The following is a 273,882-nucleotide window of genomic DNA, read 5'->3' on the forward strand; positions in this document are numbered from 1 at the left end:
TAAAGTCGTATACATTCTTTAGAGATAAGGTAGTTTATCAGTTAAATGCTTACCTACACACAATGAACAGCAAATGGATATATATGAGTATTTTACTGATTAGCTGTTTTTTGTCTTATTTTATTCAGTAATGCAGTTATCCAATCAGTAAACAAACATTTGTTGAGCTTCAACTAAAGGCCATTCACTCTTCAGTACTAGAGTACAAAGATGCCAAAGCCATAACCATTGCCATTAAGAAGCTCATAATTTTGTGAGTGAATGGAGTCTCCGTGTGTTTTAGGATCACAGGGTGACGTCGGCCAAGAGGAAGTAGAACCAAAGATATTGTTAAACGCATAGGGCAAGTCTATACAGATGAACAAAATGCTAAGAAAAAAGAATGTGGAAGTACTTCAAGTCCCCACTCAAGATTTGAATTTTGAAATATGATACATTTATTACAAAAAAGAGGAGGGAGAAGGGAACATTCAGTCATTTGTGCTGATTTATTAGATGTGCTAAATAAAATATTACAGTCTTGCGGCTAAAATAGTGAAGGAATCACAAAAATCTCTGTCTCTGGTTTACATTCTAACATCAAAGGAAAGAAACAACTTGCCCCAGAAAGGACGTTTCCTGCTTACAAAGGTTTTGTATGAAGAGACAACCGAGAGGTCCCGTGGTTACACAGAGCAGCAATACCCATACTCTACGTGGGGTGGCTGCAGGAAGGTAATATCAAAGTTTCTATTTATACTTAGTTTTTAGATTCTTCTACTGTGTTTTTGCCTAATTATAAAGTACGTGTGTTTACCATACACATTATGATCTCCATAAGAGAGTGCAGACTCCATTTCATTGATGCGAGTATTTTATTTAAAAGTTTGGGGACCACTGTTGTAGAGTCCTTCCAAATCCTTAAAAGGGAAAGTGATTTAAATTTAACTGTTTTAAAGTCACAGAACACATCTAAAACGCGAGCAGTACAGGAATTTTTATACAGAGCGCCTGGAGAAATTGTTTTCTTACGGGCCTTAACTTGTAGACAACCCGAGGGGTTGCCTTTGTAGTTGTTAATAAGAAGTGGAAAAAAAAAAAAATTCTCAAACGATGTGTGGCGGTTTGGGCCGCCCTGGGCACAGCTGGGCTTGTTCTGTCTAGACGTTCGGATAACACGCACAGGCCGGCTGGGGGGATTGCTGGGCGCCTCATCCACACGGGCCGCGAGGTCCAGCGTCCGAGACGCACAGTCCGTCACAGCTCTCGCACTCACCAAACTCCGCCCGGAGACAGAAAGACCGTTTGTGGCTGGTCAGAGGGGACACGGGCGCGCCCACCCGAGAGTCTAGAATTCCCCCAGGCAGACGTAACCGGCGTGGGGCTAGCGTCACGTGCCCAACGAGTGCGGATTTCGCGCCTGCGCGCTGCTGTCCTCATGCGCTCTGCGACCGGGCAAACTTGCCTCCTCGCTAGCTCGTCACTTCCGACGGACGCTTGGCGTCATTGGGATCGTCATTTCCTGCCAGTACCGGTGTGGACGGTGCGGGTCGTGGCCGCCGGTTCTCCGGTTCTCCCCCTCCCCTACTTTCCTCCCTCCTTCCCTCTCCCTCCCTTGGCGGCTGTCGGTCGCCCGTCGCAGACTCCCTGACCCATCCCCAACCCTTTCCTGACCTCGGTCCTACCCGATTGGCCTCTTTTTTCCTGTTTTTTTTTTTTTTTTGGCCCAGTCCCTGCCGCCAGTGTCAGGGCGGGGGCCTTGAGCCAGAGGCTGCGGCGGAGGGAAAAAAAGACAAGACGACCCTCGCCTCCGCAGCGGGATCGCTCGGTTCGCCGCCGCCATGGCAATGAGGCAGACGCCGCTCACCTGCTCCGGCCACACGCGGCCTGTGGTTGATCTGGCCTTCAGTGGCATCACGCCCTATGGCTATTTCTTAATCAGCGCTTGCAAAGGTGAGCTGGGCCCCTGGATCCGGGTCCCTGAAGGCTAGGACTGGGCCGGAAGGTAGAGTGGCGGGTACTCCCCGTGCGGAAGCGGGACCTCGGTCTTTGAGATCCGAGCCAACAGGAGTCTGATGGGGGAAAACGGTGTATCAGGGAATTCTGCAGCTGGAGCCAAAGGAGGCTTTTCTGATTGTCTGACGAGGCTAAGTACTGCCCCCAACTTAAGCCTCTCATTTTACTTTTGTTGCTGTGTCTGGAGAAGCGGGGCTGTACCCTTGCCTAGACGCCCCAGCCATCATATACTGTAAATAATCTTTCAAGGATGTGGGGAATGGAGAAAATAGGCCAGGCGAAGTGGTATCTTACGTTATTTTACAGACTTGTTATTGCCTTTATTTTACTGGACATTCCTTTGTGGTATTAACCTCACTTTTTCAATTGGAAACCGAGGTTCAGGTTAAGAAGTTTGTCCAAAATAAGATTCAAATCAAGGTTATTTTGATGCAGATCAGTATTCTTCTCACCGAATTACAAATGCTTCAGTGAGAATGTCTGGCTCAGCTCTTCAGTTTGTTTATTTCTGGACGTTTTTAGTGACCCCAGTGGATGAGAACAGTTACACAACAAAAGCATTTTAACACTTTGTTATTTAACACGATCACTTTATGTTTGAGTCTTAGATTTTAAGTGATCCGAACTTCTAAATCACACCTCTTTTTAAATGTGTTTTAGACGGGAAACCTATGCTCCGCCAGGGAGATACAGGAGACTGGATTGGAACATTTTTGGGTCATAAGGGTGCTGTTTGGGGCGCAACATTGAATAAGGATGCCACTAAAGCAGCTACAGCAGCTGCAGATTTCACTGCGTAAGTATAGCCAAATCGGCCAGTTTGGAAGATGTCACGGATTGTGTTGTGAAGTCCTCAGATCTTCAGCCTCAGTTATTCATAAAATTCTGCCCCAATGCTTACCATATAGAGTACATGATGTTTGACCTCACTAAAATTCTACTCTGGTCCTTCTTGCTTTTGTTCCTCTTCCGTGGTTCTCATCAATTTTCAGAGACTTTAAATGACTTAATCTGTATGTCTGGATTGGGACCGAGGAATCTGCCTTATTGACAAGCAGTCTACATAATGAATCTTGGAGGTCATGCTTAGAAAGGCTCAACATGTGCTTCCTGAGTGGTATCACACTCTTCTGTGATGCCCTAGTGCTGATGGCCTAGATTTTAGCCCTCTCTCACTCCGGTTTTGTTAACTGGCTTTACCCATATTTCCCAAACTCAATTACTCTTCATTTTCTAAGTTTTTTAAGATTGAAATTTAAATATTCTTGATTATTTCCCCTTATGTCTACATTGATTCTACCAGCAGAGTGTCTCCGATGATGTTTTTTATGTCTACCACTAGTACCTTTCCTGTCTTTTCATCTTCAATAGTCTTCCTAAAATCAAATTTCATGTCACTTCTCTAATGATCTTCCTGGCCTCCCTCTGCAGTTTCAGTGGTTCATGACCTCAAGTGAACCCAAATATGACCGGAGAAGCTTTAAAATACTCAGATGCATGTGTCTGACAAATTCTGATTTGATTGGCCTGGGGATGGAATCCCCAACATCATTTTTTCTTTCCTAAAGTTCTGATGTTAAGCCTTAGAATCACTGGCCTATAGTGTGCCTGGTTGGCCCAGTTGGTTAAGTAGCTTTCTTTGGCTTGGATCATGATCCCAGCGTCCTGGGATCAAGCCCCACATTAGGCTCCCTGCTCAGTGGGGAGCCTGCTTCTTCCTCTCCCTGCCACTCTGCTTGTGCGCGCATGCTCGCTCTCCCTCTCTCTCTGTCAAATAAATAAAACCTTAAAAAAAATTAAAAAAAGGAGGATCACTAGGCTAAAGGTTAAATTTCAGTTGTTGGCCAGTTTAAAATTTGGCCTCATCCTAGTTTATCATTATCATCTGAATCTGCACACCAAATGCTCTACAGTCTAGTTATACTAAACTTACTGTTGGCCAGAATACACCTTAACTATTTTGGTTTTTGGCTTTTGCATGTTAGAGTGACTTGTAGTGACCCACTTTCCCCTTCAGGGCACTTTCATAATTTACATAATCTTGGTATTCTAGTTCCTAATTCTGTTTATGACTTAGTAGACCCTTAAATGTTTAAACTGATGAAGGCAATGTCAAGAGCTGTTGTATATGATAGTAAACCTTGTTAGACTCGAGTCTGGAAAGTAAATGTAGTTTTGTTTTTCTTTATTCTTTTTCTTTCTTTTCTTTCTTTCACAGAATTCCAGACTAGGAGCAATTGTAAATGTGTTGCTTCTTTGTTTTAAGCAAATCAAATATATGAAGTTTATTAAAAAACATGAGGGCAGATTGATTGTGGTGATGGATATGTGGCTCTATGCATTTGTTGAAACATGTAGATTTCGGTAGCACAAAATGAATTTTACTGTATATAAAATTAAAAAATAAATTACAATTTTTTAAATAAGGGGAGGGAGATGTAGTGCTTACCTGGGATTAAATTTGAGATGATAAGAGATCTGTAAGAAAAGTTTTTAAGTGTGAGCAGTCTGAACTTTTTTCTGTGTCTTCAGTGAATAGATTTCTTAGTATGTTTTTATGCATACAAGGCTTTGTCCTGGGCCTTGTTGTGATTTTATGTCATTCTGATGAAATAAGGAGCTGCTTGAATTTATATAAATCCTTTAATGTCAGTAGCTTCAGGTCAAATATTCCTTTGGATGTCAGCCTGCTACTTGTAATGTGGCATTCTCCTTTGTTAATTTGGCAAAAGTGATTCTCAGGTGGAAGGCATATGGTGAAAGGGTTCATTCCTTGTGCTCACACTTTACTTGTGCTCACACTTTACTTGTGTTCAGACTTCTAGCACTTTTATAATACTTCATTTATGTGTTCTTGCTTTTTGAGGTCAGGTTCTATTTTTTATATTCTCTGGCTTATTTAATACCTTATGTTTGTTGAGTAAATAACTAGAGGAAGTTTTCTAAACTACAGGGCAAAGAATGGGTGAATGATAGATCTTAATTTTGCTTCTGGAACACTTGGATATGATACCCATGAGTTTAGCTTTTCCCCCCCTTCATCTCCTCCAAAGTTTATTTTTTGCTCATTCTAGCAGGAACATTGTCATTGGGAATGAATGTCATTGATTCTATAACAAAGATAGAAATCGGGATTTTCAACTCTAGATTTCAGAGGTTTGGTAGGTTGATTTTATTTATTTATTTATTTATTTGGTAGGTAGGTTTTAAAAATGCATTGATCATTATTGAAACTAGGTCCCAGTCTGCTGTGATAAGTTAGTAGTTAATAAAGTGGTATTTAAAATTAAATATAATTAGGTTTTAAATGTAACAAGATGTTAGACACTATAAACAGCATTAAAAAAAAGACAAGCTTTTGAATTGCAATTCTGAAAGGATACATTTTTTGTTAACCTATTTCTGGGCCCTATCAGTGTTAATTACTTGAGCAGAGTGCTCTGTCACCTCCTGCCTCATGGTCGTGCCCTGATTTTTAAGAGACTTGTGCAAAAACTTGTTGGGAAAGATGCTTGTGTCTGTTAAATCTGCAAAGACTTTTGGTTTGTACGTTTGAGCAAGTGATAATACAGTCCTTGGGAAGATAAAGTAGACAGAAATTATTGCATATGATAATGGCCTCTGAAATGGAGAGTGAAAAAGGCATGGAAAAATATGGCACTTTATATACTTAATATATTGAGTCTTGGAAAGAGTAGTCAGCATTGTATCTTACTGCCAGAGGAACAGTTATCTTTTATTTAGGTCACTTACAGAACATTAATAACCCAAGTCCCACATTCTAGGACATGACTCTGGGTAGATATTCAGTGTTGTTTTAACATTTCTAGTCTCAGTGTCTATGTTTATAAGTAGCCCTGTGTGAGCGTGAGCCCTGTATCCTGATTCTGTACTCGAATCCTATGACCTTGGGAATTCATTTAACCTCTTAGTGTCATCATCTGTAAAAATAAGAATATAAATAGTACTTATCAAAAAAAAAGGAATAGTTATTTTAATAATCAGTTGTGAATATTAAATGAATTAAAATATTTCTGATATTTAGAACATTACCTAAAATCTAATGAGTATGTAAATGTTATGTATGTAAGGTAAGGATGATAGCTATCATTCCCACTAGACCAAATTCATATTTGTTATTTTGGAACTTCTGTGGCTAAGGCCATGAAACGTTCTGGTTTTGTGCAAGGAAGGTTGAGTAGATTTAAATATTAAGAGGAAATGCTTTTGGTCCCCCCCTCCCCGCACCCCCCTCCCATTTCCTGCTTTATCATGGTGAAAAGATGTAAGCATTCACTTTGGTTAGGCCTGAGTTGATGTGCTAGCTATGCTTTGTGTTTCTAGTTTGGTCATGGGTTGCTTCTTAAAACTTGGCTTTGGTATCTTAAAATGGATATAAGACCACATGGTTATTGAGAGGATTTGAGAGATCTTTTTCCACTTACATCCTTGGAGTCTAGCATAGCATCTTTGCATAGTAGCTGCTCAGTAAATAGTAGCGGAGTCTTACTTCTCACTTGTTCAGTGTCTCTCTTTTAGGAGTGGGAGTGTTATGTATATTCTCTTATAATGATTTGTATAGAGCTTGCTGTTACGGACCTTGAACCAGCTAAAGAATAGCTTCCTGAACTTAACCTGATTAATTGTAGTTGGTATAAATAATTTTTAGGAAGTTCTTCCCCCTCCCCCATTCTTATGTTTCCCAGAAAATTCATGAATGTTATGTTTATGTAGAAGTGAATTTTGCTCTTATGGAGTAAATACATTCAGAGCTGGTCTGTGGGTCAGTTGGGAATGCTATCTTGAGGTAAATTCGGGCAGTTGAGTCAGGTGATGAGTAGTACACTAGTGTATGAAACTCCCCGCTCTTACTATCTTTAAATTCATGAAGCTAATACAAGCTTTATTTCCCATGATCCTCTCCTTAGCATCTCCACTTTCATCTCATTAAAATAATCTAGAGGGAGTGCCAAAAGTAGAGATTATTTTGCTCTGTTCCAGAGGATAATTAAATAGATCTGGAGTTGGGCTCTGAAGTCTATAGGTAACCAAAGTGTATGATCACTTTTCTTTCTTTTAAAAGACAGTAGAGAGATCCATTTTTCTCTGAATAAGGTTGTCAATAAATTGAAGGTGGTGTTTTTGATGACTTAGTCAACATGTTACAGTAGCTAGGCAATGTTTTTCCCCCAGAAAAGCTTAATTTTTTGTTAATCCTTTAAAAAAGTTAAGCAGCCCCTCTTTTGAGACTTGAGATAAGTCTGTTCTCAGGATATGAAAAGTATTGAACAGATAGCATTAATCATTGCATGCATGAAACCGGATATAAGATGGGTCAGTAGTTTAGGGAGGTGACAAGTACTTCATGAGTTGTGCAGAAGATAAATGCTGCGGGGTTACCTGAGGAAAGGATACTGTTAATGATGCCTCACTGTCCTGATTTGAGCCCTGCAGCCAGTTAGGTAATGTCAGTTTCATGCCCGGAGATTGAAAACATTTAGGTTATTCCAGAATATTTTTTGGGCTGTAAGCCCTTTTTAGGTTTCTTAAGTGTTTAAGTGTGAATAATGTATGTCAGAGTTAGTACAAGTGATTGGAGCATGCTGTGTCAGAGAGTGTTATCTTCAGTTTTAGTAGTGCTTCTAAATAGGAGGGTAAAGGCTATAGATCTGTTGGGCCCTCCTGGATGATACTACTTGGATCATGTGCTCCCCCACCCCTGTTTATTATTCCCTTTATTTTAAAAAATAAATGCCAATTATATTAAAACGAAAATCTTCATGGAGTATAGCTTGTTCACTCTTAACAGTTCTTTTCCCAGTAAGTGAAGTTTTCTTGTTTATTTTTCAATGACCTCTTCTGTTATAAAATGAACATTTTTTTTTCTTCTTTAGTCTTTTTTATTGGGAGAACCCCTTACAGTATTTTTCTAATGTATTATTTAATCATTATCCCTTGATGTAATGCATACATATGTATGTGTATAGACACACATAGATTTTGGGTTGAGGGTGTCAGAAAAACAGTTGAAAGGTTAAAAATCCTGTGTTAGCATTGTATAATCAAAAGCTGATATTTTGGGGGTAAATTAATTGGATTAGAATTTGAGAATTTTAAGAGTCAACTTTGAGGAAGAGATGGGGAGAATATTTTTTTCTTCACTGCTTTGACTTAAAATTTTATGTAACCTGTATTAGGGCCTTTCATTCTCCTATAAATTCTTTTTAGGATTTTTTGTTTTTCATTCTTTTTTCTTTTGTTTTGCATGTACATGAGAATAGAGAATAGAGAAACAAATTGGAAAGATGAAATTTAAAATTGATTAAAATGTTTTAGTCTTGGGGGTCTCAGTCAGTTAAGCCTCTGGGATCAGCCCCTCATCGGGCTCTCTGCTCAGCAGGGAGCCTGCTTCCCCCTGTCTCTCTGCCTGCCCCAGTGTCTACTTGTTATCTCTCTCTCTGCCAAATAAATAAGAATCTTTAAAAAAAAAAAATGCTCTACAGTCTTGCTAAAAGGATATTATGGCTATAGCCTAAAAGTAAGGATGGGCTGGTTCATGGTTGTCATTTACTTAAATTTGTAGGTCTTTTCCATTGTCAAAATAAGATTTGTTATATGGCTTCTACAGGTAAATTTCCTTTAGAGTCATTGAAATATTTAATCAAATGTATCTTAACAATGAGGGATGTTAGAGATAATGGGAGACTTAGTCATTTGTATAACATTTCGCATACCTAACTTTATTTGGTTATCAAAATTGCCATTATATTTATCTTTTAATTTTACATTTTGCTTTCAGCAAAGTGTGGGATGCTGTCTCAGGAGATGAATTGATGACCCTGGCTCATAAACACATTGTCAAGACTGTGGATTTTACGCAGGTATCAGAAAATAGAATTTATTTTAGGGAGTTAAATTGCTGTTACTATAGGACATAATAATGGTTGTATATTTGATTGGTTTGTATATTTGGTGGGGGATAGAAGGTGTATGGTGGCTTATATATGATTTAATTGCAGATTAAGCTGTACAAATTAATTTATTTGGTTACTCCTAAAATACCATGGAACTCTTGGATCACTTTTCCACAAGTAGCAACAAGCATCTAAAAGGTGCAGATAATGTTTCCTTACTACTTTCAGAAGAGAGAGGATGTACTTGAGATCATCAAAGATGTGTTACTTAGAAGGTAGGGGATCAGGGCAGGAGCAGGGCAGATGGAGAAAATTCTTGTGGTAGGTGGGTAATACATTTGAACCGTAGAGCTTAAAAGGTTTGGCAGTTTTAAGAAAGATAAATGTTCTCTAGTATTCTCTCAGAAGTAATTGGCATTTATTGCATTTCTTTGTGATGTCTGCAAACTTTATTTGGATTTTAGTTGGTGTTGAAGTTTCAAAGAGATAATAGCTATTAAAATGGCTCACTCTGTTAACAATTGGCTTGTGTGTGTTTTCAGGATAGTAATTACTTGTTAACCGGGGGACAGGATAAACTGTTACGCATATATGATTTGAACAAGCCTGAAGCAGGTAAGTGTAATTTATATGTGTTATATTATATTTTCTTTTAATTTAAATAAGTTTTCTTGATTAAAGGAATCATGTTCAGTATTCAAATTTGAAATTAAAGATAGTCACAAAGAAAAATGAAGACAATTTATCATCCATTATTAATCACTGTTAATATCTTTTAATTTTTGGTTCATAGTCTTCCAGTCTTTTTTTCTGTGCAGTTATCTTTTTCTAATGTTACTACATTGTGCTTGTATCATTTTCTTAAAAATGCAAAATTTATCTTGCTAAGTTTTTATCATTTAAGTTCAGAAAGGTGCATGACATTGTTACTACTTTTTGGCAAGAAGGAATGGTTGTCTGTAGAAGGTGAGAAGGGTGAGAATTTTAGTGTGTGCATATTTTATTCAGATTTTTGAACCATATGAATATATTAGCTAATCAGAAGAATTTTTAAAATTTAAAAAAATTACAGTTTTTTCATGTCTTTAAATATTCTGTCAAGTGGATTACAAATTTTAAATATAAGCGGTGCTATGCTTAACTGCCTTATAGTTGCAGATATTTCCACGATTATTTCTATAGAATGACTACATAGAAATAGAATTGTTGGGACAAAAAGGAGGTATATGTACTTGGAAGACATTGGTAGGTGTTACCAAAGTGTAATACCAAAGTATAAAAATAAATATCTGTACCTAACCTGTTCTGGCAAACACTGGTAACTAACTTTGTCTTTTCCAGTTTAATAGGAGAAAAATGATTCTGTGATGTTAATGTGAACTTGGAAAAAAATTAAAATACTGTTGACTACTGTTTTAGTGTGTTTGTGAGTAATAGTCTGTTTATGCCCTTTGCCAATTTATCTGTTGTGATGTTTATCATCATCTTCTGGTTTTAAGATTCTTTATTATATTCTAATTTGTTGTTTGCTTTTAAATTTTGTTAGTAAGTTTTTGGTGGTGAAATTTATTTCCTTTATGAATTCTTTTATTGCACAGAAGTTGGAAAAGATGCCTTTTCTTTCCTGGTCCAGATATTCATCTCTTCTGTGGTATCTTAATGCTTTTCTAGCCACATAACATACAATACATATTTCAAAAGCTACCAGATTATGATGAGCAGGATTTTGTCTTTTTTATTTTGTGTTCTTATATTTTGTATCGTGGGTATTATTTATTCATGAATCTGAACTTCAGAAGTTTGTAGGAAAGTCAAAGCTATATTGGATATTAAGCAGTTATTCTCAAGATAGGCTCTTCCTAAAAGCATGTCTGCGATGAGCAAACAGACTACATTTATAGATGATTCTTCATTGGCACCTGGAGCTATTTCTCTTCATTCTCTTTGATAACTTTATGCCAAAACATAACAAAGTCCTTGAACATCAATCAGTGTGTTTTTCTGACTCAGCAAGGCAGTTCAGGCCTTGGGCAGACATTTTTCATTTTTTGCCTTTCTCAGCTACTTTCTGAAAGTGGCTCTTCCACTGTGCTGGCGATGGAAATAATAGCAATTAACTGCTTTTACTGTATGTCAGACTCCAGGTTAGAACCCTTCGATGTGTATTCTCATTTGATCCTCAAACTATGAAGTGTTGTAACTGTTGTCATCCCATTTTACAGATGAAGAAATGAAAGGGTTAAGTAAACTTTGCTTCAGCAGATTAAGTAACTTGCCCCAAATCAAGGTAGTTGTTGAATGGCTTTGCCTCCAGCATCTGCTTTTGCCCAAAGAGAACACTGAATGGTGGTTCTTTTTTTTTTTTTTTTTTTTTTTTAATCCTTTGAAGGGAAAGTCTCCAACAGAGACAAGTTCCTTTTTGTTTGTTTGTTTTAATTCTTTACTGTCAATGTAGAATATTCTAGGGAATTACTGCATTGCATTTTATTCTTGTTTTCTCCTCTCAGCCTCTACTTCCCTCTTTTTTCCTGTTTCTACCAGTAGTGGCTTGGACAAGGGTCCCAGTGTTAGTGATATTGTCGGATTAGCTTCTTTTATTTCACTGTGCTACCATAATGCTTTTGAAAGCAGAAACAGAGCCTGGAGGGAGTGATGTATTTACTCTTGGATACATATAGCAGCATTGTTCTTGGGTTCTTTGTCATGCAGATAAATTTTTGTTGCAGTGTAGAAAAACTTACTGTATTCTTTGGAAACAGGTTTTTATTGTGTTGAGCTTTGAAAAGTTACAGTTTAAAGTGTGCTTTTCTTTTTACATATTTAGTTGTTCCAGTATTGCTCAGTTTAAAAAAAAACAAATAATAACAAATGTATTTTAAATTGTTTCATTTTAAGAACCTAAGGAAATCAGCGGACACACCTCTGGTATTAAAAAAGCTTTGTGGTGCAGTGAGGATAAACAGATTCTTTCAGCTGATGATAAAACTGTCCGGTAAGTAATTTTTCTTTAGTAATTTAAAGTTGAAAAATATTTGACCTTAAGTGCTTATACTTTAAATATTTCTCATAACTGTATGTAGGAAGAATTATCTCTAAACATTGAAACTTAAGCTTCACATAGGTTGCATTTTTCAGATGCTGACCATTTACTGTTGAAAACCTGGAGCAGAATCCACAAGACAATTAAAATTACATCTTTATAAGCCTGTGCTCTTAACCTGATTCAGTGAACAAGCTGGCTACAGAGCGGTCCATGAAATTCTCGAAATTGTATACACAATTCTTTATGCTGACACCTGCTATTTTTTCCTGTGGGCATATATATAGCCATCATCAGATTCATGGAACCACAAATTTCTCTGTGTCATCTATAACATACGAGTTGGAATAGAGGAGATTTTATTACAACTGTGATTATTTTTCATTGCTTACTCTATAGATATAATTAAGAATTAAGCTTTTTTCTTGAATGAGTAAATACCACCATATTTTTGTCTTCCTTTTTTGCAGCCTTTGGGATCATGCTACCATGACAGAAGTGAAATCTCTAAATTTTAATATGTCTGTTAGCAGTATGGAATATATTCCTGAGGGAGAGATCTTGGTAATAACATATGGACGATCTATTGCTTTTCATAGTGCAGTAAGGTATGTCTAAGAAATACCTTTTTTTGTTTGTTTTTTTGTGACTTAAAAATAGGCACATGTGAAAGGTATTTAACTCTTTAACAAGGCAAATCTTGGCCTATACTATATAATATGGGGAAAATGTTTCCATATCATTTAATAGTGTGTATTTTAAGTATTTGATATAGTGAGAAATTAATCCAGTTAATTTCCGTTATTTAGGGGATGTTATTGGTAAATTTGGTAACTTTAAAATTTTCTCTTTTTAAATTATATTTTTCTTAAAAGCATCCCTAGACTGGTGTTGTAATTAATTTTCATCAGTGTATAAAGCCACAGTGATCTTGATTCTCTTCTTAATTTTCCGTTTACAATTTCAGAGAAATAGTGACTTTTTTCTTCTATTCCAAAGTTTGTGTAGACCTAATGTTTTTTAAAAGCAGGTTTAATTTGTTTTGTGACTATAAATATAGTTAAATGCCTTTGTTGAAAACTTGGAAAAGATAATTCAAAAAAATTTACCCACTGTTCTTTAACCATAGATGCCAGAATGTTAATGGTAGTTGTATTTTCCTTTAGTCTTTTTTTCTTTGTTGCACATGTATAACATATGTGTGTATTTGTATGGGTATTTTTTTTTTTCAGTTACTAGGGACTTTGTAATTTTGATTTTTTTTAAAACTATCATTAGCTATTAAAAGTTGTTTGAAAATAGTTTTGCTTGGAATATTGCATTATCGGTTTTACTAAATTATGTATCAAATTCTCTGAAAAGAGCTGATGTCCAGACTCATTGATGTTCATGTGAAGCTGTTTGTATGCATTGGTTTTTATTATATAGCTATAGTTTCAGGTTTGATTATTCTTTCAAAAGTTCAGTTGTAAAAACAGAATCATCTTTAGCAGTTTTATATTTTTGTGGTATTGATGGTTTTGTCGTAGAAGCTTATAAATTCTTAGCAATTGAGAATAATGTATAAATAATGCATTATGTTACTTACTATAAAACATTTTCTGTTCTTAAAGATAATGTGTGGTTGTCATAGAAAAACCAAACAATACAGAATTGAATTTCTTAAAATGCAAAAATCTGAATATATTAGCCAAACTGTTGTTAATTAGCCAGCACAGTCATTTCCAGGAAAGCACTCACTGCACAAAGTGTCTTTGTATTCCTGAAATGAACTCCACTTGGGCGTGGTATCTTTCTGGACTTTATTTGCTAATATTATTTAGAGGTTTTGTTTTGTTTTGTTCTGTTTTTGTCTCTGTTTTTGTTTTTTAAACATCACTATTTATGTTTGACTAGATGAAGATACAGTTATTTCTTGGGTTTCAGAAATTAGGAAGAGTTTAAAAGTAACAGATTATTTCCCGGTATTATTTATGTAGTATTCAAAATTTATAAATATTATTTAAATTATTTTCCAGTTTGGACCCAATTAAGTCCTTTGAAGCTCCTGCAACCATCAATTCTGCATCTCTTCACCCTGAGAAAGAATTTCTTGTTGCAGGTGGTGAAGACTTTAAACTTTATAAGTATGATTATAATAGTGGAGAAGAATTAGGTGAGTTCTCTTTTTCCTTCACAGGTTACATTTATCAAATGCTGGGTTTCAGTAATTAACACCTAGCAAATTTTTCAGCTAACTAATGCTTGCTATTTCTAAGTGAAAAAAGGAGAGGATTTTTTTCCACTTTCGGTAGAAGTATTTACAGAGCTATAAACAAAGTATGCCAGACCCTCAATGCCAGACCCTTGTCCTTTTAATGTAAGTTCATTGTATTCTGATAGTCTGTACAATGGTGCAGTATATTTATTGGCGGTAGGAGGAAGCATTCTTACATCAAAATCTTGTTAAACAACTATAAGGGTATTTGTTCCTTCTGAAATGTAGTGCTGGTATGTAGCCCATCTACCTGGCTCCCCCTTTTGCCAATAAAGAATCTCCAAGCTCTGTAGAGAATAGTGTGAACATGTATGTAATAGTGATACGTATATAACAGCTATGGTATATTACAGGGACACCTTAGGAATCTGAATTGGAGGGGATTTTTGTTTGGATTTTTTTGGAATCTGACTTTTGTTTAACTTTCATAATAATCCTTCATAAAGGGAGGGGAAGTGCAGGTAAGATGAATTTGAAGTGAATGTACATTCTAATTTTACATTTATCTGATTGACTAGGTATGTCATAGTCATGGTTCTTGGTACCTACTTTTACCCTTCACAAAATTTGTTTTTTGAACTATTATATTTAGTTTTTATAATTTCTTTTTCTGTAAGCTGCTGCTTTGTCTAGCTGTCCTGCTTTACCACCCAGTGAAATTTAGTTTGTTAGAATTATATATTAAAAAAAAAAAAGGCAACCTTATGTTTTGTTTCTTTGGGAAACTAATGGATTTGGGTTGGAGAAGTGGAAGTTTGGTGAATGGATCATATAGAATCTATTATAAATGCATATGGTTCATCCTTTGTTGTTTGAATATGTGACTTTTAAATGAGAGATCTGTTTTATTATCTTTATTTAATGTCAGTTTTCAAAGTTTCAGAATATTTTGTTCATATCTTTTTATCCTTTTTGAAAAAGAAGTAAATTATTTGCCTGAGCTCTATGGTCACAGTGAACACTATACCAAACCTCTCATTCTTTGTATTCTCATGAAAATTTGTACTCTTGTGATAATACTCTCTTGATATGCACTGGTTGGACAGAGGTGTGGAAAGATGAGGGTCCTTGAGTTGAATGGACCTGAAAACAGAATAGAAGCAACCATTGGTCTAGTAAATAGTAAAGACTTGGGAAACTACAAGGTGATGAGGCATTAGAAAGTAGAAGAGGAAAGTTTATAAATAAAGGTATGACTTAAACAGAACAACACTATGACTGATCTGTACATTTTCTCATTTGATTTCCCAGACTAAAATATTTAAGGCATTGATATTGTATCTTCATGTTCTATGTGACAGAATGACTAGTAGACTTGAGATAGTCTGGTAGGAAATTAAGAGGCAGAGTGTGTAAAAGAGCTCCATCTGGTGGCTCTCTGTGGTCATAATAAGAATTGGTTCCCTGGTTAAATAGGCCTTGATTTTAGGATGTGGAAATTGGGATCAAGCTGACAGACTTTAGATCTGCTTTCTCTAGAATTTACTCCCTTCCTTCACCCTTTTTGGGATGTGAAGCCTCTTTTTTTTTTTTTTTTTTTTAAAGGGACAGTATGACATCGTAATATGTGCTGGAATTGGAAGAGGGTAATTTTACAGAGAAATGTTATGTACCACTTTGTGATAAGAATGACTTTATTTTTAATGAAGTTTAGTTCTTTGAGTTTGCACTTAAGAATTTAACATTTTCCAAATAGTACAGACAGTATTTTCCTTAGTGTATCAGTCAATACTTAACCGACATTTAAGTATTAAATTATATAATAGCCCTTCTCTTTTTCAGAATCCTACAAAGGACACTTTGGTCCTATTCACTGTGTGAGATTTAGTCCTGATGGAGAACTCTATGCCAGTGGTTCTGAAGATGGAACATTGAGACTATGGCAAACTGTGGTAGGAAAAACATACGGCCTTTGGAAATGTGTACTTCCTGGTAAGAATTTGTATTGAAAGTTATCGAGTTAAGGGGGTACCCTGGCTGGTTCATTTTCATGGAACATGTGACTTTTGATCTCAGGGTCATAAGTTCAAGCCTAATGTTGGCAGAGTTTACTTAAAAAAAAAAAAAAGATGACAAAGTATCAAATTAAGCTTCATAATTTTATGTCATTTTTCATCATTAATTTTATTTCTGTGTTTCTGTCCTGTATAGGTTTTAATTTAGATTACTTAATAACGGTTTAAACAGAGAAGCCCATAATTGTAAATTGGCTACTGTGTTACTTTGTTTGGTTAAATTTTTTTGTTGCATTTTCTGTACTTTGTGTGTATGTGTATTTTCTGTTCCTGAATTTTTTATACTAGATCATTTTATGAATGATGTGGACCTATTTCAAAATTTGCTGGAGGACAATATAAAGAATTTCTGAGTAAATGTATTTAATCTATGGTATTACTCACTGATCCTTACTAATAAGGTGGACATGTTTTTAATAAAAATACTTACTCATCCCAAAGTAGTTTGGTATGAACTTAAAATGAACTTTGAGGAAAGACATACTCTTTTAGAATCGCAGTTACTAAAAAAGAGGAGGTTCCTATTAGGTTTGGTAGCTCATTGCTTGGAATAGTGTTGGTGTACTCTTCTTACTAATTAAATACTGGAAGTTATTGATAATATCGTAATTGACGTAATCATGGTTGCTTTTCATTTCATAGAAGAAGATAGTGGTGAGCTGGCAAAGCCAAAGATCAGTTTTCCAGAGACAACAGAAGAAGAGCTAGGTAAATACCAATGAATTAACTTTTGTAGAGTCCTGGGGGGTTTAAAATTGAAGTGTTAGGTGAGTTTTGTTGACAAAGGAAATGTATTAAACATGAACATACTTAAACAATGGTAAGTTTATATATTTATATTTTTATATACATGTTTATAAAATAAATAAGTATCCACTGCATAGTAGCAGTTGAGATGTAGTGTGGATCTGAGGTGGTTACCGTTATAGTACTTGGAGTCTAACTTAAGGAGACAGTTGCTAAAATAAAAAAGTGAATTGTTACAGTTATATTTGTTGTTTAACATTTTTTAAGCACTTACTGTGTACCAAGTATTGTTTCCCAGATCTAGAATTACAGATTGTAAGATACATCAATCATACAATATTGTTTGAAACTTGAATAAATAAAGGAGGGGGTCAAATCTTTCAAAATATGACTTCAATTCAGTGCTTATTAGATAGTTGGAATCACTGATAGCTTAGCCCAGAAGAGGGGGCCCTGGGAAGTTATGGTGTAAAAGAGTTAGATGGGTGAAATAGATGAACTCTTTTTTCATTGCACTTTGAATGGCATGAGTCTAGTCATGAAGGGTTTGTGCCCTTGTTCTCTCTTACCTCCCCTCACCAGCACGCTGAAAAAATCTTTTTTATTTTTTCATTACACAGAAATTTTCTTTATTAAGTTGACTAATTTGGTCGTCCTTGTTGTTATTTTTTCATTACAGAAGAAATTGCTTCAGAGAATTCAGATTCCATCTATAGTTCAACTCCTGAAGTGAAGGCCTGAGCATTGGGCATATGCCACAGTTAATGTACAAGTTATGGACTAAAACAAACAAGCAGAGAAAAGCATCAGCCTCCCAGAGTTACTCTCTGCTTAAGGCAAACATGAGCAGTAAATAATGGGGAATATGAATTAGCTCCAGTGCTGGAACTAACTTGGTGTTACCTGTACGTGAAAAGGCAAGAGTATCAGATGAAGGCAGGTGGAATTAGGCTCTTGTGGTATGATGATGGCCTGTTGTCTTTTTAATGAATATATGCGAGCCAACATCAATTTCTCTTATTACAGTTAGAGTTCTTGTAGCTGTTTATGTTATTATGGAGAAGAAAAATATATTGGCCTATTTTTCTGACTTTTCCCTTAAAACAGAAAGCCTTTTTTTTTTTTTTTTTTTTTGCTTTAGTTGTAAAGAAGAGGGAATACGTGATAAAGTAATTGGTTTGATTTCTCTTTCATTGTACACTGCTTCTGAACATCTAATTGTTTTAGTTGTCTAAATAAAATGCCTCTAAAACAAAACAATGTTTGTTTCCTGGGAAAAATATAGATTTGAGTTTATAAATGGAAATTGTCAGAAAAGTTTTTTTTCATCATAACTATATCAAAAGACAATATGGTTAAATGATCTTTCATAAACACATTGTTTCATAATTTTAAAATTCAGTTACTTGTACTGGATTTTTAAAATTTTCCATGTTTTTCACTGTGTTTGCACTTAACCTTCCTCCAACATTGGACAGAAATGCTTGACCTGCTTCTTAAAAAATTTTTCAGCGTAAAGACTTAAGTGACACGTGCCTAATTATAAGAAAAAAATAAGGTGAGTCAGAATTGGCCGAAAACAGGAAAATCACTTAAAATCACACCATCCCCCAAATCTTTTAAAATTCAGTGAGCATTAATGGCACTTTTATGTATCTGTATGTCTGTATGCAGTTAGAAAATATTTTATAAAACTGGGATAATTGTAGACCTGCAATGTTTATTTTACTTTATCTTTTTTATTTTTTATCTTTCAAGTGCAGATAGTGTTCAAAAAACCTTTTTACCAACCTTCTAATAAAGTGGGTCAACTGGGTTTAAACTTGTACTTGTTTTTTTAACACATGAGGAGTATATTAAATTAGTTAATGGAAATACTTTAGACCAATGAATAACATCTCTGTCAGATTGCTTTTTGTCTCCTTATTCATCTGTGAAGGACCCTTGATAACTTTCCTTAAAAGAAGTAACCAAGGAAACAATAAGTTTCCTCTGTCTTCAAAGCCAGCAGCTTAGTATCTTCAGATCTTTGACTCTCATGATACCCTCTTTCACTTAAAAGGACATGTGTGACTACATTGGACTTACCTGGATAATTGCCCCAGTTCAAGATTCTTAATGACATCTGCAAACTTTTTTTGCCATATAAGATCATATTTGTAGGAATTAGGACATGGACAGTCTTTTTGTGTGTGCATGTGGGACATGGACATCTTTTGGAAGCCATTAGTCTGCCTATCACACTATGTAATGGTAGAATTTTCTAGTAGAATTAACTTCAGCAAAAAGGTCAATCACATAACTACTTAAGTTGCACTTGTCAAATTCTCCACTGTTCTTTATGTTTCTAACCTAATCACTTTCTGTTCTTGTTTTACTAAACCTTCATCAGCATTTAATAGTCGTCTGCTGACTTGTTTTTTTTTTTTTTTTTTGCTGACTTGTTTTTAAAGATTTTATTTGAGAGAGAGAGAGAGAGAGCGAGAGCACAGGTATTACTTCTCAGTTGTAGTATCATCCAGAGGTTTCGCCGAAGAAACACCAGGATTGAGTGTGGTCAGTATTGTCTTGAGAATTTTTCCAATCAGTAAATAAAGTTCAATGCGTTCATTTTAATGGCTATAAAATAGTATGGTAAATATGTGCCATGATTTATAATTTAAGATGTTACATTTTTAGTAGTTCAACTTCAGTGCAATTATTAATCGAGCTGCCTTTTTTTCTTCAAGACTAAGGGCAGAGGGGTGGGGCACAGATGTAATTTTCTAGGAGGAGCAACAACAAAATGGGAATTGAAAATCCACAGACAAGGGGAGAACATTTCTTTAGTAGCTTCCTATGTTTTACATCAGAATTAATATTTTGAAACAAAAGTGATTCCTGTTGGGTTGCCATATAAGTTAGTGTACCTGTTGACTCTTATACTAGGGGGATTGCTAAGGGAAAAAAAATTGCTGGAGCAAAACCATTCTCAGGTGGTTTAGCTCTTCTTTCTTTACAAGAATGCATGCACAATTGCCAGTGGGTAGAGTGCCACCTAGACCAGTTGAGAATCAACAGAGTTCCTGAAGGCACAAAGGAGGCATCTAACAAATTCACCTGTGGAAACAAGGCCAGAGCCTCAAAATGATAGCTAATGAACAGTAATAATATTTTACAGCTTGAGTCACTTTGTATAATAAGAGAATAGAACATCAAAATATCTCCAATAACCCAATGAAGGTAAGATATTACCCATTTTATGTACAGAGAACCTGACTTTCAGAGGTTAAATGGCTGGTCTAATGAGTTTGGCTTCCACAAGATAGTGGGAACAGCACTGTATGGTCTGTAGGGTTATATTGCCTGGATTTTAAACCACTCTGTAGAACTTAGACTAATTTCTCTGAGCCTTAGTTTCTTTCTGTAAAAGGAGATGGTAGGTCTCACACAGATTTTCTTTTGAAATACCTAACAGTTTTTTTTGAAACACTGATAATTAGTGTAAGAACTTAACTCGTAGGAAGCACTTAGTATTATATATTTATTGTATCAATGATTCTCTAACTTTGGGATTTTGGGACCAATCAGAGAAAAAAAGGAATAGATCAGTGTAAGAATGGTTTGCTTCTAATCTTGGCAAGTGAGGTGGTTAACATTTTTTTTCCTACTACCACAGTCTTCATAAGAGAAAAGATTTTTAAAAATCCAAGTTAGTAGTGAAAGAGCTAGTCTCAGAAATAAAGAACTGTTACTTAAATTGAATAAATTTAGCTTCTATAAAAGATTCAATATAATTCTTACTACCTTATTTCACTGTGAGGTAGGAGTGAGAAACTCTGTAAGTGTCCTTCCAGTTCTGAAGTATGTCAGTTCTGACATTCATACTTTTGCCTAGTTCTACACCTTCCCTCTTTTGACTTAGAAAAACTGGTTATAATCCATAGTCCAAGTCAGTATTTACCTAAGGAATCTGTGCATGCTTTTAGAAATCATAGGCAAATGGAATTGGACTAGATAAAACTTAACCACTGTAAGAAAAATAGCCCAGCTAGAAATATGCAATTGTTCATCTAACAAATACACACCTGTGACTACTGTGGGGCAATGACTCCACCAGATTGTGAGTAGAGATGAGTCGACTAGTAGTCTGTGTTGAGTGACTCAAGACAATTTTAACCTTCTGGTTACAGAAAAGTTAGGCTGAAAAAAATGTTAGTATCACAGATTCAGAAGTTAGAGCTCCAAGAAATTGTCAAGGTCATTTCTTAGAGATTAGGAAAGTGAAGCTTAGAAAGGTAATGGATGTGCCCAGTGTCCCACTTAATTACTACCAGTACTATGCTGAGAAACCTGACTTCTCGCGCCTGGGTGTACGCCCCCGCCCCGGGCTACCGCTGCCAAGCAACAGAACTGCTGCTCCTGTCTAGGTTGGAAGTCAGTGTGCTCTGGGCCTTTGCTCGCTGGCCGCCCTTACACTGCTGCCCTTCAGGTATGGGGCTGCAGAGCTCTCCACTTGGACAGTAATTGGGAGGGATCCTCTCCCCTCTCGTTATTTAATCTCACACTATAAAGCTTCTAAACGTATTTATTCAGTGCATTTGGCACCTCAAACATTTTAAAACGGGTTTTGAGGGGCACCTGGGGGTGTCTGAGTTAAAGCCTCTGCCTTGGGCTCAGCTCAAGATCCCAGGGTCCTGGAATCTTGCCCCACATCGGGCTCCCTGCTCAGTAATGAACATGCTTCACCCCCTCTCTCTCTGCCTGCCTCTCTGCCTACTTGTGATCTCTGTCAAGTAAATAAATAAAATCTTGAAAAAAAAAAAAAAACGGGTTTTGGTAGCATTATTTCGGGAGCCAGTGCTCGAGCCCCACAGCTGGGGGCAGAAGACAAGAGAGGGGCGGCAGGACCACCCCGCAGGGCCGCGGACCGGGGTCGCACCGGAGGTCGAACGTGGGGACCGAGGTCGGACGTGAAGACCGAGGTCCACGGCCCTGCCCCCAGAGGGAGCGGGGCGGGGCGAGCGCAGCGACGCCGAGAGGCGGGCGGGAAGCAGGAAGGGCTGGGCGGAGAGGAGCCGGCGACTGCTGCAGCGGCCCGCACCATGTCCGCGCGCAACCGGGGCACGGAGCTGGGTAAGGGCCCCGCGGGTCGTCCCCGCCCGTCTCCCTCGCCTCCCGCCGCCGCGGCCGCCGCCGTCCGCCGCTCGCGGGGCTCGCCGCCGCCCGGTGCCCTGGGGTCCGCTGCCGGGGGTGCTCGCCCTGGCGGGAAGCGGCGGCGCCGGGTCGGTCCGCCCCCACCCCGAGCAAAGGCCGGTCCGCCGAGACTTAGGAACTCTTGTGCACATTGGCACCCAGGCCTGGTGTGGTGAGCGGAAGACATAGGAAAGAATTCGACTTATTAGTTTCCAGCTTAAGTCGTTCACCTTTTAGCTCCCTGGTTGCAAAGAACAAACTCCAAAAACAAACCCCCCAAACCCTCGAACCCCAAAGCAAACAAAAAACCCCAACCCAAATAAAACAAGATAAAAACCTTCTTCACCCGCTCAGTGGAACCCCTGTGCGATTTAATGCTGGATTTCCGTAATTTTACCGCAGCCGTACCCCTAAAACGTCCGTGCTGGTGGAAAAGTTGTCAGATCGCTGTGCTGTATAACTCACTGTAAACTGTGTATGATTTTGGAAGTACAGAGATTTGTTAAGGCGCCTGAATTATTTCATCATTTTTCATTTTACTGATATTATCAAATATGACTGGCAAGAAAAATTTAGTTCTGATTTCCTAAAATGTAAAAACTTTGTAATTCAAACATGAGACCCACAATCAGAGCCAAAGGTTAAGGCTCTCAGTTTAAGTATTACAGCTGGGATATCTGTATCCTGGATCTTCATTTTGGCTGTGTGACTTTGGGCAAATTACTTGATCACTCTGTGCTTAAAGTTCTTAATCTGTAAAATGGTTGTACTTCTAAGGGCGATTTGGAGATCAAATGAGAGGATTTAAAGTGTTTGGTACTTTGTGGGTAACTAGGAAGAGTTAATAATAGTATGGTATAGAATTCTGGTTTTAGGCCTGATTTTCAGAAAATTAGTTATGATTCTATAAAATACATACAAGGCACTTTTTTTCCTTTGAAAGTGACTATCCTGATGAAATTGTCTACATTTCAAGAGGTAGTCCAGTACTTTCGTTAAATGGTGACCATGTGTCTATAAATACACTTGATTTCTTCACCAAATTGATTTTCCTTTAGTCATTGCCCTTTAGCAAATTATGTTTTAAATTCTAGTTGTATCCCTGAAATGTGGACTTTGGTAATAAATGAGTATTCCCTAGATTAGGAGGTCCAGAAAGATAGTGAATGGGGTACAGGAATTGAGTGTAGGTCTTACCTTGGTATTTTCAGGGAGATGGCTCTCTAACTTTGTACAGATTGAGGACACTCCACTCTTTTTCCAAAATTTAGACATTTGTTTATTGTTTTTCAAGAAATACAACTGAAGCCATTTTTACTTTCTTTTAAAATTTTTTATTATTTATTTATTTTTAAAAAAGATTTTATTTATTTATTTGACAGACAGAGATCAGTTAGGCAGAGAGGCAGGCAGAGAGAGAGGAGGAAGCAGGCTCCCCGCTGAGCAGAGAGCCCGATTCAGGGCTCGATCCCAGGACCCTGAGATCATGACCTGAGCCGAAGGCAGAGGCTTAACCCACTGAGCCACTCAGGCACTCAGGCGCCTCCATTTTTACTTTCTTTTTTTTAATTGGCATAATCGACACATGACATTTTGCTTTCTTTATTAGAATTAGCATCATATCCCATCATTTGTTAAAGTAGCAGTAAAGATAAAAAACAATTGCTATATAGAATAATAGTAAATTTGATTTTTATGCAACTATTTAAAGGATCATAGTTTTGTTTTATTCTCTTTGTTTAAATAAAATCATAAATTTCAAAGATTTTTTTCCTTCTCTGGTATTAATCATTAATCCAGACAGAGGTTTAGCCTAAAATGTAAAATAAGTTATTTGAATTATTTATGTACTGGCGAAAAAAATCATTCAGTATTAATTTATGCAGTATATTAACTGATGCCTTTTATAATTTTCTAATTAAAAGTCTTTTCGAATAAACACGGTCACTGCTTTTTTAAAGAAATTAACTTGTATTCCCATGTTACAAAAGGAATTCATGTTTATTGTAAAAATGTTAGAAAATACAGTTAGCACAAAAAGACTAATATTATTACTATTCCAATCAGTTATTTATATTTTAGTGTATATAGTTCTAGTTAATAGTTAATAGACTTTTTTAAAATAAATAGGCTCATTTGAGACTGAACCTCATCCTCCTGTTAAGACCCTTTAGGGAAAACATTCTTTTATCATGGCATGTTGATATGTGAAAGAAAACAAATCCTCTAACTTTAATGTTAATTTTTATGTCTGTGTTTAGTGATCAGTGCTGTCTGCTTAAGGTGTTTTATACTTAAAACATTCTTTTCTGATTTTCTCCAACTTAAGCATAAAGCTAAAAAGCCTTTTTCTTTGGGCAGTGTTTGCCTTAAGTGGATAAGTGACAGCTGTATCCTCATAAAAGCTTAATCAGTTTGGAGTCAGAAGGGGGAAAAACCCCCTAAATCTGGGCCTGGTATTGAGTAGCCTATGGCTCTGGCCAAGCTACTTGATTTGTTTCCAAGTAGGTCAGTGGTTGTCAAAGCTTGCTTCCTGGACTAGCAGCATTGACAGTGTATGAGAGCATATTAGAAATGTAAGTTCTCAGGCCCTGTTGAGATCTTAATGAATCTGAAGTTCTGGGGTGGGGTTGGGCCTTCTGAGTATTGATCAGTCCTCTGAGGGGTTCTGAAGCACACCCAAGTTTGAGAACCACTAGCTTAATGATCTCATGGTGCTATGGAACGCTTCCTGCCCTATGTATTCTATTAAAATGGACCTATGTTCTTTATTTTCCTAGGCACTTCCAGAGTTTTGCCTAAAGTGTAGCTACAGCATAGGCAGTGATCTTTCTTTTTGCTCACTGGCGTGTCTCAGGCACCTAGAATAGTGTCCACCACACCAGAGGCCCTCAAACATGTCTGTTGAATGAACAAATGAATTTAGAACTACTCCTTGCTTAGGAGAACTGGGGCATCCACCTAGACCTTCTGGGTAGGCAGGTGCTGGTGGATGGACACCTTCCTCTTTTCTGAATATTATTGAAATTTAAATTTGTTACCTTTGTGTCAAGAGGCTTATGAAGGATGTTGACTATGTGGCTTCCTTTCAAATGTGATTTTCTTTGGAGGCATCTGGAGAATGGGGCTATTGTATTAGGTGACTTCTAAGGATCTCCCTACTCAGTATCTGTATATCTGTAAGCTCTTGTGTACAGAAAGAAAAATTTCAAAGTTCTCTGAAAAACAATTACAAAAAAAGTAATTTCAAGCTGAATTTTAGTTCGGAGGCATAGAGACAATTCTCTGGCTTTCCTGTATAGCATTAACAAGAGATGGGTTTAGGCATATGTCCTCAATTGGAATGACCAGGGACCATGATGCCTGAGGAATATGAAGATTCTTTTACTCTGTGGAGGTACTCTCTGTAGTGCAGGTCAGAACAAACAGGAAAGGTAGCTTATTTGTTTAAAACACAAATAAAGGAGATTAGCCTTGGCTAGTTGCCAAACCAAGAACCACGATGGATTTTGTATTTTACGAAGCACATTTATTCATTCAAAAAGTAGATATAGAGTACCCGTTGTGCCCTGGGTAGTATTACCTTGGATACAGAATGGACAAGGATAGTTCCTGCTTTCACAGACCTGGCTCTGATTCAGGGGCTGGGCATCATGCCAGAGCTACAATTAAAATGATTGCAAATGTGATAAGCAGTTATTTTTCATTTATTTTTGTCTAAGAAATCAGATAGATATGCCTAAACTGTACCTTAAATGGGTGTGATAACCGAGTGTTCTGTCTTCTTACATTATAACTTTTACTTTCCCTTGAGAAACTTAGATAAGAACCAAGAATATAGGGAGCTCATTTTTGCCCCTCCTGCTAAAGCATAACTTTGATGTAGAATGTAGATTTTGGTAATAGTGATTTTTTTCCACTGCAAAGTTATCTTTGAACAATTTTTAAAAAAATATTTGGAATGAAATTTTAAATCTTAAAGTTAGGCCAAGCACAGGATGCTTGAGAATAATTCTTTAACACCGGCCATATGCCAGACACTGTGCCTAGATGCTAGGTACAAAGATAGTAGTTAATATAGAGTTCCAGCTATGTGCCCGGGCCTTGTGTTAAATACATTTTTTTGTTGTCTCAATTACTCATCACAACGGCCCTGTGAAGATTCTATTATGATGCCCTTTTTACAGATGGGAAGACTGAGGCACAGAGGGTTTTAAGTAACTTGCCAAAAACCAGTTAGGCAGAGCTTAGGCAGTGCTGATGCAACAGAGCCAGAATTCAAACCCAGGTGGTTTGGTGCTGACGCTGCCTGCTTCACCACCGCATGTGGTCTCTGGGTGCTAGCTGGGGGCACTCAATCTGTAATATAAGAGAAGGCAAGTCAACAGCTGGTGACTCTCTTAGGTTTTGCCTGTGTCTTTTCTTAAAATAAGTCACATCTTTTTTCTTTTTTTTTTCCTTAACCTTTTTCTTTCTTCTTTTTTTCCTTTTTTTTAAAAAAAGTAAACTCTGTGCCCAGTGTGGGCCTTGAACTCATGATGCCAAGATGAAGACTCAAGTGCTGTACAGCTGAGCCCGCCAGTTGCCCACCCACCCCACCCCAGTAATCCACATCTTAACCATTGCGATTTGTTTCAGAGAAGATGAAGTTTATCTTTAGAGAGAATGGAAATATCCAGTCTTTGGCATGTTAGGAGAGTAGGTTTACATGTTACTGAGTAAGAAATTTTCTGGGATGACATGTTAAAACCAGCCTTTCTCTGGGAATTTTTTTTTTTTTAAGATTTATTTATTCATTTGAGAGAGAGAGCAAGAGAGAGAGAGAGCTGGGGAAGGGGCAGAGGGAGAGAATCTCAGATTCCCCGCTGACCATGGAGCCCAAGGTGGGGCTTGATCCCATGACCCATGATACAAAGACATGAGCTGAAACCAAGAGTTGGATGCTCAACCAACTGTTGCACCCAGGTGCTCCTGGGAATTCTTTATGTAGATATGCTGATGAGCTTCAGGGCTTCATGGGGTGAGGACCTGGGAGTAATTACCAAGTGATCAGAGTAAAGGGGTTTTAGTTTTTTTTTTTTTTTTAATTTTATTCCTTTATTTGACAGAGAGAGAGACCACAAGGAAGCAGAGAGGCAAGCAGAGAGAGAGGGAGAAGCAGGCTCCCTGCTGAGCAGAGAGCCCGATGCAGGGGCTCAATCCCAGGACCCTGAGACCATGACCCGAGCCGAAGGCAGAGGCTTAACCCACTGAGCCCCCCAGGCGCCCCAGGGGTTTTAGGTTTTTTAGTTTCTTTTCCTTGTCTCTGTATTTTTATAAAACTCCAGCTCTCTTTAGGTGTACCTTGGCTTGCTGGGTTTAAGAATCAGTCCTGTCTCTTGATGTCATCTTAAGATTAAAAAAAAATAAGAAGGAAAGAAAATAAATACTGAGAATTTGGGGCATCTGGATGGCTCAGTTGGTTAAGCATCTGCCCTCAGCTCCAGTCATGATCCCAAGGTGCTGGGACCCAGTCCCACTTCTGGCTTCTGCTCAGCGAGGAGTCCACTTCTTCCTCTCCCTCTGCCGCTCCCCTTGCTTATGCTTGCTTGCTCTCTCTCTCTCTCTGTCAAATTAATACAATCTTTAAAAAAAAATACTGAAAATTTGTAATTATTTTGTTGATTTGAGATGAATTTTGTTCATTTTGTTTTTTGGATTTCTGAGACCTCTGTAGTTTCCTGAGAACTGAAGTCTCTTCAGTTGTAAACAAGGCAAATAGTTAAAGGCATCTATAGATTTTAGGGGAGAAATGGCATAAATCACCCTTGAAGAATTCCATTTAGCTAGTTAGTGAGACGGAAGGATGTTAAAATCTGTCTTTGAGTTACAGAAGCTAATCCCTGCTTAAAAACAGGAGGGCAGCATATTCTTTATTAGATGGCATGTGAAAATTTGGCTGTAGCTCAGGTTAAGTAAGAACGGACTTTAAAAATTTATAGCTTTCTGCAGAGAGTGGCCCAAGTGGAATTAACCTGTGATTTTTTTAACATTAAAATTGATTTGTACAATATTCTAAGTTGGTGTGAATTTTATATCTGAATTCAGTTACTTTTTCTCCTTAATACTTAACATATGTATATATTTTTTAGGTTTAATAGGGTAATTTTCCAAACATTTTCTCTTTTAATTCTGGTAATCCTTTGTGGAAAAGTATTAATTATCTCATTGATGAGAAAACTAAAGCATTGAGAGCTTAAATAAGTTGTTTAATGTTTCATAGTAAGAGTTGAGGTCATGATTCAAATCCAGAACTTTTGGTTGAAAGTTCTTCGTACCATAGCTACGTGTGTGTGTGGGGGGGGGCACCTGTACGCACACATGTGCATGTATGCGTGTATGCTTATGCACGTGTTCACAGTATTCTAGGTGCTAGGAAAGAAAGATAACATGAAAGTAATTATTTTTATGTAATTATGATATTGGTAATGATGAATGTATTATCCCATTAAATATGGAATATAAACCAGAATAACAGAAAAAAAAATTTTTTTTTTGCTATACTTTCTTCTTTTAACTTTAAAACAGCTGCAAACTTTTAGGAAAGTTGTAAGGATAGTAGAAAGATCTTTTTCCTCTGAACCATTTGAGAAAAATGGCCGACTGACATGATGTGTTACTACTTCTGAATGAGTAATTTCATCAAGGATCTGTTTCTAAATGGCTATAACGGCATCGCAGCCATTAAAATGAGAACATTAACATTGCTGCATTATTACCATCCAGTCCATGAATTTCATTCAAGTGTAGCCAGTTGTTCAAATAATGTACTTTATTAAAAAAAAAAAAATCCAGCTCAGAATCACATGTTGCCTTTGTCCTGTGTCTTTAGTCTTCTTCAGTAAGGAATTATTCGTCTTTGATTGACTTGAAGGGTCTTCACACTTTTGCAATCTATAGGCCAGTTGCTTTGTAGAATGTTCCTCAGTTTCTGTCTGCATTGTTTTTTCGTGGTTAGATGTAGGTTATGCATTTTTGGTAGGAATATCACAGAACAGATCTTGTTCTTCTTGTTGCATTCTCTTAGGTAAGCACACGATTTTGATTTGTCTCATTGTGGATGATGCTCATTTTGATCACTCGGTTAAGGTGGTATCTGCTAGCCTTCCCACAGTCAAGTTCATTTTTAACCTTTGTGATCAATACGTACTTTGTGGGGGTGTAGATTTTCTTGTTGTTGTTCTTTTTTATCCAATGGAGGGCTTCAGCTTATAACCCTGAGATCAAGACCTTAGCTGAGATCAAGAGTTAACTTGCAGAGCCACCCAGGCTCCCCTGTGGGGTGATGCTTTGCAACTATTTAAATATCCTGTCTCTGCAAACTTCTAATTTGTTTATGTTTTCTTGTTTGTATTAGTATGTATTTGAGGTTTCTGATCTTCCCAATGGGTCATAATTGTTACTGTTATTATTTAATATTCAGATTGTTTCCGATTTTGGTAATGGGAGCCCCGTCAGCCTGGCGTCTCTCTTCTTTTTGACATGACCATTACTTTGTTTAATAAATAAAATAAGATTTTATTTATTTATTTGACAGAGAGAGAGATCACAAGTAGGCAGAGAGGCAGGCAGAGAGAGAGGGAGAAGCAGGCTCCCTGCTGAGCAGAGAGCCCGATGTGGGACTTGATCCCAGGACCCTGAGATCATGACCTGAGCCAAAGGCAGAGGTTTATCCCACTGAGCCACCCAGTCGCCCCATGACTGTTACTTTTAAGTACTTTCTCATTTTCCAGCTTCACATCCAGGCTTATTTTATGCTTTCCCTGCCGTAGCACCAGAGCCAGCCATTTCTCCAAGGAGTGTTTCTTCTGATGGATAATGGTATTTAGAAGCCAAGATCTGGGCAGTTGGTCTGCTCATGGTAAATGGAGTGTCTCTGTTCCCAAGCCTCCCACTTGGCAGAGCTAGAGAATGTATGTACTACACACACACACACACACACACACACACACACACACACTGACTCTATATTTATCTAATTATCATCTATCTGTATCTCTCTCTATAATAAAAACCTTGCTTATCCTCCCCTCACCCCGCCCTCTCCAAACAATGGTCAGAAAGGGAAGGGGGGACTAGAATACATCTTTAAAATTTATTTATTTATTTATTTAAAATTTTTCTTATATATTATAAATTTCTAGTTTAAAAAAAAACAAAATATGTGGAGTTCCTGCTGTTCATGGCACTTGTTTCTGGATGCCTCTAGTAATGGCTGGGATTTCAAAGTTAGCATTACCTGTTCTCTGCTCTCCCTGGAGCTCCCAGTCAACTAAGGGAGACAGTCCTGTAAATCATTACGGAGAAGTAGTCAGTTTGCAGAGATACAGAGGAATTCACAGACCGTTTAGGGGAGGGGATATTTTTGACAGGGAGTAGTTTCTGCAGAGGGATTAAGTAAAACCAGTATGGTGTATTTCGTTAACTGTAGGAGCCCAATTTTTAGATTTCTAGTGTAATCTTCTCATTCTCTTATAAGGGCTAAGAGTAATATTTTAGTGAAGAAAGAAAACAATCCTTCCTCTTCTGTGTATGAAATACATACACAGTCAATATAACAATTATGTACATTTTTAGATTTTAAACTGGGCATCCTTTTATGAATGCTTTTTTATCGTATAAGTCTTCTACTGTTTGTGAGTGTTGATGAGGCTGTCTTTTATTATTCTGATACTGTTCTGATAAATGGGAAAAAAACTATACAGTAATAATCGGGGTTGGTCGTATAATTAAATAATTGAAAGTCCTCCATTGTGCCTCTTAAGTTAAAAAAAATTTTTTTAAGCATCTAAGCCCTGTGGATTTTAATTGTTAGGAAGGAAGATGAACTTCAGGCGCTCACTTAAAATGGGATGCCTCTGCCAGGAAATAAAGACTAGTAAATAGGACAGCAGATAGAACCCTTGAGGATGTGATTTAAACATGTCACTCGAAATTGTTTAAGTGGAGAGCTCTGCCCTTTTAAAACACTGTCTGTCACTTGAGGATTGGGCCACCTTGAAATGTGTTCGTCTTTGAGTTAAAGGCATAAAAAGGCACTTTGAAATTTTTCAGTTAACTTTGGTGCGTGTTGTGTGTGTGTCTAACGGCTGTACCTCTCGTCAGCTTGCCTCAGCTGTAAGTCAGTCCCCTGGAAACCAAAGGGGTTGCAAGAGAAGGATAAATGTTTCATCTGAGCTCCAGCAAACTCACAGAATTTTTAAAATGTTGAGACACTGGCTGCAACTTCTGACTTTCTTTGTATAGTCAGGTCTTCCTCCCCTAAAGCAAAGTCTGGGATAAGAGTAGCTTCTGGTAATTACTTCCTGAAAGACTGCCACTTAACTGGTGCTTTGGTTCTTTTGGAATGTGGTTAATGATGTCAAGACTGCCGTCTTTGGAGTCTGGTAAGAATATCAGAATTAACTACTCTTGTAATCCAGATTTGGATAAACTTTTCAACTGAACACCTATTGGACACACTCCTGTCCCCATGGCCACAGGGTAGGAGTGTGTGTGTGTGTGTGTGTGTGTGTGTGTGTGTGTGTGTGAAGTTTTATTCAGATTTTATACTTGACACTAAACCAGGTGTCCAGAGTACTCAAGGTATGCAGACCCCTCATCTCAGATGTTGAGATCCTTGAATGAACATTTCTGAGCCCCTCAGTAGCTTTAAGAATCCATAGCAGGGGGAGAAGCCCAGGAATCTGCATTTTCCCAAGCTCCCTAGTGGGTTCCTATGAACACTTCAGATTCAGAACCCTTAAGGAAATTGTAGAGTAATCCAGATTAATTACAGAGTCAAAGAATCTTCAATTACTCTAAATCATTTTTGACAAATCCTCTGTCTGTCACTTTTTTACATTTAATTACTTTATCATATTTTTTTATATTTGGCTAGCAACATTTCTGTAAGCAAGTTTGAGCAGAAATTAGCCTTTTATTTTTTGATTGCAGGAAGTGAAGAAATCAGCATGAAGGCATTTTGGAAAAATCAAGGGGGTTAGGCAGGTACATGGTTGCACCTAACTGAAAGTGCATTGTATTTGAAAAGGAGCACATTTTATACAAATAATGCCAATGACTAATGGGAAATATAAGTGCTTTTCATGGTGATTTTGGAAATTGACCTGAGTGTATCTTCTCCGTGTTCTCAGGCACTGGAGCAGACAGACCTAAACATTTCTCATTACCTGGAGATGCAAGATGATCTACCAGGAAGAGTGATTTAGTTAATTTCTTGGTGGGAAAAAAAAGAAAATATTGATGCTTCCTTGGAGATTATTAATTAAGTTTGTATTGTGAATTCGGTGGGAAGGTAGGTTGTGACAATTCTTGTTATATTTGTATTTGGCCAAGTAGCTCAAGCTCTGTACATTTTGTGTTGAGGGAGATTTTTTTTTCTCTTTAGTGTATAGGGAGAAACTTCAGTGCTTCTGATAGTTTTCCAAAGAAGAAACAAGAAACATATCTTAGTCTTCTGTCTTAATAAGCAGAGTTTATTTTCCTTTTTTTTTTTTTTAAAGTAAGCTCCATGCCCAGCATGCACCCCATGCTATGCTTGAACTCAGGACCCTGAGATCAAGACCTGAGCTGAGATCAAGAGTTGGATGCTTAACCGACTATGCCATCCAGGCTCCCCTATTTTCCTTTTTCTTTATTTCCCAACTTTTGGCTCTTCAGGATACAATCATTATTACAATTCAAATTCTTTTATTCAGCAGGTGTATACACACACACACACACACACATATATGTACACATATATGTACATATATATGTGTATATATATATATATAGAGAGAGAGAGAGAGAGTACCTACTGTATACTCTGTACTTTCCATGTCTTTGTGAAAGGCACAAGAGCCGTAGAAATTAGGAGTCCCTGCCCTTGAGAAACTTCCCTTAATCAAACTACAGTCACTGGGGAAGCTCACTGCTATACCCATAGAGACTTTGCTTGTCATCACCGTATGCAGCTGCCCAGTTTCAAATGATGAACCAGTCAACATTGGCTTATTAACCTTTAGATTATCATTTTAAAATACTGTGGGAAATCTATTCAACAGACAAAGATCTGATCCAGATTTCTGTGAGTGCAAACACCTCCATAGATCTGGCTTCAGGAAGAAAAAAAGTCTGTTTCAATCTATAGATGGATACTGTGTTTGATTGGTTGTGGTATTCCCTTGGTAATTACATAATATAGAGAAACGGTGGGGGGTGGGCATAGTGATTAGCATGAAGCGTCTAGGCAACAGCCATCAATGCTAACAGTGCTCCTGAAACAAAGTTGTTTTTGCATATGACTGTGGTTACTTTTATGGACCAAGTTGAAATTTGGTATCCTGTGGGATGAATGGTGGGAATCTATTTGGCCCTGTATGCCTCACTGAATGCATTTTAGTTTATTTGAGAAGAATGTAGGATCAGGACTTCAGCATTTTTTCCTACCTCTGCATCTGGTCCTGTGATCTCGGGCAGGGGATGTCAGTGTACTGGCTTACGTGATGGAGGCTCTTCGGTTGTACCTCTGTCCAGCTCTGGTGGGGGATGTTGATAATGGGGGTAGGCTGTGTATGAGGCAGAGGGAGATGGGCAGTCTCTGTACCTTTTGCTCAATTTTGCTGTGAACCTAAACTTCCCTAACAAATGGAGCACTGGGTGTGATGCACAAACAGTGAATCTTGGAACACTGAAAAAATAAAGTTTAAATTAAAAAAAAAAAAAATGAAGTCTGTTTAAAAAATTAAACAAAAAAATCAGACACATCTCTGAGAATCCTTCCAGTTCTGAACTTTTGAATCTTCTGGTCATTACTTAGAATTACTATTCTGTGGAATCATAGGTTTATGACGTTCCCTGTGCTTGGAATTCATACGTTTTTATTCTTCCCCTGGCCATCACAGTCCTCTCTGGCTTTTGAGGCTCTAAGTTCCAGTGATTGTTTTACATTCCCCTTTCCCCCTTCTCCGATGATTGAACATGATTGAATACATATTTTCTTTCTCTCTAGATGTTTCATGAGTGTAAATCTTGACTTCATAAATCTTTATGTAGGCAGAGCCTTTTATTTTGTATTTATTCCTCTGCATGGCAGAATATTGATTATAGTCTTACTGTATCTTCCATAAAAAATATCTTGTGGATTCACCCCTTTTTCCTCTCTTTTATTCCTATGCTAGGCTTGTTCTGTGACATATCTAAATCACAATGGTGGCCTCCTAGCTGATTTCTCCACGTCTGGTCTGTCTTAACGGTCCCAGGAAAAATCTATATTTGACTCAACTTTTTCTTGTTTGTTCACACAGAACAAATTACATTTATCTTCTTAGATTTTCTATTTTGATTATTTGGCTTCTTTGAGATGTACTTCCATTTCATGAGAAGTATATACCCCTACTTAATCAAATTAACATAACCACTGTCTTTAGTCAAAGGAAATACTTGAGTTAGTGGGGACAGCAAAATAGTGCTCTCAGGAAGTAGTGAATGGGTTTAGCTAGAGAGGACGTCTCACAAGACTGGAAATAGAAATGTCTATTAAATTCCGTTAAAGATATATGTCGAATAGTTGAAATTAAGTAAATGTGTTCCTGACTCTACTGATTGTATGTATAGCATTTTAGAAGTAAGTTGGGTATAAAATCATAGAGACCTGTGTTTGAGTCTTAGCCCTGACGTGTCCTGAATGACCTTGGACAAGTGATTTCATCTCTGAGTGTCAGTTTCGTCATCTGTCAAATGGAACTAATGCCTGCGTGGCAGAGTTAGTGTCAGTATTCAATGAGAAATACTATTGGATCACCCTTAACTTGATAAGTGACTGATAGATGGTAGCCATTATTCTAGTAATCTTCCAAAAATACTGTATGTTTGTTTGTTTTTTAAGATTTTATTCATTTATTTGACAGAGAGAGAGTGAGAGAGGGAACACAAGCAGTGAGAGAGGGAGAGGGAGAAACAGGCTTACCACTGAGCAGGGAACCCAATGCAGGATTCTGTCCCGGGACCCTAGGATCATGACCTGAGCCAAAGGCAGATGCTCAATGACTGAGCCACCCAGGCAGCCCTAAAATACTGTTTTCATTATTTTATCTTTTCTCTGAAGAGTCTTTGTTTCCTCTATTGGACTGTTCATCACCGTCTGCTGAGGTCCTTTGCCTTCTCTTCTGGTACCTACTGATTTCCATCTTGTGTTTATATGTTATCATGATACTTTATTAATAAGCCGTTTGAGGGTAGGATCTGTGTTTGTTAGGTCTCTGTATCCTTCCTTGCACTTAGAACAGTACTTTTCATGATGTAAGTAATTTGTTTTTAATCAGCGTTTATTTATTTTAAAATATTTTATTTATTTTATTTGACAGATAGAGATCACAAGTAGGCAGAGAGGCAGGCAGAGAGAGAGGAAGAAGCAGGCTCCCTGCCAAGCAGAGAGCCTGATGCGGGGCTCGATCCCTCGAGCCTTTAACCAACTGAGCCACCCAGGCGCCCCTAATCAGTGTTCATGGAATGAATGAAGAAGCACTGTTGCCTTTTCTAGAAACTTACTGTGGATTTTTATTGCCTGGTGTGCAAATTCCAACACTTCTGTTCTTTCTTTAAGGATCCTGGGTCATTTGGCCTGTTCCTATTGCCTCTACCCGCCCCTGCCCAGGTCAAGCCAGATCCTCTGCCCCCTTCTATGGAAACTTACTCCTCCTGTTTGATAGCTATCTTTTAACCCTTACTTATTTTGATTTTTTTTCTCTATAAGTTTTCTTCTCACCATTTTTATCACATTTTCCTTAACACCAAGGAAAATAACTACTATATAAGATGCATACCTATCTGTGAACTTTGGAGAATGGATCACTGTGGAGTATTTAACATGTTTAAAACTTATGTCACCTGGGGTGAAATTTTTGTAAAATTAAGTATCTCTAAAAGATGTTTTGGTCTATTTACAAAGGCAATACACAGTCGTTATACAAGTTTTTGAAAATTGTTAAATATAAAGAAGGAAATAAATATTCCCCAGATTTATCCCATGGAGCACTAGAACTCTGAAGGTTTCATTACTGTCTGACAGATAGTACATTGAGTAGAATTTAAGAGTTTTGGGGAGCTTGGAGTATCATCGTTGCAAGCATGTAACTCCTTGTGAGTTCTCACATTGTAAGTACTCAGTAAACACTAACTTCTAGTATAAAAGGCATAAATGGACTCATGAGGCTTTTAGAGCTACTTTCCTCTAATTAGGTGGCGAGGCTGCTTTGCTTTTTTGGTTCACCGAGTGCATTTTTAATAAACTTTTAAATTTCTCTCCTGTGATCCCTTTTCTGTAGAGGTTCCTACCTTCTGACTTGTTTGCTGTTTCTAATGTGCTTGAGACAAGAGCCTCAGGGTTACTAGAAATGTGAATAAATAAACTAAGAGCGGGAGGGTTCTGGAGGAGGTTCTAGTAGCCTTCTGCAGTTGGGGATCTGCATGAGAATTGAGCCGTACTGCCGTAAGGCATCCATTATATTATCACGAATTAAGTTCTCTCTAGTGCATCCAGAAGGGTATTCTCCATGGGGCAGAATGAGAAAATAGTCATTCAGATCATTTTTTAATTCTCTGGTCCAGATGAGGAGCCCTGTGTGGGAAATGCTGCTGGGCTCTCCTAACGAGTCGTGTGCATGAACACCATCTGCGGATGCTGTGAGATCCCTATTCACGGATCAGAGCCTTTTCCTTTCCTTGCTCTTTGATTCCTGGCAACATGCCAGAAAGGTAAATTTGAAGCCTGCCTGCTTTTCTTTCTAAGCAGTGGTTTACTGTTATCTCATGTCACCAGTTCTATATTGGGTTCCTGGAGGATTCTTAATAAATATATATTGATGGACCAATTGATTCTTTTTAACCTTTTAATTATGAAGGTTTTCAAACATTCACAGAAGTGGAGAGATTAGTGTAATGAACTCGTATACCTGTCCCCCAGTTACAACAGAAATCAATGTTGCCACACTTGCTCTACTCGCCCTCCTTTTTTGCTGTGGTAACTTAAACTCGAAATGACATCCTGCCATTTTGCCCCTACAGCTTTGATGTGTATCTCTAGAAAAACTTTCTGTTGTTACAGAACTACATTTTGGACTGTATGCTGGACATGCCATGGGCAAGCAATGAGAACGGGAAAAGGCCGCCAGCGTAGATCCACCTTTTAGATCATTAATCCCGGAGTAACTGAGAGCCAGCTGGTGTTGGGGATACTCCTTACGAAGCAGGGGACGTTTGGCCTCTGGGTACACAAGCCTCTTGTTGCACATCTTAAACACCTCTGAGGGGTCTACTTTCAGGGTACCCTTCTCCTTGTTTAAACACTGGGAGAGGGGCACCTGGGCGGCTCAGTCCTTAAGTGTCTGCCTTCGGCTCAGGTCATGATCTCAAGGTTTCAGGTCATGATCTCAGGGTCCTGGGATCGAGCCCCGCATCAGGTTCCCTGCTCAGCGGGAATCCTGCTTCTCCCCACTCACTCCAACTGCCTGTGTTCCCTCTTTCACCGTGTTTCTGTCAAATAAAATCTTTAAAATAAATAAATAAATAAATAAATAAACACTGGGAGAACAGAAAGTATACTTCCCACTCATGTTTGAGAGACTGATGGCATCAAGAACTACGTGTACCTGGGAAAGCTAGCTTTAATAAGTACTAAGGAGTGATACTTTAATTTTGTAATTTGAAATATTTACCCTTAGGGAATATTGGGTGATGTGGGGCGGGGGAGCCTTCTTGCTATATCTGAAATCTGAAACCATTTTCTATTCTGGCCACTCTGTGTTTTGTCGAGTTGACTTTAAGTCAAGTCTCTCAGCCTTCTTCAGCTGTTAAATTCTGCCTACAGACAAGAGTAGCCTTCTCTGTGAAAACAGGACAAGACCCAGCTTCCCTAGAGAGCTGACACAGTTGCATGACTTCCACAGCTGCTTCGGGTCCCGCCCCCATCCCCCCCACCCCCCCCCACCCCCCCACCCCCCCCACCCCCCCACACCCACCCCACCCCCCCGCCCCGAGTAGCTGGCTGCGGGAAGCCCAGGGTACCTGGGGTGCACCTCCAGGGGGAAATGCTTCCAGATGAACGTGGCCGCCATGTTGTCATCCTGGAGCTCACTCAGACCAACTTTGGAGTTGGCCCATCTAATGACTTTGTGTAAGGAGGGGTGGTGGGGCTTAAAGTTTCTGATGACTTGTCACAGAGCATCTGAAAGCACCGGGAAAATCAGCCACCTTGTCAAAACCTGTGCCATGAAAGAACTTGCTGAGGAGACACTGCAGAAGGAGCTGAGGTGCTGGGGGAAGCCGTGTTTTGAATCAGCACCCAGCAGGTGGTGAATACCACTCAGATTCAGTTTGGAACAAATATTCCCAGGCAGTGTTGGCAATCACTGTGCTCCATAATGTAGCGGGGGTTTGTTTGTTTGTTTTGGAAGACAATATCAACTCGAGCCCTGTCTGCTTACAGGCAGGGTGTTTAGCACATGTTAGATGCCTGCTGCTTAAGAGGTACACCTACATGCCAAGCTCCTTCTGCGTGTGTTTAAATATATTTTTGAACACAGATAAAGGCATTACCAGAGAGCATGAGGCGGTGGTAAGTAGGGTTCTGGAAAGCATTTGATATTTTCTGCAAATCAAAGGGTACGGAGGAGGTGATTTAAGGCTTATGTAATACATATGGTAGCTCTGCCAGAAATGTTTCTCTTTCTTAAATTTTCTTTTTCTTTCCAAACTTATTTCACTTTGGCTGTTCGCTCAATTCACATAGTTTAAAGGGTGAACTCTTTGTTCAAGTTTGAGAATTTGGTTCTGTAGTTCTAGGTGACCTGGATTAAAATTTTCTGCAAACAGATCTGTGCTTGAGATAGTTACCCATTTAATTACATAGAGATTTTTGGGGCAAAAGGAAATTGGACTTTGAAGTCAGACTGCCTGGGATTCAGATCCTGATTCGTCCATCTGTGATTTTTGAATTTGTACACTTAAAATAAGGTGGTGGATAAAGGCTAGGTCGTAGAATGATTGCGAAGATTAAATGAGGTATTACAAGTTGAGCAGCTGGCCTGGTGCCTGGAACGTAGTAAGAGAGAATTATTTACCCTTCCCTTTACACAGATTCAGTAGGGATGGTGGAAAGTTCTGACCTTAAAGCCAACGAATAACTGATTGTGAACAAGGATTTTGTTGACGAGACTGTAACGTGGGGTTATGAGGAAGAGATTCAAAGGGCCTAGGGCAGTTGGAGCCCCAGTGTTTGCTGGAATGTAATGGGGTTGAAACTAGAGATGTACCCAATACCTTTACAGTGATTCGCTTTCCTTCATATCGAAATATGATAGAAGATAGGTATCACTGGGGTGTTTGTTTTTTGTTTGTTTTTGGCCAGATGGTAATTTATTCATCCCATATTCTTTTATTTTTCTAATTCTTTTTTTTCTGCCATCAGCATCTGTGGAAACTGATCAATACCCAGACTATGGAGTAGATGTTCATTCAGGTCAGTCTCCTTGATGCCACTCTATGACCATGTTAGGTAAATAATCATAGACAAGTACTTCTATGCCATTCAACTAAAATAGCAAATTTTTTTGGTAAAAGTAGGCATGGGTTTCAAAATTCAGATATACAAATTTTACTTTTATTTTCATTTTTTAAGATTTTATTTATTTGAGAGAGAGACATGAGATGGGGGAGGGTCAGAGGGAGAAGCAGACTCCTGCTGGGCAGAGAGCCCGATGCAGAACCAATCCTGGGACTCCAGGATCATGACCTGAACAGAAGGCAGTCGCTCAGATGACTAAGCCACCCCACCCAAGTGCCCCAAATATACAAGTTTTAGTAGCAGAATTGTAGTGATTCTCAGTAGGTCATTTAAAAAATATTTGCCTAAAAGGTTAAATATCAGAAGTACTATAAATTCACAAACTTTTGGAAGTAATTTAACATCCTTTATACAACTTGTCATATATAGTTTAGTATATCTTACCATAGAGGTAAAACTTAAAAGTAAATGTTCCTGGGAAAGGTCATCTGTTACCTTAAAATCATGAATAAAGTGCAAATGACCAATAATATGAGATTTAGGTAGGAGAGTGTATGGTGAGAAGGATATTGAGGTACTGGATAGTGGAAATGGGGCAATAGGTTTCAGGAAAAAAAGACTAAGGTTTTTTTGTTTTGTTTTGTTTTGTTTTGCTTTGTTTTGTTTTGTTTGTGTTTTATTTATTTTATTTCATTTTATTTTTTCAGTGTTCCAAGATTCATTGTTTACACACCACACCCAGTGCTCCATGCAATACATGCCCTCCACAATACCCACCACCAGGCTCACCCAACCCTCTCTCTCCTCCCCTCCAAAACCCTCAGTTTGTTTCTCAGAGTCCACAGTCTGTCATGCTTCATTGCCCTCTCTGATTTTCCCCAATTCACTTTTCCTTTCCTTCTCCTAATGTCCTCCATGTTATTCCTTATGCTCTATAAGTAAGTGAAACCATATGATAATTGACCTTCTGTGCTTTACTTATTTCACTCAGCATAGTTGCCTCCAGTCCTGTCCATGTTGATACAAAAGTTGGGTATTCATCCTTTCTGATGGCTATGTAATATTCCATTATATATATATATATATATATATATATATATATATATATATATATATATATATATATATATGGACCATTTCATCTTTATCTGTTCATCTGTGGAAGGGCATCTTGGCTTTTTCCACAGTTTGGTGATTGTGGCTATTGCTGCTGTGAATATTGGGGTATATATGGCCCTTCTTTTCACTACATCTGTATCTTTGGGGTAAATACCCTGTAGTGCAATTGCAGGGTCATAGGGTAGCTCTATTTTTAATTTCTTAAAGAATCTCTACACTGTTTTCCAAAGTGACTGCACCAACTTGCATTCCCACCAACAGTGTGAGAGGGTTCCCCTTTCTCCACATCCTCTCCGGCACTTGTTGTTTTACCGTCTTGTTGATTTTGGCCATTCTAACTGGTGTAAGGTGGTAACTCAGTGTGGTTTTGATTTGAATCTCCCTGATGGCTAATGATGATGAACATTTTTTCATGTGTCTGATAGCCATTTGTATGTCTTCTTTGGAGAAGTGTCTGTTCTTCTGCCCATTTTTGACATGAGTATCTGTTTTGTGTGTGTTGAGTTTGAGGAGTTCTTTATAGATCTTGGGTATCAGCCCTTTGTCTGTAGTGTCATTTGCGAATATCTTCTTCCATTCCCTGGGTTGTCTCTTTGTTTGTTGACTGTTTCCTTTGCTTTGCAGATGCTTTTGATCTTGATAAAGTCCCAAAAGTTCATTTTTGCTTTTGTTTCCTTTGCCTTCGGAAACATGTCTTGAAAGATGTTGCTGTGGCCGATGTTGAAGAGGTTACTGTCTATATCTCCTCTAGGATTTTGATAGATTCTTGCCTCATGTTGAGGTCTTTTATCCATTTTGAGTTTATCTTCTGTATGGTGTAAGAGAATGGTTGAATTTCATTCTTCTACACATAGCTGTCCAACTTTCCCAGCACCATTTATTGAAGAGACTGTCTTTTTTCCACTGGATGTTTTTTCCTGCCTTTTCGAAGATTATTTGACCATAGAGTTGTGGGTCCATATCTGGGCTCTCTGCTCTGTTCCATTGATCTATGTATCTATAAAAATAAGAATAGGTTTTATATAAATTCTAGATTTCATTAACTGGTTATTCTTTATTTTCTTGAGCTTAATGTACTTAGTTAAATTTAAATGAAATAGATTTTATTATTTTTAGTTCTATTCTGTAGCATTTAAATAATGTTTCTGATATTTCCATGGGTGAACTGTGTGCAGGTTCATTGTAGCATGTCAGTATCCTTGCAGACTCTAACTTGTATGATTGCACAGCATTGGGCATAGGTAGTAGCTTTATGAATAATCTTTTCAATTGCCTTATGGTATGAATGTATTTAGTATCCACATTTTTGGACATTTTCAAATTTTAATTTAAGAAGGTCTGTCATCAACTCTCTCATTGAGAGGAAAGAGTTAAATAGATTTTCTTGGCAGCTCTTAGCTCCTAGAATAATTGATCAAATCTTCTCAAAGGACTGAGAGTTAGATCTTTACCCAACAGGGGGCCACAGTTGTCTAGCTTCTTAGTGAATTTCTCTGAGGTCTAATGATTCTTTCTGAACACTAGGCACATTTAGGGGCTTGGGGGAATTCTCATCAGAAGTTTTCCTGGAGTACGTTAAATTGAAAGACTGTGTATTTGGAAATCCAGACATGGTGTATCTTCATGAAAGTGTAAAGGAGTAAAACCAAGATCTGAGCAATGAAATGCCTTGTGATGTGGGAAATTTTGTCTATTAGCAATTTTATTTAAGATGTTAATTTGACCAAAAGCATGGAGTAAGTGATTTTTAAGTGACAGTTTCGAAAGGTATTGTCAGTTTAAGGATTAGCTCTTAGCAGTATTTGGTATATAAATGTGTGTGTGTGAGTGTGTGTGTTTCAAATTTGACAAGCATGTATGAAATCCATGTAGATCCCAACTTGCTTTGCCTGGCAGAGTCACAGGCATAGATAGAAGCTGAATAACCACTACTTGATTTAGGTGGACAGAGTGAGTTCATTTCTTAAAGGTAAAGGATAGGCCAGTTAGACAGTAAAAGAATCTGTTGAGAGGCAAGTAGGTGGCTCAGTCAGTTAAGCATCTGCCTTTGGCTCAGGTCGTGATGATCCTGGGGTCCTGGGATAGAGCCCTGAATCAGGTTCCCTGCTCAGCAGGGAGTCTGCTTCTCCCTCTGCTTCTGCCCTCCCGCCATGGTCGGTCTCTCTCTCTCAAATAAATAAAATCTTAAAAAAAAAAAAAAGAAACTGTAAAGAACTTTTTGTCTTCTTGCTTCTGAGATACTTTCTCTTACCCTTATAAAGCAAATCATCTGAAATGTAATGATATTTTAGTCATGGTGTAAGTCCATATGTTAAGTCTTAAATGTAAGTCCTCATGGTCGGTAAGAAAGGAAAAGCTGCCTCATTTAGGCATATAATGGTTTCTAATGACATTGCTGAAATAGAGGGAAAATTAAGTAGCAGAACAGAACGTAGAGAATTATTGGGAGACAATCAGTGACCCTTAATGTTGGATGTGGCCCTGGCAGCAAATCTCTTGGGGGAATTATTAGAGTCATAAAGGAATTTGTAAATATCCAGTAGTTGATAAACACCGAGGAGAGATTGGCTCTTTGGTTTTAATCTTGGGCTCAAACTCTCAAGATCTCAAAAAGACCCCTTTCAGAGAACAAGAGAAATGTAAACAGTATTCTCCACACCCTTCTGTTGTACAACATAAAGTTGTTGGAATTGTCTGGATTAATTATAAATTGCTTCCCCTTTCCTCCCTTCTAAAATATTGTTTTATTTTTATTGATCATATATATGTGTGAGTATGTGTATATGTATATATATATAAGTATATATATATATACATATATATGTATTTATTGACCATATATTATACGAACTCCATCCATGTTGTCAAAAATGGAAAGGTTTCATTCTTTTTTTTATGGTTGAATAATATTCCATTATATATATATACACCACATCATCTTTATCCATTAATCTGTTGATGGACACTTGGGCTGCTTCCATAATTTGGCTATTGTAAATAATGTTGCAGTAAACGTAGGGGTGCATATAGTTTCTGCATTCTTTGGGTAAGTACCTAGGAGAGGAATTACTGGATCATGTAGTAATTCTATTTTTACTTTTTTGAGGGACCTCCATACTATTTTCCAAGTGGCCTCACCAGTTTGCATTCCCACCACAGTGTACAAGGTTCCTGTTTCTCCACATCCTGGCCAGCACATGTTGTTTCTTCTGTTTTTGATTTTAGTCATTCTGACAGGTGTGAGGTGGTAGGTATGTCATTCTGGTTTTGATTTACATTTTCCCCTATGATGAGTAATGTTGAATATCTTTTCATGTGTTTGTTGGCCATCTGTGTATGTTCTCTGGAGAAATTTTTTTTTTTTAAAGATTTTCTTTATTTATGAGGGAATGGAGAGAACACCATCCGGGGAGAGGAGCAGAGGGAGAGGGAGATGCAGACTCCTGCTGAGCAGAGAGACTGATCCCCGGAGCTTGGGATCATGACCTGAGCCGAAGGCAGACGCTTAACTGACTAAGCCACTCAGGCACTGGAAATGTTTCTTTTTCTTAACAGCTCCCTTTTCTCATTTTGTGGCTGAGGATGTGACTTAGAGTCATTTTCAAGTTTTCTTCTGCTTCCTACAACGTTTTGTTTCCTTTAAGTACCCTCCACTCCCTCATCTCTACTTCCTTCCACTTTTTAAATTTTGCATCTTTCTCATTAGAAGCTTTCCTCCTGTAACAGGTAATCCTTTTTGCCCATTTATATTTAATAATGAGGCATTTGTGTGGTAAAGAATTTAATCTTGTCCAAAGAGGTGTCTCTTTTGCCCTTGGCCTATGGGTGGTCATCTTAAGCTTCTGAAATGTCCTGCCATGTAGAAGTATCTTTGTTTACTTGGGGGCTTTGGTCCATGACAGATAGTCTAACAGTGTGGTTCATGTTGAATGCTTTGGGTCAAGTGGTATCTGTTCTTACCCCTAAAGGCTGGAGACAGCATTTTTGTGGCCACTCCCCAACAAAACCTTGGGACACCAAGGCTCAGGTGGGCTTCCTTGGTTGGCAGTCCTCTTCATATTCTCAAACTTTGCTACCAGGAGGCGTTAATGCTGTCCTTTGCTCCACCAAGAGAGGACAGCTGGAAGCTCTGCATTGGAGCTCTCCTGGACTCTGCCTCATATGTCTCTTCCCTTAGCTGAATCTAATCCATATCCTTTTGTTGAGATAAACTATCACCATGAGGATAACAGTTTTCTAGCTTTTGGTGAGTTCTGTAAGCCTTCTTGTAAATGATTAAATCTGAGGTGATCTTGGGGATCCGTCCCCCACAAGCTTGCAATTGGTATCAAGAGTGAGCCTTGTCTTGTACATTTCCTCCAAGCTCTGTAGCAGTAAGAAGCTCATTTAAACCTTTCTATACATTGATGGGGCTTATAAACCATAGAGTGATCTTGCTGGGCCATTTCATTGAAAGACTCCAAGTTCAGTGTCTGTGAATCTTTTTTCTCGGCATGGGCAGTTTTTGCAGAACTGAATCCTCTGGTCTTTTGCTTAGGCGAGCATAAACCTAACTGCTGGTGTGTTCAGAGTTGAGTAGGGGGAGGGTAGTAGCACTGAATACCAACTTTCATTTATTCCTTTTATTTTTCTCTATAATAGTCTTGACGGCAGAAGCAATACAGGGTGTTGAGTGAGCACATTAATAGGGATACCTAATGTGTATGGAGCATCAAGGGAGGATTCATAGAGAATGTTTAAATGGATACCTATAGGTGGGCAGAGGAAGCTAGCTAGGTGAGAATGGACGGAATGGTATTCTAGGCAGAGGACTTGTAAACTAATTTGAACAGATGTGTCAGTTTTACTTGGGAAGGAGGAGCAAGGAAGGAATCATTTTGTTAAAATGGTCCATATAATCAGAAAAGTAGTACCAGGGATATAATACCATAGACAGTTTGTAGATTGAAGGAAATACCTCTGTTGGTGGTTGATTATGTTAACTAGCCAATACCATATCTTTTTCAGATATGTAATAAAGGCATTGAAGACCTAGAGTAAATTTTTGTTTAGAAATCAGGATTTAAACTTACCACACTGGGCATGTGAAGTTCGACTTCTCATGAAAAGTTGAATATTTAGATAAGTCATATATTTTCTTGTTAATCTGTATTGAGTTCTTTGTTGACTTTGCCTTCCAGATATCACAAGTTTTTGGTTTCATAATGGTAATCTGGCCAACTAGAGTAGTTTTAAGTAGATAGTGAAACTTAGATTAGCTATTGCTTCTACCTAAGTATTTAGATGGCTTGAAGAACTTTTGAATTTACCTTTAGAATACTAAGGCACTAGTATTATACTTTTCAGGTTTAAAACTTTCAATGTCTTCCATTTGTCTATTGTGTTAAATTCAATCCAATGTTAATCTTCCAGTCTTCGCCTTTCATGATATGTTCCTAGCCTGGCTTTCAGCCTTTGTTCTGTCTCTATGTTAAAAAAAAATTTTTTTTATTATTCCTGAACTAAATTTGAGTTATTTCCCCTCAACGTTTTGCTTAGAATGCTGCTCTTGCCTTCTCAGACACCATCTCTACCTTAGAGAATGCATGTAAGGTTTCTAAGTTACACTTGTTTGGAATATCCCTTCAGGGTATCCCCATTTTATTTATGTCTTCATTTGACATTATAATTTGATACCAAAGGCAAAAGAGCCTACCCATTTGGTTTACCTTTTTACCTTAACCATTTAATTAATTTATTTATTTTAAAGTTTTATTTATTTAAGTAATCTCTACAGCTAATGTGGGGCTCAAACTCACAACCCAGAAATCAAGAGTTTCATGTTTTTCTGACCAAGACAGCTGGGTGCTCTTCTTTTAACCATTTGATTTGATTTGATTTGATTATTTTTTTAAAAAAAGATTTTATTTATTTATTTGACAGAGAGAGAGATCACAAGTAGGCAGAGAGGCAGGCAGAGAGAGAGGGAGAAGCAGGCTCCCTGCCGAGCAGAGAGCCCAATGCGGGGCTTGATCCCAGGACCCCGAGATCGTGACCTGAGCTGAAGGCAGAGGCTTAACCCACTGAGCCACCCAGGCGCCCCATCCCTTCCACGTTTTTAAAGATGTAAGTGTTCATTATATGGAACTGGGAGAATTTTGGCTACGAGTTTTCCCTTTTTCCATTCTACCATATATACCAACTGCTCAAATAAATTAATACTGGTCTGGTATTTCAAGTCTGGAGTGTCTTGTGTCTGAATTTCAGTGTTCTCCGTGACCTGGTACCACCTTACCTGGGTGAGCATATATTTACTCTGACACTTTTTTGCCATTATTAGTGTTCTGGGAACAGGCTATAACCATTCCTGTATTGGTCTTCCTTCAGACTATACCCAGTAGTTGAAATGTCTTCCTTCTCCTTGACCTGCGGTTAATTTCTACTAATCTCTCAGGGCAGGTTGGCTTGTTGAAACCTCTGGCCAGCCTAGAGTTCTCGTAATGACAGAGTTGGAGCTAGCACGCGGTCTCTTGCCTTGTTCGGCACTGCCATGCCCTCTATAATGTCATGCTTGCTGTTCAATTGATTGAATGATGCCTGTGGTTAAAGCAATCAGAGAAGACCTACATTGTTAAATTAGCTAAACTGGGAGAAGACCTTGAAGGACACCTATTGAGTGCCTGGCATGGGATTGGTGCATCATTAACAGTTGTCCATGGTTTTCCAATTCCAAGTTCAATGATGACGCAATCCCAGAGCCAGAATGTGGACTTCCTTTTTTCCAGGGTAGTGCTGTGTACCCAGAGCTGACACCCCCAGGAGCCTGTGAATCTCCGTCGTTGCCAGTCCAGCATTAGGCCCCAGCAGATAGCCGATGGGTTTGGGTTATTACCACTGTACTGTTGAAGTTTTACTGTAAACTCACTTGGAACTATAGTAAATTAAAAAAGAAACAGGTGGGAAACTATTGGACAGTTTAACTGTCTCTTTCTTTCTCTTCTTGATTCAAGCCAGGAGTACATTTCTGAAACAGCTTTGATATGTGAATTGCTGAGGAAAACTATATAGTGTTCCAACCTGGCAGGTTAAGAGTTCTTTGAAATAGTTAATGAAATGCTTCATACTGGGAACCTAGTAGAAATACTTAGTTTCTGAAAAACCTTTTGATAATGCTTCCCTTAAGAGTTTAAGAAAAATGCCAACAGAGTAAAAAGTATTGCTTTTTTTCATAGATTTGAACATATTTAAACAATAGTTTTAAAAAAAAATTCCCGTGAAAAGCTGCTGTTCATTCCCTGGAGAGGTCCGTCATTGGTTGACGCCAGTTTTATTACAGTGCATGATATTTTCAGTGCTAATAGAACTCTTTGGAAGATAGTTTAGAAAAACAGTGGATGGATATCAAGTTTTGAAAAGCTAAAAAAATACACAAACCTTGTAAATAAATTAGGCTGAATTTAAAAGCATGTGTGTCCACCACATCTAGTTCATTAGTGTTTGAAAGGAAATTTAATTGAAGTATGTCTTAGCCTGTCTAGGCTGCTGTAACAGAAATACCATAGACTGAGTGGCTTATAAGCAACAGAAATTTACTTCTCACAGTTCTGGAGGCTGGCGAGTCCAAGATCAAGGTGCCAGCAGATCTGTCTTCTGACGAGGACTGACTTCCTTGTTGATGGCTGCCTTTTCTCTAAAACCCCACATGGCAAAGAGCCAAGGGATCTCTCTGGGGCCTCTTTAATAGGAGCACTAATCCCATTCTAAGGGCTTCATTCTCATGACTAATCAATTCCTAAGAGTCCTACCTTCAAATACTATTATACTGGGGATTAGGTTTCAACATATGAATTTTTTTGTAGGGGTGTGTGTGTGTGTGTGTGTGTGTGTGTGTGTGTGTGTCAGGGGAAATGCATAAACATGCATTCATACTGTGTGTATGTGTGTGTATATATATATATACATATATATAGTGAGGTGTACTAATCTAAATCTATAGATTCCTGTACAAACAGTTTCAGTGTAATTTGATGTATACATTTCTGTTAATGGAGGGTTAAATATTTACATTTTAAAGTTGGGGCAAAAAGGGGTGCCTGGGTGGCTCTGTCGATTAAGCGTCTCCCTTCGGCTCAGGTTGTAATCGTGGAGTCCCGGGATGGAGCCTTGTATCAGGCTCCCGGCTCAGCGGGGAGCCTGCTTCTCCCTCTGCCTCTCACCTGCTCATGGTCTCTCTCTCTCGTTCTTGCTCTCTCTCAAATAAATAAATAAAATCCTTAAAAAAAAAAAAAGTTTGGGGGAAAAATAACTCTTAGTTTGCCATTTTATACTCGTGACACCGTTTGTTACTGGCAACTTTTCATATTGGTTTTTGTATGTTATGTATTACTGTGAAATGAGTGGCCCCCAAACTTTGCAACCTGAAGCAATAACCGTGTATTACCTAAAACATAACCATGTAACCTAAAACAATAACCACGTATTACCTCACAGTTTGAGGGATCGAACTTGAGCGTGGTTTAGCTGTGTGGTTCTGGTGGGGTCTCTCACAAGGGTGTAGTCAAGTGACCAAGTGACCAGCCAAGGGCATAGTTATCTGAAGGTTGCCTGGTGCTGGAGCTCCGCTTTCAAAGTGGCTCCCTCCTGTGGTTGGCAGGTTACTGCTGGCGACTGGTTAGAGCCCTCTACTCTTCATTATGTGGCCCTCAGGCTAGAGGTACCAGAGTGTCCTTGTGACGTGGCACCTGGCTTCTCCCAAAGAGAGTGATACAGAACAGAAGGCAAGAGCCACACCATGTCTTTTATTACCAAATGTTGGAAGTCACACATTGGTATTTCCCAAGTATCTTAACAATTTTTTTTTAAAGATTTTATTTATTTATTTGACAGAGAGAAATCACAAGTAGACGGAGAGGCAGGCAGAGAGAGAGAGAGAGGGAAGCAGGCTCCCTGCTGAGCAGAGAGCCCGATGCAAGACTCGATCCCAGGACCCTAAGATCATGACCTGAGCTGAAGGCAGCGGCTTAACCCACTGAGCCACCCAGGCGCCCTGGTATTTCCCGAGTATCTTATTGGTCACCTAGGTCAGTCCTCTTCATTGTGGAAGGAGCATGAATACAGGAGAGAAGGGTCACTGCAGGCAGTTTTGGAGACTCTCACAGTTTCCCTTAGTCATTATGTTATTCATTTTAGCTTGTCTTTGTTTACCATTTCCTTTAGTTACTAAAAATTTCAAGCATTCTGAAAAGCAGAAAAACTCATGGAAAATCACCAATAGAAACCAGTCACTTAGACGTAATAGCTGTTAGTGGTTTTCAGTTTGCTTTGGCGATTCTTTTCTGAGATATTTTAAATTAAAATTATAGACGTGACATTTCATTTATAAATACTTGTTTGTGTCTTTAGGGAGTAAAGATATTTTCTTACACTATCATTGTCACAATAACCAAATCTGAAATAATTCCCTGATATTATCTAATACCAGGTCTTTATTTACATTTCTTCACTTGTCCCCAAAGTGTATTTTGTACCTGGTTTGTTCAAGCCAGAATCTAAGTAAAGACTACGCATTATATTCGATTGTTGTATTTGTCTTCCTTCATTGGGAATAACACTCATTTCTTTCACTGCCATCATTTGATGATTAGGAGTTATCTAACCTAATTAGGAGTTAGGAGCCCCAACTTTAGGATTTATCTGATTATTGCCTCGTGAGTCATTTAATTCATTTTTTTTCTCTTCTTCTGTATTTCCTTTAATTTGGAAGTCGTATCTTAGTTTGGGTTCTCTAGAATCAGTATATATATGAATAGAGAGACAAATACAGATGGAGAGAGTTAATATAAGGAATTAGCTTACATGATGATGGAGTCTGAGAAGTCCAAGCTCTGCTGTTGGTGAGCTAGAGGCTTGGGAGAGCCAATGCTGCAGTTCTAGTCCAAGTAATGAAGGACAGAGAGCCAGGAGATGGTATCAGTTCTAGTCCTAGTCCAAAGGTCTAAGATACAGGTGAGCAGATGGTGTAAGGTCCAGTCTGAGTCTGAGAGCCTGGGAACCAGAAGAGCCAGTGGTGTAAGTTCTGGTCCAAGTCCAAGTCTGAAGGCAAGAGAAGACCAGTGTCCCAGCTCAAAGACAGTGAGGCAGAAAGAATGCTTTCTTACTCAGCCTTTTATTCTATTCAGGCCTTCAGCAGTTTGGATGATGCCCAGCCACTTTGGGGAAGACAACCTCCTTTACTCAATCTACTGATTCAAGTGTCGATCCCGTCCAGAAACACTCTTGTAAGAGACACATGGAAATTATGTTTAAACAAATGCCTGGGCATCCTGTGGCCCAAAGTTGACATATAAAATTAGCTATCACGTTCTTAAAACCTGATTAGATTCAGATTAAACAGTTTTGGTAAGAATACTTCATAAGTGATGCTGTGTATTTTATATCATAAGGGTCATATTGAGTGTCTGGTTATCCCCCTATTTGTAATATTAAGTTTGATCATTTGTTTAAGGAGATTATAGCTGCATCTGCCAATCGTGTAATTCCAGTTTACACCCCCTATTTTAAAGATTTTATTTATTTATTTGAGAGAGAAAGAGAGAGAGAGAGAGCAAGCAAGAATGCACCAGCAGGGGGAGCAGCAGAGGGAAGGGGAGAAGCAGGCTGCTCACTGAGCAGGAAGCTGGATGCTGGGCTTAGTCCCAGGACCCTGAGATCATGACCTGAACCAAAGGCAGACACTTAAATGACTGAACTACCCAGGCACCCCTCCACTTTACCCCTTTTGACGTGCAAGTAATGTATGCGGTCATACTTCCATACCATGTGAATATCTGGGTCCCCACAAACTTTTCACTCAGGGTCTTTTGTATCTGGGTCTCTGGGATTAATTTCCCCTGCAGCATTGATTCGGGCTGCCCTTGGCTCATTTTAACCAATAGAATGCAGCAGAAATGAGGCTTCAGTAGCTGTTTGTATGATTTCAGAAGCCCTGAGCTGCCTTGTAAGAGGTTCAGCTACCCTGTTGGGGAGGGCACTTGGAAAAGGAAAAGTCCTGGTCCTACGTAGAGATTTACTGTCCCAGCAGATATTGCCTGTATCAATTATTTCATTAAGTGTGGCAAAAGAATGTAGTTTATTTTAATTTGATTCTTTGTGTTAAGTCCCACATTTTTCTTCTCCCTTCCCCTCAGATGCCAGTACTGTTCCACAGTCTTTGCTGTTTTTGAATCCTTCTTCCCTGTCCCCAGAGGTCTCTTCCTTCTGAGGTTTTCTCAACAGATAGTAGCTGTGTGATGAATCTTGGTTAAGTGAATGGTTGTAGTTCTTTTGTTCTATTGTATCAAGGCTTCCTCAAACTGTCAGTCCCCTTTCTCTATAATCTATGTGGGTTTTTTTAAAAGATTTATTTATTTGAGAGAGAAAGATAGAATACAGCGGGGAGGGCAGGAGGAAGAGGGAGAGAGAATTGTATACAGACTCTGCGCTGAGTGCAGAGCTCAGCACAGGGCTCGATCTCACAACCCTGAGACCACGACCTGAGCTGAAATCCAGAGTTGGTCGCTCATCTGACTTGCCACCCAGGTGCCCCTATAATCTATATGTTTTTATCATTGGTTCCTCAAATGTTTATAGATGATTTTTTGCATGTCATTTATGTGCAATGAGGGAGAGCGGACTTGGGGAGGTAGAAATTTGTATACTAATGAAATGGTCTGAGTCTCTTAGCTTTGAGGAAGCTCCTTGTGTTGGCAACATCAGAATAGTTCAACAAACAGTGCAAGGTAAACCACTAGATTATGGGCTGGTGCGTAATACAGTAAACACCTAAATATTTGGCGACTGATTTGGGTAAGAATTGAAACTGTGTATTATCTATTAAGCTTCCAGTGGAGCCCAGAGGAAGGTTTTATGTTTGAAAGGCTTGGGTAAGTTGCTCAGGGTGACATAGAGTAGGAGTTTTGATAGGGGTGACCTCGCGGGCAAACTAGAATACTTTGGACATGAAAAGAAGAGTTAAAATACTTAAAATGATACAAAAAATATTTATTTATTGACTGACAAATTGTTTTTATATTTGTAGTGACCTATTCAAGAGAAAATAGTTTTATTCAAAAACTTAAAAAACCTACTTCATTCTAAAAATAGTCATGTGCATCAAAGCCAAAATAATGTATTTGTCTTAATTTATCTCAACACATAAAACAACATAAGTTGAGTCATTGCTCTGCTTTAACCAGTTTCTAAGCTGTTATCAATCTGTTATGTCATTGGTATCTTTTTGAAGAACATTGAAAAAATTCTTTAAATAATTAAAATGTTTGTCAATTTTTTTTAAAGTTGCATTTTATGTTTTTTAAATTTGAAATTCTTTTTTTAAAAAAAGATTTTATTTATTTTTTAGACAGAGATCACAAGTAGGCAGAGAGGCAGGCAGAGAGAGAGAGGAGGAAGCAGGCTCCCTGCTGAGCAAAGAGCCCGATGCGGGGCTTGATCCCAGGACCCTGGGATCATGACCTGAGCTGAGGGCAGAGGCTTTAACCCACTGAGCCACCCAGGCACCCCTGAATTTGAAATTCTTGACACTTTCAATTAATTCTTCTCTATAGAACATAATATTTCTAATTGAGAAAATATTTTCTCTATGGATGCTGTGGCATCCTGTAAGCTTAGACCTAATTCTCTAAATAGAGGTTGTTCTTCGTTCTCTTTTTTTAAAAAATTGAAATGTATAAATATTTTGGCACAACTTGTTTCACAGCTAATGTATTTCTCCTCTATGCCAAGGCAAAATAATATGTATTTTTATAAGATGAAACTTGTCAAATAAAATGTCTCCATTTAAGGTTCTTTTGAATGTTTTGCGAAATCCAAATACTGTAAAATCTCAAGCCCTCTGAATTTCATTTCTTCCCAGTACAGAATATAAATGTATCCCATTTAAAATAGAAGTTGGTGGTACCTAGCCTCCAGAGATGGACCAGGTCTCTAGGACTGTCGTCCCTGACAGCATCAGGCTGCCCTTGACTCACTTTGACCAATAGAGTATAGCAGAGGTGAGGCTCTAACAGCTGTTTGTATAATTTTGGGAGCCCTGAGCTGCCTTGTAAGAGGTTCAGCTACCTTGTTGAAGAAGGCACCTGGAAATCAAGAGGTTCTGGTCCTCCACGGAGAAGGAAAAGGAGAAGGACACCTAGTGTCCCAGCAGAGCCCAGTCATTTAGCTGCTTTCTCCAAGGCATTGGGTATGAGAGTGAAGCCATATTGCATGTTCCAGCCTCCCGCAACCCACAGAATCAGGACAAACGATAAAGGGGTTGCTGATTTTAGCCAGGACATTCTGTGGTGATTGGTTGTACAGCAGTGGATTGTCAAAACAGATAAGTTGTGGTGTTCCAAAGTGCAATTTTAGAATTTTGAAACTAAGCCTTGTTTACTGGTTGAAATGCCCTCATTTAATTTGTTGAAATCTTGTCTTTACTTCTGTGGGGATACATTTTAGTGTCTTCCTGTTTGCAGTGTTTACAAACAGTTGTCATCAGTAATTGTGGTTCATGAAGTTTCAAAAGCTGGAAGCCTTTGGTGTTTTATTTACATAACAGGTTTAAAAAAAAAAAAAAGATTTTCAACTGATTTTCAAAAACAATAAAGCCAACTTTAAAGGTCTGATTTACCAAATAGTTCAGGACTAGTTGTACATCAGCTTAGATTGACTGACAAAATGGTTCTTCCAAGAGTCGAGTCTTTCTAATACTCAACTGATGATGATCAGTAAAGAGATAGTACCTACTGCCAGGAAGAAGTATTTAATTTTAATTAGACATCAGCTTTCTCACCAAGATCAGGTAGTTCACTTATTCTGTGTGTATATATAAAATACTTAAAATTTGACAGCTACAGCTTGTACTTCATTATAATTACAATATGGAAGTTTATTTGGATGAAATGATAAATTATGTGTCTGTCACAACCATATCCAAGTATATTTCTGCTCCATAACTTTCTTAATAAGAAAATTGTTTTTATCATGATACTGTCTTCCAACAAAATTCATACCATGTTATCACTGCAAAATCAAGTAATTATATGTTCAACACCAACTTCTTTGAATTTACAGGGGCAGTCAAAATGATATCAGATGTTCACCTCCAACAAAATAGACTTCTAAAATTTTTTTTTGATTTGATAAATTAGAGTTTAAAAATGAGCCAGTATTTGAGTTAATTTAACAGATTTTCTCTTTGAAGGACCTGTGCCTCTGATAGAAAAGTGGTAATCTTTAATATACATATACTAGGAAATTTGGATGTAAAAATGAACTGTATTTAGAGGACAGATCTTCCTCGACTTAATGGTGGGGTCACGTCCTAATAAACCCGTCATAAGTTGAACATATTGTACGTCGAAAATGTAATTAGTACAATAACCCACCAAACATCATAGCTTTGGCAAGTCTACCTTAAAAATGCTGAGAACACTTAGCTTAGCAAGTGGGCAGGATTATCTAGCACAAAGCCTAGTTTATAGTAAAGTGTTGAGTAGCTCATATATTAAATATACATATATGTATATATAAAATATATTAAATACTGTACTGACGGTGAGAAACAGAATGGTAGTTGTGGGTACAGGATGGTTGTCACTGGATCGGTGGTTCCCCACAGTGACCTCATGGCCGGCTGGGAGCTGTGACTGCTGCTGCCCAACATTATGAGGGAGGATCCCACTACATGTTACTAGCCTGGGAAAAGGTCAAAATTCCAAACTGGAATTCTGGTTTCTACTGAATGTGTATTGCTTTTATACCATTGTAAAATTGAAAAGTTGTCAAATGAATCATCATAAGTTGGGGACCATCCATGCTCATTTTATCTAACTGGAAAGTCATGCTTCAGAGCCTTCTGTAACCACATCTGAGGCTGTGTTAAATTGCCATCTTTAAGTGCAGGCTTCTTAACTGCTAATTTTTGCAGTGTATAAAGATGCTTGTTAGCAGCTTTGGGTCTTGGAGTCAGTGATATCTCTGTAGAGCTATTTTGGCACGTGATAAATGTTGAAAAGCATTTTGTGCAAATTACAGATCATCAACTTTTCTGAGAAATGGAAATTCAGAATTTAATATTTCATTAAGCTCCCTTTTTTGGAGCTCATTGTTGCTAATGGATTTTTTTTTCCCCTTAAAATGAAAGGGTAACCCTATATAGGTTTAGATTTATAAGATATAAAAACGACAAAAGCATTGCTTTCAGTTGGTTCCCCTCTAGGAATCTAGATATTCCCCACACGTACTGCTTAGTCACCTTACCTACAGGTTCTCCCACTTGTCATGCCCTACCTGGTGGCATGGTGTGTCTGTGTCTCTTGGGGGCTTGGGCCCAGGCCAGGGCACGACTGGCTGGGATATTCAAATGACTTAAGATACACACTGCATACTGGTACCACCACCAAGACTGGGAGGAGTCAGCCGTCGCTAGCCACAAATATTGCAAGTACCCTCAAGGGTCAGTGAGTGGCCCTCCATGCGAAGAGTTAGCTTTGCCATGTCTGGGAGATGGGGAAGAATTGTGTTTTCTCTTACTGAGTGAACCACATGTTCCAATGAAGTCTCTGTTCACTGCACTTTCCTCTTATACTATGACCGGAAAATGTGGTAGAAATGTCTGTGAAACCCAGCCTGACTTATGTTTTTATTAAAAAATGAAATATAGAAGCAAATGCTAAACTGGATGGGACAGGAGAGGGCAAGAGGGGCACGACCTGGGCAAACCAGGGTGATGGGGGTCATCGTAGTGAGAACCAGAAGCTCAGCAGGTGGGACCAGACTGGGAAGAGTGGTCAATTTTACGGCAGTGGTCAGGGCCTGGAGGCAGAGGGATGGCCCTGATGCTTTGTCCCAGTCTGTGGACTCTTCCGCACAGAGACTTCCCTGAGCATATTTGTGGGTCCAGAGCAGAAGGGGCTCTTGCTTGAATTTTGTGCTCTGTGAACCTTGAAGCTGCTTTTGGAATATCAGCTTTTCCCAGACTGCTTACTCTCCAGACCGGAGAATGAGCAGCTCGTATGTGTTTGAAGGCAGAGTACAAATGCTGCAGTCAGTGTCCTGATGAGGTTCTGACCGTCCTCCCCTCCCCACGACTATTGTTCTGGTTCAAGCTACCGCTTGCTGTTGCTTGAGCCGCCTAATTGGCTTCCCCTTAGCAGCCAGGGGGACTTTTTAAAATGTAAATCTAAATCAGAGCATTTCATTCCTCTGCACAGGGTTCTCTGAAGACTTCCTGTCTCACATCTGATGTCCTTTCCATGCTAAAAAAAAGTCCTTCTTGAGGGGTTTTCAAACCTTAAGGGCCCTGCCTCACAACAGGCCGTGTATTTTATTTTATTATTTTTTTTATTTTTATTTTTTAAAAATATATTTTTTTAATTTGACAGAGTGAGGGATTACAATTAGACAGAGAGGCAGACAGAGAGAGGGGGAAAGCAGGCTCCCCGCTGGGCAGGGAGCCCCGATATGGGGCTCCATCCCAGGACCCTGAGATCATGACCTGAGCCGAAGGCAGAGGCTTAACCCACTGAGCCACCCAGGTGCCCTCCGTGTATTTCATATTGCAGCACCATACAGGCCTACGTATGTATAATTGAAACAAAATTTTTGTAAGTGACCCTTACTTGTATTGCATATAAGATGTCCTAATATATTTCATTTTATTGTTTCTTCTTCTTTTTGAAGAGTACTAGTTGCAGCTGACAAACTTGATTCCGTGACATGTCTATGGGTCATGACATGTTTGGAGAGCATTTTCCTGATTGGTCCTTGCCCTGCATCTCTGACTTGACTCTACCACGCCCAGTCCTGCTTGCTTACTGTCTTCCAGTTACACCTGTGTCCCTGCTTGGCCGCAAATATGACATGTTCACTCTTAGTTTAGGGCTTTTGCATTTGCTCTATTCTCTGCCTAGAACACAGGTTGATGGTCTTATTGCTTGCTTTCTTATTTTTTAGAAGATTTTCTTTTACTTACTTGACAGAGAGGTAGAGCCAGAGAGCACAAGTGGAGTGAATGGCAGAGTGAGAGGGAGAAGCAGGCTTCCTGCTGAGCAGGGAGCCCGATGTGGGACATGATCCCAGGACTCCACAATCATGACTTGAGCTGAAGGCAGACACTCAACCATCTGAGCTACCCAGGCACCCCTCCTTATGTTTTGTTTTAAATATTTTATTTGTTTATTTGAGAGAGAGAGAGAGCACATGAAGGGGGAGAAAGATGTGTATTGACCAAACTTTCTAGGAGCAAAGTCCCTAACCTTTCTTATATCTTAAGTGTAAGATACTGACTTTGGGTCGAAGACCCCCATAGACTCTGTGAGCAGGCCTAACGCCATTTGGTCTGAAATTCTGGGATCCTGTGCACCTTGCACTTTGGACTGGAAGGAGGGTGTGATCTCAGGGAAAGTCTGGACCTTTGGTTCCATAGACTCCCTAACGATGGGGAAGGGCATTGCTGTGGGTAGGGCAGTCTGGGCCTATCTCTCCCAGGTGTGATCTTTGTTTCAGCTAGGAATTGTATAAGAGTTTCTGTCTGGTGACCTGGGGTGCTAATGTTTTAGTGATCTTTTCTATGGGAGCAATGATGGTGGCGTTCTGAGGTTGTCATTTCTGCCTGGCATCATGCAGCTAAGTCAGGCTGGACTCATGAAAGGACTCCATGGCAGAGTTTGGTCATGACAGGTTTAGGGTGTGAAATGCCCCAGGGAAGTGTTGTATGATGCTGATGCTTGGACCACAGCGACAGCCATCTTGCTGGTCTACCTACTGTAGTCTCTTTCTACCTGTACTGCACATTGCTGCTTGGCAATGCCTCTCAATTCAAAAGAGTTAAGTATATTTTGTTTTTACTGCTCAATAAGGTAATGCATGCTCTTGGTAAAAATTTTCAGTGTTATGGAACTATATAAAGAAAGAAAGAAAGTAGAAATCTTATGTAATTCTAGCTCTGAAGAGAAACTCTTCTATCAATTCGGTATATATTCTATTATATTTTGCACCGGTACCAACAGATATATGTTTTATACTTGTATTTTTGTTTTTATAAACAGTTTTATTTTAGAAATTCACTGCTGTGCGGTCTACTTGTTTGCACTGAGTAAAGTATCATAATCAGTTTTCCATGACAGTATTTACTGATGTACCTCATTCTTTTAAATAACTGGGTCATGTTCTGTATTATGGATCTGCTCTATTTGAAGCAATCATGGATCTTGGTGTCACTTACAACAATGCCACCATAAATACCTTTTCATATTTGCACTTGCATATTTGTGTAAGCATTTCTGTGGGACATATTCTGTATGCTGATTATTTTTAGAAAATACTTCTTTAATTCTGTTACAGCCCAGTTTGGAAGTCTTCAGTGGCTCTGATCACTTACGGGATAAAGTTTAGACCATTGTTGTCTAATAGAAATATAATGTGCAACACAAAGTAATTTAAGATCTCCTAGAGTGCACGTTATAAAAGATAAAAAGAAACAGGTGAAAATAATTTTATTAGCATTTTATTTAACCAACTATATCCCAGATATTATATTTTCAGTGTATAATCACTATCAAAACAAATTAGAGAGGGGTGCCTGGGAGGCCCAGTCAGTTGAACATTTGACTCTTGATCTCAACTCCGGCCTTGATCTCAGGGTTGTGAATTCAAGCTTTGCATTGGGTACCCTGCTGGGCTTTAGAAACCCCAAAATGAAAAAATATAATTACACAGATATTTTGTTTTTTGTTTTTTTGTACTAAATCTTTGAAATCTGCAGAGTACTTTACATTTAAAGCACGTCTTAAATTGGACTCTTCCACATTTCAGATGCTCAGATGGTAACATGTGTCCAGCGGATATTGATGGATAGCACAGATCTAGACTCTTTTGCCTAGTACTTCAGAATTTTAACAAATAAGCCACAGTGAATCAAATAGAGCCAACTTGCCTCTGCCTCTGATACTCCTGCTCCCCATAAACCTTCAGAGCTTCCTCTTTACTTTTCCTGAATCCTGCCCATCCTCTGGGAAGGTTTCTCAGCCATGGCACTGTTGACATTGGGGACCAGGTGAAGGCAGCACCCTTGATTAGGAATGCCTGTGGTGCTCACTTGGGCCGTTGTTTGTGGCAAATTCAATAGATAGTTCCCCTACTGAGGCTCCTAACTTACGGGTAGGCTGTCTCTTGCAGTTCTTAGTGTGACCCTAGGACACACAGTTCAGCAAAAACCATCAGCGAACCCTGAGGATCAGGATGTCCTCCTCACAAGTCCTGGAGAGTGCTTGACATGCCCGAGGGCTGTGCTGTGAGGCTTCAGGTAGAAAGAGCCAGCGGGCCCACACATGCAAAGACCTGAGTATTTCTTAGGGTCTGAGAGTGGGATGTCTAAGGTTTGAGGGGTTAACTCTTTATTGGCTAATTTAAAGCAAAAGAGCAGGGGTTGGGGCATGTGAAGGGGAAGCAGGGTCGCTCAAGCAGGCAGTTCTTTCAGTTACCCAGGGCTTTCTGAAAGAGGAACCTTCATGTGTGGGGGCTGTCTAGTTCCTTGTTGGATGGTTTGTTAGTAGTTGTGTCATACCGCTGGCCATGTGCTTATTCAGGATGGATGTGCTTTGAAATGGATGCGTCAGCAATCCAAAGCTTAATGTCAGGCACTTAGACTGTTGAGAGACTGACCTGTACATTGCACGGTGTTTAGCTGCATCCGTGGCCTCTGCCCACCAGGTGCGGGTGGCCCTCTCCCACCGCCAGCTGCGTCAGCCAAAGACGTCTCTAGACCGAGAACCTCCGCCGTAGCGTCAGTCTCTCATCCCCACTTTATCTACTAAGAGTTTTTCTTTAGCCAACTGGATGAGCCTCCTCTGACCTTCCCTTTCTCTGAACTTGACTTACTGTCCAGCCAGTGTGGTAAGCGTATGTTCCGGGGAAAAAGCCATTTGTAGTCAAGTGTTTGAGAAATGCTGAATTAAAGACTATTCAAGAGATTTCTTTCCTGTGGGAATTTGTGATAGTCTCGTGTGCTCAATGCTCTATGCATCTCCGAGAGAAGCTCACCCATCTAGCATGTCCCAAGCTCACTGCTCGTTGTAGTGGAAACCTTTCATTTTTCTGGCTGGCCAGCAACGAGCACGCATCCTCGTAGTGTTGGGTCAGTCTATCTGTCCTACGTAGAACAGGTTGGAGGCGCTGCAGAGGAAGGAGTGGGCCTTCCCTATTCCCTGCCCCGCTCAGGCATGCATGGGTCAGGCGTCCGATGCTTTCCTCTGGAACGGGAGGTTCTGAGTGAGCTGGGGTGGGCGGCAGTGGTGGTATCTGCAGTGGGGCCGTGAAATCTTGGCCAGGCTGTTGCTGTTCCTTGCTGGCCTTGTTCTAGCTCTGTCCTTGTCCTGTGGTCTTCAGTTCCTGTCTGTTGCCTGAGCTTGTTCTTCCAATCTCTTCTCAGTTCTCTGAGCTTTTACAAACATCCTTCCCGTTTTGGTCCAATCACCGAAGTCGGTTTTCCTCATTTTTAACTGAATGATTCCTGACTGATGTGACCCGTGGAACCGGTTGGAAATGTTGGTTAGATGCATTGCTTTGTGTCCCCTTGTGTTGGCTTATATTTTCTATTATTCAGCTCTCCCCAGTCTGGGGCATTATTCCCAAGCTTTGTCAGGACAGCAGCAACCTATGTCAGGCACTGTGTCTCCCATGGTGCCGCACAGAGCCCGCCCGCCAGAAAGGCTAAATGCAGAGGTGGTAGGACTGCACATGTGCCCCTCCCTCCGCCAGATGGCTTGTGGCTCTCTAGCTGCATGACCGCAGCCACCACCTGCTGCTGAACCTTGGAGGCTGGGGACAGAAACAGGCAACCTGGGCACCGCAACGGACAGTATGCGGAAGCCAGAATAAGTGACGAGGTTCTCCTTCTAGGGCCTCGATCAGTCCACAGACATTAGCAGATGATTGAGAAGGAGAATAATCGACAGAAATTGAATGGTAAAGAGCAGCGAGCAGTGACAGCTGGGAAAGGGCTCATGGCTCAAGGAGGGAGGAACGGTAAGAGAAAGGAGGGAGGCCTTAAAATCCCCATGTGATGCTGCTGGGGGAAGCCAGGTCCAAGAGCACACGTGTCTTGTAACGTGAACCCAGACTCTCTTCCGCTGTGGTGATGTGTTCTGAGAGAATGTTGTACTCCTCGTGGCTGTGGGTACAAGACGTACTGGAAACGCCACGAGAGGGAAGGGGAGTGTAAGCAGAGAGTATTCAAGGTTGGCACCAAAGGAACAAGTGAGGCCTTCGGTGCCAGTTTATCTGCGTTGAAGTATTTTAGAGGGCGTCGTAAACTCATTGCTCACTGGAACTTGGATTGGTATTCTTTTTTTCTTTTTTTTTTTTAAATTTTTTAAATTTTTTGTTAACATATAGTGTATTATTAGCTCCAGGGGTACAGGTCTGTAAGTCGCCAGGTTTACCCACTTCATAGCACATACCTTCCCCAATGTCCATAACCCCACCACCTTTTCCCTACCCCCTCCCTCCGGCAACCCTCAGTTTGTTTTGTGAGATTAAGAGTCTCTTATATGTGCTTGCTTCAGCAGCACATATACTAAAATAAGAGTCTTTCATGCTTTGTCTCCTTCCCGATCCCATCTTGTTTCATTTATTCTTTTCCTGCCTCCCAACCACCCCCCCCCACATTGCCTCTCAACTTTCTCATATCAGGGAGATCACATGATAATTGTCTTTCTCTGATTGACTAATTTCGCTAAGCATAAATTCTAGTTCCGTCGGTTTGGTATTCTAAATACTGGTTAGAGATGGCGAAGATATGTGGGATGGGAACTGGAGATCAGGGTCAGAGTAGCTGTGGGGACATGTCAGAGTAGGAAGGCTCTTTGAGCAGTGGCAATTGATGCTGTCTAGTTGTTAGTATCTTGGTTTCTAGACCATCTGTCTGGGTTGTAAGGATTGGGCTTTCACAGTAGCATGTCAGAAGAGTTGGCTCGTGTCCACTGGGGGCATGGATGCCCTTGAGAGCTCACCCGGGGCTTACTGGGTGGTAGACTAGACTTGGCGAAGAAAACGAAGTCTTGTTTCTTTTCTTTTTTTTCTTTTTAAAGATTTTATTTATTTATTTGACAGAGATCACAAGGAGGCAGAGAGGCAGGCAGAGAGAGAGGGAGAAGCAGGCTCCCCGCCGAGCAGAGAGCCCGATGCTGGGGCTCGATCCCAGGACCCTGGGATCATGACCCAAGCCGAAGGCAGAGGCTTTAACCCACTGAGCCACCCAGGCACCCCCAAAGTCTTATTTCTACCAGTTAGTAAAGATGAAGCTTCAGGCATGGTCTCTGTCTGGTTATATCTTTGGTGGGAACTGGACAAGGCTGAGTCTCCTCATTTATAGAAGTTGAGTATCTTTTGAGCCTGGAGGGATCAGGCATGCAGAAGCATCCAGTGCTCTTTTCTCTTGCCAAGGTAACCTTTTCCCAGGCTAAGACTGAAAGGCCAGACACGATCGGGTTGATATTTCACTGGTTTCAGTGTCTGAGGTAAAAAATAAATGTACTCTGATACAGGGGGCTTATTGAGCAACTGTTTCTATGCTGGGCACTTGCAACTATGGGAAGTTGTGACTGAACATTGAAAATTAGAATTGAAAATAAGCAGAAAGAATGAAAGAGAAAACATGGGAAATTTAACCTTTCTTTCCCCAAATTTGGGAGAAAAAAAATCTCTGATAATGTATCACAATTTATCTTTCTCCGTTAAGAACAAAGGTAAAATCAAAATACAAAATAAACCTTTCATGGAGTTATCGTTTGGTGTTACATGTTTTAGGAATATTGTGAGGAAGCATGAGAACATCCATGGAAATATCAGTGGATGTGATGGAAGGACCATGTGGTAGATTTGTAGGGAAAGTGATTTGTCTCTACTGAGACATAGGAACAACAATAATAATAAAAAATTGTGAAAAGAGTATTTGAGAACAAATTTATAACTGACAGAAGAGCCCAAAAGCCATCTAAACGACATACTAAGAGACACAATAGGATATTTTTTCATTGGACAGTTTTGAGAAAAGAGTATTATCGCCTTCCAATTATGGCTTCATGTCTCTTTTCCCCAAAGGCACGTGTACTTGAAACCCTTCCTGGCCCCTGTAAGAGAAGATTCTATGGTACTGACGAGATTGTGTGTATTAGAATCACTTCTCCTGGAAAGGAGACACTAAAGGGTACTCGAATAAAATATTAAAAATTATGAAGGACATAACAAAGGCCAATCAGTCCTTTCTTTTCCCCAGATCCCATAATATGAGAACAAGGGATATTTGATGAAATTAAAGAGTAGCAAATTAAGTGCTAATAAAATGAGATAGTCACTTATATAATTCATTACCATGGGAGGTCACAGAGGCAAATTCTGTGGCTGGATTAAATATGGGGCCGGATAATTTTATGACCGCTAATGATATTTTTAACAGTGGAGGCTGATACTGCAAGAGAAGTAATCCTATTACATCCTCCAGGAGGTGGTTCACGGGGACCTCTGGCAAGTGGTGTCTGAGAAGTGTGAGAGCCAGCATCGTGGGTTCTAACCTTTGGTGGGGAATTGTACTAAAAATTAGTTTTTAAGGTGGATGGATGCCCTCAGGTTTTCCTCATGCTTGAGTTCCAGCTTCTCCTGTGGAGATCCATAAGTTCTTTAATCAGAAGCATTGGGGTGTGAAGTTCCATAATTCAAGGTGAATAAGTTCCAGAGATCTAATATACAGCACCTTGAATATTGTTTTATGTTTTTTTAAAGATCTTATTAGAGAGTGAGTGAAAGTGAGCCTGGGGAGGAGCAGAGGGAGAGGGACAAGCAGACTCCGAGCTGAGCATGGAGCCTAACTCATGACCTTGAGATCATGACCTGAGCTGAAATCAAGAGTTGGACACTCAACCGACTGAGCCATCCAGGCCTCCCCAGTGTGACTGTTGTTAACAATATTGTATGGTTGAAATCTGCTGAGAGAGTAGACTTTAAATGTTCTCCACCCACTCAAAAAAGGAGAAAAAAAAGTGGATAATGGGTAAAGTGGTAGATATGTTAATTAGCTTGATTGTGGTGATTATGTCATCCATACAGATGTATACCTTTTTTTTTGAGAGAGAGAGCACAAGCAGGGGGAACAGCAGAGGGAGAGGGAGAAGCAGGCTTCCCGCTGAGCAGGGAGCCTTATGCAGGGCTTAGTCCCAGGCCCTGGGATCCTGACCTGAGTAGGTCAGGGCAGGCAGATGCTTAACCAGCTGAGCCACTCAGACCTCCCCTCAAGACGTATATCTTGAACATATACAGTTTGTCCATTATACCCCAGTAATACTAGGGTAACGGAAGTAAACAACAAAATTTTTTTTTTTAGAAAAAGCAGTTGGGAAGATATTACCCAGAATTTGATAATTTCTGGTCTTGAGGACCCATTTATTTTATTTATTGAATGGCACCCACAAGTCGGGCACTTTGCTTAGAGTTTTAAAAATCTGTTGGGACTCTAAACATTTTGACCAATCAGTGCATTCGGAATAAGGGGACTACACTAAAGTCTACTATAAAGTTGAAATAAGTACAACAAAGCAAAGGAATAGCTCAACCTGTATGATTCAGAAAAAGTTTACAGAGAAGGTGGCATTTGAATTAAGTCTTAAAGGGTGGTGGGAGTTCACTCTATTGGCAGGATAACGAAGGGCTAAAGGAACAACCAGCATGCATAGATCCAGAGACAGAATGTGACATAATTGCCCATGAACTCCTGGTAGATTAGAAAGCCTGCAGCACCAGCTTGGAGGGATAGAGAGGGAGAAGAGGGGTCCTATCAGGTCAAAGGGAGCCAGGTGGTGAGGTCTTGCGATTGCCAGAGATGTCTCTCCAGTAGCCGCGCTTCCCGTGGTGGTCGTGTGGGTGGGGAGTAGAGAGGAGGTGGAGAGGGGCTTCCAGAAGGGGTCATGTGATGGATCAAGGACGGCCCCTCAGAGCCCTGGCCCCCCACAGCATAGGCTTCCCTCTCTTGGCCACTGTCAACAGTTGCTTGGTGGTGAGTCTTATATTTCACACGACTCTGCCTCACTGATTTTTACTGTCTGTCTGAAATAATCTTTACAATAAACCTAATCACTCATATTAGTAGTTTTTTTTTATAAAAGAGAAACAATAAAATCTTCCCTTTCTTTGAGAGAGGGGTTCTTATAGGTCTTATAAATTAGGCTGAGTCTGGTCTTATTTCTTTGGGCTTTACCTAGAACCCATCTTTGGATGGGGAAGAAGAGGCAGATATCGTTTGCTTGACCTTGGACTGTGATGTTCGCTCAGCAGATGAGCAGGAAACCATACAGTGTCTTGGAGGAGCAGATGGATTAAAATGTTAAAAATCTGTTTTGTTGGCGTGCCTGGGTGACTCAGTGGGTTAAAGCCTTTGCCTTTGGCTCAGGTCATGATCCCAGGGTCCTGGGATCGAGCCCTGTATCAGGCTTTCTGTTCAGCGGGGAGCCTGCTTCCTCCTCTCTCTCTCTCTGCCTGCCTCTCTGCCTAATTGTGATCTCTGTCAAATAAATAAAAATAAAATCTTTAAAAATAATCTGTTTTGTTAAATGATTTCGGCTAACAAAATAATTTAATTAGAAAAAAAAAAGCTCCCAGACTCTGCTCCTTATTCAATGATACTTAAATAAGTGTATCATTATTAATCACTCAGACTCTGACTTGGAATTTCTACAGTATTAATATTGATAAGAAGAATCATTTGGAAATGAGAGAGAATGTCTTTGTAGAAACATGGTCTTATTTTTGTGGTGGATGCAAATACTGTATTATTATTATTGTTGTTGTTGTTGTTATTTGTGTTGTTCCATAGTGCAGTAGGCAGTCAGCAGTTTCCCGCCCATATTAGAGAGAAATGTATACGGTGGTCCCCTGTTATCTGTGGGGAATGTGTTCCAAGACCACCCCCAGGGGATGTCCGAGACTTTGGACAGTGTTGGACCCTATATCCAAACTATGTTTTTTCCTATTCATGCACACTGATGATAAATTTTAATTCATAAATGGGGCACATAAGAGATTAACAACAGTAACTAATAATAAACTAGAACAGTTATAACAATATGGTATAATAAAAGTTACATGAATGTGATCTCTCTCTGAATACTTGATTGTATTTCCGTAACCCTTCTTGTGATGAGGCGTGATGATAAAATGCCTGTCTGAGGGGAGGAAATGAGGTGAATGACGTAGGCATTGTATGCAGCATAAGGCTGCTATTGACCTTCTGATACCTCAGAAGGAGGAGCATCCCTTGTTGGACCGCACCTGACCCCAGGTAACCGAAACCGTGGAAAGCAACGTCGTGGATAACTAGGGCCTATTCCTCTTCCACAATAGTTCTTTAAGGCTCTTCTAAAAGGAAAAGGTGCTAGAGGGATATAAAAATGAAGTTAGTTATAGGAGGTAAATGGCTAGGTGCTCAGTTTACTGTGAAGTCACCTATGTGGTAGAGCATTGGGGGATAAAACTGAATTACGATGGAGATATACCCTGTGTTTGGTGTTAGTCACTCACAGTAAGATCATGACTCACAATATAGTGAGGACAGGAGACCATTCTACCATGACTCCTTGATGAACTAAATCCAAGTTGTGTAGTACAGCTGTATCCAGAGGTTAGCTCTATCTGGCGAGCTGGCAGTGTTTTTCGCAAAAGCTAAGGGCTGGGTTTAAAATAGAAACTACAGTTAACTCGGAGAGATGGAGGGTAGGATCAGGGTAGGGAAGAGCATTTCAAAACAGAAGCAATAGAGATATCTCCCAGAATTTTGAACACCTTGTTTTTTTTTTTTCCTTTCCCTTTTTTCTGTCTTCTGTCAATGTTGTAACTTTTTTTTTTCTTTTTCCCAAAAATTTTATTGGGGGAAAACTACAAAACATTTACAGTACATTGTTTACAGTCACAATTTGTAGTGAACTGATTCCCCAAAATATATTACAACTCAGGTTGAAATGTTGTAACTTCTAATACATTTTGAAAATGTCCCTTTTGAGGAAAGAATGGGCTACATCATACTTGCTTCTAGAAGATATAAATCTTGTCAGTAAGGGGGATAGTGATCAAGGATTCCTTTAAGCCCCAACATTAATTCACTTAAGTATTTATTAATCATTTGTTCTCCTGGACTGGACACTTACAAATAAGTCTTTGCTGTCAGAAGTGAGGCACGCAGCACAGGTAACAACATTTTCCTCCCGTTAGACATAGCTATGTATGCTTCTGGTTCCCAGTGTACTACTCGGTTTTACATGTAGAGTGCCTTTCTGTGACTGGGTTTCTTACAACAAGGTTCTTTATTTGTAATTGTGTAAAAAAGAAGTATAAGCTTTAAAAAGAGCTTTGATGCAAAATGATGTAACTTTTCAAGGACCATGTATAGGTGAATATATTTATTAAGAAGTGTTTTTCTTTCCCCTTTAGACCTTAGCTGGATCTCCAAAGTACAGGTGAATCAACCCGCAGTTCTGAGGCGTGCAGAACAAATCCAGGCTCGCAGAACTGTGAAGAAGGAGTGGCAGGTAAGGTTGCTTCTTGAGCATTCTGCCCCTGTAGTGTACAATGCCTGGTCTCTTCCCTCAAGGCCACAATATTGAATTTCACTCAAGATGCATCTAAACTTAAAAGATTGCAGCTGTCCATGACTTATTTTAATAATTCATATATGATGATGATGGGTTGGAGAAAGATAACACATTTATCCAAACAGGTTAAAAATCTTATCACTCTTGAGTGGCAAAGCCGCAAATGAATTTGAGGCATCTTTATTCATGAGTGAATTAAATGGCACATTTCCTCAACACATTTATTCAGCTCCTTAGACATACCTTCTTTGGTTGTCTTCTATTTTAATTTTTAAGCCGTAACATTGAAACCTGATGTGTCTGCTGTTGAGGCCCTTAGGCATAAGCGTTGACCTTCTTTGACCATTGTGTTTACCTTACTATTAATTTTCATAAAGCATTTTCCAAAACTCAAAAAGTGATGTTTCATAGGGACTAGTGGTCAGCATACCCTTCAGTGTATACTGACCAACGATGAGATGTACGTCATAGGACTAAGGAATTCAGAGTTCATGTCACAAGTGAAGCAAAATAGTGTGATTGAATCCTTTAGGAAGACATTTTACATTTTGCTCATCCTTGGGAATATTCCAATGGAAAGATAAAAGGAAATTCATTAGGATGAGTTAGGAAGTGTGAGTATTATTTTAGAAATGGAATTGAATTAGAGTGAAAAAACAACACCACCAAAGAAATTAGAGACTCTTTTTCAAATGTTTTATCCCAGATCCCAAGGCTGGAGGTAAAATATTAGACAGAAACCCTCTTCTTCCCAAGTTCTGTCATATGGTAGCTTTCAGGGGCTCCTAGTGGAGGAGATGGAGAGGTCTGGTGTGGGGAGGCTTAATCTATTAGGATTTCACTTTGGGATACCAATGGAAGGCAAAATAATTTTTTAAAGATTTTATTTATTTGAGAGAGAGAGAGAGAGAGAGAGAGAATGCATGTGCATGGGGGAGGGGCAGAGGGCAAGAGAGAATCTCGAGCAGAATCCCTCCTGAGCCAGAGCCCAGTTCAGGGCTCAGTCTCACAACCCTGAGATCATAACCTGAGCTGAAATCAAGAGTGGGATGCTTAATTGACTGAGCCACCCAGGCACGTGGGAAAAATAATTTTTAAGGCCTCTGTAATCCTCTTTTATTTTATTCTATGCAGTGTTCCTCTTGTTGGTCACTCTTGAGTAATGTTTATATCACATATGAGAAGGAAATGCCTTAGAATAGTATAGATGTCAGATTTTAGCACCCATGTTTGTCTAATGATTTCCTACTAAGTAACTGGGTTGGAGATGATTTTTTTTTTAATCTTGTTTTTACTTTTCTTAAACCAGGCTGCTTGGCTCCTGAAAGCTGTTACCTTTATAGATCTTACTACACTTGCAGGCGATGACACATCTTCCAACGTTCAAAGGCTCTGTTATAAAGCCAAGTATCCAATCCGGGAAGATCTCTTAAAAACTTTAAACATGCATGATAAAGGTAACATTGTTGTGTATAATCTGTCTCTGTTTACCTCTTTACAGTACTAATTACTAAATCTAAGAGGATTTAAGACAAGATTCAGCTGCTAAAATGATAACAGCAATAAAATCCACAGGAGAATTGTATACATAGGCAAATAATTGAGATTCTTCTCTGAAAAACAGCAGGGAGAGAATCTGAGTCTCATTTTTAGGTCAGTTCTTTCCATCCTGGATTAAAGTTGCTGGTAGAGAGTTTCTTTATTTTTCTTTCCAGTTCTTCAGTGTGGGAAATTTTCTGTCTAGTGACTCTAAAATACTGATTCTCATTCCCTAGCCACATGTGCAAAAGCCAGTCTCATTACTTAATAATCACATCTCATACATAAAGTATTTTCTGTGAGTAAATGAAATACTTTTGAGAATAAAATGCAAATGGGGAATATTGCATGCTCGTATATTAGGTTAGATCTTTTGAAAAAAAAAGTTATATTCACTCTCTTAGTATACATGAAAGAAAGGACTTTCTAAAGTTGCCATAAGTTTAGAATCTTAACATCTTAGGAATGGAGGTTGAATGGATCAACCTTTGAGAGTTTATCCCCTTTTTCTAAATGAGGAAACCAAGGTCTGGAAGGCTAAAGGGTATTTCCAAGACCATGTGCCATAGTACTCACTGGGCTGATTTTAGGAGCCATGTCTTTTGGTGGAGGGATGCTTCGTGATTCCAAAGTGCTTATTGGTAATGAATTTGCAACTGGAAATGTGGCATCAGCCCAAAGCAGGTATTTTATCCCAAATAATTTGAAGATAATTTATAGACCTAAACAACTCCACAGCTTTTGGAAAATATGTGTCTTTGGGGTTGACAATAAAAACACCACCTACGTATAGGCATTGCTATACAAAATTGAAGTAACAACTTTGGAGGAGAGGCTGGGGAAGAATGGGGCAACTGTGTAGGAGTCTGTGTTCTTGCTTTGTTTTATAGTGGCTGTTCGATTTTTATTTGATTTCTTTAAATTTAAGAGCTTATTCCTCTGAATGAGGGCTCCAGATCCAGATTTGTATTATTTCTTGCAAGAGAGGGAAGAGGATTAGTTAAATATCATTTTGCTATACTACCCTGTCAGGTTCTCATCCACTTTCTTCATCCCCTGTCTGTTAGCTGTACAAATCTGGATTATGTGACCTACATGAAATAAAATATTCTCATTGAGTCAAGCCCATTATGTTGACCGCTTAGGAGTCTTTAAAAAGTGGCATTATGTTGACCTCAAAGACCGGTGCATCACAATTATTTTATTGCGTGACTTGAACAAGGAGCAAATGATCCCTGTTGTCAAGGACTGGAAAGGAATGTGGGGAGTCAAAACTTTTTCATTCGGTGCAGTGTCTTAGGGGAGTTATTTCTCCTCTCATTTTGAGTTCTGCCAGGGTGTGGTGTAAATCATGAAGAGCCTCTTGTGCAAGTTGAACTTCCCATGAAACAGGCTGTTATGATCTTTTTTCCCAGGGCTCACGACTGCGGCCGTTTGTGTTTATCCCGCGAGGGTGTGTGATGCTGTTAAAGCGCTGAAGGCCGCAGGCTGTACCATCCCAGTGGCTTCAGGTAAGATTATTGGGAGGGAGACAAACCATAAGTGACTCTTAATCTCACAGAACAAACTGTGGGTTGCTGGCGGGAGGGAGGTTGGGAGAAGGGGGTGGGATTATGGACATTGGGGAGGGTATGTGCTTTGGTGAGTGCTGTGAAGTGTGTAAACCTGGTGATTCACAGACCTGTACCCCTGGGGATAAAAATATATGTTTATAAAAAATAAAAAATTAAAAAAAAAAAAAGATTATTGTGGCTTTTGCAGCCTGTTTCCAGTTTTCAACTCAGACACCTGAGGGTTTTGTATACAGTTTTATACTAGGATTTTAGTTAGCTTTATATATTTAATGATTTGTATTTACTCATTCTCTCCATATCTACTTGCCTCCTAAGTAGCAGACCACATTCATTCCCCAGAATACAGAACCGTGTCCTTGCCCTTACGGAAACTTGGTTGTTTAGGAGGAATAAGTAAGTTTAAAACGTCATAATGCAGGATATGTAGTAGTATATATGTAGAAGATGATAATAAAGACACACAGAAGGTACAGTTGTAACTCGGAGTGGAGAGTGATTTATTTTGCGGAAGTTGGTGATGCTCAGAGAGTAACGGTATTCACAGGGGAGATGATACTGTGTTGGGGGGGTCTTAGAGGGGGAAGGGAGTTGGCGGTGTTGCTGAAACAGGGAATAACCTTTTAAACAGAGGAACTAGCCTGTGGGAAGGCACAGAAGCATGTTCAGGGAACCGAAACACAAGTGGTTTGTCATTGTCAGATCTAAATTGGGATTAAGTTGGGGCGGGGGGTGCCCTGGGAGTTGAAGCTAGAGATGGTAGATCTGGGCCAGATCACATAGGGGAAAATGGCCCAGTGAGGGCATTCAGGGCCTATGCTGGTGTTGGGGAACATACTGCAAGGTTTTCAGCAGAGACATGTCATGATCAGCTGCATGATATTGTGAGTTGGGGGGTGGTTGTGGGTCCAGTAGGGTGGGGTGACGGGGAATTAGGGAGACTTATGTGAGAGGGGAGGAGTGCACCCTAAAACCTGGGAGTTTAGTAAAGACAAGAGGGTATGTTCAGGAGTCATTCACTTGAGAGAGACTCAGGAGGACTGGACTGGGCATGAAAGAAAGAAGAGTATTTAAAGCTTCTGTATAAGTGAGGGTGTAGAGTGTGTGTGAGTATGAGTGAGTGTGTGTGTGTGTGTGTGTGTGTATGTGGAGGGATAGATATAAAACTAGATTGTACTTTTAGAAGATGTTAAGAGAAATATCTTGGTGCTTTAGAAGAGGAGTCTAAAAAGATGATTATTTTATTAGGGAGACATCAAAGAAACACATAGTTTTGATATACAAGCTATTTGTGAAGATTCTGAAAGTGTTCGGCAGCTACCTTAAATTTTTCATCAGCCTCATTCAGTTCAGCTTTTCTTTTGCACAACAGAGAAACATCTTTCCTCTAAGATAGCAGACCCAAGGAATTTAATAACATCAAGGAAATACGAAAGGTTATCTTTAGTAATGGAAATGGAATTAATGATGCACGTGGGAAAAATGTTAATGATTTTTCAGAAGTATAGCTGTATTTTCTTTTTTTTTAAATTTACACGTGGCCTTGCTCTTCCCAACTTGCCCCTGCCCCTGGACAATATTAGGTCCTTTTCCCACCTGCAGTCTCCTCCCTTTATTCTCATCTGCTTGGCTCTTTAAGATAGGCAATGGGAAGAACCGATTTTGCAATTTGGTTGCTACAGCCATAAATGTGAGTGAGTAAATCAAGACTACAGTGGTAACCAATTTGATTAAGAGCAGAATTCGTAATTAACCAGTCCATCAAGACGGGGCTCTAGCTACTGTGTTTTATGACTGTCACTATGATGATACATATTTTCTTAGTTTCTGTTTACTTAAAGCCCTCTTAGGAGCATCTCTGCAGAAACTTAATTTCAGGTTTTCAAACTATAAAATACTAATATTTGTCCTAACACCAATACCATATGAGGTGACATTCCGTTTCTTCACACTTCACTTTGTAAGACAGGCGTGAAGCTCTTTAGTGTCATTAATGCTTTGGTCAAAATACTGTTTTGTTTTTGTTTTCTTTTTTTTTGTGTGTGTATGAGGTTCCTTATTGAGCTACTCAACGACTGAAATGGTCTTCCTCCTTCCCTCTCTCCCTCCTTTTCTTCTTTCCTTCCCTCCTTTCTTTTCTCTCTACTAGTGGCCACTGGCTTTCCAGCTGGACAGACTCGTTTAAAAACACGATTAGAAGAGATCAGATTGGCTGTGGAGGATGGAGCTACGGAAATCGATGTGGTGATTAACAGGACGTTGGTGCTGACAGGCCAGTGGGAAGGTATTTGCAAGTCCTTACCTAAAAGGGGGACATAGTGCTAACCAGGGGAATCAACAGTGAGGACTGGAAAAGAGGCAGCATGTTTTGGAAGTCACTGTTCTAGGTTACACATCACTAGATCAGAGGGTAAATTTCAGAGAAAACGTGGCTGGTATCGATCATGGCTTGTTCCCCTCATCGATCCTTGGCAGTTGCCCACACGTATGAACTTTTTAGATCCCTTCGAGTGCTTAGATGAGTGGCTATTTCTATGCACTAGATTATTAATTTTTCTATTCTCTACTATTTTATGACTCATGCATAAATCACTCTAGGCAAGTCATTTATGCAAAGTTTATTTTAATAGGTGGAGGAAACTTCCCCTTTTTAATGTTAATCTTTGTGGATTTTGAGAATGTGGGATTAGTAATAAGTCTGCTAAGTCTATTTTTACTCCTGCTGTTCTTACACATAATTCCTATGGATACTATTTTATATTTACCTTTGAGATTCATGATTTACTATCACACCGATTATGATAAAACATTACCCATTTCAATAACTAGCTATTGTTTTTTTAATTAGATATTAAAAAATAGATTTGACTGGTGCCTTAAATATACTTTGTATATTAGAGATTGTTGATATCTAAAATAAGTACAATTTTCTACTTTACAAAATCAGTATAAAAGTAGTTCAACTAAAAATTTTTTTAATCAAATCATAAGATAAAGCCAGAATAATATGTTATCTCTTTAGATATGTGAATATCAAATACATGGTATATTTTATTCTAATTACAGATGTTGTACCTGCTTGCTGTTAAAAACAAAAATTCTAATCTGTAAGAAAGGAAGTAGATGCCTCGCATAAACTAATCTGCTAGAAATAACCTCAATAACAGTATAATGCACAACTTTTCAGACTTTTTTCTCTTCATATTCACACATGCAACTGATGCCCTTTTTTTAAAAGTTTAAATAAAAAGTAATATTATGCTTAATGTATTTTTTTCTTAATCTATTTATTGCACTTGCCAATATTTCGTGGGTATCTTTCTGTGACTCTCATTCATCAATCCATCTAGATTGTCAAATGTGAATCCTAATTCCATTGTTTATCCATTAAGAATTGCTTTTGGTTACAGAATATCAATGATTTAGTCAATAGTTTATTTATTTATTTGTTTGTTTGTTTAGTCAGTAGTTTAAACCTCAAGGATTTATGTTCTTCTACAAAGTCTGGAGGGAGATATTTCAGGGGTACTTTGGCAGCCCCACAAAGTCCTTGGTCACTTACACTACTTGGATCTTCCTCTCCCAAAGTGTGTGGCTTCTATCCCTGTACTTAAGGGCACTCCATTGACTGAGGTCGCTTCTGATGCTCCAGCCTTTCCAGCCGTCTCCCAAATAACAGGAAAGAAGGGCTCTCCTCTCCTAAAAACCTACCACAGTATTTTTGCTTCCACCTCTTTGGCTCAGACTGAGTTATGTGGCCACCGTGGCTGCAAGTAAGGCCAGAAAATGTAGTTTTTTAGCTTAAAATATTGACTACATTCCTGTACATTCTTAGTAAGTTAGATGGTGTACATATCTGTGCCCAGACGGAAAGGACTGAGGGGAGTTCTAGCCTGGAAGGACAGTGTGCCATAAAGAGCCAAGTGGGGTCTGACAGTAAAAAACTTAATAGCAAAGGGCCGTGTGAAACCACAATAACAGAAATATTTAAATGAGAAGAGCTAAGAAGTCGGAAGGCACAGCTGTCAGCTGTGGGGCAGGTCACACCAGAGATTTCAGTAGCTCCGAGAGCATCACGATCACCGTTACCACAGTTCTGAATGATCTAGAAGGAAATGTTGAAGCCGTTCGTGTTGCCCCACTGCCAACTGTACTCAGTAGCATTTTTAATCCTTACCCAGTTTAAATTCTTGATAGTCTACAGATATCTTTTTGTGCTTTTGATTTTTGTTCCCTTTTTTATGGTTCATGTGAGCTTTGGCTGATTGCAATCATTCTTAAAAGGCATATTTTAAGTGGGTACCCTTTATCCCTATATATTGATTCTTGTTTCTTCTAGTCATAGATTTCAGGGAAAAAATGAATATGCATAATATTGCAAACAAATTTGGAAATAGACTATGTGATTTAGTTAGATAAAAAAAAAAAGCTATATCCCCTGTATGTCTTTTATTAAACAATTGTAGACATAGAAGTATAGTTTCTATTATAACTTGTGCTCTTGTCTCTAGAATACTAATTGGGAAATAAAATATAATAGGAGATGGGTTTTGATGTAATTGTCCCTTAATGAACTAGGAATGGTTGTTTTTAGGAACTGATAATTTCCTAATAACAGGCATTCATGCAAAATATAATAACACATCTTTGTCCTCAACCATACTTTTCTATTAACTTTTGTATGGTGTTAATAACCTCTTGACCCAAAACAAATTGAAAAGGAACATTTAATACTAGAAATTTAATTCTAAATAGAAACCTGCAATGACTGAAGCCTTTTTTTCCCCACTGTAGTATTTTTCTTAATTTGCCTCAATTTGATTACGTATTATATTTTTCAGTGTCACGCTTTCATATTCGCTGTTTACTAAAATATGAGCCTAAAATTGATTTCTTGGAATGTGCAGACAGAAATGTCTCAGGCTAATACATGTTCAAATGCAGGTCCCTCTCATCTGTGCACTGAGGAATGTAGGACAGTGGCTGGAGCATGAAAGGAAGGATCCCAGTTTTAAAGCTGACCATTCAGAGTGTATCCTACCCATGTCTTGTGGTCGCAGGGTCCACAGTTTCAGGGGTGAACTCAAAGAGAAGACTGGAAGAGGGGCTTGTACTCCTCTTCTTGAATTCTCCCTGGTGACAATTTGAAATCTCTACTCCTTGAGCTTCTAAGTCTTCTGCCCACCCACCTTGAGGCTCCTTTCCTCTTAGTGGAAGACGGAGCTGCTACTTCTCAGAGAAAACAGATACCACTAGACAGGAACTCCCTCAGGGTCCTTACAGCAGGCTCTGTTTTCCTTTGTTTCTTCTTTTCTCCTTCCTCCTAAGTTTGGTCCCTTTGCGGCAGCTCCCATCTCCTCCCACATTTCCGGAGACCTTACTCCATTTGTCGGCCATTTTTTTCCTGCTGTGTCTTTAGTTTCTGTCTCTACTAGCTCATTCCCATCAGCATCTAAACATATCTAAGCTCTTCTTATCCATTAAACACACACACACACACACACACACACACACACAGACTCACATGCCAACATTCCCCCTCATCCCCAGCTAAGTCTCCCTTTGTGTTCTTTCCTTCATGGCTAAAGTTCTTAAAAGAGTCATATTTACTTGTTTTTCCTGAATCTGCACAAACCAGGATGCTAATGACCTCTATTTTTCTGTGCCCGGGGAATATTCTTCGTTTGTTTGTTTAGCTTTACCATTCAGCATTTGGCACAGTGCACTGTCTTCCTTCTAGAGATATTCTCCTGTCGTGGCGTTGGTGACCCTAAATTTTCAGGTTTTCCTCCATGTTTCTCATTACTCCTGTGTCGCTGTGTCTTGTTTGCAAGCTACTCTGCCTCCTTCAACATCCCGGAGGTGTTGGTTGTCCTTAGGTCCTGTCCCAGCAAACTCTCAAACTTCTCCTCAGACTCTGCATACTCTCCCTTGGAAATGTTCTGTCTTCACCAATTTCAGCCACACCATGTGCTAACGACTACAAAATCTCCTGAGCACGGGAACCAACATCCACCAGACTCCGGAATGCGTGCTCTGTTTCCCTGCTAAACCATGTTGCTTTTTCATGCATCATTTTATAATTTTTTTTAAAAGATTTTATTTATTAATTTGAGAGAGCGAGCACAAGCAGTGGGGAGGAGGAGAGGGAGAGGGAGAAGCAGGATCCCCACTGAGCCTGGAACCCGAGCCAATGCAGGGCTGGGTCCCAGGACCCCAAGCTTATGACCTGAGCTGTAAAGCAGTTGCTTAACCGACTGAGCCACCCATGTGCCCCTCATGCATCATTTTTACATACATCGACCAGTGACTCTTGATCAAATCAGAGAATCTAGCCATTTTAGAAGGAAATCTATTAAAAAAAATATTTGACTGGGGCACCTGGGTGGCTCAGTGGGTTAAAGCCTTTGCTTTCGGCTGAGGTCATGATCTCAGGGTCCTGGGATTGAGCCCCACATAGGGCTCTCAGGGAGTCTGCTTCCTCCTCTCTCTCTCTTTGCCTGCCTCTCTGCCTGCTTGTGATCTCTCTCTCTGTCAAATAAATAAAAATTTAAAAAAAAATTTAAAAAAACATTTGACTTGAACACTTTCTCTTAAACACAGTTTAATTTCAGAATTGTGGTATCAGCGACGGCATTATCCTGGAGCACAGTAACGCTCCCCAGGCTGTGGAAATCTCCGAGATGACCCGCCCCCGGCTAACAGTTCAGGTCGCTCTACCCTTTGACTTCACATGCCTTTTTTTTTAAATTTTTGTTAGTGTTTTTTTGCCGGGCCTTTTGCTGTTAAGCTTTTTACCACCAGATCCTGATTTGCTCATTATGGAACACTGTCTTTGCCTGCCTGTACTTCCCTCCGCCTTTTCTATTCGGCCACAGAAATGTACCCCATTACTAGAAGGGAGCAGAACTCTGGGAGACTAGAGGGCTGATAGCACATCTTTGCATCAGACGGACCTTGGTTGGAATCCAGGTCTACCATTAGTAGCTGTTTTCTCTTAGGCAAGTTACTTCTCTGTGTCTTCTGTTCCTTCTCCTCAAAATAAGAATAATGCATCCACTTCCCAGGGTTATAATGGGGATTCAGTTAGATGATGTATGTAAATCGATCATCGTCTTGCTTGGCCCAGATGAATCCCTCCATGCCAGCTGCGGTTTCTTCTCTTTCCCTCTCCTCCTTCTGCTGTGATAGTCTGTTGTCAAGGGAAGTAACCATAATAGTACATGTATTGAGTAAATGAAGTAGAACTCTAAAAGGCTTGGATTTTAGTCTTTGTAATTTTGATAATTTATACCTAGTCCTTGGGCAAACACTTCACTTCTCTCTGCCTCCATTTAAATAAGCTACCAGTGAGGGGATAAAACTTAATGATTTCTATAGTCCTTTAGAGCTATAATGGCCTGTGATTTTATATTTGGTGTTTTCATTGTGTGGGAGTATTATTCCCTTGATAAGGACCTGTAATACAGTATTTTTTCATGATGATATTAAAGTCGACATCTAAGTTGCATTTCTTAAACAGCTCTTTGAAGAAAGCATTCACCAGAAGGGGTTCATCATCTCATAAATCTTATTGAACAGGTTTTGAAAATTAAATACATCCCATGCTCTGTAAATACAGAGGTATTCATTTCTTACTTTTTTATGACCTCTCTCTGCTGCATACATTTACCTTAATATATTACCAGCGACATGGAAATGGTATCAGATTCTGCCTCGTTCAAGATTCTCCCAGTTCTTTGAGCTCAGGACCTAGAGCTGACTTTACTAGTCTTTGGAAACCCATTCCATACCGGAACATTTTCCAGCATAGTGTGTTCGGTGTCATACTTGGGAATATTGTTTGTGTCCTGTATCCAGAGCCCTAGTTTACCCTCTTCAGTTCCTCAGCCCCGACTTGCTCTCCTAAACTTCGTTTGTGGCGTACGTGCCTCACACTATTAAGAGTTTCAGGGTGAGAGAATGAAATATTTGGGCCAATGCAATTGTGTCTGTTATTGTGTCTTAGGAAGTGGATCCTGAAAATCTTGCATCTGGGCAAGATTCTCTTGTTTGCTTATTTTTGCATAGGAAGGATGGTAGAAGGAACATCTCTTAAAAGAAATTAGAATTTTTCTTTGTTTTGTAGAGCTGTTATTCATAATACGAGAAAAGCAGTCTCTAAATCTATAGACACTGTTTGGGGAGGAATCACATAATCTATAATCTGTGCTTTCTCTTTTTGGGGGGTTGTTTATAACAGAAAAATTCTGGAGATACTTATGGCAGCTGTAGGCTTTTATAGTTTTTGTTTTTAGGCTATGATTCTTTAAAACTTCAAATACTATTGACCAAAATGTGTGTGTTTTATCTCTTGTAGGTTATTTTACTACCTGGTGTTTTAGCTCTTCTCTGTTTTAGTCTTACAAGATTAATTAGTTACCTTGGTGGATGAAAACTGTTCTTGAACATTTTGTGACTTTTTAAGTTTCAAAGGTTGCTGTACAATTTATATTAAGTGTTTTACTGTACATATAATTATCTTTTCAGGCCATTCTTGTGCAGTGTTGAACATCTTTCTGGTACTCAAAAAATAATTGCTTAGATATATTCATTAACAGTTATTTTTTAAGTGTCTTTGAATAGCATGAAATATAAAAAGGAAATCTACTTTATGACTTTTAGATAGGAAACATTGTCTTTAAACAGTGGAATTTTTACTAAAATCATAATTTGTATTCATGAAAGCTTTACTAATCACATAGTTTTCTTTGTCTACAGCAGGGCTTTTCCAGAAAAACCTAACTGATTGCCAGGAGCCTCACGATTAAGAATATACTTTCTTTAGAGGTGGAAGCTGGAGAGAAATAAGATCATTTTGAATAGAGAAAAGTGAGACGCTATAGAAGCAAGCGTCTGCTGACACAGGGAGGCAGAAGGTAGCACGGGTTGTCAACCGTTTGGGATGCTGTCCAGAACAGGGACAGTGTGGCCCCCTCTGCTCCTTGCATCTACAAACTCATCACACAGGTCTTTCCCACTGTGGCTAGGTTCTCTGATTCATGTCAGTGAACACACTCCATAAATACAGCCTTCTCCTTGTTTTTCAGCTGGGAATGATGAGCAGAAGGTCAGGCTATGACCTCCATTTCTCCTGCTCAGTGTCGTACTAGTAGGAGGGATGCTGGGGGGACAGACAGGAGACAGCTCCTCTGCTGGCTGCTACCCTATTGATTACGCATCTACAATGTCATGCATCCTGGGTTTCTAGTACACCCACTTTTGCTACTCCTGAAAACCTCATTAGAAGTCAAAACATTTATTATCAGGTTTTTAATGTGACATCACGATGCCAGCCACTTCTCTGGTGTATGTGTTTTGTTATATTTTGCATTATTCTGACTAATTTGCAGTCATGGTGTTTGAATTCCATTTTCGTTTGTCAGTCATTTTTATAATGGCCTTCCAGATTATTATTTTTCTGTTATGTGCAAGAATTAGTCTTTCTTTTTTTTAAATGGGGGAATTTTTAGTTTCTGTAATGTTTGAATTTTTAACAGGGAACATGGATAACATGTGAGTATGGGAGCAGAAAAATTAATAAAGGCTCTAGGGAATAAGGTCATGATATATGAAAAGCTGTAACGGTAGGACGTTTACTGAAGTATTGTTTGTAATAGCAAAAAATCTGAAACCTTAAGTATTATTGGATGCACATGATTGAATAAATTATTTATAACCATGTAGTGGGAGATTGTGCAGCCATTAAAAATTGTGCTACAAACCTCTATTTATTAATATGGAAAGATATCTGTGATATTTCGAAGGGAAAAAGCAGGTTACCAAATAGTACATACCATATACAATCATATATATATATATTTGTTTGTTGTTTGTTTATAAAACGGAATGAGGGGTGTCTGGGTGGCTCAGTGGGTTAAACCTCTGCCTCCGGCTCAGGTCATGATCTCAGGGTCCTGGGGTAGAGCCCCGCATTGGGCTCTCTGCTCAGCAGGGAGCCTGCTTCCCCCGCCTCTTTCTGCCTGCCTCTCTGCCTACTTGTGATCTCTTTCTCTGTGTCAAATAAATAAATAAAATCTTTTAAAAAAATAAAAAATAAAAATATAAAAATAAAAAACGGAATGATTGATAATCTCAAAAGCCCTTTTGTAAGAAAAATATCTAGATGCTAAATAAATTACAGCAGCATATGTGAAATGTGTCTTTTTAACATTTTGAATAATTTTAAACTTATAGAAAAGTTGCAAAAATCATGTATACAACAGTTTACTCTTCACTGAGATTCCATAGTTACAAATTCTGCCCCATTTACTGTTTGCCTTTTCATTGTCTCTTTGGGTGTATGTATATATGTGTGTGTGCATGTGCATATATATAAAATTATGAACATGTAATTGTTTTAATTATTTGAGATTAAGTTGCTGGCCTGTCAATCCATTACTCATAAACATTTCAGTGTGTATTTTCTAAAAACAAGAACAGTTGTACCAAGCCACAGTACACCATCAAAATCAGGAAATTAACATTGCTACCATACTACCATTAAATCCACAGACTTTGTTCATTTTCCAGATTGTCTCAGTAATGTTCTTTATTAGTTTTAGGATCAGTTGTTACATGTCTCTGTAGTCTTCTTCAATCTGAAACAGTCCTCAATCTTTCCTTTAGTTTGAAGAGTAGGTGCCTATTATTTTGTAAAATATGCTCCATTTGGGTTTGTTTGGTGTTTTTCTCATTATTAGATTTAAGTTATATATTTTCGGGAGAAATACCACAGAAATATTTCTCAGTTTTCCCCAGTGCATTATTTTAGGAGTTAGAAGATGTTGACTTTTCCCATTATGGATGATGTTAATTTTTAGATAGCTAAAGTGCTGTCTGGCAAGTTTCTTCATTGTAAAATTAGTATTTTGTGTTTTAAGAAGTAATTAATACAGTATATGAATGAAGGTATCTCAAAGACTATGTTAATATCCTGTTCCTCATCTAGCTTTTATTCAGTAGTTTTAGCATTCATTCGTAATTCTTCTGTTATTACTCTGGTAGTTGTCAAATAGTGATTTTTCTAATTCTGTCATTTCTTCTATACTTTTTAGTTAGCATTACCTTCTCCTCCCCCACTTTCTTCCTCTCTGTAAGAACTCCTGGAGTTCTTTTTTACTCAGCTGGTTATAATCTATTGCTATCATTATTATTTTGGTACTCAGATTATTCCAGATTTGGCTAGTGGGAGCTGCTTCAGATGGCTGTTCTGCCCTTCTGACATATTTGTAGTATTCATTGAGAACTTCCTTGAATTCTTATCAAAGATACTTCAGGCTTAAACTTTAACTTTTTCTGCCCGAGCTCTGGAATCAGCCATTTTTCCATGAAGCTCTGCTTCCTTTTATTGAAGACTGGTATTTAGAAACCAAGATCTGGGCACTCAGTGTGCTCATTGCTGCAAAGCTGTGGTTTCTTGACCTTCTCAGTGGATAGATCTAGGAAACAGATGAATGTTTACATAAACATGATGAACACAATATAAACACACATGCATTTATATCTGTTTGTCCGTCTTTCTGTCATCTATCTATATCAGAAACTATGAATTCACACTGATGACTTCCTTACAAGCTGATATCACCTGGTTATTCTTGCCCTTTCTCTTTCTATATGCCCCTCTTTCTTGTCACAAGAAATCTTTTTTTTTTTTTTTATTTCACTTGTATGTGGAATTTTTTTTCCCCACAAGAAATCTTTTTCCCATTATCCTCAATATACTTATTTATTTGATCAGTTGTCTTGTATGTAACAGTCTCTTGACCAGACAGCCTGTCTCCCTGGTCTAGTACTGTGCACTCAAGCTGGTTGAGCTTACAAGTCCTCCAGAACTCCCAGAACTGATGAGGATATCACCCCCTAACCCTAATCTGGCAGCACATGAGTCCAGAGTTTCCCATGGTCCCCGTGACATGCCATTTCCAAGTTTACCTCCCCCTTCATGGCAGTGAGCACCTGGGAGTATTTCAGCTCCCCCACCTCTCTCTGGCTAAGAGCTCCCACGAAGTAGAGCTCCAAATTGTCTTTCTAAACCAATAACAAGAAGCTGTTTGGGCTTAATTGTACCAATGTAATGTTTTGTAACCAATCAAAGTTTACCTTCATTTTTATAACTGCTTCTTATTAAAGGTGGATCCAAGAGAAAAAGTGAATTGATTACCTTCATTTTCATTTAAGTAATTACTTTTACATTTATCCCCTGGATTTGAGATGTCTTTGAGATCCAAAACTAAAGGTCTCCTATCCAATCTTGAGTAGAAAAATGATGCTTGAGTAGAAAGTTCAGTAACTTTCCCAAGTGACACACAGCTAATTATTGGTCAAACAAGTGCAGAAAGTCCTGATTCAGACAAGTGAACTTCACTACAACAAATGTGCTCTTCTCATCCCATCCAGAAGGCTCATAGAACAATTCATAGATTTTCTTTTTTAGTTTATTGAATCATACAAAATTAAGTTATTTTATATTTCTGAATTATTCTGGAACATTTCAATTTCCTCTGCTTTGTTTTCCCTGAAAGAAAGGGTTGTGATGCTCGTCTGTGATGTTAGTAATTTGAACTCAATGGGAGTTGACATCCCTTTAGGTTCCAGGTTTCGATTATACTGTTATACTAAGTTCTTCAGTTTATTTTCTTGAGAATGTATTTTAACAAAATACATGTGTATGCCTGCCTGCATGTATGTTTGTGGTGGGATAGAGAGAGAAAAGTGTGAGGAAATTTTAGGCAAGTCATTCATCTCTTTACATTTCACTTTTTGCATATAAAATGTGGAGGTAAGTGCCAGCCACCCCACAGGGATATTTAACTGAGGCATAGAAAACACTGAGCATTTTTGAAGGAAGATGCTTTGAAGACTTAGGTGGTTTCTCATTCTTTTCAATAGCTGCTCCTTATGAAGAGTTTTTTGGAAAGAGGATCTGTTGAACCTGTTAATTCCACTGTAATTTCCTTCACATGTGTATTCCGGTAGCAATTATATAAATCCACATCCTGCTGCTGTCCTTTCCTGCAGATGTGGAGGAAAATCCATCCATTTGTTTTTCTATTGTTTTGCTCATCTGTATCGGAAGGAAAGTGACAGTTGAGTACGTTAGAGGACATTATGATCTGAGATTGTCTAGGTTACGTTTCAGCCATCAGGTCACTTGGATTTGCATATGTCATCTATTACTATGATGTCAAGGTGCTTAAAACTACCTGGACACTAATAATGCTTATTTGTGGCTTTCATGATTTGTGCTGGAGTGAAGTGGTCTATTTTCCTTACATGTTAAAGTTGTAAATTCTAATGCTTGCGTGAGTATTAAGACAGTGCTTGTTCTGTTTTGTTTTTCAAAGTTACTTTTGCATTTCTGGAAGTATATAAGGAAAAGTTTGGAAATCTAGTATTGAAGGATTAATACCTACTAACAGCCTTGTTCTATTCTAGCCATATATATTATTGTATCTAATTATCACAAAAATATGTGAGTAAACTGAGGCTTTCTAAGTGATCAGGCTTAGGAAAATTGAATGATTCCTATAAATTTACTTAACTAGCAAATAGCAAAGCTCTTATCCCAGAAATCTGGGAGCATGGCCTCCAAGTTAAGAATGTTTTTGAGGGGGATGCCTGGGTGTCTCAGTTGGTTAAGCAGCTGCCTTCGGCTCCGGTCATGATCCCAGCGTCCTGGGATCGAGTCCCACATTGGGCTCCTTGCTCCGCGGGGAGCCTGCTTCTCCCTCTGACTCTGCCTTCCACTCTGTCTGCCTGTGCTCGCTCTCGTTCTCTCTCTGACAAATAAATAAATAAAATCTTTAAAAAAAAAAAAAAAGAATGTTTTTGAGGGGCGCCTGGGTGGCTCAGTGGGTTAGGCCTCTGCCTTCGGCTCGGGTCGTGGTCTCAGGGTCCTGGGATCGAGCCCCTCATCAGGCTCTCTGCACGGCGGTGAGCCTGCTTCCCCCTCTCTCTGCCTGCCTCTCTGCCTACTTGTGATCTCTGTCAAATAAATGAATGAAATCTTAAAAAAAAAAAAAAAAAAAAAAGAATGTTTTTGATATAGTAAACATTTTCCCCCAGCCTGCTTTCTAGGCCCCAAAGAGGTTGTGTTTATGTTCTTTAAGAAATGTAAGTCACAGTATCCCTTGTTTTTGTAAGTCCCTCTCTGTTGGAACCTAATAAGCACTCAGCAGTAATGACCACCAAGGCCAGCAGCAGGAAAACTAGTAGTTGACATTCCTTGAGCATTAACCTATGTACCAGAAACTGTCCTTAGCACTTTATACATATGGTCCTACTTAATGCTTCAAATAACTCCTTGAGGTGTGCATACCTCTATCATCCCCATTTTACTGAAAAGGTGACAGAGACAAAGTTTAAGAGTTAATTGTCCAGATCAAACAACAAATGAGTTTTGGCACTGCGGTATGAATCCAGGTAGTGGGGCACCCATACTGTTGCCCACACTGTAGCAGACTCCTCAGTAAATATTTTTTATATAAAATTCTGAGTTGGAAACTAATGAGACCAATTCAGATTAAGTTAAATGGAAAAGGCATCTGTTTGGAGGACATAGAATATAGCTCACTGAGTCAGTAAGAAGCCTGGACATATATACGGTGGAATATTACGCAGCCATCAGAAAGGATGACTACCAAACTTTGGCATAGGACTGGAGGGGATTATGCTGAGTGAAATAAGTCAAGCAGAGTAAGTCAATTATCATACAGTTTCACTTACTTGTGGAGTATAAGGATTAACATGGAGGACATTAGGAGAAGAAAAGGAAAAGTGAAGGGAGGGAAGTCGGAGGGTGAGACAAACCGTGAGAGACTAAGGACTCCAGGAATCAGACTGAGGGTTTTAGAGGGGAGGCGTTGGGGGGATGGGTGAGCCTGGTGCTGGGTATTAAGAAGGGTATGTATTGCATGGAGCACTGGGTGTGGTGCATAAACAATGAATCTTGGAACACTGGGAAAAAAAAAAAAAAAAAAAAAGGAAGTCTGGAGAACCAAGCTTGGCAAACCAGCAGGACCATGAAAAACTGGGAAGCGGAGAATACAGCCAGATGTGCCGTGGGAAGAGGGTTTGGGGGCCACTTCTGGTGCTGCCACTGCTGGCGGGTGGCCCTGGGTCATGGGGCTCTTGGATGTGCTGCCGTTGGTGATGCTTAAGTAGTAACACTAAGGAACATCCTGCCTGCATTGTCACCTTTGCATTGCTTGGGAAGATCCAGAGGCCCAAGTAGAAGCATTTGCTTGATGGAGCCCAGGTCACAATATATGAAGGACAGGTTTGGTATGCTCTTTGATTGAATTGCTCTAGCATATTCTAGGCAGAATAGTAACAGAAAAAAAAAAATGACCAACTTTCCAGTGTGGAACCCAAAAGATTAAAGTACTTGCTCAGAAAAGCTGGAGCCTGTTGTGTGGTGAAATAGGTCAGAAAAATGATTTAAGGAGTTGGCAGTTAGAGAATGAGAAGGCACTGGGTTACGTATTCATTTAAATCCAATTATGCTGAGTGGCCAGTTTGGATCATGGATTATAGAGCATCACTTCCAGGGGGCTGATGATTGAGTCATAAAATACATCTCTCTTTCTTTTCTTCTTTCTTTCTTTCTTTTGTGGGGGGGGCGGTTATTTTCATGGTAGGGGAAAAAATTGGCTGGATATCAAAGGTAATACTCTTTAGAAAAAGGCTGGTAATTCCATTCATAAATGTGGTCGGGATCACTGTTTTAAGAATTTTATACAGATCAGGCTTCATCTCAACAAATGTTGTAATAAAATATTGTCGAGCCTTGTATGATGACACACTGGTTGTAAGTGCTAATCCATAGAAGAAGGTTTTGGTACCATATAAGAAGTTGGGTCGGGGGGCTGTGTAGGGAGAGAGTGGTGAGGTTACGGACATTGGGGAAGGTATGTGCTATGGTGAGTGCTGTGAAGTGTGTAAACCTGGCGATTCACAGACCTATACCCCTGGGGCTAATAATACATTATATGTTAATAAAAAAATAAAAAATTATAAAATAAATAAAAGTCTACCCGAAATTTCCAAAAAAAAAAAAAAGGAAGAAGAAGAAGAAGAAGTTGGGTCAGGCCATGAATAAGATTTGGCTTTTATTACACTTACTTGAAACTCACTTTACTAGAATTCTGAGCTTAAGTATCATGGTTAACTTTCTGAGCTCTTATAATCAGCCAGACAATGTGTAGTATTTTGTATGTATCTTCCCTTTTAATTATCATAATAACCCTACAAAGTAAGTATTATTAATGACACTTCAAGGAGGGGACTGAGGCTGAGAGACTAACTTGCCCAAGGTTGTGCGGGAAGGGTTGGAGCTGTGTTTTAAATCCGCATTTGTCTGACGCTTGAGCCTGCTTTTGATGGCAACGCTGTTCTGTGCAAGAAAAATCATTAATTAAGTCGCGAGTTAACTCTGAGTTAGCATTCTCGAATTTTCAGATCAAGAGATTTCCTTGTCACTGGTTCTTAGCAAACAACTTTCTGTTTTTAGATTCAGTAACTTGAGAAATGTCATTCCATCCAAGATTCGTTCCCTGAGTTAAAAGAATATAAATTGCTATTGCCACTTAGTCTTTGCTGTCTATACCATTCCCACACATGTTGTCGTCCTGGATATATGGATGAGATGACTTCTCACGATTTTTGGAGGACGGGCAGGGTGAGGTAGGTAGTGTAGGATCTCAGATCATCTCTAATGTTCCAAACCACTGATTATTAGGGATTTGTGAAACTACTCGGTCCTTTCTTGAAAAACTTGCTGTGGGTGCTAGCTCATGTCAGTGACAAACACTAAAATTTACCAAGCATCCTGTAAGAGAATATTCGCTTTTATTTGTATTTTCACTTTGAGCTGCAAGTTACGTTCAGGTTTTCCAGGATTGGGAAGCCGGGTTTTCTTCACCTTGTTACAGTTTTCATGGTTTTGACTGCATTTGCTGACTTGTATCTAATTTTTAGTCTTTTACATGTACTTTAGGAAGCCTGTGAATTTAGGAAGTCTCATGTCTGCATTGAAAACTGCTTACCCTAACCCTGACCCTTATTATGAATGTTTCTTTCCTGCTTGGTTTTGTTCATATGCTTATATCCTACAAAATATACGTGTATGCGGAGGAGCAAAAAAGCCCCATAGTCCTGTTAATGTGGTAATAGCCCAAGTTCAAGGAGTAAGAGCAGCTGGCCTGATGCAGGGTCAAAGCCAAAATCACTGGTATCATGACAGAAGACTGTGTTATGTAATTTTTCAAAAATCTCATACTCATAGGAATTTTGTTTACTAAAAGTCTATCAACTTTGTTTGAATATGAAATGTTTTCCCCCTTGATTCTTTTGTTGTTGTTGAATGTAGGTTTGTTGTTTTTCGGGTTTTTTTTGTATATGTGTATTTTTTTTAAATGACCAAAGTTTTTTTTTTTTAAAGATTGTATTTATTTATTTGACACAGAAATCATAAGTAGGCAGAGAGGCAGGCAGAGGGAGAGGGGGAAGCAGGCTCCCTGCTGAGCAGAGAGCCGGATGTGGGGCTCCATCCCAGACCTGAGCCGAAGGCAGAGGTTTGACCCACTGAGCCACCCAGGTGCCCCTGTTTATGTGTATTTTTAACCAAGCTGCTTTCAGGGTGCTGTGTGGAGCCCTCAAAAACCAGATTTGCCACTGGGTTCAGGGGTTAATAGAGTCAAGACTGCACCTGTGAGTCTCTTTCCAACTGGCTTTGTGCACGTACATCCAGCATACCAGGCTGGGCTCAATGCTTTCTCGTCAGATATTTAGAGACATGCCCTGACAGATCGTGGGGAAGGTGGTTATGTCTTTATTGTCATTAGCAGAGCTCTCAGGAAGGGCCTGCTTTATAATCTCACAAGAGAACTTACTATGTGTGAATGGAAGAACTAATAAGGACCCGAGGATTTTTTTTTCTTTAGTTTACAAAATGGTATACCCCCATATATGGTAGATAAATGTCTTTTTTCTTGTAAGTAACCAACATATGGGAGAGGTAGAAATTATTTGTCATTTGCATGTCATTATAATGATATTTAAAAAGCTGCGTGGCTCTGGACCTTGGGCAGGGGCGTGGAAAGTTCCACGGTAGCTAACCAAGCACTTTTTGTAACAGGATGCAAATGGCAGCAGAACGCTTTAGGCGATATTAAATTGGGGTGATTTTTAGAAAGTGACAAATGTTTTATGTTTCCTAAATCCGAGATGGGTTCTACTAGCTGCACATGGCTGCCAAGTTATGTTATCACTTGCCTGCTTTGTAACTGCTTCAATTATTTCCTCCCCCAGCCCTGTATGATGAGATCCGTCAGTTTCGCAAGGCCTGTGGGGAGGCTCATCTGAAAACCATCTTAGCAACAGGAGAACTTGGATCTCTTACTAATGTCTATAAAGCCAGTATGATAGCAATGATGGCAGGTAAGTGTTTATATTCACATGACGATAGCTATGGAATTGATATTTTTTTGGAGAAATAAAGTAAGTTAAAAGATTTGGCTATTAGCGAAAACGGGCTAACCATTTGGAAATTTGGGTGGGAGGACTCAGCTATTTTGTGAATACACTGCAGTGTGCATTGGTCACAAACTTGGCTTCCTTGCACGTTTTTTGGTGGCATTTCCTCGCTGCACTATCCTTGTAAGGCAGTAGATGGCTCTCTTGTTAGCGAATTGCCTTCTTCTTCTTTGATTATTCATTCATCAACATATGTTAGACAGGAATTTCTTTAACTCTGACTTATTCCTCTCTGTGAATTTAAGTGTTTGATTTTCCTCAGAGATGTGCATCTGTACTGGCTCAGGCAGCCTGTGCTTTTGTTTGTGTTAATTTTTCTTTTTAAAGGTAGCGCCGTATCGTTGTTTTTTATACTTTCAAAAGCAGGTTGACTTCCTCTTCATCTCCTTGAACAGCAGACCTGTCCGTTCAGACATCCAAGCCTGAAACCTGGGGGTCAGGCTGGATTCCTTCTTTTCCTCACCTTCCTGTAAACCAGTGAACGAGTCTGGAGAATTCTGCCTCGTACTGTCTCCAACGCATCTCTCCGTCCTGCGTGCAGCCATCTCCGGCCACTGCCGTGCCCCACACGGACCACTGTCTCCTCGCTACTCCCCCCGTCTCCACTTTTGTCCCCTTCTAGTCTGCTTCCCACACTTTTGCCAGAATGGTCCCTTAAAAATACGAATTGGGTTTTGGTCCTGCTTGTTTAAAATCCTTTGGTGGCTTACACTGCCTCCAGACCCAGTCGGAAACAAGGGAACATACCTGTGCATCTGTCCACTTGAGCTGATATCTGCCAGCAGGGCACTTCAGAAGCAGGAGGGCTTTATGTAATCTTGCCACCAAATGATTCTTTTAAAACATAAGAAAATGTGAAGGTATAGGGCCTATGAAGAGAGAGGTGATGGGAGGAGCGGCCTTCTCTTCAGCAAGAGGTGAGGGAAATATAATTATTTCCATGAACAAGAAACAAAACATACACATAAAGTCTTCACCAGAAGCTGCGCTCTCCACCCCCTAGACCCCCCATACTCCCATCACTGTCAGAGAGTCAGGGTCACCCCACTGTCAGAGAGTGGTCACCCTGCCCACTCAAAAAATATATATATATGTCCCTCAGTGGCTTCCCTTCATTGTCAAGGTAAAATGTAAATTCCTTCAGCCTGATTTTAAGAAAAGGTCCTTCTTTTTTTTTTTTTTAAAGATTTTATTTATTTATCAGAGAGAGAGGGGGAGAGAGCGAGCACAGGCAGACAGAATGGCAGGCAGAGGCAGAAGCAGGCTCCCTGCTGAGCAAGGAGCCCGATGCGGGACTCGATCCCAGGATGCCGGGATCATGACCTGAGCCGAAGGCAGCTGCTCAACCAACTGAGCCACCCAGGCATCCCAGAAAAGGTCCTTCTTAACACCCTGCCTGTGTCTCCCCATTTTCCTTTCACTCCTTATGCTCCAGCTCTATGGAATTCCCCGTAGTTCTCTTCAGAAGGCACCATCTGGACCTTTCATGGCTTGCTACACGCTGCGCCCCCTGCCTGGAATACCTTTTGCCTGAGTAATCCCTTCACCTCTTTGACTCCAGCACAGGTGTCCCTTCTTTCAAGACCATTTCCCCAATACTGCTTCCCCCCTCACCACTTGGTGCCGTATCTCTTCTGTGTGCCCCCACAGCATTCTGTTGCAACCTCTGCCAGGTGACGTAGCACACCATTATGTGATCAAGTATTGAATTTCGAGGTGCCTTACTAGTGGCTCCATACATGGGTGAAGATAGAGGACTTCTCAGGTCTTCAGTCTGGGCCTCTAGTGTAGTCCCGCCTCTAGACTTTTAGTGTACATGCTGCTGAAGCGAGCACGCCCCCCTCTAGATTTTTAGACTCGTATACTTTTTGAGTATTGTCAGACCGAGCGTCAGTCCCTGGAGCTTTGCTGAAAATCAGCCTGCTAGGCACTCACGGAGCTATTGCTCTGCTCATTGCTCCTGCATCCAGATGATCTCTGCTCTGGTTGTCTCGTTTCAAGCATAATCTCTGAAAATCTAAGGATAAGGAGGAATGGAACATGTTAAACAGCAGGTCATCTGTTACATTGGCATTTCAAAGTCCCGCAATAACAGAAGCCTTGCTGTAGCTCTTATGAGCCTGGGCGAAGCCCCTTGGTGTCCTAAGTACCCAGGTAATTCCCTTCTCATGCTCCTCTCCGGGACAAGGGATTGTTAGCCTAGAGTGCTGTGATCCAGGTCACAGTGAAAGTATATTCATTCTGAGAGGTCAGCCAACCCTGTCGTCCTCTCTGCACCTACTGCTCATCCTAGGAACGTGGTATTAAGTCATCATGCCAAGAAGCCCCTGTTCTGTCCTCCACCCCATCCATCCGCAGAAGAAAAATGTGAGTAGGAACATGCTCTCCCCATCTCTTCTATCTGCTTATATCCTTGTCCGTGTTTATCTCTTGCATTTCTTCACTTAAGCAGTGTCTGTTGAGTACTTGCTCTGGGTAATAAAACTTGTATTTGTGGTGTGCTTTCCCAGATTCTTTAAAATAATATTCCTTAATCTTCACATCAACCCTGTGGTTGACGAAGAAACTTAAAAGGTGACTTTTGTAAGGCCTCAAAGCTAATGGATCACATAGAGTCATTATTTGAACCCAGGCCTTCTGGCTCCAGAGTTATTTATTGCTTTCTCAGCTGTAACACCACTGTCTCCCAGGGCACTGTGCTTGACCTTATAATGAGTTAAAGGCATACACAGTCTGTGCAAGGTATAATAAGTGAAAGCATCCAGCATACTTCCTGACCCATAGTTTCTGGTTCCTATTCTCTTAAGAAGGTATATAATAGAAATGAGGTATGTTTTGAAGAATTGTTTTAAAATTTTGAACTAAATTTACACTTATATAAGTTACAGCTCTACTTTGGCATTTTTATTGATTTTATTCCTTAAAAATCAACTTCATTGAGGTAAATTTATACACATTGAGGTGTTAAGTGTCCAATGTGATGACTTTTTACAATGTGTATTTTCCATCATCCCATGAAATATCCTTTGTGCCCCTTTGCTTTCAGTTCTACTCCTTTTACTTCTGCCCCAGCTGCAATCAGTGCTCTGATTTTATCACTATAGATTGGCTTTGCTAGTTTTTAAGTTATACAGTTGGTACTCTTTTGTGTTTGTTTTCCCTCTACCTACAATATAATAGCTGTGAGATCTATCCATGTTTTTCTATGTATAAGGAGTTTGCTTAGGGGTATTCTATTGTACAAATATACTGAGTTGCCAAACTTCCTTATAAAAAGTTTATAGTATTCTGATGTCTATAGGGTCTGTAGTTATACCTCCTTTTTTTTTTACTTCTGATGTTGTCATTTTTGTTTTCTTTCCTGTTGTTATTTATTTTCTTTCTTTCTTTCTTTCTTTCTTTCTTTCTTTCTTTCTTTCTTTCTGTGGAAAATAGTTTTGTTAGAAGTCTGCCAATTTTATTAATCTTTTCAAAGAGCCAATTTTTTGCTTGGTTGGTTTTTCATTGTCATTGAGTTAAAAAATACTTTCAATTTCCCTTGTAATATCTCTTGATGTTTAGAATGTTATTAGAGTATTATTTAGAATAAGCCTTTACACTGGAGCACCTAAATACATAAAGCAAATATTAATGGACATAAAGAGAAATCAACAGAATGTTTAATTTCCAAGTATTCTGTGCTTCTTGGATATCTTATTGCTATTGACTTATAATTTAAAATTCTTTTAAGCTCAGGGAATATCCACTGTAAGAATTTTTGTCTTTTGAAATTAAAGAGATCTATAGCCCATTTTTATGCTGTCTTTAAGTATATACTTCAGGGGCACTTGAAAAGAATGTCATGTTAGGGCGCCTGGGTGGCTCAGGTGGTTAAGTGACTGCCTTCGGCTCGGGTCATAATCCTGGAGTCCTGGGATTGAGTCCCGCATCGGGCCCCCTGCTTGGCAGGGAGTCTGCTTCTCCCTCTGACCCTCCCCCTTCTCATACTCTCTCTTTCTCAAATAAGTAAATAAAATCTTAAAAAGAAAAAAAAAAAGAACGTCATGTTAGTATTTGACATCTTAGTCTGTCATGTAAGATATTAGTGGTAGTATTCTGTGAATATCAAGTAGGTCAAGTTGGTTGATCATATTTTTTAGATCCGGTTTTGTTTTGTTTTGGTCTTCTTGTTCTATTTATTACCAAAAGACAAGGATGTTAAAGTCTCCAAATATGATTTGTCTCCTTATCCCTTTAGTTTTGTCAGTTTTTTCTAAATGTATTTTGGAGATTTGATATTTAAGTATGTATACTTGGCATATCTTTTTTCCATCCCTTTTTATGAATATATATATACATATATATATACACACACACACACATATATATATATATGCAGTCTATAACCCATCTCTGTTTATATATTTAAAGCTATCTCTTATAGGCTTTTTTTAAAACAAATTGTGAGAATCTGTACTTTTTAATTAGAATATTTTGTTCATTTTCATTTCACACAATTTTTGATATGATAGAAGTTAAGTCTGTCATCTTGCAGTTAGTTCCCTATTTGTTCTGATCCATTTTTGCTTAGATTTTTTCCTGATACCCTTTGGGTTCATTAAATATTTGAGAGCACTTCATTTTATTTTTTTTGTCCATTGACTTTTTATCTACAGCCTCTTTGTACTTTTCAAGAAGTTTCTCAATTATAATATGCATCTTTAGCTTACCACGATTTACATAGATTTCATATTATTCATGTGTCATGAAAGTAAAAATCGTAACAGTTGGTGTTTATGCCTTTCTTAGTCCTTTGAATTATTTTACTTTTTTTCTTCCACCTATTTATAAACTCCTTAATATGAAGTGATTTTTGTTTTAACAGTCATTTGTCTTTTAAAGAAATTGAAAGAAAACTAAGCAAAACTAGTCTTCTGTATTTTCTCACATGTACATCATTTCCTTCTTTATTCCTTCTTGTAAGTCTGCTGGTGACTAATTTTCTTAGATTTTGTTCATCTGAAAATGTCTTCATTTTACACTCACGTTTCAAGTATTGTTTGCTGCATATGGTGTTCTAGATTATACTTTTATTCTTCTTTCAGTACTTTAAACATGTTATTCCATTTCTTGGAATTCTGCTTGTTCTTGTTTTCCTATAAGTAATGTTTCATCTTACTCTGGCTGTGGTAAATCAATATTTCTCTTTATCTTTGTTTTTCACTAATTTGACCATGATATGCCGAACCATGGTTTTCTTTGTATTTATTCTGCTTTTAGTTTGCTAAGCTTCTTGGATTTGTAGGTTGATGTTTTCCAGTTTGGGACATTTTATAACTATTTTTTCAGATATATTTTCTACCCCATTTTTATCTGTTCTTTCTAGAATTCCAAGTACATGAGTGTTAGATATTGTCCCACAGGTTACTGAGGTCCTGTTTATTTTTTATTTTTTATTTTTTTAAAAGATTTGTTGATTTGAGAGAGAGAGAGAGAGAGAGAGCGTGAGTGCAAGGAGCAGAGGGAGAGGGAGAGAGAATGTCAAGCAGACTTCTCCCTGAGTGCTGACTCTGACACCAGGCTTGATCTCACGACCTGAGTTGAAACCAAGGGTCTGATGCTCAACCGATTGCACTACCCAGGCATCCCCTGTTCATTTTAATTTTAATCTCTTTTCCTCTCTCTGTTCTTCTGTTTGCTTAATTTACATGGATCTTCAAGTTCTTTGACCCTTATTTTCCATCTCAAATTTGCTCTTAAGTCCATCTATTGAAATTTATGCCATTATACATTTTTAGTTTTAGAATTTCCATTTGATTCTTTTTTACGGTTCTTTTTTTTTTTTTTTTAAAGATTTTATTTATTTATTTGACAGAGAGAGATCACAAGTAGGCAGAGAGGCAGGCAGAGAGAGAGAGAGGAGGAAGCTGGCTCCCTGCTGAGCAGAGAGCCCGATGCGGGACTCTATCCCAGGACCCTGAGATCATGACCTGAGCCGAAGGCAGCGGCTTAACCCACTGAGCCACCCAGGTGCCCCTTACGGTTCTTTTATTTCTCTGCTGATATTCAACATTTTTCACTCATTGAGCTCATATTTTCTTATAAGTCTTTCAACATGTTTATTATAGTTGATTAAAAGTCTTTATCTGCTCATTTATATATCTGTATTACCTCAGGGTCTGTCTCTTGAGCTGCCAGTTTTCAAGTGCCTGAACACAGTTGCCTTTTATATTTTGTTCAGCTGTATGATTGTTTGTAGCAGGAGGGTAAATCTGGTGCATTTATTCTGTTGTGTCTTTGTGGCTTTTGTTTTCTTATTAATTTAGCATGAAAATCTGAAAAGGAAAGGTGTTTTATCATTTACATTCATAATAGCTGTCTTATAATATTGATAGGCATTTAGATTATTGCAAGACAATTCTCTGGAGAGTAAGCTAGTATTAGTCTGATATCACATATCATTGTACATAAAAAGTTAACCTAAGTATTTGCATTTTTTGGTCAACTAAATGTTTACTAGCTAGCTTACTTTTAGTTTAATTTTCTTTAGGAATCTTTCAGAATGTTTTAGGGGAAGGAGCCATAGGTCATGGGCATTAGAAGACCAGGATTCCTATTCATTCTTGCACAGTTTATGACTTCAAGTGGATCAGTTAACCTGGTTATCAATTCAAAGAAGTAATGTGTATGGCTGATTTATAAAGTATAAAAGTACTCTGCAAGTCATTAAAAAATATCAGGCTACCTTCCTATGCCATCCTACCTCAGTCAGGAAGGAATCATAATTGAATCTTTTTTTTCCTAGACTATTACAAGGCATTATTCAGACTATCACTTTTTAGAACCATCTGGTGTAGCTGCAGGAGATAGACTATATTGAGCTGGATTCCTTTCTGTACTGATCTCAAAGCTTATTAATATGTTAGTAGGATTGTTTCGTGAATCTTAGGAACTGTTTTTGCCAACTTTTGACTCCGTCTTAAAAAACAAAAGTTTTAAAAGAATCTGATTAGTTGAGAATCACTTTTGATGTGGCCCAGTTTAATTTTTTTATGCCACACTTCTCAGCTATGGTTATTTGTCATATCTCCTAGTTCTTTTACTCTGGAAAGTATCGCAGCCACCTTAGCTCTTTAGATGGGTATCAGAATAAAATATTTAACGAGAGATCACTTACTCAGTAACCATAATGATCCAGAACCAAGCCAGGAACCAGGAGGAAAAAAAGTAAGAAAACATTTCAAAGAGATGAAGTATACATAATATAATCTATAATACAACAGTAGTGGTAGACAATAACATTTCTTGAGCGTTTACTATGTGACAGGTGCTATTTTTAGGGCTTCATGTATATTTACATTTAACCTTCATAGTGACTCTCTGAGGTAGGTACTTTCCTACAACAAAGTGGGAACATCAGTTAAAAAGGATATTTTGCTGCAATTCTCCATGGTCATTATTGATATTTGGAAACATTCTAGATACATTTGTCTTTGTTACATCATTTCCCCTCTCTGTTATAGCTTTCTTTTCTCCTTTTAGCTGTTCTTAAAGATTTAAATATAATTTTCATCCATCGTCAAATCTCTCCATGATCTTCTAGAGGCAGACTTAATCGTTCATACTGTTGTGCTCCTAGGACAGTTGTAAATACCAGTAGCATTTGTCATACAGTGTCATCATTCCCTGTTTTACCTGTTGAGTCTTTTACAAAACTGTGAACCTCTCTGAGCCAAGGACTGTATCTAACTTATTTATATTTCTCTGTAATTACTACTGTGCTTGCTATCTAAGAGAGCCTAAGAAAATAACTTGAAATACACGAGTGAATGAATGAGTGGATGGAAGAATAGATGGGTAAATGAGAAAGAAAGAGAGAAGGAAAAGTAAAAACAGGCAAAGTAAATGCTGAAGACCTAGACTCATCTTTCCACATGAGCCACGACCTTGTAGAGTTCAGACATGTTATGTTGAGAGCAAAATTTTACTTCAGTTGAACAAAAAGATAGATAGTTTAAACTGTTGCCAAGGAGATTATGTATTGAGGCATTGTTTGGATGACCTAAGCAGTGGTATGACATATAAAAGGTTTGTGAGAATTCTGAAGGGGCTCTAGGGCTAAGAAAGAACTATAGACAACTTTCTGTCTTGGCTTTTTGGTCAAAGAAAATGGATCTGACTTTCATGTTCCTGTCAGTGTGGTGAGAGCAATGCAAATAAAGGAGAAACGGAGTAGAAGTAAGCAATTTGAAGGGAATATAATCAGGAGAGAGAAACGAGAGCCATATTTTTTCATCACACAATCCAAGAACAAGGTGATGGGAAGTAAGATAGAAAGGAAAACATGCTTAGAGAAAAGAGAAGTCTAAGGCAGGTCCATCTCCTGCTAAGGGATTTTAGCCCCGCAAACACACACATTAAGAATAATGCCAGAATGTAGAAAAGTGGCTTTATCTTTCGGTAGCGGTGGACTGTTCACACACACGCAACAGCTAACAAGCTCCGCTCTGAAGTTATTCTAGACCTTATCTTTGGAAATAATGCAGGCATGATAAATAAGGTTGGAGTAGAAAAGCACTAAAGATGCAATCATAATGTCATCAGGTTTGAATTGCTGATGAAGATCTGTGGGTAGAGTACGAACACAAAAATATGGGGCTTGAGAAAAGCAGACCTTGAAGGAATGCAAAATGAGTTTTGAACTTGGCTGGAATTTTGTAATGTATAGGAAATCAAAATGAAAAAAGTAGGAACCAGAGGAGGGGATATTTGAAATTCAACCCAATAAGATCCGTAATTCAGAAACAATAAGATGAAGCAGAGAAATAAAAGAAAATAGAAGGGAAGCCATTACAAACAATAAAACAAAGGGCAGAAAATAAACAGTAGGAAACGTGTTAAGACTGAAGGAAACCAAAGGTCTAAAAGAAATGATGTGATTAGTAGCAAATTAACATCTAAGACTTTTAAAAAACCATTTTTTAAAATTTAAATAGGAGTCAAATGGTAGAGTAAATGACAGTGTAGATTTATTTTTCAAAAGATTGTCACCAGTCACACTGAATCCTTCATCTTGGGCTCAAATCTTTGTATACTGAAGAAGTAATGATCCAGATGGCACTTCTAGACCCCTGTGGTGATCCAGCCTGGTTTTTCTCATTGTGGGGGGGGGGGGGGCTAAAAATAAGATCTTGCCTTTCATAGGAAGAACATTTAATTTATGAAAAGGTATGCTATAGTTGAAAGTTCACCACTGGGGAAAGCATTAAGAATATAGATGTGTATTGGGGTAAGAGTTAATGGATCTAAAGCATAAATTGATTTACAATTCCTTAAACTAGCCCTGAGAATTAAACCATTTCTAGGGTAAAAACTAATTAACTTGCCATTTCATTCAGGGAGCAAATTTAAATTTAGCCCCCACCCACCACCATGGGAGCAAAACTTTCAGAAGATTTACCACGTCACAGCCACCCAACCTGCAGTCCTCATCTACCCTCTTGCCCATCCTTTGTTTTGTGCAAAATAGAGAGCTTAGTGGGAGAGAGAATCTGCCATGTTTTCTGGCCTCCTAGACCTACAGGAACCTCTGATGGTCCATTTTGGTATATGGTATATTGTTCTTAAGAAAATCACTATAGGGGGGCCTGGGTGGCTCAGTGGGTTAAGCCTCTGCCTTCGGCTCAGGTCATGATCTCAGGGTCCTGGGATTGAGCCCCACATCGGGCTCTCTGCTCAGCGGGGAGTCTGCTTCCCTCTCTCTCTGCCTGCCTCTCTGCCTACTTGTGATCTCTCTCTCTGTCAAATAAATAAATAAAATCTTTTTAAAAAAATCACTATACATTTAAACACAGAGTGTTTTCTTTGCCTCTTCATGGCTGGACTTCCAGAGAAAAAAAAGAAGCAGCTTGTGAACTTAGTTTTGTATGTGGTGTGTACTAGTATGCATAAAATTTTACTTTGTGAGATTTTTGAAAATATAACCCACCTTATTCTAAAATCTTGCAACACCTTCTCCAGACCGATTGCTCAGAGGAATTTATGGGCACAGAGGCTAACACATGTAAGGACCTAGGAAGTGCTTGTTGAAGTGCTCAGTTGTCAGGTATGGGGCAATCAACAGATATAGTCATAAACAACATATGTAAAATTCAGTTTTTTAAATGAATCTTTATTTTGCTTTAAAAGAAACATTAAGGGACTTTTTATTTTCATGTCTCGGTGAAATTCTGATACATGACATAGAGGCCAGACCTATTAGCTATTGGGTCATGTTTCTGAGATTCTGTGACTCATTTGTCTTTGATTTCTAACATGTTCATTATTTATTCTTTAATGTCCGTGCTGGATAGTTATGGGTCTATTAGCAAACTCTTAAATGCTGGGAAAGCAGAATCCTTGAATGGGTCTCTCAGCATATCGCACAGGGTGGATACTTGATGCACATTTTGTTGAATGAGCAAATGAATAAGATTAATAAATCACGTGAGGTTACCAGTTCACAGATTCTTTTTGCTACTGTCTTAATAGGGAACTAGGGGAGGTACCTTATCACCTTCAAAGGGATGAAAACCTGACGCTCGGAAGTTAAGTGACCAGGTGAGACCAAGGCCATGCACTGAGGAAGTGGCAACATTGTGAAGCACTTCTTGACTCTAAATTCTTTTTTTTTTTTTTTAAGATTTTATTTGTGTATTCGACAGAGAGAGCGAGAGAGCACAAGCAGGGGGAACAGTGGGGAGAGAGAGGGAGAAGCAGGCTCCCCGCCGAGCAGGGAGCCCAATGCGGGGTTCAATCCCAGGACCCTGGGATCATGACCTGGGCTGAAGGCAGACGCTTAACCCACTGAGCCACCCAGGCGCCCCTTGACTCTAGATTCTATACACAGTCCTGTTCTCCACTCTGTAATTGCTTTGCATTTAAAATATTACATATAAGCTATGTGTAATCTTTGGGGGCACAGATATGTTTCTAGAGTCCCTGAATGAGATTTATATGTTGACTATATATGTTGAATATATTGTTGAATATATTCAACAATATATTCAACATATATATGTGTGTGTGTATGTGTGTTTACCTGCTCTACTGACGATCGCTTGACAACACTCTGGGAACTTCTGTGGAGTCATGACTTCACGGTCGCTGCTTGATTTCTGCACTGAAGTTCTTGGTTATTTCCAGATTCCCTTCCTGAGTGCTGAGAGGATAGCTGGGAAGTGATCCGGAAAGTGGACTTTTCTCTTATCCACCTGATGGGGGCAGTCTGAGAAAGAAGGAGCACAGAGGGTGACATAAAAGGGTTTGGGACCAGGGTAATGGCATTGGAGCCCATGTGGAGGAATGTCCCAGCATAGGATGAGGGACATGGCAAACTTCCTGTGAAGAGCGATCGGGAAGAAAGTGGACACCTTAGTTGGGAAGATGGCAGTCGCTGGGGTTGTGGTGTTGTATTCAAATACTTGTATTCACGCATCCAAAAAGGATGAAAAAGCATGATGTTCCTGATGAACCCGTGGTAGGAGGACTGGGACCCAGCTCTTAGAAGTTACGGGAGGATGGATTTTGGCCTGCTATAAGGCAGAGTTCAGTGAGGGTCCAGATTTTCCAGAAACTGGATGGTCCGCCACAGGAGGTGGGAGGCGTTGGAAGCACAGGCTGGATTTGCCCAATGGAGCTATTGTTCTACGTGACACTCAGCGTGTGCTAGAGAGGCTCATCCTTTCACAGCGCGGTGGGATCCTCTACAGGAGAGAAAAACCGTCTCTCTCTCTCTCTCTCTGTCTCTCTCTCTCTCACACACACACACCCCTATTACATGTACGTGAGATATTTCAGTGTAGATTATAATCCAGTATAGGCAGGGCCCCAAATATGGAAATAATGAGAAAAGAGGGATGTATTGGTTTCCTCAGTTTCCACCTCAAGTTGGGTGACTTGAAACAACAGAAATGTATTATGGTTCTGGAGGGTAGAAGCCTGAAATCCATGTACCTGCAGGGCCACTCTCCTACTGTAATCTGCAGGTTAGAATCCTTGCCTGCCTTTTCTAGCTTCTTGTGTTTGCTGGCAATCCTTGGCTTGTAGATGTAACACTCCATTCTCTGTTTCAACACGTGGTCCTGTGCATTTCTGTCTGTGTCTCTTCCTTCTTTACAAGGACACCAATCACTTAATGGCCCCACTTTACTCAGCAAGACCTTGTCTTTATTCAACTAATTATGTCTGCAATGACCCTATTTCCATACAGGTCACTTTCTAAGGCACTGGGATTGGAATTTCAACATACCTTTTCAGGGGGCAAGATTCAACCCATAACAAAGAGAAATAGGGTTCTTGTGCTGCTATGTTTCTGTTGTTTCCTGTAAAGACCTGAAGATGTTAGAAAAAATACTTTGAGTCAAACCAGCAAACTTAAATTCAGGTACAAAAGATTGATTTTTCCCTCTAAGCAATGTTGGATGGTTTTGTGGATAGGGGAAATCTAGTAGATATTAAATATTTTTATCTGCAAAAAGCATTTGGTAAGGTTCTCAATGGGAGATTAATGGCTAAAATAAAGAATGAGGCATTAGGAGATAAATTTGCTTATGAGCAAGAGACAGAGACTAACAGTAGAAGGAAATACTTTTTAGATTGGAAAGGAGTGACATACAGCACAAGCCAGGAATCAGTTTTGGGACCTATGGGTTTTTCACTTTATTTTTATTGGACTTTGTAATAAAAATACAGATCTTCAAACAGTCCAAGACAGAGTGAGTAATACTACAAGCATCAGTAATCAAAAGTTATTCTCTATCATAAACTAAATGACTGATAATAAATACTGACACAAGACTACACAATGTACCATAATATTATAAAATGGAACAAGCGATTCTCCTGTGTTCTGTTTTCTTCTGCATGGGTGAATATTTCTTTATTTGCTCTTTAAAAAGTATTTGCAGATTTCTAGGTTTACTTTATAAGCTAAATCAATGAAAAAAAATATATTTTTTAAACTTAGGAAGATGTGCTAGCTGAGAGAAAAATTGGTTGAAGCAAGACAAAGGTTATATTGCCATCACTAGTATAAAGAAATTAGGGACCCTGTGTGTTAAATTGCTCAGCAAGCTATTCAGTAAAAAGACTTAAGGAGTGAGGGGGCGTTCTGGAAATCATCAGCTTATTCTGCAGTCATGACTTTAATGGAAGCATATACAAAAAAGTCATTGTTAGGATGATGAGAAGCTATGTATCTGAGGCAGTGAAATATTCTAGTATGGAACTTTTCTCTCTTCATTTCCATTTTAAAAATTTTAACATAATGGCTTGAAACAATCCATAAAATTCAGTGATTGTGTAGGTAACTTGTGTAGGTTCCTCCCAGGAACTAGTTAAGTAGGTGGAAAACACACTTGTAAAATTGGAATTTTGCTTGCAGCTCCTTTTGTCTCAGTCGTGAAAAGGTCTTTACAAATTCATCTCTGTTTTTTTCTTGATTTGTACATTGTCAGAGGAGCGAGAGAAAACAGAGCCACTAAACATTTAAAAGTTAACTTGTAAAAGTTGCAAATGCTTTGAAAACCAGAAAGGATTATAAGGTATGAAGAAGCCTCATTAACTTCAAAGCTTTCATTTTACAGGTGAGAAAACCAAGATCTAGAAGGGTCAAATTCACAAGGAATTTACCCAGGGACAAATATTCTAAAGTCAAAACAATCTAGAAAGAGGTTCTCAGCCCAGGCTGCATGTTAGGATTTCCTGAAGAGCTTTTTATTTTTATTTTTTTATTTTCTTAAGATTTATTTATTTGAGAGAGAATGAGTGAGAGAGAGCATGAGCGAGGAGAAGGTCAGAGGGAGAAGCAGACTCCCCAAGGAGCTGGGAGCCTGATGCGGGACTCGATCCTGGAAGTCCGGGATCATGACCTGAGCCGAAAACAGTTGCTCAACCAACTGAACCACCCAGGCGCCCCTGAAGAGCTTTTTAAAATAATCTGTTTAAAAGATCCCACCACCAGAGATCCTGATTTTAATTGGTACTAACTGGAGCCAAGAGAGTTGGTACTTTTAAAAACTTCTTGAGTATTCCTACTGTCTAGGCAGGAGGTTTGGGATCCAGGTTTCCTGAGGTTGAGACAAGAGTTCTTCCCACTCACCCTGGTAGTTTCGAAATTATTTAGAGAGAGAATTTCAAATTCTAGGGTTTTCCAAAGGTTCGTGTGTTCGTTCGCTCACAGTTAACAAATCTGATTGTCCTGGTGGTTGGTTCCTTTCCAGATTGCTTGTTTGGAACACTAAGCCTGCGCGCCCATAGAAACAAGATCATAAATGGTCAGCTGTACATCAGTAGTTCCTGTAGGTCCTAACCAACACATGAAATAGTGGTTTTGGAAGGACGTGAATTTATATTTTTAATTAAGTCTCCAAGAACTTAAGGATTAAAGATGTTTAACCCTTTTATCTCCTTTATAGAAATACCTTGGTTTCTCCTCCTTCTGCCTTTAACATATTAGGTGTAGGGTTTGAGTGGGGACTCCCCCAGTTCCAGGCTGTGCCAGGAAGGAAAAAGGGGTCTGGGGCAGGGGGTGGTGATGAGGCTGCAGTGAGGACTGAGGAGCCAGAGGAGAGGGAAGGAGGCTAGTCAAGAAGGGCCAAGGTGTTCTGCCATCTTGATGCCAGGGGATATTCCTTCCTTCCTTCCTTCCTTCCTTCCTTCCTTTCTTTCTTTCTTTCTTTCTTTCTTTCTTTCTTTCTTTCTTTCTTTCTTTCTTTCTTTCTTTTAATTTTATTTATTTATTTGACAGAGAGAGATCACAAGTAGATGGAGAGGCAGGCAGAGAGAGAGAGAGAGAGAAGGAAGCAGGCTCCCTGCTGAGCAGAGAGCCCAATTCGGGACTCGATCCCAGGACCTTGAGATCATGACCTGAGCCAAAGGCAGCGGCTTAACCCACTGAGCCACCCAGGCACCCCCATTCCTTTCTTTTGAATATGCTTATGCTATAGGCAAGTATTTAGTGAGCATCTAATGTTTATCAGATGCTCTTCTGCACATGGCAGAGGCATAAGAGGAGAGAAAGGGGAGAGAAAAATCAGACAGAAGCCCTCCCTTTAAAACACTGACTGTACCTCTTTGATGAGAGAGTGAAAGGTCAGATTTATGATTGCCTCATTGGCAACATGTTAGGAGCCACAGGGACACTTTGGCCAAGTGCTGCACAAGCAGGGCTACCCTCTGGAGAGGCACAGAAGGGTTCGCAAAGCAAGTGACATTTGTGGAGGTGTCCTTGGGTGCACATAGATGTAGAGGAAGCTGTGTTGGGATGGAGGGTCAATGGAAAAATGGCAGGAGAGGTGGAGGGGAAGTTGCTAAGTTGCTGGTGGCTTAATGCCCCACCAAGAATTTGGGTTTCCCGTTTACAGGTAGGAAAAGTTTTTCAGCCCTTAAAAGTGTCTGGCCTGAAAAACTCATGCATCCAGCTCTTCATCACTGGGGTTTATTGAAGTCTTTCCAGGTTAGCCTCCCTTCCCCCCATCCCCAGGGTAAAGATCAGTAAGATACCATTACTCCAGATACTTCGTTGTAGTGGAGCAGCAGCCCGGTTTTCATTTTAGGAACATGGCCTTTGGGCCGTGTGTTTAGACTAGAGAACAGGGAACCTGTTGGGAAGCTGTTATTACAGGCTAGCTGACGTCATGTGGGGCTGAGTTAAGGGAGTGGGGTAAGGATGAAGAGGAGCTGGGGGAGACATTGAGGGGACAGCACGAAAAGGATTTGGTGAATGATTCTGGGCTGAGCAGGGGAGGGACAGGACAAACCAACTCATAATGGTTCCATTTGTCCACACCCTCACTGTAGTCGCTCATAATGGTGTGCCATTTCCCCAGGGCAGGGAGTTCTAGACACATGAGGCTTCTTCCCAGCCCTGGAACCCATCTTTGCTGCCCTTTGTTAAGACCTCCACCGGTTCATGGCTTTGCTGGCTTACTGCAGAATGCACAAAAGTCTTACCCCTTTTCCTCTACTTTTCTGTTCTTGTAACAAGGAGAAAAATATTTAGTGTTTTTAAGGAAATCAGATTAAGGCTGTGGCGGTGAAAAAGAGAGAGGCTATTTTTCTATTGAGAACACACAAACAAGACAGGACATATAAAGCGAAACGGAGAGGAGAAAAAAGGAAATTCATGCTTTTACTTGAATTATTGGGGTGATACTTTGTTTTGCTAGTGGCGCAAGAATGAGTGTTCTAGTATGCTTTTTGTAAAAAATTTATCATCAACTGGGGCATCGAAAGGAAGTTTCCTGTGCTACAAAACTGCTAAATTGGGCAGGGACAACAGAAGAGGCACTGAATAGTCAATGAAATTGGAAAGAATTTAGATCATCCATGTCACACAAAGCCTGCAAAAGGCTGTTGGTAGAATGTTAGCTGCTTTCACACTGGTTTGATATTAACATTCTAGTGAATAATTAAAATATTCCTGTTTATTTTTTAATAAAAAGCAAAAGCATATAAATTACCTCAGAGTTGATAGTGTTACCTCTAGTTGCATTCGCAGACTTTGCGGTTTCTGCCCAGGATTGTAGATTAGGTAATTTAGGCAGTTAAAAAGCAGATTTTCCTCTGCCTTTCTTGGTGTTCTCATTTTAGAGCATTCAGTATTATAAGGCCTTTCAAAAATATAAACCAAAAAATCCTTAAAACAGCTGAGACATTTTCATTATAGATGGTATTCTCTAAATTGAGTGGTTATTAAGTATATCCTCCTACTGAAAGTATTTTTGAAGTACGTTTCTCATTTTCATCTGCTGTCCGTAAGCACACGCCCAGCCATGGCTGATGCTGGATTTCTTCCTGCTGGCTTTTTAACCAGACTCCCGTGAAGTGATTTAGGTACTCCTTATAACACAATACAATTTTCAGTTAAACCCATCCCTTTCCACTAACTGTTTTTTTGTTTGTTCTTTCAGGGCTAGACTGGAAAAGTTTTAATTCCAGACAATTGGCTCAGAGAAAAGAATGACTCCCATAGGGATGGGAACGAGAGTCATGCTCAGAAACAAAGAGAGTGACAGGCGCTTGTGAAACCATAGACTCACGGTCTTGCGTGATGTTGTATTTGCTGCTCCTAAGGGATGCTGTGTTCAAGTAATCCAGACAGAGATGCGATCACTGGAGGCTCTGCCTGAGTTTCTGTCTGTTGGGTGGGGAAGGCAAAGAAGAGGGGAATGCAGCGAGGAATGCAATGGTATTAGAGGAAGAATTTCCCAAGAGGGCAGGGTCATGAGAGAACATAAGACTGACCGCTCTGCCTCTAAGCCCCAGAGAAGGTCATGGCTGGGACATTGGAGGGGCAGGCATTTGGCTACAAAGTTATTGAGAGAGTGTAGGTGTTCTGGGAGCTTAGAAAGGAGATCTCAGTGTGGACTTTTCAGCCCAAACATCCCTTTCCTTAGTGCCCCAAATAGGTCCAATTAAATAAAATTAGGATGGCTTACTAGGCACTTTAAATAGCAAGATTATAAACTCCATAAACTGTTTGCTAGAGAAATTGCAGATGCAGAAAGAAGTACCAGGTAGGACCCAATGTTAAAACCTTGACTTAAATGTGGCTCTTCTTTATGACCAGGGACTAGGAAGAACATTGGCAGAGAACTTGGAAATGCCCCTGCTCCTCAGAGCTGCCCTCACCACAAACCTGGATACCCAGCCCTTCTCTGCCTTGTCATCTTGAGATTCCTTGTGAAAATGCAAACCCTGTTGGTAATTTAAAGCTTTGAGTGGCTCATCCCCAGCTGGCCGATGATATACGGGTTGGGTTTTAGAGATGGACAGTCAGAGGTACCCAAACCTTTCCTTCTTAGAGGAATTGCTCTGCAGAATGCTTAGGAGGGGTTAGTAGAACTCAGGTTCATGCTTTTGGGGGCTGACCTGGACTTACTATCAGGGGAAACATTGTTTATATGGAGAAGCATGGATTAATTTCCAGGCAGCCATGAATTTACAAACTTTTGGAATGTAATTCATATCTAGATTGAAGAACTGTGTAAGAAACCTTTCAATTTACTAATTAAAGGTAGAAAAATATAACTGGTTTATCAGTGTAGTCACCTAAGGGTTTAATATGTACAGATCATTTAAATCTGAAACCAGCCATTTAAATCTAAAACCATTTAAATCTAAAACCAGCCATTTAAATCTTCACAATACAAATACAGAGAAAAAAATTAAAAACACACATACTTCCTCCAGATACCTTACATGAGGCAAAACTAAACTAAAAAAGCTTTACCCCTTCCCTGACAGCTGTCCCCCCACCAAATCTTGTTTCTTTTCTTTAATGTATCAATCTAGAATAATAAAAGATAACTTTTAAGTGCAACAATTCTCAATTTTTGTTAATGAAATGAAAAAAAAAATGAAGTTAATGAGGAAGAGGGGGAGCATTATTTTTTGACATAAGAGAACTAGCCACCTTCCTAAATTTTTATTAGCAATCACTGTAACTTATGAAATTGTATGCTGTCTTCTTAAAAAAAAAAAGATGTTTGCAAATATAGTCTTTATACAATGACAACAAATCACTTAGTGGGACTTTGATTCTTTGTTGCATTCTTCACCCCCCCCAAAATTAACATGGATTATATTTATGAAAAATGTTTTTTAGGAATTAAAGAAAATCCTACTATAAATTAAGATGGCGATATCTTGGGAGTTTTATTTCTTTTTTTTTTTTTTAAAGATTTTATTTATTTATTTGACAGAGATCACAAATAGGCAGAGAGGCAGGCAGAGAGAGAGGAGGAAGCAGGCTCCCTGCTGAACAGAGAGCCCGATGTGGGGCTCAATCCCAGCTCAATCCCAGGACCCTGAGGAGCCCCCAGGACCCTGAGATCATGACCTGAGCCGAAGGCAGAGGCTTTAACCCACTGAGCCACCCAGGCGCCCCCTTGGGAGTTTTCAAATCAAAGTTAGGAACCACTGATTTATAAAGATCATCTGTGTATGTGTGTGACTTAGTGCTACGGTTTAGAAACCTTTTGGTAATTTAAGGGGATTTAGGAACCTGTTTTAAGAATTAGTCTGTGAATGGGACGCCTGGGTGGCTCAGTTGGTTAAGCAGCTGCCTTCGGCTCAGGTCATGATCCCAGCGTCCTGGGATCGAGTCCCACATCGGGCTCCTTGCTCCGCAGGGAGCCTGCTTCTCCCTCTGACTCTGCCTTCCACTCTGTCTGCCTGTGCTCGCTCTCACTCGCTCTCTGTCTGACAAATAAATAAATAAAAAATCTTAAAAAAAAAAAAAAAAAAGAATTAGTCTGTGAATAACTAGATAAGGAAGAAACAACAATGATGAATTGGTTTCATGTCCTATAGAGCTCAAATAAAATTTTGCTAAAAAAAAAAAAAGGAGTTTTAGAAGTTTGAAAGATTATTTTCTTTCTTTTCATGCAGTCTACTTCAAAACACATTTTCATTAGCTAAGCAGATAATGAACTTGACAACACATGGCCTTGGATAATTTGGAATACTGGAAAAGTAGAGTCAGAACTGAAAGGTTATTCTAAAGACCGGCTTGCCTCCCACCAAATGAATAAGGAAGGTTGTGTATTGGGGGACAGATTTTCAGCTACAACCGTGATTTCAAAATTATGTTCTGTGAAACAGTGTTTCAGTGAAAACTTCTCTGACAAAAGGGTCTCCTGGTCATACAGCTTTGGGGATACTATGTCATATATACTCCAGGAAGACACTCCTAGTGCACATGTATTTAGAAAAGACCCTGAAGGCTTACAGAAAGGAAAATTGTGTATTTTTGTTTAAGCCCATCATAGCAAACATTTCAAAGTAAGGCCAAGTTTTTCTCAGGTACCATTATTAATATTGAACCAAAGAATAGAGTAAAAGAGTACTCATTAGCTTCGGTCAGGTCCTGTAGACATAGAGGATTGTGGTCTGTGGAAATGTAACTTTTCAATCAGACAAGATTACAGTCAACACAGCAACTACAGAGGCATAAGCATGCCATTCATTGTAAGAGGCCATTTGCAGAAAACCTCCCTTGTGATCTCACGTTCCTGTTCCTGTGGCTCATATCTGAAATTCCAGGGGCATCTGGGTGGCTGTGTGTTGGGGCTTCTGCCTTCGGCTCGGTCATGAAGTCGGGGTCCTGGGATCGAGCCCGCATTGGGCTCTCTGCTCAGTGGGGAGCCTGCTTCCCCCCCACCCCCACTTGCCTCTCTGCCTACTTGTGATCTCTGTCAAATGAATAAATAAAATGTTAAAAAAATACTATATGAAATTCCACTCTTAGATCCTCATTCTTTAGTTTAAGCCTTTTAAAATTTAAATCTCTGTGAAAGTAGTACTTTCAGTAACTTTGTGACATTACTTGTATAAAACTAGTTGATAGGTGACAAGAACTAGGTGTGGACTTCTTGAAAATATTTAATTAAAGAAAATCCGTTGAGCTGAAACCATAGGTTACAAACCCTTCCTCACCCTGTCCTTCCTCCCCACCGCTGAAGTCAAGACATTTGCCCAACCCCAATCAGAAACTCTTCCAAAAGAAGAGAAAAATTTCTCTCTAGGCTGAAAGCAGCCTTGCCAATCAAGATATTTTATGTTCATGTTATAATTAAGTAACTTAGAAAAGGAGAGCAGGGGGTGCCTGGTGGCTCAGTGGTTAAAGCCTCTGCCTTCAGCTCTGGTCATGATCCCAGGGTCCTGGGATTGAGCCCTGCATCGGGCTCTCTACTCAGCGGGGAACCTGCTTCCCCCCTCTCTCTCTGCCTACTTGTGATCTCTGACTGTGAAATAAATAAATACAATCTTAAAAAGAAAGAAAGAAAGAAAGAAAAGGAGAGCAGAAGAAATTTCATATAAATTTACACCCAGTTGTACTTGCCAACTGTCTCTCCCCTTCCAGCACTCTGTGCAGGCACTTAGCTCTCAAAATGGAGCCACTTCTAGTCAGGGAAGCTTCCTAGTCATTGCAGAGCACACAACAGTCATCCACAAATACTTGTGTTAGGAAAGAATAAGTCGAGGAAAGATCCCCCACAGCCAGGAAGCATCTTCCTGCGTTGCCATCAAGGATTTGTCAAGATTTCTTCTTGAGTGCATTAGCCATAAAGATATGTCTTCCCCCTCTGTCACTCCCAGCCGGAAGTGTCCAACAACTGCTTTATTTGTAATGATTTGTAAGGTTATTTTTAAAGCTCTTAGGGCAATGTCCAGCACATGCTAAGTGCGGTGTTAAGTGTTGATTAAAGAGAATTAATGAAATAAAAATCATTTGTTTATACAAGTAGGCAGCTGTGGAATCATTGAAGAGTTCATTTGTGTTTAGTATGGTCATGAAGTTTCACTAAAGCTTGACTGATAGGGAATTCATGTGGATTGTGTAATTATTGAGCTTATATTCTGACCACTGTGCTAGTTGTATATGACCAATATCATGATGATGAATGAGGTAGTTATGGCCCTCAAAGAGTATGTCTTCGGGCACCTGGGTGGTTCAGTGGGTTAAGCCGCTGCCTTCGGCTCAGGTCATGATCTCAGGGTCCTGGGATCAAGTCCCACATCGGGCTCTCTGCTCAGCAGGGAGCCTGCTTCCTCCTCTCTCTCTCTCTCTGCCTGTGTCTCTGCCTACTTGTGATCTCTCTCTGTCAAATAAATAAATAAAATCTTAAAAAAAAAAAAAGAGTATGTCTTCACTGGCTGAGGAGTGAGGGCAGATATACAGAGAAATTTCTCAACTTATTCAGGCCCCATACCTTCTCCAATTCGCTTTTTTTTTTTTTTTAAAGACTTGTATCTCAGTTTATTCCTGCATTTTCTACTATTGCTAGAGCTCTCCATATTCTCTGTTCGTTGATAAGACAGTTACTTTCTCTCAGTTTCTTCCGTATGTAGATGCTTCATTGACTGTCGCTCAGATGGTTGCTTCTCTAGCAGAAATCTCTGTTATTCTGTGGCTTTTCACTTTTAGCTTTTCCTAATAACTCCTGACAGCTTTCTTGAATCCCCTTTCATTTGCTCCTTTTCCATCTACATTTTATTTAGCTGGACTCAGACTCCTGTCTGATTAACGGACGTGGGTGGAGTGGGGAGTTAGAGGCCTGGATAAGCGTAGTTGGTAGTATTGTAGGGGTCTCAGCTGGGTAGAGCACAGCATGTGTGTGGGAGGGTGTGGGTAGGATGATACTTTGTGTCATGGTTATAGAGAGGGATGCCCTGGGAAATTAACAGATGTCATGTACCATTGGATTTCTAGATCAGCAGAAAGTGAATAATCAGATACTGCATCAATTAGGTTTGCATATAGCTGCAAATTACATGGAACTTGACAATAGTGACTTAAATAAATATGGAATTATTTTCCTTACATAACAAAAGGTCTGGAGGTGTAACCAGTCACTGCTATTAGCTCATCATTGGACCAGGATTGATGCCTGTTATTCTCTTGGCATTTCCCTCATGGTTGAAAAATGGCTGCCAAGCTCCAGTCATCACATTACATTCAAAACAGGAAGAAAGCAATGATGGTGCCACATACTATTGAAGGAAACATTTCAGCTCAGCCAGACAAGATTTTGACTGAGAGAGAAAGAATAGAGAGTACAAAGTTGATAAGGCAGAGGATGTTTTGCCAAACAGTAACTAGTCTAGGTTAGGAGGCAGAGGTGTGTAGTGGTTAAGAGGCTGGACTTAGAAAAAGCTGTGTTACATTCCATTCACGACATTTAAAAACTGTGGTCATAGGTCAATATCTGTAATCCCTGTTTTTTTCATTAGTCAGTGGAGATCCTAAGATTACCTGTCTTTGAAGTTACCCTAAAGATTAAATGAGGGTAGATGTATGAAGGGTTTAGCTGGAGCCAAGCACCTGGTGAGTTCTCAGAAAGGGGGACCTACTCCTTTACTCCTACCACTATTACTGCTGTGGCATCATCGGCATCAGAGTTGCCTGGAGTCTGAGACGCTTGTGAGTGAGTAGCAGGAGAACAGTGGAATACTAGATTAGATTCAGATCCTAGCAAGTGGAAATCCTAAAGTGTTATTCTTTAAGCAGTTGAAGGTTGGAGATGAAAAAATGCCATGATCAAACCTGTCTTATCTGTCCTTTCCATATTACAACACTTTTTAGCTCCTCATACTTAAAAAATGTTGTGCTCTTTAGTTTCCGTGTGTAAGATATTTAAAAAAAAAAAAAAAGTGGGCCAGGTCAACTCAGAAAATCTTCTTTCTCAAGAGTAAATTTATGGTATTTCTGACAGAAACACAAGTAAATGGATCTCCAACTTAAGTTGACACTGTGAACTGTCTCTAACCCAGTTTTTTAAATGCCATTTTACCTTATAGGTTATCATTGTGAATCCCATTTCCTATTTTTGGTAATAAACTTAACAGCTGAAATTTTTTCTTCACCGAGGTTTTACATTTTTGAGTTACCTCTGTGTTCACTTTGGATTTTGACATTTAATGGCTCCCTGAAATACCTGGGAGAAATTATATCTGTGATATAACATGTACTTCCGAGGAAGGGAGTAAATGCCACACTCAAAGCAATTATATAGGTAATATTAAAAACATTAAATATGTATCGAGAATTTTAAATGTAGGTTTAAAAGGGAGGTAGGTAAAGACCTAACTTATACATGTTAAGAAACTATTTATATTCTGTTTTCTGGTGGGGGGGAATCTCCTAAAAATGAATAGCCCTTTAATCAAACCTATTAGTTTTGTAATAGGAAGTTCTGTGAGAGACAGATAAAACCTCCATATTAAGTGTGTAGTGTAAGCTATTTGTCTGAAATATACATCATTACCGTATGGTTATATGTTATTTCTATTTCTATTTAGTTCCGGGAAAGGAACCCATAGCCTTTCTGCTATGAGGGAAATTCAGGCATATATATTCATTGGCAAGGCAGTGCTTTTTAAAAAAAAAAAAAAAAAAAAAATGTGTGACATCCAGGGAGATCCTAGATGAGTTTGAGTGACTATGCAAAATGGATCCAGCTCGCAAGCCTGCTGTATTAGTCCGTGACTTTTGCAGAGTCTAGGTCAGGACCGTTCTCCCTACCTAGTTCACAGACTTCCCCTTCCCTCCTTTCTCCTTGCCTCCTGTGTTTTCAGGAATTCGTGAGGGATTCTGATATCCCAGTGAGGCACATGACGTGGCAGAAGTGGTGGTGACACTTTCTGATTAGAGACGCTGCCCCCTACCCCCATAGAGGAGGTGTGTGGGGCTCTAGCACTTTCTCCTTTGCCAGCACATACCTCTTTTGGTGGAGGACTCCAGGCCTCTGGTGTTGGCGGAGTGAAAAGGAGGAAGAAAGCTAAAAATGAAGGCATGCCTCCTTGAGAAATAGAGACAGAATTCTAATGTGAAAACGGTGTACAGTATGAGAGAGGCAGCATTGTCTTTGGAAGGGGTTGGCAAGTGCTAACTGGGATGACCCCAGGGGCCAACTCCGAGGCTCCACATGGCAAATACTTTCTGTTCTGAGCCTTTTCAAGGTGTACCCATCTGTAGATCCGCTAATGAGAAGCATACGATAGGAGTCTCCAGGTACAGTGAAACAATCACCTAGAGATAAAACTCCCCACAGAAAAACTAACACAACTTCTTTTATGAAAGACAGGTCACTGTTGAAAGTAACTCTACACACTTAGCATCCATTGTTGGAAAAAAAAAGATTTATGATGACATTGAGGTATGATAATCTCAAATATGCTCTGCATTGTTTTTAAAAGCTTTGTGTTTAAAATTCATAGCACTTTCTAATCCTGATAAAGTAGCCTAATTTTCTAGCTTGCTTTGTTCAGTAAAATGTATTTCTAAATCCATTTTAAGCAGCTATTTCTTCAATTTGAGTAATTTTCTCTCAAGTTAATAGATTCCACACAAGCATACCTGACTTTTAATGTTAATATATACTATACATTCCAAACTTGCTAGTGACAATAGAAAGCACAATCAAAATGAAATTCAGTTGTTTGAAGCATATCTAGCTTGTTATTTTGTTAAAATGCTGCTTTATTTTACTCTTCTTTGCCAAAGTTTAGTGATACCAAATCACAGTTTACCTTGTACTGAGGTTCCATCTCCCTTTTTCCTCCTATCAAATGCAGAGTTAAAAAAAGAATATGTTAGATATGCTTGTGTCATTTTAAGATAAGATGACTTTAAAACTACCATATCAATAGAGGACATTTGCTTAACATAGTAAATCCCTACATCAGGAGGTTCGGCTTGCAGGGGCTGGCTAAAAAGGAAAGCATTTTGATTTTGAGGCATTTGGCATCAGTAACTTGATTTACAGATTGATGTTTTCACTTTATATTGCATCTGAAACACTTTACTACTTTATCCAAACCATTACACCTATACAATAGCAATGCCTGTGGGTATTTCTGGCATTTTTGTTTGATCATAGGGTACTAGCCTAATCTCAAGAATCTCATTTTTTTCTTCTCAGCACTGCCACAGTGCTTTCTGAAAAACTGAGGGTAATGTGATGGAGACAGATAAAGATTTTTTTTTTTTTTAAATTTAAGTAGCCAGACTAAGAGAAAGTGAATATAACATCTATACCTAAGTCATTGTTGCCTTTATTGGTACAGAGTCCTGTAAAGGAAAGCCTTGGCTTGTACATGCTGCTGTGTCTATATGTGGACAATGGTGCTGGTACTTAGTAGATGGTCAGTACGTATTAGTTGAGTGACTATGGATTGAGAAGGAGAGTGGTTGGGTTGAGCACAGAGCTGTAAGCACGAGGCATATATGGTCAATGCAGTTTTAGGCTTAGTCCTGCCTGTTTGAAAACTGAAAGCAAGGCCAGTTCTAGACAGGATTAAGGGATAGTCAGCTGGCCAATTTCCTAGGGTGCTAACCCATAAAACATATTGAAACCATTGAAAATGGTGGTTTTCTCTGCAGTTACTAGAATTCTGCAGTTACTAGAATTCCTCTACAGTATATGAATGGGATTGGGTATGAGACATTCCAGGGACATGCTCTTAGTTCTCCAGATGGATAATCTACACTTTTCAAGAAAGGTGGGTCTGGTTAATTACAGAACTTTTGTTTGGCTGAGTGAAGGATTCAGATTTGGGGGCAGAGCTGAATTGCTTAGATAAGAGAATAGTTAAGTGCTATCACCAGGGATCTTCTTACTCTCCCTCTAAGGCAAAATTAAACCTTTTTTTCCTAAATAAATTTAAACAAACATGTAAAGGATGTTAATTTAAAAGGACATCAAATTGTAGCCTACACAGAGTGATTACAGACTTTGGTGTCTCATTGAAGCTCTAGACTAGTGCTGTCTAATAGAGATATATAATTTAAAAAATTGTAATAACTACATTAGTAAAGTAAAAAGAAACAGGTGGAAGTAATTATAATAATGTATGTTATTTAACCCAGTATATATCATTTCAGTGTGTAATCAATTTAAACTTATTTATGAAACATTTTTAAAAGATTTTATTTATTTATTTGACAGAGATCACACGCAGGCAGAGAGAGAGGTGGGAGCAGGCTCCCTGCTGAGCAGAGAGCCCTAGGCGGGGCTCAATCCCAGGACCCTGGGCTCATGACCCGAGCCGACAGCAGAGGCTTTAACCCACTGAGCCACCCAGGCGCCCCTGAAACATTTGACATTACATTTTTTATACTAAATCTTTAAATCCCTTGTGCCTTTTGCTCTTCTGGCACATCCCAATTGGGATCAACAACACTCAGTAGCTGTAACGGTGAGTGACTGCCATCTTGGACAGTGTGGACCCAGACTGTGCACAGGGTGCTCTCTGAATCCCAGAGGCATCATTGAGCTGGTCCTCAAAGGTCCTTTCATTAAAATTCTCTCTCTTTGACCAGCATGAAATTATCAGTGTTGGTGCCATTCTTCCAGAATCTTTTCAAGGAAAGTTAAGTGTGTTGAAGTATTTTTTCTTCAAAAGTAGTGCTTCAAGTTGGTTAGTGCTTTGAATATGAGTGCTGTTCATTTGTTAACTTCCATCTACTGAGCAAAACATTGTCAACAGGTAACATATCTATTTCAAGCAATGACAGCTAAATGTTATGTTGTAATGGTTGATGACAATTAGAGAGGAAGCCTGGATTGTGGATGTCCTACTTGGGAGCTGGGGGGAACCACTTACAGAGAGCACTAGGCGTTGCCTTTAAACATGAGTTCAGGTGTGTCTGGGTGGCTCAGTGGGTTAAGCCTCTGCCTTCGGCTCAGGTCATGATCCCAGGGTCCTGGGATCGAGCCCCACATCATGCTCTCTGCTCAGCAGGAAGCCTGCTTCCTCCTCTCTCTCTGCCTACCTCTCTGCCTACTTGTGATCTCTTGTCTGTCAAATAAATAAATAAAATCTTTAAAAACAAAAAACAAACAAACAAACACAATACATGAGTTCAAGAAAGGGGTGAGGGTACAGTTGATTATACATACTTGATTTGTCAACTTACTGATAATTTTACTTAGAGTTAGTTTTATTATTTTATTTTATTTTTTACAGATTTTATTTATTTATTCAACAGAGACAGTGAGAGAGGGAACACAAGCCAGGACAGAGAAAGAGGGAGAAGCAGGCTTCCTGCTGAGCAGGGAGCCCAATGTGGGGCTCTATCCCAGGATCCCTGGGATCGTGGTGCAAGCTGAATGCAGACTCTTAACAACTGAGCCACCCAGGTGCCTCTAGAGTTAATTTTATTGGATGGTTTTTTTTTTCCTCCCTCTTTCTCATGAATACATTCTCTTTTGCTTTTTTATTTTAAGTTGAGATGTAATTCCCACAAGATAAAATTCACCTTGAAAGTGTACAGTTCAGGGAGTTTTAGTATATTCACAAAGTTTTGCAACCATCCCCATTATCTTAAAATTCCAGAACATTTGTTTTTTTTGTTGTTGTTGTTTTTAAGATTTTATTTATTTATTTATTTATTTGACAGACAGAGATCACAAGTAGGCAGAGAGGCAGAGAAAGGGAGAGGGGGAAGCAGGCTCCCTGCTAAGCAGAGAGCCCAATGTGGGGCTCGATCCCAGGACCCTGAGATCATGACCCGAGCTGAAAGCAGAGGCCTAACTTGCTGAGCCACTCAGGCACCCCAGAACCTTTGTTTTAATTGTAAATCTTCTAGGGCTCATTTATGTCAACTTCCCTTCCTGAAAGCCTTACTCAAAAGAGGGAGGAAGAAGAAAAGAGGTAAAAACTCAGAAGTTCAGGGACCCTGGGTGACTCGGTTAAGTGTCTGCATTTCTGCTCAGGTTGTGATTCTGGAGTCCAAGGATCAAGTCCCACATCTGGGCCCTCTGCTCAGTAGGGAGCCTGCTTCTCCCTCTGACCCTTACTCCTCTCATGCTCTCTCTCTCAAAAAAATAAAGTCTTTTTAAGTGCAGCCTAATTTGGGAAGCTCATTTCTGAACTGATATTCACAAACATCCTCAGGAGCACTAATACAATATTAAAAATTAGGGGCATCTGGGTGACTCGGTTGGGCTTCCAACTCTTGCTGCTTTATTATGATTATTATTATTATAACATATAATATATTATTTGCCCCAGGGGTACAGGTTTGTGACTCGTCAGTCTTACACACTTCACAGCACTCACCATAGCACATACTCTCCCCAGGATCCATAACCCCACCAACCTCTCCCTACCCCCCTCCATCCCCCAGCAACCTTCAGTTTGCGCTGATCCCATCTTGGGGCTCCTGGGTGGCTCAGTCCTTAAGTGTCTCCCTTTGGCTTAGGTCATGATCCTAGGGTCCTAGGATCGAGCCCCACATCAGGCTCCCAGCTCAGTGGGGAGCCTGCTTCTCCCTTCCCTATTTCCTCTGCTTGTGTTGGGACTCTTAACTTTTGTCTCAGGTTATTAGCCCAGGGTCATGGGATGGAGCCCTTGGTGGGGTTCCGTGCTCAGCATGGAGTCTGCTTGTCCTTCTCCCTCCCCTTTAGCCTCTCCTGCTCTCACACGTGCTCTTACTCTCTTTTCCTCTCTCTCTTTAAAATAAAGAAAAATTAGAGGAAGAGACGAGCGAGGTTTGGGAAACATTCTGTCGTTTCTCAGTTTGCTGACAGTATGGCGTTGTAAACAGTTAAGTTCAATAATCCTTTTCTTTTTTCCAAATTTGTTAAAAAAAAAATGAAAAACAAAACATTTAGAGTTGTTTGAAAGAATGAATAATTTACCTGTCCTCTAGAAGAGATGTTGTTTGCATTGACTGGAAACTCCATCTCTAGCATTATTACAGTTCTGAAACTCATTTCAAATCACCTAAGTTTTAGAAGTGAAGGGAAACTTGTCACATTAGACATAACTCAGGGACTCTTGTTTGCGTCAAGCAGTTCTAACACATATCTTTGTGTGGTTAGCGTAATGGTTTAGAATATTCTCCCAGGGACATTACTGTCAATTACCAAGGATTATATAGTCAGAGTCCCCACCTTGTTTTCCATTCGAATCATACTGTTCTGCATTATTTTAAATGGCTACGTTATTATTTTTATTGAGGGGAAGGCAACTGCAAGGAATGTGGTTATCATGAACTAATCTTACCCTGGGGGTATTTGAGATATTTTCTAACTCCGAGATTGTGATTGCTTTCTGATTGCCATTCTGCTTGAACATGCCTTGCTGCTTAATTGTGATGCTCTGTTGCCTGGCTCACCTGACGGACTAGACCAACTGAGGAGTATTTTCAGAGCTCACTCTCTAGATTGAAGGAAAGAACAGAGAAAGCAGGTGTTTTCGGGTTTTTCTTTCCTTCTTAAGCTTTTCCTCTCTCTTTTAAAAAACGTCCCCTTTCACAAGGTTAGTTTTTATCCCTGGACCATGTAAGGATGTCATTGTGGTTTAATGGTCTCCAGATTGAGTATTAGCACCATACCAGTACCTCCCCCAGGGCCCTCTGCTTCCGTCTTTAGCCTGGCCAGTTCTTCAGCCGTAACACTGGATCTTTCTATCTCACCCCAAATTATTGTCAAGTCTATGTTGAATGAAAGACCATAGTTTCAAAGAAAATGTTTTCATCTGGGGCTTCATATTTCTGCACGTTATATTTGTTTAAAAAAAAAAAAGTGGCCCATTGCAGATTGCAAGTACAAATTAGTATCAGAATCACCATGCAAAACTCTCTTGCTAACTTTAATCGGTAATTTCTTAGAGAGCGATAGAAAACATGGTGCTAATGAATAATGTGCCCAGAAGCTCTTATTATAGGGTTGGCATGAATTCCGCTTAATGACAAGCTTTCTCAAGCAGCAGTTGATTTTAAATCCTATTTTTCATTAGCAAAGTATAAAATGTTAATAATACCTTCCATTGTGCTGTTCTTTTGTACCAGAGGCACATGGATCTTCCGTGTTCGCCACAACTGTCTTTAAGATCCTGCTAGTAACTTCCTATCTCATAAATAAGATTTGTTCGGGAAATAAAAATGTATGTTTTCCCATTGTTAGCTATATGTTTTTCTAATAATCACATCTGAAGCTTATTATGCAGTAATAGCCTTAAGATACTATTTTTTTTAATGTACTACTGTGGTCTTAATACTAGTTTTTAATCTCTTCTTGTTTCTATGAAGTCTGAATGAGATTTTCAAAATTGAATAATAATTTGATCCGTTAATCTTTTGAAGCTAGTAATTTTATTTTCCTCTCTTTGCAGTCTCTGAGGTTCGCAAATGAATAGAGCTTCATTACTGCAGTCTGCATTTAATAACCATTATCCATTATCTTGTAATTAAGACTCCCTGTAACGAATCATGAGGACAATGCAAAAATACATAGTACATTTCTTTAATGAACTGGAAAATGTTCATCTTGTTCTATTTAGTAATGAGTTGCTGAATAGTCATTAAATCCACTGGAGAATAGAGCTAGATGGATTTTGAAGACTGTCTTGAGTTTGTGGTTAATCTATTAGAATTAAAATTTCATCTTCTATTTTTATCAACAGCTGATTAGAAGTCATTCTGTTTGACCAAATTGATTAGAAGACCATATACAAGGGCAGCTGTTGTTTAATGAAAGTTTTTAATGAAACTGTACCATGGAGACTTGTAATTACAGACCTTAGAAAAGCTTTGAGTTGCTTTAGACCACAAAAAAAGTATTGTGCTAGAGATTTCAGATTAAGAAAATTAAAAACATACAATTGAATATAATACTATAAATTTATTATTAATGTTAATTTCAACTAACCACATTTGAATTCAGGTCCATTTAATGTGTTACTTTGGACTTTTCAGGCCTATTATCTCCTAGTTTAGTCATTTCCTTGAAATTGTGGGCACTGATGGAGGAACATTTATATGGATAGCTGTTTTAATTGTGAGATATATTCTCAGAAGGTTTTTTTCCTGAAGCTGAGCAGAGGTGAGTTTGGTCAGTGTTGGATTTACATGACCCCTGAGGAGAGTTTATGGTGCTCTGTGATATTGGTATTTGAAATCTAGCATTTATTTCTCTAAGGTAATTTTGTTTTAGCAGAGGGGCAAGGGAAGCAATATTAAAATAAGAAGTAAAACAAAAGTGTGTGCCCACTTAGTCCTACTGGAAAATCCATTGTTCTTTTGACAGTAGTAAAATACTAATGTACTTTCTGAAGTATTTTGTGTGATTAAAGCTAAGTCTTATTCCTGGACATAAAGAAATAGCTGTATGTCTGAACTGCTGTTTTAATCTCTTGTGTGGTCTCTGGCTCTTAGTTATCCTCAGCCCATCCAAAACACACCAAATTTACTGTCCTTAAACACTAATATCAAGTGGTCAGACCTTATGCTTCCTCAAGAACTTAGGTCTCAGGGTAAGCTGCTACTTCAAAGTCTGGAGAGATGGTGACTCCTGAGAGTCAACCAAGATCTACTAGAGCCATAAACTGGTAAAAACACTTAAGTGATAATTGTAGCAACTTGTTGGAAGCTGAGTGTGATGCCAGCACTTTTGCCGGTCTTACCTCCAGGAACCCCAGGTTCTCACAGTGAAGAGCTGAGAAAGATCTTCTCTTGGCTCTGGCGGCAGGGGTGGGGGGGAGATAATCTTTGCAAAATATGTACAAAGCATTCTCCTTAACAAAGGCCTGCTCTCCAAAGCAAAAGAACTTGCTAGAATCATATCTCACCTGGGAGAGCATTTCCCTTTCACTCTTCCTGCCTCATCAAAGTGGAATAGAAAAGCTAAGACACATTTGGGAAGGTTATAACCTAAAGTCCACTGAAAGACTGAAGTTTAATCATAGAATTAGGAAATGCTTATTCTCCCCTATTTGTTAATATCACACCAACAGGACTCCAGTAATCTAATGGATTACAGCTAACGGAGCTTAAACACAGGGACTCTTTCTGAGAAAGAAGACGTAGGAAGCCTAGAGTAAACAGGGCAGACAAAAAATAAGGATACTATAGCATTGAAGACTTTGGCACTGGTGACTACAGCAAATATAAAACATAATAAAGCTCCTGGCCAGATTAGCATAAAATGTCACACGAAAGGCCTGTTTATCTCTGTTCCTAATATGTCATGTCTGGCTTCCAACAACAAGTTACAAGAGATGTTAAAAGGCAAGAAAAAACACAGTCTGTGGAGACAAAACAAGCATCAGAACCAGATTCAGACATGACATACCTGTTGGTATTATCAGAAAGAGAAAATTAAAATAATTGTGACTAATATGTTAATAATTCTAATGGGAGAAATAGACAACATGAAGGGATGATAGGCCAGGTAAATAGAGAGGTAGAAATTCTAAGAAATACACAAAAGGAAAAGCTAGAAATCAAAAACACTGCAGCAGAATGAAGAATGCCTTGACAGACTCCTTAGAAGACTGGATAGAATCAGTGACCATGAAGATAAATCCAAAGAAACCTCTGAATCTGAAACATAAATAAAGAGATAAAAGGATGAGAAAAACGGAACAAAAACTGAGGGACAATTTCAAAAGGTGTAACACATGGATTATTGAAATAGCAGAAGAAGAAAGAGAAAATGGAACAGCCATTGGTATGTCTTGATTGGAGAAGTGTCTGTTCATATCTTCTGCCCATTTTTTGATATGTTTGCCTGATTCATCATCACTAGCCCTCAGGGAGATTCAAATTAAAACCACATTGAGGTATCACCTTACACCAGTTAGAATGGCCAAAATTAGCAAGACAGGAAACAACATGTGTTGGAGAGGATGTGGAGAAAGGGGAACCTTCTTACACTGTTGGTGGGAATGCAAGTTGGTGCAGTCTCTTTGGAGAACAGTGTGGAGATTCCTCAAGAAATTAAAAATAGGACTTCCCTATGACCCTGCCATTGCACTCCTGGGTATTTACCCCAAAGATACAGATGTCGTGAAAAGAAGGGCCATCTGTACCCCAATGTTTATAGCAGCAATGGCCACGGTCGCCAAACTGTGGAAAGAACCAAGATGCCCTTCAATGGATGAATGGATAAGGAAGATGTGGTCCATATACACTATGGAGTATCATGCCTCCATCAGAAAGGATGAATACCCAACTTTTGTAGCAACATGGACAGGACTAGAAGAGATTATGCTGAGTGAAATAAGTCAAGCAGAGAGAGTCAGTTATCATATGGTTTCACTTATTTGTGGAGCATAACAAATATCATGGAGGACAAGGAATGTTAGAGAGGAGAAAGGAGTTGGGGTAAATTGGAAGGGGAGGTGAATCATGAGAGACTATGGACTCTGAAAAACAATCTGAGGGGTTTGAAGTGGCGGGGGGTGGGAGGTTGGGGTACCAGGTGGTGGGTATTATAGAGGGCACAGATTGCATGGAGCACTGGGTGTGGTGAAAAAATAATGAATACTGTTTTTCTGAAAATAAATAAATCAATTTAATAAAAAAAAAGAAAAGAAAAGAAAATGGAACAGCCAACATGTTTGAATTAATGGCTGAGAATTTTCCAAACTTAATGACAGAAAACCAAACCATGGATCCAGGAAGCTCAGAGAACACCACAGGATAAATATGGAAAAAACCAAGCCAAGCAAAAAAAACTACACCTAAATATATAAAATCAACCTGAAGGAAACCAAAGACAAATAGAAAATCTTGAAAAAAGCCAGAGAAAGAAAACACCGTACCTATAGAAAACAAAGGAAGTAATTACAATGGACTTCTCACTGAAAACCACATCAGCAAGGAGTGAGTAGAACAAAGTACTTAAATGTTCGAAGAAAAAAAAAATCCCAAGCAAAAAAATCTATATCCAGTGAAATTTTCCTTCAAAAGTGAAAGCACTCGGATTTACGTAACTGAGGGAATATGTTGCCAGCAGACCTGACCTCTAAGAAATGTTTAAAAAAGTTCTGTAAGGAGCAGGAAAATGACATATATCAGAAACTCTCATCTCCATTAAAAAAGGAAGAATATCAGAGAAGGAATACATGAAGAATAAAAATAAATTACTTTTTTTTTCAATTGACCTAAAAGTTAACTGTTTAAAATAATAGCAGTAGTGTAGTGGGTAATTAATACCACATGAATGGGATAGGAGGGAAGAATTGGGAATACTTTGTTCAAGGTACCTGCAGTACCTGTGTTGTGGTAGACTATTATTTGAAGGTATACTTAAATTTGTTAAAAATGTATTTTGAAAACTCTAGGGCAACCAGTAAAGAAAATATAAAGAAGAAAGTATAATTGATATGCTGAAAGGAGATAAAATGAAACCATATATAATATTCAGTTAAATCCAGAGAAAGCAGAAAAAGAGGTATAAATATTAAGAAAGAAAAATAAGACAAAAAGCCCTATCTTGATGAATGTCCTCTGTGAACTTGAAAATATGTAGTTTGCTGTTGTTTTTGTTTTTAAAACTTTCTATAAATACCAGTTTGATCTTGATAACTGATAATTCTCTTAAAGTTAAATATATCTTTGCTCATGTTCTCCCTGTTTATCAGATAATTACTGAGAGAAGGGTTTTGAAGTCTCTAGATATAGTGATAGATTTGTTTTTCAGTTCTATCAAATTTTGCCTCACATATTTTGATTCTCTATTATTAGTTGCCTACATGTTTAGGATTATTGTGTCTCCTTGGAGAAATGACCCCTTTATCATAATGTAAGACCCTTTTTTATCCCTGATAATATTCCTTTTTCTGAAGTCTGCTTTGTCCAAAATTAATATGGGTACTCTGCTTTACTTTGATTAATGTATCTTTTTCCCTCCCTTTATTTTTAATCTTCTAAATCTTTATTTTTAAAGTGGATTTCTCATAAACAACATATAGAAGGGCCTTGTTTTTTGTTAATCTATGATTTTATTTAGACCACTAACATTTAAACTGATTATTGATTTTCAAGTTGGATTAATATCTGCAAGGAGAAATGGTCCACATGAGCCCTTATCTATTAAAGAAATTATTTTAATTTTATTTAGTTTGTAAATATTATATATAATAATAAATATACAAGCATGTATTTATTTACATAAACTATGTTATAACCTTTTATAAAACTATATTTTAATTCCAGAGTATTATAAAATAATTTTCTTTAGTATTTAATAATTTATTAAATTACTGAAAAATTAAAAGGAAATTAAGGAAAGCACTGGTCAAAAATGGTGTCACTGATGAATTCTACCAAACATTTAAGGATGAAATATTACCAATTCTCTATCTCTTCCAGAAAATTGAAGAAGAGAGAGTACTCACTTTGTGAGGCCATCATTACCCCAATAGCAAAGCCACATAAAGATATTGCAAGAAAGGAAAAGTATAGATCAGTATTACTTATGAACATAAATGCAAAAAAAATCCTCAACAACATATTAGCAAAATGAGCTCAACAATGAATAAAAAGAATTGTATCCGATGACCAAGGTGGATATACTCCAGGTACGCAAGACTGGTTTTATGTAATGTAATCCACCATATCAGTACATTTCAGGGGAAAAATCATATGGTCATATCAAATTACACAGATGAGTCATTTGACAGATTTTAACATGCATTTATCATAAAAGCTCTCAGAAGGCTAGGAATACTAGAAAGAACATCTACAAACAACCTTTAACTAACATACTCTGAGAAACTAGACACCATTCCGCGAAAGTTGCCCTAAGAATACACCAAGAATGTTCCTATTCGACACTGTACTGGAGAGTCCTAGCTCGTGCAAGAAGACAGAAGAAGGAAATTACATAAGTACGGATTGGGAAGTGGGGCAGGCCAATAATGGGTCCCAGAGATATGACCACGTCCTAACCCCCCCTCCCCCGCAAACCTGTGACTATTACCTCATTTGGGAAAAAGGGTCTTTGCAGTTGTGATTAAATGAAGGCTCTTTGAGATGAAGTGATTATTCCAGATTATCCAAGTGGGACCTAAATGCCATCCCAAACGTTATTATCGGAGAGAGGCTGAGGAAGAGACAGTTTCTGCCCAGAAGAGAAGGCGATGTAAAGATGGAGGCAGAGGTTTGAGTGATGCAGCTAAGGAACGCTGGCAGCTCTAAGAGGCTGGGCGACATAGGGAACAGATTTCTCCCTCGAGCCTCCAGAAGATGTGCATCCCTGCTGACAACTTGATTTTGGACTTCTGCCCTACAGAACTGTGAGAAAATAAATTGCTGTTGCTTTAAGATACCAAGTTTATTACAATTTGTTACAACCACCCCAAGAAATTAATACAGGAGGAGCCATATAAAACTGTCTTTGTTGACAGAGCAAAAAATCCACCCCCTAGAACAACAGGCTCTTGAAAACTACTGAGTGAGTTTACCAAGGTTGCATGATACAATATTAATATAGAAAGTCTCTTGCCTTTGCATCTACTAGCAGTGTAAACCATGGGAATTTGAAATTCAGAACTACTATCATTCATAATAGCAATCCATAAATTGATTATTTGGGTATGAGCCAACAAAAATATGTGCATAATCTATATGTCCACCAATTAGATTGGATAAAATCTGAAAACTGATAACACCAATTGCTAGTGAGGATATAGAGCATCAGGAACTCTCATTCCTGCTGTTGGGAATGCAGAATCTTTGGAAGATAATTTGGCAGTTTCTTTCAAAGCAAAATATGGTCTCACCATATATTCTAGCATTTGCCCCTCTCAGTATGTGCCCAACTGATTTGAAAATTTATGTCCACACAAAATCCTGCCTATGAATGTTTGTACCATCTTTATTCGTAATTGCCCCAAACTGAAGCAACCAAGATATCTTACAATAGGTGAATAGTTAAACATATTAGGGTACATCCATACAATGGAATATTATTTATCAATAAAAAGAAATGAACTGTCAAGGCATGAAAAGACATGAGTATTAAACCTTATATGCATATTGCTAAGTTAAAAGGCAGCCTAAAAGGCTGTATGATTCCTACACATGACATTCTGGAAAAGGCAAAATGGTCGCCATGGTAAAGTGATCAATGGTTGTTGGCACGGTGGGGGAAGACACAAATGTGGCACATGGGGGATTTTTAGCGTGGGGAGAGTGTTCTGTGCAAGCCTGTAATGATGCGTATGCGACACTATACATTTGTTGAACTACTAGAACCTCCATGAAGACTGAACTTTAATGTATGCAAATAAAAAATCATTTACATGATTAGGGGATTCCAAGATAGAATGTGGACTGTGAGCAAAGAATCTTTAACTGTATTACAAATATATGAAACGGCCTCCCTGAAGGAGGTAGTAAGAAAGGTGCTGACCTGAATAACATTATAAATGAGGGTCGGCTGGGTGCCTGGGTGTCTCAGTGGGTTAAGTGTCTGTCTGCCTTCCACTGAGGTCGTGATCCCAGGGTCTGGAGATTGATCCCCGAGTCAGGCTCCCTGCTCAGTGGGGAGTCTGCTTCTCCCTCTCCTCTGCTCCCCACCTTGCTCTTGCTCCCTCTTTCTCTCTCTCAAAAAAAAAAAAAAATCTGTAAGCGAGTGTGGGCTGTAAAGCTAAAGATACAGGAAAATGCACATGAGCACTGTAGAGGTGTTGATAAAGTTGTTTCCCATGGTGTAGGTAACAGTTCTGAGATCGCTATGAGTGGAGACTGAATGTGAACAATGAAATGGGTGACACATGTCGATGCTTGGTTTCTCACTGTTGAAGTGGAAGTTTACAGATAAAGAAGGAGGAGGGGGCTGGAATGATCCATGCGGTAATGGGTTAGAGTTGGAGTCAACAGTATTATGTGTGTTTAGTTTAATACAAATATAGATTGCTAAATGTGGAATTATTAAAAGATGTGTGTGTATAAATGGATTAGTGTACGTACATAGATTCCCTTGCTAGGCAGCAGAGAGAGCTGGAAACAAGACCCCACTGTAGCAGTGAGTACACCTAGCACCAAGATTTTGGGTTCTAATACCATCCTCTAAGAAGAGAAACTAGGGCTCCTTAGAGAAATGGCTTATTCTAGGACTAGAGCAGAAAGCATAAAAGATAAACCTGGAGCATTTGGCAATACCAAAGGAAGTGCTTTAAAAAATAAAAATTCTACGTGATAGAGGTGTGTCAAAGGATTATAGGAAGGAACTGAAAGAGCTCCCAGTGGTCAAAGCTAGAACCATTTAGCAATGAAATAAAGTAATATCGGATTATAAAGCCAAGTATAAAATAAATATCTCTGAGTCTGTACTGATATAAATAATTGTAAATAAGCAAATGAGAGGAGACAAATCTCCCATGCAAAAAAAGCCCACATAATTTATGATTATTCCCCCGAAAGGTGGTAAATTATAATTCCTCATTCCGTAAGTGTGGGATACACATAAGGGCTTCTTCCCAAGGCAGACAGTATGGAAAGTGGGGAAAAGAGAGTGACTTTGCAATAAAGAAACCCAGCAAACACGACCTCCCACGTGCGTACGTCAACATCACTAGTGGTAGATCATGTTGAGGGAAGGTACACTTGATATGATATGGTGAGAATGGCACTTTCCCTCTATGGTCTTCCTCCCCAGAAACCCAAAACCCCAGTTTAATCCTGAGAGAAATGTCAGACAAGTCCCAACTGAGGGAGCTTTTACAAAATACTTGACCGGTACTCCTCAAACTGTCAAGGTCATAAAAATAAGGCAAGTCCAAGAAACTGAGACAACTAAGAGGAACCCATGGCAGTATTATAAATGTACATATCAGAATATTCTGGATGCGGTTGGCTTCTAAGTAAAACTAAGGAAATCTAAATAAAGTATGGATTTGGGTTAATAGTAATGTATCTATCTTGGCTCATTAATTATAACAAATGTACAAATGTTGTTAATAATAGGGGAAACTGGGTGTAGGGCATGTGGAAACTGTACTAGTTTGATGTTTCTGTAGCTTTACATCTGTTCTAAAATTTACAGTTTATTTAAAAATGAGTAAAATGATATATTCTTCTGAGCCACCTGTCCAGTTTTGTTACCTGAACTGGAATGAAACTCAAAACTGCCTTCCCTTTCTCATTAGTTAGTTAAAGATGGGAAATATTATAGTTTCCTTTTTCTTGGTAGCTGTGGCCATCCATCTCTATCAACCAACTTGATCTATCCATCCATCCATCCATCCATGCATCCATCCAGAATTCATGTATTGAGCCTTGAATGTATGTCATGCTCTGGGGATTCAGAGTTCCTAGAAAGATAACTGGTTCCTAGAAAGAACCTGCCCTCAAATGTTCTTAAAATACAGTAAGAAAGGGGGACAAACACATGATGTGCAGGCTGTTGTTAATATACCTGGGCTCTTGTTGCTCTCATGATAGGGGTTCTGCTTTGCTCCTCCCAAATATGTTAGGAGAGTCTCCTCCCTTACCCTAACTCTGGACTCTTTCCAAGGAGTTGGCTCTTTTGGTTACCTTTAAATTGTGTGGTTTTTTAAGTGACCGTACCTTTTTCTTGGGCCTCCAAATGTAGCCTTGGTCTTGTAATAATCTTCTCTTCTAAGATGCGTGGAAGAATTTAGATGGTAGCTGGTGTTGTACCCAAAAGCATTCTAATGATTCAGAAGACAGTGTCACACCTTAGGAAAGCACATCTTGGTCTCATTGTGAATTCTTTGGGGATGTTCCCCTCCCTCTTAAGATCTGTTTGGAGGCTTTGCTCTCATCCCCTTGATTGTCTTATTTCTGGTGCTGTGGGGATCAGGCCTTGCTTCTGTGGTCTCATTCATTCACTCATTCATCAATCAGTTTAGCGTATGCCTACTTCAGGGCTTTTGTACTTGGCATTTCCCTGCTTATGGTTCTTTTCATAGATGCCTTTCATTCAGTTTGTATTTGAATTTCAGTCTTGAGAGATGCCTTTTTGGTTTTGTTTAGCTATAGCTACCTTTCCCCAACTCCATCACTCTCTAACTCATTGCATTGCTTTTTTTCATAAGACTTCTCCCCACCTGACATTTATTATATATTTGCTCATTGTCTTTCTCTTCTAGAAAATCAGCTTACAAGGGTGGGAGCTTTATTATTTTGTTTAGTGCTCTCTTCTCAGTATCAACAACAGTCTAGGACTGTTTGGCTACCTGACTTTGCCACCCTAGGTAAGTTTCTTGGAGACACTATAGCCTGTTGATTCAGCTGTGTTACTTTGGTTAGAATTCTACCTCCCTCACTTAACTGTTACCCCAAGAAGGTTATTTAACCTCTCTGTATCTCCATTTCATCTTTTAAGATGGGGATATTAGTACTTACCTTATGCAGTTGTTGTGAGAAGTGGCTGAGTTATTACTTGTTAAGCACCTAGAACAGAGTATAGCACACGGTTATCATCATTTCTTTGTCTCCTTGTGCTATTCTGTTAAACTACATCAACAGGTTTAGGACACATGTGAGAAACAAGAGGCAGAAAGTTGTTTAAGGTGTTTGTAGGTTATGAAATAGCATGACATCTTTCGTGAAACTCCTAATCTCATTGGAAGACAGTGCTTTCCTTAAGGAACAGCGCAGTACAAATCATTCTTCTGGTGTTGTCACAGCTGGACTCTTACTTCCCATCAAGCACAAGAAAATGAGGGGAAAATGCGTGAGCACTGCAGTTTTACAGTAAAGTGTCGTGATATATGATATTAAGCACATAGCATAACATCGTTCTATTCATCTCAGTTATGCATGAAATAAACCACCTTGATTTTCATTGATGATGTGGAAATATGGAGGCAGGGGCCCCAAGAATCTGTGAGAACCCAATTGGTACTTAATTTCATTCATTTTCTAGTAATTGGGGTGGAGGGCGGGAAGTATGGGCAGAATTATTTCAAAGAGAGATTTTGTTTTTCCTTTTTCAAATAACTAACAAAAAATAAAGTTGTGCTCCTCAGGAAAAAAAATTTTACTAGCTTATTTCTTTCACTGACTAAAAAGTGTAAAAATAAGTTTTTAATTAACATGGAGGGTTTTTTTTTCTTTTTCCCTTTTGTTTTAGGATCAGATTTTATTAAGACCTCTACTGGAAAAGAAACAGTAAATGCCACTTTCCCGGTAGCTATAGTAATGCTACGGGCCATTAGAGATTTCTTCTGGAAAACTGGAAACAAGGTATATTATTGCTAGCAAATCTTTCTTTAGAGTAAAGAGAATGTTATTTATAATACTAGTTACAGCCACAAAAACTGTCTTTATATGCAGAAGGTGTGAATGAGTTACCTTTATGAAGATAAATGTTTAATTTACCTTTCATTACAAAAGAACACATTCATGGAGAAAAATGTGCGATTAACAGAAAGTGAGTGTGAGTGTGGGAGTAAGTATGTGTGATCAAGATGTAAACTCACTTTATGTGCTTTTATTAACTGAAGACAATTTTATCACTGACAAGAGATTCCTAAATGGGTTCTTTAACGAACTAATTCTGCTACAACACAGAGGCTTTCTGGTAAGGCGTTGGCCAGCGAAAACAGGTTAATGCAGAAATTAAACTTCCTTGAGGAATGGAAAGAATTGCAGAGTAACATTTATTGAATGATAAGCTGTGGTGGTGATATGAAAAGTATGCAATATAATGGGAAATAATCTTTTCCTGTCATTATTGAAGGACACACATAAATTGGTTTTTCTGTTGGGAAACCCCCGGTCCAGAAAAACTTATTACTTTTAATAATATGAGGTGAAGAGAAAATTCTCGAGGAGATGAACTTATTAAACAAAATAATGAAATGCTGTGAAACAGCAGGGAAAAGGTAGCTAGACGTTATATAGCTCTTGAATTAAATATCCATTTTTGCGTTTTATGGCAGTTGGATGTGCTCTTTGGAAGACTTAAGCTGAGGAGGGTATGTGCTAGCTTTTGTCAGCTTTTCGAAAAATAATACATATTTTTTTGAAACATATGAAGTTAAAAAGAAAAATGTGTATGAGGTTTTTTTTTTTTTAATGAGTTTGGATTTTCTTTTTCACTTCCAGTTGCTTGTTTAGCTGCAAATTATCTGAAAGGATTTTTTTTTTTTTTAAACATCACTGGTGAGAAAGGTAGTTTGGTTTTCTTTTGTTTTTGTTTTTGTTTTGTTTTGTTTAATGAGACTGCCCCTCCTCAGAAGGCATCTTTTAAAACCAATCTCTGGATTTCTGCCAAATGGAAACCCGAAAAAGACCTCTAATCCTTTGCCAGCTAGATGTGGTGACTTCATATGTGACTGTATCTTCGGTGCATTTTGGAACTGGAGACCGTTTTTAGAATGTACTGGGTTTGAGAGGAGGTGAACTCCTTCCAGAATTTTCTCCTTCAGAAAAAGTTCCTGTCTTAAAAAAGCACAAATAGGAAAAATAGCTACTGTGACCTTACATATGACAGTTGACTCCATTTGAGTAACCTCTTCTTTCAGTTTTGCCTTTCTGCACTGACCCAGTTAAAAAAATATTTAGCTGTTAAAAAAGAGACTCTATCTTGGGTCCCCTCAGCTGAGACCACCACCATTCGTTTAGACCGCTGGTTCTTATTTTCTGCAAAAGTACAACGAAATAAATGTGAAGCTTTTTATGTTTATAGATGCCTGGGCCCCTCATCCCTTGCACTTCCAGAGGAGAAGTAATCCTCAGGCGTCTATATGTTTCGGAAGCTCTGTAGTCAGGGTTAAAACTCACCATTGGAGACACCGTCCTGCTGTGTTCTCAACAAACATGTTCTGAGTAGTTAACTGTGTGCCATGTTACCCTCTGTTAACAAGGATGCAAAATGAGCAAGGCCCTTCCCAGGAGAGCTCATGACAACAAGCAAAGAATTTCAATAAAAGTTTTAAGTGCTCCATGTTCTAGGCCAGAGTGTAGTAAGAAGGGACTCTTTGCTGCCTCTCAGTGCTTGTTTTTAATTGTATGGGCCTCTTCCTCAGGTAATAAACAAAGTTCATCCCAGTTTTATTAGGAAACAGACAGATGCAAGTCAAATCCCATTCATTTGAGTCACGTTTGATTTCACACAGTGAGGACCTGTGTATGTATCTGCAAATCAGGAGCATCCTCTCAGGTTGTTGACAAGTTGCCTGGGCAGCCCTCACACTGTAAACTTTCTACATCATTGATTTAAGGGGTGTTTTAAAATCTGATGGGCCGTCTTCCAGACCATGATTAGTGTCACTCTGAGCAGCAGAGGTTTAATATTTCATAACTGATTTCATTGCAGATTTATGTTTTCCATATTCTCTCCCTTAAAAAAAAAAAAGGATAAACTTATGCTAGAACCTCTCTTTAGAAATGTTGCCAAACAGACTTGCTGACACAACTGAACTGTATGGAAAAATCTATATGCAGCACCGCCTAATTGACAGAAATGCGCTTATGATTAACATGTATGCTAATACCAGCTAATTGATTTGGGGGGGCTATTCATACTAGTCTCATCCTATGTATCTCCCATACTCACCCCATGTCCCTACAGTCTTTCAGAGCCTCCTGAGCTCCTGGGTAATAGGCAGGTAGGGTTAGGATCAGTGGACGGCTGCTGCTTAGCTGTGTGGCGATGAGTGACTGAGGCAGGGAGACCAAACAAGAGACTGACCGATGTTAGGGAGAACCAATGAGGGTCTAAACTAAGCCAGCAGAAGTGAGAGGATGAAGGAAGCGTGTGGGGGGTGGGGTGACCTACAGAAGTTAAGGTGGGAAGATTGGGAGGACTTGACCGTTGATTGATTGTGTGTGGTGTAGTGGGGAAAATGGCGGCGTCCAGGTTAACCCTGAGTTTTCAAGCATGTATGGGACCATTCATTTATTGTCTCTCTTGTTTAGCATTCTTTTAGCCATTAACCCCATGTTGGGGCTACCTATTGAATCAATGGCTCTCAGGGTTCAAACGCCCGAGTTTTAGTTCTTGGGCTGTGCTATGTTTTCTCGATTGTTCCTGTCTGTAGATTCTCTCCTCTACTGGATTCAAGTTCTTGAGACAAGTAAATCCAGATAAGCAGGTTTTACTGTTTATAGAACACATTTATCCATTTCTAATGGACTCAGGGACATCATTTGTAAACATCAGATATTGGCCGAGTCGTGCTGTTTTATGTTCACCTTCAAAGACTACTGAACTGTGAAGAGCTCCTACGCTCTTTTTCTGCTGTGCTTTTTCGACTGCTCTGTCTGCTTCATAGAACTCTTTCCACTTACGACTTGGAAAAAAGTCCTTACACTAAAGTTGGTGAAAATAACTGTCAACTCTCCTCCCTGATTGCTGCCAGTTTGGTTCGTGTGGTCTCCCTGATTCTCTTCTCTTATTTTCAGTACATGAGTGTGCCTTTTGCATCTCGGGATGAAGGGCTGAGAGGTGACTAGACAGGCTTATTTGTAGAAATGTAGGATGAATGGGCTTTTGTGATCTCTGTTTTCCTTATTTATTGACACCTCTCTTGTTTATCCCCAGTTCACAGCTATAGTCTAGATGGTTGAAGTTTATGACTTTCCAATAAGTGCAATGTTAATGAGGGTTATTAACGCTCATTAGTGTCTCCTTAGAAGCAGTGACATTCTTTCCATTAATCTCGGAAAAGTCATTTTGTAGTGTGAATGGGCGTGAGTCAGTGATCTAAGCTTTTGTGCTGGGTGAAGTGAAATAGACTTTAAAAAAAGGGAGAGTTGGGATGCCTGGGTGACTACTTATTAAGCGTCTGCCTTTGGCTCAGGTCATGATCCCAGGGTCCTGGGATTGAGACCCTCATCGGGCTCCCTGCTCCATGGGAAACCTGCTTCTCTTTCTCCCACTCCCCCTCTTGCTGTGTCTCTCTCTCTTTGTCAAATAAATAAAATCTTTGAAAAGAGAGAGAGGAATTGAGATCCTATATTAACGCAGTACCATTTTTTTGTTGTTAAGGATTTTATTCAGTTTTGATAGGGAGTGAAAGCAAGAGTGTGCATGAGCAGGGGGAGGAACAGAGGGAGAGACTCTCCTGCAGACTCTATGCGGAGTGTGGAGCCTGACGAGGGTATGGATCCTGGAACCCTGAGATCCTGACCTGAGCCAAAACCAGAGTTGGAAGCTCAACCAACTAAGCCACCCAGGTGCACCCATGCAGTACCTTTTTTTTTTTTTTTTAAAGATTTTATTTATTTAGTTGACAGAGATCACAAGTAGGCAGAGAGGCAGGCAGAGAGAGAGGAGGAAGCAGGCTCCCCTCTAAGGAGAGAGCCCGATGTGGGGCTCGATCCCAGGACCCTGAGATCGTGACCTGAACCAAAAGCAGAGGCTTTAACCCACTGAGCCACCCAGGTGCCCCTGCAGTACCATTTTTTAAAGATTTCCAGTGATAATAAACCTTGTTCTCTTTCCCACTTTCCCTTGTAGGTAGGCTTTAAACCAGCAGGAGGCATCCGCAATGCCAAGGATTCCCTTGCTTGGCTCTCTCTCGTGAAGGAAGAGCTGGGCGATGAATGGCTGACGCCAGAACTCTTCCGAATAGGCGCCAGTACGCTGCTTTCGGACATTGAGAGACAGGTGTGTAGTAATCCATTGTCCTTATGACAGATCGACAAGTATGTTTTTGAGAAAGAAATGAAAAATTCCCTGTTGGGCTATGAGAACTAGAGAAAGCAACTCATCTGATTTACCTCATTGTACCCAAACTTCTGCTTTCGTCCAAGCAAACTTCCACCTGAAGCAGGTTGAATGGAGAATCTGCTGAAATGCAAAATAATATGGGGCTTTATAATGAAACATGAATTACAATTATTATTATTTAATAGTATAATTATTAATTGATATATATGATGCATGATAATTATTAATTAGCCAAACTCTGATTTTCCTCACAGATTTACCATCACGTGACTGGAAGATATGCGGCCTATCATGATCTTCCGATGTCTTAAGTCAGTGACCAGTTCCAGGAGAGTTCTTTATAGCAATGTTTAAAATGTGTTTTTCTATATAATTGCGAAAATTGTTTGATTAAAATGTGAGGGAATGGATAGGTAACTGACTTTTTTTCCCTTAAAACTTTCACTGAATTTAATTCAAAGAGTGAAAGAAAAAAACAACAACTAATCTGTATATGATATTCTTTTCAGGCAACACTGAAGTAGTCCTAATTACTTGAAGATCTGTATTGTTAATTTTGTGAAGATTTTCTCTTAAAAATTTGGAGTAAAATATTAATGATAGCTTTGACAACATTAAATTCCAAGGAGAGAAAAAATGTTAAACTGCCCAAGAAACGTGCCTTATTGAAAGAAAATGCGGCATCCTGAGCTGCTAGCCGTACTCTAATGACTTCAGGAGTCACTGACTTGGCACTAATTTCCTGCCAAGAAAATCCGTCTTTTGATTTTTGCAACAGATACACTCTTTGATTAATTGTTTTGCTAATGAAACCTCTGTCATCATTTCATGATATTACGGCTATTGCATTTTTAAAATAAAAAAATCCCTGTAGGGGACGCCTGGGTGGCTCAGTTGGTTAAGCAGCTGCTCTCAGCTCAGGTCATGATCCCAGCATCCTGGGATAGAGTCCCACATCGGGCTCCTTGCTCGGCAAGGAGCCTGCTTCTCCCTCTGCCTCTGCCTGCCTCTCTGTCTGCCTGTGCTCGCTCGCTCTCTCTCCCTCTGTCCCTGACAAATAAATAAATAAAATCTTTAAAAAAAAAAAAAAATCCCTGTAGTTTATTTTTTTGAAAAAAAAAAAAACACTTTGAATTGTAACAATACCTACTAAAAAATGAATCCATGAAACATAGAGATTTTAGCAATGTCTTTCTGAATCTGTCTAATAGAGTCTGTGTATTTATATCAAAAGGCACTTCAGTAACACTATTAATGAATACAACTGTATCTTGAAACTTTTAAGATTTTCTGGCATAGTGAATAGGGTTAAAAATAGCCAACAGTAATATGGCACTTAACACGTGCTAAGCTCTTTGCATAGATCAATGTATTTAATCCTTATTTAATCCTTGTGACAGTGTTGATGTTATCGCCCTTTTTATACAGACAAGGGACTGAGGCACAGAGAGTTGAAGCAACTGGTCAAAGATCACAGAGCTCACGAACAGCAGAGTTAAGAATCAAGCCCAGGCTGACATTCTGGCTCCCGAGTGTGTACAGTCATCCGAGGGGGGATCCACTGTTCCTCAGCACACACAGGCTCATCATCAGAGCTCACTGTCGGCTCTGAGGAAGGGTCATCTGCTTTGTGGGCTACTTGTTCCTTGACTCCCTGTCCCTCCCAGTTTTCCCCGTCTGCCATTTTTGCTAGCTAGCCCCTTTCCTGCATGATAGAACTCACGTTTTCTTTCTTTCTTTTTTTTTTTTTTTTTCTTAAGGGGATTTTTGTGGAGTGAGTCTCCAGCTACTTCTAAGCAGGAGACCGCAGCCTGGGCATCCATTTTGGTTTCACCTTCTGATTGTGGGATGGTAGTCAGCCTCTCCCTCATTCTAGCCCTATGACCTTGGTCCAGTCAGTTCACATCTCTGGACCTCAGCTGCTTCATCTGTAGAAGAGAGGGGTTGGGCAGGTACTATCAAGGTCCTTTCAGACCTAAAATTATATTACCCTAAGAATGATTACAACAAATTCTAGAAAATGTTTTATGGCTATAAAGAGAAAACACTTTTGTAGCAATCTAAATTAGAATTTGCCTCTCGGGAATCAATTAGGCAAGTCCCCAAAGCTCCTCTCCAACTGTAAAGGAAATGACTAAAATAAGAAAGGAGAAGAAATCCTGCTTTGCCCCATTCCCTTGGCAGAAAGCGGACTCTTGACTTACACCTTCGGATACGGTCAGTAGCTCCGAATGCCACATCCACCCTCATAACATGGCAGCCCAGGTGCCCATAGCACAACGGCCAGTCACCTTTAGAGAAGAAACTTTGCAGAAAAATAATTACATTCTATCACCTTTGCAGCTATTCCAGTTTCACAGGGGTTTCTGTTTTCCTCCCATTAAACCCAGCTGGTCATTTTAGTTGATCAAATGAATAGGCATCATTATCTTCAATTCTGATTTATATGAGGCATCCACTGAAATTGACCCCTGCGGACAATTATAGATTCACATAGGAAATTAAGACTGTGAGTCCCTCCAACCTATTAGAGGCTGATGAGCATGGCCTGATCTGAAGGTATGTAATCTTATATTTTGGGGGACAATTTATCCAAGGACTCTCAGGCTCTTCATCAGGAATGTATGCCCCTTACCTGACTCTTGAAATCAAATGTAACACAGATGACTCTAGTAGGAAGACCCTAGTAAATGTTGATTGCTATGAAAACATAAGAGGAAGAGGTCATTTTCGAGGTGACTGTGATTTACTACAAGCCAATCTGTGTACTTCAGAACATAAGCAGCAAATGTTTAGGCCATCAGAAAATGAGGGCCATGTCCTGTGTTTAAAGCCAAGTCAATAAAGCAACCCCCGAACCAGTTGTCCCAATTGCTCATTAAAGCATCTGACGCCTTAAAGTTACTTTTTAAACAACAAATCATATAATTTGAACGCTTAAAGAGACTTTAGAGAATATGTATTTCTAACTATCACTATCATTCTTTATGAAAGAAAAGAGTCCAAATGGGGAAGTCATGTACGTAAGACCATGTAGAAACTCAGAGCTGAGACCAGAACTTGGGTCCATATTTTGGCTGTGAAATAGTTTACAAAACATAGCCAGCGCTTTGGAATTGGAAGTTTCTTTCTTGTTCATACATTCTATCACATCTAACATTAAAATTGTCAGTGTGTGAAATTCAGACTTTGAAAAGACCCACTTTTGCCTCTTATGAGGCTTCAGGGGGCACCTGGGTGGCTTAGTCAGTTAAGTGTCTGACTCTTGATTTTGGCTCAGGTCTCGGTCTCAGGGACGTGGAATCAAGCCCTGTGTTGGGCTCTACACTCAGCACAGAGTCTCTCCCTTTCCCTCTGCCCACCCCTGCCCCCAGCTCATGCTCTCTCTTTCAAAATAAATAAATAAATAAATAAATAAATAAATAAATAAAAAGTCTTCTAAGCGGTGTTTTAGAGACCAAACATCTAAATCTAGCCCAGATGATGGTGTGGTTAATTCCATCCATTAGGCTTTGCAAATTTGGGGTGACCTCAGAAACTGAAATTTTTTTAAAAAGAGAAAGTTGAATGTTGCTTTATTGTGTTTGTTATTTTTTTTTAAGGACAAAAATGAGAAGGGGCTTGTTTGGATTCTGGTTTGTCTACAAATGTAGAAAAAATGACTAGTGCAATCACAAAACAATTTCATAATTACAGTATCTTTGCCTCATTTTAGTTTATTTCAGTGCTAACAGGAAATTTAGGCAAATTAGTTTGCATAAAAAATAGCTTCTAAGGAGACCTGTATAAAAGCAGGAACTGTTAGAAATCCTATCTGGAAGTCTCATCCTCTGTGCCCAGAGTCTCTATCTTGACAGAGCAGAACAGTTTGCTAGGCCATACATAGATAGCTTATACAAACCACATCTAGAGAAATCAAATTAGTTTTTTGGGGGAAAAAACATTTACACTTCTAGTATAGAGAAAAACCAATATTAATTTTTCTTCTACTAACCTGATAATTTTTTGATGCAACATAAATAGGGCCAGAGTAGAGACAGAAGAAAGAATTTGAATAGACCATACTTTCAAAGGAAATGAAGCATTATGGCCATTTTGGCACTGAGAAGAAGGTATGAGGTGAAATCAATTTCTACATTTGTTTTCCTGATTGTGCTCAAGAGTCTGGCTTCCCAAAGGAAAATACGTATTTTATAACCACCACCAAATGATCCTTTCCAGAAATGACCACAGGTAACATCTGGCCAATATATAATACATGTAGTAAAAATAATTATTTTTAATTAGCTAAAACCTGCTCAGGAGAGAGAGTCAGAGGAATATCCATCTGGTCAATTCTTACTTAATAGGGCAAATGAGGATCAGAATGTTTAATGCAATATATGTGAAACACTTAGTGACCTTACAATGAACTAAAACTTTTTTTTTTTTTTTTTTTTTTTTTTAAGGAAGAGCAGGGATGAAAGGGAAGAATCAGAATATCTTGAAATGACCTAAAATTTGATTTTTTTTTTTTAAAAGTACACGTTGTCCTTTAAAACAGACGGAATATAAGAGACCGAGGTTTTGGGGCATTATTTTCTATGGTCCAATGACAGAAAGCGTGTTTTAATCTATTTGAATGGTAAAATGAGGTTGTACTTCATTCTGGAGATTGACAAGGATTACGAAGACTTTTAAGTGGTTAATAATAAAGGTAAGAAGAACTAGGATTATTTAGCCCAAGGAGAAGATTGAAAAGTACTTGATGTCTAATGGCCCAAGAAAAGTTTTATATTGGCTCGTAGTAACCAAGAGTCCTATATCCCCTCTGTAGCAGAAGAAATGAGTGTATGTTATACGAGAAGTTGGGTTAATTCTAGGGCAGAACTCCTTTAATAAGTACATCTTTCTCTTCCATTCTCAGAAGTAGATTGTCCTTTGATTGGAGTGGTTTGGTTGTGCTTCCAAAGAAAGTGGTTCTCAAACTTTAGTATATATGAAAATCACCAAGAGAGTTTTTTTTTTGTTGTTGTTTTTAAAGATTTTATTTATTTGACAGACAGAGATCACAAGTAGGCAGAGACACAGGCAGAGAGGAGGCAGAGAGGAGGAAGCAGGCCCCCCGCCGAGCAGAGAGCCCGATGCGGGGCTTGATCCCAGGACCCTGAGATCATGACCTGAGCCAAAGGCAGAGGATTAACCCACTGAGCCACCCAGGCGCCCCTTTGTTTTTTTGTTTTTTTGAAGATTTATGTATTTATTTTAGAAATAGACAGAGAGGAGGCAGGAGAGGGGCAGAGAGAGAGAGGGAGAAAATCCTCAAGCAGACCCCACTGACCATGGAGTCTAATGTGGGGCTCAATCCCAGGACTCTGAGATCATGACCTGAGCCAAAAGCAAGACTGGACACTTAACAAACTGAGCTACCCAGGCACCCGAGGTGGTTTTTTTTTGTTTTTTGTTTTTTGTTTTTAATAAAACACTGAATTCTGGGCCTCAAAGTCAGTAAATTGTCTGTGGAGCCTAAGAATTTGCATTCCCAAATGATGTTGATGCTCCGGAACCACACTGGGAGAACCACTGGACTAGAATGCCTTGTACTCAATACCTAGACTCTGAAGTAAGTGCATCTCTTTGTTGGTAAAATCTGCAAGCTATGGTACTTCTTTACCACGAACCTGGAGAATGAATGTGTATATTTTGCTGCTTTTCATAGCCACGAACCAGAGAGGGAGCAATGGAAATAACATTATCCCTTAACCCATTCACAGTAGGCAGTGAACTTGACTACACTTGGGACTTAAATTCAAGCTTTGGGGCCTCGAATAAACATGTTGATGAGTTTAGGATCATTATCCATAAAATCTTCCCAAAGCTTTCAGCAAACCAAGATAGTAAGTTTCAGCTGTATTCGACCTTCCCTATTTGGAATGTTTGACTTTGGTGATTCCAGTGTAATTGCACTTAAAACTAAGACCTATTGTAACAGAGCCCATTCTTTAACTTATATTTAAAGTAGATAACATGTAGGGAAGGGACTTTTCACAGATACTTGGCTTCTTAATTTGAAGCTACTGTGTAAGTGATCTCTAAACTAGGAGCTAATGAAGAAATTAGGTGCTTGGTCTTCTTAACATGAAAGGATGTTTTAAATTTGCTTCTGGCTTTTTAAGTGTGTGTTCTGCCCCCATGATGCGTTATCAGGCATGGTTCATTGTTGCAAATAACAGAACCCCCCTCTACCTACAAGGTAGCCAGCTAGGAATAATGCCCAAACCATTCTTGAGAGCCACTCCACTCTTTAGACAATGTTACCATTGCTGGGTGCTTGATACCAGAACCTCTGCCTTTGCTCTACCTGAAAGTTGGAGCCCTGACTTACCATGGTAGCCAAATATGGATTCCTCCCATTGCTCTCTTGGGTGTCAAAGTCCTGTGTGGTTGTGTCTGATTGTTGGAACCTCGGTTACATGCCTGTACTCTAGCTATAAAGGAAGCTTGGAAAGCCAGTTTGGCCTTCTTGGGGGAAAGTGACACATGGTATTCCAAAGATGCTGGGTGGTCACTCATCATGATAGTTCTCAACCATAATATAATAATGTAGCACTGGAGAGATTGTTCATGTTTTGTGCTAGGAAAGAGTTCATTGCCCCTCAGCTGTCTTTCCACTTCTTATGAGTCCCTCCAATTGACTTCTGCAAGAACTGCCCTTTCTCTCTTGATCCCACACAACAGGCTGGATCCCTATGAAGTCCTTCCTGTAGTCACTCTCATTAGCCATATATGACAGTGCCCCTTATATTTAAACTTCTATATCTCTAGACAGCTATATATTGACTTCCTACCATGAGTAATGATAAAATTAGTTTTTCTACCTCCTCCCCCATTTTCCTTGCCAGCACACCTGATTCTTGATGATCATATAATTTTTCATATCATATTCTTTACACTTTGAAAGTACTTATAGCTTTATTACATGATTTATCAGCTTCAATAGTCTTTCTATCCTCTGCTCTAGCAGATGAGAAAATCAGCATATTGACATTACTACCCACCATCTGTCCTCTTCCCCTCCAAACCTTTGCTAGATTATTTCTACATCATTAGAGTTTATCACATTTAAATTCTGCTCTGTGACCATAACCTCCACAATTATTTTAGTTTTAGTCCTACAGTAAATGAAGTCAATACTTAGGATCAGTATGCCACTATCTCTTTACTTTTCAGAATTTGGCCTGCATTAGTTTCTTCAGGAACGGCTTGGAGTATATTGCCCGAGTATTTGCAAGCTCAAAAAATGTGCATTTTCATTATACTTTAATGACTCTTTGGCTGTGTATAATTTTTGTATTATGTACTTTATTTCCTGCAGACTTTGCCATTATACTATTGCTCCAGTGACTTCCAGCACTCAACATTTTTGTGGAAAGTAACAATCCGACTTGAACTTTTTGCCTTAATGTACAACAGCTTTTTTCTTGGAATTCCAGCAACTTTATTAAAACATGATTTAGGGTTGAATGTTTTGCATACATTTTCCCTGGAGTTCAGTGAGTCCTCTCAGTCTACAGAGTCATGAATTATATTTCTGAAAAGCTACTTTGAAGCATATCTTTAAATTTTTCCCTATTTTATTTTTCAATCTCTTCAGGATATTAGTTACTGCATATGTTAAGGCCTTTTTATATCTGTCCTGTCTAGCCATTATTCTGTCATAATTCTTTTGAATTTTTTTTCTTCTTCATTGAATTATACTCTATTTCTATTCCTCACATACTTGTTTCTTTCCATGTTTTTAACAGAATCTGGTTGCTGCCAATGAAATGTTTGATTCCTGGGCCCTGCCAAATTGTATTTCATTTCCAACTGACTTGCAGTATCTTCCCCAAGCTCTTGTATATCTGATATGAGCTCTTGCTTTATAGGTACAAGAGCTCTATTTAGGTCTTTTACCTTTCAAGTTTTTGGCAATATTTTTTGGCCTAAATGTTCATTTGTTCTATGGGAAGAAAACATTTCTGCTGTATATTTTTTGCCTTCCATTTTATCTCTATTTCTTTTATTTTCCTATAGTAAGTTTGCATAGATACATATTTTTCAATGAGGTCAGATTTTTTTTCTGGGCCAGCTACTGGTTGAAGCTTTGTGAGGGAGAGATGCCATGTCCATGTTTTCCACTAGCAGGTATTCTTGCTGTTTCCAGATGCCTAAGTTCCTTATGACACAAAACTGTGTGTTTGAATTCTTTTTCCCTCACAACCAGAGATCACTGGCTTTAGGGCTACTCACAGAACAGTCTTGTCATCTGGCCCTGTCTCAACAATAGGCTACTGCTTGCAAATTTTGGGTTGCTACATGATTTTTCTTTTAACCTTATCTTCCCTGCTTTTCTTTGATGCCAAACTGGGCCCAGGGAAACCGCTGCTGCCAGTCCATGCACCATCTATGCCAGTCAATCCACAGAAATTCTGGGTCTCTCCTTGTAAGATGGGCCACCTGGTTTGACCTGCTGCCTTTGTCTGAGGCCACTAGTTGGAATTTGTAACGATTTTCCATTTAAATAGGAAAAGTTGTTAATTGTGTTTGGGGTGAATATGAATTCTGACTCACTTTGAAATCAGGAGCAGAAGCAATAGCAATTCCAAAATAGCAAGTGCCAAGAAATGGGGGGCTGAGTTTGTAGTGCCCAAGACAGCTGGCATTACTCAGTATCTCACTCTCAGATAAAACATCTTGCTGGGGCACCTGGGTGGCTCAGTGGGTTAAGCCTCTGCCTTTAGCTCAGGTCATGATCCCAGGGTCCTGGGATCCAGCCCCACATCGGGCTCTCTGCTTGGCAGGGAGCCTGCTTCGCCCCTCTCTCTGCCTGCCTCTCTGCCTACTTGTGATCTCTGTCAAATAAACAAATAAAATCTTAACCCCCCCCCCATCTTCCCAGCTTGAATGTGGAGAGGAATAATAAATAAAACTCGACTTGGAAAGTGCCTGGCATGTAGAAACTATTCAAAAAGTTCTAGTTCTTTCTACTGTCATCATGACATTATTTTTAAGAAGGTAGAAAATCACACATGTAAAACTGTACTATTTAGGTAATAAAAATCTAATCATTTTAAGAGTATAAACAGGCCTCTGCTCTAGTTTGTCCTACTGGGATCCTTGAAGCCCTTCCCTAAGCAGCATCAAAAAAGATCGGAAGCCATTTCTCACTCTTCCAACTTAATGTAACGACTGCTTTCTATCATTCTGTATGTCATTATTATACTAAAATTATTGTCTAGTATTTTTTTTCTGATTTCCCCTCTGTGACAGGCAGGTTGTGAGGAGAAGTGGAAGCAAGTGATGGAGGGGGGGGTCTCAACTAAGTAGGGCCAGTCTTACACTGCAGGACCAGCAGGCAGATCTCTTACCTGGGGCTGTGCAAGTATGGGGCTCAAGAGTGGAGAAAACTTCAAGTCAGCAATGAGGCTCCAAATATGTCTGTTAACAAATGCATCAAACTGGGGTGGGCTTTGGGGGACATTTAAAACTAAGAGATCACAGAATAAGAAGTTGGAAGCAAATGGCAAACAAGTCAAGCAGAAGTGGTCTAGGACAGGTTTCGATCTTCATCTTGATGACACAGTAGGCCTAGAACTTGTAAAGGACAGGGACAGAGCAGATAATCTTATATTTCGTTTATTCCTTTGCATTACCTTTCTGCCTTCGCTAATTGGGAACTCTGAGGAATAGCCTGTTGTCACGAGCTGGATCCCCCTTTTATAATATCCAGCTAAATACCGCATAAAGAATAGGTGACCCAGAGTTATTTACTAATTTAAAAGATAATTATCACTTCGGATAAATATGGGGGAAGATGTGATTATAAAATAATACCGATCTATAAGATAAACCTAAAATATCAGTGCCATCCAAGAAGACAAAAGTGCAATTTCACTAGTGAATGCAATTCTAAAGTAAATGTTTTTAGAGTAGTTTTTCATAGAATAACCACACCATGAGTTTAATGCATTTTAATCTGGGGGAACAATGATACATTTCACCAATGGTTTCTATAATTTCAGACCTGGGATTTGCTGGATGAGTTGCAAATGTATGAAAAATGGTTTGAGAAAACAATTTTTATTCATTAAGTTGTTTGTTTTGATAGATATAAAAGCACATATCTTTCTAAAGCAATGTTTATTTCGTGTTTTGAGTGGCAGAAAAAATAATTGCATGTTTGAAATCTTTGAAATATGTTTTAGTGCTTTTAAAATGACTTAAGAGCAAATGTACCAAATTTACCCACTTCTTGAGCCGTCCTGTGGTTGAAAGTTAGCTTTGCTTTCTAAGTTTTATGGAACTATTTAATATGTTCCTTGATAGTATCTTTTAAACTGCAGTCAGTGTCTGTACCTGTGGTATGATTAGACCATCTGACACACCTATAGCAAGATTTTGCAAAGAAGAGATACTACAGATACTGTGTCTTTAGAGCTTAATTGAAGCTCTAAAAATGGATAGGAATATTTTTAAATATAATAGAACTATACAAACATGGTCTTTAATAGGATTTTGTTGGTAGATTCAGCATGTATGTGCCTGGTATATATAAGGGAATTAGTTCTCAGTAAAGGCTAACTGCCTTTCTAATTTGAAATGCTTTTATTTTGATGAGACAAGGTATTTTAAAGGATTTGGATAAGCCTATAAAATCAGAGCCAAGATCAGTCTATAGAACTTCCTGAGTGCCTATTCAATGTGTATTTTAAGTTACTGAGAATTCATGCTGTTGTAGCATTCTCTGAACACATACTTGCCAGTGGTAACTAGTAATTGATATTTTATCATACACTAAGTATGTGGCAGCTATTGTTCTAAGTACATTATATATATTAACTGTTCAACCTTCACAACATGCCTATGAGACAGATATGATTCTTATCATTTTATAGATGAGTCGATGGAGGCATAGAAAAAGGAAGTGATTTGGGACATCTGGGTGGCACAGTTGGTTGGGCATCTATCTGCCTTTGGCTCAGGTATGGTCCCAGGGTCCTGGGATCCAGTCCCGGATTGGGCTGTCTGCTTGGGGGGGAGCCTGCTTCTCCCTCTGCCTACTGCTCCCTGCTGCTTGTGCTCTCTCTCCCTCTCTCTGGCAAATAAATAAAATCTTTAAAAAGTATATAAAAATTTTTTTTTAAAAAAGGAAGTAATTTGTTTTAAAGCCACATAGATAGCCAGGGCTTGAGGCCAGTTACTCTTGGTTTCAGCATCTGTACTTCTAACCACTGTGACAGACTATGTGCCAGGAGCTTGGTAAAATGGAGAATTTGTGCCATATTTCCAAGAAAGGGAAACTCACTAGAATTATAGAATTTCAGGGGTATAAGCAGAACCCCCCCCCCAAAAAAAGGTCATTTAATCTAACTGTTCTGCTGATGATTGTGCTCTCAAGGAGTCTGCAGGCTGCCGTGGAGATGGGGAGAAATAACAATACAGTGGAATCTCTATAATGAGCTGTTCAGGGACAGAAACATTGCCCTCCTTATAGGTTAAACATGTTATATCAAGCTTTTATTATATTTACTGCTGGGTCTAGGATCTGGGATTTGGCCCATGTTATTTCCAAATCCTTATATAATGAGCTGTGCTACTGCAGGTTTCTACCATTATAGCTATAAATACAAAACACACAAACACACAAAGGCATGCACCCAAGTATAAAATTACTAGGGAAATGGGAAGGATAAAAAAAAATGAATTGTTAGGTTGGAGGGATTATTACTGGTGGCACTGGTCTGGCTAGATCTGATAGGAAATGAGAGTCATTTGGAAAGATTTCAGGGGCATCACACAAGTTGAGTACAGATTTGTGAGGGTCAAATGATGTAGACAGATTTCAGATGGTGCAATGACACACGTAAATTATTTCATAGAAAAGGGGAGCCTGTGTACTTAGTGCTTCCAAATATGTTGACAGAATAAACGTAGGGGCCAAGAATCTGAGAGCTATATCAGAGATGCTGTCATAAATATCATTTCCCCAAGTTTTGGAAGGCAGAAATAGTTCATTATTTGTATTTGTGTTCTTCATGTCTTCATGTAATAGTCTGAGTATCACTTGTTGAATTTAAGTGTACAAATGTTATGTAAGCAGAGGGGAGAATACATCAGGCAGTTAAAGTGTCATCCAAAAGGTAACATTCGAGTATGATAAGGGGGTTTATAGATAAGGAATCTTGTTTGGGGGGGTGTGGAAGTGGGATGGAGGGTATGTTACATTCCCATTCCTGTTTTCTGTCATGGGAAAGAAAGCTACTAGGATACCACTCCCCTCAGTTTCTCCTGGCTTTTCCCCCGCAGTCATCTGCCTTCCAGAAAGATGGCACAATGTACCTACTTGTTGACTCTGGGATAAGGAACTCAGGATTGCATGTAGCTCAAATCTTTCCTCCTTTCTCCTTTTGGGAGCAAGCTCTTTTTCTCTTTCTCAAAATTTAATAATGGAGGGTCGCCTGGGTGGCTCAGTTGGTTGAGCTTCTGTCTTCAGCTCAGGTCATGATCCCAGGGTCCTGGGATCTAGTCCCACATTGGGCTCCCTGCTCGGCAGGAGTCTGCTTCTCCCTCTGCCCCTACCCCCTGCTTGTGCTTTTGCTCTATCCCATGATCTCTCTCTCAAATAAATAAAATCTTTGAAAAAAATTTAATAATGGAGCAGGGAGCCCCGCAGTTGCCCAGCACTGTCTACATCTGGATGGGTGTATCTGTGCAGTTCCGGGGTGAGCGTATCAAGAAGCCCATTGCTGCCAAATATAAGCTAGCTCTGTCCTTCACAATCAGCCATGTTGGTAATGAAAGTGATACTTGGTTCTCTCTCTGCTTTTTTTTTTTTTCTTAGTTTATTCAGAGCTTAGAGAGGGTTATAATTTATTGAGTTCCCTCAAATCTCAATATAGTCACCAGGGACAGGCATTCCTGGAAGTGAGTATTTATAAAAACATACAGGACTGAAAATGCATAATATATTTGGGACTTCTGTATGTCTGTAAGAATGAGCGTGATAGAATAACTGATGAAAGTTTAGGGTTGAATCAAGAAAGGACTCACGGCATGCTAGAGTTGGATTTGATCCTTTGGACTTTATGGTTCTCTAAGTATTGTCTGCAGACCTCTGAGGTCTCCAAGAACCTTTCAGGGAGTCCAAGAGGCCAAAACTACATTCATAATAATATTAAGACATTGTTTACTTTTTTCATTCTCTTTCTTTCCTGAGTGTACAGGAAAGTTTTCCAAAGGCTACATGATGTGCAGTATTGCAACAAATTAAATGCCAAAACAGATATGAGACTTCTGCTTCTACTATAATAGAATATCTTTTAAGCCAGTAATTAAAGAGATTTGCAAAAATGTAAAGCAATGCCATATGTCTTACTAGTGGGTTTTTTTTTTTTTTTGGAAAATAGTTTATCTCTTATAAATATGTTATTTGTGTTAACACATAATGGGTTTATTTTTTACTGTATTAAATAAAAAATTCAAATTTTTGTTTATATTAACTTACAGTAACATATTAATTTATAATGCAGCAAATATTAATAAGTGTAACCCATGTAAATAAAAGCTCTTTGGGGCCCTGAATAATTTTTTACAACCATGAAGAGGTCCTGCTACCAAAAAGGTTAATAATGACTCCTATGGACAATGAAGAAATTTTGGAGGTTTTAAAATAGAGGAGCAACATGATCTGTTTTATATTAGACATTAAATTCTTCAATGGTTACAAAGGATGTCCATGACTAGTGTTGGTAAAGATGTAAAAAATGAATGTTCTTACGTTCCATTGGTAAGAATATGAATTGGTACAGCCTTCAAATGGGTGTTTTGGCAATATGTCCTGAATGATTGTAAATGAGCATATTCTTTGGCTTAGAAATTCTACTTTTAGGAATTTATCCTGAAGAATTACTGAACAAATGTTAAAGATAGAAACACCATATTTTAATATTTATTGTAGTATTGTTTATAGTGAATAAAATTTTTTTAAAAAACGGGCACTTGGGTGGCTCAGTCAGTTAAGTGTCTGCCTTCAGCTCAGGTCATGATCCCAGGGTCCTGGGATCTCTCTCAGCAGAGAGTCTGCTTCTCCCTCTGCCCCTCCCCCTGGTTGTGCACATGCTCACTCTCTCTCTCTCTCAAATAAATAATTAAAATCTTTTAAAAAATTAAATAAAACTATTTAAGTGCTCATGTTTTAGGTTCTGTCAATTTTGGAAATCTCCACTGCATGGGCCAGACTAAGCCTTGATTCCTTTCTTTAATTATAATGAGATGGAGACTTCTACATCTCAAGAGGCAGAGGCTCATGAAAAGTTTGCACATGCCCTTTATCCCCAGTCAAACTCGGTGCTCAAATAATGTTCCAAATGCAACTGCACTGCCTTCAGCCATCTCCCCCCAAGGTGAGAGAGAGACTTAGAAGTCCAAAGGGTCCAGATAATCAGGGCTGGCATCATTCCCCCAGGACCTGCAAGGCAGCAGGAATAGAAATAGTACACAGTTCTACATCCACAGGTTTTACTGGGCTACCTTTTCTAGGGCAAAATACTGTGTAAGCCCATAATAAAATTATTTTACATCTTTCTGTTGCCCTGTGTAGGATGTAAAAACATGAGGTTTTTTTTTTTTTTTAAGATTTTATTTATTCATGAGAGAGAGAGAGAGAGAGAGAGAGAGCATAAGCAAGGGGAGTAGCAGAGGGAGAGGGAGTAGCAGACTCCCTGCTGAGCTGGGAGCCTGACATGGGGCTCAATCCCAGGACCTGGAAAATGTGACCTAGGTGAAGACAGATGCTTAACCATCTGAGCCACCTAGGTGCCCCCAAATATGAGTTTTTCACAAAGTACTTTTTTTTTTTTAATAAAGGAACAGAGTTCATAAACTACACAAGTTCTAATCAAAGGATTCACTGATGTGACTCTGTTTACAACAGTGCAAATATACAGATTTCTTAGTGTGAGAGTACAATGGCCCTTGACAATATTAGATTTGCTCTCACAAGAAGAAAAGGAAACGTACATGGTTGACACCAGAATTTTCAAGCCCATTTAGAATTTCCTTAAGAAATCCCGGCAGTAATCCAAAAATACGCACTTTGTAAAATTCTGGTATGGAAAGACTACTAGTAACCTCAAGAATGAAGAAAGATGTACTTCTAGGCTTTGTTTTGTTTTTTTAAAGATTTATTTCTTTTAGAGATAGAGCATGAGAGCTCACAGACACAGGAGTCGGGGGAGGGGCAGAGGGAGAGAATCTTAAGCAGTTTCCTTTCTGAGCATGGAGCCTGTTGTTGTGCTGGATCCCATTAACCATGAGATCATGCCCTGGGCCAAAAGCAAGAATTGGCGCCTCAACTGGCTGAGCCACCCAGGCGCCCCAAGTAAGATGTACTTCTTATCTTCGTGCCTCTATAGGTAAGATTTTGGTTTTGGAAACCCTTTGGTTTCTTTCTCTCTTTCTTTCTTTCTTTCTTTCTTTCTTTCTTTCTTTCTTTCTTTCTTTCTTTCTTTCTCTCTTTCTGTCTGTCTGTCTGTCTTTCTTTCTTTCTTTAGATTTTATTTATTTATTTGACAGACACAGCAAGAGAGGGAACACCAGCAGGGAGAGCAGGAGAGGGAGAAGAAGGCTTTTGGCTGAGTTGGGAGCCCAATGCGGGGCTTGATCCCAGTACCTTGGATCATAACCTGAGCTGAAGGCAGCCGCTTAACGACTGAGCAACCCAGGAGCCCCAGAAACCCTTTGGTTTCTTTCGGAATTTCTTCCTTTGACTTTCTCTGGTTTGAAATTGATATGCCCAGGCATTCTGTTTTTGGAATTTATCCTATTTGGTATTCTCTGAGCTTCCTGGATACGTGGTTTGCTGTCTGATAATCACTTGAGGATATTCTCAGTCATTATTGTTTCAAATATTTCATTTGTTCCTTCCTCTTTCTTCTCCTCTGGTATTCTCATTATGTGTATTTTACACTGTGTATAGTTGTCTTGGATATTCTGTTGTTTTTCTCAGACTTTATGCTCTTTGCTGTTTGGTTTTCAAGGATACTAGTGGTATATTATCTAAAGACCTGGATAAAAAGGAGGTGGCCTAGAAGGTCCACAGGAAAGGCATTCCAGAAAGAACAGCAAACAAAGCCCCTGCCTAGAGGCTTTAACTGGAGCAGGAGGATAAGTGAGAAATGATTTTGAGAGAGAAAGGAGATAGAAGAGGTGAGTGGAGGGCCTTGTAGGCTATAGTGTAGGGGTTGGACTCTTCTACATATTTCAAGTAGGTAAGGGAATGGGAAGCCCATAAGAACTTAAGCAGAGGAGTGACACAATCTGAATTAGGTTTTAAGATGATTACTCTTCCTGTATTGAGAGTGGATTGTAGTGGAGCAGGCCACAGCAAGGGCAGCTGGTTAAGGGACCATTGCAATCAACTGACCACCAAGGAATAATAGTACTTAGGACTAGACGGGTGGCAGTGTCGGTGAAGGTGGGTGGATAACGTGCAAACACCTGTATTCAAACAGTCTTACGAAGTCCAGTTTACTGCCCCATTTTACAGATGGGGGATAGGGTAATTTTTTTTTTCCTTATCCTAATCCTTTTGCAGATGGTTGATAGGTTTTAATATTTTCCCCTAATTCTAACCTGCAATTTTTTCACTCCCATATAGAAAGGAAAGCACAGAGTGTTATCTCCCTATTACAATCAGAAATCCACATTTGTAGATATCCTTTCTGAGAAAGTACACATTTCAGGTTTCTAATTCTAGCCCAATTTTTCTTTTACCATTTTTACATGTTGTGACAGGTGGCTTAGAAATACTTTGATTTTTGTCTCTTCATTACAGTGCATTGAATGTTGAAATCCAGTTGTTGGGTTTTTATTAGTTTAATATGTCTTTCAGCATTTTAATCCTCAAAATGTCATCAATATGAGAGGCTATTTCAATATATATCAATAGTACTCAGGTTCTCAGAAGTTCTTTCTTCAGTGGTGTCCAGAACAAGACCCCCAAAGTCATACCTCATTTCTGTTGCAGTGTTTTTTTTTTTTTCAATCTCTAGCATTTTATTTTGACCCCCCCCACTTGGAATTTCTCTCTGCTTATATTGCCCATCTATTCTTTCATGTTGTCTACTTTATCTATCAGCACCCTTAGCATACCAATCATATTGTTTTATTTATTTTTTAAAAGATTTATTTATTTGAGAGACAGTACATGCACAAGCAGGAAGAGGAGCAGAAGGAGAAACAAATGCCCCACTGAGCAGGGAGCCTAATACGGAGCTCGATCCCAGGACCCCAGGATCATGACCTGAGCTGAAGGCAAAGGCTTCACCGACTGAGCCACCAAGGCGCCCCTCATAGTTGTTTTAAATTCCCCATCTATAGTAATTCAATTCTAACATCTCTGCCTTGTCTGCTTCTAATGCTTAGTTTGTCTCTTCAAATTGTGATTTTTGCCTTTTCTGATGCCCTCTAATTGTTTCTTGATAACTAAACATGATCTACTGGGTAAAAGGAACTGTTATAAATAGACCTTTAGTAATGTGGTGATAAGGTGTGGGGGTGGGGAAGCGTTCTATGGTCCTATGATTAGGTCTCAGTCTTTTAGTACGACTGACTGGAATGCGAACTTCACAAGTGTTTCTAAGTTTTTCTCTCCCTCCTTAAGTAGGACAGGAGGGCTAGAGCGAGCTGGAGTTGGGTATTTCCCTTCCTCAGGTTAGTTCCACTTTGATAATACCTGACTAGGTTAGAATCTGGTTAACTCTTTTCCCTAACAGTAAGTCTTATTAAAAGGAGAATCCTCTGAGGTATTTCAAAGTAATTCCTTTCTTCTCCCCCTCCGGAAGCCCAGGGGGATTTTTCTCTTATATTTACTGTGGGAATGTGGTTGCGCTCCTAAGGGGTGAATCTCAAAATATTGTTAGGGCTCCTCTATGACTGGGTCCCTTTGGAATTTTTAACTTAGTCAGACTTGTCTGCACTGAGCCTCTGGCAATTCATCAGTTAAGTTCAGATTTTCCTACCCTGGCACTGCTTCCCGTAGTGGTTTTTGCTTGTGAGTCTCCGCTCTCCTAAACTACAGCTCTTTGTATTTGCCTGTCTCTCCAATCTTGGAGGTGGTGGTTTGCCCTGGGTTCTCCTCTCTCTTGCAGATCCAAGAAGAGTTATCGATTTTTCAGTCTCTCCAGCTTCTTCCTTGTTCTTAAGGTGGAGTGGTATCATCCAAGCTCTTATATGTGGAACCAGAAACTAGAAGTGTAAATGACTAAAAAAAAAAGAAGAAGGAATGCATTTAAATAGGTGTTTAAGATCTCCATTAATAGATTTAAAAATAAATGAAGAAATCCATATAGGTCTGTAACCCATTTAACCATTTTTTACCAATTGCAGTTTCTTGGTTTTGATAATACATTACAATTAATGTAAAGATGTTACCAATGCAGGAAACTTGGTACACAGGAACCCTGTAGCGTATTTTGCAACTTCCTGTGAATCCATAAATATTTGAAAATAAAGTTCTTAAAGTAAAATGAAGTTAGCCCAAGAAGAGAAAAAATTCAAAGCCTTGATGTATAAAAAGCTTACCAATGAAAAAATACATTCTAGTAGAAAAGTGGACAAAAGTCATATAGAGGTATTTTATAAAACATAGGTAGCTAAATTTATAAAAAGTTGTTCAAATTCACTAATAGTCAAGAAACAGCAAATAAAAGACTTACCACTTTCTACTGATCAGCCTAGTAATGTTAACAGTGGATGTAATAATACCAAATGTGGCCAGCTGTATGAGCAGGGGGGCACTCCATCTACTGCTAGTAGAAAGGTAAGTTGGCACAATTTTGTAGGAAGCCAATCTGATAACACACACAGTCACAAAAAGTTGCAAATTAATATACAGGGATTTATTTAAGGAAATAAGGATATATATGGATACATTTGTAAGAATATTTTGGGGGGCACCTGGGTGGCCCAGTTGGTTGAGTGGCTGGCTCTTGATTTTGGCTCAGGTCGTGATCCTGGGGTCCTAGTATCAAGCCTTGTGTTGGGCTCCATGCTCAGTGGGAAGTCTTTTTGGGACTCTTCCTTTCCCTCTGCTCCTTCCCTGCTGTCAAGCTCCCTCTCTCTCAAATGAATAAATAAAAAAAAATTTTTTTTAAATCTTAAAAAATGTGTTCCTCAAGCCTTAAGTATAATAAGGAATCTTAAGGAACAGTAATAAGAAATGATTAAATACAAGGGCTGTCATCATTGTGGAAGAATGTTAAATGGTATGGGAAAATGATGTTTGCTACAAAAAAAAAAAAAACAAATTTAAAAACATGAGAGGATATTTTCCAAAGGCTCCTTTCATGCCTCCATTAGGTCACTACCAACACTTCTTCCCCAAATGCAACCATTATCTTCTAATAGTATATCTTAGTTTTGCTAAACTTTAAATGCATTCAAACAATATACATATAATTATGTATGGTCTTTAATCATTCAAATTTATAGTTTTGCATTTTATCCATGTTGCATGCAAAAATAATATATTAATTTTCATAGCTGTAGAGTATTTAATTGTATGCATATAGTAAAATGTAGTATCCATATATTTGTACTGTTACTAGTTTGGTACTATTAATAGTGTAAGAAAATCAAAGTATATATAAAGTATTATGTCAATTATATTTATAAAGGTTATACATAGGGAGAAAAACGTGGAAATAAATAGTAATAATTGAATGTCCCAGGGTAGTAGAAGCATAGATGATTTATTTTCTTCTTTGCAGTTGTGTAAGTTGTGTTTGATCATTTATTCCTTTTAAGATTTTGTTTTTAAGCAATGTCTACATCCAGCATGGGACTCGAACTCCCAACCCGGAGACCAAGAATCACATGCTGTACTGACTGAGCCAGCCAGGTACCCCAATCATGTATTACTTTTATAAAATCAAACAGACTTACATAAAATTTGTCAACCAAATTTATTAGACTCTGTTATTCTAAGTATACAGGAACAATACTCTTTTATATTTTTAGAGCTTATAATCTCAAAGATAAGCTAAGATAAGATGGTAGGAACACCTAAACAAGCATAAGTCAAGTAACGCTCTTTGGAGAGCTAAGAGGAAATCTGTAAAGAAAAGAATGTGAGGGCGCCTGGGTGGCTCAGTGGGTTAAGCCTTTGCCTTCTGCTCAGGTCATGATCTCAGGGTCCTGGGATCGGGTCCCGCATCAGGCTCTCTGCTCAGCGGGGAGCCTGCTTCCCTCTCTCTCTCTCTGCCTGCCTTTCTGTCTACTTGTGATCTCTGTCTGTCAAATAAACAAATAAAATCTTAAAAAAAAAAAAAAAAGAAAAAGAAAAGAACATGAACTTGGCATTTAGATCCAGCCTTAAGTCCTACCTTTATGATTTGAAAGAAAAAACCAAATAGCTCAGGTTTCTCGTCTAAGAATGAGGGTAATAATATTACATCATCTGAGCTATAATGAGAATTAATCGATACATAGATGCCTAATATACAGAATATGTTTAATTATTAGGAGTTTCTTTTCCCAAAGAGAGTTGTGGTAATAAAAGAAGTAGGTCTCGGAAAGTTTGGAAAGAGAAAAGTAAAAACACAGCGAAGACCCTTGAGGTCCTAGATTATTCCGGTGGAGTCAAATAGGGTGGGGCAGGGCTGTGGGGGAGAAAGAAGATGCCCACAAAGACTGAAAGGGAAGAGAGCTACCCCCTGAGCGAAGTACCGCTTCTGATTAGGGGTGGGGAGGGATTGTAGTAGAAAGGAAAATGGGAAACCCGCTAAAATATTTCTTACTGTCCCCCTGGATTTATGCTTCTTGAGGACAGCCACATGTCCTCCAGTTCCTCTTCAATCTTAGCTCCTAGAACAGTGCTTGGCCCCTGGTAGGTGCTCACTGAATATTTATGGAACCAACAAATGCTAAATTACAGTATTTGTTCACGTGGAATGCTTGTTCATACAACTTCTTCTTTTTATTGCCTGGGTCAGAAATACATTATTTATTCATTGTTTTCACTCATTGACTATAATAGAGTTACTGGATGCCTACCTGTGCCTGAAAGTTGGCCTACGGTCATGAATAACAGGGCTGGAGCCAGCCACCCTTACTTGTGAGGGTCAACTGTTAAGTTTTTAGGAATCTCGTTAAGCAGAGCCATTGCAAAAAATTAAATTATATGACTTTATGAATAAAATAAATTATATGACAAATAAAGGTAATAAAAACCCAAATATATTACTTCCCGATTCCCTTGTATTTTACCATCATGGATGCTTTGGAGGTTCTTTATCCCATGGTTTCCGCACAGCAGAAATACTCTTACCCAGCATCGCTGCCCATCTGTTCCAGCTTCTGATAAGTGACTGTCATGTTGGTAGTCTGAGTGTGGTCCTGGTGGAAGTGTCTTTAGCACAGAAGTCGATAAACACCATAAATCAGGGTTGTTCCCCCCCCCCCCCACCTCCGGTTGATGTTTTGTTTTGTTTTTTTTTTTTGCTTTTTAAGTATTTTATTATTTTTTAAGATTTTATTTTTAGATAATCTCTACACCCAATGTGGGGCTCCAACCACAACCCCGAGATCAAGAGTCACATGCTCTGCTGACTGAGCCAACCAGTCCCCCCAGGAGAATCCATTTTTAAAGATTATAAGAACATCATTGAGTATCCTCAAAGAGAGTATCCTACCATGCATAGAGATCCCTAGGAAAGAATCTGGTTTGTGGGGTTTATGGTCAGGGAGCAGAAGGTGTAGCTAACTAGGGGTGTCTTGGTAGAGCAGGGCTTGGGCCCCTTTATGAGGCTAAGAGGCAAGGTGTTAGTCCTCCCAAGAAGGGGGACCAGATAGAACAGAATGGGGCAGGGGTGATCCAAGTGGCAACCTATTCCTGAGAGCTGATATATCCCAGGTGGTAGCACGGAGGATGCCAGTGATCGCCTTTTGGCCACCAGACCCCGGGACTTGGTGTCAGGGAAGGGACTCAGGAAGCCCCTTGGTCAGCATCAGAGTACATGGGAGAATGAGTGATATTAAGTCCTCCTCAACATAAGTGTACACATGTACACACACGTGTACACGAATAGGCATGTGTATGTGTTGTGGGAGGAGTGGAGTTGAGACTATTTAAATACTCACATCTTGCCTTCATTCCCGGAAGAAGTGAGATCTGAGTCCTTGTGTGTGATATGGGAGCAAAGATGATGTGACTTGGCAGTACGGTGTGAGAAATAAGAGGAATGGATTTAACTCGAAGATTCTGGGGCAGGCAGAAGTGAGGAACAGAAGTAGGCACATGAATCCTGGAAACTGGAAGCCTATGACCTGAATCCAGTCCATACTTGTGACTACCGCAGGAAATTCTCCTGTGCCCGCCTCTCTGCAGTGGACCCTTCCTTGCAAGTGACCCGTGTTCTTGTTTCCAGGTTTGATAAGGCTTTCTCTTCCTTCTTGACAACAAGGTCCTGATAAATGTAGAAATATAATAAATAATACATGCTCCATGATTCATTTATTCTTTATTGCAGTGTGATAAATCAACCTAGGTTAGTAAGTGCTGATGAATTAGGTTTCATATTTTGTCAAAGCAAAGCCTAGCGCTTAACAGCTGAGGTCACTGGTTTCTCCTACAGGATTTAGACTCAGATGCATGGGAGTGCAAGTCTCAACTCTTCATTTCTAGCCATGTGATAGCAGTTGCCCTTACCAGGCCTCAGTTTTCTTGTCCATAAAATGGGGATAATAATAGAACCATACCCATTAAATGAACCAATGAATATAAAACACCTACCACATGTAGAAAGCATTCAAAAATTTAAAATTATTTTTTGAATTAATTTATTTATTTTAGAGAGAGAAAGAGCACAAGCCAGCGGGGTTGGCTGGGGGTGGGCAGAAGGAGAGGGAGAGAGAATCTCAAGCAGACGCCATGAGCATGGAACCCAGCATGGAACCCGGCTTGATCTCACAACCCTGAGATCACCACCTGAACCTAAACCAAAAGTCAGTCTCTTAACCAATTGTGCTACCCAGGTGCCCCTAAATTTAAAATTGTTTTCATGGACTTAATGTAATGATTTTACATTCTTGCGAGCCAGAAATTGTGTGTATCTGTGCATGTGTGTGTGCGTGTGTGTGCATGCGTGTGTTTGTGTGACTATGAGCGTGCTGTGGAAATGAGGACCAGTCTTTGTGGCTCTAAAGGCAGAATAGTCATTGCCAAGCTGTTGATATGCTCAGCTATCTGGTTTCTTTCATGCAAGATAATATCTGGGAGCTATATCCCTACTGGTGCTATATCAGGAGTTTTCTCCTTTTTACTGAGGAGTGGTATCCAATTTTATGACTATACCACAATATTTTCACCTATGGATGGACATCTGGGTTATCTCCAGTTTAAATGTTTATGAATAAATTTGCTATGAACTTTCTTATACATGGTTGTGCACATCTGTTTTCACTTTTATTGGGTAGATACCTAGAAGTGGAATTGTGGGGTTATTGTACAGGTTATGTTTAACTTTTTAAGAAAATCCCATACCCATTTCCAAAGGAGTTCCACCAATGAACATCCCCCCCAGCAATTTATTTGTGTTCCGATTGCTTTAAATCTTCACCCATCTTTGGTAACACTGATCTTTTTACTTTTATTCATCCGACTGGTTGTGTACATATCTCTTTATGGTTTCATTTGCGTTTCTCTGGTGAATGACAATGTTGAGCATTTTGCCAGATTTTTGTCCTCTGTGCTAATTTTGTGTTCTCAGTCAAATGGAAATGACAATAATCAAAAATCAATCACATCCAAAAAAAAAAAAACAAACAAAAAATCAATCACATCCATAGTATAAAATACCTTACAGTTTGCTTATTGATTAACCTTTATTCATACCCCAGCTAAATGAAGGGTTACCGTGTATCCGTCTCTAGGACATGTGTTAGTTTCTGCCTTTTCTGTGCATTTTTATTATTACTATTGTTATCTAATCGGTTTTAGCACAAAGTAACCTCTCTTTTGGTAAAAGCCTCCTGATTATTTATATGATAATCATGAAGTGGAGCCTTTCAGATTACTTAATACCTTGTATTTGGAGGTGTGCCTTTCTTTAGGAGTGCTCAAAGCCCTTCGAAGTTAATATTCATAGCATCTTTGTGAAGTGGGTGGGAAGCACTGGGAGAAGAAACTGCAATTTCAGAAGGCAAAGAGACTTAGCCCAAATCTTGAAGCAAATTGGTGAAATTTAGGCTTTCACTTGAATCACAGTCATCAGCTCTATCGCCAGATCTACTGACAGCCCATAAACCAAGGTATGTCTCTTTATGGGGTCAGGCTGATAAAGGTTTCAAATAGGGGTGTCTGGGTGGCTCAGTGGATTAAGCCTCTGCCTTTGGCTCAGGTCATGATCCCAGGGTCCTGGGATTGAGCCCCGCATTGGGCTCTCTGCTCAGCAGCGAGCCTGTTCCGCATCCCCCAGCTCCCCTGCCTGCCTCTCTGCCTACTTGAGATTTCTCTCTCTGTCAAATAAATAAATAAAAGTCTTAAAAAAAAAAAGGTTTCAAATAAAGTCAAGTTGCTTCATCTGCTGATATAAAGTTAATATAGTTTTCCCCCCAAATCTTTGAGAACTGGAAAGTTATCACAAGCCGTGGCATGGAGAGTCCCTGTGGATTTGTGAGCTGATGGTTATAAAGAAAACCAGAGTCATTCTGCCCCATGGAAAAAGATGTGTGAGAATGCAGTAATGTAGAAAAAAAAAGTTTCAAAGAACAATGTACAAAAATCTCCTATCCTCTCGTACACACATAAATATTTTCAAATAAGAAGACTGTGTTTTGAAAAAAACAACAAAGAAAAGGATCGGACCTCTAGCAATAAAGAAATAAAACACACCAGTGTTCCGGGTTGGTTTTTCCCACATCTGAACATATTGCATATTTAAAGAGTCACTCTAAAGTAATATGTGTGATGTTTAACAAATATGCCAGAATCCACACACCCAAATAGGTGCTTTTTTCTCCAAAGTAGGCATCTAGGGATGTTTATACACTTTCTTCAATGTCACTTTGTCACTGATGAAAACATTTTTGGAATTGCTATTTTGGAATTGTCTTCAGAGCCTTAGGAACGTTCTTTTGAATGTCTTTGGGATTCTGTGGCTGTGTAAAAAAAAAAAAAAAAAAGTACCCCTCAAATATTCTCTCACACTTTATTGTCTTAAGTCTTAGGCTCTTTATCTTGGGTCTCTTTTTACTCATCTTGTCATTCAGCCATGACAATTAGCTCCACAATTTTAACTGCAACGCTCACTGCTCTTCTTGACCACCATCTGGATTCTTTTTTTTTTTTTTTTTTTTCCGGCCTGAGTTGCTACAGGTAGCTCCGTGTGAAAACTCTTTTGGTCCAGCCTCACACCAGGAATAATTTTCTCACCCAACCCCAAGGTATACAGAACCACACATCCAATGCCTCCATCATCCCCAGGAGCAGTAAACAGAGATCTAGTGGCAGCAATTCTCATCCTCTAAGAGCAAAACGAACCTGGTAAAATGGCCCACGATCATTTGGTACCAATGACGAACGTATAGTGGATGCCATGTAGGTTCAAGATGCACAAGGAAACTAAAGGTTGCAAAATGGCTATGAAGTGGTAGGACAGGATTTCTGCTATCAATCTGAATGCTGCAGGGACTCTCCCACTAGATGAAGGAAGGCTGATTTCAGGGGCAGCTCAAGTTCGTGTCTGGCCCCCACTATATTGGGTTGAGCTATGGCTCTGCTCCATGCCTTCTCTCTGGGACCCGCACTGATGAGACCTGTCTCTTGATAGAGGAAAATGAGACATAGTGAAACATACCCTCACATTCAGGGCGCTGACAGCAGGATTACAATAAATATATTGCTTGCCGTTGTTGGTTGAAGGGAAAACTAGTTCAGATTTATTTTTTAAAGGTAGAGTTTTTAAAAATTATTTTTATTATATTGTATTTTTTATTATTGTTTGTTTTAAATATCTTTATTGTGGGGAGGGCGTTTATGTTCCTATATATCTCCAGCAACTGGAAACTATTTACACTGTATAAGCAAAAGCAATAGATGGGTAAATGGAAACGCCAACAATAAAAGTACATTAGTGTTTTCTTTTGGATAGTACAGTTTATAGTGGCATTTACCAGTTTATTTTCCTAATTGCATTTTACCTGAATTAATAGAAACACGAGAAGTATTTTCGAATTGCAGGAAAGCAATTTATCTTAAATACAGAAACAGGGAGGCTCTATTTGTTGGCAACTCCAGGAGTTCCCAAAGAGAAATATGAAACTAGCCCCAGACCCAGGGGCAAGGAGAGACCAAAGAAAGAGGGAAACAATTCCCAATTGGTAGGGGACGGTTTTTTTTTTGTTTTTTGTTTTTTTTTTTTTTTTTTTTTTGTGGGGGTGATGGGAGGAAGGGGGCTGAAAGAGAAGGAGAGAGAGAATGTCAAGGAGTCACCAGGCCCAGCACAGAGACCAAAGAGGGGCTCAACTGATCTCATCACCGAGAGATCACAACCTGAGCTGAAATCAAGAGTTGACCACTTGGGGCGCCTGGGTGGCTCAGTGAGTTAAAGCCTCTGCCTTCGGCTCAGGTCATGATCCCAGGGTCCTGGGATCGAGCCCCGCATCGGGCTCTCTGCTCGGCAAGGAGCCTGCTTCCCCTTCTCTCTCTGCCTACTTGTCATCTCTGTCTGTGAAATAAATAAATAAATATTAAAAAAAAAAAAAGAGTTGCCCACTTAACTGAGGGAACCGCCCTCCCACCGCCTTGTTCCCCCCCACCCAGACCTCCCAGCGGGTAGCAGCTTTGATAAGCAAGGCAACTTACACAAGAGGCTTGCAAGGGGCGCCTCGGTGGCTCAGTGGGTTAAAGCCTCTTCCTTCAGCTCAGGTCATGATCCCAGGGGCTTGGGATTGAGCCCCGCATCCTTTGTCCTTCGCTTCCCTGCTCAGCAGGGAGCCTGCTTCCTCCTCTCTCTGCCTGCTGCTCTGCCCATTTGTGATCTCTCTGTCAAATTAAAAAAAAAAAAAAAGGCTTGCAAAATTTTACATAGAGGTCTTACTGAGGCTCAGTCACGTAGATGGGCCATGTGGATGGCCATGTGGATGTCCATGGTGTGGACTCGGCAACACTATACAGCCAAGGTTGCATCCTTGAAATCTCCAGGGCTCTGAGAATGGTGGGCGGAGCATACATTCCAAAGATAGAGAAGGGGCTAGGGAGCCTCTGATTGCCCGGTTCCCCGGGGCCAGTGCTCAGGGCATCCCAACATCCTGTGCCCTTCAAGGGCCTCCTCCAACACTGCGGTCATGGCTCCTGCTCCAAGATGACCAGTTTGTGGAATCCGTGGATACTGCTTATAGGATGGGGTAAGTCAAAACTCAGTGCATACTTGGCGGTATTTCTCATGCCAGATTTACCTGACGAATCTGACTTAAAACCAAAAAGAAGCCCACCTACTTATTGAAGGCACAATGGATTCATGTCAGCATATAGATTGTGCCTAAGAGAATCAGTCCGTAAGCACGCGTGGGAAGGATGCAGTCAGGAGTTTATGCAGAGAGGAGGGCAGGGGAACCGAGGCAGGCTTCTGGGCGGGGAGGGGAGGCCCACGCCTCTCTGTTCTTGTCTCCATCAGCGAGGCTGCCACATCTCCTCGTGGAAGAGGAGCAGAGTAGTTAAGGCAGGAAGTTATATTGCATTTTGTCTTCTGTCCACGCACTTAGTTCGGTTCCCCACATGCAAGGGAGAGGACGGCAAAGGCACTCTGTCAAAGCTCCATCACTGAAATCCTACAAAGGAAACAGATTTTAAAAGCCGCAAGAAGGATTTATGACTTCAGGGACCTTTGTGAGTCCTTTTATTAGCCTAGTACATCACTTCTCCCCCATCTTTATGCTGACAACACTGCTCAGCCCTTCTCTGGATTTCTTGTCAAACTGGGCAACTATATAAAATGAACAGACAAGAGCTGCTGCTGATTGATTCCCAGGTTCGCCTGTACATTAGGAGCAATTTTATTCTGCTAAGAGATTCTCTTATGCAGTCTTCCGGTGAGGGGGCTCTTGGATTGTTTCTGACAACTATGTGTTTTTAAAGAGTTTTATTTTTTCTTATGGTTGTCTTCCTAGGATCATAAATCAACATGTAAAGAGAATAACATGCTAGCCTAAATAGCTCTACAGAAGTTCTTTGAGAGTCTGGAGATGGCTCTGAGTAATCTGGCTTGGCTACCAAAGTCGGCAAATGGTGTTGACCCTTCCAAGCTGTCTACATGGCTGGCCTTTTTTTTCTACTCACTTTACTTAGAAATGTGCAGTTCATAAGGGAAATCTCAAATATCTTCTCCGTAAAGCAATTTTGGCAAGAATGAGTTAATTTCTCCCTCCTTTGTATCCCAACAACAACAACAAAATAGTTGCAAAACTTTCATGAACATTTACATGATCTCCTGGCATTATTTGTTGACCCACCAATTCTCTACAACAACCCTGTGATGTCTGCACTGTCATGTTCTGAGACACAGAATACTTAAATGACTTGACCAGGATCATACAGCTACAAAGTTGAAGAACGTGAATTTTAACCTCTACAGAAGCAGTGTGCCTCCAGACTTTATCTTTTTATTGTTGATATATTTTTTAAAGATTTTATTTATTTATTTGACAGACAGAGATCACAAGTAGGCAGAGAGGCAGGCTGAGAGAGAGAGGGGAAGCAGGCTCCCCACTGAGCAGAGAGGCCGACTCGGGGCTTGATCTCAGGACCCCGAGACCACGACCTGAGCCAAAGGCAGAGACTCTAACCCACTGAGCCACCCTGTTAATATTTTTTTATTGAAGTGCATTTGACATACAGTATCTTGTTAGTTTCAGGTGTACATCATAGAGATTTCAGTATTTTTATATGTTAAGAAATGATACTCACAAGAAGTCTATTTACCATGTGTCACCAAGTTAGATGGTATTTAGGGCATTAATCTGGGCCCTCCACAGCATCCTCTTTATACTATTATATAGTATAATATAATAGCCTAAAACTTCAGGAAAGATCACAACCTTAGTAGCCAATCTTTACTGGGTATTGAATATGGCTGAGATACTCTGCCAAATGATTTCACAAACAAAGATTGGCTACACAGTTTGTGGCACTGAGTGCAAAATGAAATTGGGGTTTTTTTGCTCAAAAAGGTACTAAAATATAAAGCTTTTTCCCTTTCTTCCTTGGTCTCTCTCTTGACTTGGTCACAGTGTTTTTCCTTTTGCTCCTTAATTGTGGTTCAAATTTTTTTTACTGATTACTAATGTAAAATTTACCTTTTAACTTCATATTTGTGTGTGCTGATTTTAAACACAAGCATAATATTTAACTTACCTGCCAAACCACTAAAATTACACGACTAATGTTGCTTGTGTATTTTGTTGCTTTTTATTTCGTCGTTTTTGTTCCCGTCGGAGTAGTGGAATGCTGTGAGAAACTAGCTCAAGTGTTTTTATTTCACTTCTTGAGAAGTGCACATTCTACCAACACTCTCTACATCTGATTGATTGCTGAGTAAGTAAAGGCTGCAAGAAGAACTGGGGGCTACCCTATCTTTCCCTTTCCTTTACCCTCATAATTTTCAGCGTAAATATTTGCCTAAAGCAGGGAAGTGATATGCAAGTAAGAAAGGGTGTGATGGGGTTCCTTGGTTGTTCCTGCTTCTTTGCAAACCCTGCCTTCTTTTCTTTCATGGAGATAGAGCTGACCTATAACAGTCCAGTAGTTTCAGATGGACAACATAATGATTCAGTGTTTTAATATATTGTGAAATGATCACCACCCATCACCATACATAATTACATTTCTTTTTCCTTGCAACTAGAACATCTATTTTCTTTCTTTCCGACAGGTTCTGGTTGCGAAGGGAAGGAATACCTCTCAGTCTGTCCGTGCCCCCATTTACTCAGTTAGAGACCCATTGCGTGTACCTGATGCTTGCTTGGAATCGGACTGCACCTCTGTACACGATGGGTCCCCTGGACTTCTGTGCTCGTGGGCATTCTGAATGTTATCTTCTTGTGGAGTGAGCAAGGAACTCACCGAGGCACATACCGTGCACATCGCCTCCTCCTGCACAGGCTCCATTGTCACACTGCACTTCACTGACAACACACGAACTCCATGATGAAATTATGAAGAATTTCAAGTTAGTGACAGCAGAGCTTTACACCAAGTGTGGGACCCTGTTAGTTCTCAGGTTGCATGTTCATGAAGTTGGCCCTGGCTATGAGATAGTACCTAATTTTTTAAAATAATTTTCAGATGAGAGAGTGATAGTGGGAGAAGTAATATTCATTCCTAAGGGGCACCCGGATGGCTCCAAAAAAAGTCGGTTAAGCCTCCGACTTTAATTGCATCAGTTAAGCCTCCGGGTCAGGTCATGATCTCAGGGTCATGAGATCAGGTTCCACACTCTGCAGACAGTCTGCTTGAGATTCTCTCTTCTTCTGTCCCTCCCTCTGCCTCGTGCACTCTCTCTATCAGATAAATAAATAAATTTTTTAAAAAAATAAAAGTAATATACTTCAGTTCAAACAAACAGAAACAGGAAGAACCTCAGTTGGAACTTTGGTTTATCTGTCTAATCCTAGAGCTCATATTTCTAACTATTCAGTACTGTAGTAACTCAGCTATGCAACTTCCTATAACCATTTGTGGATTTTAGAAATCTAAAAATAATGATCACTGTGTGGGCTATGAAGAGTCCAAAAACTCATTTTCCCCTGTAGCACTTAGCTAAAGTACCTTACCTCCTATTGTACTTTGTATTTTCTAAATACATTCGTTCCCAATACATTACCTTATTTTATCATCACCACAATCCCAAGAATGACTTGGAGTTGTTACTCACTTTGTAGGTGAGGAAATCGGGGCTCAGATATATGAAATGACTTTTCTAGGCGACTCTTTCTATCAAGGTCAGATCCAAGGCTGGAGTTCTTCCCTTTCCAAGTCACCTCTTGAGTTAAAACTCAAACAGAACAGGACTGTGGACAGATGGTAAAGGAAGGGAAAATATTGGCTCAAAAAGCAAAATGAGGTTTTCAGAGTTCCTTTACATAACGGGGAACATGATTTAGTGGGCAAAACCTGTGAACTGAGGTCAGAAAGGCTGGACTTTATGGCTGCCACTTATTAATTAAAGAAACTTGGAAATTTCCACTTCTAAGCCCCCAGATTCTCATTTGCAAAAAAAAGGTATTTATAAGAAAAATTCTGGAGTTCAGTAACAGTTAGTTTTTCTATCCCTACCACTCATAATCTATTGCTCTACAGATACAGAGAACTCAGTCCAATATCCTTTCATTTCGAGGAAGCTATTCTGGCCAGAGGTGAGTTCAGAATGAAAAACACCTAGAGTCTTATGTTCCATTCTTCATCTTCCCATGATCTCTGACTCTGAATCTATCATGTCATTATTATTTAGGTATGAGGAAGACACACCACCATGTCCTGTGGTTAATGCATTAAAGATATGCTTAATGTGCAAGACTATGGACATCCCAGTCTTTGTATGGTACCAGTTCAGAAATTTCATTGCAAGTCATTTAAAAATATGAACTAATGTGTACTCACTAATGTCTAGTTTGACCACACTTACTAGATTTGAGATCATTATTAATTTCTTTAATATTGTAATAACATTGATTTAAATGAACCTTTATAACATAGAAAGAATATAGTATTTAGCAGTAATTAACATCTTTGAATGAGGAAGAATTGCCAAGTAGTTTTCTCTCTTGGTTTTGTTGTAGCAATGGGCAGCTGGATGAAAATTCCACTTAATCACAGAGAGAATATCTCATGTGTTAAATTTGCCTTCAATGGACTAAAAAACATGCTTTGGTACTATATTTTATCATAAAAAGGCACATTTGAATCACCAGTGTCATAGAATGTGAAATGTACAAATGCCATAAACTTTATAGATAAAACTATTCACCTAAAGATCACATAGATGATACAGAATGAGTGCAGAAATTTGATCTGTCTGTCTGTTTGCTCACTGACTTGTGTGGGTCTTTAATACTGGCTTTGCTATTATTATTCCTCTAGAATCACAATATAAAATTTCATATTTTTATGTACATTTATAGTTAATGTTACCCTTTGCTAACCAGAGAGGCATTTAGGCAACTGCCGGGTATGAAAATTGCTGACATTTTCTGAATTTCAAATGACAAATGAGATGCTCCTGTCAGTTTACTGTATAACTCCAGAGCATATGGTGCTTCTGCTGGTGGGTGTGATTTCAAAGTTTGCAAATCACACCATGAGAAAGTCCCTCTGGTGGGCTCCTGGAACACTTAGCAACTGTGAATGTGAAGTGACAGTACAGAGGGAAATGACTAAAAAAAAAATAGCTTTTATTTTTTTTGGACAGTGAGAAAGCAGTACAAAGTGAATGCTAAGTTAATTCAGGGAGGTGGTGGGATAAAGACACCCATCTAGCAAAGGGGGGAAAAAAAAAAAGAAGCAGTTTTCCCTTTTATAGAACAAACCAGGAAGTTATCTAAATTCTTAAAACAGAGTGTATAATGTCAGATTTCAGAGCAAGAATAAGAATTAAGAAACTGACTGGAATTAGAATAGTCATCAACTCAGCCACACAGAAGCTTAGAAATGGAGGGGAGATCATTTCAAGGGATAGAGAATGGTGCTGAAATTGTAGCTACACCAGAAAGTACAAAATAACTCCAAATGATAAAGATTTGAAAGGAAAGCCTCTGCCATTCAAAATGGGGCAGCTTACTTAAGACCAGCTTGTGACAGAATCCCAGGTCTTCATTGTAGCCTGAATTAATGGGTCCCTTAGTTTTGCTGTGTTCCATAATGTCCACATCCCAGAGAATTTCTACATAATGCTGAAGCCACCAGTCAGTGACATGAAAAGCCAGTGAGATTTGTTACTGGAACTGATCGACTGGCCAGTTCCATCCCAGTAGTTCAGCCAACTGCCCTAAGGACCACGGCCCCAGACTCTTCCTTGGAATTCAAAAACATTTCCTGTTATCAACCACAAAGTTTTAATTTAATTGCATGCCTCAAGAGTGCAGAAGAAGTGTGAGTGACTTAAAATGATGCCTCCAAACTAGGATTGAACTCGACCACCAGCTTTTTTGGGTATCCAGCTTGTAGACAGCTGACGTGCAACTTCTGAGTCTCATTAACCATGTGAGTGAATTCCTAGAATAAATCTCTACCTTCCTACCTACCTATTTATCAGTCATCATGTTGCTTCTGTTTCTCTGGGGAACTCTGATTAAATACACTACCTAAGGGCTTAGAACAGTGCCTGGCTCACTAAAAGAGTTCTGGGAATGTTCACTTTAATTGCTGTTTTTAGTATCATCATTATACCTCTGACCCCTTTCCTTTACCAATGGCATCATTCCTACAGTCTTTGGATTAGTCCTAACCAAGCTTATTTTCAAAATTCTGTAGAAAGACATCATTGGTGAGTAAATTTGATTTATAGGAGCTGTCTGTTTCTTTTCTTAAAAGTAATGGTTATTAGGCCCACTCCATCTTATTTGCTTGCAAATCTTAGTTTTTCCATACTTCTCCAAGAAATATGGCAAAACATTCAAAGCCTCTATAGATTTTTGTTTTGTGTGACACTTTGCGAGCAGATAAAGAATTGCTTACTGAAGACATTTGAATAGAACTAGATTTAAATTTACTTCCCAACTGTTTACCTTTTCCAAGTTTCTTTAGTAAATGAGAGTATACATCTTGAGATAAAGGAGATGGCTGTTGATATTAATGCTCAACAAAATCCAGACAGTCATACAGTGCAGCTCTCCAGTGTTCTGCTTTCATTTAATATCAAAGTATCATAGAAAAAAGGAGAAATAATGTAAAAAAAAAAAAAGGTGGTGTACAGAATCCAACAGAAAATCATGACACGAAATATTAGATTGTGTGTTACTTTAGGGCAAGGTTATAATATCTTCTTCATTCTTTGTAGCTTCACCAGACTTAATAAATGTTGACTGAACTAACAGTCATGGATTATGCCCTTCATACATTAGAAACAGAACTTTTCCTTCAACATATAATTAGCGTATTTCTTCAGAGCAGCAGGATAAACAGAGACTGCTAGGTGTTTATAGCAATGCTATCATTTCATTTTATAGAGAAATAATACAAAGAGAACGAGAAGATAAGTCATAGTTTCATGCTGGGTAACTCTAGGCAATTATCTATTACTATTATATCCTTATTAGTAGAGATGCTATTGTGATTCGATGTCACAAAACATTACCCTTCTCTGACAGATATTATAAGCCAAGCTGCTTACAAGAGCTAGTCAGCCTCAAAATGACAGAAGTCCTGTGTCCCCATCAGATCCAGTGTTAAGAAAAGTTTCATCTTTCATCTGTCACACTTAATTGATGGATGTAACATCAATTACAGGACCCACATTTGTAATAAAAAGGTATGTAGGTGTTCGACTGACATAATGCTCTGAGGATATGGGCTGCTGAGTCATGGGGAAGGAAGCCACTGGGATAGGGAATCGATAGCCTTGCAGGGGAACGTAGTCGGGTGTGAGACATAAAGGAGTGCCAGGAAGCTACCAAGTTCAGCTTGAAGGCATGGCCAGTGCAAATCACTCCAAGATTACAGTAGTACCAATTGTCTCTGAGAAGCAGCCATGGGAACACAACAGTTGCCAAAAGCAAAGCAGACTAATAATGACCCTTGAGCACTAAATAAGTACTTCAAACCAGGTTTTCATGACCCTAACAAACAACCAGGTACACAGAATGCCTTGGTGAGAGGGAACAAAGCATTCCCATAGTGGACACATGAGAAGAAGGCTGCTTTCTAGTTGGTTGGGCCCATTAATCATCTCTGGCCCCTCAACCACAAATCCCCTCTTCATTGCCCTGCTAGTGATACTGGAACTCCATCTGAGATGAAGATGAATTGCTGTGATGTCTCAGCTCTCAAGATGTCCTCAGGATAGGGGAAGAGAGAGACAAGTAAATAGACAATGGGGAGTTCCTGCCCCTGTTGGGCAGGAACACAAGGTACTTTGGAGAAAGGTAGGATAGTGACCCTGTTTCTATTGCTGCATAACAAATTAGTCCAAAACACAAAACAACAATAAATATTTATTGTCTTACATAGCATCTATGCATCAGGAATCTGGGAGTAGCTTAGTGGAATGATTTTGGCTTGGGATCTCCAAGGTTATTGTCAAGATGTCAGCCGGGGTCAGACATTGGAAGGTGCACCTAGGGCTGCAGGACAGACTTTGAAGATAGCTCACTCACATGATGAGCAGCTGACACAGCTCTTGGCACAAGGCTTCACCACAATGACCTTTCTGAGGGCTGGTTGAATGATTTCAAGATGTGAAAATGGACTTCCACCAGAGTAATGATAAAAGAGAGCCAAGTGGGATTTATTATTTTTATAATGACAGCCTCAAAAGTCACACATTTGGCCATGCCCTCCATGTTACACAGGACAACTTTATTCAGTCAGAAGGAGCCCACAGGAGCACGAGGGTCAGGAAGTAAGATCACTGTGGGCCATCATACCCTCTGGCTACTGCAGATTCCCCAGAAAAAGCTGGGGGTGGGGGCAGAAAGCTTCCTGCAGGAGAGAACACTGGACCTGAGTTTGAAGGGCTTTGCTAGCAAGTATGTAGAATAGAAGGGTTTTCTGAGCAGAGCTATGAGTGTGTGCAAGGGTATGACAAGATGAAAAGGCAATGGAAGTTGTTCTAGTACCACTCTGTGGTAGAATTCAGTGTTTTGAGGTTAGGAAGATGGTACTGGGAAAATGCAGGGAGAAATGAGTCTGGATAAATCATCGGTAAAGTCACAAAGGACCTGTATTGACATTTTGCTCAGAGGAGATGGGTAATTATGAGCCAATTTTAATCAGGATTATGTTTCCAAATACATGCATTTCAGAAGGAAGGCACCCAGATTCCAATACAGTGTTAATTTCCAACTCTTCTTAGAAGGAGAGTCAGATGCCTTCAGTGTGGACTTCCTGCTTTCCTCTTTGTTCCTTCTCCAGTGTTCTTCTCCTTAAACACATCTGAAGCATAAGAGGTGTGGCCAGGATATATTGAGAAGTTGTGTTCCAGATTTCTCCATCAATCCTGGGAAGTTTCCTTTAAAGACCTGCTGCTGAGCTGTGGGTGTTGCAAGGGACTCTGGTTGAAAATAGATCAAGAGAGATCAGCCTTAGTCTCTGACAGTGGTTGAGCCAAGGGACATCATTGCTTTGAAGGACATTTTATACGTGTCAATGTGGCAGATTTTTCAGCTATAATCATAAGCAAGAAAAATAATGCTGTCAACATTAGCATTTTCTTTGTTTTGATTTTTTAAATTTTATTTGATTTTTTTGAGAGAGAGAGTGTGAGTGAGTGGGAAGGAGGGGCAGAGGAGAGGGAGAGAGAATCTTAAGCAGACTCCATACTAAGCACAGAGCCTGACTCAGGGCTTGTTCCCTTGACCCTGAGATCATGATCTGAACTGAAATCAAGAGTTGGATGATTTACTGACTAAGCCACCCAGGAACCCTAACATCCCAACATTAGTATTTTCAAAGGTGAGAGACAACTATGCACACACACATGCACACCACACAAACACACACACACACACACACACACAACAGTCCTGGGACCATGGATTAGGAAGCATTATCTGTCTCTTCCAGGAACAGAACCAATCTGTTAAATCCAATTTCCAGCTTTCCATAAAAGAAAGAATAGGAATAAGACAGAAAATTAAAATCCTTACATAATACTCCAATCTTACTTTTTATTACTACTGTAATATTCTTCTCTTGACAAACTTCAGAGGTGTAAGCAAGTCAGTTTACATGTAAGAAATGGCCTAATTTTAGTCTCTTCCATGAACTCATTCCCATGCCTTGGTGCTTTGCCTTCCTTCCTTAAGACCATTGGCTAACCCACTAAGCTAAGGAATAGGCATGGTAGCCTTTACATCTCTGGCAGATTGAAAAGATCCCAGGGCGCCTGGGTGGCTCAGTGGGCTAAGCCGCTGCCTTCGGCTCAGGTCATGATCTCAGGTCCTGGGATCGAGTCCTGCATCAGGCTCTCTGCTCAGCAGAAAGCCTGCTTCTCTCTCTCTCTCTGCCTGCCTCTCCATCTACTTGTGATTTCTCTCTGTCAAATAAATAAATAAAATCTTTAAAAAAGAAAAAAAAAGAAAAGATCCCATTTTATAAATTTCACTTTTCAAAGCTGTACTCTTATTGGAGATGCTAATGGATGTGGGGAGTGTGAGATATGAAAAGAGATATAGCAAATCACAAGATATATAATCGATCTTTGAATAATTTAAAATTTAGTGTACTACTAAACCCTATGTTTTGCTTGCTACTGACATAATTAGATAACAAAGGGAAGAGTCATTAAAAAACTCTTAATGAAGAGGAAGTCCATATTGCTGATTCCTGGCCTACTTTTTTCCCAGAAGTTCCATAACTGAACAAGTATAGCTCTTAGGAAATGCTCATACACTTTTAAAATTCACTGTCCAGGGGCGCCTGGGTGGCTCAGTGGGTTAAGCCTCTGCCTTCAGCTCAGGTCATGATCCCAGGGTCTCGGGATCGAGCCCTGCATCGGGCTCTCTGTTCAGCAGTGAGCCTGCTTCCTCCTCTCTCTGCCTGTCTCTCTACCTACTTGTGATCTCTCTCTGTCAAATAAATAAATAAAATCTTAAAAAAAAATTCACTGTCCATTTAAAAGAAATATAATCTTTTTTTTTTAGAGTTTACCTTGGGACCTTCTACCTCCTTATTCAGTCTACTCTGAGATATTTCTTGGTTCCTTATATGTTTTCTCGGTGCTTTGCTACTGACTTTTACCACTCATGATCTGTAGAGGTCCAAGCACTGAGGAACCTTCCCAGCAGCTGACAGAGATACAGGAAACCCTGGCTGACAGGGGCAGAACTCCCAAACAGGAGAGAGGCAGCGGAGTTCACAAGGCAAGGACAGGGTGGAGGGTGCTAACTGACCCCAAAGTTCTCTTCCTCAGTTCCAGCTATTTGAGTTGACTGTGGACAAAATCTCAGTTGGTCACTTAGTTTCTTAGCAAATCCAATAGTTAATTTGGTGGGTCGACTTAACTGGCACAGATATGTGGTCAAACATTATTCTGAATATTTCTATGAGGATGTTTTTGGATGAGATTAACATTTACATTGGTAGAATGAGTAAAGCAGATTTTCCTGCCTAAGATGGTTGGGGCTCATCCAGTCAATTGAAGGCCTGACTAGACCAAAAAGGCTGACTGTCTCCCAAGTAAAAGAAAATTCCTTCTGCTTGTGTGCAGAACTGGCTGCCTCGGGAGAGTATAATTATTTCGAGGGAGGGATGGGACAGGGAAAACGTCTCTCTTTCTAACGTCACAAAAGTCTTCTCTATTTTAAGGAAGGTGCTCAAAATTCTCCCTCATTCTTTTTTTCTTGATATATTTCCAGCACTTTCAGGGGTTCCTGGGGGGCTCAGGGGTTAAGCATCAACCTTTGGCTCAGGTTATGATCTCAAGGTCCTGGGACTGCACCCTGTTTGGGGCTCTCTGCTCATTAGAGAGTCTGCTTCTCCCTCTCCCTCTGCCTTTCCTCCCTGCTCCTGCCCCCCCCTCAAATAAATAAATAAAATCTTAAAAAGAAAAGAATACAACATTTCAAACAGTTATTTTTTTAGCATTTTTGAATCACCTGGGATCCTGAGAGGAAATCAGAAACTGCATTAGGTATTTCCACAGAAGGAATTTAAAATAAAGCATTACTTAAACAAATGCTGGAAAAATGAAAAAGCCAAATGTGAACATTAGGTAACACAGAGACAGTAATTACAGTAGGTAGCCACCACTCTGGGCCCTGGAACAAAGGAAAGAGATTGGAGTTATTTAAACCCAGAAGCTGAAGGAAGTGGCCTTTGCAAGGTTAGAATTCAGGCTTCTCAGAAATGAGAGCTATTCAGCAGCTTCTAGCACTTCAGGAATCAGAGGAGTGGCCCCTGGATTTAGGACTCAGAGCTTGGAGGAAAGATGATTCCCAGCTGGTACTTCCAGGTATCTGGGAGTGAGGAAGAAAGCTGAAAAGGGTACCACTGCTACCACTAGGCTATTGTTGCCAAGATGGGAACAACTGGCATATAAAAAGCATCTCCATGCTCTTTCTCTCTACTGCCCTCTATTGGTCATCGCTAACAGACCTAAGAGAACTATAGTACTAGCCCCCCATTGTCTGGGGTTTCGGTTTTGTTTTCTGTGGTTTCAGTTACCTGTGGTCAACCTTGGTTTGGAAGTAGATATTCTTCTTCCGACTTATCATCAGAAGGTCAGTGGTAGCCTACAGCTATGTCACAATGCCTATGTCATTTGCCTCACTTCATCTCATAATATAGGCATTTTATTACCCGATATCATCACAAAAAAGAAGGATGAGTACAGTTCAATAAGATATGTTGAGACAGTGAGAGACCACATAATACAACGTTTATTACAGTATATTTTTATAATTGCTTTATTTTATTATCATTGTTGTTAGTATCTTACTGTGCCTAATTTATAAATCAAACTTTATCGTAGGTACTTATGTCTAACAACATAGTTAAGGTTCAGTACTATCTGTGGTTTTGGGCATTCACTGGGGATCTTGTAACATACCCCTGTAGATAGTTTTTGCCACATCTGAGCCCTAGCATTACAGACTAGAGAGGGATGGGTTTTGGTCTAAAAGACAGTAGCTTAATAACCAGCAAGTTTATTGTGAACAGAAAGATTTGAAAACTGGTTTTGATAGAGAGGAAAACCTAAGGAGATAGATTCTCATGGAATTAGAAGGGAATATGAATGAAATTTCTAGCAGGGTAAACAGAGAACAGGAAGTTATTCTTTTGCAGTGTCAGCTTTGAGATATTTGATGTCTCTAGATAATAATGTTAACATGGAAAGGTTAAAGCTAGTTGAAAATACTAGCAGGTATGTAAATAGCAAGATAATAATATACATCTGTGCTTATAATCTATATTGCCTATCCAACTATGCAGAGAATGGTATGGAAATACTTTATGTCCACATGGGTATTTTGTAATCTTCAATAACTTTGTAAAAGTGATTAAACTTATTATAGATACAAGAAATAACTGTAGTAACATAATTGAACATTAAAACATAATCACTTTGAGGGGTGTCTGGGTGGCTCAGTCAGTTAAGCAGTGGGCTCTTTTTTTTTTTTTTTAATTTTATTTATTTATTTGACAGAGAGAGAGATCACAAGTAGGCAGAGAAGCAGGCAGAGAGAGAGAGGAAAGCAGGCTCCCTACTGGGCAGAGTGCCTGTTGGGGAGCTCGATGTGGGGCTCGATCCCAGGACTCTGAGATCATGACCCGAGCTGAAGACAGAGGCTTAACCCACTGAGCCACCCAGGAACTCCAAGCATTAAGCTCTTGATTTCAGCTCAAGTCATGATCTCGGGGCAATGGGATGGAGCTCTGCAACAGGCTCGGGGCTCAGCGCAGAGGTGGCTTAAGATTCTCTCTCTCCTTCTGCTTCTCCCCCAGCTCCTGCTCGCTGTCTAAAATAAATAAATAAAATCTTGTTAAAAACATGATCACTTTGGGAAATTATATACAACATGCCAAATATTTAAAGAGTTAACGCTGGATAATTAACATGTGACTGGCAGTAGTTTAAGTGCTTTCCCTGTGTTAACTCACTTAGTTCTTACTGTAACTATTTCTTTTATTTTCCCATTTTATAGAGTAAAAACAAAAACAAAACAAAACAAAAAACTGTGATAGAGAGAAGTTATTTGCCAATAATCCCATAGCCTTAAGGGGCAGAACCAGGATTTTACTCCAGTATTCTGAATTATTAGTTAAAAAAAAAAGTATTTAAAAAATTCCTTCAAGTTGTATAATAAGCCTTAGTTTCCTTCTCTCTAAATATGGTTACTCATTCCTGCAGGATGCGATTTGTGTAAAGATTAGATAGTATAATATTTGTAAAAACTACTTGTACAGGGTGTGTCATGTATTAAATCCATAATACATGGTAGCTATCATTCATACTTCTGAATATCATGATTGAGAGAGGTGAACTGTAAGTCGTCTGTGGGTGCATGTGATAGTTTGGAAACAAATAAAAACATTGCCATATTGCCTGAAACCAAGATTAATGGGGGAAGGGAATAGTCACATCGGCCACTAATACAGCCTGATAAACAGCAAGCTGTTCTATAAAGGAGAGCATGGATTGGATTATGTACTTTCTAAATGGCTACTTATATTAAGATCATTATCAGAAAAATCATCTTAACTTTTAAAATCTCAATTTCCTAAATAAATGAGGAAGCAACAAAACAGAGCAATTACTAGCAGAGCCCTATTATGGAGCTTTACCGTTTGGCCTGCCCTACTAGCCCTACTCAATCCGCACTCAAGAGGGAAAACACCACTTTGGGACTGGAATACTGATGGGCTGTAAGGTGATTTATTTTTCTGTTTGCTTTAGAAAAAAAAGAGAGATGAGAGTATAATATAGAGTAATGGCTGCATTGTGTGATTGTGGATAGAGCAAATATAATAATATGCTTCTCTAACACAAAATAATAACTGATTCCTTCTCATTATTCTTTAAGTGCATGAACACACAATACAAATGTTCTGAATGAAAGCCCTGTGTTTCAAGGTTATTTATTGAGGAGACCTCATAAAAATGTCTGTATAAGACTGTGACTCCATATTGGCTAAAACTAATTTACAGGGGCCACAAAGAAGAAAAGAAGGAACCCTTTGCTCTTGGGGTGTTTTAGGAAATTTCGAAACACAGTTCGAACTCTTAATACCCAAAGCAGCTCAGGTTTGTAACCAAGGCAACTCCTCCCGCTCCGTGTTCAGGCTTTCCTGTTGATTATCTATTGTAATGCCAATAATTGCAGCTGAGAGGAGTCTCTGTTTGTTGTGAGAGACAATTAGCACTTGAAATAAAATAACAGATTTAAATAAATTGGGAGGCTCAACAGTGTGACCTGATCTCTTCGGAACAAGCAACAGCTTTGGAATATGACTGACTGTTGTGTTTGCAGTAGCCTCCAGAGTGAGAGAACCATCGTCCCAAGTTACTTGAGGTCTTACTGGAGATTACTCTAGTTGTTATGGCTGAAAACCATTTGTTTCTTCTTAGATTATAGTGGAAAATAGTTTAATAAGCCCAAACCTGCAAGAAGGTGATACTGAATTTTCAATGATAAGCTTATTCAAGCAACTTGTCTCTACATGTAATGCTTCTTTAAAAATATTTCTTCCAATTACTGTCATAATTACTCTTCACTGTTACATAGACTGTATTTTAAATTGCTGTTTACTTTAATTCAGATGTGAATGGAAAGCTTGCAATTCCTGATCTCACCTGCAATTTTTGCTTTCAAAATGCAAGTCATCATTAGCACTATGACTTTTTACCGAAACCATTACATGGTACAAATTCTCAAAATCGGTGTTAATTAACCCATGGATCCATGACTCTTGGGGAGTGTTCCTAAGTCCCCATAAATCTTTAGTGCTCTGAGGAAGAATTAGATTTCCCTGACTCAACTAGTTTTCAGAGTCTCAATTGTTATTTGTATAAAAAGTCACTCTGGTTCCATGTTTCCATGTGATGGGATTTCTCCCAGAATGAGCCTCTCGGCCTCTCCCTTCAGCCCTCTGATTTGTGAATTCAAGAGAAGAAACCAAACATGCTGGACCCAGCACCTTCTGGACTTCTCTTTTTCAGAGTGAGCATGTCCACCGAATTTATGCAACCCTATGGCCCCTCTTCCATGTGGTAAGGGCTCTGTTTCTAGGGGGGAAATGGCCTGCGGCTGTCAAACTATACCAGTGAATAAGGAAACAAGTCTTTTAAATTCAGTGATAATGGCAGATCTCAACCCACCTTCTCCAATCAGCTTTAACAGTAATATGGTTTAACCTCCATCGGTCTATCTCTTCTATCTTCAAAATGGTTCTGAATTCGAATGGGGAAGAGAGATGTTATTTACTGGCTGGCCAAAACACCTAACATATGTTTTTCATATCAAATGTAGTTGATAAGTATTAAGTAATGACAAAGTCATAAAATGTAAATTCCATGAGAACAGAGTCCTTCTGTGTCTCATTCACTGCCATTTCTCTTGTACATAGAGGTTCTTAAAAACATCTGTGGAATGACTGAAGTTACAGCTTCTCTAGTTCAGATCACTTGTATTCTCACTCACACCTTAGAATACAGCATTTGGGGCACTTCCTATTTTTCTAACACCCAAAAGCTTAATGAAAGATGTTCTCAATGTAAATGAAAGGACTGGAGCCACAGAATCATTGAATTATTCACAGTGGAGATTGGCAGCATGTTGTGCCTGGGATTGGAATGTAGGCTTATCTAATTCTAAGGCTTGTTCCTGAGCCTAGGACCACAGTACCGGAAATCTCAAAGGATGGAGAAGGAACAAAGGACTCTGTTGTGGGCCAGTAGCAAAAACTAGTCCTAAGGAACACAAAGAAAAGATTTGAGTATGCGAAACGTGGGTCACATAGGAGATAAGGAGCTCACATGATACTGGTATGAAATAATCAAAGAGTAATGTCTCTGAGCCACTGTTTCTAACAGGATGTGTAGACTGACAGAAAGTATCATGGCATGGGATGCTGGGAACTTTGTCTTCAAAACAGGAAACCCTTCTTGTTGCCAACAAGAGCATACATTCAAATTTTCACTTTGATCCAGTCTGTCAAACAGACAGTGACTGGCAGAGTGACCTCCAGCAGGACAGACATTAGCCAAACACAAGTGAGAAGTGTAAGGTCCTGGGGGTGCTTACAAGCATTTATAAAGGAAAAGACAAAGATTTTATCCCAGATGCCTCAAAACAAAGAGAAGACAGTCCTAGAGCCCAGGAGTGTAGAAGAACTGGGGCAATGCACAGAGAAAAAGAATTGGGACCAGAACAAAACAGAGATGATCTATTCTTTTGCTCAAATGAGGTTAAGGTTCCTACGAGGAATTGGTATGTCCTCTCCAGTGTATGGTGCTGTCATCTATAACCAGACCTAAGAATAGCAAAATGTATGTGGGTCTCATTCCTGTGTATGGCTTCAGGCATTCCCCAGAAATCCCTTAATGAAGTCCCCAGGCTGCATTATTCTTTGGGGTATTGTTATATATAGCCCTTGACTATTACTGTTAGGATCGTGGCGCCTAGCGTGGATAAGAACATGCAAACAGAATCGCATAATCCTGTCTTAATAAGGCATATTACTTAAATAAGAGAGTCCCTGGAGTTCTAACAGAGCAGTGCCTGAATGCAACCACTAGAGTTGGAGCACCTGGTTTTGAACTCTGCTAGGCCATTTACTAGCTAGTTGTAAAAGCTCAGGTTAGTTACTCATCCTTTTGAGCTTCAGTGCCCTCATCTGTAGACACGTACAAATACAGATAGACTGTAATAGTCCTTACGTCATAGAGCTGTAGCAAGAATTCAATAAGGGGAATCATACACACTAAGTATATCAAATGAATTATTACCCATTTACATAAATCTGATGAATTTTCTGAAATAGGTGATTCACGTAAAGCCCTTGCATTGTGCTTGGCATATGATTGAGTTTATGCAAATGGTGAGATAGTACTGTCAATGGGTCCTGCAAACATGTGCCGAGTCCTTGCTGTGTACTAAGTGCCTGTCGAAAATGCATGGAATAGCCTGCTACCTGCTACCATGCTTTATATTTCGGGTTAATTTCAGTCTCTTTAAGAGCTGATAATTTTCCCTTTCTCTACCATAGTAGCCATTTTTTCATTCCAAAAAGCATAAACAGTATATAATTGGGCTACCTCTCCCCTTACCTAAAGAAATTTTAGTGACAAGTGAGTTGGTGGGATGATCAATAAGCTGTGGGTCTCCTGCTTTTCCTATTCTGGAAGTGTTATTTAAGGACTCTTATGTTTGTGGCCCACTTCCTCTCTCTTTCCCTCTCTTCTTTTCTTCTTAATTTCTAAGCCTCTATTGTGTATATTGTGTAGTGCTAGAACCTGGGGAAAGTCCCAAGAAACAAATACACACACACACACACACACACACACACACACACACACACAGTCCTTGCTCTCAAGAAAGGTGAATGGCAATACAAGACACTATCGTGAGATACATATTAAAGCTGTTGATGATACGTGATCAGTGATATATATCCCTTACATATTTAGCACACCACATTATCAATCTCTGTTGTGATTTAGTTTTTTATTCCTTCTTTCACCTAGGGATAGCTTTAGTCTATAGATCATGATGTTGAAATCATGTTATTTCAATGATACTGGATGAACTTAGTACCTTAAGCAGGAGTAAGTTAGAAATCCAGATGACTACATGAACAAATTCAGTTTATCGGTAACATTTTTGAAATTTGATGCATTATTTTTAGAGGGGCTGTCAAAATCATCACCAAATTCCTATGGGTGTGTGTATGAGCATAAAATGTTAAAAGAAAATTTGCTGACTAATGATACACAGAGAATTGTTCCAAACATATCAGATGTTTTGATGAATGGAGCCAAAGTATTTGGGAAATGTGCAATGAAACACAGACACTCACACAGGAGGAAAAACATGAAAAGTAGTAATGCTAAATGGACTGGGTGATAACCAGCAGCAAATTTATATGAGCATGTAATGCAAGGGGGTGCAGGAAAAAAAAAGCGATATGACTTTAGGCAGACGAGACAAAGAAATCACATTATAGATCAAGAAAAATGTAGACAAGTCTGTTTATATCTTCTTGGTGAAACACTTTTGGAATAATACACAAGATCTCCGGATTTCAACATAAGGAAGACGTTGAAAAACAAAAGAGATTCAGATGTGAAAAGCACAAGTGATTATAAGGACCTGCCAGATTGATTTATGAGGTATGAATGGCACAACGACCACCTAAATATGTGCATATATGTGAGTATCTCTTCCAGAAACCCAACGATTATCAAAATAATTATAGTCTCCTTCCGTCGTTCTGTTGTCAGGGATAAGCATTTGTTGGCTTAAGTAAAATCCGTTACCTTGAAAAGGAGATTATTTTAAAATTTCTCATCAGGCCAGCCCTCTCCAGGAAATAAAAATGTGTGCAATTCACATACAATTGTCATTTTCAAGCTCATTTGTAATAAACTAAGGAGACTATGTTCTAAAAACAAATGGTTCTCGTGGCAATAGAAATGAAAAATAACCCTAGGTGATAGATAACTAGTAGCCGCTGCTGAACTTACTCCGGGCCAACAGCCCATGTGCAGGGTTTGAAATTTTATAAATATATTATCTTAAAGGCAGAGGTGACTAAAAACCTTGGGAGGGGAGAGCTAATAGAATGGAAGAAAGAAATGGGGGAAAATAAAAAAGGCCAAAGGCTGAGATGTGTCCATTCAGTGACATAGTTTCTTAGAAAAGGTGAGAGAGTCTGAACTAATTGAATTATCACCAGGAAGTGCATAAATTTATCTTGTTCACTTGAAAAAAAAAAGAGAACAATATTATAAGGCACAATTTTATACAGAACAATTATACAGAACAATATCATACAGAATATTATATAATTATACAGAACAATATTATAAGGCACAAATTACTGAATGTATTATTATGTGAATATATTAAAACACATGCATGTTTTAACTATAGGATGAAAACAGTCCTTGTTACAAATCCTATTTATTCAAAAGGCTGACTACGCATATAGAAATGTTACAAAAGCAATAACTTTACATTCTTTATGTAATCAACTGATGTTTTGGCATTTTCAAGTGAACTGCATAAAAAACCAAAAAAAAAAAAAACCCCAAAAAACCCAATAGCAAACATGGAGAATTTTAGAATACATATATTTCAGAAATGATTACCTTTTATTTATAAATAGACTGTAGAATATATTCACTATGAATTACTTTCCATTTGGAAATAATTGCCTGTAAGCGATATAAAGAAAAGGAAAATTATAGGCAAACACACAATTTGTAAAGTATTTTAATGATTGTGGTTCCACATATATTTATGCTGGAGTTTATGGGAAGTGTTTTAAAATTCATATAGAGCACTGAAAAAAAAAAGTTATAAGACAAATTATTCAAGCTGAGGTCAACCAAGTTACAAATCAAAATATAAATGTACTTCACAGTACATTTATTTCCAACATAGTTTATAAAATAACCTGTTTATTTCCTGAAATAAACATTACATTTTATTTTAGTCAGAATTACCATCTTTTGAAAAAGCCAGAAGTAGCTACAATCCTATCACTGCTCTAAGTAAAAATTCTGATTGTTCACCATTGTTTATTGAATTAAACGAACAATTTTCAGCTTATGGGCAACAATGATTTTTTCCAGTCTTCTCTGCAGTGTGGATGACTCAATCAACTCTTCTGTTCTCATAATTCATGACTTATAACTTGATAGTTGGTCACTTCTTTTTGAAGTGAACAGAATGATTTTAAGCTCTTTCTTAATCATATTGACATTGTTTCAAGTTCTTAGAAGAGATTTCATGTGTTTCTTCTGGATTTGTTGTTGCAAATTCAAATGTCTACCAAGGTAATATAAATAAGGTCAGTGGATCTGGAGAAGACAGACCAATGGATGTAAAACACACCCTAAGGGTCAGCCTCTACAAAATTTTGATTGTTGACATGCGATAATGGTGTCCTTGGTTGCCAGCTCTTCCAATTCTTTAAGAGGAGCCAGAAATTACTCTTATGTGAAACTTTCCACTTGAGAATATGAAAATTCCCACTTGGGAATTGATTGGAATTAAAAAAAAAAATGCTGTAGACCCGGGCGCCTGGGTGGCTCAGTGGGTTAAGCTCTGCCTTTGGCTCAGGTGATGATCTCGGGGTCCTGGGATCGAGTCCTGCATCGGGCTCTCTGCTCAGCGGGGAGCCTGCTTCCTTCTCTCTCTCTGCCTGCCTCTCTGCCTACTTGTGATCTCTCTCTGTCAAATAAATAAATAAATAAAATCTTTGAGAAAGAGAGAGAGAGAGAGAGAGAAATGCTGTAGACCCCAAAAGAAAATTAAAAAGTTTCCAGACCAAATATGGTCTATGGACTGCTAGTTGTAACCTCTGTGACAAACTCTAAACCAACTGAATCCCCAACCCCTAATTCAATTTTCTGCCCCAGTCTCCTTGTTCATGACAGCTCGTGAGCCAAGAACTGCCTTTCCTCTTTTCCCATCACTTCACTCTGAAACTTCCCTTGATCCTCTTCTTTGAGATCTCGCTCCTCTATCTTCAGATTTCCTTTTTTTTCTCTGAATCTGTGTCATAATAAACCTTTTCTACATCAAATTCTGCCTTGTATCTCAATGTCTTTTATTATTACTGCTAACAGTATAAACTCCCTGAAGGCACAGGTTATTTTACTATGCTTGGCACTTAGGAGACATTCAGCAAATGTTTACAGAATTAAATTGAATTGGAGATGGCGGCTATCATTTAGAGATGCCCCATCAATAGTATTTTTCATGGAGACTTTCACTTGAGCCGAACGATGTAGAGTTAATATTTCTAATGCTAGAATCTAGTGAAAAAAAAAATCAGTTAAATCACGTTTCCTTAACAGATGGTGCATCTGTGTTTCCTAATGCAGTACCCTGATTGTGTATAGTTGTCATAATTAAGTAATAGCTGCCTGCACAATCTTTGGTAACAAGAACCTTTCCTAGATGTGGACTTCCATTATGTTCCAATCTTGATCCATAACTGCTCCTGCATTTGATTCAGTAGGGACTGTGTCTGAATGGATATCTTTCTTTGACCAAGTTCAGTATCCTTTGAGATATTGAGATTTGCTTCTTTGATGAAGTTCTTTTTGGTTTCAGTTTGGGAAAATAAGCAGTTTAGAGTGAACTGGGCCTGGACGTTTAATTCCTGAAATGACCTGGGTCACAGAATTTTCTGGCTTTGTGGTTATTCACAGCTTGGCATAATGCTCAAGTGAGTATCATGGGGGACTCAACAGAACTTGAGGAGTGTTGATGAATTTTTTTTCAGGCTCTCGAGCACTAACTACACTTACCCATAGAGCATTATTTAGAAATTGTTACAATTCAAAATTCTTCCTGTTTGATCTGTTTGGAGTGCATTGTTTATGAGACAGTTGGGTATGTGGTAGAAAGATCCTTGAAACTGAAAACAAGAGATCAGCTGTTTGATCTTGAAAAGCAAGCAAGTTACCTGAGCACCCTCAGTCTACTTTTCTCATGTGTAAGATAAAAAGATAATGTGCCTGCGTCTTAGTGTAATCCTTATTTCAGGATTAAATGAAAATATTGTATGTGAAAACCCTTTGTGAACATGCTTTCCAAGTGTTCTGTTTTTGTTTATTTAAAGGACTTATGCACTTGTTCCTTCAGTGGTAGATATTTAATTTCTTGGGAACCCTTCTGAGTCAGCAAACAATGGCTGGATCAAATCGGGCCAAGCCCATTGGTTACCTCTTGTCTTATGGGTGCTTCGCTCAACTGTAGCAATGCTGAGTACTCACCACAGAAACCTTTGGTCCCACAAAGTAAAAAATACTTAATATTTAGTTCTTTACAAAAAAGTTGGCCTACTTCTGCAGTTTTTCATTTGCAGGAGATATTTAAACATTTGGCTTCAGATCTGAACTTGAAGAGCACCCCAACTAGACCTTCTCAGATTTACTGTTTATTTTTCCTGTGGTCACAGGGCAGGAATGAAAACACCTGTGGGATTTGGGACCAGAACAATAATTACTTCTCAGTCTTATCTCCTGCAGCCAGAAGAAAACATCTGCTTTTTTAATTCTGCAGAGAAGGGCAGAATTAAAACTCTCTAGGGACTTGGGCTATATCTCTGGCACAGAGAAGGAAGAGTAGAGGCAGGCAAGAACATTTCTGGTTTAACTGAATGCAAAATTAACACAAATCGAATTAGCTGAGGGTGAAGCCTTGGCTTTAAACTTTAAACCTAAATAGGTCTCACTGCTGTTCTTGAACCAATGGATAGTTGTTGGCAAAAGTCCCACTAATTCTTTGATTTGTTTAATAAAAGTCATTTAAAAAAAATCAAATGGATCACTGGGCAGGAATTTGACCAGAAACACCTTCCAAGTGATAATTAGCTAGCCAATTTTTCCCCGAGTTTTATGTTACCATAAATATTCATGACACATTCCCCATCAAATTGTAAGTTCTTCAGGAAACACTGTTATCAGTTTAAGAACATGAATCAGACTGATAAAGCTAATTGGTTAGGGTTCTTTTTTCTCCTTCATTTTAAATAAAGCTGTCGAAGGTTCCCAGGGTAATGAAGAGCTTTGTTGTTATGACAACTGCTTATTCCTTTCCTTTTGAAGAAGGCTGTGATGTGATAGGCAACACATCAGGAATAATTAAAACAAATGATAAGCGAGACACATCTGCTTGGAGGAATAAACCAGCACAAATTTAAACCATTTTACCAGTTTTTAGGTACTCTTTGTCTGGCAGAAAGTTCGCATCATCTGTGCTGGTCATTTGTGCCAATTTCCACCATGTCTTGGTCCAAGAAATGTGTCACTCTGAGAGGACGTAGGTACAGACTGAGATCTTTCTTTTGTCCCATGCTTCTCACTGTCTGACTTACTTTTCTGCAGATGGTCTGAAACATAGAGCTGATGGTTTATCAGGGCAATGGGGGCACTCTAAGATGATTCCAAAAGCTCATGTGATTTACTTAACTCTGATTTCTTCAAGTGAAAGGGAAATTGTGCTGTGGTCTTTGTGCTCGCTTCCCAGAACCATAACACGGTGTTCACTTGTTGCTTTGTTCCGGGCCTTTCACATTCCCTCTCTCCCTCAACCTCTACAATGACTCCAGAAACTTATTGATATTACCTTCATATCACAGAGGACAAATATAAACCCAGAAAAGTCTAAGGGACCTACTCAAGGTAATATGGCTGAAAATAGTAAAGCAAGAATTCAAACTCAAGTGCTTTTTGACTCCAATTGATCTTTATATAATTCTATCGCTGAAGGAGACAATTGGTTTGAACAATTAAACTTTAAAAGATAATTCTCTATTTCGGTAGGCTGTTACCATTAATCCAATTCCTCCTCATTTTTTTAAAAAAAATTATTTTATTTTATTTTTTTACTATTTAAAAAAAATTTTTATATTAGCATGTAATGTATTTTTTGCCCCAGGGATACAGGTCTGGGAATCATCAGGCTTACACATTTCACAGGACTCACCATAGCACATACTCTCCCCAATGTCCACTGGGGAGCCATCCTATCCCTACCCCCCCAACCCAACAACCCTCAGTTTGTTTCATGAGATTAAGGGTCTCTTAAGGTTTGTCTCTCTCAAATCCCATCTTGTTTCATTTTTTTTTCCTCCCACCCTCCAAACCCCCCTGCCCATATACCACAGCTTCTTTATCCATTCATCTGTTGATGGACATCTAGGTTCTTTCCATAGTTTGGCTATTGTGGACATTGCTGCTGTAAGCATTCAGATGTACGTGTCCCTTCAAATCACTACATTTGTATATTTAGGGTAAATACCCAGTAGTGCAATTGCTGGGCCATAGGGTAGCTCTATTTTCAACTTTTTGAGGAACCTCCATACTCTTTCCCAGGGTGGCTACACCAGCTTACATTCCCACCAATAGTGTAGGAGGGTTCCCCTTTCTCCGCATCCTAACCAATATCTGTCATTTCGTGACATTTTAGCCATTCTGACTAGTGTGAGAGGTGGTATCTCACTGTGGGTTTGATTTGTATTTCCCTGTTGGTGAGTGATACTGAGCACTTTTTCATGTGTCTCTTGGCCATCTGGATGTCTTCTTTGCAGAAATGTCTGTTCATGTCTTCTGCCCATTTCTTGATTGGATTATTTGTTCTTTGGGTGTTGAGTTTGAGAAGTTCTTTATGGATTTTGGATATGCCATTTGCAAATATCTTCTCCCATTCTGTCAGTCGTATTTTGGTTTTGTTAACTGTTTCCTTTTCTGTGCAAAAGTTTTTGACCTTGAGGTACCAATAGTTCATTTCTCCTTTTCCTTCCCTTGCTTTTGGCAATATTTTTGGGAAGAAGTTGCTGCAGCTGAGGTTCAAGAGGTTGCTACCTGTGTTCTCCTCAAGGATTTTGATGGATTTCTGTCTAACATTGAGGTCTTTCATCCATTTTGAGTCTATTTTTGTGGGTGGTATAGGAAATGGTCCAGTTTCATTCTTCTCCATGTGGCTGTCCAGTTTTCCCAGCACCATTTGTTGAAGAGACTGTCTTTTTTCTACTGGACATTCTTTCCTGCACTGTCAAAGATTAGTTAGCCATAGAGTTGAAGGTCCATTTCTGGGCTCTCTAATCTGTTCCATGGATCTATGTGCTTGTTTTTATGGCAGTACCATACTGTCTTTATGTATTTATGTATTTTATATCTTTATGTAGAAAAGACTTTATGTTTTTATGTATTACAGCTTTGTAATAGATCTTGAAGTCTAGAATTGTGATGTCGCCAACTTTGGTTTTCTTTTTCAACATTCCTCTGGCTATTCGTGGTCTTTTCTGGTTCCATATAAATTTTAGGATTATTTTTTCCATTTCTTCAAAAAAATTGATGGTATTTTGATAGGGATTGCATTAAATGTGTAGATTGATTTAGGTAGCATAGACATTTTCACAATATTTTTTCTTCTATGAGCATGGAACATTTTTCCATTTCTTTCTGTCTTCCTCAATTTCTTTCATGAGTACTTTGTAGTTTTCTGAGTACAGATTCTTTGCCTCTTTGGTTAGGTTTATTCCTAGGTATCTTATGGTTTTGGGTGCAATTATAAATGGGATTGACTAATTTCTCCTTCTTCTGTCTTGCCATTGGTGTATAGAAATGCAACTAATTTCTGAGTATTGATTTTATATCCTGACACTTTACTGAATTCCTGTATGAGTTCTAAGAGTTTTGGAGTGGTGTCTTTTGGGTTTTCCACATAAAGTATCATATTACCTGTAAAGAGTGAGAGTTTGACTTCTTTGATTCAGATGACTTTTATTTCTTTTAGTTTTCTGATTGCTGAGGCTAGGACTTCTAGTACTATGTTGAATAGCAGTGGTGATAGTGGATGCTATACTTTGTCAAATGCTTTTTCAGCATCTATTGAGAGTATCATATGGTTCTTGTTCTTTCTTTAATTAACGTATTGTATCGCATTGATTGATTTGTGGATGTTGAACCAATCTTGCAGCCCAGGAATAAGTCCCACTTGGTTGTGGTGAGTAATCTTTTTAATGTACTATTGGATCCTATTGGCTAGTAGTTTGGTGAGAATTGTTGCATCCATGTTCATCAAGGATATTGGTCTGTAATTCTCCTTTTTGATGGGGTCTTTGGTTTTGGGATCAAGGTAATGCTGGCCTCATAAAATGAGTTTGGAAGTTTTCCTTCCATTTCTATTTTTTGGAACAGTTTCCGGAGAATAGGTATTAATTCTTCTTTAAATGTTTGGTAGAATTCTCCTGGGAAGCCATCTGGCCTTGGGCTCTTATTTGTTGGGAGATTTTTGATGACTGCTTCAATCTCCTTATAGGTTATGGGTCTGTTCAGGTTTTTTGTTTCTTCCTGGTTCAGTTTTGATAGTTGATATGTTTCTAGGAATGCATCCATTCCTTCCAGATTGTCAAATTTGCTGGTGTATAATTGATCATAATATATTCTTATAATTGTTTGTATTTCTTTAGTGTTAGTTGTGATCTCTCCTCTTTCATTCATGATTTTATTAATGTGGGCCCTTTCTCTTTTCTTTTTATAAGTCTGGCCAGGGGTTTATCAGTCTTATTAATTCTTTCAACCAGCTCCTGGTTTCATTGATTTGTTCTACTGTTCTTTTGGTTACTATTTCATTGATTTCTGCTTTGATCCTTACTATTTCTCTTCTTCTGTTGAGTTTAGGTTTTCTTTGCTGTTCTTTCTCCAGCTCCTTTAGGTGTAGGGTTAGGTTGTGTACTTGAGACCTTTCTTGTTTCTTGAGAAAGGCTTGTATTGCTATATACTTTCCTCTCAGGAATGCCTTTGTTGTGTCCCAAAGACTTGGAATAGTTGTGTCTTCCTTTTCATTTGCTTCCATGAATTTTTCATTTTCATTTGTTTTTCATGAATTTCCATCTATGAATTCCACGAATTTTTAAATTTCCTGGTTGACCCATTCATTCTTTAGTAGGATGCTCTTTAGCCTCCATGTATTTGAGTTCTTTCCAACTTTCCTCTTGTGACTGAGTTCTAGCTACAGAGCATTGTGCTCTGAAAATATGCAGGGAATGATCCCAATCTTTTGGTACCAGCTGAGACTTGATTTGTGACCCAGGATGTGATCTATTCTGCAGAATGTTCCATGTGCACTAGAGAAGAATGTGTATTCTATTGTTTTGGGATGGAATGTTCTAAATATATTTGTGATGTCCATCTGGTCCAGTGTGTCATTTAAAGCCTTTATTTCCTTGTTGATCTTTTGCTTAGATGATCTGTCCATTTCAGTGTGGGGGGGGGTGCTAAAGTCTCCTACTATTGCTGTGTTATTGTTGATGTGATTCTTTGATTTTTGTTATTAATTGGTTTATATAATTGGCTGCTCCTATATTAGGGGCATAGATATTTAAAAGTGTGAGCCCCTCTTGTTGGACAGACCCTTTAAGTATGATATAGTGTCCTTCCTCATCTCTTATTATGGTCTTTGGCTTAAAATCTAATTGATCTGATATAAAGATTACCACCCCAGCTTTCATGTCCATTAGCATGGTAAATTGTTTTCCACCCCCTCACTTTAAATCTGGAGGCGTCTTGGGTCTAAAATGAGTTTCTTGCAGACAGCATATCAATAGGTCTTGTTTGTTTGTTTTTTTAAAATCCATTCTGATATCCTGTGTCTTTTGACTGAAGCACTGAACCCATTTACATTCAGGGCAACTATTAAAAGATAGGAATTTAGTGTCATTGTATTGCCTGTAAGGTGACTTTTACTGCATATTGTCTCTGTTCCTTTCTGCTCTGTTACTTTTAGGTTCTTTCTTTGCTTAGAGGGTCCCTTTCAATATTTCCTGTAAGGTTTGTTTGGTGTTTGCAAATTCTTCTAGTTTAGTTTTATTTATTTATTTATTGTCCTAGAAGCTTTTTATCTCTCCTATTTTCAGTGACAGCCTCACTGAATATAGTATTCTTGGCTGTATATTTTTCTCATTTCCTTTTTTTTTTTTTTAAGATTTTATTTATTTATTTGACAGACAGAGATCACAAATAGGTAGAGAGGCAGGCAGAGAGAAGGGGGGAAGCAGGCTCCCCACTGAGCAGAGAGCCCAATGTGGGGCTCAATCCCAGGAACCTGGGATCATGACCTGAGCCAAAGGCAGAGGTTTTAACCCACTGACCCACCCAGGCACCCCTATTTTTCTCATTTAGTGCTCTGAATATATCATGCCAGTTCTTTCTGGCCTACCAGATCTCTGTGGATAGGTGTGCTGCCAGTTTAATATTTCTACTATTACATGTTACAGACCTGTTGTCCTGAGCTGCTTTCAGGATTTTCTCTTTGTCACTGAGACTTGTAAGTTTCACTATTAGATGACAGGGTGTGTACCCATTTTTATTGATTTTTGGGGGTATTCTCTGTGCCTCCTGGATTTTGATGCTTTTTCCCTTCACCAAATTCGGGAAATTATGTTATAATTTGTTCCAGTATACCATCTGCCTCCCTCTCTCTTTCTTCTTCTTCTGGGATCCCAATTATTCTAATATTTTCGTCTTATGGTATCACTTATTTCTTGAATTCTCTCCACATGGTCCAGTAGTTGTTTGTCTCTCTTTTGCTCAGCTTCTTTATTCTCCATCATTTGGTCTTCTATATCACTAATTCTCTATTCTACCTCATTTACCCTTACTGTAAGAGCCTACATTTTTTATTGTACCTCTTAATAGTTTTTTTTAATTTCAACTTGGTTAGATTTTAGTTCTTTTATTTCTCCAGAAAGGGATTTTATTTCTCCAGAAGGGGATACTCTAATATCTTCTACCCCAATAATCATCAGTCTGAACTCTAGTTCTGACATATTACCAATATTCATATTGGTTAGGTTCCTGCCATTTGCCCTACCTATTTTTCTTTTCTTTCTTTTTTTTTTTTTTTTTTTTTTTTTGGTGGTGATTTTCCACCTTGTCATTTTATCCAGATAAGAATAGATGAATGAGAGAACAAAATACTAAAGGGCAGTAATGACTCCAGAAAAATATACGCTAACTAAATCAGAAGAGACCTGAAACTGGAGGGAGAAGAAAGGAGGAAAAAAAAGAAAAAAAAAATATATATATATATATTAGACTGGTGAATAGAATAGAGCCTAAAACTTGATTTTGGGTATATTTTGGTCTGTTAGAAGAAACTACCTCCCAAAATTTTAAAGAAAGAAAAACTTATATATATATGCAAAAATAAGTGTAAACACAATGAAGGGATGGAATATGACTGTAAAGATGAAAATGTAAAAAGATTATAAAAAAAGAGTTGATAGGATAAGAAGTTGGTTGAAAAGGAAAAGAAAAAAAAAAAGAGGAAAGAATGTGATCAGGCTGGAGACTAAGACAAAACCATGCACTAGAGTTAGGGTATATTTTAATCTATTAGAAGAAGTGTACCCCAAAATTTTAAAGAAAAAAACCTATATGTATACAAAAAATAAGGTCAAATGCAATGCAGGAATCAAATATGTCTATAATGGTAAAAATTTAAAAAGATTTTTAAAAAGGTATTGATAAGATAAAATAATTTAAAAACATTAAAATTAGAAAGAGGAAAAATGAAAAAGAGAAAAAGAAAAAACTAAAATTAAAAAAAAATTTAACTTTGAAAGATTAAAGGATAATGGGGAAAAAAGCCATGAATTCTGTATGTTGCTTTCCCCTAGCTCTGGAGTTCCACAGTTCTCATTGATTAGTGAACTTGGTCTTGGTTGGATGTTCTTGCTGATATTCTGGGAGAGGGGCCTGTTGCAGTGATTCTCAAATGTCTTTGCCCTTGATGGAATTGCACCACCCTTGGCAGGGGCCAAGCTAATTAATCTGCTCGGGTTTGCTCTTGGAAGCTTTTGTTCCCTGAACGCTTTCCATAGAGCTCTGGAGGATGGGAATGAAAATGGCAGCCTCCCAGTCTCTGCCCAGAGGACCTGAGAGCTCAGGGCCCCATTCCTCAGTGAGCCTTCAGAGAAAAGCAGTCAGTCACTCCCCTCTCCCTGGTCTCTGGCTGTGCTCCGAGCTCACCCAGGCTGTGACTAAGCATTTCTATCTCTGGCACATGTCCCTGTTTGGAGTCTCTAAACCCAGCAGATTCCTCCAGTGTGCTCCTACATGGCTTGCTCTGGAGGAGGAAGGTGAGTCTCCCTGGGTCTGCCACTTGTGGGGTCCCTTCTCAAAGAGCAGTGCCCCAACTGTGCTATGGATCATGGTTTAAGGTAAGCCTGAGCTGAAAGCCCACTGCTCCACTCCTCTCTGAAGCTGGCTTCCCCTCTCCAATGCCTGGGAGATTTGCCACACTCAGACACCCCACAACTTTTTGTGACCCCACAGGTCCTGAGACCACACTGTCCCCATGAGGGCTCCACCCCCTGCTTAGCCTCTGGAGTGTCATTCCTCAGCCTAGCAGATTTCTAAAAGTTCCAATTTTGTGCTCCGTGGCTCTACCACTTGCCGGGAGCCAGCCCCTCCTGCCATGGTCTATCTTTCCATCTGTTGCCTCAGATTCACTTCTCTGCAGGTCCTCCCTTCTGGAAGGTGGTCGATTTTCTGTTCCTAGAATTGCTGCTCTTCTTTTCTCTCTCCTGTTGAGTTTGTAGCTGTTCAGAATGGTTTGTTAACCTGATGATATTGAGGTCTCCTATACCTCTGTCACCTTCCTCCTCTTCCCCTTCTCATTTCTTTGTTAAGTACTTAACCTAATGCATTTTCCATCAACCTCAGGACTCGAACAATTGGGGGTTAAAAAATGTGTATAGATAAGACACAAATCCTTGTATTTAAAAAAAAAGTAAGAATAAGATAGAAAATATTGGGGTTCCTTCACACATAGGGAGGGTAAGTATTGTTTTATGATTCTTTTTTACTTTATATGTGCTTGTGTATATGTGGTGTTAAGTCATTGTCTAAAATGTTTCAAAGCCAACTCTCTAATACTATCATCGTTCCCTTGCTGAGTCTCTAATTTCATTTTACTTCTCTTTCTCTGCCTCTTATGGTGCTGATAGACATGAAGTGCACTAGGAAATATTTGTCTTTAATAAGTGGTATCTGCAAAAACAGACTTGGCTATTCCTCTCTGAGATAATACCAAGAAAAGGTATGCTGTCCCTTTCACATGAAAATTTAAGATATTATTTTGTCATCATGAGGGTCAGGGAGCTGAACCTCAATGAAAATGATGCTGCAGCCATCTAAGCCAAACTGCCGTGCACATTGACATGCTTTCTTCCACATTTTCTGTTAACTTCTATAGTTTTACTGAATGGTTCCTGGGGTTTACCTGCTGCTCTTCTTGGAAATAGCCACAGAGAATTGGTTATATGTGAGGAAGGAATATGAGAGTGTATTGGATAGATGTGTATGCTTCTATGAAGTCTTCTTGCCCAAAATATTTAACCTGAATTCACTGGGGCTGTAGACCTAATCTGTAAGGTTGGGAGAAATATGGGGATAAAGACATAAGTTAAATGATGCCATAGAGAAACAGATGAATCCAGAGTATGGGATACTCTAAAGGACAAATTAGTGCGGGTTTTCCAAAAAAGGAATGCCACAGAGATTATGAGAGACTAAAGAAATAATTAACAACCAAATGTACTAAGTAAGGCCTGATTGAATACTTCTTAGAAAAAGTTTATGAAAGTCATTTTTGACAAAACTGAGGAAAATTAAATATGAACTGGATGTTAGATATTACAGAATTATTGTTAATTTTCTTAAGCGTGATCATATTATGGTTATATAACAGAATGGCTTTGTTCTTAGGACATCCATGGTGAAGTATTTAAAAATGAGTGGTCTTGTCCACAATCTGTAATTTAGTTTCTAATCATTTATCTATCTATCTATCTATCATCTATTAATCAGTGATCTATATATTTATTTTTTTAAGATTTGATTTATTTATTTGACAGACAGAGATTACAAGTAGGCAGAGAGGCAGTCATAGAGAAAGGGGGAAGCAGGCTCCCTGCTGAGCAGAGAGCCCGATGCAGGGCTCGATCCCAGGACCCTGGGATCATGACCTGAGCCAAAGGCAGAGGCTTAACCCACTGAGCCATCCAGGTGCCCCTGATCTATCTATTTAAAAAGAGAAAATATACTGAGAAAGGTGGCCAAATATTTGCAACTTGTAAATCTAGGTTAATAACATGTGGGTATTTTTTAATACATTCTTATCACTTTTCTGGAGGTTTGAAAGTTTTCAAATAAAAAGTTGGGAGAACAAACAAAACATAGGGTCTGATTTTCTGTTTATATAAAGTTCAAGAATAGACAAAACCGCTTCCACTATGGATGGTTGGAGGTCTACTGGATGATTGGAACATTTTCATTTATCAAAATATTTGCTGCTCACGGGGGCTGTTAGATGTGTGTTTAATTTTTTGAGAAATTGTTGAACTGTTTTGGTTCAACAAAACAGTTGTTTTGTGGTTGTTCCATTTTCCATTCCTTCCAGCAGTACATGAGAGTTCTAGCTGCTTCATACCATCATTATTTTTAATTTTAGAGATTTTAATACATGTGTAATGGTATTTCATTGGGGTTTTAATTTACATTTCCCTAACTACAAATGATATTTAAAATCTATTCAATACATGTGTATTATTTTTGCTTTACATACTAATTATCCTTTAGGAGGAGTTAAATAAAAAGAAAAAAGATTCTTTTATTATTCATAGTTTCTAATGCATTATTTCTGCTTGTGCCTTTAAAAAATATTTTGACTTCATTTTTGAAAGGGTTTTTACTGGACATAAAATTTGAGGTTGATGCTTTTATTCTTCCAGTACTTTCAAGAAGCAGCTCCACTGTCTTCTCAGTTGTCGTGTTTCCAATGAGAAGTCCGTTATCCTCCTTATCTTTGTTCTTCTGTACATAATGTGACTTTTTTCTTCTTGCTCCCTAAACAATTTTTCTGTTTACAACTGATTTTAAACCTTGTAATTATGTAGTTTTCTTTGTGTGTTATATTGTTCTTGGGACTTGTTCTGCTTCTAGTATATATGGGTTTATAGCTTTCACCAAATTTGGAAAAGAATTGATATTATACCTTTAAATATTTTATCTGTCCCTTCTCTTTTATGGGTACCATTTCTAGATGTTCTACAACTCATGGAAGATCTGTTCATATTTTTTTTCCCGGTGTTTTTCTTTCTGTATTTCTTTTTGGATGGTTTCTAATTCTATATCTGAAAATTCAGTAATATTTTAATCTGCAGTATCTGATCCATTGTTGTTCCCATAAGGGGTATTTTTCATTTCAGACACTAGTAGTTTCATTGCTAGAAGTTTGAATTTGCATCTTTTATATATTTTTGTGTCTCTAATTAACATGTTCAATCTTTCCTCTAACTTAGTAAGCATATGAAATAGTTACAGTAATTGTTGCAGTATCGTTGTCCACTAATCCCATCATTTGTGTGATTTCTGGGGCAAATTCTGTTGTGGGGTCTAATTCTTTTATACTGCAGGTAGACCCACTGTAGATCTCCACAATGCTGCTCAGAGCTCCCTCTTTCCTGTGAATTCAAGCTGCCGTGGCTTACCCAGACTTCCAGTTCTGTTTCCTCAACTCAGGGACATCTCTGGGCTCTACTTGGGTTCTTGGGTTCTCCTTGTTTGTGCTACAGCCTGGAAACTCTCCCAGTTAGGGAGCTGGGGCATTCCTAAGGCTCACCTCATTTCTTTCTTGTCTCTTATTGATCCTTGTCCTTAATTTTCTGATGTTTGATTTCTTGAAAGCCACTCCTTTAATATATTTTGTCTGGCTTTTTTAAATTTTTAATTGTTTTAAGCAGAAGGGTAAGTCTGGTCACTGTTCTTCATCTTGGCTGGAAGTGGCTATCTCTATGTCATTCTTAACCACCCCTTAGAATTTCACTACAACCACCCCTACTATCACCACCAAAAGAAAAAAAAATGCCCTCTCAGAGCACTGAATAATGGTGAAGGGCATAAGTGTCCACATAATTGATACTTAACCAATGTTACACAGGTAAATAAGTGAAGTACTGTGGAGAAGATACTTCTGAGGAGAAATAAAAAAGGAGGAAAAGAAGCAGAATCATGTTTGCTTTCTTCATACCACATGTTGGTGGGGATAACAGAAATAAACCTTCAGTTGTGCCATTTGTCAGGTATTACTGGTTTAGAAAGCAGCGATGGCAGCTGTAGATGCCAGTGAAATGAAGCATTACTATTTAGCAGAATGGGAACACTTCAATTTTTCATGGTAATATTTTCATAGGAATAAAAGAAAATATTATTTTAGCAGATACTAAAAGAAGTGGGCTGAGATTTATAGTGTCTGCAGTGTAAAATATCTTTGGATTGAAATGTGCGGTTTGTGAAATAATGTCATAGCTCTTCAAAGACCAGTCTCTTGTTGCCCTGATCCCACCCTGAAATTGCTTCCTTCCGCACCAATGAAACCATGGATTGTGTGAATGTGGGCATGTTTGGGAGAGCCCAGTGTGTCAATGTAAAACATCATTTTAGCTGTGTGTAATGAGGAATCCTGCAGCCTGAAAAAATGGGAGACCGCTGTGCCTACCAGCATTACTGTGAGCACGTTGTTCTCCACATAGAGCCGGGGGCCGCTGTTAGTTTGAAAAGAAAAAAAAAAAAAAAAGAGGTGCAAACTAAGCCAACTTAGTATTATACAAATCTTGGAATACAAACTGCCCTGAACTTTTCTTTTAAATCCACTTAAATACCCAAAAAGCTTTAAGAAGGGATTTTAATAACTTAATATAAGAACTGTGCATAGAATTAACGTGTCTAGTATTTTTTTCTTTTAACCTTTTGAATAAAGGATGATAGTTTTTGAGATTGAGATATGTGGCTTATTGACATAAAAACCGTGTATCACAGGGACCATTTTAGACAGTGGGAATATGGCTTTGTTTTTATCCCTCAGGGAGGAGGCTGCCTCTCCACCGACTTCCACCACATAGCCCAGGACACCAAGGTGGCAATTGAGAAGATGAGCTAAGACTGTGGTTTCTATATGGTGCATAAAAAATCCTGGAATCTACCCTGACATATTTTTCAAATCAAATTCTACCTCATGTGAAAATTCTGTCTCTGTTTTACCCAAGCAACATGACGTGGTTGCACACATCCTCCGATGAAGCCCAAATTTTCATCCACTTCTCATTTGTTTGCTTTCACTAAGCTGTGCTATCCCATTGACCTCTCAACTTGCAAATATTCCTGGGAGAGATATCGTGCATCTCACAGTGAAAGCTTTTATCAGATCATTTTTTCCCCCTCTTTCACAGAAAAGATTGGTCAAGATGAAAGGTCTGAAAACCTTGGGAAAGGAAGGAGTAATAGAAGGGTTGCAGGATAGGGAGACAGGATCCAAAGATAAACCTCCTGCCTTAGCATTTTGGTAAGGGGTAGCAATGCCTTTATTCATTTGTTTATTTATCCAATTATCAAGCATTTACTGAGTGTAAACAATTTATTATTTTTTGCCCTCCTTCTTGCCGAAAAGGAACTACTGTGTTATGGACTAATAGCACAAAGCCAGTTCTCCATGGAGACATGACATAGACCCCTAAGCTACAGAATAACAAGTTATAGAAAAAAAAAAAAAGACTGACCATAGTTCAAAGTACAAAGTGCTATATAAATGAATGTGTCAGGTTATAGCAGGCACAGTTCAGAAGAAAGGAGAACTCTAGGAAAAACTGTGGGATTTAGTGAGGAGGGCCCTAAGATTTCTAGTCTGGGCAAGTAAGAATCATCATAACTGAGATACTGAATAAAGACAAAGGAGGACATCTGGGGAAAGATAATTAGTTCAATCTTGGAACCATCAAGTTTGAAGGCAACATCCTGTTGGTTGTTGTATATAGTAGGCCTGGATCTAAGGGGAGACATTTCTAAACTAGAGGTAGAGATTTTGGAGTTATCGGTCTCTAAATGGTAGTTGAATATGTTTTTTGATGGGATTGACCAGGAAGATCAAATACACTGAAAAAAAGTTCAGACAGTATGATAACTTTAATGGGCAACATAAGCAATGCAGAGAAAACTGAATAGGGGGGTAGGGGTTCAGAAAGGCAAGAAAGAACCAAGAAACATGATGTGACGGAAACCAAGAGAGGAGAACATTTCTTGGAGGCCGGGAGGGAATTGACCGTGGTGTCAAATGCTTTGGGTTAGTGCAGTGAATCTAGAAATTGGAAGTTGGAAGATGAATCAAATAGATTCAGGAAGTCAGACTTCAGTGGGTTGAAGGGTGAATGTCAGGTAGAGAAGTGTAAATGCTAAATGCAGTCTCTGAAGGCAAGTTGTCTGTGAGTCTACTGAGCCCCTCCAAAATGTGGTCTCTGGCCCAAAAAAAATCATACTTTGTTACTAAAGATATATTAACAGAGATATACACAAAAATGTATACATATGAATACTAATCACACATTATTTATAATGATAAAAAATTGGAAATACCCTTGATGTTCAGTTAAGGCACTAGTTAGGTAATTCATGATTTAGTCATAGGATGAAAAAAATTCCTCCCCTAAAGTTATATTGAAGGAAATACATACACATTAAAAAAAAAAAAGCTTATATAGTATGTTTTCTAAGACTTAAGCATTCATTTTTTTAATTTTGGAGAAAGTCATTAAAAATTTTTCCTACATCCAAACTAAGCATGGCTATGAAGGCAGGGCAGAGATAAGGTAGTTAGTGGAAGGATCAGTCAAGGAATGTTTTGTTTTCTTCATCTTCCTCTCCCTATCCTCCTTCTTAGTCTTTAACTGGAGACACTAGAACATGCTTATTAGCTTAGAGGAAGGGGACAGTAGAGAAAGGCTTACTATACTGAGGATTGGGCATGGATGAATAAGTGGGAAAGCAAGATTCACCTGAAGTTGGGAGAAAATTAGATCCAGTGAAGAGATGAAGAGTGTAATGTTAAGCAAGAATGAAGATGGGCGGGGAAGGAGATAATTGGTGGGGATATATAAAGGCATGTAGGTGGGGGACAGGAGAGAGAAAGTTTGAGAAATGTTCATTCAAGGAGCTTGACTTTTTCTGTGAAAGAAAAAGCTAGATCATCCATCTGCAGAATGTAAATGGAGCATTGCAGGACTGAAGACTTTTGAGAAAGGCTGACGTTTAGGAATAGGACCATTTGTAAGGGATGGGAAATGACACAGCAATCTTATGAATGAAAACTTACAGTGCATGCCTTGTTTCCTTTCATGTCAATTCCATGATAAGGCCAAAAAAGGGGAGTAGAGTGTTCATGTGTTCATGATAGGAATTTACCTGCACAAGTGCGTGAGTGGGTAAGGGCCCATCTCTCTAGCTCATCACCATCATTAATGTGTGTTTATTAAATTCTTGTGATCAAGGCACTGAAAAGATGGCAAAAATGATGAGATACGGTGCCCATCCTTAAGGAACTTACATCTGGTTGGGGAGATGAATCATAGCCACTTGAAAAGTTAACTACATTACAAGGTAATTTTGTCGTAAGTGATGAAAGTGGCATAAGGAATCAGAGAAATGATTGATCACTTACAGCTGGAGTAGTCAAGGAAGATTTCATTATTCTTACATTGCCTTTGTGTATTTATTTATTTCTCCTTTCCAATAGAGTACGCACTGCCATATTCATCTTCAACTTCATCACATTTTTTAGTACATGACAAGCACTCAATAACCATTGCTGAATGAATGGACTAATGAATAAACGAAAAAACAAGTCAAGTAAGATTTGAATAGGCGGAGGGGTAGAAATTCATTTTAGTGGGGGGTATGCTAGCGTATAAAAATGTACAAGGAGAAATGAAGAAAGGAAACAAGAAAATAGCATTTACTGTGTAATTATATGCCAGGCCTTGTTATATATGCCTTTACCTATGATTTAAGCTCATTTCATTGTCATGATAATGTTGTAAAACATGTATAAATAGCCTCACTTTGAAGGATGAAAAAGCTTCAGAGAGATTAGGGGACTTGCTTGTGTAGTGAATAAATGTCAGCTTTGGGACTGGAACCTCTCAACACAGGCTGGGACTTGGGCAGTGGAGAGGTGGGTTTTTATATACTCCCTTGTGAGGATGTGGCTCTCTCCAGTTTGATCATTTTTAAATTTCTGTAACTATTAGTTCCGTTTCAGCTCAGGCTGTCATAGATGGCCTGAGTTCCCACTGTTTGAGTTGTCAAGGCAAAGGGAAGACTTCAATATGGCAAAGAAACCCTTGGTGGCTTGGCCCTGGCTTGTCTCCCCTGGCAACTCATTCTCAGTAACTGTCCTTATTCACCAATAGGAGTATGAATGCTACTGGTGTCCTGAGCTCTGCTCATTCACTCACCCTTCTCCACCTTCCCTCACGCTGTTTTCTTGGTCCCAAGTGCTCTTCCTCATCTCCGTACCTGTTCATCTCTCAATATTTAACTCCATGGCCACTCCCTCTTTTTCTACTTGCAAATAGTATTAGTCAGCATGAACTGATATTTTTGGTTTATTAGTTTTCCTCACGTTCTCTTGGCTTTTTCCTACAAATAGCAATGTTAAGCGATTCTTATCTTCTGTCTTCTTCCCGAGAGAGACCCCTGGCCAGCTGAATATGTCTATAGCTACAGGGGGCCTCTGTACTGCAATAGGGTGAAACACAAAGGAAACTTGTGCACTTATCCCTAAGGCTATGACTCTGAGATTTTGTACCCTCTGTAACTATGGAATGTCCTCCCCTAGTTCCATAGGATAAAGAAAAAAGAATCGAAGTTAGGCATACATGCATCGATTTATTCAGAGCCTGTAAAATTGTTCACTTTTCTCAAGTTCTAGAATTCCCAAACTGTTCTATCCACCTTCTGTTCTGCCCCTATTACATTTCTATCCATTTTGGGGGTATCTGCTGAGCTACTTAAGAGAAGTAGAGAGGATGCTTCCTCAGGCTCTGCCCAGAGGGGGAAGTCAGCACGCAACCATGCAGGCCTCCTCCAGAAAGTCTTTGAATTTCAGAGGCTGGAAGGGAAATGCTAGTGCCCTGAGTTAGGCTGTCTCTCAGGAATAGCATGAACTAACATCCTTGTCTAGCCCTAGAGATTAATTAGCACTGTTCTTAAAATAAATTCCTTAGAAGACTTTTGCTTCTCTGCAATGGGAAGCCATTTCGAAATTTGGACTAATTTCCTCTTAAGTGAGACTAAGGATGACCTCCTCATAGAGTCATCTCCTGGAAGTAGCTGATACATGGAAGCCAAGCACCACTCCTACTAGGGCTATGAATATGCCCTAAGGCATGCAGAGGGTGTAGCAAATGTGGTCTTCACCATAAGCTCTACTTAGGGTTAAGTGTTCCGTGTGGTGGTGGTAATGGATATTGGGGTTGATACACAGTTAAACCTGATTCAAGTTCAAAATATTTAGACAGCCCTGTTGGCATCCGCTGGGTAGAAAGCCAGGAAGGGAAAGAGGACTCTTCCAGGAAATCTTAGGAAAGTCTTTGTTGATCTACTTCTCTATAGGTAATTGGCAGCTAGAAGAGTAAAGCAGCCACTAGGCACCCACAGAGCACCAAGAAGTCCACGAAGATTCCCAGCTTGTCCAATCCTTCTTTCAATCTTTCATCTCTCCCTCATTAGTGCTGAGAAACTCCCCAAGGGGCCCTACTCTGCAGCTCTCCTGCCATCTTGCTCTAGTAAAGTGGTATCACAGAACAATTTTAGACTACCTCCTGTACCTCATTAAGTTTGACAAAATGTGATAAAATTTTTGCTTCTTATCAAAGAGAACAAATTTTGTCTTCCAACAGGTATACAGGCCAAATAAGGATGTGCACCTAAGGATGTTATGACTAGAGGTGGGAAGGACAGGATGCGGGAAGGTATATTAGGTACACTAGGAGACCAGTGCCATAAGGGATCAAAATTAAATCTTAAAGTGTTCATTAATATGGTGACTAAGATTCCTAAAATCTCTGTGTATTAATAACAACTAAAACACATAAGCGACTTAAATAAATATCTAACCTTTTTGCTAAAAGTTCAAGTTTTTTGTTTTGTTTTGTTTTGTTTTTGTTTTATTTTGTTTCTTTTTGAGTTTAGACAAGGAAATTTAAGGCATCCTGGAAACCCTTTTCTATATAAAATATATTCTCTAAATTACAGGAAGTGACTAAAGAGAAGAGGAATTATCCAAGTTTCTAAGAGCACTAAAGATAGAAACAAAAGCAAAAACTCAAACATCATTTTGGCTACACTTTTGTATACAATTAAGGTTATTTAAGATAAATTCTTAGATGTGACTTTGCTGTGTTAAAGTATATAAAAACCTTATAGCTGTTACCATTATAATGCAGTTCCAGATCCTCAAGCTTAATTCATTTTCACATACTTATTTAACACACTAAAGTTTAACACATTTATTGAATCCCTTCCATTAATTGCGGTTCAAAGGACCACTTTAAGGCTGGAGGCAAAAAAGTAAATAGAATGTAATTAGTCCCTACTCTGAAGGAGCACCTAATGGAATGGAGGAGGCCGACATGTAAGTCAATTATGATAAAAGAGCCAGAGAATGTATCAGGTATGTGAGTAGTTAAGAAGGCAGTGACTCCTTATGCCTAAAGGTCTTGAGAAAATCTACTCAATCTACTCAAAATTTTAGTGAAGACCTTGAAGGATAAGTAAATGGTCACCTGGTGGGGAATAACTTGGCAGAGGGATTCCAGAGCCACCATGAAAGAACAATGGTCCTGAGGACCTGATATGGCTGCATGTGGGGGTTCTGGTGGAGTGGAGTGAGAAGACATGAGTTGGAAAAGTCAGAGTGCATCTTTTGTTCTTTTGACTGGGGGGGAATCTTAAGAAGACATTCAAGCAGAGGAGGGACACCCTCTCATATGTTTGTTTAGAGTAACACCTCTGTTGGCAGCATTGTGACTAGAGAGAGACAGGAGGTAAGAAGGTATACCAGGAGGTTATGGTCATAAAAAATCAGAAATAACACAGAAGGGTGGGGAAGAAGGGATGAATCTATTTGATACCTTTGAGTGAAGTAGTGAGTTTAGTAACCGCTCAGTGTAGGGTAATCATAAAGAAAAGAAGGGTTGAAGTCACTTGGAGATTTGGGTTAGGTGACTGGATGGATGATTATGATGATGATTATGAGAATAGTGTGCATAGCCTTGAATGTACTGAGTCTGAAGTAGGTAAAAATGTCTAGGTAGAAACACCTCCCAGAAACAACTGGAAGAATATACATGGATCAGGAGGATAAATACTTGCAAAGTTGAAGGTGTTTGCTTTGAAGCAAATACATGACAATTAAAATTGAATATGGCGGTAAAATTCCCCAGGGGTACCTAGTAGGGATGAATGGGAAAAAAATTGCTTTAAAATATCAAATTTAGTGAACATTTGAGAGGAGGAGAGCCGATGAATTAGAGTCAGAAAGGTAAGAGAACTAGCAGAAAGTTGTGTGGAAATGTTAAGGGAGGAAAGAGTTTGAAGAGGAAGAGTTTGGTGAAAATCACCTATGCTATAAATAGGGAAAATACAAATGAGTTGCACCTTAATGATTGTCTTAGTCAGTGTTCTCCAGAAACACAGAACTACTAGGATATATATAAAGATATTTGTAAATAAATAAATATAAAACATTTATATATAAATAAGTATGAAGAAATATGTTATATGGAATTGGTTGATGTAGATATAAAGGCCGAGAAGTACTAAGATCAGTAGTTAGCAAACTGGAGACCCAGGCCAGCTGATGGTATAGATCCAGTCTGAGTCTGAAGGCAAGAGAAGATGAATGTCCCAGTTCAAAGACAGTCAGGAAGAGAAAGAGAGGGAGTTCTTTCTTACTGGGCCTTTTTGTTCTATTCAGGCCTTCAGTGGTTTGGATGAGGCCCAGCCACTTGGGGAGGGCAATCTGCTTTACTCTCAGCCTACCAATTCAGATGTTAATCTCATCCAGAAACCTCACAGACATACCCAGGATAATGTTGAACCAAATATCCAGACACCTCATGGCCCAGGCAAGCCGATACATAGAATTAACTATCACAGCAGTGAAAAAACAACTAGTGACCAGCGAACTTATAAGAGGAATTCTAGTTGAGTGGCTCCAGTGATATCTAGACATCAAAGGACTGAGAAATAAACAGGGGAGTGTGTACTTCTCACCCAAGAAAGTTAGCTGATGGACAAGGAAAAAAAGAGAGAAAGCAATAAATTCAAGAGGAACATAAGTTGAGGAGGAGATTTTTTTTTTTTTTTTTCTTAAGGTGAAGGAAATTTGAGTGTATTTAATATTTATTGGCTGAGACAGGCACTTGTGAAGAGCAAATCATTGAAGTGACACATGAAAAGAAGAAATAATTGATAGGACAGAATATTGAGGAAGGCCAGAAAGAATAAGGTTTAAATACAAATAATTAGAAAATAAAGCAACCCAATGATGATGATGATGATAATAATAATAATATAAAGTGAGAAACACATTCCATTGCTCAAGTACTAGGTTTAGGCTTTAAATATTCAGAGATGTGAAAGATCCATAGAGAGTTATATCCCAATACATGTTCCATGCATTTATGCAAGAAAATAAATACTATCAAGTGATTACAAACACAGGTGGTAGGATTTTTGTTTTCAACTGCCCCAGGGTGTGAAACCTGATCATTAGGTTATAAAGGTCATTTATAAAGGTGTCAGGAACACTATCTTGAATTGCTATCTAAAGCCCCTGCCTAATTCATCTGGCTACAATCTCAAACAGATAATCAAGTCAAAGAAGCTACTAAGCTCAGAGAAAAAAATGTCACAGAAAAATCTTGAAGTGTTAGAGATTTTTCAAGAATGACATAATTATCTTCTGTAACATTCAACCCCAGAATGGAAGTGAAATGAGAGATTACTCTGAACAGATGCAGAATGTCATCGTTATGCAGGATTGAACGACACTGACTGACTGACTGACAGGAAGCTTTAGCCAATAGGGCACTCTGTTCTATTCATCGCTGTCTTCCAGGGATTGGCACCTAGAAGGCATTTAATAAATATTGGTTAAATGAGTGAATGAGAATGTTGTGATCTTAGAAACGTGTTCAAAGTCTTCACTTAAATTGGATTTCAACATACAAAGAAAATTCTTCAAAGGCCAAATTCCTAGGCATCTTTGGAACTCTGAAGCAAAACTCTTCTTCAACACCTAAGACCAAAAGGTCCTGAAGGTGCAAGGTGAGATGCAAGCCTGTGGAAACAAAATTTGCTTGATACATGGCTCGATGGAAGAGAAGTGAGGTGTAGTAGAGGCTCTGGTGGCCTGTCCAATTCCCCTGAAGACTGAGGCATGCCTGTCCTAACACGTGGGAACCTTGGTGGCTGACAGCCCTTAGCTGAGGGACCCTCAGGGAAGAGAGAGCTATTTAGCCTAAGGCCCCACTGCTTCTCCAGGAGCAGCCCATGTTCACTGACTGGGGCAGTGGTGGTGGTGATCAAGCACCCCTGCCCCTAGCCTCAAGGTGAGACAACTCTGAATGGCTATCCCAGCTCCAGAGCTTTCGCTAGGATTGCCTGAGGCCAGTGTTTTGCCACAGTTCCATTCTTTGCTCTACCCAGTTGGTTCACTCCTTCTCAGCCATTGGTCCCCATGAACACAACCTATCAATCTTGCGCATGCAGTTCTCTGTCAGAGTTGGCCTGCTGTGGAGGCTGACTGGATAAATATCTGTGCCACTTTATGTTTCTGGATAGATAAGAGGGCTCTCTTTGAAGTGCTAAAAGATTCCAGGGAGAACTGGGCTAAGGGCCCCGGTTCGAGTTCAGTGCTGGACTCCTAGGTGTTCGGAAAAATTAAAAATGGCGGCCAGAGAATCCGGGAGGGCTGGTTTGGCTCACATGGGTCTGAATGAGTGTCTTTGCCTTCTTATGTGGAGAAGGTCAATTCCTCACTCTTGTAGCGCTCAACGGCTCAAAGCTATACATACGTTAGTACCATTGAGCACCAGAACATGCTTCGCTAGGGTTCTCGTTTCCTTATCCCAGTTCCTCCAAAGGTTATTCCCCTTTTGTTTTGGTTGTTCTTAGCAGTTAGAATTAATTCCTTTATTCTTACGGGAGCTCTAATTCTGAGCGAATAAGCAACTTCTCTTTCTGACCCAGGAGAATACTAAAACTCTTTAATTTCTTATCTTCATTAGAGTCTCTTCCCAAGACTAGAGCCAAATCTAGGTATTTCCTGAGACTCTTAGAACACCTTAATTTTGAATCTCTTTTTTCTATCACTTCGTTCCTTATTATAATGTTAAGACATTTAAAGATGGTTTCCATTTAATTTTAAGTATTGGTAATATTTACTTAGCACTTATTTATTTGTGTGGCATTCCTATTTAAAATAAAACACCTACAGAAAATCACACAAAAATATGTAGATTAGTGAGCTATGGAATAGGACTTTTCCAGCTCACCAGAAACCCCTCCATGTACCCCAACCAGATCTCAGCATTCCTTCTCCCCAAACTAGTCACCATCTTGAGTCTATAATAATGGCTTCTTTGCATTACTTTATAGTTTTCTCAAAAAGTAATGCATCTCTAAACTGCAATTTTGTCTTGCCTATTTTTCAAATGTAGGTCTTTTAAATTTCTTTTAATCTGCAGTTCCCCTTCCATCCCTTTCTTTTTCTCACAAATTCTCTATTGGAGAACCTGAGGCCTCAGATCTGCAGTTTCTCATGGTCTAGATTTTTCCCTTTAACATTTCCTTCTCTCCTCTGTAGTCCCTACAAATTGGCAGCTGGATCCAGACACTTGGCCAGACTTGTGTTTGGTCCCTTCTGCAAAGAAAGGAATTTTAGTCCCATTTCGTCATTCAAATGTCTTTATTGAAGCTCAGATTGCCCTGTATTTGGCTAGTAGGAGCCTCTACATGTGGCTTCTGAGTCCTTTTAACTGGCTCCTTGATAACGTCCTTGTTATTTAGTATAACAAGGTTTCCAGGCTCATTTTGTTGATGTACAGTCCGAGACATGGAAATAGTTATTTCTCTAGGAAGCATTGGGTGGTGCGGGGTGATGTGGCCGTGGTGGTGGTAGGACTTCAAAACCACAGTGTGTTTGCTGGGAACGGTGCTTGTTTCCAGGTCTCCTCAGTGGACAGAGTTACTTTATGAGATGCTATCCATAGGCTTGATTTAGATTCAGGATTTTTTTTTTTAATTTTTTTTTTTTTTTTTTTTTACTAAACTTCTGTATTACATTTCTATTTTTTTCTTCCATACCAAAAATCTTAGTTCTTGAGGACACAAGGGATGACAGAATCAGAATACCACACTGTTGTTCATTTGCACAGTTCCAATATTATATACACAAATACTGATAATATGGTCCCTGAAAGTAACTAAAATGTTTTTTCATATACTATCCTCATCTCACATTAATTTTAACAGCTGTATTATATCTGCATTGCTTAAGAATGTAGCCATTAATCCTATACTTTCTCCTTTTAATGCTCATTTGATCTTAGTTCTGTAAGAACTATTTATTTTATATATTTAGTCCTTACCATCAGCCCTTGTGTCTATGTCTTTCTAGTGATTTTCATTCTCACTTATAGTATATTCTGAAGATCATTTACAATATATTCCTCAGGAAGGGCTCATGGGAATAACATTCCTTGAATTCTTACATGTTGATAGCAGTTTGTTTATGCTCTTCATAGCTGAAAGTCAAGTTTTGCTGGATAAAAAAATCTTTTTCTTTGGGTTTCCTTTAGACATTACTTGAGTATGTTAATTAGGTTGCTGTATATTTTTTTCTATCATAAAACATTGCTGTTGTAAAGTATGATGGTAGCTTAATTTTTTTCCCTTACAAATCACTTACCTTTCCCCTAGATGCTCAAATCATTTTTTTTTCTCTTTAAAACCATACGCATTTTTTAGAATATGCTTTGGCATTGGTCATTCTGAGTTGATACAGGCAGGTGGGTAGTGTGCTCTTCCAATATATTTTCTCAGTTCTTTTTTAATTTCAGGGGAGTTTTCTTGAACTATTATTTTAGTGTCTGTTCTCTTCCTTGCTTTGGTTTTCTTCCTTGGGAATTTCTGTATTACGGAATTTGAATCTTCTTTGCCTATCTTTTCCTTGTTACCTTCTTTTTAATCCTTTTTATCTCTTTCTTTATTTCTTTTTGATTTTTAAAATCTTTGTACTTTTCACCTTCTACTTTCTGGAGGCATATTTTGTGCTTATTTGCTTTTGTGTTTCTTCTAATGTAGTCTTCATTTCTGAAATGTCTTTTCATTAATTTATAATTCTTTCCTATGCTCTGTCACCTCATTTCTGAGTTTTTCTAATTCTGATTTATATTGTTCTTATACATCTTGCATCATTTCTTAATGCTTTAGCTCATTTTGAAATAGGTTACAGTTTTGATCTGTCCCTGTCTTTCTGATATGCTTTTATTATCTGTAGTGATGTTATTCTGCTCTTTATTCTCTTTTATCTTATAATAACTTTGCATAGGACTTGACTTCGATACTTTTCTGCTGCTCATTTTTATATGAAATCAGATTTCTGAAATTTTAGAGGCCTGGTTCAGAATAGCTTTTCTAACTTCACAGAGTTTCCTCTTCTGTTGTTTTCCAGAACTTCTGTTTCTGAAATTTTAAAGGCCTGGTTCAGGGTAGCTTTTCTAACTCAAGAGAGTTCCCTTTTCTGTTGTTTTCTAAGACTTCCAAGTCTTTTCCAAAGCTTCTGTTTTCCTTCTGCACTTTGATTTGCATCTTTGCTTTCTTGTCTCTATTGGGCCTATTCTGTCCAATTTTTATTGCATTCCAGCAATTTCTCTGTAGTGCAGAGCCCTTTCCCAAAAGGCAGAAAGCTTGAGAACCCTCTTTGCACTCACCCCTTACTGGATTAGCTAAAACCTTGGATTCAGTGGCTATTGCCAAATGGGTACATGGTGCTTTGTCTTTGTTTCTCTCTTCTTTCTTCTGCACAGACCCTGATAGTAGGCTTACTGGTGTTGTGGCTGTGGTAGTTTATCCTCACTGGCCAGTATTCTGAGGTTTATAAAGAAATCTAATTATCTAGTTCATTGTAAATGTTGACCATGCATTTTGGTTTGCTATTTAATTGACTTATGTGTTTTAATGTAGAAAAAATATAAATGTAATATAATGTAAAGAAAAATATACCATGTTTACTGATGTGGGAAACAAAGGCAGAAGAAAAATAATTAAAATTTATAAAAATTATTAAATTTCCTCACTACCTACAGCCCATTGACAAGTCCTTGAAACAGTGACATCCCTCTAGGGGTTCAACTGCTTCACTGTTAATACTTTGCTAAGGGTAAAAGACAATCCTAGACTAAGGCCCCCCAAGATCCTGTAAGTCTACTTTAACATATAAAAAATTGCTTTGGAAATTTCCTTTATCTCTAACCTCCTCCAAGATATGTGTTGGCAATCATCCCCTAAGCATATCGTCCACCAACATACATCTGAAGGGTCCCATGACTAAAGTTTTACTAGATGGTAATAAATGACCTTTCCCTAACAATAGATAGCCCTCTCAAGGTCCTGAAACCTTGCTTCCAAAATTCCTTAGAGACTTATGCTATCCCTAACCCCCTCCCAACTTGAAAGCATATAATGGACCACTCCTTATGACCCCAGTGCAACGCTTTCTGCACAAGGGTCCTGTCCCCGTGCTTTACTAAAATCACTTTTTGCACAAAAGTCTCTCAAGAATTATTTTCTTGGCCTTCAACTTTGAGCCCTAACATCATCTTTCCTACTTCATCCACCATCATCTACTCCCTAGCACTAAGCATTTGCCAAGCACTCTATATATTGACTTATTCAATTTTCAGGATGTCCCAGTGGGTAGGAATAATAATTTTTCTTATTTCACACATAAGAAAACTCAGATTGGGGACACCTGGATGGCTCAGTGGGTTAAGCCTCTGCCTTCAGCTCAGGTCATGATGTTGGGGTCTTGGGATCAAGTCCCGTGTTTGGCTTTTTGCTAGGCTTGGAGCCTGCTTCACTCACTCCTCCCTGCCTGCCTCTCTGCCTACTGTGATCTCTCTCTGTCAAATAAATAAATAAAATCTTAAAAAAAAATAATAAAGAAAACTCAGACTGAAGGAGCCAAATGGTTTTTTAAGATCACCTGGCCAGTAAGTGATAGTGCTAGAATTTGGACCTATGCTTGTTTGATCCCTATGTCTGCTAACATTTTTTGTAAAAAATATTTTTAGATTGGTTCTTTAAAATTTAAAACATACACTTCCATAGCCTGTTTTCCTAATGAAGTGGTTGTAATTAAGAAAATATTTGCAACTTTTTTATTTTGAGCAACAAGAATTTATAAAATTTAATTCTATAGTCATGCAATTGTATCTACATAGGCAGGAAGAACTAACATTTGTTGTTCGATTCAAATAGCATTAAAACCTCCTTATGGTTAATCTATGAAATTCATATCATTCGCATCATACTAAAGAGGAAGCAGGCTCAGAGAGGACAACAGGACCTTAGGTAAAGCAAAATTACTTCCCTTGAACCTTAATCTTCAGCCTCCAAATCCCAGGGTTATTCCCCATTATGCCATAGAAGTTCAGTACAGAAGTATATAATCCTTCCTCTTCACTATATTTTTCCCTCTCCATTTCTTCAGTCCCCAATATCTCCATATATTTCCCTAGTTCCATCACAGCTCCTCATTTTCACATTTCTGCCCAAAGAGGAATTGGCTAGTTCACCTTAGTTATCTTTGATCTCATAGTCTTGGTGTTTATTTATGCCCATTAACTATTCTTAGTACATTCAAAATCCAAGTCAAGTTTAATTATAGAATTATTCTTTAAATCTAAACTACATGGAATCCTCTTAAACTTAAGAACATGATCTGTGGGGCGCCTGGGTGGCTCAGTGGGTTAAGCCTCTGCCTTCGGCCCAGGTTATGATCTCAGAGTCCTGGGATGGAGCCCTGCATCCGGCTCTCTGCTCAGCAGGGAGCCTGCTTCCCCCCCTCTCTGCCTGCTACTCTGCCTACTTGTGATTTCTTTTCCTCTGTCAAATAAATAAATAAATTCTTAAAAAAAAAAAAAAAGGACATGATTTGTATTAGGTGCTGAGGTGGCAGTCAGTTATTTTGGAAGGGAAATAACTTTAGAGGCAGAGAAACCTGGGTTTATGACTTATAAATGGTATGATATTTTAACGATACTATATTTCAGCTTTCTTAAATATAGTATCTATAGACCGTTAATGGAGGTAATAGTTACCACATAGTTTTATGAAGATTAAATAAAAAAAAATGTCTAAAATATTAAACAGTAATTGGCACATGGAAAGTCATTAAAAACATTATTTTCCTTCTAATTTTTTGTTGTTATTGTACGTCCATGAAGTCTTAACATCTATAATGAACACAATCAATACATTCAGATCACCTGCTGTCTTAATCTAGCTTTTTAACAATTGATGTTCACCAAATGATACAGCAGCACCACTAGTTCCTGGAGGATATTTCAAATGAAAGGAAAATTTACATGTGTGTTTTATAACAATCTTCCTTTTAAAACTTGATGTGGCAGTGTTAGCTTTCTGGTCAAATCAGAACAACATGTGTATTTTGTTGGGCCTGACAGTGGAAAGTGTGCATCTTTAAGCACAAGAATGGGATGATCTTTTTCTTTTGTGCACATGCCCAAATTTCTCTAATGAGTATATATTATGTTCAAATTGAAGACCCTGATACACTCTTTTTTTTTTTTTTTTAAAGATTATTTATTTATTTATTTGACAGAGAGAGATCACAAGTAGGCAGAGAGGCAGGCAGAGAGAGAGAGAGAGGAGGAAGCAGGCTCCCTGCTGAGCAGAGAGCCCGATGCGGGACTCGATCCCAGGACCCTGAGATCATGACCTGAGCCGAAGGCAGCGGCTTAACCCACTGAGCCACACTCTATTTTAATAATCGAAATGAGCGTAGTTGAAAAGTCCTTGGCTAGTCTCAAAAGTTTACTTAACCCATGAGGTACTTGAAATACAGTGCAAATACGTGTATACATGTATATGTAAATATATAAATATGTATACATACACACATTTGATTAAAGCAACAAATCATGCATCTGCAATATTAAGTTTTAGCATAATTATTTACATGCATAAGGGTCAAAGATATAAGGTTTGTGTTCAGAGAAACATCGGTTTGAATTCTAGATCTTTATCTTATTTCAGTTACCTTGGTCAAATTTTTAAGCCCATTCAAAATTCAGTTTCTTTTTTTTTTTTTAAATAAAGATTTATTTATTTATTTGACACACAGAGAGAGAAACAGCAAGAGAGTGAACACAAGGAGGCCGAGTGGGAGAGGGAGAAGAAGGCTTCCTGCCAAGCAGGGAGCCTGATGCAGGGGTCTATCTCAGGTCCCAAGCCCAAGGCAGATGTTTAACAACTGAGCCACACAGGTGCCCCAAATTCAGTTTCCTTATATGTAAAATGGGGTTCATTTCCTATAGTTGCTCTGAATATAAAATGATGTAATGTACAGGAAGCAAAGCAATCACGACAGTGCCCAGAAAGAAAGAGAACTCACTAAATATGAATAGTTGTTAACACAAAAAAAACAATAAATAAATTAGGCTTGGTTAAGGGAAGTAGAGGGAGGCTTATAGCCATCCTGAAAATAAATTTTGTATCATATCAAGCTTTTAGAAATAGATGGATTTCTTGTTTGTTTTAGAAGATTTTTAGTTATCAAAGATCAATGAATGCCTTTAAAAGATTTTCTCACAACTGGGAAAAACAAGAGTTTAAGCAAGTAGTCTTAGAGTAGGTGGTCCAGTGTAGACTTCCACGTTCATACATGACATAAAAAGCATGTACAGTTGAGATCTTTGATGTATAGGGGCCAAGTGCAGCCTACCCCAAGATGGGCCACTTTGGCATGAACATTATATTGAGTGGAAAGTACAGAAACACGAAGTACAAAAGTACAAAATCCAGAAGTTGCAGGGAACTGCTTAAATTTACATTGAAATTTAAATTACAAAATTTAAATTTGTAAATTCAAGTTTAAATTTGAATTACATTAAAACTCAACTGCTTAAATTTACATTGAAAAGAGAGTTTGTACCAGGAAGAGAGCTATTAACAGAGAGCCTTTACCTAAGAAACTTATCTGCACAATGGGGTAATCTTTGCTTTTATAAACATCTCCTTTCACCTTCTTGCTAATGAGCTTTCTCCCCTTTGTATCCTTAGATCCTATCCCTCTCCTTAGGTCATATAGGCATCATATTGCCTCCTTGTCTTTAGAATTTCCATGCCTGGGTGGATTCCCTCTTTGTATACCTATAAATGTGACTTTTTCCTCTTATTTTGTCTCATGTCAATTTGATTCTAAATTCAGCTAGAAGGATCTTTTTTTTTTTTTTTTAAGATTTTTATTTATTTATTTGACAGACAGAGATCACAAGTAGGCAGAGAGGCAGGCAGAGAGAGAGAGAGGAGGAAGCAGGCTCCCTGCTGAGCAGAGAGCCCGATGTGGGACTCGATCCCAGGACCCTGAGATCATGACCTGAGCTGAAGGCAGAGGCTTAACCCACTGAGCCACCCAGGCGCCCTCAGCTAGAAGGATCTTAAAGGGAAGAAAGATTTCTTCCTCCCCAACAGGTGTCACTTGGAAATTGACTTCTTGTAATATTGTGGAGCCAAATTGGAAATTGACCCACTGGACCAGTATGTACTTGACAGAAAACTTTGTCAGGCCTCCCCAGGACATGGTTTGGAAAGCCATTTGTAGCACTGGTAATTCAAACATACTGAAGTGATAACTTGAAATATGCTTTGGTGAGAATTGTTGGAATATTCACCTGCAATGAGTTTAACTGGATATAAAAGTGTGATTCTTTTTGGATAAGGTAATACACCCTGCCTTTCCCCAGTATGTTTGTTATTTTGTGACATTTGCTGTAGAGATAATAGAAGTATTTAATTTTACTGACCAGAATATAAGATTTGAAATTTATACATGTGAGGGCTCCTTCTCTAATTTATGACAGTAACATCATTTGCTCAAGGATAAGATGCCTGTTAACACACAGAGGCCAACACAGAGGTCATTTTCTGTGTCCAGACCTGGAAAGGATAGAGAAAGTTTGGGTATAGTGCATGTATTACAAAAGAAATCACATAGTACCTCAGGCAGTGTTGCCAGTTGAGATGCATTCCTGCTGATTAGTGAGTGCATCCGTGTACCTGCCTTCCTGGCTCAGCTCTTCCCCCCACTTCTCTCCTCAAAACTACCTGGGAAGTCCAGTAGTGTTGATGATAAACATGGGTGAGAGCCAATGGGCAGTTGCCTCCAGCGTCTTCTATGAAAGAAAATCATAATGTGAAAAGAATCTGTTAGCTGATGTTAACTGTAAAATACCCGCTACAAATGTTAGCTGTGATAAATACATAACAGATGATATTCAGCTCCAAGAATCTAGACAATTCTTTTCATGTTCCCAGTTCTTAGCAAAAGTGCATTTCTTAGCAACTAGTTGTTTTTATTTTCTGATAGATATTTTGTGAACTTTGAAACAGATGTCAGGAAGGAAGACTCCTCTGCCCTTCAAGGTCCTTCTAGCTGGATTTGAAATCAAATTGGCATGAGGCAGATGAAAGGAGAAAGTCACATTAATAAGTGTACATATCAGAAATCCACACAAACCCAGAAATCCTAAAGACAATGAGGCCACAGGAAACTTAAATGAGCTAGGTAGAAGGGGAGGGGTTTGAGGATACAAAAAGGAAGAAGACCATTAGCAGGAAGGTGGAAGGAGATGTTTAGAAAAACAAGGTTGCCCCATTATGCCTGTAGTTCCTTAGGTAAAGGCAGGGGTTGGGGGGATATATCTGTTAGTACTTCTCTTCCCGTATAGGCTCTCCTTTCCAATGTAAATTTAGGCAGTGGAGGACCAGGAAGAGAGCTTTTCCTGCAACTTCTGGGTTTTGAATAATTTCAACTCAAAGTAATGTTCATGCCAAAGTGGACCATCTTGGGGCAGCCTACCCTTGGTCCCTACACAAATAATGATTCACTCTTTATTTTGGTCACTAGGAAGTCACACTTGCAGTCCATCTCACAAATCCTACAATGCCTAAGCTCTAAAAACATGAACTTTTAGGTAGTCAGTTATCTGGGGAACAGGGATCTTTCTCTAGATATTTCTGTCTTCATTTTCCCTTTATCATGATTTCCTCATTTATCATTTATTCCCTAGCATATATGCATTTCTGTCAGTCATTTCAAATCCTGTTCGAATCTAGTTAAATTAGATCCATACCTAACATTTTCCAAGCCAGAACAAGAGTTCATAAGGAGGCCTACATTCTTTCACATTGTTTGATCCAGTAATGAAATCCTCGTTTCTTAAAGAAGATAAAGTTGCAAGGATTTAATATGGTCTGTTCCATTTATTGTCTTTTGAAAAAAAAACAAACAAACAACAAAAACTTTCTTGCTCATTTATTTGTTATGATCAGTAATTACATCTTTATCAAATAAAGAATTTGTAAGCTCCTGTTTCTGAATTCTATGTGTGGTGTAATATAGTTTTTAAAAATTCTGTCTTGACTTAGGTTTGAAGCCCTGGCTAGAGGCTGGTCGCTTCCCCTCTTGAGCTAAGTTCACACTCACAACTACCTGCTTTATATGGGTCGGCCATACCTGAGGACAGTATATACCTGCTTTAATTACCCCAGGGCCAAATGCTTGACAACAAGAGACAGCCAGCCCACTTGCCCACAGCCTAAAGAATTTATTCAAATTAGTGAATCCCAAACCTGCTTACTCTGCCTCATGTTTTCCTTCCCACAGAAACCACAATAAAGGTGCTTATTCCCCGCATCCTTTTTCTGCCTCATGATTGACCTGGTTGCTTCCCTTTTGTGGTCCTTTGTGGCCTGCTGTGTACTCCTCAGGGAAATGCGCAACCAAACTGCAAGCTCTTTTCAGTTTCTCTCTCTTGATCTGCATCTGGTCTTACTGTATCTCCCTCAAGGTGATATGGTTAAACCAGTGAGTGATACTTAACAGATGTCTATTCATTTTCATTGTTCCTGGTTTTTAAAAATTTTAACAGTCCACTCTTTAAAGATTTTCTATTTATGTTTTTAGGCTTTTTGTTTTGTTTTGTGAGATTTGCTTTGGTATTTTCTATCATGATTTTGATTAATTTAAAAGATTAAAAAAATGTAATTCCCATAAAGTACACTGCAATATATTTTTGTCAAAAAATGTAAATTCAAATGCATGTATAAAACAAACGATTAAAACTTTTTTCATATGTGCAAAAAAGTTATATTCTCCTAAAATATTAAAGATCTATTAAAATTAAAAGACAAAATACAAATTATAATGAATGGATGTAAAAATTTAAAATATTATTTAGTAGTGCTGACATTTTAAATTTAATTTTTAGGATACTTAATTAAATCTTATTAAATATTTTTAGGCAGAACTATTCACAATCTGAGAGTTCAGTATCCATCAGGTTGCAAATGTAATGAAGCAGTGTCATGTTCCATGTGTGTAATGTCTAGCCTAGGGGTTCTCAACTGGGGAGATTTGACAATGTCTGCGGATATTTTTGATTGTCACGAGCAGGGCAGGGGAGAAACTCTTGGCTCCTAGTGGATGGAAACCTGCAATGCTGCCAAATCTATGTATCTCGCAGTGTCCAGGGGGGCACCCCCTCTCCACCAAAAATCAAAACAGAAGACCAAAAACAATGTGAAGAACTATCCTACCCCAAATGTAAATAGCTCAGGGGTTGAGAAATCCTGCTGTACGTCTATGTATGTGTATGTGTGTATGTGTGTGTATGTGCCTATGGGTATTAATTGCACACACACAAATGTAAGGGTAGTATGAATCATTTAATATCGTAAAATGTTTCTCAGTGATCGAGCATAATGGCGGCACCCCTTGTATTAATTTGTGAGTACCATGAATTGGAACACAAAAAAAGTCAAGGAAACATTTACATGGCTGGGAAATAATACTTTGTTATACAATAATCTTTGGTGTTCATGCTCCCTCTGAGGAAACATTTGGCAGGTTAAGTAATTTGTCTTGTCTCTTGAGCACCTCTGCCACTGAGATCTTCATACGCCAGAGCAAGGTCCATTCATCAGCAGTGACACCACCTACAAACTTTTCCAGCAAGCGAATGAAGTCACTATATGTGTGCTGGATATGGGGCATGGGAAGAAGGGTGTTTCTCTGGGGTCTTAACAGTCTTGGTCATAAGGCTGGATGTTTAGATTATAAAAGGCTCTGTGCCAAGGCCAGATCCCAAGGGACAGAGGTAACTGTGTGTTCCTTAAGACATTTATTTGTGTGTGAGCTCAGTGTGCTATGGGGACCTTATAAAGCACCTGTGCAGCATAGAGACCTTTAGGCTCACATCTAAGGGGAGTACTAACATTGATACTTAAAAAAAAAAAAGTGGGAAATTTGAGGCCTTGGATTTTCAGCTTGAAACCACAAGATATTTAGGTGGGAACCTAGTCAGAAATGAATGGAGCTTACGGTGATATTAAATTTTGTTTTACATTTTTACTTGAATACTGTAATAAAGAACAAGCATTTCTGTACATCTGGTAGACCCCTGAGCAAAGGGGAGAGCATGTGTAGACTAATCCCAAGCAAAGTTGTTTGTGCCTAGAGCAAGATTACAAGTGGAAAAGCCTGATGTGGGTGAGGCCTGGGGGCACAGGGACCCTTGATCCTGAAGCTGCCTTTGCTTGATTCTACCCAGGGGATCACAGTGAAAGAAAACTTAGGTTTAAATACTTTCACTTTCTGGATCTTATTTCCCTTCCCCACTCCAATTTCCCTGGTTCATTTTCTCTTAATTGGTCCTGATTGGAAGTCATCATAAATCAGAATAATTTCTCTTTCATGCTCTTCAAATTTTAACTTACCAAAAAAAGTCTTTAGCTGGAAATGTCCATAAAAGATGAATGTCAGTGGTTTCATCTCTAACAGGGAGAAAATGAAACTCAGACATTTTGGAGTCACAGTCAAACTACCTCAGTATGATTGTGAATTGATTTATACAGGGCCTTTAAGAAACTTCATGTCCTTTTTGGAATATACTAAGCAGGAATCACTCTCTCACAAATCCAGAAATTATAGCCACCCGTGAAGTTAAATGCTGTATCTGTCTTAGCCTGGGTCTGTACTAGGCTGATAATTTACTTCAAGACTCAAAAAAGCGATTTGACTTTGCTATCTAGTACTTGAAATGGCTTATTTTATACTGAGTATTTAGATAAAGGCTGAAGATTTCTTTCTTTCCTCTCCTTCCTTCCCTCCATACCTCCCTCCCAATCTCTCTCTTTCTTTCCTTCTCTTATTCTCTCCCTCCCTCTCTCCTTTCCTTCTTCCCTTCCAGATTTCCTTCTAGATTGTTGAGATTGAGAAGAGGTAGGATATGTGTGAGTAATGTCATTTTATTTGAATAGTCACTGAATTTATCCTATCTATTCATTAACTTCCTCAGTTAGAATCTGGGCATAAACCTCAGAGAAAGCTTAAGAAGATATTTTAACAAAACAAATCCAAGTTCCCAACTTAAATCGTGGACTAGTCTATTTTTTGGAACAGTTTAAAAATTTTTCAAAATTCAGTACATTAGTGCTGTGCAGATAAGACATGAAGGTCAACCAGAAAATTCCAGAAAAGATTAATATTCAAAGAGTAGAACTTTCATTTTGGAGCCATGTCTCACTCTTTCTCTCTGTTCAGTAGAGACCCTTCCAAATAGAGCGCCTCTCATGATGTTGTCTTGGTTAAGGTCAATAGAAAGGCTGCTTTACATTTTTACTTTCTAGCCGTATGACCTTGAAACCCTGAGTTTCAGTTTATTCATAAAATGAGACAACCACTTTATTTGCTTTGCAGAGTTGTGAAGCCTAAGGGTGGTAAATATTAGTTACAATCCTGGTCAAACCCCAAAGTTTTATGCTGATGCAAGACAGTAGTACTGTGGCAAACATCAGAGGGTGTGTGTGTATGTGTGTGTGTGTGTTTTAAGATTTTATTTATTTATTTACTCTGGGAGGTGGGGTGGGGAGAGAGATCATACCCACAAATGCTAGTGAGTGAGCATGCAGAGGGGGAGGGGCAGAGCAGGGAGGAGCGGAAAGGAAGAAAGAGAGAAGAGGGAGAAAGAAAGAGGGCAAGAAAGAATCCCAAACGACTCCACGCGGAACACAGGGCCCAACTTGGGTGATCCAACTTAACCTACTGAGCCACCCAGGCGTCCCCAAACATCAGTGATTTTAAAGAATGAAGATAGAACTGTTGTTATTTTATGGAGAACAAAGGGTGCAGAATAGAATCCTGGGATAAGGTGGGTGGAATGGGTAAGGTGACTCTAAGAGGAGGGGTAAAAAGGCAAAATATAAGTTTTTCTCACTTTCGGTTTTGCTTAGGTTTTGTCTAGTATTTAATCATTACTCTCATCTGATAGGGCCATTTACATTCAGTTTACTGAAGGAAAAGCAGATCTTAGGGTTTTCAGATTTAGGAGTGGCATCTACATGAGATACAGAAATATTTTCTCCCATAGGATGTATAAAGGACTACCTGGCCAGCAAACTGTGCCCCTTCCCTTCGCCTTCCAACATTTTGGGGGGGAGCCCCCAAAATGAGGACTTCTAAGTATTCATGTCTTGAATAGGATTTCCTATTTTACTGAAGTAATTGGGTTTATAAGATACACATCTGCCTATTTTTATGCCTGTACATGTACAATAAGGTGGTAAAAGAAACAGATGGGAAGGGGAGGAAAAAGAAGGGGCAGCAAAGGAAGGGGAGAGAAAGGACAGGAACAATGTGTATAGGGCATTTGCTCTTTGTCAAGCACTGCATCAGACATTTGACATTTTAGAAAATTAAACCATATAGTCTAGTATTTTCTTTGCCAACTCCAGTGACTATTGGACATTGAGACTAAGTTATAGTTTTCAGATGAAGTGGTAAGAATTTGGTGAAAAATTACTTTTTATTCCCCTGAGCCAGGTGGTATCTTTAGGTGGTGTTATAGTCAGTTTGGGCTGCTCTAACGAAATTACCATAGAATGGATAGCTTTAACAGCAAACAAATTTCTCACAGTTCTGCAGCCTGAGAAGTCTAAGATCAAGGAGTTGGCAGATTTGGTATCTGCTGAGAGCCTGCGTCCTGGCTCATGGGCAGCTGTCTTCTTGCTGTGTCCTCACAGGGGGAAGTAGGGGATAGCTCCCTGGGGTCTCTTCTCTCACAGCAGTAAACCCATTCTAGAAGGTTCCACACATCACCTCCCATAGGTCCTACTTCCTTATACCATTAGGATGGGGGGGCTAGGATTTCCACATATGAATTGGGGGCGGGTCACAAACTTTCAGTCAGGAACAGATGGGGAAAAAGAAATGCCTTTTGCCTCACTAGATAGACAAGGCATAGTCCTATATTTTTAAGCCAGACATTGGTACTCTATGGTGCATCCCGGCAGCTGAGTGTCATAGACTCGGCCAGAAAGCTGAAAGTCCTGATGAAGCTACTCACCAGCTCTTGAGAATTTTTCTGTGTTGCCTCCTTAGGAACAGCAAGTTTAGTGATAAGAGACAGATGAATAAAGCCTAGAGACCAATTAAAGGCTAGATGTGCCTTATCTAATCAGACTGTGACAGTCAAACAAAAGCTTTCCTTGAGTGCTGCCTACAAGGTGTTTCGTGGAGAACATACATGCTTAAAATGTGTGTTTTTTAGGTGAACACACTGGGATTACAGATCTGATTCTTTCCAGTGTTGATGGAATGCTATTGCTTTTTTTTTTTTTTCTTTTCTTTCTTGACTTCTTTTTTTTCTTTTTAAGAGTCTTATCCTCAGGGTAAGGGGATTTGTAGTCTTCAGTGAAACTTTACATTTTCCACAATTCAGAGAGACTTGACTCATCTGGCCTGCTGGAATTTGCGGACCGATTCATAGAACTCATAGAAAGGGGAAACAAAGACAGGGATCATGCTGAATTTGGCAGTCCACAGGATTTCTCTCAGTAAGCGTGGTGAGGTGCTTTTGCATGGTGGTCCATGTGATCTGCTGTTGTAACTGTCTGATACAGCCAACTCTCTGTTTAAAAAGTCCCACCCCCCCCCCCCCATTTCATACGTGGATGAACAGCTCTTCTCTGAGAGCAATAGAGTTCTGGGACAGCGGCTATTTTGACTTTCCATCTCTTTACTGTAAAACAGCTCTCCCCTCCAATTAACTAAGATCAAGAATGCCAAAGATGGAACCAGTTTAGGAAGGAGTGGGTTGGGAGAGGGGAATGAAAAATGAATTCTATCTGGACAATTGAAGGTCTCCATGTACAGATACCTAAGAGATGGGTTAAGAAATAGGTCTGGAACCCAGAAGAGAAGTATGGGCGACAGACAGAGATGTGGCTCTTATAGGCGTAGATGGTAATTGACACTATCATGACCTCTGACGCATAAAATGAGAAAAGGAACCTAGGGTGGAACTGTGGAGGAATACCAGATTCTTGTGTGGTGGTGTTCAAAAGAAAATCACTACAAGAAAATCAGCACCAGAACGCATGGTTCCCAACTGGAATTGAAATGGAAATGTTCTGCTGGTCTAAGCCATCATGGTAACTTTTCAGCTGTCTTCATAAATTACACTCCGAGATGGATGGTCCAATTAGTGGTGGCTGGCGGCAAAACACGGAATCTTTCAGAGTCCAAGAATGCATAGAAATTTGTGTGTGCAGGAGCCAGCAGACCAGAGTGGGAAAATGAGAGAGAGAGAGAGAAGAAGATGCTGAAAAGGAGGGCAATGCAGAGGGTTGTGTGTGTGTGTGTGTGTGTGTGTGTGTGTGCGCGCGCACGCGAGCGTGTGCACGCGCACGCGTACGCAGTTAGAGCTGCCGAATATTCAGTGAGTATCCTTGTGTTTAGCAGTCATTTATAAATGAACTAATACTGTGAACAGAAATGTACTCCAAAAATAACTGATTATGTACTTGACTCTTTGACCACCTGCATCAGCTACCTAGGAAAAGCGTTACTACGAAGTTTAAAATTATGCTTCCAACAGTTTATCTCTGCCATCAATGTGCATTCACAATTCAAGAAATTCAAAATATGAGTGCCCATTGTCATCCTTGGGTTCATTTATTAATTTTCAAATGTATTCATCAAAAATTAATTGACTTCACTTTTTGTCTAACATTTATATAAACATATACAAGATCAGGGAAAATTATTTCCTCTGCTTGTAGGGCAACAGAGTCACACAAGAGAAGTATGAAAAGTATGGAACTGCCTCCTTCGGATCCATCCAGCAAACCCTCTACAGATAGACCTCCCTGGAAGGTCAGCTATAGAAGCCAAAGTTGAGGCCATCAGACAGCTGTATTGCAACAAGAACAGCCTGGGCAAGTCTTGGTCCCTGACAAGCAACATATCTAAAACTTGATTTTTCACCTTCCCATTTTCCCGTCAACTTCCTCTTCTCGTATTTACTTTCCTATGATAGCATCACCACCCCTCAGGAAGAGTTTTCCCAAGCACTTTCTAAATTGTGACCCATTCATGGGCTGTAAAATCACTTGGGTGGGTTGTGACCAGCATGTAAAAACAAAGCCAGGAAAGAACACACCATAGTGCATTGCATGTCATGAGGTTAAATGTTGTTCCAGAAAACTCCAGCATCTGTTCTACATACATGTTTATCTATGTGCATACAATGTAAAATGTTTCTTGGTGGATCACCGTATAACAAAGGAAAACAAAAACAAAAAAACTTTCTGAGAGCTACTGTTCTTTATCTAGTTGTTATCCAGCTGAGAAACTTGGGAGTCACATTAACTTTCTTCTTCTGATTAGATATATTTCCTTTCTGTCCTTTCCACTACTGCTTTCATTCAGGTCTCCACTGCTTTATTGAGATCTACAGCAGTAACCTACTCACTAGTCTCTGTCTCCAGTGGTGCCTTTCTCCCATCATCCTTCATGCGTTTGCTGGCGCCATCCTTCTGACGCATGGTCTGGCCCCAGCCCAGCTCTAGGGTCCCATCTCCTCCTACTTTTCCTCATACAACTCTTCCATCAGTCGCGCTAAAAGAATGCCAGTCCCTGGATACTCTTTCTTACCTCTGTGCCTAAGCTCATGTTGTTCTTTGCCTGGAAGCCTCTTGGATTTTTCGTGTCCTTTGTTGCTATGTATTTAATTCTTATTCTTCCTGTGGGGCTTAACTCAAGACTGCTTCTGATAAATACTCCCTAGACCATCCCTCTGGTTTTCCTGATCTTTCTGGTCCAAACATACTTTCTATACCTCATCACATGCATTGCATTATCTGAATTTCTGTTCCCAACCTAGGGAAGGAAGAAGTATAAATAAACATTTTTGCTACACCTTAATTTATATGTTAAGCCCCCATTCTTCCAAGGGAGATGGGCACTTCATATCTGTTAAGTTGAGATTTATTTATTTATTTTCCTGGAATAGAGGCTGAATTTTGGGGGCTTGCATGATGCTAAGGTTTGGTCAGAGGGGAGAATCTGGGGAGGGGTAAGAAAGGATCCTTGATGTTTTCTCTAAAAACCAGCATCTACTGAATCTCTATCATCCCATGCTCTGGGTTGAGTTGTGGCCCTCAAAGAATATGCCGAAGTCCTAACCTTCAGTCCCTTAAGCATGACCTTATTTGGCAATAGGATCTTTGCAGATATAAAGCCAATTAAAATAAGGTCATACTGAATTAGGATAGGTCCTAAAATCCAATGACTGGTACCTTTATAGAAAGAGAGGAATTTGAAGACATAGGGAGGAGAGCTCTGTGAAGATAGAGGCAGAGATTGTAGTGACGTGCCTACATGGGATTGCTGGCAACCACCAGAAGATAGGAGAAATCCTTCCAGATCCTTCCCTAGAGCCTTCAGAGGAAGCATGGACCTGCTGAGACTTTGGTTTTGGGCTTCTGGTCTCCAGAATTATGAGAGAATGCATTTCCGTTGTTTTAAGTCACCTAGTTTGTGGTGTATAGTTATAGAGTCCCTGGGAAATGAATCTACTCCATCAACCATGTGGGCCCTTCAGGCCCCTGCTGCCACCATGCCTTGCTAGGTAGGAAATCTTTCTTATTTCTACTGGATTTCACTGTCTCTCTTCTCTCCTCCTGTGTTGTGCTTCAGTTTGGCGAAGTTACTTAAAGAAGTAATATCCTGCCACATGATTAACACGCTTTCCTATAGTCCATGATTTACTTGACTGTTTCTGGAACAAAGCGATTATAATTTTCTGATTTTATATCTGTAGTGCCCAACCCATAGTGTGTGTTTAATAAATGAGTCTGGTTGACAGTATGTCCAGAGGAGAAAATAATGAGCAGAGGCTCTCAGATATCTGTGTGTCAACACCCTTTGCAATACTAGAATTTCTGGCAACACACTTAAAGGGATTAAAACACAAAAGTCGGTTAAATAAGCAAATTGGGAAAACTGAGAAAAAAAATGTTCATTGTGATCATGCTATTCCCTTGCTGCCATTCAATAACACAGGACTGACTGTTCACTGCCCAGACCATGTTTTCTTGTTTATTTATTTACGAAGCAACGTTCTGACAATTTTAGAAGTCACATGATGTGGGATCACAGATATATTCAGATATGCAAAGAAAATGTAAATTCTTAATTTTTTAAAAGATTTTATTTATTTATTTGACAGAAGAAAGAGCACAAGTAGGGCAGAGGGACAGGCAGAGAGAAAAGGAGAAGCAGTCTCCCCACTGAGCAAGGAACCCAACACAGGGTTTGATCCTAGCACCCTGGGATCATGACTGGAGCCGGAAGGCAGTCGTTTAACCAACTGAGCCACCCAGACACCCCTTAAATTTTCAATAGTAATCTGTTCCTCACAAGCTTTCTACCCTCATGGGGGGAGGGGAACCCACCTATATTTTATTTTTATTTTGTTTTATCTTTTAAAAATATTTAGTTATTTGAGAGACAGGGTGGGGAAGGACAGGGGGAGAGAGAGAGAATCTCAAGCTGACTCCCTGTTGAGCATGGATCCTGACCCAAGGCTCAATCTCATGACCCTGAGATCACGACCTGAGCCAAAACTTAGAATTGGGCGTTTAACTGACTGAGCCACCCAGGCACGCCATTTTTGTTTTTTAAAGATTTATTTTTTGAAAAACCCACCTGTACTTTATTCTAGTGCTTTTAAATAGTCTCTTCATGTAATTTGGCCTTTGTGTAGAGACTCAAATAAAATGCTCAGTCTTGGGGCGCCTGGGTGGCTCAGTAGGTTAAGCCTCTGCCTTCACCTTGGGTCATGGTCTCAGGGTCCTGGAATCGAGTCCCACATTGGGCTCTCTGCTCAGCGGAGAGCCTGCTCCCCCACTCCCCGGCCTGTCTCTGCCTACTTCTGATCTCTCTCTTTCAAATAAATAAAAAAGTCTTAAAAAAAAAAAATGCTCCGTCTTGGAATCCCATCTCCATATGTGTAATATTCGTTTCCCAGCAGGGTTAGTTTCCATAACAAAGAACCACGAACTGGGTGGTTTAAAACATAGAGATATATTGGCTCACAGTTCTGAAGTCCAGAAGTCCAAACTCAAGGGGCTGGCACCTGAAGTTTTAGGGGACTCCTTCCTTGCCTACTCCTGACTTTCGGTCATACATTAGCAACCTTTGACGTTCCTTGGCTTAGCTGTGTAAGTCCAGTCTCTGCTTCACTATCACATGGTGTCTCTGTCATCCCGTGGTTGTCAAATTGTAACAGGAGCCCATTCTTAGCTAATAGCACTTCATCTTTTTCAAAAAAATTTTATTTATTTATTTTGAGAGACAGAGGGAGAGAGAGAGACAGAAGAGAGAGCACGCACTTGCAAGCAGGGGAAAGGGCAGAGGGAGAGAGAGTCTTAAGCAGACACTGTGCTCAGCACAGAGCCGCACGCCAGGCTTGATCTCATGCCCCTGGCATCATGACCTGAACTGAAATCAAGAGTCGGACACTTAACTGGCTGAGCCAGCCAGGCGTCCCCAATATCATTTCATCTTAACCAATTATATCTGCAATGACCTTCTTTCTTTCTTTTTTTTTTTAAATTTTATTTATTTATTTGACACAGAGAGAGATCACAAGTAGGCAGAGAGAGAGAGAGGAGGAAGCAGGCTTCCCGCTGAGCAGAGAGCCCGATGCGGGACTCGATCCCAGGACCCTGAGATCATGACCCGAGCCGAAGGCAGAGGCTCAACCCACTGAGCCACCCAGGTGCCCCTGCAATGACCTTATTTCTAAGTAAGGTCATATTGTGGGGTACTGGGGGTAGGAATTCAACATATTTTTTCGGGGGCACACAACTGAACCCATAATACCCATCTTTTCTTGAAGGTGGAACTGAGGTGCATAAAGGAAGGTAATTGCTTACTTGGCACTGGGTCACTATTTTTTGCATGCTTGCTGGTCTCTGCTGAGAGGGGGCTGCCCTGAGTTGCCTGTGGGCATGTGTGCTAATGTGCAACTTTGCCTGTTCTTGTCCTAATGGTGTCCTCTGCTAAAGTGTGATATTGGTGTGACCCATTCTCTCTCTGGTCAAAACTCCACTAATATCCTGGCCTTCCTTTGGGAGCATGTGGGAAATTTGCTGTCCAGCTTCTCAACCCTGTCTCATCACCAGAGACTGAGAGCATTCAGGAGAACTGAATTCTGGTTTTCATTTTGCCGAAATGTGATGAGTCATGGAGAGTACATTACTGTAGCCACTCACAGATAGAAGGAAATGCTTAGACAGTTTATTTCCAGACTTACAAATAGGAGATGCTTGTGTTCTTACATAACTAACTATAGGTTTCCCCACTGTTCCCTGAACCTAGCTTGCTACTTCTACAAGGTTTGGAGAAGGCATGGGTAGGGGAAGAATATAATAAAGTGTTCTGATACCTGCCTTCTTCTTCTACCAGAGTCTTCCAAATTTTTCCCACAGGTCCTTAGGATGAAAGGGACGGGCCTTGTTTTTCTTGTGTGTCAAAAGGCCTTCTACCTTAGGACAATAAGCCTACTGACAGGTGAGAAAGGAGGAAGGCATATGCCCTTTCCATTTTAGAAGGAATCTCTATGATTTGTGTCTTCCAGACATGGGTTTACATGGGGACCTTAATATGTTTTTGAATGGAGCATAACCGAAGATAACCAAGTAGACTGGCTTCATATGACAAAAAAAAATCTTATGTGCTAATAACTTGAATTAAAATGTATAAGTTAAAAGAATAGGCTTTGGCGTGAGATTGCCTGGGTTCAATCCTTGGCTCTGCCACTTTCTGTTTTGAATTTGGGAAAGTTGCTTGTTATGGGTCTCTATTTACTGGTCTTGGAAAAAGTAATAATATAAACAACCCCCTGAGGGTTATTATGAAGATTCAAGGAAGTAATAAGGGTTTCAAGGGCACCAGGCACAAAGCGATTTCTCAGTACACGTTGGCCGACATGACTAGCGGTATTTGTTTGGCATTACCTATTTTGCTATTATGCTGTGTCTTTTGTTTTTTTTACTCCCAGTAGTCCCCTCACTACAGCATTTTATCTGACAAGACATTGCTTGACACACAACAGTATATAATCTCAGTTTTAACACAGATGCTTCTCACACTGGCATCACAGATTGCTGTTATGCCTATGGAGGGTTGGCAGGCCCTCAGCTTGTGGTGGAAGACTGATTCAGGAACCCCGATCTCGTGGTGAATAACCCCGCAGCCCCAATGTAGACAAGAACTTTCTAGTTGGTTAGCATCTTCAGTGCTAAAAGAGACAGGAATTATTTAATTTTTGTTTCATTTTTAACTGGTGTTTTTCTTTGTATTCTGAATATATAGGCAAGATGGTAATTTTCATCTGTAGGACGATTTTCATCTTTCTATGGGAACTATGAAGCAATGCAAAATAAACTATGGAAACATTATGAAACAAACCTTATTCTTCTTCATGGAAGTCCTCATGGAAAGAGGAATATCTGATTTTTAACTCATACTGCTGTATGGAAAGCTGCTTAATGATTTATTGATTTTGAGAATAAGATCTCAACGAGAGGGACAGTACTATAAGAACAGAAGACTGCCATCGCCAAGTTTATATTTAGCTTATTACTTTTGACAGAGGACTTTGTTTATTAGACTTATTACATGGAACTCTAGCAAATGGTTTCGCGGCAGATTTTGGAGAGCAATGGAACCTAATTCACAAGAGCACTCCATCTACCTTTGCGCTTTGAAATATAACTAAGTCTACTAGTTTTCTTTCTGGAGATTATAGGGTTGAAAATTGTTGAAGTGAGAATTAGTGAGGTTCTGCTCTATTTAACTCAAGTTTTGTCTACTATAGCTTAAAAGCCATTAGTTCTTGTTCTGTCTTCTTGAGTAATGAGAATAATTGATTCCTGTCTTCTTTTTACATTATCCATTTATGTATTTTTGTCCATTAAGCTTTCCCTTTTAAAGTGATGTTTTCAAGAAATGCCATATAGATGATCTGTGAGTAGAGGTTCCTGGTTATACTAATATGAAAGGGTGAGTAACCTTATTTCTGGGTCATTAAACCAATTGGTGGAATTGGAATTAGACAAACAGATCTTTTCCATCTCTAACTTTAGTCTGTCTATCAGATTGGAATAAAATGCTCTGCTTAATGCTTTTCATTTCCCTACTTACCCACTAATTACTTGAGTCTGTTCTTTATAGAATTTTAGAGCAGGAACTATCATTTAAAACCATGTAGCTCAATTTCATCAATCTGTAGATGGCCCAGGACAGTTAGGTTCTTTTCAGTCTCAGGTTTTCTCACACGCCTGAAACATTTTCCCCCCTCATTCTTTATATGGGTATTGCCCCGTTACCCGTTAGCTGAAAGGTGAAATGTTAAGTGTCATCACTTTAAAAAGACCTTCTCTCACTCTCGTATCTGGGAAGGCTCTTTGTCCTTCCCCATGACTGTTACCTTCTTGATTTTCTTCCCAGTACTTACTGTATGAGTCGTAATATGCAGTGAACTATATGTTCATTTTCTGCCTTTTCTGCTGCACTGTAAGACTCACAAGGGCAAGGTTGGGGATCCGCCAGCCAATCCCATCAAGGAACTAATTCTCCTTGACCTCAATACTGGCTTTTGAGTGAGGCCCCAACCACATCCCCAATCTGGAGCCTGTGACCTTGTTACTCATTCATTCAACAGTTTTTTGAGAGCTTGCTAAGTGCCAGACATTATTCTAGGTCCTAAGGATACAATAGTGACCAGGATAGACAAGACTCCTTCTCCTCATGGAATTCATTTTCCAATGGGGTGGATGGGACCAGACTAACATCCTGTGTTTTTCCTTGTGATGGCCTAATGGTGACATGTACTCTATAGGAAGGGAGAAGGGACAGGGAGCGTGTCAGCAGATAAATGTGTAGGTGGTGTTGTTGGTGTGAGTTCAGTTTTAAGTCCAGTGGTCCTCATCGGGAAGGGGACCTTTGAGTAAAGACCTGAAGGAGATGTGGGAAGGAGGCACCATAGACTTCTGTGGGAAAAGTGCTCAAGGCAGAAGAAAAAGCATGTACAAAGGCCCTGAGGTAGAGCTTGGCTGCCATGTTCGAGGGGCAATGAGAGGGCCAATATGGCTGGGACAGCATAGGCAGAAGCAAGAGTAGGATGACATGAAGTCTGAGACGATGGATACAAGGGCCAGATGGAGGCCAAGGTCAGCCAGTGTATTTAGTTCCCTGGTTCAGTGATGGACCAGTGACAGAAACCATGAAGAGTGTGTCCTAATGAGACAGTAGCATCTTGTCACCACGTGAAAAACGAGGACAAAGCTAGAATGGAGGACAGTGGAGCCCAGAGATGGGTGACATTGTCCAAGTCTCTCCTCCTACTGAGCCTGAAAACTTCACAACACTTGGATTTTTTCAATTTATGGGAGCCAATAGATCTTCCTTTTTGCCTAAATCATTTTGAATTGTTTTTTGCTTCTAAACTTTAAAGCCATGAGATTCCTACTTCTTGACACTATAACATCCATTTTCTTTCTGTATCATGCTGGGGGGCCCAGTCTGGCTCACCTTTCTCTTTGGAAGTAGGAAGGACCTTATGGCTCCTGGGTGGGTTAAGCCTCTGCCTTTGGCTCAGGTCGTGATCTCAGGGTCCTGGGATGGGCCCGGCGTCGGGCTCTCTGCTCAGCAGGGGGCCTGCTTCCCCAACCCACCCCCGACTGCCTCTCTGCCTACTTGTGATCTCTGTCAAATAAATAGATAGAATCTTAAAAAAAAAAAAAAAAAAAAAGAAGTAAGTAAGTAAGATGGGGATGGAATTGGTGATCACCCAGTGCCCCATGCCCAGCAAGGTATCTGATACCTAGCTGGCACTCGCCTTAACAGCTGGAGCCAGAACTTTTTCTTTTTTCTTCTTTAGTTACACACACATGTGGTTGTGTGCATGCACACACATACACACATTCCTGCTATAAACCAGCAACAATGTTTACCTAAAATCTTCAGTGTCTTTGACAGCGTTAGGTTTTTCATAGTGTTAAATACTCAGTCCAGATAGAAGTTTTCATGTTAGTGTTAGGGGCAAGGGGCTACTACAATTATACAGAAAGCATTAGCTAGAGCATCTGGGAAGTAGAAGTCACTGTACTTCCTTTCCCAATAGGAATGTAGATTTTAAAAATGGAAAACACAGTAAGTTAAAGATCCAACTTTGCAAACAGTATATAAACATGGCTCAAGTAACAAGCTGAGGGCAGGTATTTTGGAACTTGGTTGCAACGAGAAACTGTGCAGAGCCCTAGTTTGCTGCTGTTGTGCAATTTAAGATCACCTGTCGAGTTTGCGGAAAACACAGATATCCTGGTTCTGACCCTGGAGCCATTGGATCAGAAATTCCCTTGGGGGTTCCTCGAGTCTATATGTTTAAACATTGCCACTTGTCATTCTGTCACGTACCAGAATTTAGAACAAAATAGGGAAAGAACTTTGGTCCTGGATAACCAAATTCGTGTTCAGTGTGTGGAGTGTGTCCTCTGGAAAGCCAATAAGCCTGTAACTGCTGTTGATGCAAGATTATGCCCATTATTTAAGTTTCTTAATTGAAGATATTTTGTAGATAATCTCGGATAGTGTTACTTCAGGCTCTGGTCTAAAAGGACTAAAGAACAGTTCTGAAAGTGGTTCGGACTTACTTTAAATGCAGCCCATCTACATGGTAACTTTGCAGGAATGATTACTTTTCCTGGAAGTAGGCCAGTTGTGCCTTCATGTAGATTTGTCACCTCTCTCTGCCCACTCACCATATGGATTTCTTCTCCTGTTTTAAGTCAGGGTTCAGGACTTGCCCTGTTCAGAGAGATTTCCATAAATAGCTCCTTGAGCATATGGTCTGTCACACTGATCCTGATCGACCTTCATAAGTAGCCATGTCTTGTGCTCAGGCTTCCGTGAGATGCTTACAAGTGGCAACGTCTACCTACCTAGCAGTTTAGCAACTTCTTAAAATGGAGGACAAGGGCCCGGAAACGTATGACCCAGCTGATACACCTTCAGTAAATATGTGTTGACTGAATGAATGGCCAGTCCTGCTGATTTCAGGCAAGCGTTTTTACAAGGGAAATTTTAAAGGAAACAGTGGGGGCAGAGAAGTTGTTGGCGGTTTGTTCCTGTGAAATAAAAATGAAATAGAGTTTTCTTTTTTCTTGTGGCTGATTCCCTTTCACAGGTTTCTTCACCAATTGGCTAGTGTCCAACTTTGTCAGAGCGGAAACATCAGACAGCTAGAAAAGAGGTTCTCAGTTGATAAATATTTGATTTACAAGGTATTGAGAGGTTTAAAGCAATGGAAGAGAGTTTGCCTAATGGGGGATGTGTTTAATATAGCGAGGAAGATCACCAATAACCAGGTCTGTTTTTCTTTCCAATGGCCAGTGGGCACCTAACTTTATCAGCTTTGTTGCAATACAGATTGTTCTGGACCGAGCTGACAACTAAGCCAAACGAGGGGGACTTGGACGCTCCTGGTTCCACAACAGAAACACCGCTGAAGGGAATATTCTTAGATTTTCTTTTCTTCTTTTCTATAACCTGTGATAAATATTGTATGTCTCCACAGCATAGGGGGAAAAAAAGGATTGATCCTTTCTCAGTAATATAGATATGTGGCTGTATATGTTATATGCAGAATGAATGATGGAGAGAGGATGGGGAGGGGGCAGAGGGAAAAAGCAAGCCACTATGTATAGAACTGCCAATAGCAGTCTATCAAAGGCATGTCAGGAGTGCTAGCATAGATGGCGGATTTTATCTCTAATTTAATCATTTGTTATTTTTCGGTTCTCAAAGTTTGGTTTTCTTTTTAAGCGTTACTTGTCACTCCACCGCCTCCAAGTTTCAAAGAAATAGGAACGATTGGGGGAAAAAAATAAAAACAATGAACTGATTGAATCAAAAGCTTAAGAAAATAACGTGCTTCCTTTTATATATGCTGTAAATCTTTGGTTCAAAGATAACCCTACAGATCCAGCATTGCATTTTAAGAGCATTTCACTTTAAATTGCTTTTGTTTGTTTGCTTGTTTTCTATAGGAATGGTGCACGCTTTTCATTCTCAGTGGGGATGATATTGCCCCCAAGGGAGCCAGAATTGTCTTGGGGGAGGCAAAAAAATATTGGATCTTATTATAGTTTATGATCCTCCTAAGGGCTGTTGGACCTTCATAGATATCCAGTGTCTATCTTTTATTTTAATTTCCCCTGAACTATTGAAATTTTTCTTTGCTGAATAGATTGTATTTGAGGACATTCAACCAGGTAACATTACAAAGACCGTGTTTTGTTGAAAACTTGGTTTCAACACTAACAGCTGAACAAGAAAAAAAAAGACTTTGTGGAGGCTTAAAGGTGTTAAGTCTGAATTCTTCATGGATTCCTTAGCTATGTAACTCTCCTCAAACTGCTAGAGCGAAGAGGCATGGGAATGGAGGACAGTGATCACAGCTTTCGACAAATGTGCTATTCTTTGATTACGAATACGATACAACTGTTGAAGGGTTAGTAGCTAATATACTTGGGTCTGTTTATCCAAACAGTGGAGATGGGTTTATGAGTTTTCACCAAGACATTTTCTTGCCCCCTCCCATCTCCCCACAGTACGAACATAATTCAGTACTTTATTATGACTCTCACAGTTGTCTGCACTGAGCCTCCAGCGATTTATCAATTACAGTTCAAATTTTGCTTCCTGGCACTCATTCCCATGATTTCTGCTTGTGAGCCTCTGTTCGGGGAAGCTGCGACCCCCTCTATTTACCTATCTGTCTTGGCAATCTTGGGAAAGCTGTTTGCCCTGTGTCCTCCCCTCTCTAACAGATTCGAGAAAAGTTGTTGATTTTTCAGTCTGTTCAGCTTTTTTACTTTGTGTTCTGAGGGACTGGCAACTTTGAAGCTGTTTACGTGCGGGGATGGAAGCCAGGAGTCAGGGCTTACTTCATTGCCGAGTGTTCTTTGGTTCACTGTTCACTCACCGGGTTTATCTTGTCTCCGCATTTAAATTGTATGCTCTGGAACAGAAGAGATCATGTAGAATCATAAAGCATTAGAGGAAAAGAAAGGGAATTTCACCAAGTCGAAATTCACTTGTTTATTCATTCATTTATTCATCATTTCACAAATATCTGTCATGCAGGGAGCACACGGAAGGCTCCATGCTGGAATTGGGGAGGTGCAAATGTAAATTAGTCATCAACTAATCATGTTTATAGAGAGCTCAAGTCCGGCAACAGGAATACCACGTTTTCCCCTGTCTCACAGTTTCCTCAGAAGAATAATTTTTAGTGGTTGTATTTTATATGAATATACTGTGATTTATTTGATTATTTGTTTGTCATTGGACTTTTTTTCTTATTATAAACCATACTGCAAGAAACATCCTTCCATAAGAGACTTAATTTGTTAATTGCTATTTCTAGCATAAATTTCTAGAAGTGAAATTACTAGGTTCAAAAGTATGGGTTTTTAAAAATATCTTGACTTTAATATTCTTTTTATATTGTTTGGCGGAATTTTTTTTTTTTTTTATTGATTTGCACAGCTAGTACCTATGTGTGAATGTGACCATAACACTCTACCTTCACTGGAATTGAGTATTTTGGGGAAGATTATGGGGAAAATCTTACTTAGTTTAATATGAAAGAGAAAAAAAATGTAACTTAAAGCCAAAACCGATTGCAGCAGGTCTTGCTTTTTAAATGGGGTGGCATAATTCAAATTGACGAGAGAACACACGTCTAAACCTTTCCTTCTTTTCAAAGAACTTTGTGGAGTTGACTGTAAGGCAAGGCAGGACATTTCAAAGTCTCTGGCAGTCGGTTTTTCCGTGCTGAAGGTGGGGGGGACACAGAATAGAGATTTATTATTTAGGAAAAAATCAGTGACTGAGGATGCCTTGAACCAAGTAGGGGATGAACAACTGCAGGAAAAATTGAGGGAAGTTAAGTGTTGATGTATGTAGGTAGGAGATTCAGGGCAGGGGTGGAGCGGTATGGGTTGAGGAGCAGGGGAGGGGTGGGTCGAGTCTGCGGATAGGGATTCTGAAAATCAAGGGAGGAGGTAAGGCTTAGAAAAACAGTGACTCACAATCTCTCTGGTCCTACAAACCTTTGGTAAATCTGTTCTTTATGTGAAAATTAAGAAAAAAGGATACGCTCTATGTCTGGCACATTGTTTGCAAAAAGGACCGCATTATGAAACGGCAAGAAGCTCCATCCATGCGCTAAACTCAGGGAGCCAGAGTGGAGTGAGATTTATAAAGAATTGTAAGTGATTCTGAAGAATTTCAAAGGCATTAGGAAGGATTTAGGCTTTCCCCTGTGAAGACTAAATTGGGTTATATATCATTGATGCTTAAAGTTGGATTTTTTTATTAGTTATGAGGCTGAACATTTTTTCATATGGTTTTTAATTTTTTTGGCTGTTCAATTTTTCTTCCGTGAATTATCCACTCAGATCTTGTTCCGCGGACGTTCACATCTTACATGAAAATATTGCAACTGGGCTATACGGGAACAGAACAAAGCAGACTTTTCTCATGTCAACACAGGAACGGGATTTCTAAGTGATAAATAACATTCAGTCAATAATACTACTCCTGATGTTCTTTCTTGTGGATGAGGGCTAATGAATGTGTGTACCATTGTGGGTCTCCCACAATTATTTGTTCAATGTATGAGAAGACTACTTTGATTCTTCTGGGTGCCTTTTGCTAGGGCAAAGCTAGGGACATCCCACATACATTCCAATAGCAGTAAGAAATTCCTTCTCTACCAACTTCCCCCTGAAGCATTATCTCTTATTTTCAAATTAGTCGGGAGAGCTCAGAAGAAAATGAACATTTTCTCAGTGGGCTGAGCTGTAACATACGTTTTTCTAAAGAGCAGGAGTGGAGGGAAGGCACTGCTGGTAGATTATGTTTGGGATTGTGTCTAACGGCACACTAAAGTTTGGACAGACCTTATTATAGAGACCATCAAACTCTACCCAGAGCTACCTGATTTTGGCGCTAAATGCTAGACTACCTCGTTGGTCTCTTCTTGAACTGAGGTGTTTAGTTTTCAGTGAAGTACACTCCTCAGAAAAAGAAATCCAAAGGTGACTTTGTTTTGCCTCCGATTTGAACACTATCAGAATATCCATGAGGGAAAAAAAAAAAAGCCAATCTCAAAAGGGCTTATCATCATAATAGCAATATTTTAAAAGTGATAATCTTCAAAAGCAGGATGGGCTTTTGTTTGTTTTCCTGCTGGGATAGATAGTGTCCCCCAGGGTCTTCCTTTGGGAATCCTTGTCAGAGGATGAAAAGAACAAGGTTTATATAGGCAGTGCCAGCTCCTATTTCCATCAAAAAAGCAAAAACAAACAAATAAGCCAAAAAAAAAAAAAAGTTACCTCTTCTGGTAGTTTGCCATATGGGTATAGTAGAAGTTCAGTTGATGTGCTATTAATTGATCTGTGTATAAAGATAATAGATTTATTTTAAAAGCCAACTTAATCAATACATTTCCTTAATTTTCTGCCTAAATAAGAGGAGGCTGAAGAAGGATAATATTGAGATCAGAATCCCTTTGGCCCCAGATCATTGATAAATTGATTATGACACTAATCAAACCCCCAAGCTGAGAAGCAGGAAACCTGGGGAAAAGTTTATTAGGTTTGCTTAGATAAACCTAGGTCTTGGAATTGCAATGGCATTGCTCATAGCTACAAATTATTCTAAGGAGCGAAATAGAGCTGGACAACCTGATTCAAATTGTCTTCCCATCTCTAAGGAAATCCTGATCTTGAACTCCCTGGGCCTGTGAGAGCTGAACAAATCTTGCCTCTGCTAGACGAGGGCAGACTGAAGGGCTAATTGCACCTGAAAACAATAAGATGACTTCCTCCATCAGCTTAACCCTGAAGAGACTGAAGGCAGATTCAGAGTTCACGGGTAGCCCTGTTACAGATGGGCCTATGGGCATGATGCAGGGGTTTGATCCCCCCACAGACCACCTACAGATTGTGGCCTGGATTTTTCTTCCTGTGCGTATCTGCATTCGACCATTTTTTATGTATCAGACTCCTTGATACATAAATTACAGGAAACCTAATTCAAGTCAGCTTATACAGAAGAAAAAAAAAAGTTGATTGGCTTGGGAACTGCAAAATGTCAGGCTAAAATTAACTCTTGATATTCCTTGATCCAGGGGCGAAAACAGGGCCACCAGGACCAAATTCTCCCATCATTTCTTCACTCTACCTTCTTCGTTGGCTTCACTCACAGTTCTTCTTGGAAGCCAGTGGGAAACTTGTAGTTCCAGCTCAGCATCTTCTAAGGCTCATGTCTCATGAAGAAATAGAACTCCGTTCACTAAATAAACTAGGCACAAGTGTTGGGACTGTCACTTACCAGCCCGGATAGGGTCATAATCTCACACCCAAATGAAACGCTGTGGCCAGGAGAATGGAATTTTCTTCCTGTGTGGTCTGATCCGCATGCTCACCCCCGGGCCTGGCGGGTGAGGTCAACTACATTAGAGTTCCATACTCAAGAGAATAGAGAAAGGGGAAAGAAATGGGGATACACTGATATCACAGAAAGAGAGTGGGTGATACATGGCCAAAAGTCTGCAACGTGTAGTACACAGTTATGTAGGCCTATTGAAAAGATCATGAAGCCCAGCTCCCTTGAAAGGCAAAAGACACAGAGTTAACTAGAATAGGAATTAGCCAACTAAGTTATTCACTGGTGCCCATACCTCATGGCAGTAATTGAAAGACCTTTCCTTGCCAGCCCCTTGGAAAACAGAAATTGCTCTTCTGGAAAATGGGCTGTGGACCTCAAAAGAAATGCATGTATGAAACACTATCATTTCCTATAGCCACTTTTCCTTTTTCCTTTTTTGTTTTGTAGTTGTCATGAAAGTTGAAGGCTTGGCATTACCTTACTGGTTTGCTGTTCATTGGAGAGAATTATCCTGGTTTTGGAGTCAGAGTTGGAGCTTAGTTAAGCATGATACCACCAGAGAGCCAGTTTTAGGCACATCTGGCACCAATGTCAATAAACAATTGGCTTCTTAAGCCCTTTCTTGGTCTTCTTTGTTTGACAGAAGATCATCTACTTCTAAGACTTCTTTCTTTAAGACTTTGAATAAAGTCATATGTGGATAGATGCTACTCACATCTTTCTCCAGATGAGGTTCATTTTCTAGATTCAAGCTATAATTTAATTTTTACTGGCTTCTCAAACCCATTATTTTAATATTATACTCATTATTTTCATTATTACTGTGCTCTCTATCTTGGTTTACTATACTATCATTAACCCAATTACTCAAGCGATAAATTCCCCTCCCCCTATTGATTTTCATGCAACTTCCAAACCATCTTTTATAGGTTTCTATCTTGAATATATATTCATTTATTTCTTTAAGTCACCTTTCATGTGCCTAAATTTCATGCCTGCTATGTGCCAGGTCTTTTTGGGGTGTTGGGGATACTACAGTGAACAAAACAAAGGTCCCAATCTCTCTCTCTCTCTCTCTTTTTTTTTTGTTTATTTGTTTTGTTTTTTGTAGTTTTTAAAGGTCCTTCTCTTATAAAGACTATATTTCAGTGGGAAGAGAGAAACTACATCTATATCTATCTATCTAGCTATATACACACACATGCATATATATATGTAAATAAGACAAGTAAAGGGTAGATAAAAGTTGGGAGTGGGGAATTACTTTTTTCTGTAGGGTAGTCATGGAAAGTTTATTTAATAAAATAGTATTTGACCAAAGAGTTTAAGGAAGTGAAGGAGCCAGTGATGTGGCTATTGGGGTAAAATGAGATTAAATTTATGAACTACCGCAAAGTACAGAGCTGAGAGTATGTGCAAAGAATAACAAGGAGTCCCTTGCTGCTAGAGTGGGGGGAGAAAGGGGTATAATGGTAGAAAATGAGATCAGAGGAAAGAAGGGGGTAGGGTGGGATCAGATCAGGGGAGAGCACTGTAAAGTTGTGGCTTTTTTGGGGTGAGATGAGAATCCACTGGAGAACTTCCAGCCAAGGGAATGCACTAATCTGACTAATTTCTTAAAAGGAATACTCTGAAAAGTCTGTGGAAAATAGACCATAGTTTTAAAGTTGTTATGGATTCCAAATTCATACACTGAAGTCCTAATCCCCAGTGTGACTATATTTGGACATAGGGTTTTTAGGGAGGTAGATAAAGTTAAATGAGGTCATAAGAGTGGGTGCTGAGGATGAGTGTTCTTATCAGAAGAGGAAGAGACACACGAAACCTCTCTGTCTCCACATGGGCACAGTGGAAAGACTGTATAAGAACACAGCAAGAAGGCACGCTTCCACAAGCCAGGGGGAGGGGCCTCACCAAAAATCAACTCTGATGCCACTTTGAACTTGAACTTCTAACCTCCAGGACAGTGAGAAAAGAAATTTCTTTGGTTTAAGTGACCCAGTGTGGTGTTTTATTACGGCAGCTCTAGCAAGCGGGTACAAGGGTGATTGATGCCTGCTGCTAAAGCAAGGGGAAGAGTGGCAGACTGTCAGATGTTGCTGATAGATCAGTGAAGTGGAAACTGACACTGACTGGCAATGTGGAGAGCACTGGTGACCTTGACAAAGTTGTTTCATTGCACTGGAGTGAGTTGAAGAGAGAATGAGAGAAGTGGAAGCAAAGACTAAACATGGACAAAGTTTAGAGAGTTGGAATATAAGAGGTAGTGAACTGGAGTAGTAACTGGGGGAAGACTGTGGGAACATGAGAGGGGTCTTGTAATATGAGAGATACTCAAACAGGTTTTATGTTGGTAGGAGCAGTTCAATAGAGAAAGAAAACTATCAGGACGATAAGAGAGAGAATTGTTGGAGTAGCCCTAGAAGGTGAGACCTAGATCTTGGTTTTAAGTAGGAATGCAGTTTGGAGTGCCTGGGTGGCTCAGTCAGTTAAGCTTTGGGCTCTTTGTTTTGACTAGGGCCATGATCTCAGGGTTTTGAGATCAAGCCCTGTGTTGGGCTGCATGTTGGGGATGGAGCCTGCTTAAGATTCTCTGTCTCTCTCTTCCTTGGCCCCTCCCCCTGCTGCTTGCAGGAGCACTCTCTCTCTCTCTCTGAAAAAATGAAAAAAAAAAAAAAATCTTCCACTATAACAAGGAAAGACACTGGATTGCATCTGAATCTAAATGGATTTAGATGCAAGTAAGCTGACAGACAGACAGTAGAAGTGTGCGGCCATTCTCTTCTGATGGCTTCTCCCTTAGCAGAGAAGGAAGCAGGCTCATCAGCTGAGAGTGAGGACCAGAAGAAAGGCATTGGGGGTTGAGGAGAGATAGGAAGATGTAAAATAGTTCCCGAGAAGACGAGGGGTGTACATGCAGCTTGCCAAGGTGGAATTGTTGCTTAATATTAGTGACTATGGATTTAGAGTGAGGCAATAAAAAGAATTCATTGTTTTACTTCAGCTTTGAGGTTCTAGGTCAAAGTAGACAAGAGTTAGTTTAACCAGCACTGGGGTCAACTTTGAGTCAGAAGAGAAACCATACGTGGAACTGGAATGGAGAAAATTCAATATAAATACCGAGGTGAACGATGGCTAACTATTGAAAAGGGGTAAAGGACAACTGTCTAAGGTACACAGAGGTAGCGACTGCAGAGAGTGGCTTCCAGTTCTCTGGAGGAAGGAAACAGGGAGAGGGGAAGGATCTGGAAACTTGGAGGAGGGCCATGCAGGAGGGGGAGTCTGGTCTCTGCGGAGGCCCTGCTGGTAAACCAAGGAAGGTTGTCTTGACGCCAACATGCCAATCCACTTGTGTCTGGGGGTAGGCACAACACCAGAAGAAAAGGCACCTTCTTTCTCCCTGGCCTTGAAGTCTCCCTCCAGCACCCTCAACTGGCAAAGCCCATCCTTGAGTAGCCGGCAAAGAGGACATGAGGTCTGCAGAATGAAGCTCCGGTAATACAAAGCAAAGCAAAGAAGGGTGAGCTTGGAGCCGGAAGGCAACAACAGTAATTGGCACAACCAAGTGAACCCATGGCAGACGAAGAGGGGGCGAGAAAGTGGGGGTGTACATCAGAGAGTGATTACGAGAATGAATCATGGAATCTCATCTGGAAAAGGAGGGAAGAGAGGACGGTAAAAAGAAGTGGCATGAAGGCCACCGCACACTCTAGGCGGTACGGGGAATGACTGTGCGGAGGTGTGTGGGGCTGACCTGCCCTACAGTTTGCCGAGGCCCTGAAATGCACCAGAGGACTGAGTGGGACCGCAGAAGAGCCGCGAGAAGGTTCTAGGTGTGACAAATGTGATCCTGCGATGATGCTGCTTTCCCAAATCCTTTAAAGCTCTCCTGATCTGTTGCAGAAAGCAAGCCTGTAAACTCATTACCCCAAGGCATTCCCATTTACTCTTAGGCCCACAGAGAAGGAAACTTGCCACCTCAACTGTTATCTTCAATGTGAAATTCCGGTGTCTTTCAGCGCTGGTCTTCTCTATTTTCTAAGCTCAGAAAGATAAAGCCAAGAGATTGAGTTCTAGTATCTGTGCAAGCGAACAAGGACCTATTAGGTCTGTTTTCCAAACTACGTGAAGATTCCCGTCTTGCCTTTCTCCCTCCTTGCCTCCGTGCCTCCTACTCCCACATTTTTGGGAATCATGGACCTAAACATATAAATGCCTAATAGGGGCACTTCAGGTATCTGCTGAAGGCCACACAGGAAGAGATCTGAGGCATGAAGCATTTAGCCCACGAAAATCCTACTGGTAACTGACAGCCAACTCTGCCTGCCAGTAATTACAGCCTGTCAGAGTTCACAGGCACTTGCATTTCACAACGATGTGTGAAGTGCACAAGCCTTCCATTTCTCAGGAGGGGCCGGCCTTACGGCAATATTTTTACAAAATGACAGTTTTCAGCAAGATATAGGATCTTCTTTAGGCAAATAAATAAATAATAATAATAATAAGCGTCATTCTTCACCTATAGGACTGTAAATGAGGTTGTAATTAATGAGCTTGCAGTGAGGAACACTGCCAAAGGCACTTGCTCAAGTTTGGTTTGGAGCTATTTATTTAGTCATCATTAGGAGACCCCAGACCTCTCTGGGGTGACAGGCAGTGTGGTCTTAATTCCTTTATCCGCTTTTTTTTTTTTTTTTAACCGCTTCATCCAGATCTCTCAAGGGTAAGCTGCCTCTTTTTAATCTACCTATGCAATATAAAATTAAGAGCCAATTACACCACTGTCAAGCAGAGGAGGGCTTTTAAAGGATAACTGGAGAGTGATATATAGGGTTTGCTAATCACTACACCTAATTGCAAAGAGGAGTAAAGAAATTTTCATGAGTATCTGAACTAAAATTAAGCACAAATAATCAACTATGAACTTTCCATTATTCTAGCAGTGTGTTCTCTGAGGCGACCACACTTTCCCCAGGAGGACATAGATTACTATTTGTGGTAAATCAACTGTGTATGGGGAAAAAAAGGGGAGGAGGGCATACAACAGAGTGGGAAAGAAGAGAGATAAGACTCCAAGAAAGTAGCTGTAAGAATTCCTGAGCCAGGAAGAGGTGGGGGAGGTTTTGGAAGCCAAATGGAGAAGAATTAAAGAAAAGAAAGACCAAAATAAATATGAAATGGGAGGAAAGGGTCGCTGGAAAAGCAGAGCTAAAAAAGGAGGGATACGGAGCCCATCTCTAACATGCTAGGGGAATCCATTCCCAAGATACCAGTTTCCAAGCTGGACTTCATTAAAAAAAGAAAAAAAAATCCCTCACTCAATAGGGACAAATTCAGCTGCTAATTTGTTTACACACTGTGGTTGATTACTGGGCCAAGATCACTCAGAGTCAGTTTCCTCTCTGGGGTGGGATGACAGATTCCGGAAGGAAGGCTGTTCACTGGGGATAAATGGGCAACAGGGAAACGTGTTCTTGCCATTCTAAAGGCAGGGGATTTATTCATTTTTTTCTTCCATTTCACATTTCTTTGGCATGTGCCAGGTTCTAGGCTAGAACACTTTCTCGAAACCGTGAGCCAGACCAACAAGTTTGTTTTCATCGTCCTTACTTTCTGGCTAAGGAGAAAGATAACCACACAAGTAACCAAGACAGTATCAGGTAATAAGATCGGCTATGAAGAAATCATCGTGAAATGATGGGATGGAGGATACACTTTCCTATATAGAATGAATTATTAGGCTGTTTTCTCTTTCCTCCCTCCCTCTCTCTTGCTGTCCTTTCCCTCTTTCTGCTCTTTACATGTTTTATTGAGCCCATAATACATGCCAGGCATGTCTGGTTCATCTTTTTAAAACTTCCCAACCCCCGCCCAAGATAACAAGTAAGTGTTTTGCACCTGACAGGCATTCAGTGAGTTGTTGGAAAGACTCAGTTGTTCACAAACTTAGATTCTACTCGATGAAGAACATAATATATCAAAAGAGAGAAGAGACAAAATTCTGCATAATTAACACAGAAACAGGTTAAAATTAGATGACAGTGAGCCTTATTGGCACAAATAATGACTATATCAATATGGCATTTCAAATAGCAGGACCGCATCACAGCTCTCACTTTTGTGTCTCATCTGTCTTATGAATTTGGAGAAAGCAAGGCATTTTGCCAAATTTAGAAGCAATTCAAATTTTACGTATTGAGAGTTTCGACTGAAACTTGTGTATGTCTGTATTTGAGCTCTGATTGCTGGCAAGATAAAATTTCCTAGTTAAAGGAAAATCGGTCCTCAAGACTGAGGGAAGGAGGAGGGGGGAGGAGGGGGAGGGGGAGAGCACGCCAACTCACAGAGTTAACTGTAAAGAATCAGAAACAGATGGACTGATGTCTTCAGAGGTGGAAGGGAAAACAAAGGGAAAACAGTGATTGGCAGAATGCAATTTGGAGGTTGTTGCCTTTGATCACGGAGCCTTCGTATGTTGGGTGCCTAACAAGCTTAGGCCAATTTCCCCTGGTAAAGAAGCTCTGGATGACATAAGCCAAACATTTTCCCTCTTAATTCTCCTGGTAATAGCCATTTATCTTTTTCAAACCGTGGTGGAAACGGAGGAGTGTACATGAATGCAGATGCTGGACCTCTCTGCCCACCTTACATGTAAATGTTATAATAGGATTTCTCTGACTTAGCAGCACAGAATCAGAATTCATTTGGATTCCCACCCCGGCTCATGAAGACTACCACATAGGTCTGTAGAAAAGATCGGCATGAAGCAGAAAAAGTCACCGCCACACTAACACCTCTGGGTTTATCCTAAAATACAGGCCGATCTGAAGTTCTCGTAAGAAAGTCATGGATGTCTTAGAGTGGGGGGAGCTGATCCACAACTGAGTTTGGCAGATGTGGCAACTGGAATTATCTTGCATTTCAACATTCATGAATAACTTCCCTCAACCTAAGGCATATAAACACACTTTCATGAAAGAACCCACACGACTCTTTATTTGGAGGAGATTACATAAAATATTTATGTCCCTCTGTCCTCCTAACCAATTACTTTCCCTTCGAAAAAAAAAAAAAGTACATATGAAATGTGATTAAAAATTTACCTTGTAACAAATAACTGGCAATTAACTAATTCATTTCCACATTTCTCCATTCTCCCTTACAGTCGGGATGTATTGTAAAATAACTATCACTTTGGAACCTTTCAAACTGGAAATACACCATATCAATGGTGGCAGGCAAGTCAAAACACAGTGTAGATTTCGTATCAATCAGAATGTCAAATGATCTCATTAGAGTTTCAGGTCTATATGTGGGTGCATTTCAACTGCTCAGCTTTTGCGGCATAAAAGTTTAGCAAAGATTAAGTCATTTACCAGCGACATTTGGCTAAGGCAGCTGAGCGGAAGCTTTGATGAAATGTGTCAGTCATTTCCCAGCAACCCTGCCTTCGACAGGAGGCTATCGGGAGTCACCCCTGTCACTGAGCTATTGCCAATGTGGCTGGAATTCTTTTGACAGAATATTCCAACTCTAAATTTTGTCCTTAACTTGCACGTGAACGTTTTATGTCTATGACGGTCTTTGCCATTAAGATGAACTTTCTCCACATCATAGCCCGGAATGACTATTCCTTTTCTGAAAATAATTTTGGGAAGTAATGTATTGAAGCGATAGGCTTTAGAATTTCTATAAAGAAAGAGTAAATAGGTAGTGCACAATGAAACTTATGTAAAATGTTGTTCCAAGTTTTCCTTAAAATTAACGATCCACTCTGACTTAGCTTGGTTCTGGGAGTCAAATATTATTTCTGGTCTTGTCCCTCTCATCGGCCTGATGCAAATCCAAATGTCTGGTGGTGCTAGTACACAGTATAAACTCTAAACTTCTGCTTGTGGCATATTTATGTAAAGCAGAAAAATCTTGGCCTTCCAAGGGTCTCGGTAACAGATCATTCTAGGAGCTCTTCCAACTATTTCAGATACCAAGCTTCCAAAACATTGCTACTTCTCTTCTTCTGAGGAATCGATAGCAATCAGATCCTAGCAAAATTTGGAGTCTCTGAGCATGTGTACACAAATATTACATAAAATGAGAAGCAAATGTAACACATAAGAAAATGGATTTGAAGTAATGACCATCTGTTATTAAAACAGAGATTTTACCCATCTTTCAACATTTTTCTTAAGCTAAAGGAAGCTGCTTTAAGTTGATCTTACCGCAAAAATCTGCACAAGGTTCATGACTTCTGTTTGAGAAGCACCTTGTGGAATTCTTAGCCACACGGTACTGATTTTAACCAGCAACTAAGTAATAACTGAGTAGACCGACCTTTAATAACGAAACCTATCAACCTGGCCAACATGACCGTCAATTGGAAACAGAGGACCTTCTAGTTCAAAGCTACCCTCTCAAATTAGCTTGTGTAAATTTCAAAAATTAAATATTCATTTTAGGATATTGCATATTAATTTAAGGCTTTAGTGAAAGGCACATATTAAGGAAACTGAATCACACGGTAGGGCACTCTTAAATATTTTCTAAATATAATGGAACTCTCTTTGGGGTTAATTTCTTAAGGAGAAAATTTCTCTCAAAAAATTCTGAGTCGTGTTTTGAGATCTTGAAAACTTTCAGTAGGTGAATAATCAAGTGGCATTGATTCGAGGGTGAAAAAGACATGTCAACAGATAATTACAATAAAATGTGATAAGTGCTATTATAAGGATTTGTGCCAAGTCCTCTGAGAGGGCTCCTCCCCTTCCATATGGGAATTTTGGCAATGACAGAATCAGGGTGTGGGTGAATTTGCTGAAGTGATTGCAATCAGGTCAGAGAATGAAAGAACTCTTAAAGTAGGGACTTAAAACAGTCTTCCTACTGATGGTATATTGAGTATGAAGGAAATAATGTTAAATAGGATAAAAAAAGACGTTATTAAGATTATCTAAGAACTCACTGTGGCATTCTAATTGAAATTAAAATTCCACCTAAAATTGACTACAGTTATAATGCTTAAAATTTATGTAACACTTTGTGCTTTACAGAGTAATTTCTCATTGTATTAGCATTTGCTTTAAAAGGTAATTTAATTTTTAATATATTCATTCATATACCATTCATTCACTCAATAAATATGCTCTGTGCCAGATACTCTGTCAGGAGTTGATAATTCCAAGATGAATAAGGAACTGCCTGTGTGTTCATAGAATTGTATTCTTGCTAGACTGTGAACACCGTTTTTATTTATTTATTTTTATTACATTAGTCACCATACAGTACATCATTAGTTTTTGATGTAGTGTTCCATGATTCATTGTTTGTGCATTAACACCCAGTGCTCCATGCAAAACATGCCCTCCGTGATACCCAGCAGGCTCACCCATCCCCCCCATCCCCCTCCCTCTAAAACCCTCAGTTTGTTTCTTGGAGTCCACAGTCTCTTAAGGTTCATCTTCCACTCTGTTTCCACCCCTCTTCATTTTCCCCTTCCTGCTCCTAATATCCGCCATGTTATTCCTTATGCTCCACAAGTAAGTGAAACCATATGATAATTGACTGTCTCTGCTTGACTTATTTCACTCAGCATAATCTCCTCCAGTCCCATCCATGTTGATACAAAAGTTGGGTATTCATCCTTTCTGATGGAGGCATAATACTCCATTGTATATATTATCCATTCTTCTGTTGCAGAGCCTCTCGGCTCTTTCCACATTTTGACTATTGTGAATCTTGTTGCTATGAACATTGGGGTGCATGTGGCCCTCCTTTAACTGGAAACACTTTTGAAGGAAAAGGTATTATAGCATATATATATGTGTGTGTGTGTGTGTGTGTGTGTGTGTGTGTGTATACATATATATGCATCTAGTGTATAGTATACCAAATGTTTGCTGATGAATAAATGAATGTGTGTATTGGTCAAGTTGGCAAATAAACAGTTCTTTTACTGAAGAGAAGTTTGGGCATGATAAATTCATAGGAGCTGGAGTCAGAAGCCCTGGTTTTAAGTTTTAGCTTAGATATATAGTAGGATACTGGGAAATTCACTTAACCTTTCTAGTCTCAATTTTTCTTGCTGTGGGCATAACTAATATATCTCTTATAAGCTTGCTATGGGGATGGATGTGAAAGTGGTTTCTAATCTGAAATGCTATTTAGATGTTAGTCATTATTAGAAATATGATCCCAATATTCTACATTATAGAGCAACATTTAACAATAAGTGGCTCCATCAGGAGTAAAGTAATATAGACTTTCCAGAATGGATAATTCAAGAGTGCTAGTCATGGAAAAATGCAACCCTGAGGCAAATTACACCAGTGATTAGAATCATAGGTTGAGACAGATGTCTCTGTATAGATAGGTAAACCATAAGGGACTGGAAGCACTGTGACTTGGAGGTAGGGCAGATCCCAAGTAGTTGTAATTGAAGGTATGGGGTTCTAAATCTGACCAGCAACAAGCACACCTGTTCCAAGGTCAATGAATGGTCCTAGCAGTCACATTTCAGGCATCTGAATTTTAGTTCTGGTATTCTGATGGCACTTGGAGTTTCATCGGATGGAAGCTAAGGAGCTGGGTGAGTGTATAGATCAAGGGGTATCATGGATCTTGCTAAAAATATGTGAAGACAGAAGTAATTGAAATGAGGTTGGGCTCATAGACAGTGGGATCGATAACAGGGATGATGATTATGATACTATGACTACAAGGACTGCCACCACTAGCACCAGTAACTGTATGTTGATAGTTTGCAGGGTATTCCCCATTATCTCTGTTAATACTCATTAGAAAGTTGTAAAGCACTTATTCTCATTCCATTTTACAGACAAAAGCATACATTCAGATGAATCAAGTCACTAGTCTAAGGCCATATTTCAAGGAAATTGACTCAGCTCCTGGGACTCCACATCAGATGGCACTTCATATAAGATGATTAACTCTTTATGTCATGGTCCCAGGATATCAGGGTTCTATGCAGAGTGGACTGGGGGAGCAGAAATTATTTCTGGATAGTCAATAGCATTTACTACAGGATGCTTTGAATTTTTTTTTTTAACATATATGTGTTTTCTTCTTTAGGAAGTGAAAAACTCCTTGAGACCAATAAACTTATTCTCCCTTTTCATTGCTATAGCTTCAAGGACAGTATTCGTATCTGCTAGATGAGATAAGTACATTTAGTCATTATTAGTATTTCAGTAAAATTATCTACTAAAATCTATTAGAATTTGCTTTCCATTCAAATAGCTAATTCATGAATTGCTGCCATTTCTGCCCTCTCTAATAGACATATGCAGATTTCACTACTATACCCATATCTTTTTCATGCTGCTAGATCTCTCTGCTGGATCCTATCACCAGCAAATCATGGCAAAACTCTTCAGGCAGGGAAGTTCCTGAGTATGGCTCCTTGCTGACTTGTTGCCCATGACCATGATTCTCTTTTCTCTCTACATAGCCTGTGGTTCATCTAATCTGCCATACACTATCCCATTTCTTTTTCTTATTAGTTTCTCCATTCTTATTCTTCAAACTTTGTCTTTCAAAACTAAATATTTAGCTTATTAAAGAAGGATAGACAGAAATGGAAAGTGGAAGGTTAAAGTGGAATGAGTAAAGTGAAACAAATGAAATAATTGTTAGATTTTAAAACACAACTTGTATTTAAAATTAAATTGTGTGTCTCATCGTTAAGGACTATCAACTTGTTCATAGAATGGAAGCTTAGGTGAGAACAAAATGTAGGTTCAACACCTATTTTTGTTGTATATGAATCTTCTTCTGGTAGTGTAGGATCTGTCTGGCTCTCCAGTCATACCAGACTCTTTCTCTCCTGGCCCAGTCTTTTTAGAAATTAAGTGGGATGGGCTTCAAAAGGGGCCAACTGAAACTGTGTATGCCAAGATTGAAGACTTAGTAGTTCTTGACCAGCAGGCTATAGCAGAAATATCTTGGGAGCTTTGCAACCCATCTGGCCCACTTTTCATCTCTCTAATGAGTTACCAGAATGTCTAGTGGGGCAAAGACCTGAGCTGAAGGCAGACACTTACCCAACGGAGCCACGCAGGCACCCGACTAGATCTGTGGCTTTGATTGAACTATATAACCTCTCTCTCTGATCATCTCATTCTCTCATTTGAAAAATGTAGTTAATAATTCCTGAAATACTTAGACAAATCTTGCTGAAATACACGCTAGACCTGTCTAGTAAAAACTAAAGTACACTGATAAAAGAAATTAAAACCTGAATAAGAGGAAAGACATATCACATCCATAGAGTGGAAGGCTTTCGGCAGTTAAGAGTAATTCTTCTCAAATTAATATAGTCACTCTAGTGTTAATAAAAAATCTTATTTTGAGTATGATTTTTATAGAAAATGACAAATTGATTCTAGAATTTGTAAGGAGATGCAAAGGATCTGGAATAGGCAAAAACGATTTTGAAAAAGAGAAAGGAAGATGGAGAATTTACGCTACCTGACTTTAAGGCTTACTATAAAACTGTAGTAACTAATATGGTGTGATCTTGGCATAAGGCCATATAGATCAGTGGAGCAGCATAGAGTCCAGACATATATTATCAATTGATTTTTGACAAAGGTGCCAAGATAATTCAATGGGGAGAAAGGCAGTCTTTTTAACAAATGGTGCTGGAAAGGGTGGTTGTCTGTATGGGGGAAAACATGAATCTCTGCCCTTATTTCACAACGTATACTAAAATAAACTGGAGATGGAGCATAGATCTAAAGACAAGTGGTAAAACTGTAAAACACCTAGAAGAAAACATAGAAAAAAAATCTTTTAAACATTGGGTAGACAAAGATTTCTTAGGACACTAAAAACATAAGAAAATATTTAATAAATTGGACCGCATCAAAATTAAAAGTTTCTGCTTTTCAAAAGACATTAATGAGTGAATGAAGAGGAAAGGAATGAAAAGAGGGGAAATATTTATAATATTTAACAAAGAACTTGAATCCAGAATTGATCAATTACTTTCACAATTCACTAAGAGAAAAACAACCCGCCAAAATGAGCAAAAGATTGAACAAAAGCTTTTTTTTTTTTTTTTGTAAAGATCTTATTTATTTATTTGACAGAGACAGCTAGAGAGGGAATACAAGCAGGGGGAGTGGGAGAGGGAGAAGCCTTTTGCTGAGCAGGGCCCGATCCCAGGACCCTGGGATCATGACCTGAGCTGAAGGCAGATGCTTAACAACTGAGCCACCCAGGGGCCCCTGAACAAAAGCTTTTAAAAGAAAGATGTAGAATGGCCAATAAACACATGAAGAGATGCTGAACATTGTTATGTATTAAGGAAATTAAATTAAAACTAAAATGAATATGATTTTACACCCACACCAGTGGTAAAAATGGGTGGTAAAGACTGATAAAAAGACTGGTAATTCCTAGTGTTCATGAGGATGTGCAGCAATAGAAAAAATAAAACCAGGAAACAAAAACAAAACAAAAAATCCTAACCTGTTATTTTGCTGTGGGAATGTAAAATGATACATCCACCTTGGAAAACAGTTTAATGTTTTTTTCACAAGGTTAAATGTACACTGACCATATATGCTAAAAGCTCACTCCTAGGTATATGTCTAAGAAAAATAAAAACAGATGTCCACAAAATGCTCATCATAAATGCTCATATTAGCTTTTTTGGTAACAGACCCAAACTGGAAACTACTCAAATATCTCTCCACAGGTGAATGGAAAAATAATTGTGCTCCAGCCATACAATGGGCTAGTACTCAACAACCAAAAGGAATAAACTACTCATACAGCCACACTGATGAATCTTAAAAGATAATACCGAGAAACAGAAAACAGACCCAAAAGAGTTTGTACTATATGTTTCCATTTAAGTGAAATTCTAGAACAGGCAAAAAGTAATCCATGTGACAGAAATCAGATCAGCGATTGCTTTGAATGGGGACGGGGGGAAAGAATCGACTTAAAAGGGGTCCAAGGAAATATTTTGAGATGTTCTATATTTTGATTTAGATGGTGGTTACATAATGTATTCATTTATTGAAACATATCAAACTCTACACTTCAAATGAATGCATATTATTGTTTAAAATTATATCTCAGAATAGTTGACTTCAAAAAAAGCCTGCCTTATATTGATGTGAGAAAAAAATTATACACATGTAGTATAATATAAATATATTATATAACAAGTGTCTTGTATATAAAAATGAATAAATGAAAGTATATTTCAAAGTATATTTCATCTACTCTTAAACAGTTGTCATCAGGACACTCTGAATGAATTATAAGAATGTAAGCTATGATCATTATAAAGTGCCAGCAATTTATAGACAGACTTTGGTAAAACAAACAAACAAACAAAACCCGACACAAATGAAGAAGCAGATACTTCTTTTGGATAAAAATATTTATATAAGTTCTTCACTGAAAGTTGGTCAACATTAGCAAGAAAAAAAGTTCATTTGTCCTTTTAAAATTTTATATTATTCCAGTAAAGTTAACATACAGATTATTATTAATTTCAGATGTACAGTATAGTGACTTGACAATTCCACATATCACCCAGTGCTCATCACAACAGATGCACTCTTTAATCTCCTTAATTCCCATCATGTATGTATATATATACATGTATACATACACACACACACACACACACACACTCACACACATAGACACACTACAACTTCTTTTTCCATTCATCTATCGCTGGACATTTGTGTTGCTTCCATAGTTTGACTCTTTGTAAATAATGCTGCTGTAAATACAGGGGTATCTCTATCCCTTTGAATTAATGTTTTTTGTAAATAGCCAATAGTGTGATTACTGGATTATGGGCTAGTTTTGTTTTTAACTTTTTGAGAGACCATGATACTGTTTTCCACAGTGGTTGCCCCAGTTTGCATTATCACCAAGAGTGCAAGAGGGTTCCTTTTTCTCTACATCCTTGTCAACATTTGTTGTTTCTTGTGTTTTTTATTTTAGCCATTCTGACAATTGTGAGGTGATACCTCGTTGTAATTTTGATTTGCATTGTTCTGATGAATGATGTTGAGTATCTTTTCATGTGTCCATCGGATGTTTGCTTTGGGGAAATATTTGTTCATGTTTTCTGTGAATTTTTAAAAAAGATTTATTTATTCGAGAGAGAGAGCATGCATGCATGAATAGCAGGGAAGGACAGAGGACAAGAGTCTCGACCAGAATTCCTGCTGAGCAGGGAGCCTGTTTTGTGGCTTGGTCTCATGACCCTGAGATCATGATTTGAGCTGAAACCAAGAGTCAGATGCTTAACCATCTGAGCCAGCCACCCATACCTGGGTTATTTAAGGATGTTAAGTGATATAAGTTCTTTATATATTTTGGATACTAACCCTTTTTGGATATAGGTCATTCGCAAATATCTTCTCCCATTTGGTAGGTCGCCTGTTAGTTTTATTGATTGTTTCCTTCACTGTGAAGATGCTTTTTATTTTGAAGTAGTCCCAATAGTTTTTTTTTTTTTTCTTTTCGTTCCCTTGCCTCAGGAAACATATCTAAAAAATGATGCTACAGCTGATGTCAGAGACAATTCTACCAGCGCTCTTTTCTAGGACATTTATGGTTTCAGGTCTCACTTTAGGTCTTTAATCCATTTTGAATTTATTTTTGTGTATGGTGTGAGAAGGTGTTGAGTTTCATTCTTTTGCAAGTTGCTGATCAGTTTTCCCAACACCATTTGTTGAAGACACTGTCTTTTCCCCATTGGATGTACTTTTCTTCTTTGTTGAAGATTAATTAATCATATTATTTTTATTTTAGATGCTTCATTTGGAAGAATCTGTAAGACATCCTTTACTATGCATTGGTGCCATAATCATATTAAGTGAATGAGTGTTATTACCTCAGGGAGAGAGGGACCACCAAAATGAAGGTGGAAACCTGGAAGTGGGCCAGTAGTAGGAAGTGATGCTGGACACTTTTCTGAGAAAGCCTCTGGGTGAATTAGAAGGGTCTGTCCAAAAAAATAGAGGAATGGATCTGTACCATATTCTGGGTTCTGTATGTTTATGATAGGCTAACAATAAAATTGTTCTGAATATAATCTTAAATTATATAGTTTTCCAAGTACTAACTGAGATCCTAGATTTAGGCAAAGAGCCCAAATGTACAAAATGTTTATAGGATGGCTTGAAAAATATTTGTAGTTTTAATAGTTCAATGTTTGATATATTTTGAGTTATTTTTTTAAGTTAAAATCATTTAATCAATCAACCACACACCAGCCAACCACAACATAAAATCTAGATACTATCTTAGACTGCAAAGATAATAGTTTCTGCACTAAAATGACTGGGGAGGCTGTAGAAATTCCATTCAACATGAAAAGAATTTTGGAAGAAGAATGCTTGAAAAGAGAAAGGAGAACTATTTGAAAGTCTGTCATGTAGAAAAGAATTTTTCTTCATAGCACTTGAGGCTGGAAGCAAAGCCAATGGGTAGAAATTACAGTGTGGGAAGTTTGGGTTTAAACCATTACATTATATAGTTTTCAGATGTTTTGTTTCTGCTGGGGTATTTCTAGGGAAGGGAGAAAACTCACCTCACCACAGGGTAGCTCAATCTTCAATGAATGGCTCTAGATGTTAACATGAAGTACAGGTTCATAGTTAAGAGAGTAGACTCTGGAGTTTGAATTCTGTCTCTGACATGTACTAGCTATATGACTTTGGACATGTTGCTTCATCTTCTGGAGCTCATTTTCCCCAACTTTCGGATGGCTCTTACCTTCTAATACCTTTCTGAAGAACTAAAGCACAAATGGTACTTAGAACAGGATCTAGCATTTGATAAATGTAAATTAAATGTTAACTATTAATTTTAATTATTACCTTTCTGGAGGACTGATAGAGATTTCTGTGTGAAGTAGGAGGCTGGTCAAGATGATCTCAAAGATTTCTTCCAATTCTGTGTTTCTGTAGATTCAGCACATTGTTTTAAAGGTTTACATATCATTGGAAAATGACATCCAGCCTTGGATGTGGAATTCTCTTCCATGAAGATTTTGAAACAGTAAGCTCATCTGGTACGACTTCGCATGACTTTTTAGGCTAGTTAAAATACTTCCACATGAGAATGACTTTTCTCTCCAACTCCTTGATCTATTGTTCCTGGGTCACTTTTCATGTGTGATATTCATGTGTGAGAAAAATAGTGGGACACAATACCTCTTTCTGTTGTTTCCCAAGCATTGTACAAAAGGGCATAGTTCCATGCTATGACAGTTTATTAGAACATATTGACTAATAATTCTAAAATAGAGAAATCTGGGGCACCTGGGTGGCTCAGTTGGTTAATTGCCTGCCTTCAGCTCAGAGCATGAGCCCAAGATCCTGGGATCGAGTCCTCCATGGGTCTCCTGGCTCAGCAGAGAACCTGCTTCTCGCTCTCCCTCTGACCCTCCCCCTTGCTCATGCTCTCTCTCTCTCTCTCCCTCTCAAATAAATAAAATCTTTAAAAAAATAAAATAAAATAGAGGGTCACCTGGGTGGCTCAGTGGGTTAAAGCCTCTGCCTTTGGCTCAGGTCGTGATCTCAGGATCCTGGAATCGAGCCCTGCATCGGGCCCTCTGCTCAATGGAGAGCCTGCTTCTCCCTCTCTCTGCCTGCCTCTCTGCCTACTTGTGCTCTCTCTCTCTCTCAAATAAATAAATAAAATCTTTAAAAATAATAAAGAAATCTCCTCTCAACTATGAATTAATAAACACGTAAGAATGCATGCTATGACCTAAACATTGTATGAAGCTTTGGAAATACACTCATCATTTAAAGTCCAAGTTAAATACTATGTAAAAAAAATCTGACCCAGATGTGTATCCATTACCCATGGCTGTGTTACCAAGCACCTCTAAATTAATGATTTTTTTTTTTTTTTTTTGGTCTTAGACTCAGCCAAGAAGTTCTTCTTGTAATTGGGGTGAGCTTTGTCTTGGCTGGGAATATCTCTGCTTCTGGTTGTTGTTGAGGGTTGGCAGGAGCTGTGGGTGACTGGGCCAGGTATCTCTCATTTTTCTTCAGACAAACCTGGGCTTGTTTTCCCTGCAGAACCAGGGGTTCAAGAGAAAGACTCCAGAGTTGGCTTAGAACATCACCTTTTTCACCAAATTCTACTGACCAAAGCAAATCCCAAGGTCAGTCCAGATTCAAGACTTGAGGAAACAGGTCCCATCTCTTCATGGGGAGATCTAGAAATTCGCATTGCAAAGAGCATAGATAGGGGAGGCCAGTGATTCAGGCCATCTGTGCAATCAACCCACTACAAGATGCAACCATCAAATAGATGAGAAATGTTACTATAACCCTGATATAGAGTCAGACACTCTGCAAGACAGTGTAAGAGATTAACCATATTCACTGTACAAAGCTTCTCACAACTAATGGAAAGGTAAGCCACACTGGGGCTCTGCCTGCCTGACATTTTTTTTTACTCAGACAGCATTCCCAACAGATGTCCAAGAAGCTGACAAATACGTAAAAATTTTAAAACAGCAAACGATATCAATTATAAAATTAGAGTGTCCAGAGTAATTTAACCGGAGGTGCCAGAGTAAATAGCCAGCGATGTGAATGTTCTAGAGGTATGCCAATTAATTACACAGTGTGAGAACCAGGGACTTCTGTTTATAGACAAGGAGTTAAACTCTCACAGCAGCGCCAGAGAAGACTTTTGAATTAATGGCTAATTTCAAACAAAGCATTTAATGTCACCACTTGAAATGTTTCAGTAATAATTCAAATGCTTTAATTCTAAGCCACTTATGATTAAATTTCAAATATGCTAAGGTATTATTAGACATTTATAGGGAAAATCATTTTTTTCCCTGCAAATTAAATGTTCTTCTGTGACAACGGTTCAAGTTATGATGGGGGGGGGGGTTCCTGTTTCCTTTTAATTATAGCCCAAACACACGGTTAAAGCGGCAATGCGATCGCTATTTCATTTCGGAGCCATTATTACCGAAATGCAAACTATCTCAATATCTACCCCCTCCCCCTCCCCCTAGGTTTTCTTTTTAATCCCATAAAAGCATCTGTCTTTGATTTCAAGTGGAGTACCTGCTGTGCTAGATGCAAGGCAAATCCAATTTGTGTGTAACAAAACCAAATGGGCTGAAATGAACTCTGCATTTTAAAGATGTTTTTGTTTAATCATTGCCATCACTCGTCCTTAATGAATGCATAATCAAGTTAAACTTCAGGCAAGAAACGGAATGGCTCTTCTTAAGACGGAGAAAGCGAATTCCTGTGATATCCCTCACCGCCGATCTGCCTCCTATTCCTGTGTTGGCAGGAAAAAAAAATAAGAAAGATCTTCAAATGCATCTTATGGCCAACTGTTGAGAACCACGGCGTGAGCGGCAACACTGCTCATTTTTTCTGCTTTCTTCAGAAATCATTATAATGATTGTTTGGAGCAGAAAGTGAGATGTAAGGGTCCTGGGTTCTCATTTCATCCTCCCCTTTGCTACATGGCACAGAAATAGGAGGTGCAATAAAGTACTCTGGGAGTTTGCAGGAGGATCTGGGGGCATTTCTGTGCCGCACATCACCCAGCCCCAGTATTGGTATGTAATTAACCAAGGTCAGAGTTTCTTTGTGGTAGTGAGACTTCCGGTGGTTTCTTTCTTTTGGAAGGAGGGAATCTACTACAAAGACCTCAAGGTGTCCGATGATTTTTGTAACGTTGTGACACTTGACAAATGGATCGGTGACACACAAGGAAATGGTAGGAGAGGATGTTTCATTCATTTCACAGATGGGAAAGCCGAGCTTGAAATGTGCACTGACTAGTGTGGAGTCACAGGGTTAAAAGTGGGAGAGTCTGAGCAGAAACACTACTCTCTTGGTCCTCAATCTAGGCAATCCTAAAATATAAAATCACGTTACTATGAAGCAGAGATGACAGACTTCAAAAGGGGAGTATCTGGAAGACCCGTTAGGTCTGCATACATGAGCTTTGTATTTAAGGTGATTGTAGGTGACGTATGGTTAAGTACAGTGTGTACCTGTTTTTTTTTGTTGTTGTTGTCAAACAAAAATCTAGAGCTTTATGAGGGTGCCTTCTGGCATTTCTTCTGGTTACTTTTAATGGATAAGAATTAGGATTGGTTTTATTTATAGCTGAGAGTCTACATGGCAGGATAACTAAAACTCTGAGATGGAGAGTTTGAACACCTGCCATTATGTTTGACATTCCAACACTGCAAGTTATTTTTATGGAATAAAATATTGTCTTCTATTAGGGAAAAAATCTTTTGGAGCACTAACACTGTGAGCTAACATCTGTCTTTTACCCTTGAATTTTCAAACATTCATTAATTTCCTTTCTGATTAGGAACATCTCACTGGGAGCAGAGTCCTGTGATTGTACACCACGGTTGTGTTGATGATCGATGAGAAGGTTAAGGAAGGCTGGAGAACTGCTTACAGGCCAAGCCTGTTAAAACTTATAGAGACTATTGTGGAAAGCCAGGGAATGGACCAACACTGAGGAAACCCCAAAGCTATATGCACCTATTTGCAGCTTTTTTGAGGGAGACTGCCCCTGAGTTAAGCCATTTGGAGGGCAGATACAATGATGTGTGTTCCAAAGATGATGTCTTAGGAGTTCCCTTGTCCTTGTCCTTGATCTCTTTACCTTGTCCTCCAACTTTACCTGTTCTATTCAGATAAGAATAGGAATGTTGAGTTTTGAATGGTTTTAAAACTTTGCATGTGACAGCAGGAAAAATTACAAGCATAATAACTAAACTACATTCCAGGAGAACAATATAACATGATATTTTTTATTGGCCAAACTCCTTCATCTCATGGCAGAGTAACACCAAACACCTTTCAATAATATTATTCTGGAGAACTTAAAAGACACATGTGTTCTTTCCTCACTGAAAAAATTTCCATTCCCAAATTGCACTAGCTGGTCAATGAGACCTCTTGTCCCCTCCAACTTTTTTGTTCCTTTTCCTACTGCCAAAAGGAAGACTTCATCAATATTGGTATAACGTGCACACCCTGAGGCCAAAAGGTCATCCATATAAATGGACTGAGTCCAACAGCTTATGATGTTCAGAATCTTTTTTTTTTTTTTTTTTTTTTTGGCAGTTAATGTCATCATGTACTTTGGTTTAATGTGGTAGGTCATGTTGAACAGTGGACTATGATCCCGGTATCCAAAAATGAATTTATTTGACAGAGATAAACTTGCCCATTGAACTCTAAACACAAATAGCTGGGTACCAAAGGATCCCACTTACGATAGTTTAAAAACTGTTAAAACCAAAAATCTTTTAGCATTCTCCACAGCACAAGGGTTTATGTCAAATCATAACGTATCATTGTGGTGATAATTCAGTTGTTATCAACCTAGGTGGCCACTGGATGTCCCCACTCTTCCTCAAATACGGCCAAGGCATCACTTAACTGGCAGTTATAAAAACAATGCATTTTGCAGGGAACCTTTAGAAAGATCGCACAAGAGTTCTGGTGTGCTTAGCAGCAGCATTGTGTGCCCCTGGCAACAGCAGGGTGGCCTAGAAATGGTGACGTAGAGACAGAGTTGAGTGGAAGGAATTCTCTGGGTCATGTCACTCTGTGTCAGGTATATTTACTTCCATATCCTCTCCAAAGACTAGCTTTTCTAAAAATCTTAAAAAAAAAAAAAAGTATGTCTGTGGATACTTCTATTATAATTCACGCAGGTGAAACAGGTATGACCAGGGAAAGGCGAGAACATGGGAGTGTGTCAACCTTGCAAAATACATGAAAAACTGACTCCTGGGAGCACAGGATAGAAAGCATTAAGAGATTTTTTTTTAGCACAGTGGAAACTCTGAATTTTGATCACTCATTTATTCTGAGCAGTTGTACCTACCCAGGTAATGGCTATCGGACAACAGACTGAACTTTAAATTTGGAGCTAGGAGACCAGGCTTTGAATCTGGCTCTGTGCCATTGGACAAATTTGCTTTGTTTCCCCGAACCTCAGGCCCTTGTTTGTAAAAGGGAGACAGGAGTCCTGTCTTCAGAGTTGTTAAGAAGTTTAAATGATTTTTTATATATATGAAGGAGCCCAAGACATAGTGGTTACAGAATAAATGTCAAATATATTAGAAATCTGAGATGCAATGAAAAGTTACAAAAGGACTTTACATCTTCAGGACATCTAGGTCTAGCGAAAATGGAAAAGAGAAGGATTTAGTTTTACTTCCAATATACTTTATGATCTACCTGGAATTAATGAAAATTTGTTTAACCACATTAACGCTCCCTTTAAAGTGTCAGGGAGGGAGACTAATGCACGCTACTTAATGCTTCACCTAAAAAAAGGCTTTGGAAAGTAGAATCCTCTTTAAAAAAAAAAAAAAAAGTACCGTAAATACTTCATTACTTCTTAGGATTTTATAGAGAGGGAGGGCCATGCAAGTGAAATGAGGTGTTTTGTTTTGTTTCTTTTTGTTTTGTTTTTACTGAGGAGAAGCTGAAGCACAGAGAGCTGTGCGAAGTCAAGGAAGGAGTTTGCACCGTTCATCACGTGACTGTGTCAAAGTCGAACCGAGGGGATGAAATGCGGTAGATTTTGCGACATTTGTCTTGGAACCGTGGTCTGAAGCATTCAGAGAATTATGGAAAGCCGGGACTTTCTCCTCTCTGAACAGTGTTGGTAAGGCTCCCAAATGAAGTCCCGTTTCTCTAATTCCATTCTACCACCAGACTATTTTATTTTCGTTTAGGGAAAACAATAAAACTTGCCTGTAACTAAGGAGCAGTCCTGGCACACAGTTCCTGCTGGGAAAACAGTATTGGAGCTCCTCTGCTGGGAGACACTTCCTCGTGCTCCCTTCCAAGCACTGACTACCAGGCTACTAATTAGTATTTCTCAAAGGAAGAAGCTGACTCCTTTTTTTGGTTATGTATTCTCTACAATAATACCAATGTTTCTATATAGTTTGGCCAAAAAAAAAAAAAAATCAGATAGTATTTCTGTCATTGGCAGGGTAAGTAAAAGTTATTTCAGAGATACTGTTTGATTTGAATGACTGAAAGTAAGATTCAAAGGCTTTTATTAGCTTTGGTTTGGTTGAGAGTGATTGTAAACTGCTGAGACGTTTGGGAGTTCAGTAGTTAGGTGGGTGAAGAAATACTATTACTCAGGGTTTATGGCCATGGCACAACTTTGTAAACTGGCTTTGGTTATCCAATTGAGAGCTCTCTTTTTTTTTTTTTTTTTTTTAAGATTTTATTTATTTGAGAGCGAGAGAGTGAGCAAAAGAGAGACCACAGGCAGTGAGAGAAGCAGCTCCCCACCGAGCAGGGAACCTGATGCAGGGCTTGATCCCAGGATCATGAGATCCTGAGATCTCAACCTGATCAGAACCAACAGAGCCAGCCATCTGGGTGCCCCTCCACTGAGAACTCTTATGGACCATATTTTACTTTTTTTTTTAAGATTTTATTTATTTATTTGACAGACAGAGATCACAAGTAGGCAGAGAGGCAGGCAGAGAGAGAGGAGGAAGCAGGCTCTTCACGGAGCAGACAGCCCGATGCAGGGCTCGATCCCAGGACCCCGGGATCATGACCCGAGCTGAAGGCAGAGGCCCTAACCCACTGAGCCACCCAGGCGCCCCTGGACCATATTTTATAGAAAGACTCCACCTACAATGTAACCTTACAGAATGCTCCAAAGAATGAATTACAGGCTCTGCTGCCCTTAAGATCTTCGGACCCAAGACCCAGACATGCGTTAACCAAGACCTAGGGGAAGTCTCAGGGATGTTTTCCTTTTTTTGGAAACTAGTACTAGTTCTTAATTATTAGTTAGGCATTCAAGAAATGCCAATGGAAAAAAAAATATATTACCCCTTGTGAATACAAATAATGCCCTTGTAATTAGTTTTCCAGTTTGGGTAATAAACTTGACTCTAACTATCCAGACTGTTTCCCCCAATTCCCCATATTGTTTAGCTGTTTTTAGTTGAGAAGAATGCTGAATAAATAAGGAAAGGGTAGAAGTAGAACTGCCAAGCAAAGTTGGCTCTTCTGTCTGAGAATTGAACTGCAGTCTAATTAGCTCTAACTAGCTGAGCTAACCAATCATAAAGTCTAAACTGAGCTCAAACTTTTGTATGTATTGGAATCATCTAAACAGCTTGTTTAAAGCGCAGCCTTGGGCATCATCCTCCAAAATTTTAATTCAGTGGATCTATGGTAGGACCCAAGAATTTGCATTTTTAGTAAGGACTACTGTGATTCATCCTCAGATGGTTCTTGGGCCAGACTTTGAGGAACAATGGTAGATGATACCCAAATCATGTGAATTCACTGGAAACTAGTCAGGATGCAATGAAGAAACAAAGATTTACCTCCCTCCTAAGGGCTGGAAAACTGAGGGGGAAAGGGGACAGAGAGGAAATGTAGTTGATTAGAGGTCCGTAGTATTGACTGTGAAAGTCATACATCCTGGAAATGCATAGCTTTCCTTTTTCATTAGATAACTACCTCCCACTGTCCTCTTAGGACTGTGGACCACACATAGTTTGGAGGGTAGTACTCATCCCATAAGAGGATGTGAAAAAAGTGCTCAGAACAGTGCCCAGAATTAAAGCCTGCCTCTTAGTAAGAAGTTAGCTATTACTACTCTTGCTTTTAATTCAGTGCTTTTCTGGGAAGGAAAGGAGATGCAGGTGGAGCTGGAAAAACAAACTCACCCAGAATAGAAGAAAAAAAAATGTAGAGCTTCTGAGCTCTTAAATTGTGCCAAACCATTTTGTGACTAGATTTCAGTTATTTTAAGATAAGACATCTCTATCTTGTAAACTTGTCTGTATTTGAACTACATTTGCAGTATTTGTTTTTTATTTTGGTTTTGCTTTGCTTTTTGGGAAAGTCCTGTATGAAAAGATTCTAATGTTGATGTAAAGAGAGTAATACCTGAGAGCATTAATTCTTGGGCTTGAGGGAGTCTCTGATACAAAATTTTACCTATACATACTTACGTGCTTTTGTGGACACTGGCTAAGAATTTTTTCTCTACTTGGGGTGCCTGGATGGCTCAGTCATTAGGCATCTGCCTTTGGCTCAGGTCATGATCCCAGGGTCCTAAGGTCGAGTCCCACATCGGGCTCCCTGCTCAGCGGGAAGCCTGCTTCCCTTCTCTTACTCCCCCTGCTTGTGTTCCCACTCTTGCTGTGTGTGTGTCTCTCTCTGTGTGTCAAATAAATAAATAAACTCTTAAAAAAATTTTTTTTTCCCCACAAAATCTTGGAGAGTACTGGGATACCAGAAAGGTTAACAATTCATCCTCTGAGAACCAACTTACATGTGACCTCTTCCTGACCCCACTCTCTATGACCCTAGGTGAGTGGTGGTCAACCAAGGGCAGCTTTGTTCCTTGCTCTGGGGGCACGTGGCAAAGTCTTGAGATATTTTTGATTTTACAAGTAGTGGGTGCTACTAGCATCCAGTGGGTAGAAGTCAGGAATGTTGCAAAATATGCTATAATGCATAGGCAGCCACTCACAACAAATTACCCGATCTGAAATATCACTTGTGTCAAGATGGAGAAATCTTGTCCTAGGAGTAAGATCCGTAGAAGCGCAGCTGGGGGCTGGAGGCAGACCTGGTAAAGCTGGGTACTAAGTGAGAAGCAGCAGAGCTGGGGACAAGGGAGATCACCACTCCTTTCCTTTTGAGCTGTTCCTTCAACAATAGGACGGGCTTCCTACCAGCACAGTGCCAGATGCCAATGGCAGTAATCCTTGTTTATCTACAGAATATTCCTACCAACACTCTGTTTGGGTCTTCATGGCTTGAAAGTGTTGGGGTATACTCTTGCCAAGTTGTCATACCACTTACCCTGCTCACAGGTCAGGTATTGGGATCACTTCTGATTCAGAAGCAGGCAAATTTAAATTTCTTTCTTTCTTTTTTTTTTTTTTTTTTTTTTATAGCATTGCTTTTATCAGGGGAGGCATTTCCTTACTTGGGTAATGGAGTCCCAATAATAATTAGCACTAATTGAGATCCAGGTAAGAGCTTTAGTAGAAAGGCTGACAACTCAATCACTCATGGTGGTGACCTGGGGAATAGTCTCATAGGTCCTTGTTTAGTCACATGATTGAAGAAGAGGAAGGCAGAATTGAATGAGATTATTGTTAGTTTTCAGGAAACATTGCATTTTTTGTAAGCAATTGGAAAACTGTCTATTTGGACTAAATGCCATGAGCCAAACACGACTCAACACACACACACACACACACACACACACACACACACACAGACACACACTCTTAAGGAGAATCTGAGCTCTACCTAATTATACACAGAGATCAGAGGGTCAGCAGGATTTTTCTTTGAATAATAAATAGGTTCTGTCTAGTAGCCTGGGGACAAGATCACATGTGTCCCAGTCATGTCCCTAGAGTGTCTTTGTGTGACTCTTACTTAACTTTCCTTCAGTTTCTCTATTATTAAAATGACCTAAACCTTTATTGTTTTCTGTTCTGTGAAAACTCTCCCGTACCTCTAGAGGTATTTGGAGGGGAGGCTAACATCAGAGAGAGCTGTGAAGTTTACAGAGACATGAAATCATTAGCATTCTAGAGTCCTATCTTGGTTTTCTGGGGGATATAGAGTAAGTGTGGGAGATAAAATCATTCAGACGATGAGGACATCCTTTTAGTTGGATCACAGATGAGAAAAAATTCAGTGGAAAAAAAAAAAAAAAAAAAACCTGAAAGAGCCAGGGTACCTGCCATGGAAAACAAGATGTAAGACTTTGGCTTTGTCATATAAACGTGGGGAATAGATGCCAATCAAAGTTCACAGAATTTTGACAGTTTCTTTCTAACATTTCTCATGAGAATAGAGAATAAGAAGTCCTCTGGATTGTATTAGGGCAAGTTTTCCATAATCCGGGACAAATGTGGTAGATACCAAAGCTGTAAGAGTGTCAGCAATCTTTGCCCTGTTGTTCTTGTGATTTTTCCATGAGGAGAGAAAAGAAAGAATTGTCTGGATTCTAGTTCCAGCTTTGCAACTCACTAGCTGGAAAAAAAAAAAATTCTTCATATGCCAAGAAAAATCCCAGATGACTTTCTATGACAGAAGTTTCTGTGAGAGGTATCCTGCATGGCTGAATCAGTTAAGCCTCTGCCTTCAGCTCAGGTCATGATCCCAGGGTCCTGGGATCAAGACCCATCTCAGGCTCCTTGCTCAGCAGGGAGCCTGCTTCTTCTTCTGCCTGCCATTCCCCCTGATTGTGTTCTCTCTCCCTCTCTCTCGGACAAATAAATAAATAAAATCTTTAAAAAGAGAGAGAGAGAGAGAAGTTTCTAAGATAGATAGAATAACACTTCTGTAATCCATACCCCGGGACTCCCCAATTTTGAACAAAATCGCAGCTTGGCCTTTATCCTCGCTGAAGTCATCATCAGAATTATTTACTGCTAGTGAGTCCAAAGCTTGAGTTTAAGCTGCTGTCACTCCAGGCAGTAGGACACATCCATTCCTTTTGGCAAAACCAAGCTATTGAGGTCACTGACTCACTAGAAGCCTATTTGCTTGGAGGCCTGTCAACATTGTGTATTCTATGTCCATGGTAGAAATTCTTGGAGAACAGAGTTGTAGGCACCCAAGCTTGCTCTCCTCAAAGGTTTTGAATACAGAGTGGTGTCCATTATTTTCATCTTCCTGTTCCCACTAACAATTCCATGAGATGTAAGGGTGCCTGGCTGCTCTGCTTTGGTATTTGTGTGACAGGGTGGAACACAAAACGGACAAACGCTTTGGTGGGGAACAGAACTGGGGCTTCTGAGAATGAGGTCACCAAGAATACAGAATCTGAAAGGCTGTAGCAGAATTACACAGTCAGGAGCTGTCATTGTACCCAGGGGCTCTGACGAGGGGATTAACAGTGGTGCTACCTGGAGTGGTCTTGGGGACTCTGGGAAGGACGATCCTTATGGTTGGTGGCCTCCCTGTGGGTACAAGCTGTGCTAGTGAGATCCCCTTGAGTGGCTTTCTAGGGAGTATGTGTATATGGAGAAGATGTCACACACCAATGAGTAGTCCACATGAGGTGGAAAAGGTTCTTCCATGAGAACCTGTGAGATCCCCTTCAGGAAGACTTTGAATAGGGCAGGAGCTCCACCAATCACAGGCCCAGGGGACAATTGGACAAACGTGGTGCATAAGTGTAAATGTGACCCCCTGTTTTCACTCACCCTCTTCCTCCTCTGACACCACCCATTCACACCAGCCTCCTCCCTCTAACCACCCCTGTTTCCTTTGCTGAAAACCACTCAGTCGGAAGTGAATTCTCATGGGAAGTCTGAATAGAACTGAGTTAAGTAGTTCCAGTGCTAGTTACTGCATGTTTGAAAGCAGTTCTTATATAATAGTCAGAAATAGAAATGCTTTCAAGGGGTTTAAGATCATTTGATTGTAAATTTCAGATGATAATAGTAAAATGCAGGAGAAATGCTAAAAGAAGCATCCAAATGGAATATCCTGGAATAGAACTTGTGCACATACCATAACTTCTTGGAAAAGAGCCATAGCATATGGTGAGCTACGCAACCTTACCTGGTGATCCTAGCTTGGAACAGAAAAATCATCAGCCTAGTTTTTGTGACTTTACCAGGTTCAAAATCATGTACAATTTCTTAATTGCACTGATCCCTCTACCCTGACCTCCTAGATCAGGATGACTAAAATATCTCTGACCTTTATTTTATTTTTGCTTTTTTTCACCCATTTACCCTATTTTGGGTGACTATACCCCAATTTTCCTCTGGCAAACTACTCTTTTCCTGACTTTCTGTTTCCATCCTTCATTTCAGAGTACTTGCAACCTCCAGCTTCAGAGATGGGCTCTGGGATCGTGGAAACACTGCAGAAACTAACTCAACTCTTTCTATTACACTTCTTGAGACATATAAATTCTACTAACACTCCCTCCTACAATTATTGATGAGCATGGAATGACTGAAAGGAAAAGCAGCTAAAAGTTGCTCTTTCTTTCCCTTTCCTGCCAATGATCATTTTCAGACTAATGGTTCACTAATACAGGGAAGTAATACACAAGCAAGAACAGTCCTCACAGGGCTGCTTGGTTTTTTGTGGTTTTTCAGAATGCCCTTGCTTGCTTTCTGCATTCCAAGTCAGTTCTGATTCAGAGGGAAGGTACGCCTCCCTGGACCGTCGGCACCCCTGCCTACTCAGTCACAGACACGGCAGGCTTTCCGTGTGCTCTCTTGGAATCTTCCAGAGCCTCTATACGTTGTGGAGTTTCCTGGAATTCCGTGTTTCTGGTTCATTGTGAATGCTATATGCAGCTGGGGTGGCAAAAAGAGCAGACATATTTACGTGTATTCCTGTGTTCACACACACGTTCCATTGTTCCACGTTCCATTTCCCCCACTATTCTTGTAAGATTGATACAGATATGCAAGTACGGGCTATGAAATATGAGTTGTGGTGATCCTGCATGTGAGTTCAATGCTCTTATATTTGTATCTAAAATGAGCACTGCACAATATAGAGATGAATGGTAAAATTCAAGCTAATAATTTAGCATTTTAATTTTTCTTCTCTTAGAATGACTTAAATAGCAAAAAGTAAAAAGCAAAAATGCCCCCAAAACCTAAATAATAAAACCACCATGATAAGTTGGAGGGAGACTAAGAGAGGGAAAAAAGCCTAATGTTTTAGAAGCATTTGTGATATTTTGTTCTTATTGTTGTTGTTGTTACTTTTTGAACCATGGGCACCACAGTTTCATTTTTCACTAGGCTTCAGAAATTATATCCAGCCTTGCGAGGGACTAGTATGAGTTTGCTAGGGCTCCTAAAACAAAACTCCAGACTCAGTGGCTTAAACAATAGAGGTTATATTCTCCTGGTTCTGAAGGCTAAACGTCCAAGGTCAAGGTGCTGTCACAGTTGACTTCTTCTGAGGCCTTCTTCTTGGCTTGCAGTTGGCCACCATCTTACTGCCTTTACACGTGGTTAGCTCTCTGTTCATGTGTACCCCTAGTATGTCTCTTTGTCCAAGTTTCCTCTTCTCTTAAGGACATTAGTCAAACTGTATTAAGGCCCACTAACTTAATGACCTCATTTAACCTTAACTACCTGTTTAAAGTACCTCTCCAAATATAGTCACATTTTGAGACACTGAGGGTGAAGGTTTCAACATATGAATTTTGAAGGGCTATGATTTAGTCCATAACTAGGCTTTTCAATGGCATGAGACATAAATTTCCTTTTTTAAATGTCAAGTGTGTTGGGGGTCTTTTAGCTGCTGTATTAAATGAAAAATGGATAGAGCACACGACCTGCCGAATGAGGGGGCATCAGCTACTCATGTGGGGTGGCAGTTCGCTTCTTCAGCATTTCAGCTTCCACGTTTGGGGAAGTAACCCCAGAGTCATTTTGATTGAAGGTGCAGTTTCAATACACTCAATCAAAAGAAATAAAGTCACAAGATTTATTCCACAGAAATCCCAGAAGTGGGGCAGAGTGTAATGAGCCCAGGGGAGGGCAGACCTCCACCTAGGTCATGAACAAGCAGGAGACAGAGAGCAGAGAAGCAAGCACCTAGTACTTATAAGGTGGTAAGGGCATAGGTCGTTAACTTTCTGTGGCCTCAGCCACAGTGGTTATTTCAGCAGATGCCCTGGGAAAACCAAAGCAGGAACTTGTGGTGGGAATCCTAAGCTCAGGTCCTTACCTGAATGTCCAGACTCTCGGTGTGAGCAGGTCATACAGTAAATGCCTAAATGCAGTAAAATAGCTGTTTTCTCATCCCATCGTGGAGGTTTCTGTGAGGAGGTTTTTGGTCACTTAGAACTTGAAAGAGTCTAATTGAGACCGCTTCCCAGTGCAACCTCTCGGCTTCTACACCTCAGTATTCTGTTCTCTGCAGACAAAATATTGTTAATGCTCTTAAGGGAATGAGGGAAGAAAGACAGACAATGTTGCCGTAAGATGCAACCAGCTGTTTGTGAAAATATACCTTCACATTTTGTGCATGAAGCTCAGAAAATACTAGTAGTAGAAAAGATCGGGTATCAGCTCCTTCATTCTGTAGGTAGTAGAATGCGAGCATGAGAATGAGAATGTAGATGGTAGAATGAGAGCTTGGGGAAGTCAACTGAAATCTAGTTAGCTGGGTGAGCAAATACTATAACCCACATCTCCTGATATCTAGGTCAGGATTCTTTCCATTCTATTCAGTAATACTCACCCCCAATGCCCATAGCTGGTACCGAGATGAAGGGCACCATTCCGATCCTGAATTGGCTCACTTGTTTGATAAAAACCTCGTCTCTCAGGTGGTCTTTGCGACTTTTTTTTTTTTTAAAACAAATGATCATTTGAATGAAAAATGTACCCAGTGTACAAAAATGTACCAAGATCCCTGGCTAAATTCAAACTAGCAAAATATGTGCAACAGAAGAGTATTTTCTCATTTTCAGACAACTTCTTTTATAGAAGTAATGCAAATGCATGCATTTCTCATTCAGGAAAAATCACAAATGCTACAATCTAAACCGAGATCTTTGTAGATGTGACTTCAATTACAGTATGTGCAAGGTAATCAATAATTATAGAAGGCAACTTCTCTAAGGCAATATTGGGCTGCGGAACCAGGATTGAGATTTGAGATTTAGAACATCCTCTACTCATCCCCTGGAGTTAATTCTACATGCAGTGCATAGGCTTTGGTCTCAAGAACGAACAGGGAGCAGAAAAACACTATTTTACTTGCACAATTTTCTAAAGAGGAATCACGTACGGGGTGGATGGATATTTTTTATTTATTGAATGTTCTCAGCATTTCTCATTGGTGTCTCTAAGCAGCAGCACTTAGATCAATAGGAAGGCATAAAGTTGCAAGATGGGAATGAAAAATGAGATTAAGAGTAATGTTTGTAAAAATGCTAAGATACCTGTTTGAGAGATAGTAGAGGCTGGGTGACGGACTCTCAGGCTCCCCTCTCTTCTTGCATAACAGAGCTGATGCTGTGGCCTCCTTTAAAAAGCTATTTCTAAAGTGTGGGGAAAATATAAGGCATTGTAGAAATTGAGACAGTGATAGAATGTGATTTCAAGGGAAATGACTATTTGGTCAAAGTTGAGATATTTGTCACTGTCCTAAATACCTCTGACTTTAAAGTAATTTGGCTGGGTGGGTTTTTTTGTTTTGTTTGTTTTTGGTTTTTGTTTTGCTTTGTTTGTTTGTTTTGGCTTTATTCTGGTTTCCACAAATATGCTAATACATCCAAATAAATGTTTTCATTCAAAACAGCCACCTTGATAATGCATGTATTACAACACAGTAGGCATTGCTTAAAACATCTTGGGATTGCCTTTATTTTCAGAGCTAGTAAACATGTGTCTGCTGATTTCTGGAAACTGCCGGAAGATTGGAAGTGCCAAGTTTGGTGAATAAAGCCATGATTTAAGCAAGTCGTCTTTTTTCTTTTTTTTCTTTATTGTATAGTTGCTAATCAAACATGGAAAGTCAATATGAACTAATGGAATTGATTTTCTTGTATTGTTTATAAAATGATGCTGAAGGGTTAAGAAGGAGTTGAACAATGACAACACCTTAAATAGAACTTCTGAAGGTGGTTATTATGAAGGGTCTCATATTCAAGTACATCTGGTTCTTTTTGCAAACACATACGTATACATACGAGTATGCACAGAGCTTGCATACAGGTTGTACTATTTTCAGTTGTCTTGGTCGTGTAAAATAAATAACTTTATATGATTCAACTAAATATACATTCCAAGAAACCATTACTCCCTGGTTATAAACATTACAAACTAAGTCACTTCTGAGTTTTCTCAGTTTCTGGTTTAAGCACCATCAAGTCAAAATTTCTGCTTCTTCCTAGGTCTAATCTAAGCTGTGGTGTTTTCATAGTCTCATAGCAATAGCGAAGAGATAGTATCTACTCCTTGGTCTTTACCTGTCCTGCACTGGTCTCTCCTGGGATAAGTACTTATTTCATTTGGTCCTCCATGCTGCTTCATACTTCTGTGCCCCCCTCATCATGATTGTAGGGTCCATCTAGGGCACTTATTCTCTGTATTTCTCTCTTTCAGAGCTAACATCTGCATCCTGAAAAGGTGAGGAAAGAGAAAGAGTCAGTGTACCTCCCATTCCTTTTGGAGTGCTGCAGACTGGGAGAAATCTTGGATCCTGTACCCTAGGAATCCCATAAAGCTGTTCAGCTCCTTTGCTGCCTTGCTTTGGTGGTGTGGAAAAAAAAAAAAAAACCCACTATATAAAGATGTGTTTGGTGCATAAACAGGATCCCTATGAATATTTGTTGATCTACAGACTGAATGAATGCAGATACTGTTCCCCAGAGTTCCAGAAGGGAAGTAGGGAATAGTTTTCTCTTTTGGATTCCCCAAGCTAAAAAAAGATTTCTTTCTTTTTTGCACTCTCTTTGAAAATATTCCTGAAGTGGGAATGAAGGGAAAAGGATGAGGGGCCTTTTAAGAAACCTGGCGAGAATACTTCTAGATCTCCAAGGACTCGTGTATCAGTGTAGTCACTTGAGGAGGCTGCTGAGTGTCCCACTTCTTTGGTTAAATTATACTTATTTTTTAGGGTCTAGATGAGACCTACTCTTTACTCTCCTCTGGACTGTGTGCTCCATGAGGAGTCTTCTCTGTTTCTATCACCTTCGTATTACCAGGTAATGTACTTGGCATATACGCAGCCAATACGTATCTTTGAAATAATTAATGCGAGTATAAATAACTGAGCTATCTGAACCAGTGTATTTGGACATTTCAGAGGATTACTGGTATTTTCTAGATTTTGGTGGTTCAGTTATCTCAGACGACTGGAATTATTGTCTTAGTCCTGGCTGTGTCTTTACAAATCTGGAGATAGTGGGTTAAGAGGGAAATGTAATTATTCCCAAGTTAATACTCCATATTGAGCCCAAAACTCAAGGACACGATCTGGTTTTAAGATACTACCTATTTAACTTTTTACATAGTTAGTTAAAAAATTTGTTTTTGCACACATTTAAAGTCCTATTAGAATGCCTTGGGACAACTTCAGATTTGACAAAGTCAGTAATCATATGTAAATTTTTGGTTATATAACCAACAATCCATTTCTTATACTCTAGATTCCTCAGTGACCATAAATGACTTTGAAAGGAAGAGTAATCCTCACCAGCTAGGACAGGGAAATCTCCAATGGACACTTTGCACAGTGAAGATTAGGAATGGCTGGTAAATCTTTAATGGACAATTGGCTCCACTCTTCATGGGTTTATGAGAACAGCTGCACCAAGCTTACTAAATTGAAATGTTCTGCATTCTGCTAAGAAGGGTCAACTTTTGTCTTCCTTCGTTCCTCTTTTTCTTCTTTCCTTTCTTCCTGCTTCCCTCCCTCTCTCCATTTCTTCCTTTGTTTGTTCCCTTGTTCTTTATTTTTATTTCCCTTTTTACATTTCTAGCCATCCTGTCTTTAACCTAGTTAACTGTATTTGCACAGAAGTAATTCTACTATGATCAGTACATGTGGGGGAGAGAATAGTGCTTATTTCCATTTATTTAAACTGTGTCTATATCTAATTCAGCTGTGCATAAATAGGAGCTAAAATTCTTTAAGTTTTAAGAATTCATTAAAAAAAAAAAACCAGTTGTCTGGGATTTCCTCTGGACATATGCCTTCCTTTTATCAGTTACCAAAGACAGAGAGTTATTATGCATCTTCAGAGTCAAGACAAATATTTATCATTGTGCATGCAATATTCCATCTTTGTTACCTTGGATTAATCACAATGAGACAGCACAGCCAACATGAAGGGTGGGAGTTAGAAGACATCAGTCCTTTATCTTAAATTTGCGAAAGATTATTGAACTATGGTTTTTGAAATCTGGAGCTTCTTTCACTGGGGCAAGCATGCATTCAATTTTTCTTTCTTATTTCCTTTCCCTTAGTTTTGCCAGTGGATCATCCAATATACATCTTATGTACCCAATCCCAGCTCCAACATTTATTAACTCACAGCCAAATTTGATTGATCTCAATTTTTACCATTTTCCCTCACCTTAAATTATGTTGACGAGAATATTAGACATCATAGCATTTCATCCATCTGTATTTCTATATAGATATTCAAAATGATACAAATTATCTTTAAAAATTAATAATAATTACTATATTATTAAATATTACCAGTGTTCAATATACTGCATCCCCCCC

The 273,882-nt window shown here is 39.2% G+C and overlaps 2 protein-coding genes across 2 annotated transcripts; both read left to right on the top strand.

Moving 5' to 3' along the window:
• The first annotated feature begins 1,497 nt into the window (after positions 1-1,497).
• STRAP (serine/threonine kinase receptor associated protein) lies at positions 1,498-18,834 on the top strand. The gene is made up of 10 exons (XM_032347435.1): positions 1,498-1,932; positions 2,656-2,791; positions 8,795-8,876; positions 9,452-9,524; positions 11,805-11,901; positions 12,420-12,557; positions 13,968-14,104; positions 15,989-16,138; positions 16,864-16,929; positions 17,648-18,834. Exons 1-10 carry the CDS (start codon positions 1,821-1,823, stop codon positions 17,707-17,709), a joined length of 1,053 nt encoding a protein of 350 aa, XP_032203326.1. The 5' UTR covers positions 1,498-1,820; the 3' UTR covers positions 17,710-18,834.
• A 2,930-nt stretch (positions 18,835-21,764) lies between these two features.
• On the top strand, positions 21,765-136,572 carry DERA (deoxyribose-phosphate aldolase). The gene is made up of 9 exons (XM_032347436.1): positions 21,765-22,083; positions 68,336-68,433; positions 69,806-69,953; positions 71,451-71,546; positions 73,756-73,890; positions 89,958-90,086; positions 131,549-131,661; positions 135,884-136,033; positions 136,351-136,572. The coding sequence occupies exons 1-9, from the start codon at positions 22,053-22,055 to the stop codon at positions 136,405-136,407; spliced, it is 957 nt and encodes a 318-aa protein (XP_032203327.1). The 5' UTR covers positions 21,765-22,052; the 3' UTR covers positions 136,408-136,572.
• The last annotated feature ends 137,310 nt before the right edge of the window (positions 136,573-273,882 follow it).

This window comes from Mustela erminea, chromosome 6 (genome assembly GCF_009829155.1).
Source record: "Mustela erminea isolate mMusErm1 chromosome 6, mMusErm1.Pri, whole genome shotgun sequence".
Taxonomy (NCBI): domain Eukaryota; kingdom Metazoa; phylum Chordata; class Mammalia; order Carnivora; family Mustelidae; genus Mustela; species Mustela erminea.

Excerpts from the sequence above, each read along its gene's own strand:
- DERA (XM_032347436.1), top strand. The coding sequence starts at position 22,053 with ATGTCCGCGCGCAACCGGGGCACGGAGCTGG. Across the intron at positions 71,547-73,755 it reads TACCATCCCAGTGGCTTCAG|TGGCCACTGGCTTTCCAGCT; the intron begins GTAAGATTATTG and ends TCTCTCTACTAG. Across the intron at positions 73,891-89,957 it reads GCTGACAGGCCAGTGGGAAG|CCCTGTATGATGAGATCCGT; the intron begins GTATTTGCAAGT and ends TTCCTCCCCCAG.
- STRAP (XM_032347435.1), top strand. The coding sequence starts at position 1,821 with ATGGCAATGAGGCAGACGCCGCTCACCTGCTCCGGCCACACGCGGCCT. Across the intron at positions 9,525-11,804 it reads TTTGAACAAGCCTGAAGCAG|AACCTAAGGAAATCAGCGGA; the intron begins GTAAGTGTAATT and ends TTTCATTTTAAG. Across the intron at positions 14,105-15,988 it reads TAATAGTGGAGAAGAATTAG|AATCCTACAAAGGACACTTT; the intron begins GTGAGTTCTCTT and ends TCTCTTTTTCAG.